This window comes from Amblyomma mixtum, chromosome 3 (genome assembly GCF_055824585.1).
Source record: "Amblyomma mixtum isolate Tamu chromosome 3, ASM5582458v1, whole genome shotgun sequence".
Lineage (NCBI taxonomy): Eukaryota > Metazoa > Arthropoda > Arachnida > Ixodida > Ixodidae > Amblyomma > Amblyomma mixtum.
In genome coordinates this window covers 18,430,636-18,718,993 of record NC_143014.1, presented here as the reverse complement: position 1 = coordinate 18,718,993, position 288,358 = coordinate 18,430,636, and the positions used below count along the sequence as shown (strand labels likewise).

At 49.0% G+C, this 288,358-nt stretch overlaps 1 protein-coding gene and 1 pseudogene across 4 annotated transcripts; both read left to right on the top strand.

The window, feature by feature from the left end:
* The first annotated feature begins 121,713 nt into the window (after positions 1–121,713).
* Positions 121,714–263,971, top strand: Rox8 (TIA1 cytotoxic granule associated RNA binding protein Rox8). 4 transcript variants are annotated; one of them, XM_089578290.1, is made up of 13 exons: positions 121,714–121,784; positions 121,860–121,891; positions 122,010–122,106; positions 161,034–161,129; positions 201,163–201,220; positions 217,919–218,006; positions 224,012–224,087; positions 225,354–225,462; positions 226,940–227,047; positions 232,034–232,118; positions 232,910–233,036; positions 240,300–240,436; positions 262,366–263,971. In XM_089578290.1, the coding sequence occupies exons 1-13, from the start codon at positions 121,773–121,775 to the stop codon at positions 262,502–262,504; spliced, it is 1,164 nt and encodes a 387-aa protein (XP_089434416.1). In that variant the 5' UTR covers positions 121,714–121,772; the 3' UTR covers positions 262,505–263,971. The 4 variants fall into 4 exon arrangements, with proteins under 4 accessions (XP_089434416.1, XP_089434415.1, XP_089434417.1 ...); XM_089578289.1 differs by having other exon boundaries at positions 232,910–233,102; XM_089578291.1 differs by lacking the exon at positions 161,034–161,129 and having other exon boundaries at positions 232,910–233,102.
* Positions 252,811–256,807, top strand: LOC149349373 (uncharacterized; annotated as a pseudogene).
* Positions 263,972–288,358: the final 24,387 nt, after the last annotated feature.

Here is a 288,358-nt window from a genome sequence, read left to right as displayed (position 1 = left end):
GGCACCACGGTAGCGATTGAGCACTTCCCGCACTTTGTCTCTCTGCTCGAGCGGCAGGTTTGGGTTAATATCGTACTTAACACCAGTAAGTCCGTCGGGCTCAGTTGTTGAGGCAGTTGTTAAATTGTGCCCGCCCCTAGTTTCACGAAGAGCGTCAATATACGCCATAGTCGTCCCCTTGTTAAGGTGTTGGTGTTCGTTGCTGAAGTTGGTGAGAAGAACATTGACCTTGCTATCTTCAAGGAAGACAACCACCCTGGCGACGGAAAGACCTCTGTCCAGTAGCAACAGCTGCTTGCTTTCGACGACACCCTCAATCTGCCGTATGTGCTTTGAGCCGACGGTTACCATTACACTGGAACGTGGAGGCACGGTCACGTGTTCGTCCAGAATGTGCAGCGCCGCTGGGAGAACACTATCCTCAGATATGACCTTATCGGTTGAGAACTTGACGGACTGCGATTGGAGATCAATAACTACACCGTTTTCGGTCAGAAAGTCCATACCGAGCATGACGTCCCGAGAGCACTCGGCTAACACTACGAACGTTGCCAAGAATGTTTGGCCTTGCACGCTTACCCACGACGTGCACGTTCCCGTAGGTGTAATCAAATGTCCCCCTGCAGTACGCATCTGTGGGCCGTCCCAAGCGGTTGTGATCTTTTTTAGTGCACGGCGAATTGTCCACTAAGTACATAATAATTGACACCAGTATCCACAAGCGTGGTTACATCGACGCCGTCAACCGAAATCTCCAGGTCGGCAGTTGATGGTGTCTTACTTTGGGGATGTCGCGGCGTTCTGTCTCGGCTGAGGTGCGTCGAAGCAGTTCGGCATCGAGGAAAGGCGTCGTGGCCACGGCGGGGTACGTCAGGACATCGGCTAGTTTTGAGGTACGTGGGCTCAGGAATCGTCGGTACGGCTACGGAATTCGGCGTTGGTTGAGAACTGTCTTGTGGCGATGGAGGATCTTGTATAGGTTGACGTTGAGCAGCCGCACCTCCAGAGCCTTCTGCATCAAGTTTCCCCTACGGGGACTCCGAGACTGGCCTTGTCCTGGGGAACTGTAGCGAAACGGTGATGGAGATCGAGAGAAACGGTGCTGTACGGAGTCCGCTTGCGAGATGTAATCCGCGATCTCCTGCGGTCGTTCTCCCTTCATCGGACGAGGACAACCGACGGGGAATCCTCGAAAGCCCATCTCCTTGTATGGGCAGCGGCGCCAAACATGACCAGCCTCACCGCAATGGTAGCACAGCGGCTGATTGCCTGGCGCTCTCCAGACATCCGTCCTGCGGCGTCCTAGCCGCAGTAGAGAATTCGGCTGGGGAGGTGGAGTTCGCGCAACTGCGGCGGCAGGTGTGTGTCCTAACGTGGGTTCGGCTGGGACGGAATAAAACGGCGTGTGACGGTGGCGTAGCTGAGATTCGGGGGCTGAGGCTGCACAGGGCCGGGAACAGGTGGTGGTGTACAAGTACCAAAAGCTTGCTGCACCTCCTCACGGACAACGTCAGCAAGTGTGCCAACCTGAGGCTGTTCCTTGTCCGGAAAGAGCTTCGCCAGTTCTTCCCTCATGAAGCATCGGATAATCTCACATAGAGAGAGTCTGGCGAATTCACCGTGGCACCCTCCATAGTGGTCGTGAGCATCGACGCTGTTGTACGGTCGTACTGCCGGGCCCTCATGTCCAAAGACTTTTCGATGGTGTTCGCCTCCTTTACGAAGTCAGCTACAGTCACTGGAGGACTTCGAACCAGGCCGGCGAACAGCTGCTCCTTGACACCTTTCATTAAAAAGCTCACCTTCCTCTCCTCCGACATTCTCGGGTCCGCACGCCGGAAGAGTCTCTTCATTTCCTCTACATACACCATCACACTCTCGTTGGGCAGTTGATATCGGGCCTTTAAAAGCAGGTCAGCCTTCTCCTTGCGCAGCCGCCGCGGTGGCTCAGTGGCTATGGTGCTCGGCTGCTGACCCAACAGACGCGGGTTCGATCCCGGCCGCGGCGGCTAGAATTTCTTTGGAGGAGAAATTCTAGAGGCCCGTGTACTGTGCGATGTCAGTGCACGTTAAAGAACCCCAGGTGGTCAAAATTTCCGGAGCCCTCCACTACGGCGTCTCTCATAGCCTTAGTCGTTTTGGGACGTTAAACCCCATAAACCTAAACCTTCTCCTTGCGCAACGTGCTGTACTTGAAGACATGGAGGAACTGTGTTCCCACGTTTGAAGGCCAGCTTCATTGTTTAGAAACCATGTCCTCGCGTAGTATTCAAGGGCGAAATAAACATGCCGCATCTTGCAGTCAGCGCTCCAACCATTGTAGATGGCCACCCGGTCACACTGGCCCAGCCAGTCTTCGGCGTCCTCGTGTGGTTGACCGTGGAAATGGGGTGGCTCTCGCTGGTGGTGGAGCAGGACCGGCGGTACTGTAGTTGGAGGATTCATTGTTGTAGCACTTGACCTCCGTGAACAATCGGAAACAGGGAGCAGTCCAAATTCGGTAGGTAAGCCCTGCAATCGGTGACTGCCCTGGTAGACTGGCGTGTCCACCTTGGGGGCTGGAATTGCGGTTTGAAGGGGGCGTACGTTGCATTAACGACGTACCCAGCACCTCCACCAGATGTCACGTTGGTAATAAGCGGCCTAAGAGCAACAGCGGCGTAGCCAGGGACGTGCGCTTCTAGAACACTTCCACACACACTTCTTCCTCTTCTTGAAAAGCGCATTAGTCTGCACGAGCGCTGGCGTCAATATGACAAAATCCATCACTCTGCCATTCTTGAGTCCCTTCAAACTCTTGGTCTCCCTCAATGGTTGCTCCTCTCCATTCACGCCTTTTTAACAAAATGAACCTTCAGTGTACGTGTCCACGGAAAGCCCTTTGGTAACTTCACTTCTAATAGAGGGGTGCCCCAGGGCTCCGTTCTCGCCTCCACATTAATCAATGTGGTTTTTATTCCTCTTGTTCGAGCCCTACAGACCATCTCTTCTATCCGTGTGCTTGCGTACGTCGATGACATAACCTTGTGGTGCTTCCACCAACATGCGTCTATGTATCAGTCGGTCCTCCTGCACGCGCTGGATGTCTTGACATCTCGCCTTCCACCTCTGGGTCTAACCCTCTCGCCTACTAAATCATGTTTCATTCGCATTGGAAGCAAAGCCGGCTTACGGAAAGCTCCCGCTTTAAATTTTACAACAGACAGTGCGCCGATTCCTCAGGTGGAAACTGTTCATCTATTCTTCCAGCTTTTTCTTTACTCGCATTGTCCACACCCGTACGAAAGAAGATATGCTGCCCTCTTACCCATTCACTAAATCTCCGAGGAGTGGGAGGGCATAGCCCCCCTTCCCCCCCCCCCTTAAAAATTTTGTGTGTGTGTGTCGGGGGGGTCGAGACCTCCAGCTCTCCAGGAGTCGGAGCGTATGGTGATCAGTACGTACTGACTATAAAAACCAAAATTGGCAAATGAGTACGAGGGGGCCCTTAGAAGGTCGAGCGCATCAGAGCGTGTCGTTGAAAGGAAACGTACGCAAGGGATTCGCATACTGCATTATGTGGATCTTACCCTTTCTCTCTCTAAACAAATGAAAGTCTGGGTTAAAATGAGAAATAACTACTGGATTCGTTAGAAACCGAGCCTCGCGACACCTGCCGTCCCTCAGCTCCACACTGCCGTTTCGCAGTATTCACGCGATCAAGGAAAATTTTGACTTTTGGTGTTATTCCGCTTTTGCTTGGCACTCGTTGTGTGAATGTCATCTTTAAAAAAGAGCTCACATTTTTGTTATAACTTTCATGAATCACGGTGGCTTCTAAGCGTTACAACTTTTTTTACATCGGTCGATTCTTCTTGATCGTTTAATGAATGTATCGACTGATAGGCTTATTTCTTAGGTGCGGTAGGCTTAATTATTTTGTTAATGAAGATAATGAAGTGAAGTGATAATAAGATAATGAAGTTAAAGTTCCGTAAAAAGTGATAGCAAATGCGATAACAGTCGAGGTACACAAAGAACTAAGGCAGGGTTGACCGCTATCATCGCTGTGGTTCATGATTTATCTGACAGATATAGAAAAAAGGTTAAAAGACCGTAATTCAGGTTATAGTCTCTCGTACAAATTAGGCGAAATGGTGGTAGAGGGGCGGCGTTAATTTATTTTGATGATATTGTGCTATTAGCTGACAGTAAGGAAGGTTTACTTGTGGAGACGAAAGAGATGCTCTAGGATTTACTTTTAACGCAATTCATCCAGGGTGGATTAAACGATTCCGATAGTCAGGGACTTACTATACAAGGCCTTGAGATACCCAGGCTGGTGGAATGCAAGTATCTAGGTGTGTGGGTACACAAAGGACATACACACTTGGAAAACATGAAAATACTAATGAGGAGAAACGGTGGCCTTGTTGTAGAGCATCCGCCTCGGGTTCGTTGTGCTGTGCCACCGTGTACCCACCGGATTTCTAAAAGGGTACAAGGTTTTTTCCCGGCCTGGTGTTCGGCTCTTCTGAGTTGAAATGCTTCGAAAAGAGCCTTTGGTTATGTCACCCTTCTTCGCTAAAAAATCTATCCTCGAGATACCGAAATGCGCTTTGGGTGGTAGAACATATTGTGGCCCTTTTTTGTCTACTCAAGGTGGCGTCAAAGACCCACTTCCCAAATATTTCACGCAGGATAGGGGAAAGCTTGTACCCATTGTATTACCGTTGGGAACTGGGCGCCACTGGGGATTCAACAGCGCACATTCCGCATGCGAGGCGGACGCTCAGACGACTAGGCTTAGGAGATTTCCCAAGCATCGCAACCCACAGAAGCCGAGCAACGGGATAGGGAAAAGCATGTAGCCATTGTATCACTGCGGGAAACTGGGCGGCACTGGGGACCAACAGCGCACCTTCCGCATGCGAGGCGGACGCTCAGACGACTAGGCTTAGGAGATTTCCCAAGCATCGCAACCCACAGAAGCCGAGCAACGGGATAGGGAAAAGCATGTAGCCATTGTATCACTGCGGGAAACTGGGCGGCACTGGGGACCAACAGCGCACCTTCCGCATGCGAGGCGGACGCTCAGACGACTAGGCTTAGTAGATTTCCCAAGCATCGCAACCCACAGAAGCCGAGCAACGGGATAGGGAAAAGCATGTAGCCATTGTATCACTGCGGGAAACTGGGCGGCACTGGGGACCAACAGCGCACCTTCCGCATGCGAGGCGGACGCTCAGACGACTAGACTTAGGAGATTTCCCAAGCATCGCAACCCACAGAAGCCGAGCAACAGGATAGGGAAAAGCATGTAGCCATTGTATCACTGCGGGAAACTGGGCGGCACTGGGGACCAACAGCGCACCTTCCGCATGCGAGGCGGACGCTCAGACGACTAGGTCTAGGAGATTTCCCAAGCATCGCAACCCACAGAAGCCGAGCAACAGGATAGGGAAAAGCATGTAGTCATTGTATCACTGCGGGAAACTGGGCGGCACTGGGGACCAACAGCGCACCTTCTGCATGCGAGGCGGACGCTCAGACGACTAGGCCTAGGAGATTTCCCAAGCATCGCAACCCACAGAAGCCGAGCAACAGGATAGGGAAAAGCATGTAGTCATTGTATCACTGCGGGAAACTGGGCGGCACTGGGGACCAACAGCGAACCTTCTGCATGCGAGGCGGACGCTCAGACGACTAGGCCTAGGAGATTTCCCAAGCATCGCAACCCACAGAAGCCGAGCAACAGGATAGGGAAAAGCATGTAGTCATTGTATCACTGCGGGAAACTGGGCGGCACTGGGGACCAACAGCGCACCTTCTGCATGCGAGGCGGACGCTCAGACGACTAGGCCTAGGAGATTTCCCAAGCATCGCAACCCACAGAAGCCGAGCAACAGGATAGGGAAAAGCATGTAGTCATTGTATCACTGCGGGAAACTGGGCGGCACTGGGGACCAACAGCGAACCTTCTGCATGCGAGGCGGACGCTCAGACGACTAGACCTAGGAGATTTCCCAAGCATCGCAACCCACAGAAGCCGAGCAACAGGATAGGGAAAAGCATGTAGTCATTGTATCACTGCGGGAAACTGGGCGGCACTGGGGACCAACAGCGAACCTTCTGCATGCGAGGCGGACGCTCAGACGACTAGGCCTAGGAGATTTCCCAAGCATCGCAACCCACAGAAGCCGAGCAACAGGATAGGGAAAAGCATGTAGTCATTGTATCACTGCGGGAAACTGGGCGGCACTGGGGACCAACAGCGCACCTTCTGCATGCGAGGCGGACGCTCAGACGACTAGGCCTAGGAGATTTCCCAAGCATCGCAACCCACAGAAGCCGAGCAACAGGATAGGGAAAAGCATGTAGTCATTGTATCACTGCGGGAAACTGGGCGGCACTGGGGACCAACAGCGAACCTTCTGCATGCGAGGCGGACGCTCAGACGACTAGGCCTAGGAGATTTCCCAAGCATCGCAACCCACAGAAGCCGAGCAACAGGATAGGGAAAAGCATGTAGTCATTGTATCACTGCGGGAAACTGGGCGGCACTGGGGACCAACAGCGAACCTTCTGCATGCGAGGCGGACGCTCAGACGACTAGGCCTAGGAGATTTCCCAAGCATCGCAACCCACAGAAGCCGAGCAACAGGATAGGGAAAAGCATGTAGTCATTGTATCACTGCGGGAAACTGGGCGGCACTGGGGACCAACAGCGCACCTTCCGCATGCGAGGCGGACGCTCAGACGACTAGGCCTAGGAGATTTCCCAAGCATCGCAACCCACAGAAGCCGAGCAACAGGATAGGGAAAAGCATGTAGTCATTGTATCACTGCGGGAAACTGGGCGGCACTGGGGACCAACAGCGAACCTTCTGCATGCGAGGCGGACGCTCAGACGACTAGGCCTAGGAGATTTCCCAAGCATCGCAACCCACAGAAGCCGAGCAACAGGATAGGGAAAAGCATGTAGTCATTGTATCACTGCGGGAAACTGGGCGGCACTGGGGACCAACAGCGCACCTTCTGCATGCGAGGCGGACGCTCAGACGACTAGGCCTAGGAGATTTCCCAAGCATCGCAACCCACAGAAGCCGAGCAACAGGATAGGGAAAAGCATGTAGTCATTGTATCACTGCGGGAAACTGGGCGGCACTGGGGACCAACAGCGAACCTTCTGCATGCGAGGCGGACGCTCAGACGACTAGGCCTAGGAGATTTCCCAAGCATCGCAACCCACAGAAGCCGAGCAACAGGATAGGGAAAAGCATGTAGTCATTGTATCACTGCGGGAAACTGGGCGGCACTGGGGACCAACAGCGAACCTTCTGCATGCGAGGCGGACGCTCAGACGACTAGGCCTAGGAGATTTCCCAAGCATCGCAACCCACAGAAGCCGAGCAACAGGATAGGGAAAAGCATGTAGTCATTGTATCACTGCGGGAAACTGGGCGGCACTGGGGACCAACAGCGCACCTTCTGCATGCGAGGCGGACGCTCAGACGACTAGGCCTAGGAGATTTCCCAAGCATCGCAACCCACAGAAGCCGAGCAACAGGATAGGGAAAAGCATGTAGTCATTGTATCACTGCGGGAAACTGGGCGGCACTGGGGACCAACAGCGCACCTTCTGCATGCGAGGCGGACGCTCAGACGACTAGGCCTAGGAGATTTCCCAAGCATCGCAACCCACAGAACCCGAGCAACGGGATAGGGAAAAGTACAGTCACTCTCTCTGAGGCGGTTGGGTTTACAACAAACAAAGGCAATGTGAATGAATCTGTTGCAGACGTTAGTAAAAAGCAGTTGGAAGATTAGTGGCTCAACAGGAGGGCAGTGGCGTGAGGATATAAGTTCAGGATTAAAAATCGGTGACACTTAAAGCCATAGAATTCCTATCTAAAGAGAAATGAATTTATGGATAATACCGTCAAATTTGACACATTGGTTAGGGAAATATAAAGAAAAAGGAATGACAACCATGGTGGCACCTGCAACGACCCCATTTCAAGGGGGACGTTCCATCCATCCATCCATCCATTCATCCATCCATCCCTCCCTCCCTACATCCCTCAGTCCGTCCCTCCGTCCGTCCGTCCGTCCGTACCTGCCAGCCAGCCTGCCAGCAAAAATACCTCGTTGGCATTATCCATGACTAAACACCTAGACTGATCAAGCGGCTACAGCACACAACGCGACAGGCCGCTAAGCTTAGCTGCACCGGCTGGGCGCTGTCCCAAATTCTTGGTAACACAGGCCAGAAAGGCAGTTCGCTGAAAATGCGCGAGAACGGCTGTATAAATGGAGTTCCAGCAAGACGACGCCAAAAAATTCCGTGCACAAAGCCCGTGCCTTGCTCCAACATCGTCGTTGTCAGGTGGGGCACGGGGACTCAACAAGAGGCCTTGAAACGCCTCTAAAGAATACATGCTGAAATGTTGGTGCAGTAACGACCGCTGTAGATGCAATGAAGGAGGTTTTATATTGCACTAACTTGTCATCCAAAAGAATGAAACTCTATAGCTAGCCCCGCAGCAAGCTTTACTACAACACCTGAGCGTTTCAGAAACCTTAGTTCAGCAAAGGCGCCATACTCTGATTCCGTTGTTTCACTTTCAGCCCACTCTCTCCTGTCGCGTGCATTGCGGTCAGGTGCTAGCGCGAAACGAATTCCCTAATTCCTCACATATACGCGGCCGGTCGCCTCACCCCGGCCGCTAGTGTAGTGTGCCGAGCGCGCGATTAATCCGAAACAGGTCGCAACGTGCGCGCGGCTATGTAGTACATACACTTATTTTCGGACAAAGCTTGGACATTTGCGTGCGAGCGGCGCGAACTTGTTTACTTTTGTATTTTGTAAATAGTGTACAACGCTCTCCCCTGCCCTTTCTTGCTATCGCTCCCTTCTATACTTCTCCTCGCTATCCTCTCCCTTTCACCTGCGCCAGCTGCAGCTCGGGTGCTTAAGATATGAAATAGCAATTGTCGCGGTCGGCAACATTCTTTTCATTCAACGTTTTTTTTTTCTTTTTTCCTTTTTTAAGTAAACCACTACCTCCATCAAATCCTCACATAGAGCTTGTCAACACTGGGAAAGCTTGTCCCAAAAGCCTACAAAGCAGGAGGCAAAACGACCCTGAACCCAGCGCAGTGCTGACGATCACAACTGCGATTGCCATTTCCTAGGGCCGTTTCACATGCATGCGATTGTCGCCTTCGAAGCGGCGAATTCTGTCGGCTTGCGACTGGGGAGGGCCGTCGTTCTAGCCGCAGATGGCTTGCGATCGAGTTCCGTCCGGTTGGAATTCAATCGCAGCGTTGGTGCATTCGCTCTGCGACTGACCAATCGGGAGCGCCAAGACGGCGTGTGACGTGGGGTCACATGGGAGCTGTTGGCACGGCGTAAACAAAACTGTTTATTCTAATCAAAACATACGAAATATTACCTTGCATCTAAAGACAGGCTGTTCATAACAACATCAACACATTCTGTGCAGCGTTTCTGTCGCGGTTAATCATGGGTTTCCTATGCGTACATCGAGCAATCTCGCGTGTCCCTCCGACCAAATTCGGTGAGTACGCGTTGCATGTGAAAGCAATGATCGAAAATCGCACTGCAGCGTCACCGACTAGGCCGACTATTTTCGTTCTAGTCGCAGCATGTGAAACGACCCTTAGGCGCCCATGGGGTCGAGCCTACACGTCACTATGGATGGGTGGATGGATGGATAGCAGCGCCCACTTTGAAACAGGGTGGTGGCAATTGCCACCATGCTCAGCTGTTCTTTCTTTATTTTTGCTCGACTGTGTTGTTAATTCTCAATAAGATTCGCCATCTTCTTTCACTACGGTTTCCTACACTTCTAAATTTATGTCACATCTCTGCTTTTAAGCCACCAATCCTCCAATCGCTTTTTGCTACCTTCCATCGCAGATTTATTTACATGATCATTGTTATCTTTAAACCTTATGGCCTCAGGAAGAGTGACTGTGCCTGCATCGACATCCATCACGTTTGAGTATGAGGTGTTCAATTGTTTCCACCGATCTACCACACGCTGCACTTGTATCATCATCATCGCTGAATTTCTTTTTGTAGCTGCGCGTTCTAGGACACCCTGACCTAGCTTCAAAGAGTAGGGCACTGCATCTTGAGTTATCATAAAAAAATTATTTCCTGATCTGCCTTTTCCAGTATCGATATAGTTCTACACTATGCTTCTTTTCCATTGAATTAATCCAATTTTTAAATTCCGCGTTTTTAATCTGTCGTTTAATGCTCTTTCTTTCTCCGTCCTCATGACCCGCATACTTGCTGGTTAGTTTTCTAGTTATTTTCCGCCACTGTGAGTCAACGCTCTTTCTGTATAAGTATTTAAATACCTTAGCTGTCCACCTGTTATCGTCGAATTTCCTCAGGCGTTCTTCATATAGTATTTTACTCTTAGCTTCCCGTGCTTCGAACGATGCCCAGCCCATATCCCCTTGTACTGCCTCGTTTGTGGTTTTGCCGTGGGCACCTAGTGCTAATCTTCCAACAGCTCTCTGATTTACGTCTAACCTCGGCTGAACTTCTGCCCTTAAGCACAGAACCGCATTGCCGAAAGTAAGCCCCGGCACCATTATTCCTTTCCAAATACCTCTCAGTACTTCGTATTTGTTGTACCCCCATAATGCCCTATGTTTCATAATCCCGGCGTCTCTTCGTCCTTTTGCCCTAAGAGCCTGTTCATGTTTTTCCGTGTATATCTGCCATTCGTTTAGCCATACCCCGAGGTATTTGTATTCGGCCACTCTGGGTATTTCGTGTGCTTGTATTGTAAGCACCTGATCAGTTGTATCGCTGAAAATCGTCACACCTGACTTAGTTGCGATAAAACTGAAACGTAGAGCATCTCCTTCGTCTCCACAACAATTAACCAAAGTTTGTAAATCTTCCTGGCTATCTACTAGCAGTACAATATCGTCCTCATACATTAAACCCGGGAGTCGCTGCTCAACTACATTTCCGCCTAATCTGTACGACAGATTATAACCTAGATTACTTTCTTGTAACCTTCTTTCCATATTTATCACATAAAGCATGACCATCAGCGGTGATAGAGAACAACCTTGCCTTAATCTTTTTTGCACCCCCACAATTGTAGTACTTTTTATCCCTTCCCATGTAATTTCAACTTTATTATCTCGGTACATTTCCTGCAAAAAATCAATTACCTCATGACCGATACCTACATCTTTTAATATGTTCCACAGGAGCTCCCTGTTCACGTTATCGTATGCACCGCTTATGTCCAGAAAGACTAAATACAGAGGTCTGTTTTCCGCCTTAGCTATTTCTATGCATTGGCTAAGCACGAACAGGCTATCATCTAAGCAGCCACCCCTTCTGAACCCATTCTGAAGTTCTCCGAGTATCCTATTACCTTCTACCCATGACTGCATTTTTAATTTCACCGCCTGCATTGCCAGCCTGTATATAACAGATGTTATCGTAAGCGGACGGAAGGATTTTATGTTCATGTTATCTCCTTTCCCTTTATAAATCAAATTAATTTTACTCTGTCTCCAGCTGTGCGAAATTTGCTTGTTATGATTGTCTCCAATGCTTTAACGTTTCTTTGCTTCCTGGGCCAAGTGCATTAATCAGCTTGATTGGAATTTCGTCTATCCCTGTGGATATGGTTTTAGGAATATTTGCTTCCGCCTGTTCCCAGCTAAGACTAGTCAGTTCCAAGCTGTTCTCTATTGTGCGTGCTGGCCTGTGTTGCTCCCTCACTTGGGGAGATCACGTTATTGTCGTTGCTAAAAGACGCAGCTATCACTGACGTAATGTAGTTCACAGCATCACCTCCCTTAAACATTTTCCCTCAGCATCTTTAATCTGTTCCTGCTTTCTCTATTTGTTTTTCCCAACCTGCTTATATGGTTCCAGAATTTCCTTGGCCCCCTTTATTTGCATCGCAAACTTCAGCCAGCCATTGATCAGAGGACTGCTTTATCTTAGCCTGGACGAGGATTTGAACTTGCTGTTTCTTTTGTCGATAACATTCCCATTTTTCACCTATTTCCTCTTCAGACAGCTGCGCCCTCTTTGCTTTTGTGTGTTCCCTTGAAGCCGCCCGCCGTTGTTCGATGGCCTCTTTAATTTCCATATTCCAACAGCTTCGTGGCTTCCTCTTTTCTCTCCAGTGGTTTACTCCTTTCATTTGTTTCATTTTTCCAGTGATGAGTAGTTCTAACTGATTATAATCCCACTTTTCCATGGGGCGTTTCTCGATTGCTTCCTCTATGTCGGCTGCTATTAGCGCTATTTGTTCGTCGTTTAATTTTGCGCTGTCTTTTTGACTTCGCTACATTTCTCTTTTTACTAGGTCGCCCAACTGTAGACTAATACGTTTATGATCACTTCCTAGGCTGTACTTCCCCTCTTCGTCTATTTCCATTAGTGCTAGCTTGCCATATAGGTGCCCTGCGACATTAGGCAGTAGTCAATGGTCGTCTGCCTGTTACGGGATTCCCACGTGATTTGTCCCTCACATTTAGTTTCTCTACTGACAATAACTAAGTTGTGCCGCTCACAGAAGTCTAGCATTAAATTCCCTCGAGGATCTGTGCATTTGTCCAGATCCTCGATGTGGCCATTCAAGTCTCCAAGCGGAATAATATCGGAGTCGTCTCCAAACTGCTTTATATCGTCATTGAGGCACTTAACTATAGATCCTTGTTTTCTTGCCTGCATTGGTCCCCGGTCCGACGCCACTAGTGCGCCCTCTGGCGCCTCTTCTGCGTGTCGGAGTGGAGCTGAACACAGCAGCGGCAGGCATGCTTTCACGGGCTTTGGTAAGTGCAACCGAATTGGCGGCTATGTTTTGCTCGCTCCGTGGGCATCCATTCGGGGCTGGCCCGAATCATTCCTCGCGGGCCCCATTCGGCTCTGGATCGCGCACCAGGACGGGCGCGCGAGCTCGCCGGCTGTGGGCGTGCTTAAAGCTCGTGCAGCTCGCCGAGAGAGGCTGTGCCGGCAGATGGCGTCGCAGCTGCGCGTGTCTTTCCCGAGACCGGACGTGACGGCCTCTAATATAATCCTGGCTTCTCGGACTTCTCGCAAATTATTCATGTTCCCCGCCCCGACCGCGCAGAAAAGGCGCGCAGCTCTTGAATATTCAAACGCGGCTTCGACGGCGCTGAGCTGGGCTTGGCTTTGGAGCCCCAAAACTCCTGCCTGCCTCCGGCGGCGCAATCTCCCGTCGGCCAAGATCAGAAATTACGGGGCGCACGCTCGCTAGGTTTGCGAAAATATTTTTCCACAGGACCTCATCGCTCTCTGGCGTTTTCGACGCCGCGACTCTCCTTCCGAAGCGTAAATTTTCTCGTTTAATAAGCTCTGGAACGGACAAGAACGCGTGAGCCGGTTTCCCTTTTCTTGGCTGTCGATTCACCACGCACGCATTGAGAGTGACAACTGCGACGCTGAATGGATTGTGGTCATTAACGGCAAAGCGTTTCGACGCGTCTGTATCAACGCGAAATTGGCATCTGTATTCTTCAGACTGCTAGCCTCTTTTCCTTTCAGCTATACCTCATTCCCTTGTTTCCTGCTTCTGCCAAAATCTCATTTTTCTGTTCTTTTCCCTACTAGTTGTATTTCGGTGCCAAAGTTTCATTTAACCACTTAGGGAAGAAGAGCGAGCGCTCCAATTTGATGATGTTCTAGAAACTGAATTTTTTCCTTGTGACGACGTAATACCAAGCAAAGAATAATAGACCTTCGTTGCAAGGTGCACAGCCTACCTTTTTAGAAGCTGAGGTGCCTCGAAGTAGGTATAGCAGTGATTATGTTCCAGTGGCGATGACTAAAAGTGGAAAGGTGAATTTGTGCAAAAATGTTCTTTTTTTATGTCTTCAAGAGCTCGGGCAAGAATTTCGACCATTGCTTACCACTCATATATGGTAATAATTAGTCAATTCGCCTTGAGGCATCAGCGCACCGTATGGAAGGTTTTAATTTTTAAACTCTACAAAAGAGGATGGCGCTACGCATAGCGGACGGCTTATTGTAGTCTTTTTAAGCATGAAATGCTTTTAGCCCCCGTTGTCGGCAGTGTGGTGACGTCACGCCGAGACCGAGAGCCATCATCCGGGCACTAAAATCCACTCATCCGGGCATTGAAATCCACTCATCCGGGCACTGAATTCCAGTCATCCGGGCACTGAATTCCAGTCATCCGGGCTCTGAAACGAGAACATCCGGGCACCGAACGAGACTTAACGAGATTTAACGAGACTCTGTAAGCCCTCCTACGCGACCGGCATGCAAGCGCCGGTTGGTCTCCAAAGGAGTCACAAAAAATAAATGCTGCCAGTGTCTTCTCAATGTTTATCAAGATATCAGTCGCTGTGCGTTTGATAATGCACGGAATTATAATTTCCGATTTCTAATAACGCGTGCAAAAAGCACATAAATGCCACGATACACTTCGTTGTCATACGTGATCTCTTAGGGGCTTCGCGCATCGAATCAAATCCGCGCAGGCGCACAGGGGCCCGGGGGAGAAGCGCTGCGTTCAAAGGGCAAGGCATCGCGCCGAACAGGTGGTGGCGTTCCTCCCTTCCATTACGGTGCGGTTCGGGTGTCCACCGAGATGGCAGAGAATTACTGCGCCATTTCCGTTCCTCAAAAAACCTTGCGTTCCAATGGCAAGGCATCGCGCTGAACGGGTGGTGGCGTTCCTCCCTTCCTGTACGGTGCGGTTCGGGTGTCCACCGAGATGACATTAGGCCCATAAACATTTCATGCTTACTCTACTCTCGGTTACGGGAGAGGCAGAGTTTTTTTCATATTTATTTTATTTATCAAATACTGCCGGCTGCCCTTCGGCGGCCAAGGCACGAGGGGGTACAAAGAAAAGATAATAAAAAATACACTCTTGGCGTTCACATGACGTTACAAAATGAACTCTTCATAATCAAAAGAACAACATCAAAAGAAGTTAAGCAGTACATGGTAGATATGCTGTGAGGAGAGCAGATATGAGCAGCAAGAATTGTGATGACGCACGAATAAAAACACATGCACAAAAACAACAAGACAAAAGGTACAGTAGAGGGCTAGGCATCGCTTTGCCAGCTATCGGAAGGAGCACTTTCTGCAATGCTTATTTGCGCGATAAATGAAGCAACGATATGGCGCGTTATGTGACATGATTTTTTAGAGCAGTTAAAAATGAGTCGATTGATGGCATGTTCACTATTTCAGGTGGAAGTGCATTCCATTCTGCTATGGTTCGCAGAAAGAAGGAGAAGCGGTGCGCGTTAGTTCTAGTTAGTGGCATAACAATTGTTTTCTCATGTTTCGATCTGGTTAATCTGGTTCTGTTAAACTGTATGTAGGTGTTAACATCCATTTTTGTTCTATTGTTGATTATGTTATGAAGCATCTGCAGCCGATGAATCCTACGTCTTGTTTCCCCGCCGCGGTGGCTCAGTGGTTACGGTGCTCGGCTGCTGACCCGAAAGACGCGGGTTCGATCCCAGTCGCGGAGGTCTGCTTTCAATGGAGTCGAAATTCTAGAGGCCCGTGTACTGTGCGATGTCAGTGCACGTTAAAGAACCCCAGGTGGTCGAAATTTCCGGAGCCCTTCACTACGGCGTCTCTCATAGCCTCAGTCGCTTTGGGACGTTAAACCCCAATAAACCAAACCAAACCAAACCTACGTCTTGTTTCGAGTGTTGGAATGCCGTTTCTGTCCCTGAGATTACTAACAGATATATGCCTGCCATACGCGTTATAGATGAACCTTATCGCTCTTCTCTGGACACTTTCAATGGCATTGATATCTGATTTAGTGTGTGGGTCCCAAATAATATCGCCATATTCGAATAAAGGTCTTATTACTGATGTGTAGGCCACTAGCTTGGTTTCAGATGTGCAATGTTTCAGGCGACGTTTCAACAGCCAGAGCTTCTTAGTCGCCGCCGAAACAATATGCTTAATGTGGCTACTCCAGTTTAGAGTTGACGTAATATGGATTCCCAGATACTTGAACTCAGTGACGGCTTTGACTGCGACATGCTTTATTTTGTAAGTATAGCATATCACAGCATAGCATTTTGTAAGTATAGCATATAAGCATATCACAGGCACCTATGCTTCAAAAGCTTCACTCCGCGCTCTCGCGATAGCGCAGCAGAGCGGATGCAATGTGGCAGAGAGTATACCCCTTTCCCACCAACCCGTAAGCGAGGCCGTTACCCGCCACGTGTGTTCGCCCACACATTTCGTGTCCCGCGGATGGTCACAGGCGGTATATGAGAAGAGGGCTGCCTTTCTGAGGACAGAATTCATTTCAGTCTAACTGAACTGGAACAGCCTAAGGTTGAATCGAACGCTGAATTGAAGGAACCAATGGTTGTTCGGGATGCGGGAGTTCGGGATGTAGGGGGTGGTGGCGCCAGGCATTGGGGTGGCGCCGAGTTGTTCCGTGGACCGTAGCCGGCGGCTGAGACGGTTAACTGGCGTCAGGACGGGTACAGGGCTGGAACTCCGGCTAATCGTCGGGCCATGGGATTCCACATCCACCAGATTTGTCACGGTGTTGGTGACAAGAAATAAACCCAACAACTTGGCAGCACGTCCTTCAGGAGGAGAGCCGGCGAACTTCAACGTCCTTCAATCCAAGCGCCACTAGAGTCAATGTCTTTCAGCCTGAGCGCCACCTGACAATATTAGGCATCCACTTACGACGACACCTGTTTACAGTTCGGATGCAGCTATTCATCCTAGTGGACATAAGATGGCAACAGCGATTTTCGTCCACTTCAATGCTAATTTCACATTTCCGCTCCTTTCCAAGAGAGCGCCCCCCACAACTCCCCGCTCCGCACCCAGGCAACACTGGCCCGCCACATCCACTCCAATATTTCAATCCAATCCACTCCTGCTATGCAGCCCCATCAGCCCGACAGCCACGCGCCATTTGTCGTTTTGTTTTGGCAATGTCAGGTCGGCTTTGCATTCCTACGCAGTGGCATCGAAAATCAAGCTCATCCAGTGGCATCGAGAGAATATTAAAACCGTGCACCGGACGTTTCGACACATCAAGTTCGACCGGAAACGGATACGGAAATGGGACAAGGATTTTGACAGTTTTCTACAGCAAATCTACGGGACAGCCGAAGTTCCACGAAAGCTAAACAGCGGCGCGCCGGTGTTCAGTGAACTGGAAGATGCGCCACTTAAGTTCTTTGAGCGCGAAAGAAGCGCAGGACACGCATTTAGCAACCAGCTTCTTTCTGAAGAGGCAGCAAAAATTCATTTTGCCTAATAAAGTTGAAGTTGAAGATAAGTAATTTTGAATCCACGTGTACTGCGCTTTTTTTTCGGTGGAAAATTGGGGAGGGGGAGAGGGGTGCTTGCTCAGAACTTTACGGTATTCAATATTGGATCTTGACCAAAGGTTTTTTTTTTCTTGGGGGGGGGGGGGGCATTCTTTAAGGAAAAAAGAGTTTTTAAAAGAAACTCAAAAATCACAGTCGTTGTACGCGCGGTGAATAGCCACGTAAAAGCTTCTTGTCAAAATTCTATCATAGTGCGGGTTCTCAATAAGAATGTATTAGTCACGCAAGTGTCTACTGAAAAGCAAGATAATTTTTATGGTAGTTCAAAGGGGCAAGACTTACTCGGCAGGAACAGAAATGACTACCACGATAAGCCACATGTAATAGATTGTAAATAGCGCAGGGTATACAACTGCCTCGCTTTGAAAGTTTTGCAAGCACACGTTTGCAGAAAGCAATACAACCACTAGGAGTTGTCGCATCCTATGAATGCCAAGAACTTGCAGGAACTGGTAAATGGTAAGGAATGGTAAACGGTAGGAACAAAGTTTTGTGCTTAAATATGAACCCTTCAGTTTTGAGTTGGATTCATTCCTTCGTCACTAACATGGCAATTCGTATGTGTCAATAGGGGCCCATCCCAAATGTCCTGTGTCATCTCCGGAGTGCCTCAAGGTACTGTTCTCGGCCCCTATAACTCTTCATTATTTACATCAATGACTGATAGAATAACGTCTTCTAACATTCGTTTCTTTGCAGATGACTGTGTAATTTATCGCCTCATCCATAGCACTACTGACAAAACCGCATGGCGGAATGACCTAAATCTCATTGAATTCTGGTTTAATAAATGGTTAATGACTAACAACATTAATAAAACATAGTTCATTTTCTTTCATCGAAAGCACTTCTATCCGCCAGCCAATTACGTCAATTTCGGCTCGGTAATTACCTGCGTTCCTTCTTACAAGTACTTAAGTATTAACATAACTCACGATCTATCTTGGTTTGAGCACATATCAGCAGTCACGAAGGATGCTAGCCGATGTCTCGGTTTTCTCCGCCGTCACTTAAAGTCGTCTCTTCCTCTGTCTGTAAAACTTACGGCCTTTCTCACCCTTGTTCGGCCGAAATGAGGGTACGCATGCCTTATTTGGGACTCGCATCACTCATTTCTTATTAACTCTGTACAGAACCGAGCTGTCCGGTTTTTCTACCGCAACTGCAGCTATTTCACTAGTGCATCTAATCTAAGTTTGAAGCTAACCTCCCTGCTCTCGATCATCGACGCAAAATTTCTCGCCTTGGTCTTTTCCATAAATTTTATAACTATCCAACTCCGACGTCCTGCCTCCACGCCGGACTTTTTCAGTCACACCAAAAGTGTTTACCCGCCTACCGCAAATACTACTGCGCATCTTTTCTCATTTTTCATTCAGACTGCAAAAGACTGGAATGCCGGGCTTCACTCCAATCCACAAATTTTCAGATATTCACTGACAAAATGCTACTCCTGTGAGGTATTTTTTCCTTTGCTTTCGGTGTATCAACGCTATCCCTCGTACAATGCCCCATACCTCGGCCCTTTTGAGATGTATTTTAAATAAACAAACACAGAAACGCAGCTATGGCGCAGCCTTCCTGTTGTCGATTAGCAACAATCAATCTCCTTGAATAGCGCTCTCAGAGCATTTTTAGTAGTTGCCATTTCCTGCAATTCAGCGTTTTCTCTACGTCCGTCCGTCCTTTTCTTGCCTTGCCATGGTGGCGATAACTTCGTCATATTTATGCGACAGGAGTTCCATCGATGCGTCTATTCCTGCTGTTGTCGTGCACTGGCTGTCTACCTTTCTTTCCAGAGCTTCCAGCCGACCCAAGACTGCAGCCACCTTTTGGCTAATCTCCTCAATCAGTTTTGCTACATGACTCATTCGACTCTTCTTTCCTCCCCTTCGTTCTCTACTCAGTTCTGCGTCACTGGTTTCTGATGTTTCTTCCTCTGTGTCCTTCTTTTTACAGCTCTCACACATCCAGCGGTCGATTTCGCGTGCTGTCATGTTTTTTAAAGTTTTTTTAGTCATTCCCGCACATTTACCTCCATGGTATACTTTCTTGCATTTAGCACACAATACACTCTCTTGACCGTTTTCAAGCAACTTTGACCATTTCGTGTAATCTCGCGGCGGCATGGTTCAATACAGGAATGCAGTCCAGTGGAGCAAAGAAAGACGTCTGAACTCAGCTGAAAGGCCTCTTACCTAGAAGTAAGCAGCAAGATCAGCAAGTAGCTCGGTGCTACACCGGACTGCACCCCAGCATCGTTTGGCTCTACGTTTTGTAGGCTTCAGCTCCTTTCAGGCCCCTGACGTCACCGCTGCCGTTGAACATCAAGCGATGATGTTATCGCTGGCCCGCCCACGCTCGTGGCTTAGATGTTGCGCCGTGCATATTCCGTTGCTCGCTCGTTGATCAGCCAGCAAGTAGCTGGCAGGCGGTCAAGTGAACGGGGGCAGCAGGCGATCGCGAAAGCAGGACCTAGGGGCATATTCTGCACCGCTCTCAATACTAAAAAGTTGCTAAAACGCTCACAATGCCGCCATATGCAACGCTCCCATTCGTCGGCCTTGGCCGGCGGTTTTTTGCGTCAACGGTGACGTAGTCAACACGGCTGAAGTGGTGACGTTGCGCACCTAATTATGCGGGCTGAAACTTGAGAGCGAAAAAGGCGGCTCATAAACCGCTCTCAAACTTTGTGATCAAATATGGCGGCTGTTCCACGCGAGCAACGGTGTAGGAGGGTGCATGAAAACGGTTTTGAAATGCGAGACGAGTTGTTTCGACGCTTCAAGGAGACTGCACAATGTGCACAATGGCTGTGCGGCGACCTCGCCGTTGAACTGGGTGTGTGCGGGTGAGCGCGCTGTCGGTGGATCGGCAGGTACTGTGCGCGCTGCGCTTCTTCGCCACCGGTGGGTTCAAGGCGCCGTAGGATATGAAGCAAACGTCGGCGTAGCTCAGCCGACCGTGAGCAGGTGTTTGCGGTGGGTGGCGGAGACCATTGTCAACGTTGGGTCGCAGAAGGGGGTGTGTTCGCGTTCCGGCGAGACCCGAAGAGAAGGCGGCGGCGAAGCAGGGCTTCCTTAGCTTAAAATTTCGCCTCGGAAGTATCCCCGGATTCGTCGGGTGTGTCGATGACACACTCATCACCATCAAGAAGCCGCGGGCCAGCGCTGCGCGCAAGTCGCAAGGGGTTCTACGCTGCTCACACGAGTGAGTAGACCTTAGCCTCTGTTTTCGACCGCATGAGTTCGGCTACAAGTGCGGGCCTCGGCAACGAGAGTAAGTTCGTGCTGTGCTTGTTTTTTCTCAGATCTGTGGTGCGAACATGCGTATTCTGGCCGTGGACACGCGCTGACCCGGATCCTTCCACGACGCGGTCGTCTGGCGCCCCTCTCCGATGGTGAAGTTTTTTTTGGGTAAGCAGTAAAAAGGCTCTGTCGACCGTCGGGCGACCTCACATATACTGAGCTCCAGCACACTGCATTTGCCCTGATCTGCCAAAGCTACAAGAATGAGCCTGGCTAGTTACACCAATGCAGACACTTTAGAGTATGGTAGAGTGTATTTTCACCCAATTACAGCAGAAACACAGCACTCATATAACGTTGTTGAAATACATGATATTGCCTGTCTAAAAAACCAAGGCAAAATGCACCAGACAGCGTTTGTGTTGTGTAGGCAATCATAATGCATCATTGATATCAGTAGGATGGTAGAATACTGACCTTATAGCAGTGCTCACTTATATATCACCATCCTGTGTTGTCTGTACACTCATGAATATCATGCTCTGCAGAGCCTGGCTGTGGGCTATTGGCATGAGTCTTTCATTGTATAGTAGAGCGTCCTGTAAGGCTGTTGAGATCACCGAGAAAGAACATGCTTAACTGCATCATTTTTTGTTATGCAGGAGACAGTGTCTACACATTGGAGCCAGCCATGGCTGCTTGCACCACTGGTGCGGATCACAGACCCGGCCAGCTGAAGACCTGTACAACATGCCACATCCTTTCGTGCTATTTGTGGTTGAGCACTGCATCGATGGGCCGAATAGCTACTTCCTGTGCTTTCAAAGGCACCGGACGCACCACCGCAGTGGGAGTGGACAGTGTGCATCATCACTGCGCGTGCCACACTTCACAACCTCACATCCATGTCAGCAGAAGGCACAGGCGACACTGCCACTGACCTAGAAACAACGGGCTACCTCTACATGCTGGCTACCTAGTAGAGACAGGATCCCTCCTCGCTTACCTCCAGGGGAGATCAATGCACTACTGTATTTTCGGCCTCTTAGGACGACCCGTCTCCAGAGGCAGGCATACCTTGAGATGGTTCAGGGACAGTTGCGGTGGAAACTCTAGCGTTAGGCAATGACTCACCATGCTGGCGTGGAGAGTCATATCACAGCCACTGTTTCTGTTGCCACTGTCATTGCCTCGTGTCGGTGCACAACACATATCTGCTTGTGTGTGAGCAACTGTGTGATGTGGTAGTGCCCTTGCCCACAGCCAGCCTCGTGGTCTGAATGGATTGCCAAATACAAGCCTTTATAACTGTGTTTAAACAAGTGCCCCACCAGCTGCCACTTTATTGGCAGTGTGTTTGCCGGTATACTTCCCAGTCCCTCAGCAGCTGGTTGCAGTCTCTCTCTGAAAGCAGAACAGGTGTTGAAACAGCTCACCCTGTGTGTTAAACGCATCAGTGTGCACTCTCTTTTGCCAATGCTTACATTGACCCACCTTCCCCTTCCCTGCTATCACTTTCCGCCTTGGTACAGTGCCTGTGGTCATTACCCGTGCGATGGACATGCATAAAACCACGAGTGCAGTGCTGAGTTAAGGCACTAAATTTTAGTAATGGTTGTTGGAATCAGAAACCACCACCAATGCTTTATTTTAGTGCGACATACATTCAGTGAGAGCGTTTATTGTTTTAGCCACAGCATTTCACATGACCGTTCTTATTGCAGAAGAAGCAGTGTATAGAAGCACACTTTACCTTGATGTACAATGATCATATGGCATTTTGAAGTGCAATTAAGAAAAAAATTTGAGTTCAAAGTTCCTGTTTTCTTTCACACAGAGGGTGCCTGTTCACTAAGTACTGCATGGTACAGTGTACATAATGCATTTTCAGGACTTGAAAACATTTTGGCATGTATAAAATGTGTAAATACCGAAGATAAGCTTTTAGCTTGATGGTAGGTGACTAGGGGTTTCGCTCTTTGGTAAAAGCTAACTGCAGCAAGGAGAATTCTGTAAAAAAATCATAATAAATATTGTAAGGTGGAGTGGCCACAGTGAATGCTGAATGACTAGAAAATCCTCACTGATAGACAAAGGTGCGTCAACATCACAGATGCATCACTGAGAAGATGGTCTGTAAGTAGAGGTTGTTTTACAATAACAAAACATGCAGTACCATTACTGGGAATGCAATGCTCTACAGCTCGAAGAATATGCAGGCAGCTCCATTATAGGAAAGTTTCAGCACTCAATGACTGCCCCCATAACTGACACCTAGCTTGGTTTGCAATAGGACAACACTATGAAGCCTTGCCTTTGATGACTGAGACACTGCCAAATGGTCTGACAAGTTCCTTATGCTGTCGCATAATGTGTGCAACAAGTACACCTTGAACTCCTTTCAGGCTACTTTTTCTCTTGGTATTTAATATCCTTTTTCAACTTTAATGCTTCGTCTTTTGTTCAAACTGGATGTTCCTTTCTCTAGTGGAGGGGCCTATATACAGTGCGCCTCAGCTACGAGGGACCAAGATTTAAAAAACCCAAGTGTTCTTCTGAGCTGAAAGAAAGTGCATATTAGAAGCTATGAGAAGGATGTAAGGCCCTTCAGAGACTGCCTTCACCAAACCCAGCGATACCAACACGATCACTCCACCTGCTTTGCAGAATGCAATAACGTATTGCACACCACTGTATCGCCTCCGCATTACTTCAATGCCCTGCATCATATGCGAACTTGAACATTGCCTCTACACAGTCATTGTGGAAAATTAAGGTTGCTGTGTACCAGCCAACGCTCAATTGGCTCAACTTTCTGCCCCGTTGCAATTAGCCTTTACACAAGCCATACAACCACCCTACTTATTCCCTGGTTGACTCCTGACCAGTTAGAAGATCAGCAAATGACCTTGGTCGAACAAGCTCGTTTTACTTTCGGTGACAATAACAAATTTACCAAATCAAGTGCTGCCTCTCTGAAGAAACTAAGTGGAGCATAAACATCACAATTTCTGCATCTCGCACAAGCACAAAAAAAAATACCGCGGTAACTGAACATTTACCGAACAGAACATCAAGTGCTTAGCCCGATGTGAGCGGCATCACTTGGTTACGAGGTAGATAAGTGATTGCTGCCACAGTGACCGGGCGTGCCGGCTCTCATTTCCCGCACTAAGATTGCAAGCTCCCAGCAGCTGCACCTGCCTGCTCCCGTCTATCGGCAGTTGCTGCAGTGTGATGATACATGGTTGCCCGGTATTTTCTAAACAAAAACAAACAGAACCACTCGTCACCCTTAGAGCACATTTGTCATCGATAGTAGGCGCCGACCTAGAACAGGCTAAAGTTGTCTTCGTCGATTTTCCACACGAGCGCTCCTTGCAAGTCGATCTTTGCAGACACGCGGTAATCACTGCCTTCAAATAAATTTTTCCGCGCACTTAAGACATCCGGTCACTACCTTGATTCCAGACGACGTGTAAAAAAAGCTGCAGAGCCGCGGAATCAGCTGTTTTTCTTTCTGGCTGCCATGTTCACGATGGATGCATATGTGGGTGGATGCATGGAGGGTGGGTGGATGAATAAGGCTGAATCCTTTGAATCGGGGGGCAGTTTGCGCGACCTAGCCGACGTTTTTCCGTTATTGGCGCACCCTTGCGGCAGAAAAATTGACTGAAGACCAAACTTAATTGCAAATCTAAGAACGGTTCTTGTTTTGCTTAGTGTTCTTGGGTTTGAAACACAGCTTGTTAGCAAAATAAAACATTGTTCATTTTATTCACTGCGTCTTTACAGCAAGACGTTAGCATATGGTCCCTTGTCGTGCGAATAAATGCTTCCGGGGCGGAGCCCTGCTACTAGCCACCGCAACCTTGCTGCTGATTGGTTGATTCCGCGGTTCGCATCTCGCGTTGTCGTCATTTTGACGTCACGCTCTCAAACTTGAGAGCGATTTTGAGAGCGGTGCAGAATAGGGCCCCTGGCTATACTCCGTTTCATACATCAGGTGCAACGCTGTCAAAGCTAGCGCTCTTGTTTGCGCAGTCTGCATCCGGGACAGAAAATAGTGCGTTGCTTGTGGTGAGCGAACAATAACAAATGCGTTGCCGACAGGCTTCATGGATGATACATTTGTCATGAGCGTGACAAAAAACGATGTTATTGCGAGCGAATCGGTGCAGATCTGTGATTATGTATTTTGCGTTTGTCGTCTTTTTCCATGTCACGTTTTCGCTGTCCCCGCTGGCCGCCGTGTTTACTCTTTCCATGGAGGAAGGAAAGAACTAAGGAGAGGCCCTGACGTCACATTTTGTGAAGCCGCCCTGCAACCGGAAGTTGGCTCGGCTTTCCTCACTATCTTCCTTCTCCACCGAGCTACGGGGTGGGTTTCGCGCGCGGCTCGCAAGCACTTCGAAAGGTATCAAAAAAACCGCGCCGCTCGCCGCTACACTCCTACACCTCCCTCCCCGCAAACACGCACCTAGACACAGACCGGCGCACAGGTGCGGTGAACCTTTTCCGACGCCAGGCGAAAAAAGACGACATTGCGCGCCGCTGGCTCAGCTCACCATCCTCCTCGGGCTACCGTACACCCGCCGTGTGGCCTTCGAAACGCAGCTCAGCATCGCCGAGAGCGGCTTCGTGTTTCTGTGCTGTTTGGTGAGGTGCGAAAGTTCGCTGATCAAAACAATCAACGCTTCTTCGCGTGTCGAAGCGCGGTTCCGGAGTGCCACCTTTTCGCGAGATTCATTTCAATGCATCGATCGCTCCGCGTAACGACACCAAGTTTGACGAACAAGATATCAAATGAGCGGTTATTTGCCGCATTTAAAAGCAATCCTAGATGCGTGCGTAACGTTACGACGCCAGGCATGTAGACTTTAACACGCAAGGCCGAACGCACCGTGCCGAAAGCCCGTCCACCGCCACCGAGAAACACTCGGGCCCCTAGCAACAACGACGCTAACGACGCCGTACGCCGTTGCTAGTGGCCCGAGTTTTCTTAGCAACAACGACAACGTTGCTAGTGGCCCGACTTTTTAAGCCTAAATTTTGACGTCACTTCCGCCACATTCTCGTTAATGCATTGGGATTACGAAGGGCCTCTCCTTAGTTTTCCTTCCTCCATGACTCTTTCCGTCCGCCTCCCTTTCACTTTTGAGAAAATGGCGTCCACCTCACTGGCCGCGCGGCCAGCTCTCCTGTACGCATTTTCCCGAAGGTTCGTGCACGCCAAGCAAGTAATTGCGAATGTGTTCTGCCGCACCAGGATCCGTTTTCCGGAGAAGTCTGTTCGGGAAGTCCTGAGTGCTGTGAGCGAGGACACCGGAGTATCTCCCCGTAGCGTTGCCAAAATCAAGGCGGAGCGTCTGTGCGGGCCTGTGGCGTCTCCGAAGAAAAGACCTCGCGACGTGAAGATTTCAAGCTCGCGAATAGTCAAGAACGACAGCTTCACAGTCCATGCCATCCGTCTGAAAGTGCACAGTATGTACGCGAAGAGGGAAGTCCCAACACTGGGCAGTGTGCTAAAGGCTGGTGATGAGGACGACGACCTGCCGAACTTCAAGAAAACCACATTGTGGAGGTTGATGAAGGACATCGGATTCACATTTCATAAAAGAAAACGCCTGGCGTCGCAGGTACCTGCGGGCGATCAAGGAATTCCGAGGACAGGGCAGGTACGGGTCGTTCCTTGCTTATTTTCTTACGCAGCACGTTTAGACTGGCTTCAGTAATATTCTAAATTGATCAACACCACAAAATAAATTAATTAATTAAATATCCCCTGTGCCCCTTGGTTTCTGTGGCTGTTGGCTTCTTTCATATTTATAACGAGCCCCTCATATCCCTTCACTTGTTTGCTTAATTGCTTAGCGAGGGCCTCGGTTCTGGCAGCCTTGACGCCATAGGAAGCATAAGAGGGTTCTCACGCAGCTTCCACCCTCTCCGTTCGATGACGTTCTACGTCACACCTGCGGCTACTCAGGACGTTCTACGTCCGCCGCTTATGAACGTGGGTGGCGCTGATGAACACTCTCAAGGTTAGGCTACTTGTAAACATAAATACCCCCGAAAGCGGAAGATTTGACAGCCGTCGCCGTAGCTCAGAGGTAGAGCACCGGACGCGTAATTCGGAGGTCGTGGGTTCGGATCCCACCGGCGGCAGTGGTTGTTTTTTCTTCTGCTTTTCTCATCAATTAGCTTTAAGGGATAACATATTCAGTAATATTCTAAATTGATCAACACCACAAAATAAATTAATTAATTAAATATCCCCTGTGCCCCTTGGTTTCTGTGGCTGTTGGCTTCTTTCATATTTATAACGAGCCCCTCATATCCCTTCACTTGTTTGCTTAATTGCTTAGCGAGGGCCTCGGTTCTGGCAGCCTTGACGCCATAGGAAGCATAAGAGGGTTCTCACGCAGCTTCCACCCTCTCCGTTCGATGACGTTCTACGTCACACCTGCGGCTACTCAGGACGTTCTACGTCCGCCGCTTATGAACGTGGGTGGCGCTGATGAACACTCTCAAGGTTAGGCTACTTGTAAACATAAATACCCCCGAAAGCGGAAGATTTGACAGCCGTCGCCGTAGCTCAGAGGTAGAGCACCGGACGCGTAATTCGGAGGTCGTGGGTTCGGATCCCACCGGCGGCAGTGGTTGTTTTTTCTTCTGCTTTTCTCATCAATTAGCTTTAAGGGATAACATATTCAGTAATATTCTAAATTGATCAACACCACAAAAAAAAATTAATTAATTAAATATCCCCTGTGCCCCTTGGTTTCTGTGGCTGTTGGCTTCTTTCATATTTATAACGAGCCCCTCATATCCCTTCACTTGTTTGCTTAATAACATAGAGCTTGATGTTAGCTTTGCAACCTCGTAGTTGGAACAGTGAGCGTTGCTTCAGGATAACACATTTAGAAGAAATCGTCTTAACCACGTTGCTGTTGCCGACCTCTTGCGTAGTGGTGATGTTTCACGACCAGTTTTGCGCTACGTTTCGGTGGGGCACGTGTCTGCATGGGTCAGATTAAATCGCTAAATCCCAATTGGTGCGGCAAGCAAGAACAGCAAAACTGCCAAAAATGTAGCACTGCAATGGGTAGTGCCATCTCGTCGTCACCGTAGGAACGAATGGACACCCACTGTACACTGCCAGTTGCTCCGGTGGTGCGAGTTACTGGCGCTACTGTTGCAAACGTTGGCAATTTTTGTTCGCAGTCGCCGGGAGTGAAGAGATTTCAAACGTTGCCGAATTACTCAAGTACCCCATGCAAACATACAGTGAATATAAACTGGCTACCAAATGCCGACTGGGCGTGATATATAAGCCCGAACAAGGGAGCAATTAAGCTGAGATAATTCTTTTTCTCGAGTGTCTTTGAGCGGCTGTTTGTGAGACAGGGGTCAGCAGTGCGTTTGTTGCAGTGCATTACCTACTTACATGCTGCAGCGTGTTTGTTTACTTACAAGCATTCACTCGTGTACTCGGTTGTTTTGCATTTACAGGTGCATCATCTACCTAGATGAAGCCTGGGTCAACGCAGGACACACAAAAGAATACGTCTGGCAGGACAAGACTGCAAAGTCATCTCAGGATGCCTTCCTGAAAGGTTTACCAATGGGATTGGCTGCGCTTTCGGCAAATGGGCCCGTTTGATCCTTGTACATGGTGGGAGCAGTGCAACAGGATTCGTGGAAGACACTGCTTACTTCTTCAGAGCAAAAAAGGGAAACCACGCTTACTACCACTCTGATTAATTAATTAATTAAGCCCGACGAATGAACGTCATCTTTCGCACAAACCTCTCGCTTGCATCTAAAAAGTATAGTCACAATGCTGCCGAATCGGGAAGAAAGCCGCTACTGTGACCAAAAGCCGGTGCGAGCTCATTGACAACGAATTTCAGACAGCTCACATTAACGCGGTATGCATCAAATGAACAGATGCATGCAGTTCATTTCAGAACACGCCATAATATTATAGCGATTCTGAACAAAACGAGTTTTCTCATTCAAGTCACGCGAAATTCAACTTGCGATGAAAAAAAAATATGCGAAAAAAAAAGTTTCACCATCCGGGATTTGAACCCACGCACCCCCACTGCCTGTCGACTCTCCGGAGCGACGCGTTAGACCACACGGCCACAAAACAGCGCGGAGTGAGAAAGCTCTCTATTTTTTTCTTGCGGACTACTTCCGTAGCCTTCACAGCGTTGCACATGAAGTATGAAACGGAGTTATAGAAGTAAGCAGCAAGACCAGCACGTAGCTCGGTGCTCCACCGGACTGTCTAAAGCCGGCTTTCTGGCAAGCTGCTCACCTGCCCACCGGGTGGTGGACTATCCGCCCACAAGTGTCAGACGGCAATCCATTTAACAGTTGTGTGCTGCTCGGGAAAAGCAACCTCGGTGGCAACCCAGTCCCACCGATGGCAACACCTGTCATAGCTAAGGCTCTCTAGTTGGTTTTCGTTATCACACATGTTAACTAGCGCGTATACACAGAGGCGGATAGAGCATGCGTCCTGCTCCACCTCTCTGTCCGTGTATGTGTATAAGCGCTACTTAACACGTGTGACCTGCCATAGCGTCTGCCTTGTGCCACTGCGCCACAGCTCACCTGCCCACTAGGTTGCTTACTTACCAAGGTGTAGCCGGTGGGCAGGTGAGCAATGGCGCAGTGGCACAAGGAAGGTGCTATAGCTGGAGTTGCCATATCCTCCTTTTACTTTTGCATGAAAGAGCACACACACCAACAACCACCTTAACCTAGCAGAGCAGCACAGACCTTAAAAAAAAACATGAAAACTAGACCGTGAAAAACTGTTGCCCAGGTAGCCAGGACATTTTATTCGGAGTCATCCCTCGACCGAAATTTTCAAGCTAAAACCATGTCTATGACCACAGAAACCCGGCAAAATATCCAGTTTTAATTATTCATGCGAAAGCATTTCTAGGCTATGTCAGCGGGGTTCGTGCCACGAAAAGATGTCCGCAGAAGTTGTGAGGTTCTCAGAAGAGGTAGCGTCAAACGAGCGGCCGTAATCGAAAGGGGGCAATGTGAGGATGATGTCGCAAAAAAAGGTTATGTCTATAGGATGATTAGTTAATTAACAGGAGCCATAAATGTCCAAAACGTGGACAGAGCTAGGGCAAAGCGTGGCGCCAAATTTGAAAAACTGGAAGTGTCGGTGGAGCCAACGCGGGGCGCTCAAATTTGAAAACGCAAAATGGGTACTGAGATGAAACGAGGGAGTAATCGGAGTTAATCGAAATCCAATCGGTCAATTAATTAATGATTGATCAAAAGATAAAAGCCGTGGATACGATTAAGCATCTAATTCGTTATCAACGAATAATCAGATCGATTAAGTAATCGATTGGTTATCAATCAATCATCGGCCAATGAGTCATCGATAGTGTAATCAATAAAAAATGAACGTTCAATGAGTGTACTAATCACCATTATAGTAATGATGTAATTGAGAACATGGTGTTGATGGATCAACGCAGTTAATATGGAGCGGATGAAGTAAAGCCATGACGTCACCGGGCGGCAAAGAAGAGTGCCCGCCGCGCGGCCTCCGTGCGCCGCCGCGCCAAGGGGGTTGCCATGGAGACGACTAGTGCGCATGCGCGCCTCCTTGGATGGGACCGCCGTGACGTCAGCAGTGGCGCGATGTGGTGGCATGAGGAGAAAAAAAAACAAAACAAAAAGAAACAGATTGATTGATTGATTGATTGATTGATTGATTGATTGATTGATTGATTGATTGATTGATTGATTGATTGATTGATTGATTACAAGCATCTTTATTTCTTCAATATTCTCAGAACATGTGGGTGGGCCGCCTAGTCCGGTAGTACACTGGCTGCTGCGCTGGCCCTCCCCAACAGCCAGTGTTGACGGTCAGGACCGTCGCTGAGCAGAGTACCCTCCCACTGCTCCTCCGAGAGGTTGGGGAATGGGGTCAACTAAGGGATTATATTGGCATGCCCACACCATATGGTAGAGGTTAGCTACCTCTCCACAATGTGGACACTGCGGAGAGTATAGTGTAGGGTACCACTGGTGTAATTTAGCTGGTGTTGGGTATGTGTTGGTTTGTAGTCTCCTAAGGGTGTTCTCTTCTAACTTATTGAGGGATTTGTGGGGTGTTGGGTACTCCTTTCTGGCTGTTCTGTATGGCGCGAGATTGTCAGCATACACTGCTATACCTATTAGGTCGCGGCACCCTTCATGGTCATCAGGGGGAGACGCCCGGTATAGAAGAGCTCGGGCATGCCTGTGGGCGGCTTCGTTTCCTCCTGGTAGTTCCAGGTGACCGGGGAACCAGATGACTGAGACTTGGTTGGGTGGATGCTTAGCAATGACAACCCTGACTTGTGACTTCATCCGTTATTGAAGTCGCGACAGGCGTTCTGGGAATCAGTGAGCACAACGGCGTTGGGATTAGATGCTACAGCTAATGCAATAGCTGCCTCCTCTGCATGAGTGGGGTTAGATGTTTTCACCGAGGCGCAGTTCACCATCGACCCTGAAGGCGTTGAGACCACAATAGTCATGACTCCATTCTTTGGTCCTGCTGCGTCCACGTAAAGGGTGTTAATTTGCTTGTCCCATTTCTTCTGCAGGGCTTCACCTCTTGCTTTCCTCCTCTCGATGTTATATGCGGGATGCATATTCCGCGGAATGGGGTGCACGTTGATGCGTCTTCTCACATCGCGTGGGACCTCTTCCCTTTGGTCAATTGTATAGGGCTGATTAACATGGATTTTTTCGAGCAGTTCTCTGCCGGGTTTTGTAAGTGCGAGCCTATTCAGTTGTGCGAGCCATTGTGCTTCCCACATCTATTTGAGGGTATTATGTACTCCTAGAGCCATGAGCTTTGCCGTTGGCGTGTAGTTCGGTAGCCCCAGTGCCGTCTTGTAGGCTTTCCTGATTAGTACCTCCAACTTTTCAATTTCCGACCTGGAGAGGTTAAGGAATGCCGTCCCGTACATTATCCGAGAGATCACGAAAGCTTGCACTAAGCGGATGGTGTCCCTTTCCTTCATGCCATGGTGTTTATTTCGGATACGATGTATCATCCGGAGGATTTGCTCGGTGGATGTTGTAAGCTTCTTCATAGTGGTGGTGTTCTGTCGCCCCTGCGGGATATACTGCCCTAGAATATTCATCTCCGTGGGTTTCTGTACTAGGTTGTTCTCTTATACACCGAGATGTTCTGCGCTAGGGGTGTCCTCGGGTTCTTCAGGATTAGCAACTCGGACTTTTCCGGAGCACACTGGAGGCGTCTCTCCCTGGCGTACCGGTCCACCGTGTCGGCTGCTGCTTGAAGACGCTCCTCGATCTCGGCGTCACTCCCCGAGTTGCACCAGACAGTGATATCATCCGCATACAATGTGTGTTTGATGCCGGGGATTTCGGAAAGAAGGCCTGGTAGATCTTTCATAGCCAAATTGAACAAGAGGGGTGACAGTACCGCCCCTTGCGGAGTTCCTCTCGGACCTAGAGTGATGGGATCAGATTTTATTCCACCGAAGTTTATTGTGGCTTGCAAAACTCCGCTTGTCGATGGAATTGCATAACCAGGCTTGGAGTGCGGCCTGATTTCGGTGACCACAACCGACAACGCACTTCCTCACTAGAACAGGATTTGGCCACCCTGGTGTAGTACTTGGCCACAACCTTCTATGAACAAACCAGTTAACCCTCGGCCCTCAGTCCCCAGCGGCTGCGGAGCAACTGACCAAGGCGGCGGTCAGATCTGTGACGCAGCGGAGGGTGCTAAGAATATCTGGTTCCGGACAGGCCGTCATTGGAAACTGAACCTGGCAACGTTTAACGCAAGAACCTTAAAATGAGGCTAACTTAGCAGTGCTGTTGGAGAAATTAGCTGGTATTAAATGGGATGTCATAGGGCTTAGTGAGGTTAGGAGGACAGATGAGGCGTATAGAGTACTAAAGGGCGGGCATGTACTGTGCTATCGTGGGTTAGTAGATAGGCGAGAACTAGGTGTGGGATTCCTCATAACTCAGGATATAGCTGGCAACATCGAGGAGCTTTACAGTATTAACGAGAGAGTGGCAGCTATCGTAATTAGGCTTAATAAGAGGTACAAGCTAAAGGTGGTGCAGGCCTACGCGCCTACATCAAGCCATGATGACCAGATAGTTAAAAGCTTCTATAAGGATGTGGAATCGGCAATGATCAAAGTAAAATCACAGTACACTGTACTGATGGGCGACTTTAATGCAAAGGTAGGTAAAAAGCAGGCTGGAGACAAGGCGGTAGGTGACTATGGCATAGGTTCTAGGAACAGTAGGGGAGAGTTATTAGTAGAGTTCGCAGATAGAAATAATTTACGGATTATGAATACCTTCTTCCGCAAACGAGCAAACAGGAAGTGGACGTGGAAGAGCCCCAATGGTGAGACTAAAAATGAAATAGACTTCATACTGTGTGCACACCTTGGCATCGTAGAGGATGATGAGGTCCTCCGTAAGGTCCGTTGTAGCGACCACAGAATGGTAAGGTCTCGTATTAGCTTAGATTTGAAGAGGGAACGGAGGAAACTGGTGAAGCGAAAGGCTATTAACGAGTTAGCATTAAGAGGGTAGGTAGAGGAATTCAGAATGTCGCTGCAGAACAGATTTTCCGCTTTAACTGAAGAAGACGACCGTAGTGTTGAAACAATGAATGATAATGATATGGGGTTAAAGTGCTCTTTTCGGTCCCTAATAAACTAGGCAAGGTTTGTGCTATCGTTGACAAAAGAGCCCGGGAACAGAAGCAAATAAGAGGCAAAAGAAAAAATGCATGCCAGGTGGATCATGAGTCACCCTTTGTGCCATGTGCAGAGGGAGTGGTATATGACATACCTTTTAAATGCGGTAAGAATTACATTGGGCAAACCGGTAAATGCATAAATACACGCTTACGTCAGCATAAAACCTCTTTGAATGGTGCTCCTTCATCAAGTCTATCCCTTCATTACAGAGATTGTCATCTGAACAAACCCGATGTGTCTAATAAAAAAGCATGCTTTCCACTGCTTAACAGGGCTAAGATTAAATTCAGACATCCAGATCAGCTGACTAGGGAGTTGTGTGAAGCCTATCACATTCACAAGAACAGCGACACGTGCGTTAGCACACCATCTGTACACTTACATGAGTGTGAAATTTTGTATCTAGATTCTTAACTTTCTTTTGCGTGCTTTTTGCGGGAAGCGCAGGCGCTTTGGGTTGTCAGTTGTGTGCATATAATCTGTGTTTTTTCAAATAAACTTTCAGTTGTTAGTAGCGCTTGTCCTTGTCTTCCTTCTCTGTTCTTGTTCCTAGTCGCAGCGCTGGTGAAATTTTGATGATAATCTCACAGCTATCGTTACAGAGTGCGCCGCAGAAGTAGGTGGTAGGATGGTTCGACAGGATACCAGCAAGCTATCTCAGGAGACTAAAGATCTGATTAAGAAACGCCAAAGCATGAAGACGTCTAACTCCACAAACAGGATAGAACTAGCAGAGCTATCGAAGTTAATAAATAAGCGCAAGGTAGCCGACATAAGAAAGTTTAACATGGAGAAAATCGAGCATGCTCTAAGGAACGGAGGTAGCCTAAAATCAGTGAGGAGAAAACTGGGCATAGGTAAAAACCAGATGTATGCGCTAAAAGACAAACAGGGCAATGTCATCAGCAATATTGATAACATAGTTGAATTAGCCGAAGAGTTCTACACAAATCTATACAGTAGCGAATGTAATCATCAAGTTACTGAGGGAGGCAGTCGAGCACAGCAATGGAACATCCCGCCAGTAACGAAGGAGGAAGTAAAGAAAGCCTTAGGAGCAATGCAAAGAGGGAAAGCAGCTGGTGAGGATCAGGTAACAGCAGATTTGTTGAAGGACGGAGGAGAGATTGTGCTACAAAAACTAGCCACCCTGTATACGCAATGCCTTGTGACCTCGAGAGTACCAGAAGCTTGGAAGAACGCTAACATTATCTTAATTCATAAGAAAGGAGGCGTCAAAGACTTGCAGAATTACAGACCAATCAGCTTATTGTCCGTTGCCTACAAGGTATTTACTAAGGTAATCGCTAATAGAGTCAGGACAACCTTGGACTTCAGTCAACCAAATGATCAGGCAGGCTTTCGTAAAGGATACTCGACAATAGACCACATTCACACTATCAATCAGGTGATAGAGAAATGCGCAGAATATAACCAACGCCTATATATAGCATTCATTGATTACGAGAAAGCATTTGACTCAGTGGAAACCTCAGCTGTCATGCAGGCATTGCAGAGTCAGGGTGTGGAAGAGTGTTATGTGAAAATATTGGAAGATATTTATAACGATTGCACAGCTACTACAGTTCTCCATAAAGTCAGCAATAAAATTCCAATACGGAAAGGTGTCAGGCAGGGAGACACGATCTCGCCAATGCTCTTCACTGCCTGCTTACAGGAGGTATTCCGGGGACTAGAATGGGAACAGTTGGGGATAAGAGTTAATGGAGAATACCTGAGTAATTTGCGATTCGCTGATGACATTGCCTTGCTAAGCCACTCAGGACAAGAACTGCAAAGCATGATCAATCAGTTAGACAGGCAGAGCAGAACGGTGGGGCTAAGAATTAACATGCAAAAAACCAAACTAATGTTCAACAGCCTAGCAAAGGAACAGCAGTTCGCAATTGGTAGCGAGGTGCTGGAAGTAGTAAGAGAATATGTCTACTTAGGGCGGTGATGTGCTCGGGGATCGGGACCAGGGTCTTCACCGCATTAGGGCGAAGCAGCCAGACTACGGAGGGAAGCCTTCGGGAGGAATAGCAAAGCTGGAACGTTTATTTTACATTTTGTACAGTAGCAAGTAGACCAAAGTCAGAAAATGGGGGAAGATGATCTGGCACCCCACAGATTGCTGCTTAAATGCAGTTCAGATTCCCCAGGTACCCAGGTAGGGAATCTGATCTCGGGTTGAGCGTCCAATGGGCTGCTAGCATCTTCTTTGGCTCCGCCCTCCCCACGTGACGGCGCACACCGCACAGACACACACATACACGGGCAAGGAGGAACTTGGCGTCTCTGAGTCGCGAACTGTTTTCCCAGGCCCAAAGGTCGTTTGCTGCTGAGTGACGATCCTGATCGATGGGGACGCGAGCGCTGACCGCTCACACCGGTGACCTCTTCAGTTCGGTGGAAGGGACAAATCAGCCGTGTCGCCCCTCGGCTTTGTCTGCTGCCCAGGGCGCACGCGGGTAATGAGTTAGCGGCGCCGCCGCCCCGCCGTCGTCGCCACTGGGTCTCGTCGGTCAGTCCACGGGCAGTCCGGGAGAAGCACCGCGCTCAGCCTTCCCGGCGAAGGGATTAGACGTCTTTGTGTACGCCGACGCCGTCGCCAGTAGCTGCCCCACGCAGTGTCTCTTTTGTCTCCCCCGGACAGCAGCGCTTTCCGTCGCAGTAGCCTGATGACGCCGGTCTGGCTCGCCTGTTTCCGCTGCCAGTCCCCAGGAACGCAGTCCGGCAACAGAGCCGCATTCAGCATCGCCGGCGAAGGGGATTAGAGCCTTTGTCCACGCAAACGCCGAGCCAGAAGCCGCCTCCAGGCCAGCTTTTCCTTGCGTCTTCTCCGAGAAACAGCAGCGCTTTTGGCCGCATACCTGATGACGCCTGACTGTCTCGCCGTTCTCCGCTGGCTGGGCCTCCGATCATTACAGTCCGTCCGCCGCCAAGAAGACGTCACGAAGTGGTTGCAGCTGATCGGTGCACCACGAATGTACGTCAGTGTCCGAGTCCTTCTGCTCGACAGGTCGGCCAGGAAGCCCTGCACATCTTGCAGTGGTCCTCGAAATGGAGCATTAATGATCAGGCCTACGCTTAGCCCATACCTCCAGCAGGGCAGCACACGGCCAACCTCAGAGAACTGCCAGGTTTTCAGATAAGGTCAAGCTAAGGCTGTAAATTTTGATGCACACCACAGCCCTCGCTCGAAAGCGCATGCCTGGAAAGCTGGCCTACCGGACCTAGTTGAGTCAATTTTGTGTTCTCTTTGGTACTGGAAGACACTCGCTTCCGAATTTTGAACAAAGAAAACCGCTCTAACTAGACGACAAAAGGAACAAAACGGTGACGCTTCAGAGACGCAAATGCGGAGAAAACAAATCCAAACTTTTTTTTCTCGGGAACTTTAAGCACTTCCAATGGGGCCACGGAGAAAACACGTGCTGAGGCCCTCGCGTTTCAGTTTTCTCGCCCTCTTTGTAATGGAGTTCAGCTCGTAATTGCCACTAAAATTACGAACGTGCTTACTTCCCCTCATTTGCATGACCGCATAGTGCCGTCACCTTTGTCCGCCTGGCAAAGCTTTCCTCAATATCGGAGCCCAAGTCATTAATCTCTTTAATGCCTTGAAACAAAGTTGCTCCCGGCGCTTATGCCAGTGTCCTACAATGGCCCGTCTTTCCAGCATTTCCGCGTGACAGCGGACGCTGCTATTCATAAGCACTACGTGTGCATTGTCAAACAATTAGCATTAAAAGAAATGCCAGACCACTGCTGCAAAAGTTAACAACGAGCATCCAAACACTACATGTGCTCAAAACTTTTTCGGCAGTAGCAAAAAAAGAGAAAAAGCAAAAAGCAGAGACTCATTCTCGGAATCTGCTAACTACCCCCGTCGCGACACGAGGGGTCCTATTCTTCAGCCGCGCTCGGCGCGGTCGCAGACTAACAGTAGCTGGGGCCGCCGAGACCCGACAAAAGCCGGAGGGCTTAAATGCGCGTTCACCTCTTCGGGCTCCAGACGCCACGCGACGTTGATTTGTTCCGCAACCCGGCCGCGCGTCTCCCACGCCCGAGCAGGACCCGAAAAGAATGCGGGAGGGGGACGATCTATGAAAGCAATGCCTACGAGCATTCCCCTCTCGATTCAAGAATGGCCTGCCACTGAAACGCGTTCTGCTGCGTTCTTTAGCGTGGTAGCTGTGCATGCTTCCCTGTGCCCTGCTGCAAGTTTTACGCGTCCTGCAACCGCAGGGTCGCCACAATGGGTCGGGTGGCCTTCGCTTTATCTGAACCCTCCTGTCGGTCTTGCCCTTGTGCGGTGTTTATTGCACCTGGCGTGCCGCGGTGACCGTCTCGGCCGATTACACTGTTGGCCGGTCTTTAGCCTTACAGTGTCTTCGGCCCGTACTTTCTCCGTAGTCTGGAGAGCACCCCTTGGTTCGGCTCTCCTTGCGCGCGGCCGCCTTCTGAAAACTGCCTTAGCAGATCGGCCCTGCGCGCCTCCCTTTCTAGCGGTGTACTCACCCTCCGCGTCTTCTCTCTGACGCAGCACCGAGCCGCATTTCCCACTTGATTTTGAACAATGGGCTCGTGCTTTCGGCGAGTCACTGCATGTCGTAGTATCTGACTGTCTCATCGGCACTTTACTCTTTCCCGAGCATAGTTTGCTCTCCCGAGGCTTGCTGTTCGAGCTTACGACACTAACGCTCTGGCCTGCAACTGGACCTGAACCACGCTGTTCGCCTAACGTAGCGTTTTTGTCCTGTGTGCTACCCTCTCGATCGCAGCAATCAACCTCACTTATCAACAGAGCATCTGCCTCAGGGTTAGAGACGGCCGCCTTCTTCCCGGAAAGTGCACGCTCCTCTGGGCTCAAAACCGCCGCGCTGCACCTTTCCTTACTGCTAGCATTAGTGCCCACATTATCCTCTGAGCCCTCACGGCTTGCAGATATGCACTTTTCGCTAGCCTTAGTGCTTACAATATCCCCCGAGCCCTCGCGGCTTGCGGGTCTGCACTTTTCCTCATTCCTAGCCTTAGTGCTTACACCATCCCTCGAGCCCTCGCGGCTTGCGGATCTGCACTGTTTGCTAGAATTTTGACCGAAGTCCTCGGTCCTCGCTGCCGAAGTGACCCTTCTTTCTGGGACCAAATCTGCCCCTTCCCGGCACTTCTGAGCAGCTGCCGTGTCTTCCGGCGACTGAGCGGAGCTCCTAAGTCGCTCGCTGACACTGTCGTGGTGTACCTGACCACATTCACTTTGGCTTTCGAGATCGACCTCTGCGGTAATTCCAAAGTGCATGAAAAGCGCACTGTTAGCTTTTCCATAATTTTCCGCGTCCTCGTCCGACAGGCGCGCCAGTACGTTGGCGACTTCACACGGGAGGAAAGCCAGCAGCATGACTGACCAGTAACCCAGGTCCAGCTGCTCCTCCGTACATATTCCTTCAAAACTCTCAAGGAAAGTCCTCATATCATCGCCTGTCCTGAAAACACTTAACCTAAATCGTATTGCTTTCATTCTTACGAGGTTAAGTTCACGTGTGATCTCCCGCAGCTCCCTTTCCCGCTCTTGCCGAGCTGCTTCATCCCACTCTCGCATCTTTTGATCGAGCTTCCTCTTTTCTTCATCCTCTCGCTTCTTTTGTTCCCGTGCCTTCTCTAATTCCTCCCGAATGTACTCCCAACATCCGACTATCTCCTCCGCGTCTGCACCGCTTGCCTCAATTGCCTCAATTACGAGCGGTTTCCTACGGATAGACCCACAATCGATGCCCAATTTCCCGCATATCAAAACCAGGTCCGGTCTGCGCAGCTTTTTCCAGTCCATGTCTGCTCCCCAAGCGACGGCTAGTCTCTACTAGTGGTCAGAGAAGATTCCCAGGCAATCTCTGGAGCCACATTTCATTACCTAGGTTTACAAATTCCAAAGATGTACAACCTGGCAAAACTCAAAGAGACAAGACCGTGCACTTACCCATACCGGAGCCAGGACGCCACGCAGACCATCCCACAGCTGCCAACCAGTTGATGTGATCGGGGTGGTCGGGACCAGGGTCTTCACCGCATAAGGGCGAAGCAGCCAGACTACGGAGAGAAGCCTTCGGGAGGAATAGCGAGCTTGAAGGTTTATTTTACATTTTGTACAGTAGCAAGTAGACCAAAGTCAGAAAATGGGGGAAGATGATCTGGCACCCCACAGATTCCTGCTTAAATGCAGTTCAGATTCCCCAGGTACCCAGGTAGGGAATCTGATCTCGGGTTGAGCGTCCAATGGGCTGCTAGCGTCTTCTTTGGCTCCGCCCTCCCCACGTGACGGCGCACACCGCACAGACACACACATACACGGGCAAGGAGGAACTTGGCGTCTCTGAGTCGCGAACTGTTTTCCCAGGCCCAAAGGTCGTTTGCTGCTGAGTGACGATCCTGATTGATGGGGACGCGAGCGCTGACCGCTCACACCGGTGACCTCTTCAGTTCGGTGGAAGGGACAAATCAGCCGTGTCGCCCCTCGGCTTTGTCTGCTGCCCGGGGCGCACGCGGGTAATGAGTTAGCGGCGCCGCCGCCCCGCCGTCGTCGCCACTGGGTCTCGTCAGTCAGTCCACGGGCAGTCCGGGAGAAGCACCGCGCTCAGCCTTCCCGGCGAAGGGATTAGACGTCTTTGTGTACGCCGACGCCGTCGCCAGTAGCTGCCCCACGCAGTGTCTCTTTTGTCTCCCCCGGACAGCAGCGCTTTCCGTCGCAGTAGCCTGATGACGCCGGTCTGGCTCGCCTGTTTCCGCTGCCAGTCCCCAGGAACGCAGTCCGGCAACAGAGCCGCATTCAGCATCGCCGGCGAAGGGGATTAGAGCCTTTGTCCACGCAAACGCCGAGCCAGAAGCCGCCTCCAGGCCAGCTTTTCCTTGCGTCTTCTCCGAGAAACAGCAGCGCTTTTGGCCGCATACCTGATGACGCCTGACTGTCTCGCCGTTCTCCGCTGGCTGGGCCTCCGATCATTACAGCGGGTAGTGACCGCAGATCCGGATCATGAGAGGGAAATAACTAGAAGAATAAGAATGGAGTGGAGCGCATATGGCAGGTTCTCTCAGATCATGAATGGTAGCTTACGAATATCCTTGAAGAGAAAAGTATACAACAGCTGTATCCTACCGGTACTCACCTATGGGGCAGAAACGTGGAGGCTAACAAAGAGGGTTCCGTTTAAGTTAAGAACAACGCAGCGAGCTATGGAAAGGAAAATGATAGGTGTAACGTTAAGAGATCGGAAGAGGGCGGAGTGGGTGAGGGAACAAACGCGGGTTAATGACATCTTAGTTGAAATCAAGTGGAAGAAATGGGCTTGGGCAAGACATGTATGCGAAGGCAAGATAACCGCTGGTCCTTAAGGGTAACGGAGTGGATTCCAAGAGAAAGCAAACGTAGCAGGGGACGGCAGAAAGTTAGGTGGGCGGATGAGATTAAGAAGTTTGCGGGGATACAGTGGCGGCAACTGACAAAGGACAGGGTTAATTGGAGAGACATGGGAGAGGCCTTTTCCCTGCAGTGAGTGTAGTCAGGCTGATGATGATGATGATGACATGGAACTGGGTTCCACATAACCGTAGCGAGGAAAATGATGGGCTCCTTTTTCCAGTCTCGTCGCGTTCCAACTAAGCGTCACTTAAAAAGGCGGGACAGAGGCTGTATAAGTTCGTGTTCCAGGTTAAAAAAATAAAAGCTTAAATAATCTTCGTTCCCGATAGAACCGAGGTTTTAAATGAAACTTATGTGAACCCAGAGAAGTCTATGAGAAACCGAGATGGCAGTGCATCACGCCCATTCATTCATCCAGCTCCTCGTTGCCAGTAATATATGCTGCAAACATCATAGCTATTAATTACAGCAACGCGAGACTAAGAAGCTTTCTGTATACTAGAATGAATAAATTTAGTTCAGAAGAGGATGCACGTGTCCGGTTTGGTTGGCGCTCAATCTATTCTTGCCCACCGGGTCCCTCCTATGCAAAGTGGGGTCCTGGCTTTAAAACGGCCAACCTTCGTACGCGTGGACCCGCTCCTTCCCTCGGCAAACGGAGAACGATTCCCGGTTTGCCTTGCTTGCACCTGGAGCACATCACCGGTTGACATGTCCTGGCTGGAAAGACGGCTAGACGCCATCTTTTCTATTATAGAATGGTTGGAATAGTAGTCCAAAAGACCATGCTCTATTGCCGTCCTCAACTTCTTCGATTCACTTGACCCGCTCATGCGGCGTCAGTAAGCGCGGCAAGTAAACGATGACAGGTTTTTTTTTGTTCGGTTAAACTGGTGGAAATTCACGATGTTAGGACGATTTAGAAGGCACACCAGGGTATAGTCCTAAAGATTCATTTCCATAGCTTGGGGCTCTTCAACGTGCGCCGCGATATTCGAAAGAGAACCGACATAGATGCCGCGAACTGGTACTGAACAGCCCAACGCCTTAGTGACCGAGCCGAGTCCGAGTTGCAGGCCAACTTCATGGGCATAGGATGAGCCCGGAACGACTCCTGTAGCTTAAGGTAACATGCTGCTGGTCGTGTTGCGCACCTAAGCGATACCGACAGAATGCGAAGGGCGCGTTCATTAAGCGTTTCTAGACAAAGGCTATAAGTGGATGCCAAAATTAGCCAGGCAACGGGGTTTGTTTCTTAGCCGTGTAGCGGGGCCCGTATGACACTCCTTAAGCTCCAAGCATGTGTAAGGTTAGAAATACTCCTGTCCTCACCTTTCGAGACTTTAAGGAGTGCCGTAAGGGCTCCACTATACGTCTCAGAAGCAAACCATGTTGCCAGGTTGGTTTTAAAACAAAACCAATTGCGAGTGCCGCGTAGTCCCGTCGTCTTCCTCCATGAGCTTTCGCGTTTTGATGCCGTTAGACTAAGCCTCCGCTTTTAACATTTCCAGAATAACACAACAATCGGTTTCACTTTTTTTTTCTCTTCTGTCCTAATCTTTTCTGCGTTCCTCCGCAAATGAGCAAGAACGAAGCAGGGACTACACAGCACACAACGCTGTCTCAAAAAAAAAAATGAGGGGCGGGGTTGAAAAGGACGATATGGAGCCTGCAGCCGAAGCCGGATTTCAAGCGGCTTCGTTTCGGCCAGTTCTTCTGAGGCTGGTTGCGCGAGGCCACGCTTCTGGCGACGAATGGCGGCCATGGAGCAGCTCTCGAATACCGGCAAGAAAGCTCGCCTGTCTTCCAGCTGGAGTAGGCCCAAGCGATCCCGAAGAGGGTCGAAAAGCAAGCAGAGAGGACGAAGAACTGTTCGACCAAAGGTGAGCCACGCCTGCTCTTTGTGCCTGTAGACACGGTGCCCATTCACGGTGCCAGGCAAGCCGTTGAGAATCGGCCGAAGTGACCGTCGACTCTTTCCCCAAGGGTCACTTTTCCATCTTAATTATGAGCTGTTCTAGTCCGCGGCTGTCATGGTGCCCGTTGCAATGCTATTCCGTCGCTTGGTGCAAAGCAACTTCGTCGCCGTCGTTTCTGAGAGCGACGAAGCGGAATGAAATTTTTCCAGAGTGGAAGCTTGGGCGAGTTGGTGACGGTTCACTTGCCACATAGCGCTAAACAGACACGGACGCAGGGAGACACACAGGACGGGCGCTGTCCTGTGTGCCTCCCTGCGTCTGTGTCTGTTTAGCGCTATGTGGCAAGGAATGTAAATGCATGGGCGCAGACACTTGGAGCATGTCACCAGCATATGTTGCGCTTGCACTGCGCTGTGCTTCGCTTTTGCGTGTAAAAAAGCACCCTCGTGTTGCAGGATTTCAGAGAAGCAGTTTTTCTTCGTTTTAAAAACTACTATGACCGTGGCTGCGAACCCGCCATTGACCCTGAACCGCAGAATGTGCTAACGAAACAGTTCTTTGGTGAATTTTAGTTAATTACAATGTGCTTTCCAAGAAATCCGATGTTTTGTGCATGAAAAGGTTTTCTTTCTTTTCAACCACCCTGTTTTACGAATTTTCTTGTTCTTTTTTTAATACCGACCGGTATATCACGACCTGTAGAAGTTGCATTCTTTTTTTCTCGGAATGCTGTCACGAATATTTTAAAATTAGAAAAAAATTTCCCCCACTGGATAATAGTTCGGGACTGAAGCAGATGTATGGGACGGCTCGATCATGCTGCAATCAATCAGTGAGGCGCAACCTAGCGTCAGCTCATCGGTCGGGGACGACTTCCAAGAGTAGTTGCTGATTTGGCTGACATCACCTGTTGTGGCAGGTCGACAACTCCTCCGAGCGTTCGGGCCATAGTAGTTTGGTAGATTTCTTTCCGCTCTTTCATATCTGTCAAGTGATGCTCGTTGCGCACTACAGAAATCGACCATGACACCGAATGACATGACAAGACTCGTCTTCACTGTAATTGGTTAAGAGTTTTACAGTTGATCTCGGTTCATGTCAAGTGCGCGATTGACAACCGTTCTTTGGGCATATCCAAACTAAATAACCTGTTAAATGGTTCTGATAGCTTGATTTAAATTGCACCACACATGATGATGATGCCAAAAGGTTCATCCAGTATGTAACTGTGCCAGCCGATCACATGATGATAGTAGTGTCCTTGTTGAAGGAATCGGGTATACTGGCATCGCTACAGCCAAGGTCGGTGCCACAATACGCCACAGAAGAGCGAGGCTTCTGAGTGTTTGAAACAACCTCTCCTTCGGCGAATCGTCGGTCCTCGTGATCTGCGCAACGATTCTTCCAGTTACAGGGATTCCAACCCTACGATTAACTTAATGGAGCGACAGCCTGGGATGGCGATGTTCTAGCCGTTCTACACGACCAATTTTTGTTCATCAATGAAGGCTGAGAAGGCCTTTCATTGTAAGCCTTGTGGCTACGCTCCGGAAAGCAGAAATTGTAGTTATTCTACTGCATCTTGGCTTTTTTCCTTAACTACTTGACTACTGTGCAAACCTCTCCGAAGCCTTTCTCGTCGGTGCATAAGGAATATCAGGCAAGTCGTACCGGGCGTTACATTCACGAAACCTCTTGCTCAGGGCCGTGTTGTTGGGCTGTGGTTCGACTGCTGTCACCCTACGGAGCGACACGCACCCACTACGTCTCTTGGGAGTTCCCAAGCAGATCCGCACCATTAACGGCGTGATCCCATTGGCGTCCAACTCGCGATACCGCATTCACAGCCCCTGACATCCCCGCTTTCGCCCCGCACGCGTTGGTCGCCCTGCAGATTCAGTTTCTCGATACAGCTGCTGCACATCTCCACTATGCACTGTGCGTGTCTCGAAAACTACACTACTTCCCGCGCTGCGCATTTCTGCTTCCGTACCAGGGGTCCGAGCAAACTTGTTCCAAGTTGGCCGAACCACAGCGGCCGCCATTTTGGTGCGCATGCAGCACGGAAAAAGGCAGCGCGGCATGTCTAATTGGCTTATGAAGTTGCGCTGTACGCCAAAGTGGCACCCGTCACCTCCCGTGTCCCTCAGAGGGTGAATGCGTCGAATGAAAAGCTGGAAAATGTTTTGTGCGCTGAACATAACTCTTTAACGACACGTTGTCCCATAGCGCGATCAAACAGAAATAGCAAAAAAACACACACAAAGCAATAGACTTCAATGACATCATATCACTGAAATCCACTGCTGCCATGGCCGTGACTATGCTCCGCATGAGTCATTGGAGAGTTTTAGCGTACCGGAGACATTATCGTCGCGATGAAAAGAAATGCGTACAGCACTGCGCCCACTTTTCGCATTTCTTTTCATCGCGCTTGTACAGCCGCCCACAGACTTAACACGAATGACGGAAAGCGTGGCCTGGACTGCCGTCAGCGCCACGAAGCGATAGTCATTGGTGCGAGACAATGGTCACGGTATGTTTGCGGTGGCTGGCGATAGCTGGTGCGCAGCTCGCTTTTACTGCTTTTCCGCTTGTGCCTGATCGCCGCGTGGACAGCGCGCTCGTCACGGGGGCGTTTCAGAGAGTTTTGCTCGCCGGTTCGGCCTCCACGGCCCCGGCAACGCTCTTGGCAGTTTTCTTATCGCTGCAGCCAGGAACTGCCCGCTAAGCTGCCGCGGTTCGCACCTTCTATCGTGAGACACCGCAAACATTCCGAGAGCATTATCTCGCACCCGATGACTATCGCTTCATGGCGCTGACGGCAGTCCAGGCCACACATTCCGTCATTCGTGTTAAGTCTGGGCGGCTGTACCGTGGTGAGAAGAAAAATACGCTCGACTCATCCATTGTTTGCTTATTTATAAATACCGTGGTCTTAAAAACACGACCATGGATGGTGGGTACACAAAAAGACAAAGAATAGGACAAATACGGCATGAAAGGCGTCACCAGCAGGATTACTACACCATGCTACATCATTGTTAAAACATTAGAGAACGACATCGCATTGATGTCATCGCGCATAAGTGCATAAAAGACTATGTTTGAGCAACTGATTGAACCGATTGAAATCACCAAGTGAGATCAGCTCTTGAAAAAGCACGAACTTTGTAGCTGCGACTCAGAAAGTGACAATGAATACAGTGTTACATGATCAGCAAGATTGTTCCAGTCTGTAATGTTTCTAGGAAAACGGCAATATTTATAGCAGTTTTCTTAACAAAGCTTTTACTGAAAGAGAATGTCGTTGCGTGCAGCATAGCCACTAGGGTAGCAAATTTTTTGCGAGGTGCCAGTATTGTGAGCATTGTGCATCAACCTCACCTTCCATTGTGCGCATGTGGTGTCCCCTTTCTTGTTAGTGTCCTTGTTGCGCCGCCGTTCATTTCCTCACCTTCCTTTCTCTATATATTCACCATCATCTCCCATATTCGTCTTCGTCGTGAACGCCATTCATGCGGGTGACCTGCTCCGGGCGTTCTCAATCTCTCACACGGGGCGGGTGGTTCTTGGTCCCCCTGTACTTCTCCCTGGCACCTGGAGCTCCGTTCCGGTCGCCGTCTGGTAGGCCCACCTGCCCCGATAGAGCACGTCGACTCAAGTCGCTCACGAGTCACAACAGTCCACCACCCTTCGACTGGCATGCTTCCTCTCGGTGTCGATCCTTCCGCCGGCAGCCCGGGTTCAACTGGAACACCTACCACACCACCGCCGGCCCAGGGACAGTTAGCACACGCCAGCATGACCCTCCCGTTTTCGACTCCACAATGATGAAGAGCAATACGATCACGTAAGCGCTTTCAACCACTGGGACGCTTAAATCCCAGAACCCTTTGCCCAGAATCGACGACGCTTTGGATCGTTTATGCAACGCCAAGTATTTCTCCTCCGTGGATTTGAAGTCTGGTTACTGGCAAATAGAGGTAGACGCGAGGGACCGCGAGAAGACAGCATTCATCACTCCAGATGGGTTGTACGAGTTTCGGGTCATACCATTTGGTTACGTCTTTGCTCCGCCCCAGCCACCTTTCAGAGGCTTATGGACACAGTCCCCGTGGGCCTGAAATGGCACACTTTCCTTGTATACCTGGACGATGTGATCATCTTCGCCCCAACTCTTGACGAGCACCTTCGTCGCCTCGAGGCACTGTTGCGGGCCATAAAATCCTCTGGACTAACTCTAAAAGCCGAGAAGTGCCGAGTTACGAGGAGTTGAAGTTTTTGAGCCACCTCGTGAACCAAGAAGGGGTCCTTCCGGATCCTGAGAAAACCGTCGCCACCGCGAATTTCCCTCCGCCGCGCGATCAGAAAGAAGTTCGGCGCTTCCTTGGACTATGTGCGTATTACCGCCGCTTTGTGAAAAACTTCTCTAAAATTGTTGCGCGACCCCTTAGTTACCTGACCAAGGCCGACGTCCAGTTCCAGTGGGAAGCGCCGCAACAACAGGCGTTCCTAGAGCTTCAACGCCGCCTACAGTCACCACCCATTCTGGCGCACTTTGATGAATGTGCTGACACCGAGGTACACACCGACGCCAGCAATGTTGGTTTGGGTGCAGTCCTCGTTCGGGTTCAGAGACATCAACATCGTGCAATTGCCTACGTCAGTCGTGCACTGTCTAAGGCCGAGGCAAACTACTCTGCCATCGAAAAAGAATGCCTCGCCATCTTGCGGGCAATTTTTAAGTTTCGACCATACCTTTGCGGTCGACCTTTCAAAATAGTGACAGACCACCACGCACTTTGTTGGTTGGCACACATAAATGCTCATTCAAGGCGCCTTGCACGATGGAGTCTCCGACTGCAGGAATACGACGTTTCTGTAACCTATAAATCTGGGCACAAACACTTGGACGCCGACTGCCTTTCCCGTGCCCCTGCACAATCAGCTCCTGACGACGCTGCGGATGACGACGCCTTTGTGACCGCCCGAAACTCTGCCGACTTTGCTGACCAACAACGCGCCGACCCGGACCTTCGAGACGTCATTGATTATCTTGATGGTACCCGTGGCACAGTACCTGCCGCCTTCCGGCACTCTTTATCCTCCCTCTGCCTGCGTGACGGCGTGCTCTTCAAAAATAACTTTTCTTCTAACAGCCGCGAGTACTTGCCCGTCGTGCCCGAGAACCTACACGTTGAAATTTTGAATGCCTGCCACGACGAACCTGCTTCCGGCCACCTTGGCGTCACTAGAACGCAAGCTAAGATTCGCAAAAAATATTAGTGCCCTCGCCTTGGACATGACGTTACGCATTACGTTTGTTGCGACATTCCGGCGCGACGGTCAAGGACGGGCTCACCCTACCGCCCATTAGTGTTTTTTTTTGTGTCATCTCCCACTTGTCGCTTTCCGCCACATGTCCTTCCGGCCCGGGGAGCGCCTGGGGGGGGGGGGGGGGGGGGCTCGCGCTCTGGTCTTCCGAAGAAATCAGTTAGGAGCCTTGAGGGTCACCCAAAGCGGAAGCTCTTTGTTTCAGCGCGGGCGCCGATGCCTCCCGAAAGGTGCCGCGGTTGGAAGGGGCTTTGGACAGCGTGGGGAGAACCAGTTGTACTCCGGACGCCGAACGACGAGCGGCTAGCTTCGCTGACTGCTCGAGCGTTCCGAGAGATGTGCAGTTGCTTGCTATTGATTCTTTGTACTTAATATGTAAATAAATTTCACCGAGTTAAGTTTCATCGACTGGATCAAGTCTGATCGTTCATGATTAGGCCAACGAATAGCGGCAGCTACGCATAGTTACAACAAAAGTTCTGGTACCGAAACCCGGGAACGGATTTCTCAAATCGACCGGACCCCAACGACAACGACAAGATGGAGGCGCTGAAGAAGAAGAGGAAGGCTGTCAGAGCATCAGCGACGCGTCTTACTAAAGAAGCCGACGACATCTTGGCCGCCGAGACAGCACCCGACATCGAAAAGATGAGCGTTCTTCTCGAGTGCTTACAATTGGTGCAACGGCAGCTCAATGATGTGGACTCCGCGATCGAGCCACATATCAAAGATGACGACGCAGACGCTGAGTTTGAACAGGTCCTTGAGTATACGGACAAGATTGCCACTAGCATCTGCAGATTAAGACTCAAGACAAATCCTGAATGCCGGAAGGAATTAGCGACCACCTCTACGACTTCCGCACATCACAAGATAAAACTTCCGAAGTTGGAACTTTCGAAATTCGACGGAAGAAGAAAAAATTGGCAGCCGTTCTGGCAGCAGTTTGAACCAGCTATTCATACGAATCCGGACCTCTTCCCTGTTGAGTGCTTTAACTACCTAAAGTCGCTGCTTTCTGGAGAAGCTGAAGCCGCCATCGCCGGGCTTCAAGCTACAGCTGAGTGCTATACTGATGCCATCGAAATCCTTAAGCAGCGATTCGGCGACCAAGTGGCCTTGATACAGGAACACATGCAGGGGCTCATCGATATCCGGGGTGTGATGTCTGCGGAAAAAGTACGTGACTTACGGCGGCTCTACGACGACGTGCAAGTGCGTATGCGAGGCTTGAGAGCGTTAGGTGTTGGCGACGACAGTTACAATGCGATGCTGTATCCCGTCCTGCTTCGTGCACTTCCAAGGGAGCTCGTCCTCGCCTATCACCGCGCGCACGCAGAGGACCAACATGCTCCGAGTACAACGTCATCGACAACGGCAGAAGATTGTGCCCGGTCCACGACATCCTCAGCAACCGGTCAGCCGGACACCACTCAAGTCTCTACTTCGGTTCTTCAGACTGGAGTTCGAGAGCCGCGAGAAAGCCTTCAAGCATCGACCTGACACTGCGCCCGGTAAGCCAGCGTCTCATTTTCACGGGCCAAAAGGCGGATCAAGAGGGAGCATTCGACCCTTCTCGGCCGCAGCTTTGCACGGCTCAGCATCGAACATCTCCTGCCCAATCTGCGGATCAAGCAATCACGGAGGAGAAGATTGCGAATCAGATCTGGATGTAAAGCAGGAGAAAGCAATTTTAACGTCCAAAGGCAGATGCTTTCGCTGCACGAAACAAGGTCACAGATCCAAGAATTGCAGAATGAGACTGAACTGTAAAAAATGTACACGAAGGCATGCGACCTTGTAGGGTTTAAAATCGGGGAGATAAATCCGTTCTCCCCTTTTAACCGCGGCTGACATAGTTCAAAAGCACCCGGACCCCACCCCGTGGTCGCGTACGCTACCGAGCGCACGGCGGGCCTTGCTCTGCGGGAACAAAGGAACGACACACTGGCTGACACAAACAAGGCATTTATTGCTTTAACAACAATAACGCCAGCTAGCAACAAAATACACTAAGGAATCGAGGATGTCCGACTCACCAGCACGGCTACGAGCGAACGTTCGCCCACGCTAGGGCAAAGGGATAAACTCCGAGGCCGTACGGGACGGGTTCGGCGGGAGCAAGTTCCGACCAAGAGGCGCCCGTCGACGAAGAGCGGAGCCGCGAGCGAAACGTCCACTCGCCATCCCGGTCCCAGGGAGAAGAGACCCCGTCGCTCCCCGCGCGCGCGCAGCAAAACGCCGTCCGTGGCGCTGGTGTCGCTGCGACGCGAGCGCCCTCCCCTGTTCGTTAAACACAACTAAGGGGTGGCTTGCGGGGAAGCTAACCACAGGGAACTAGTGCGTTGCGGGAAAGCGAACGCAGGGGACGAAGGCGTCCCCAACCCCCGCGCCTACAAGTTACATGCTATGGAGGAGTCTCCTGGTCTTCATGCGCTTGAGGCAGGTCGTGCAGCGGAGGTCACGCCGACAGCGTGCACGCAGTCTTCCGCGGTATTCCGAAGGCGGCGTGAAGGTCTCCGCTGGGACGATTCGCATGGCCCGCGGACTACGTGTCCGCAGGCCCGCGAAGAGGAGGGCCGGTTGACCACTGCAGGCCAGCATTCTGCAGTAGTCGCCAGGGTAACAGCAGCCGGAGGTGGCTGCTGTCTGGTCTCGCCACGGCTGCCCCGGATGGATGCGGCGAACAGGATACAGGCCGCTCCGTCGCAGCAGGCGGCAGCGAGACGATGTGCACAAGACAGCTAGCCGGAGTGGCTCCACTGGATCTGCAAAATTTCCGAAACACACTCCGCATGCCTTTAACGTAGGTCACGGGAGGGGAAACGGCGTACACAAGGGCCTCGTGGCTCAATGCTCAACTCGCTAGCAAAACGTGTCGGGCGGCTGTGCAATGCAAAGTTCGAGTGAACAAAGCCCTTTCTTGAGTTGAACGAGAATGCTCGGTTCATGCGAGGTTAAAAAAATGGGTGGGGCAGCAAAGTGCGCCCCATCTCAACACCACGGTCCGGTGGTCGTGTCACTATTGACATGGTTCAGGCAGCTCCGAAAAGCCTTAGGTCTCACTACCATAGTGACGGTCGACGACCCCCAACAAAAGAAAGACCCGAAACGGGTTCCGTGCGCGCAGCCGCGAGGAGACATCAGCTTTGTGGGATGGTCCTACCCAACTCACTGCACGAAGCAGCTTCTGAGTTATCGGCGCCCACCGTATCGGACGGTGTCGGAACGCCCGGTGCCGAGCTGCAATACCAGCGAGCTCGAAGCGGCACCCGTGGCCACAGGCCACCCGGCTCCCGGAGCCGCGACTCCCAGAGTCGAAAAAGAGACAGCGAGAAAATATATACAGAAAAATCGGACCACCCACGCGGCTTCCGTGCTCACTCGCTTCGGGTTCGGCAACTCCGCGGGCGCTAGGCCTCGCGCTCCCTCGATGCGGACCAAGTGGTTCTTGAAGCAACTCCAGGAAGAAAAACTTGACAAAAAAACACGATGAGCATGTCCAAAAGTTCAAACATGCTGCAGCGCAAATACACCTCGCACTCAAGAAAGCATGCCGCAGGTCCTAACGATCAAAATTCATAGTTATGGTGCTGACGACGACAGAGCCATAATTTCTGACTGCTCTTAAAGAGTGGCAAGCACCGGTTCAATAGCACACTAGGCCTACCACTTGTCAAGTCCGAACAAAGAGCGTTCCTCGAACCGAAAAGACTGTCGTCCAATGTTCCAAGAGCAGGCCCCACGTTGGGCTGCCAGATGTGGGGTTTAAAATCGGGGAAATAAATCCGTTCTCCCCTTTTAACCGCGGCTGACATAGTTCAAAACCGCCCGCACCCCACCCCGTGGTCGCGTACGCTACCGAGCGCACGTCGACAACGGCGGGCCTTGCTCTGCGGGAACAAAGGAACGACACACTGGCTGACACAGACAAGGCATTTATTGCTATAACAACAATAACGCCAGCTAGCAACAAAATACACTGAGGAATCGAGGATGTCCGACTCACCAGCACGGCTACGAGCGAACGTTAGCCCACGCTAGGGCAAAGGGATAAACTCCGAGGCCGTACGGGACGGGCTCGGCAGGAGCAAGTTCCGACCAAGAGGCGCCCGTCGACGAAGAGCGGAGCCGCGAGCGAAACGTCCACTCGCCATTCCGGTCCCAGGGAGAAGAGACCCCGTCGCTCCCCGCGCGCGCGCAGCAAAACGCCGTCCGTGGCGCTGGTGTCGCTGCGACGCGAGCGCCCTCCCCTGTTAGTTAAACCAGAGTCCCTGAATACTTGTTAAACACAACTAAGGGGAGGCTTGCGGGGAAGCTAACCACAAGGAACTAGTGCGTTGCGGTAAAGCGAACGCAGGGGACGAAGGCGTCCCCACAACCTCCATGTGCGATCCCGCCTTCATTAATAACTCATCGAAAGGAGAGGGAGCTACCGAAAGAGCTGGAGGAGTCATCCTGCATGCTTCCGAAGCCGAGGAGAATCACCCCAAACAAAGTGTGCTAATGCCGACGGTGACCGCTTGGAACAAATGGGCTAGGGAAAAACGAATGTCTCGACTATTATTTGACAGCGGAAGCCAAAGAAGCTTCATTTCCGAAGATTGCTCGCGGCGGCTCGGTTGCCGACTGCTAGGAACCGAAATACTAGCTATTGGAGTTTTCGGAGGAGTACAGAGCAGCGCACATTCCGACGCGTCAAAGTGCGCCTATTCGGAAAAGATGACCCCAAAACAGAATGTAAAATTGAGGCTTTGGAGGTACCTACTATATGCGACCAAGCCATCCCTTGTCCCGACGAGCAGATCAGGAAGACTCTGCGCGAGCTCTCATTGTCGCCAGGTGACGAATTTCAGCATCCCCACACTGCCCGGATCGATGTTCTGGTCGGTTCAGATCACTTCTGGGAATTTCTAACTGGCAGGATGGAGAAGTTGGACGCTCGGCTAACGGCACTCGAAACAGTGTTTGGATGGGCAGTGCAAGGCAAAACTTCATTTTCCTGCCAGGAAGCGACTTGTACTCATGCAGTCGTGTTAAGAGTGACGGTTTCAGATGAACAGGTAGAGCCTGTTTTGAACTGTTTCACTCCTGTCGAGCTTGAAGAACAAAGGGGAGTAAAAGCCGCGAACCCCGTCCGCGGAGAAGAAAGTGAACTCCTAGACTTTAAGGCTGAGTTGCATGCACGCGAAAACTCACGCGAACGCGACGGCGGCACGCGTCGCGCGAATTAAGCTTCACGCGAACGGAAATGTATGTGTCGCTTGGCTGGTCGCTCGGATCTGCCGAAATAGAAAATTTCGCCTGTTCGCCCGGAAGTGCATGCGCGATCAGCCAATAGTATGAACGCTCAGCGTATGTCACTGCCGGTCATTTCGCGTGCTTTTTTTTTTTTGAAGCGTTGCATTGCGATCGCCGCGTATTCGCGCTTCCTATAAAACGACGGCCAACCAAAACTTCAATGAGCGCCTTATTGACGCCGTCGAGTGCGAGCAGGTCTTAAACCAACCAGGTGCACCAGTTTTGTAAACAATTTCATTGAGTTGGTTTAAATTGTTGCAATTTTTTTTACTGTTGTTGCATTTGCGAATACCTTTGCGGTGTGCTATGCCAGCAACACTGAGCGCTGTCGCCGTTTCGCGTTGCCGTCGGTTTCGCGCTGTCGCGTGCATGCGTCTTCCCACTGTACGCGACAGAGCGAACCATGTTCGCCTTCGTCGCGCCGCTTGTCGCGGCCATTCTGATGCGGCTTGGCGCCGAGTTGCAGAAGTCGTCGGCGCACCAGGCGCACCAGTTTTGTAAACAATTTCATTGAGTTGGTTTCATTGACTGCTAACTGCTTCAGTAGGCAGACTGGACATTTACGAAGTGAATGCGCTCATTTCTGTTTCATGCATGTGGTCTTAGCTGTCGTCGAGCGATCGTTATCATTCGCTAGAAAATGCGCGCTGCCGCGTAGCAGATTTGCCTGACAAGGAAAGCATTGCATGTAGAACTTGAATTATACTATTTCACAGAAATACGGTACAGGCTTTTATCTTGTGGCGGGTTTAACGGCGGCCGGTTTAAATTGTTGCAATTTTTTTTACTGTTGTTGCATTTGCGAATACCTTTGCGGTGTGCTATGCCAGCAACACTGAGCGCTGTCGCCGTTTCGCGTTGCCGTCGGTTTCGCGCTGTCGCGTGCATGCGTCTTCCCACTGTACGCGACAGAGCGAACCATGTTCGCCTTCGTCGCGCCGCTTGTCGCGTCGCTCTCTTTTTCGCTTACATGCGTCCCAGGCTTTAATCGATTCAGCTCCGCAACTAAGGTAAACGGGTAACAGGCTGGATTCTGCGGTTTGTAAATGACCTGCAAACAAAACAAAGGCATACGGGTCCCTAACGGCTCTTGAATTGGAACGTGCACAACTTTATTGGCTGAAGCAGGCACAGAAATCGACATTCGGCACCGAGCTGCAGCGCGTAGCCAAAGGAGACAGGACGCCGCGTGATTCAACCCTCAAAGACTTCGTTTTACGGAGAGATGACAACGGGTTGCTACGGATACGCAGTCGCCCCTGTTCAGCGGACAAGGACTACGACGAGCGGCACCCTATCGCCCTACCGAAGCAGCACAGATACACTGTCTTGTTAGTGCATCACGCTCACAAGAAGTTGTTGCATGCAGGAGTGCGGGACACGCACGTGCAACTGGTGAAAGGTGTAGTGCGCTCCTGTGTTGTGTGCCGGCGGCTGAGTGCCACCCGCGCCGAAGTGGACACGGGCCAACTCCCCCCCCCCCCCCCCCCCCCGACAAAACTTCTCAAGCAGAATCTTTCGAGGTCGTCGGAGTGGATTTTGCTGGCCCACTCCTCGTGAAAGAGGGTTCAAGTGTAGTTGAATCCTACATTGTTCTCTTCACTTGAGCTGTGACGCGTGCTGTGCATTTAGAACTGGTGAAGGACATGAACACTGAAGCCTGGGGACAATGTTTTGGTCCGCGAAAGTCTTCCTCGCCTCCTGTGGAAAAGCGTAGTCGTAACTGTAGCCTCGTATACATGGAGCCCGACGTTGCGGGTCGGGTCGGGGTGAGCCAGATGTCGGGCTAACCAGCCCGACCCCACCGCGTTTACATGAACCGGTTTTCGGTCGGGCAGAGATCGTCGCTACCCCTAGCGTCGAGCAAGCAAACCACACGCATGCTAGAGGAGAAGGAACGCGCGGACGAAAAGTTCCCTTTCCCGACTGCTGCTCTTTCCGGTCGGTTGGTTCGCCCGTTCACGTGCGCGCTGCGCTCTCTTCGAAGCCGGCAGCGGCTCGCTTTGATTTACAATGGGTGTCTCCGCTGCTGCGTTGAGCTTCATGTTATGTTTGAATCAGCTCTATTTCATGGAGATTTTAGTTTCATGGATGAATGTGCACAACATGGTACTTGCCGTGGCCATGTAACGTCAAAACGTTCGCTTCCGCCGCTTCCGAGGCCTCACGTCAAAATGGTCTCGTTCAAGACTGAGCGACGACTGGTCCGATCCGAACAGCTCCTAAAATCCGCGAATAAATTACCCGGGAGGTCACACAAGGACGACTTTTTCATTATTTACAAGCGTAAACCTTTTCTTCATGTTCTTCCAGCAGGTGCGCAGCTGTTCCCACGTAAAATTATTACCCATACCGCGCATCTCCCACTCCAATTCTTTATATACGTCTTGATTTCGCTGTCGCTTGCTGTCGTGTGCTTCGCTCAGGTGCGCGCTCCATCTTTCGACAGCAGCGCCATCTTGCGTCTGGCCGATTTCTCCGCCATGTTGGCTTGGGTGGCCGCCGCTGCAATATAGGCAGCGAGTACTCACCGCGCTGTTCAGCCTTATACGAGTGTTGATTTTTGCATGATTTTGACCTGCAAAGTGTTGCACTGTATGCACTGAGCAACTGTGAACAAAATGGCCCGTGCTTCGGCGTGCGGCGACGCGGATGTTTCCCTGCAAGTTGTGCCGAAAATCGACATAGGAGGTGTGCGAAATTCATTTAACGGCTTTCTGGTATCTATAAAGGAGACATTTATCAATGCGAGCACGAAACTTGCTGAGCGCTTCTATGTTGTAGTTATAATTATAAAAGAAAAACCGCTCCGTTCCGGGCTAACAGCAGTGTTGCTGTCAAGCGCTCAAGCGGTCTGCCCTGCGTTGCGCCGGTGACACGAACAGATTGAAACTGCGTTCGACCGCGTCTTTCACTACATTTTCCCTCTGCACTGTCCTAAAAAACGGTACTTTCTGTAGTGCTACATGGAGAAGGCACCGCTGGAGCGCATAAGCGCACAGAATTATGTTGCGGCTTTTGGCTTTGCATAAATTTCTTGATTACTTCGTACTAACGGTAAAATAACTGGTGAAGCTTGCAAATGTAGGGTGATCCACTCTTAGCGTGAACATGCGAGTGTGTGGCAGCGCTCTTCGGAGCGCCAGTGCATCCGTTGGCGCCGCGCGTCGAAGCAAAGTGTCGCAGGAACAGAGGAAACTGGATGTGGAGCTTCGCGTCGTCTGACATTTCGCTAAACTCGGAAAAGGATGTAGTAGAGAGGCATCTGACCTTCGAACGCGATGTAATTTATACACTCGAAACTGGTGCACATGTTGTGACAGTTCCTGAGGGGTGTATCTGTTTGGTCCGTCTCGGGTGCGGCCTCTGATTAATGCCGAAAGAGCGAAAAAGTGCGTGCATGTGGTCGGGTGGGCACTGCGTGCCTGTTGATTGCACGTCCCTAATAGGCACATTTTTTTTTTAAACAATCGGCACTTTGCATTATGGCGTCAGTTGAAAATAGTATTTGGTCGAAGCATGAGGTGTCACGATGCAAGGTGGACACGTAAAAGCTGCGGCCTTGAGTTTTTTAAGTCCTGCTGGTTTATTGGATATTTACTGCAAGCAAATAGCTGTGGCATTTGCGCAATGCATCATGGCTTTCAAGTACTGTCAAACAGCTATGTTTACAGTGCCGTTGTCGCTAATAATCAGTCGCCAGTGTCAGCAGTTATTTATTTATTCTGAATACCCTAAGGGCCCAGCAGGGCATTGCATAGTGGGGGACTGATGAAAAACAAACAAGCGTGCACAAAAATTTTTACAGAAGAGCTATTTTACAGAAGAGCTATTTTACAGAAGAGCTATAACAGAAATGTTTCACGCAACCCGCTGTGCTGCTGCATAATTCCCCCGAATTATTACTTATGTTTTGATTTTGCAAGTTCACAGACGACACATATCTTAGCGACATCAGCAGTAGGTGCTCGCGTGTAAGGTGCTCGCCGTAGCTGAAACAGCCCGCAAACGCACTGCCGCCGTGGCTCTCTGTATTCTTCACACTGCTCCGCTTCAAGCCGCCTTCGCTTCCTGTAGTTGTTTGAACAGCAGACGACTGCGCGGTGGTTTCCTGAAGGCCTCTTTCAGCTTAAATCGCGCATACACCCACATCGGGCCACTACAGCTAAGCAACCGCATACAGTAAACACGGAGAACCGCAGAGAACGCACGGGACGCACGGATACCGCCTTACCGAATCAGCTAGAGAGGAGGAAAGCAACATGGCGGTGTTCGGCGCGCATCTGGAAAAAATATCTCCGAGTTCCTGATCAGCGCCAGCCAGACCAGAGAGGAGGAAAGAGAGGAGGCGCTAAGCCGATGCGGCAGCGTATACATGCTCCTTCCAGCCGGGTCGGGCAGAGTCAACCCACCCCCTGCAGACGGGCTGGCCCAGCTCGACTCGACGGTCCCTTAGCTCGACCCCCTAGCGTATACATGAGCCCGACAACCGGTTCTCGGCCCGACAGCTCCCTTAACCCGACTTTTGTCGGGCTCATGTTAACGCCCAGTGTGTACCACGGGCGCGACGGAAAGATAAGGTCTTGCGAAGTCCGGCTGCCGAAGGGCAAAGTGGTTAGACGGCCTGCACACCTTTTGTACCCGATTGAGCTGTCAGAAGCGTAGAATGAGTCGTTGACCCATTCGGCGGGGGAGTGTTGCGACATTCCGGCGCGACGGTCAAGGACGGGCTCACCCTACCGCCCATTAGTGTTTTTTTGTGTGTGTGTGTGTGTGCCATCTCCCACTTGTCGCTTTCCGCCACATGTCCTTCTGGCCCGGGGAGCGCCTGGGGGGGGGGGGGGGGGCGTTTTGAGGCTCGCGCTCTGATCTTCCGAAGAAATCAGTTAAGGCGCGTTCACACTAGGCCGACGAGACCCCGATGCCGACGCGAAGGCGACGCCGACGATCGGCGGTCGCGTCGGCCAACCTGTTCGTTCCCCGACTAGCCAGTCACACTGCACCGACGACGACGACGACGCCCCCAACGTTCAAGCGTCGTCCTAGTGTGACAACGTCGCCGACCAAAGATGCCGACGAGACGCGTCGGCCGTCGTGTCTTGGGCAGATCGGTGGCCGAGCGAAAACATTCGCCGACCAAAAGCGAGTACAGCTCAGAGCGCGAAGTGCAATCATTATGTAGACAAATAATGCAAGCGCAGCAACATTCATCACGCCATATGACTACTTGGCCAACGCGCAGCAACGATCGTCGCTTGCGAACTGCCGCCCCACTGCAAGTAGGGACACACGGAGCGGTGAGCATCGCTGCCGTCCACAACCGGTGTCACACTTCGCCGCCGTGCAGCAGTGCCTGGGCGCTGCTTGGGATGGTGTACAAATATCACAAGAAAACACAAGATCGCCTTCTGCTCGAGCAGCGACAAAGCATGCCTGCTTATATTTCGAGCTTTCGGCAACGGCACGGCTCGCGGGCGCTCCGGGCGACGAGCTCTGCTGCTGCCTGCTGCCGTGGTCGTCCTAGGCCTATAGCCTCTTTCGTATCGGAGCCGCAGCGGCTGGCGCTTCGGAAGTCGCCTGAGCTATAATAAAAAGCCTACTCTACACATCGCCTTACTGTCAACAGCATCATCTCACAATAGAATAATTGTATGGTCAAGGGCGTCCGCAGAATTTTTTGCAGGGGGGGGGGGGCCCGTTGGTGCCCCGGGGGGGGGGGGGGGGGGGGGTATGTTCGTAGCAAAAAGGCGCTATTTGCGGAGTAAGTTTATTTATTTCTATATAAATAAAAATTAAACAAAATGCACACATGAAAGAAAAATTACAAACAGCAAATTAAAGCGCGGCTAGGAGAGGTACATTGGAGTTTATCAACGAAGAAACAACTAAAATTAATAAAAAATGCAAAAAGATGCTATATCACTTCGTGGAGAAGAGTGCTCAGTCTTCCTGCATACGGGTTCTCGACTCACCCGGATTTATGACCAGCACACAGCACAATATGTTCGCAAACACGCAACTACAGTCACTCAGTCAGTCTTCCTTGAACAGCAACTGTAGGCGCCTCGGATTTTTCTGGGCGAATTGCGTAATTACACGTGTGATAAATTCACTTCTGTGCTTCATTACACGCTCTCGGTGCACACTCATCATACACATTGATTGGAAAAACTGTTGAACGCGTACGTTGAAAACAAAAGATGACTATATATACAACGAAAACTTATTTACAAGATAAATGCACGCTCGCAGCTTCATACACCTCGCTCCATCTTGCTTGCGCATCCGCACAGTCGAGCAACCCCACACACACTGCTCGCCGCTCGTCGTTTTCTCGTCCGCTGTCTTGGTTGTTCTCAGCTTCGCTGACAACCGGCCACTAAAAACACCCAAGCACAAACACAGAGGCGCGCACACGTGCGAGGGCTTACTTGCCGCAATATCCCCGAATGCGCACTTTGGGGGTGAAAGGAACGCCGCGCAACTTCCGAGGGGAAGGGACACTCGCCACTCCGGTCGGAAAATTTGTTTTTGTGTTTTTATGGGGTTCAGAGCCCCAAAACGACTCAGGCTATGAGGGATGGAGTAGTACAGAGTTCCGGGTAATGTCGACCACCTGGGTCTCTTTACCATGCACTGACACGCACAGTACATGGGCGCTGTTGTGATTTGAGGCCCAGCCAGAGGTGACAGGCGAGCCAGGCAGGCGCCATCGGGCTGCGTTGACCAAAGGCGCTGGTTTTCGCAGAAGACGCAAAGAACGCTGGTGTGGGGGCGCCTCGGGAGACTGCGTCGCCGTGAACAAAAGCAGCTAATCCCCTTTGCCGGAGATTCTGAAAGCGGCGCTTCTACCGAACTGCGCTACCCGTGGATCGGAGGAGACAGCGAGCGGCGGCGGCGCCAACTCATCGCCCGCTTGCCCCTGAGCAGCCCGACAAAGCGGGGGTGGAGACGGCTGATTTGTCCTTCCCTCCTTAAGAATTCATCGGTGACCGGCGTAACGATAGGCGAAAACAAGATGCCCCGTGCACTGTCTGCCTCCGTGTCGCTATCTCTCTAGAGATCAAACAAACAGACACCCATCTCAAGGCGGCTCGAAACACATGCTCGCCGGTGCCGCTGTATGTCTGGAACAGGTCGCCCTTCAGTAGAGCTAACGATGGCGTGGTTTGAAAACGGCGGAACGACGCACGCCCGGACGCGGCATTTCGCAGATGTGACCATGCGGGGCTGCTTTTACCCTTTTGACTGAGCGCACCACCGCCCCTGACGTGCGGCCATCACTCACGGTTCGAGTGAGTGATTTTCCAGGGGGGTGCAACCGCCCCCCCTTGCCCCCCCCTCCGGACGCCCATGTGTATGGTAAATTTCCGCGACGCCTTCAGCAGCGAAGCGAGCGGGCGCAAGGCGAGCCGGACTTCAACGTCGGGCGAGCGGCAGCTGCGAGGCGGTTGTGGCAAGAAGTTTGCTCGTATCACAGTCGTTACCTTTGCGAACAGCTCAGTATTGGTCAGCGATCGTCAAAAATGACATGTTTTTCACATTTCTCATCCCAGGGTTTATTATTTACGTCAAGAACACACTTCAGCTCGTTTTTATGACGCCGGTAAACGGGATCCAGGCTGGCCGGCCAGCCGGCATGCTCGGCGTACTTGACGTTCGCACAAGAAGATACAAAACAGCCATGATACCAGAGAGGATGCTTCCTAGATTAGAGCAACAACAATATGCCTGTGCACAAGTGGATCTTACGGCAACGACACCGCCTGCGGCAACGCCGGGCGACAAACTGAGCGCTGGTCCCAGGCTGCCGTAGTCGTCGCTAGGCCTATCTGTTTTCTCATCGAAGCCGCAGCTGACGGCGCTTCGGAAGTCGCCTGTGCTGTAATAAAAGGCCTACTATTCACATCGCTTTACTGCGAACTCTTCCCATAATAAAAGATATGTTCGATTTCCACGACGCTTTCAGCAACAGAGCTAGCAGACGGCAAGCGAACCGCACGAAGTAGCAGCAGCGCCAAAGCGGCTGTGGGATGAAATTTGCTTGTATCGCAGTCATCACTTTTACCAGCAACTCGGTATTGGCCAGCGAATCGCACACACTTTTCGCACATGTGTCCCCGCCTGTTTTGGTCGAAAAGCGACAGTCGCAAACGGTCGCCCTGGTCGAAAAGCGACAGTCGCGGGCCAGTCGCTCGGTGCTCGATTTTTCAGCCTCGCGACTGCGAGTCGCAAACCTCTGAACCAATCAGCGAGCGAGCCAAGCTTCCGGCAACGACACCGCTCGCGGGCGCGCCGGGCGACGACCTGCGCTGCTCCCAGCGGGCTGCCGTAGTCGTCGCTAAGCCTAGCCGGTTTCATATCGATGTCACAACTGAGGGCGCTTCGGATCCTGGCCAGCGCTAGTAATTAAGATGCTGCTTTCGTCACCACTTTATTGCGGACCTTGTATCATAATAATATCAAGACATGCTCGACTTCTGCGACGCCTTCAGCAGCGGAGCTAGCAGACAACAGTCGAGCCGCATGGAGCAGCAGCAGCAAAGCGGCTCTGGGAAGAAATTTGCTTTTGTCGCTGTTATCCCTTCTACCAGCAACTCGGTACTGGCCAGCGATCTTCAAAAATGATTCATTTTTACATTCCTGTACCCAAGGGCTTGGTATGAACGCGAACAAGCAATCTTTGCGCATTTTTGTGACGCCGCGGCGGCCGACATACTGCAAGCTGGTAGGCCGGCCCTACAGAGAAGCGCGCCTCTGTCTTCGTGACGCTTGTACGACCTCGGTGCACATCAAAACCGTCACGACAACCTAATCTTCGCTCGGGTAGTTGTATTACATTGCGAATAGCAGTGTAGACTATCGAGCGCGAGTACAGCAGGCGCGGCCAAAACAGGCGAAACTCTTGAAAGCGCGCGAACAACGTCATTCCCGAGAGTTTTCGCTTCAAACGAGAATCTAACGAGAAGGCGACCCGCTAGTCGCGCTTGCAAGTGTGAACAACGGTGTTGTCGAGCTGCTACTTCGTCGCAAGCGACTGCGAGTCGCACGCCCTTTGCGACTCGCAAGTGTGAATGAGCAAAACGCTGTGCGAACGACTTGACGAGTTGTGCTCTGCCCCACCGAGTGTTGTCATCATTCACAATCGGCGTCGTTCTCAAGCGAAGAGGAGGCTGAACTGATCGGGCCCATGGAAGAAAGGCGCTTGATTCGGGACGTGCGGTACAAGCACTATCATCGACTCGATTTGAAAGAAGTCGCCTAGCGAAATAGCAGCTGCACTTGGCGACAAGTTTTTAAGGCGAAAGCCTTTAATGTCTCATCGTTGTAAGCAGCAGTTGTCGACAGAAATGTCACGCTTTTCAATTAGCCGAAACGGTCGTGACGTCACAGTGCGCGAATTTCAAACGGGGCGAATTGTACTTTGGCTGGTAACCATGCAACCAATTGAAGGGATCGTATAGTGATGCTCCAAGTAAGTGGGACTGAGCTTAATTAATTGCTTAATTACCCAATTAGCCTAATTAACTTTTCCAGTCAGGCCATATAAATAAATAAAACCGAGTGGGAAATTGGTCGAGCTCGGGAATCGAACCCCGGTCTTCGGCGTGCGAGACGAGCATGCTATCCACTACGCCATGCCAGCTCGATGATTTGGAATGAACAAAAGCGCGTCTAGTGAATACGGTGTCTTCGTTCACTCTCATCCTCCTGCCTTCCCTTCCGACGAGGTTTAGGTGTCCACCGAGTTATGAGAGACAGATACATTTCCTTTCCTCAAAAACCAATTTACCGACGTGCGACGCGTAGAACCGAATGGGCGATGGCGTTCTATGGATTCCCTGGCAGTGTTGCAAGACGCTGTCGCGTTCCACTCTTAGCGGCGAAGCTTAGCATCTTAACCACACATCAGTGACCACACTTTATGTCGAAAAAGTGCCACCCTGAATTTTGACGGGTGTCCACCGAGATATGCGAGACAGTTAATGCGTGATTTCCTTTCCTCAAATACAATTTTCATTTCCTTCATTACGGGCCCTCTCTGTCTTCTTTCACTCTCACTTCCTCCCTTCCTCTACGGTTCGGTTCAGGTGTCCACCGAGATGACACACAATTACTGCGCCATTTCCTTTCCTCAAAAAGCGTTGCGTTCAAAGGGCAAGGCATCGCGCCGAACAGGTGGTGGCGTTCCGTGGACTTCCTGGCAGCGCTACAACACGCTATCGCGTTCCACTCCTAAAGGCGAAGCTTAAGCGTCATTAATTAGCAGTTAATTAGTATTCAGGCATTAATCAGTAATTACCCATTATTTAGTGATTTGTCATCACTTAGTAATTAGTACTCAATTATATGTGACGCCACCAGTGCCACAGAAGCAGCGAAAGTGGTGCGGAAAACGCTTTCGCCTCTACGCACTTTAGAAAGTCAAAGTGCCCCCTGAATTTTTGGTTTTTTCTTCGGTGATTCGCCAATTGCGTCGAGCAGCAGCAATGCTGCAACAGCCGCGCCCGCTGCTTGAACGTCACCCATCGCACCGCCTCGCCGAGTCCGTGCCTGCGGCAGAAAGAGACCATGCGCACGAAGCAGCAGCGTCGAGCTGTCGGGATAGTATGACGTCGGCGGGAGGTCGGCGCTGTTGTCGGTAGAGTGTGACACACGGGTCGGCCGACGGCTGCTATCTCGCCGACGCGACGGCGATGCGCTCGTCGGGCGACGATCGACGCTCGGTCGGCGTCTGCGCAGTGTGACAGGCGCTCCGACGGCACGAAAATCGCTGCCGCCGACCATCGCCAGACCGAAATCGGCCGATCGTCGGCCTAGTGTGAACGCGCCTTTAGGAGCTTTGCCGGCTCACCCAAAGCGGAAGCTCTTTGTGTGAGCGCGGGCGCCGATGCCCCCCCCCCCCAAAGGTGCCGCGGTTGGAAGGGGCTTTGGACAGCGTGGGTAGAACCAGTTGTACTCCGGACGCCGAACGACGAGCGGCTAGCTTCGCTGACTGCTCGAGCGTTCCGAGAGATGTGCAGTTGCTTGCTATTGATTCTTTGTACTTAATATGTAAATAAATTTCACCGAGTTGTTTCATCGACTGGATCAAGCCTGATCATTCATGATTAGGCCAACGAATAGCGGCAGCTACGCATAGTTACAACAACGTTCGCTCTTGCCGTGACAGTCAGCGCTGCAAGGTTCCTCCTGCCAAGCCCGCCGGCTACCTCCAGCCCACTGACCCGCCGTCCCGACCATTCCAACAAATCGGGATGGACTTGCTAGGCCCGTTCCCCACATCAAACTCCGGAAAGCGATGGATAATAGTCGCCACAGACTCTAGCGCGTTACGCGGAGACGGCTGCTCTTTCGAGTGGAACCGCTATCGATGTGGCCAAATTTTTGCGCTTCAAATCGTCCTGCGCCACGGCGCACCACGGGTTCTCATTACTGACAGAGGAGCTGCCTTTAGTGCTGAGCTCATGCAGCATATTCTTGCCTTCAGCCACACCAGCCACCGCAGGACGACCTCATACCAGCCCCAGACGAACGGCATGACCGAACGTCTGAACAAGACTCTCGCAGACATGCTTTCGATGTACGTGGAGCACAAAACATGGGATGAAGTCCTGCCTTTTGTCACGTTCGCCTATAATGCCGCCGTCCAGGAAACGACCAACATGACACCGTTTAGCCTCGGCTATGGACGACAGGTGACCACTACACTCGACGCCATGCTCCCCCACGTCGACGACCACCCAAATGCCGACGTTGCCCACTTTCTACACCGCGCCGAGGATGCTCGCGCACGGGTGTGAATTCGCGCTCAGCAGGACCAAGATGCCCGACGGTACAAACTGCGGAGACGGGAGGTCGAATATTTACCAGGCGATCTTGTCTGGGTTCGGGCCACAATCCGCTGCCGCGGACTCAGCGACAAGCTCTTACGTCGTTACTTCGGCCCCTATCAAGTCCTGCGGCGCATCGGCGATCTCAACTATGAAGTTCCTGGTGAAGCCCCACGCTCATGGCGCGACGTGCGCCCCGAGGTGGTCCACGTCGTTCGCCTGAAACCGTATCACGAAAGGACACTGTGGCACTCCCTCTGACGTTGGGTTCCTTTTAGAATCGGGCCGATGCTTTCCAGACGGGGGGGGGGGGGGGGGGGGGGGGGGGGGGGGCTAATGACGCTAGCGCTACAGAGGACGACGACGTGAGGACTGTAAGAGAGAGGACAACGAAGTTCTCCGCCCTGGGCGTTCTTGGAAGCCTTCCCAACCGCCTAGTGCGTTAGCGCGGTCTTTACACCGACGTGACAATATTACTAGTGAAACCTTTCCTTTCAAACTGATCTTGACGCTGTAACGGCTTGGTGCTCCTCCTGGCTAATTTCTCTAAATGCATCTAAAACAAACTTAATTTCGTTTACTAACCACTCCACTCGAATTCCTACAGCCTACTTCCTCAGTAACGATAGCGTAGAACTTACAACAACTTACAAGTACCTACGCTCTGAAAAAACCGGCCCAGGGGGGAGTAAAGAGAACTTTAGTCTTCAAAATGGCTCGTTAGTCCCTAAATTTGCACACGACACTCTTCTTGCCAAAAATGCGCACCGTGCGCAAACTAAACGGACTAACTGCCGAGAAATAATGGGGGCGAACCGCAGCATAGCAGCAGGCGAAAATGGCGCGAGAGGACCCCGACTGCAATAGCACTTGATTTTTGAAGCGCAGGGCGTGGTCTAAGGCCAGTGAGAGCACCGCCGCTGCCTGTGACGAAGTGGATGGACTCTGCGAGAGAAAAAGGCTTCGGGCAACCGAAACGGCTGGCAGCTGCTCAAGAGCGTGAACAAATACTATGAGCTTCAATACGTGTCGAATATGCGTTGTAAAGGTTAGGGTTGAGCAAGTACACGCAGTTTCATATCGTTGCCGTTGTTTACGAGCTTATGTGATGCTGTGTAAGTATCGGCGACATGCACTTAGCGAATCGGTGAGTGGCAAGCAGTCAATTCCATGTCACCGCTGTCCGCCAGTAACAAAAAAAACAAAGTGAACCATCGCTTTCTATATTTGCTTTCAACAGGCTGTAATGTGCAGCTGCCAATTGCAAGAAATCAGACCACCTTATACGCAAAAAAAGAAACGAAAAGAAAACAACTTTTGTGGTTGTGAAGTACCAGCCGTAACGTATACACAGTTCAGCGCTTCTTTTTTTTTTGGCCAAAACGCGATTTAGACCGTTGTGCGCGCGCATTAAAGCTTTCCGCAGGTTGTTTCAAAAGCGTATGACTCAAAAATCACCATACTGCGCTATAAACAGCAATATGATAACAATTTGAGCGGTAAAGACAGACAGAGCGGTAATGTGTGTATTTCGCATATAAGGCTTTTATTTTCTGCCGTGGACCGTCCGCTGTGGTGGCCTAGTCATAACTGCGCTCGGCTCATAATACAAAGGTTGTCGGTTCGAATCCTGGTGCTTTCATGTATGTTTATTGCTTTTTCCTTTATCGTTGTTATGTGTGTCAAGTTCTGTCCGAAACTATCCCGCTCTAAATTACGCTAGAAATCACGCGTCGTTTGCATTTTTTCATTAAACGTCTGCTCCCGGGGATTAACTTCGCACCCTTTCCAAGGGGACCAATCGTTACACCAAGGTAGATGTACTATGGTAGCGTAGGCTGCATAGAAGCCCATACGTTCAAAACATGGCGGCTCATGGTGCGCAGCCAGCGCCGTCTTCGAAATGCGTGGACAACTAAAAAGTGACGTCATAATTAAAACAAAAACGCGACGTTGAAGTCACGTGTTTTAGTGACGTCATATTCGTGACGTCAGCGTCACCTGCTGCTTGGCGGGAAAAATAAACTGCTGAACGCCACGACGCGTCAGCGCGACACCCGACACGAGAACGAAGAAAGAAGACACGACGAGTGCCGACCACCAACGCTATTTTTAGGTAGTCAGTTCTCGTTGTGCCTTTTTCCTTCGTCCTCGCCTCAGGTGTCGCGCTGAATGTCGCAGGTGTAGTGCTGAAGCGATGAAATTTGACGCCGCCAGACAGGTTATCGCTCGCACATCGTGCAACCGCACACCTTTTTTTTGCGTACGGGGGCCCCATGCCACAGACGATGCCCTTTTGGGACAAAAGCGACAGAACCGCACCCATCCGAACGAAACTACACAGAAGCGCTGGCAAAAGGGAAAAGCGGAAACTGTACACGAACGATGCACACCAAGAACTCGAGCAACAAGCAACGAGGAAAAAGTAGGGCTAGCAGAATCGAGTTTCAAACAAAAGCAAGCAGAATGGTCAAAAGATATGACCAGGGTATAACATCAGAGCACCGTCAACCTTGGCATCGTCCCGCTGCCATTGCCGCTGCACTGAGCGAACGCTGTCACAAAATTTTTACGAAGCAAGCGCTATACTTTCTAACAAAATGCACACAACTAAAACATTTTTAAAACGGAATCACTGCAATTGTTTTTGAATGCTTTAGAAACACAAAATATGTCCTAATTATTTTCCTCTTCTAGTCGTGTTTGTCCACTCATTTCATTTTGGCGCTTTAGTTCCACCACTAATTTATGTCGCTAGCACGTGGTTCTGGACCGCATTCAAGCCCCGGCTTCGCGACCTATTTCAATTGACCTTGGTTACACCCTTAATCCGGTCAACCCCGAAAAGGACGAATGCAGTTAAGGCCCAACTCCAATCCCACTTCCGAGGCTACGCGCAGAGCGCCGCGCCGCGTCGGGCGTCGAGAGAGAGGTACACATCTGCATTCTGCGGGAACTGGCTCGCGCCGCTCGCGTCTGGGTTGATGTTGCTTGAAGCAGTTCGACTGCCAAGAGTGGTGAGAGGTAGTAATTCGCGTAAATAAATGATTTTAAAACGTGTGGAATGTATTTGGTACACAAATAATTAAGCACACCTTTTCACTGTGATGCTGTATCTCAGAACTGGTTCTGGCTGGCGCGCGGGACGCCTGGCGCGCGGTGACGCGCGGCGCAAGTGTGTTTGGAGTTGAGGCTTTAGTCCCCAAAAAGACTAACCACTCGCCCCCTGTTAGCCCCTTTTTCCTAAGAGGGTAGGAGTTCACTTTCAGTCTGACCTAACTTGGCATTACCATATTAACACAACCTTAGCATCAGCAAACCGCGCTCACTACCTTAGGCGCAAACTCAAAAACCCGCCTTCACACTTAAAAAAACTTGCTTACATAATGCTAATCTGCCCGAAAGTTGAGTACGCTTCTGCCATATATGGGATCCTCAACAAGCATATGAATTCATGCAAAACCGTGCTGTTCACTTCATCTTTTCAGATTATTGACGCTTGACCAGTGTCACAGCATTAAAACAACGTGCCGAGTTGGAACCACTACCATGTCGACGCCATTTCGCTCGCCTTACATTATTTCGCAAATTGTATCATCCCACACTCCACGATGACTTCTTTTTGCCAGGCCCTGCAGTCTTCCCTCGCCGTGACCATGATAACAAAACGCATAACGTGCCTTCCATCGCTATACGCGAAATCATTCATTCCTCCCACCGTAATAGACAGGAACGACCTGCCACCGCACTGAGGTTAACATGGAGTCTTTTCAGCATTCGTTAAAGCAAACTATGGATTAACTGTTTTTGTATTTTTGTGGTATATGTGCATTATACGTTTACTGAGTATTTTATTTTTGCCTTGTTCGTTGTTTTATTTGTGTACTTTACTAGATTTATTTCATACTTCGTTATTACATGAATTATTTGTTTTATTTCAGGTGCCTGTGCCGTATTTTTATGCTTGTATCGCCCCCCCCCCCTCTTATGTAATACCCTCGCACGAGAGCCCTAAGGGGTATTGTAGGTAAATACCTGAAGCTTGTAATTGTTTATTTTGTTCATATTTCTCCTGCCCTCATCCCTTTGGCGAATCTACAGTGTTGACCTTAATTGCCAACAGGTTTGAAGAGCAAGCAGGCGTGTAGCCATCTCACACTAATAGATCTCCCCCGTAGGTGTGCGAAAAATGTAGATGGATATATGTTATTTTGCTTGCTCAAAGAAACTATAGGAAGACAAGCCACAGCAGGTGTGATTTTTGTGTCGTATTGTGGGCCTCGCTCGAAAGACCGAACCCCCCCCCCCCCCCCCCCCCGCGCAGAGTACAACCCCGTCCAATTCTGGCTGAAAATCTAAAGCTCCTTCTGGTGGCAGCAGGCGACGCATTTATTGCTGAGGAATTTTCCGATTCAAAGTCAAGTTGGAAAATACGCCGGCAATGGTGGTCCGTCCGCGTATCGGCGCTTGGGAAATTCAACTTTCCGTCGATGCAGGCAAACAAAGCTGCCATAGTGGCACCCGACCGGCGGAAAATTGCTTGAATCGGAACGCTCTGAAAGCCGAGTTTCCCGCCGGTGAACGTTGCTGGCTCTCGTTCGATTCCTGCGCCGGGCAGATGGCCTGATTGCAAATTCCATTTGCAGCACCGCCGCTCGTCCACATTTAGGGCCCATATATTATGCACGGCGTCAATTTACTCTCGACGCCCCTTTCGTTTGCAGCGTCAAATCGCCGCGGTAGATAGAAGTTGCGTTGCGGCCGCTGCGTCCACGCGTGGCGTCACCGCCGGGTTGCGCCGCAAGTGGATGCTGCAGACAAGCCCGTTTAAAGGTTTTGATCCATGAAACGAGAAAACAGGCGTCTGACGGGGCCCTCATTACCGTGCGAGCTGTTCTGTGCTCCGCCATGACGCTCGTGCCGAAACAAAGCTGTCCCGAGTGAGCTGCCCAACGGCGATCTTTTTTATGCACTCATCCCCGGGTCCCATCAAAAGCCAAGCAGCGCCTGACCGTTCGGCGCAGCGCAGTTTGTGCGTTACAGTGTTGCGATTCGTCAGGTGGAGAGTGTGGTCGCGGCGCAGGAATGGCCTGCAGCGGCCGTAGATGTTAATACGAGAGCATTGCTTAGCTCATTCGGCGAAAATCCCGCCGTGTCCAGAAAGCCAGGGCAGAAATGCGGCTCGCGAATGACGCTATCGCCATCCTAGAGCAACAGGCCATCAGAAAGCAGGGGTAGATGGGGAAAGGCAAGCCGACTTTCGCAGTGAATTGAAACAGGTTTGGAGGCGCCTCAACTCCTCCCTGCGGTGCTGTACAATACCCTCTGAGCTGGATAATAAAGCAAGCTGCCCTCAGGAAGGGGAGGGGGGCAGAAATGCGGCCCGCGAACAAAGTCATCACCTCTCCTGGAGCAATAGGCCTTCACAAGGCCTATCGAACCTATCGAGGCCTACCTAGGTAGGCCGAACAATACCCTCTCGGCTGTATAACAAAGCAGACTGCGCTCAGGATGGGGGCGGCTGAACTTCTTCCTCATATGCTCTGGGCAAGGGGCCCATCCCCGCAGACTCGAAGTGGTACACGTACACTTGTCAGTTCCGCGATATACACTAGAAACACGATGCCCACTGCCGTATCTGTTTCTGGAGTCTTCATTACCACAAGTTGAATGGCGCACGTTTACATCACAAGGCGAAGCAATAAAGCGTGGCCGTAGGCACCAGTTCACTGCCGACGAAATACGAGACCATCGCAACGCAGCGAAATAGCCTTCACCTCCCAAGCCCCCGACAACAACTCAGCGACAAGTAGAAATGCTCTCGCATTTAAACATCATAAGAATTGCTTAGTTGCCTCCGTAATTGTTTTTTTTTTATTCTGCTGATGATCAGGTTCTCAGCACAGGAAACAGGCGCTTGAGAACTCGGAAGAGACCCCCTCAACTCCTCAAAGTTCCCCTGACCGGGTTGGGACATTCTAAGAAAACAATCGCAGTCATTGGGCGGTTAAAAAAACCCGCTCTCGACAAGGCCATTCTCCCAAAAACGCACACTCACGCGGCGTCAACAACCCGGCTATCAAGCCAGACGAGAGTTCGCATCCATCGGCGCTGCTTGAACACTTAAAGCGCTGTGCAAAAAAAGTAACACTACAACTAATGGAGAAGGTAATATAGTATTTAACATAAGGAGAGCTTAGCTTGCGTTCTATTCCAAACAACAGTAACGCTGGGGTGCAGTCGTGACTGGCGCATTCCTTGCGTAATATCGCGCAGTCTCAGTAAATGCTAAACAGTGTGTCAATGATTTGGAACCACTTATTTAGCGAATACACCAAATACAACAAAGCGCCCATCAGATATCGCATTCAACTCCATTGGAGCAGTCGCGCGGTGCGGAACTATGCGAGGATGGCTGCGGCTATTGGTCGGTGCAGACAGCGAGGAATCGCGCCGGCCACGATCTCGGCGACATGCCACCGCCGGCGTAGTGTAACCACTGGGAAAAGACGACCGAGACCGGCCCGGTTTGAGCACTCCATAGAGCAGCGATCATGCGCGTTCGCTTTCTAAAGCAACAATGGACTACGGCGACGCTTTCGTTGTCCGATAGAACCGAATGCAGGCAGGGGTGAAGCAAACCCCAACTGGTGGGCGCCCTCTCATCCTAAAAAAATTCATGCACGGCAATTTTTAGCGATCAAAATTCTGCGCACTTAGTTTAACAGTAAACGTCTGCTCCAGTAAGGCATTCGTATGCGTTGTACTCGCCTTTCATGCAGTTTCCTAACGGAACGCGCAAATTATATTTAAAAACTAAATGCTAGCATATTATAACGTACGCCATAAGACAGTCGCGGCAAATTCTAACCTTTACATGCAAATACCGCCCGAAATATAACGGCAGCCCTGTTGCAGCTCAATGCAGAGCTCTTTGAATAGGTTGTGGAATTATCTAGGCGTCACAGCCTTCCGCCCCCGCGCTTCCACTCCGCGGATGCAGTGTTCCCGCTTGCTAACCGCGGAGGGGTTCGTGCTCGAGGGAACAAAGGGAGGGACGACAACGCGAGTACACTCATATGCTATTTATTCCACTTGCAATGAATACATAGAGCGGGCCAGCTAGCTACAAAACGTCATCGAGGCGTTCCTCGGTAATAGAAGGCTAACGTAAGAAGGGTTTCCGACTTACCGGCTGGGACAGGGGCGCTACTTCGGGGGGTATCGGCGGCGAACGTTTGTACGCGCCGACAATGGCGGCTGGGTTTTCCCGTTCGCGCCGCATTCTTTGGGGCAAAGCCATCCCCGAGCATTTGCTGGGGGAGGTGAGGAGAGCGCGCGTTTGCTGAGGCTAGCTTCGCTGCCTGGAGCCAGAGGCCCACCGCCAAGGCGCGACAGATCTCCGTGCGCCTGCCGCTTCGGAAGGTGACGAGAGCGTGCTGCTGCAACCGCCGCTCGCTACTCTGGCCGGGTCCCGAAGAGACTCTCAACGGCTCCGCGTAGCCTTCGAGGTGGCGCTCCTGTCACAGAGCAGGCTTGGGCAGAGGCTTTAGACGAGATGGCATCCATTTCAGTGGAAACGTAGGAGAAGAGATAGGCTGGCGACTGGGAGGCCGAGCGGTAGCTTTTTTAGGGGGTCCACGGTGGCTCAGGGCGCAGGGGTAGGTAGAAGCGAAGTAGTAAATGTAACAATGGCGGCTGAGCCCAACAAAATGGCTTCTAGAAGGCCCAGAAAGAAAACTACGAAAAAGAAATTTAACGCCACGATCAGTTACGTAAGCATGCAAGGGGGTAGAAAGAGAGCGAAATGGCTAGAAATAGAACAGCATTTAAAGGACGAAGCAGTAGGTGTGTACGCTCTATGCGAGACACATCTGAGGGATCTAGAAGATCCACCTTTAATCGATGGCTATGTCTGGGAAGGGTGCAACAGAACAACAACGGAGAAGAAGGGAGGAGGAGGAGGTATGCTGATACATCAAGGAACAAATTGGCAAAGAATAAAATCAACTTGCAAAGAACATGTCTGGGTATCAGGTACACTTGCTGGTAAAAGGACAAGGCTAGGGGTAGTTTATTTAGGGACCGGGGACAAATGCAGGCAAGAAAACAAGGATCTAGTTAAGTGTCTCAATGACGATATAAAGCAGTTTGGAGACGGTGTCGATATTATTCTGCTTGGAGACGTGAATGGCCACATCGAGGATCTGGTTGGATACACAGATTGCAACGTGAAGTTAATGCTGGACTTCTGTGAGCGGCTCAACCTAGTTACTGTCAATAGAGAAACTAAATGTGAGGGACAAATCACGTGGGAATCCCGTAACAGGCAGACAACCATTGACTACTGTCTAATGTCGCAGGGCATCTATAGCAAGCTCGCAATAATGGAAATAGACGAAGAGGGGAAGTACAGTTTAGGAAGGGATCATAAACGTATTAGTCTACAGTTGAGAGCCCTAGTCAAAAGAGAAATGCGGCGAAGTCAAAAAGGCAGCGCAAAATTAAACGATGAACAAATAGCGCTAGCAGCCGATATAGAGGAAGCAATCGAGAAACGCCCCATGGACAAGTGGGATTATAATCAGAACTACTCATCACTAGAAAAAAATTACGAGGAACTTTAGCGGCTAAAGTGGTGAAAGGCGAAAGCCTGAGTGCTGCATTCTGCTACGCGATTGTTCACTGCACATTTTATTGGTGCATTAATTAACTGCCGATTAATGACGCTTAAGCTTCGCCTTTAGGAGTGGAACGCGACAGCGTGTTGTAGCGCTGCCACGGAGTCCAAGGAACGCCACCACCCGTTCGGCGCGATGCCTTGCCCTTTGAACGCAACGCTTTTTGAGGAAAGGAAGTGGTGCAGTAATTCTCTGCCATCTCGGTGGACACCTGAGCCGCACCGTACAGGAAGGGAGGAAGTGGGAATGAAAGAAGAAAGAGGGGCCCTAATGAAGAAAATGAAAATTGTATTTGAGGAAAGGAAATTACGCAGTAACTGTCTCACATATCTCAGTAGACACTAGTCGAAAATTGTATTTGAGGAAAGGAAGTTGCGCAGTAACTGCCTCATATATTTCGGTGGACACCCGTCCAAATTCGCGCGCGGTGACGTCACGAACAATTTGGACCAATCCGAAACGCGGACAAATACGCCTGGCTCGTCGGTAAATTGGTTTTTGAGGAAAGGAAATGTATCTGTCTCTCATATCTCGGTGCACACCTAAACCTCGCCGTAACGAGAAGGGAGGAAGATGGGAGTGAACGAAGACACCGTATTCACTAGACGCACCTTTGTTCATTACAAACCATCGAGCCGGCATGGCGGAGTGGTAGCGTGCTCGACTCGCACTCCGGAGGCCGGGGTTCGATTCCCAAGCTCGGCCAATTTCCTACTCGGTTTTATTTATTTATCTGGTCTGACTAGAAAGGCTAATTAGACTAATTGGTTAAGTAAGCAATTCACTAAACTCAGTGAAACTTACTTGGAGCATCACTATACGATCCCTTTAATTGGTTGCATGGTTAGTAGCCAAAGTACAATTGGCCCCATTTGAAATTCGCGCACTGTGACGTCACGACCGTTTCGACCAATTGAAAAGCGTGACATTTCTGTCGACAGCTCCTGCTTACAACGATGAGGCATTAAAGGATTCCGCCTTAAAAACGAAGCAAGTGAAAGGAGTAAACCGCTGGAGAGGAAAGAGGAAGCCACGAAGCTGGTTTGGAAATTAAAGAGGCCATCGAACAAAGACGGGTGGCTTCAAGAGAACACAGAGACGCAAAGAGGGCGCAGTAAATTGAAGAGGAAATAGGCGAAAAATGGGAATCTTATCGACAAAAGAAACAGCAAGTGTATGTCCTAGTCCAGGCTATAATAAAGCAGTCCTCTGATAAATGGCTCGCTGAAGTTCGCGAGGCAAATAAAGGGGGGCCAAGAAAATTCTGGAACCATATAAGCTGGTTGGGAAAAACAAATCAAAGAACGCAGGAACAGATTAAAGATGCTGAGGGAAAATGTTTAGAGGGAGACGATGCTGTGAACTACATTACGTCATTTATAGCTGCGTCTTTTAGCAATGACAATGGGGTAATCTCCCCAAGTGAGGCGGCAACACAGGACATCACAATAGAGAACAGCTTAGAACTGACTACCCTTGACTGGAAAAAGGCGGAAGCAAATATTCCTAAAATCACATCCGCAGGGATATACGAAATTCCAATTAATATGATTAATGAACTTGGCCCAAGAAGCAAGGAAGCGCTGATAAAAGCATTGGAGATAGTCAGAACAAATAAACAAATTCCGCACAGCTGGAGACAGAGTAAAATTAATTTGATTTATAAAGGGAAAGGAGATAAGATGAACATAAAATCATTCCGTCCGATTACGATAACACCTGTTATGTACAGGCTGGCAATGCAGGCGGTGAAATTAAAAATGCAGTCATGGTAGAAGGTAATCGGATGCTCGGAGAACTTCAGAATGGGTTCACAAGGGGTAGGCGCTTAGATGATAGCCTGTTCGTGCTTAATGCATAGAAATAGCTAAGGCGGAAAACAGACCTCTGTATTTAGCCTTTCTGGACATAAGCGGTGCATATGATAACGTGAACAGGGAACTCCTGTGGAGCATATTAAAAGATTTAGGTATCGGTCATGCGGTAATTCATTTTCTATAGGAAATCTACCGAGATAATAAAGTTGAAATTACATGGGAAGGGAAAAAAACTACCACAACTGTGGGGTTGCACAAAAGATTAAGGAAAGGTTGTCCTCTATCACCGCTGTTGTTCATGCCTTATGTGATAAATATGGAAAGAAGACTACAAGAAAGTAATCTAGGTTATAATCTGTCGTACAGATTAGGCGGAAATGTAGTTGAGCAGCGACTCCCGGGTTTAATGTATGCGGACGATATTGTACTGTTAGCAGATAGCCAGGAAGATTTACAAACGTTGGTTAATTGTTGTGGAGACGAAGGAGCCGCTCTAGGATTCAGTTATAGCACAATTAAGTCAGGTGTGATGATTTTCAACGATACAACTGATCAGGTGCTTGCAATACAAGGCCACGAAATACCCAAAGTGACCGAATATAAATACCTCGGGATATGGCTAAACGAATGGCAAATATACACGGAAAAGCATGAACAGGCTCTCAGGGCAAAAGGACGAAGAGACGCCGGGATAATGAAACATAGGGCATTATGGGGGTACAACAAATATGAAGTACTGAGAGGTATTTGGAAAGGAATAATGGTGCCGGGGCTTACTTTCGGGAATGCGGTTCTGTGCTTAAGGGCAGAAGTTCAGCCGAGGTTAGACGTAAATCAGAGAGCTGTTGGAAGATTAGCACTAGGTGCCCACGGCAAAACCACAAACGAGGCAGTACAAGGGGATATGGGCTGGGCATCGTTCGAAGCACGGGAAGCTAAGAGTAAAATACTATATGAAGAACGCCTGAGGAAATTGTACGATAACAGGTGGGCAGCTAAGGTATTTAATTACTTATACAGAAAGAGCGTTGACTCACAGTGGCGGAAAAGAACTAGAAAACTAACCAGTAAGTATGCTGGTCATGAGGACGGAGAAAGAAGGAGCATTAAACGACAGGTTAAAAACGCGGAAGTTAAAAATTGGATTAATTCAATGGAAAAGAAGCATAGTGTAGAACTATATCGATACTGGAAAAGGCAGGTCAGGAAAGAATTTTTCTATGATAACTCAATAGGCAGTGCCCTACTTCTTGAAGCAAAATCAGGGTGTCTTAGAACGCGCAGCTACAAAAAGAAATTTAACGAAGAAGACACATGTGCAGTGTGTGGTAGATCTGTGGAAACAATTGAACACCTCATACTCAAATGTGATGGTATCCATCCGGATGTCGATGTAGGCACAGACAGTCTTCCTGAGGCCCTAGGGTTTAAAGATAACAATGGTCACGTAAATAAATCTGCATTGGAAGTTAGCAAAAAGTTATTGGAGGATTGGTGGCTGAAAAGCAGAGATGTGACATAAGGCTAGAAGTGTAGGAAACTATAGGTAAAGAAGATGGCGAATCTTAATGAGAATTGACAACACTGTTGAACAAAAATAAATAAATAAAAGCTGAGCATGGTGGCAATTGCCACCACCCCGTTTCAAAGGGGGCGCTCCCATCCATCCATCCATCCACCCACCCACCCACCCACCCATCCGTCCGTCCGTCCGTCCGTCCGTCCGTCCGTCCGTCCATCCATCCATCCATCCATCCAACCACCCACCCATCCATCCATCCGTCCGCTTTCCCTAAGAGGGAAACTTGCCTCCTCGCCCAGCCGGTGCTGTCTTGACGCACGATGATGATGGTCGGCTGTGTCGAGCACGAAGGAGGGAAACAGGTTTTCCACAAGGTAGGACTGCGTGAATGACAGGCGTCATAGGAACGAAAACGCCACCACGGGCGTAGAGTTTTATTCATCAGTGAAAACACATGTATCTTCCACATCACTGCAGCGTAAAAGAAGACGAGCACAAAGGAAGAAAACACTTACGACACGGACGTCGTAAGTGTTTTCTTCCTTTGTGCTCGTCTTCTTTTACGCTGCAGTGATGTGGAAGCAAAGTAACCAACTTGCCCAGAAGCTTGTTTTACTAAAACATGCTATGTAAGAGGGGAAACTCCTTTGTGAGTTTGAACAGGTACTGATATAAGATAGCACAGTTGACAGTAATTATTTTTCTTACCTTGAGCAAACCAAAACACAATAAATAAAATTTGTGGGGTTTAAATGGGGAGAGATAAACACGTTCTCCCCGTTTAAGCGCGGCTGACTCAGTTCAAAACCGCGCGGACCCCACCCCGTGGTCGCGTACGCTACTGAGCGCACGCCGACCACGGCGGGCCTTGCTCTGCGGGAACAAAGGAACGACACAATGGCTGACACAAACAAGGCATTTATTGCTATAGCAACAATAACGCCAGCTAGCAACAAAATACACTGAGGAATCTAGGATGTCCGACTCACCAGCACGGCTACGAGCGAACGTCCGCCCACGGTAGGGCAAAGGGATAAACTCCGAGGTCGAGCGGAACGGGCTCGGCGGGAGTAAGTTCCGGCCGAGAGGCGCCCGTCGACGAAGAGCGAAGCTGCGAGCGAAACGTCCGTTCGCTTCCCGTTGCCGAGGGAGAAGAGAGCCAGCTATCCCCCGCGCGCGCGCAGCAAAACGCCATCCGTGGCGCTGGTGTCGCTACGACGCGAGCGCCCTCCCCTGTTAGTTAAAGTAACCAAAACAGAAGAGCGCGTTTCGGAGGAGCTAACAACAGTGGGGTGTGCAATGCGGGAAAGCGAACGCAGGGGACGAAGGCGTCCCCACAAATTGCATCATTGTGTGAGGCCAGATAAAACAAGTAGGCAATCAGACAACATATCGCTAGGAGCTTCATGCCAAATCAAATTTAAAAAAGACGGAAATCTATAGTAACAACCTGCATAAAGGTGAGTGGGGAAAAAAACGCGAGGTGACATTGTAGATGGCAGAATGGAAAACAACGATCAACTGAAATAAAGGCGATGGTGATAGGCTCAAAACATGGTATGAAGTATAAAAAACAAGCATAAGAGGATGGGAACAACAAGGAACAAGTGTATAGGGGGACATGAAAAACAGATAAAAGAATACATTTTCGAGCCTGTAAAGCAGTTTACAGCGAGGCATGCATCATGACACACATCTAAAAATTATAACTGACATTCTAAGAACACGATTTCATTCCGTGAAAGCGAAATAGAGTGCTGGCATGATTATCGCCGTTTTTCATGATCTGAAAAACCTTCGACTACCTTCTTTTCGGTCTTGTCTTTCGATCTGAACAAACAATAGGTGTTACGAAATACCGGAGAGCAAGGCGCAAAGAGGATCTTACATCCTGGGACGTATCCAAAGTGAAGCTTCGAGACTTGTTCGGAAAGCCTTTTAGAAACCTCGCTGCTAAGGAACTTGCTGCTCGCGCCCAGTTGTCTACAGAATCGTACACATTTGCTATATTCAAGAGTCTTGACCCTGTACAGAAAAGTTGATAACTATATTTCCGAGGCAGATAAGGCGGAGCACCTGCTAAATGGCATTGCTGGCGACGCCTTCAACCTTCTCCTCTGTAAAGACTGCTCAACGGTTGATTCCGTACTACAGGAGTGCCGGCGTTTTGAACAAGCCAAACACAGCTGCCAGCTCTTCGTGCGAGGCCTGTGACAGCCTTCGAAACCTGAAAACTTGACTCTGATCGTGCGCCGTGAACTATGATTCCCATTGACTCCACTCCGCCATCGCCGGACAACACCCTGGCCACTATAAAAAGCTGAGGAATACTGACACCAACCAATAATTTATTTTCAGCCCAACGTTTCGACCCCAACTCGGCCCCCGGCCCCTTCTTCGGGTGTGTCTGCAATACGAGCCAGTAGCATCAAGAAGCGCCCCCCCCCCCCCCCCCCTATATCGCTCATTCAGGGCATACCTTCTAGCAGTACACTGCAAAACCTGAGTTCGAGCCCCGTCTCTCCTGTGGTCGCTACCCCTGCGCCCACCAGCCAGCGCGTTACCAGTACCGCAATCCTGCTGAGTGGCGACGATCGGCCTGGCCATCGCAGTCCTCTCCTCCCCGCCCGTTCTCCTACCTCGTGACGGACCTCGCCGTTTCTCGTTAGGCCATGAGCCACCCCGCACCGAGACCGCTTCACCTGCTCGTGGATACAGCCGCTCGCCTTCTTCGCAATCCCGTCGTTCTCGTTCCCGTCTTCTGCCGACCACTTCTTGGGAAACTAGCTGATGCAGCTCCCGGAGGTGACACTGCCCCAGACTGCAAATCCTCTGCTGACCAGTGCTTTATCTTGTAATCTCCTCGACGTTCTTGCGGATAGTGTTCCTGGCCCCATCAGGGCCGGATTATCAAGGGTTCAAAGGGTTTAAATGAAACCGGGCCCTCCGTGCTTAGGGGCCCCCCCGACGGCTGGACAATATCGTGGATTTCATGGTTTGGCCCGAAAAGTCAAATCAGTTTCCTGCTGGTTTCCCATGACTGAAACAGAGATTATCTATTGAAATAATGAATGTGTAGAAGACGCGAAGAGGAATCCACGCGGCCGCACCGGCGCTGTGGTGGCTACGGTATGTTCGGTCACTCGAGAAGCCTCGCACATCCGCATCGCTCATCGGTTACGTGAAACGACAGGCACAATTCCGAGCTGCGGCATCACTCTCTCTCTTCCTCACTCTCTACCTCCCCGCAAAAAAAGATTTTCATCGCATCTTATGCTTAATGCCGAAGTCAGCTCATAGTTCCCCAGTCGAAAGGAAAAATTGCACTCGGCCAAAAACCTGTGCATCGCGCAGAGCGATGGAGCGGACGGGGCTGACCCAGCTGACCAGCGCACAGACTGGCTCATAGGCGTTCTGGGCAGCAACGGTTCAACAGTTTCGGAACACGCAATGCGAAGGCGCATAAGAGCGGTTTCGGTTTGAAATCTCGTTTCATGCGCTGACAACAAAAACAAAATCATCGGAACTAAGTTAACGTAGAGCTTTCTAAATCATATTGTCTTTTCATGATAGTGCAAACTCCTAATGAAATTTATTTGACAGCAATACGCTGGATAGTCGATGAAAGAAGACTGTTTATTAAAACTTAACGATGGTTCTATGAGGATCTGCAGGGCGGGAAGTACGTTGCTACTTCGGCCGCGTCTCACGTTCGCCTCTCCCTCCCAGCCCGCCTCGCACGGACCCTCGTGTTTGGGATGTGATGACTCAGCTTGCGACCCGCGTTTGACCCCAAAGAAGCGTGCCGTGCGCCGAGAAAGTGCCTGCGGTATTTCCTCACGCTTCGGGGATGAGCATTCCCGGAGAAGGACGCCCGGGGGCAGACGGCGGACGGAACCAAAAGCGCCCGTTCGGGGAGGTAAAGGGACGGAGCCGAAGGGATTAGCCGCTTCCGTCAAGAGCCGACCACACCGTACACAGCTCGTCGCCGCAGTTGAGGCCGCGGCGTAGCAAGGACCGCACGGAGCCACACTGCAGGAATTCGCAGCGGAGTTGCAATTTCTCTTCGCCCGTTCCCACGGGTTGACTCTGCCACGAGTGACGCCGCCTGCAACAGTGCTGTGCGAATGGGATTGGTGCCCATCTTAGGGAAATGGGCCTCGTGTTTGATTGGCCCCCGCCTGATGAAGGGCGGAACATTAAGGACGGTGCTGAGTGCGAAAGGACGCTCTGGGCCTTGCCGAAAAGGCTCATCCAGACGCTCGACGCTATGAACTCTTTCTTTGCTCTTTTGTACAGTATGTAAATAAGTGTCTTAAAAAGTGCCATTAAACCCGCCTGTTTTTCGTTCCCCAAACTTCGAAGCTTCAGTCCATTCCTCATCCCGGACGAGCCCCCAGGGTGACGTAATAACTGGTGGTAGCGGTGGGATGCTGCCACACGACTTATGACAGGGATGTGTTTAGGTGACCTTGGATCGGCAGCTCTTGTTCTCGTGCGTTTGGTTCTTCCTGGCGCTCACCTCGTGATCCGTGGAGTCGTATATGCGGGGTGCACAGTCCGATGCTGGGCGACTCGCGATCGCCGCGCCAGAGCTTTAAGTGTTTTAGGCCCTTGACAGGTCCGTGTGACGTACAGCAGGAGCGTCAGGTATCCCGGACCGCAGTGCGTTCCAAATGTGCAGCTGACAAATGGTATAGAACTCTCTCATTATAGAAGGAGTGACGGCTTCGTTCTTCGCTGCCGTTGTCGTCTCTTAATTCCTGCTAGTGGGTTTTGCGGAGACATGAGAGAGGAACATCGCATGGAAAAAGATTTATGCACAGGAAATATTTACAGCACATACATAGCGTTTTGCAATGAACTGCCTGGCCACACCTCGGACCCTTTCCACGGCTGCTTGAGCGTGGGGAATGTCCACGTACCTCGAGAACAAGTGCGATGGCGGTTAAATACTGTGCCAGTCGCAATCCTCTTCACTCGTGAAAGAAAAATACATAAACTTCATCATCAACGACGTTTGATGTTAAAACTTTCGCAGCTGAACTTACATCCTAGCATCTTAAAATGGATTGAAGCATTTCTAACGTGTCGCTTTCAGTCACTTGCTGTCAACAGCCAGTGATCTCATTCTGCCCCCGTAACCTCAGGCGTACCTTAGGGCTCGGTCCTAGATCCTCTTTTCTTCTTAATATACATAAATGACTTTCCAGAACATCTATCATGCAATATCCGTTTATTTGCCGACGACTGCGTTATCTACAACTCAATAACTAATATTTCCAACCAAAAAGCCCTTCAGGATGATCTTAACCGCATTTAAAAATGGTGCGATGATTGGCCAATAGCACTTAATCCTAACAAATGCAAGCTTATTTCGTTTCACCGCAGACTTAATCCGTTGTCCTTTTCCTATAGAATTTCTAACAACCCAATAGAGCACATTCATTCATATAAATACTTAGGTATCATTGTAAGTCATGATTTAACTTGGCGTGAACACGTTATTAACGTTATTTCATCTGCAAACAGAACCCTCGGATATCTGAAGCGCCATTTACGTCACACAACAAAAGAGGTCAAATTACTCGCTTACACATCAGGCCAAAACTAGAATACGCATCCCCCATTTGGAGCCCCCATCAAGCATATCTAATCGATACACTTGAAGCCGAGCAAAATCACGCCGCCCGTTTCATTCACTCGCAATATTCGTACGAAGTCAGTGTATCATCCTTGAAATCTGTCCAACTTACGAAGTCTTTCTTTCCGTCGTAGCATCGCAACCCTATCTCTTTTTCATAAATTTTATTACAGCTCACTCGGCCAAGAACCATACATCTGCGCACCTCCGCCGCGCATATCACATCGCACTGGTCACCCCCTTCAAGTTACTCGTCCACGCGCCCGTACCGTAACCTTTTCCACCTCCTTCTTTCCACGAGCAGCGTCAGACTGGAACGGCCTCTCCCACTCCGTTGCTGCTATCACCTGCCCATCTTATTTAAACGCCAACATTGAACTTTATATGTCATCGTGAAAAGTAACAAAATGTTTGATTACCCCACCCCTTATGTAATACCCCGAAAGGGGCCTTTAAGGTAAATAAATGAAATGAAATGAAAAATCACTTTCCAGCTGCTCTCTCCCTGATATACACACTCCCCTAGAGCATGCAACCATGGACCGCCGAATTGAACATGACACTTCCAGCCGGCCGGATGCGTGCACTCCGACGGCACCTAACACTTACCTCTGCCGCATTCTGCGATCCTCCCGCCAGCGCGGCACTTATGATGCACGGTTAAAGAAAACGGACTAAAAGAAACGGCGCACATCTATATAGACAGCAAAACGATCGCAATGGTATCCTGCCTAACTCGCGCACTGTCCGTAGTCAGACAACAGGATAAACGAGCAACGCGCCAAACATTACACAAAACTCGGCGTCGGAGGTGGCCCAGTCAATGTACTCACAGTGGCGCCGGCGCGAAGCTCGCATTTTGTCCGGAGGTTGACTCGTCGGTGTGCGCGAGCAGTGAAGCCTTTGTGCTCTGCAGTCTCCTCTGTTCTTTGTATACTCGTCGTAACACGGTTGACTAAAAGGACAATCACACCATCTGCTGACCTGAAGGGAAGAGATTCAAAGATTACATCTAATAGCACTGGAAGAGCATTTATTACACTTGATACCTAGCAGTAATTTCTTGATGGTCCGTTGAGTTCTTCAGAAGGGCTCCGACCCTTCCAATCGTTGACGATTCGGCGATCAATAAGCAAGATGGCCAGGTGTAGAAGGTCAAAGGAAGGATTATATTTACAAGTATGTACAGAGGTAAACTGGGTTACAGAAGCAAAGTCACAAATGCACTGCAACTTAATGGGAAATTTTCACACAGAGAAAACTCTCTACCTGACCTTACTTATCGACCGGAGGGTTCCGGTTAAAGCCTAGGTGCCTGTAGAAGCACGTGCCGAGCACGGAGTCCTTCCCGAGACTACACAAGTCTAGGGCTCATCTAGGACTGCTGTCCAGTGGTTTTAAGGCGGAAGCCTTTAATGTCTCATCGTTGTAAGCAGGAGTTGTCGACAGAAATGTCACGCTTTTCAATTGGTCAAACCGGTCGTGACGTCACAGTGCGCGAGCGAATTTCAAACGGGCCAATTGTACTTTGGCTAGTAACCATGCAACCAATTCAAGGGATCGTATACTGATGCTCCAAGTAAGTGCGACTAAGTTTAATTCATTACTTAATTATCCAATTATTCCAATTAACTTTTCTAGTCAGGCCATATAAATAAATAAAACCGAGTAGGAAATTGGTCGAGCTCAGGAATCGAACCCCGGTCTTCGGAGTGCGAGACGAGCATGCTATGCACTCCGCCATGCCAGCTCGATAGTTTGGTATGAACAAAGGCGCGTCTAGTGAATACGGTGTCTTCGTTCACTCCCATCCTCCTCCCTTCCCTTCCGGTGAGGTTTAGGTGTCCACCGAGATATGAGAGACAGATACATTTCCTTTCCTCAAAAACCAATTTACCGACGAGCGAGGCGTAGAACCGAATGGGCGATGGCGTTCTATGGATTCCCTGGCAGCGTTGCAAGATGGTGTCGCGTTCCACTTTTAGAGGCGTAGCTTAACATCTTAACCACACATTAGTGACCGCACTTTAGGTGAAAAATGTGCCCCCTGAATTTTGACGGGTGTCCACCGAGATATGTGAGACAGTTACTGCGTAATTTCCTTTCCTCAAATATAATTTACAGTTTCTTCATTACGGACCCTCTTTCTCTTTCTTCTTTCACTCCCACTTTCCTCCGTTCCTGTACGGTGCGGTTCAGGTGTCCACCGAGATGACAGAGAATTACTGCGCCATTTCCTTTCCTCAAAAAGCGTTGCGTTCAAAGGGCAAGGCATGGCGCCGATCGGGTGGTGGCGTTCCGTGGACTCCCTGGCAGCGCTACACCACGCTGTCGCGTCCCACTCCTAAAGGCGAAGCTTAAGCGTCAATAATTAGCAGTTAATTAGTATTCATTCAATAATCACTAATTAGCCATTAATTAATTAGTTGTCATCACTTAGTGATTAGTTCTCAATTATATGTGACGCCACCAGTGCCACAGAAGAACGAAAGTGGTGCGGAAAACGCTTTCGCCTCTACGCACTTTAGACAAAGTGCCCCCTGAATTTTTGCATGCATTTTTATATGCTTTACAAACAAGGGACTTAGGGCGGTCAAGTTTCAAGGCCCGCCCTAGACTTCCCTAACCAACGAAAGTCTAACATACAGTAACCACAGCCCTGGAAGGTTGGGCACAACCTCGAACCCAGGGCTTGGCAAAAGAAAAAAAGAAACATATAAAAAGAACATTCAGGGGACCCTCTCCACGCGGGACTCCTCACACTATCCGCACTCTCTCCCCTTTCCACTCTCGCCGCCGCACCCACGTGTCGCTTTTCCAGGGATGACGAGTTCTAGGTGAACAACAGGGCGAGTCACTTGCATGAATCATCTTGGGAGTGACTCGTGCCAAAGGCAGGAAACGAGCCCCGCGATGATTTGGTGCTGGCAGTAATGCCAGCAAACAAAAGAGTCCTTCGCGGAACTCAAGTCTCGCAAGGTTCTGCGGAATGGTACAGGAATTCGCTGGCACGCTTTCTTGGTGCCCCGGTGGACACCCGCGGTCGACAATGCTAGCAGTCGGCAGTCATGGCGACGCTGCTAAGCGGGCAGTCACTTCCAGGCTTTTGTGTGTGTTTACAGGGGACACGTGGGTGCGGAGCACGTGGCTTTACAGAGGAATCTTAGCGTAGACCCGAGGCGCGCAGCGGCCTCAAGCTCAAGAAAGATGGGGGCGTCAATGAAGTGCGGCCTTACACTAGCTATTGACGCGGGAAGTTTAAGGTATCTTTAAAACACCGTATGCACGTTCTCTATAAATAGTTTTGTAAATAAGCATTGTTACGTTTCTCCACCGTGCCACCGCCGTGTGGGAATGCTACAGCGAACGCCGGGGCTTCATCCGAGCCGGCGGACATTTTGGGCCGGCTCCGCGCCAGGGACGCCGCCGGCTGGCGCTTCCCGCGACGGGCTTGCCCGAGCGTGCTTCGCTGCCACGTGTGCTGATGTGCGTGCGTGTGCAAGGGCGTCCGCAGAATTTTTTGCAGGGGGGGGCCCCATTGGTTGTTGGCGCCGGAGGGGGGGGGGGCATGTTCGTAGCAAAAAAACACTATTTGCGGTATGAATTTATTTATTTATATATAAATAAAAAATAAGTGAAATACACACATGAAATAAAAATTACAAACAGCAAATTAAAGTGTGGCTAGGAGAGATACATTGCAGTTTATCAACGAAGAAACAATTAAAATTAATAAAAAATCCAAAAATATACTGTCACTTCGTGGAGAAGAGTGCTCAGTATTGCTGCATACGGGTTCTCGACTCACCCGGATTGATGACCAGCACACAGCACAATATGGTCACAAACACGCAACTACAGTCACTCAGTCAGTCTTCCTTGAACAGCAACTGTAGGCTCCACGGATTTTTCTGGGCGAATTGCGTGATTACACGGGTGATAAATTCATTTCTGTGCTTCATTACACGCTCTCGGTGCACACTCGTCACACACATTGATTGGAAAAACGGTTGAACGCGCACGTTGAAAACAAAAGATGTCTATACATACAACGAAAACTTATTTACAAGATAAATGCACGCTCGCAGCTTCATACACCTCGCTCCATCTTGCTCGCGCATCCGCACAGTCGAGCAACCGCACGCACACTGCTCGCCGCTCGTAGTTTTCTCGTCCACTGTCTTGGTTGTTCTCAGCTTCGTTGACAAACGGCCACTAAAAACACCGAAGCACAAATACAGAGGCGCGCACACGTGCAAGGGCTTACTTCCGTGCGACTTCCAAGGGGAAGGGACACTCGCCACTCCGGTAGGAAAATTTGTTTTGTGTGTTTTTATGGGGTTCAGAGCCCCAAAACGACTCAGGTTATGAGGAACGGAGTAGTACAGAGCTCCGGATAATGTCGACCACCTGGGTCTCTTTACCGGGCACTGACCTCGCACAGTACACGGGCGCTGTTGTCATTTGAGGCCCAGCCAGAGGTGACAGGCGAGCCAGGCAGGCGCCATCGGGCTGCGTTGACCAAAGGCGCTGGTTTTCGGAGAAGACGCTAGGGACGCTGGTGTGGGGGCGCCTCTGGAGACTGCGTCGCCGTGAACAAAAGATGCTAATCTCCTTTGCCGAAGATTCTGATAGCGGCGCTTCTACCGCACTGCGCTCTCCCGTGGATCGGAGGCACAGCGAGCGGCGGCGGCGCCAACTGATCGCCCGCTTGCCCATGAGCAGCCCGACAAAGCGGGGGTGGACACGGCTGATTTGTCTTTCCCTCCTGAAGAATTCATCGGTGGCCGGCATAACGAAGGCGAAAACAAGATGCACTGTGCACTGTCTGCCTCCGTGTCGCTATCTGTCTAGAGATCAAAGAAACAGGCACCCATTTCAAGACGGCTTGAAACACATGCTCGCCGGTGCCGCTGTATGTCTGCAACAGGTCGGCCTTCAACAGAGCTAACGATGGCGTGGTTTGAAAACGGCATAAAGACGCGTGCCCGGACGCGGCATTTCGCAGATGTGACCCAAAGCGTGGAAGCGGAGCTGCTTTTACCCTTTTGGCTGAGCCCACCACGGCCCCTGGCGTGCGGCCATCACTCACGGTTCGAGGGAGTGATTTTCCAGGGGGGTGCCGCCGCCCCCCCTTGCCCCCACCTCCGGACGCCCATGTGCGTGTGTTCGTGCAAACGCTTGTGTGGGCACGGCGCTCGGGGAGAGACGCTCCCCGGCTGTTGCGAGGAGGATTCTCCGACGCCGTGTGGCGACGACCTGTGAGCTATTGCGCGCTTCTCTTACCCTCTTGCCCTCTGAACGTCTGAGCGGACTGAGCGGAGGGAAGGGAGGTCGCGGCTTCGGCCGCTTATCTGTTTTTTCAGCCAGCGGCCGCTGCGGCGGATGCGGTTGTTGCTGCGACGCGCGTCTTTTCTTCTTCTCTTTCCTCTCATCTTTTAACTCTCCTCTGTCTGCACGTGGCAGCGGTGATGGCTCGGCTCGAGCCAGTAGGCAGGCCCGTGCAATTTCCTTTTCATCCTTCTCTCAGTCGCAACAACACTGAGCGGACTCGGTCAGCGGATCGACTGCTCTCGTCGAGAGGCGATCGGTGTTGACGCCTCTCTTTTCTCTGGGCCGTGTGGCCTCTCTTACGCGATGCCTAATTAAACAAGTTTTTCTTGTTACCCGACGCCTCGTCTTTTGCCCGGACCCTCGATGCTTTCTGCTGGGCCTCGGGCTGCTCGGCTGACGCTACCCCTGTGGCCCTGGACCGTCTTGCAACAACTGATACCAACGATCGGACGCCACATGTAACAACTGGTGGCAGCGGTCTGGGATGCCACTTCTAACAGCATCAGACGTAACAAATAGGTATGAGCTTTTCTAACTACTGCTGCGAGTTTCGGCAAGCCTATACTTTTCTTCCTCTATTTTAACCGTCTTTATAGTCTGCCGGGATTTGCCCATTAGAGTGAGTGAGCGCCGCCGCGAATAACTTGAATTAAGATGCTTGAGGGCGCATCCCGTTCCGAAGATATGCGCACAATAATAGCCTAGATGTCTATATTGTAAACTGAATTACCGCTGACTTGTCTTATTCTGTGAACTTCTGTCAAGACACAGACCCAAGTCATGTCGTGACAGCAGTTGGTAGACAGGAAGCAGCAGAACCTTAGATTTTCATTGCCCTGTTCAATTCCTGTAATATAACTCAAAAATATGTTTTGAGATTATTTGTCATTGTTGCGCTTAATGAAAACTAATTCTATAAAACCCCACTCCACATCAACTACTTATGGCTTCGTAAATTTGGTTTGCAGGTTCTGTGGCTCTGTACCATGTCACGGAAAAAAGAGCACTCTGGCGCTCAAAAGCGCCATTTGGCAACAGTGAAGAAAAAGCACCTTAGCGACACTTTAGAAAAAATGCCCTTTCTAGCTGTTTCGCCACCGACAAGAGTACGAGCAGCAATCCGTCGACCAGTGAGACGTGTGAAGGTGTCCAAGCAGACCGTGCACTTAGCGAGATTGTTTGCGACGAAACAGACGCAAGCGAGGCACACTCGTCAATAGCGTCGAAGTCAACTGCCTCAACGTGTACGTTTGAACAACGAGCTTCATCGGACTCTGCGATGGAGACTGCTCCTCCAGAGACATGCAGCTCGACCGAGACAGATCATCCAGTGCTTGGCGACGGTCCTTGCACGTCCATGGATCCCTCTGACTGGTTTCCCCTGCGAGCAGTTACTGTCAACTTTTGGGTAGAACAAAACCAGGATGTATGTGATAATGCTAGAAACATAAAAGGTGAATACTATTGCTCGAACAGGTACTTTCAGCCAACTGACGGGACACCGAAAGGCTACCACCGCTACTTCACGCAAGAAATGTTCTATGTTCACCGCACCAACGGCGAAGTTGTCATACGCGAATGGATGCTCTACATTCCCTCCAAAGGATCCGTATACTGATTTTCTTGTACTCTGATGTCGGCAGGAAATGACCAGTTTTCGGAGCCAGATGGGTTCAGTTCATGGAACAAGGCATATGCGAAGCTGAAGGCACATGAGGAAAGTCAATGTCACAGACAATGCGTGCTTGACCTGTGCAAGCGACGTTCTGCTAAAGCCTCAATCGTTGGATCCCTTGGAGAACACTGCTCGGAACGGGCAACTTACTGAAAGAATGTCCTTCAGCGAGTGGTTGCTGTTATAATGTTTCTGGCAGAACGAGGGCTCTCTCTCAGGGGATCTAATGATTTAATCGGATCTTCCCAAAATGGCAACTTCATAGGGTGCCTTGAACTGATCGCAAAGTTTGATCCTTTTCTCGCTGCCCATATAAAAAACTTTGGAAATGTTGGACGTGGAAAGACATCCTACCTCTCCTCAACCATTGGGGAAGAGGTTGTAGAAGCTCTCGGAACTGAAGTCCGAAAAAAAATCACTTGCGAGATTGCGAGTGCCAAGTACTTCTCTTTTTCGGTTGATTCTACACCTGATTCGAGTCACAAGGACCAGCTTATAGTGGTCATTTGCTGCGTCGTTAAGGATGAGCCAAAGAACACTTTCTCGGGTTTTTACCCATTACCAGCCACAAAGGGGAACATCTCGCGAAGTCAACGCTTGACTTCCTAAAAAATTTTGGAGTTAACTTCCAACACTGTCGTGGCCAGTCATACGACAATGCAAGAACATGGCTGGCAAGTACTCTGGCATGCAGGCGCAATTGAAAAAAATCAACCCTCAAGCTAATTTTGTCCCTTGCGCTGCCCACTCACTGAACCTGGTCGGGGCACATGCTGTAGATTCTTGTGTGCAAGCCGTTAGTTTTTTCGGGTTTGTACAGCGTATATACAATTTTTTTTTTGCTGCATCTACTCATCGCTGGGCTGTACTCAAGACCCACCTGAAACAAAACGCGACAGCGGTAATCCCAAAGCAAGTCTCAGACACGCGGTGGTCAGCTCGAGCGGATGCAACGAGGGCTCTCGTGGCCGGCTCCAAAGAAATCATAGCCGCCTTTATGCAACTATCCGAAGGTCAAGATGAGAGAGGAGAAACGAAGCACGAGGCAAATAGTTTGCTGAAGACAATGACAACGTCGGAAACTGTACTAATGGCCGAGTTTTGGTTTAGAGGTTTGCAACGTTTCAACGCCACCAGCAAGGCACTTCAAAGCCCAACGCTCTCATTGAATGCTGCTGTCAGTGTGATGAAATCATTGTGTGATTATGTATCCGGCTTAAGAGAGAAGTTCGATGAAATTCAAAAACTTGCGAAGGAAGTGTCGGACAATGCTTCATACAAGGCAAGCACCCAGAGAAAACCAGAACAGTCGACACGGCATGAAAGCGCTGAATGTACAAGTACACCAGATACGCAATATCCTTCAGCTAAACTTCGCTGTGAGACCTTCTTCGTCATGATCGACAACCTCCTGCATGCGCTCACAGCTCGCTTGAGCGCTTACACCAAAGTCTGCTCGCAATTTGATGTCATTGCGGGTTGGACAGCGGCGGCTTAAGGCAATGGACCTTGTCACAAAGTATCCTTCCGATCTGGCCGCTGCTTTTCCCGATGAGCTTGAGCAGTTTATTTCATTTCCGAGCAACGAAGGCTGTTCTTCTGCGACAGATATGCTGAAACTTCTAATTCGAAAAAATCTTGAAGGTTCATTTCCGGATGTCCATGTCGCTATTAGACTTTTTTTTGTGTTTGATGATTACGAACTGCACAGTCGAACGATCATTCAGCAAACTAAAACTCATCAAGAACAGGCTTCGACCAACGATGACTGACAGCCGCCTGAGCGATTTGTCGTTGCTAAGCGTAGAGATGGAGATTCTGAGGCGGGTCAGTGTTGAACATCTGATCAACAAGCTCTCCCTGCGAAAGGCCCGAAAACGCTTGTAGAAATGTGAATGCCTTTCTTCCTTTGCTTAGAAGAGGAATAGAAAGAGTATTCATGATATTGTTAACAGCGCAACAAGAACGGGAAAAACGAAAGACGAAAGAGTACACAAACAAGCGCTGACTATCAACTAGTTTTTATTGAAGAACAGAAGGGGTAACCAACTCGCCCAAATTTCTGCCTTGCTGATAGAAAGAGTAAACTTCTTATCAAAATTCTTATTACGTTTACACGCCCCAGTTAAGGGTTGAATTTCTGGGAAATGCATGAAGTATTTTCTACATTATGTAAAAGTGTAAAATGTCTGCAAAGGTAAATTTATTCTGTAAGTTCAAAGGAGAAAAGGGGTGTGAAATACGAATGCGCTTCCTTTTATTTTAAAATTGTATATTGGGTGTAAAAATGTAAATCTATTGCATATTTCAAAGTGGACAACATGTGTATAAATTTAAATCCGTACACTGTGTATTTGAGCTTGTTATTAAAAACATTTTTGTGGAAGTTCAGTATCGATCTAATTTTCTGCAGGGGCCACCTTTTCGAAAAGGTTCAGCCCTCCCGCATGATGAAAGCATTTGTATAATTAACCATTTACATTACGTTTTGCGATAAGTCGGCATATATGCATAATATTACAGTTCACGAAACACTGCTTTGGAGAGCTTAAATTCGTGTTGCTGGGTGAACTCACCGAATAGCCAGACGATTACTAGTGAATTAGCTATACGAATTTGCAAACACTTAATGAAAACGATCCGCCTCTCTACTTCAACAGTGCTCACACGCAGGCAATCAAAGCGCGCACTACCGAATTGGCGAAGCAAATAACTACTCGAGAAATCGATTTTTTTGTGCGCGTTCTGATTTTCGATCGAGCACGTTTTTTGTGTCCCATTATCACCTAGAATAGTTCAATCCCGATCACAGTCTGTCCGCGTGCTCTAGGGGAATGTAGACGTCCAGGCGATGTTCATAAACACTGCGGAGATTATTCGAGTAAAGGCGGCATGTGTTCTCTGTACAGAATTATTAAAAGCGTCAAGTCTCAAGAACGACGAGAGGGGCGGGTGAAGCAGGAGGGAAGGTAGGGGGGGGGGGGGGGCTCTTTTGTTTCTTGAACCGGGCCCTCAGCATGCTGTTAATCCGGCCCTAGTCCCCGCCCTCATTGACACTGGTGCCCAAGTAGCGATCCTCAGCTCATCTTTTCGCCGCCACCTTAAGAAAGTGATGACCCCTGCCACTTCGTCCACAGTTCGCGTCGCCGATGGCAGTACTGCTGCGGCTACTGGAATGTGTACTGCTCGAGTCATCGTTGCCAGTCATCACATCCCTGTTCTGTTCACCGCCCCTGACCAGTACCCTCACGATGTGGTCCTCCGTGCCCTTATCGACTGCTCCAGTGGCCTTCTTCGACTTAACCTGCCTTTATCCTCTGACGCCCCCTCCACCTCTATCCGCCTTCGCTCCACGGAGTTGAAGTTCGCTCGCCGGTCCCCCGACTCTGCTGTCTACCTCCCTATGTCGCCTTTTCCGCCCGTTCCTGACGAATGCGTCACCTGCCCCACTACCGATATTGTTCAACACTACAACGTCGTTCTCCTGCACCTCACCGTGCGCTTCGCCCAGGATGGCACCTACCTACCTGACAACTTCAGCCTATCGTCCCAAGTTCTTCTCGAAGGCATTTCGCTCGCTGATTTTTTATCATGGAACGACTGCACTGTTCCTGCCCTAGCACCTGCTCCGCCTTCTGATGCCCCTGAAGCCCCTTCGTCACCCATCTCCGGTACAAAACCTATTTACGGGATGATTTCTCAAGATCTGAGCCCCGAGTACGCTGAAGATCTCCATCTTTTGGTGTTCTACTGCGACAGCTTTACTTAGGTACCCGTCCTCTCGGCCAGGCGTCTGTTGTGACTCACCGGATTGATACCGGCGATGTGACATGTCCATGCACAGGAGACCGTTCCGTGTATCCCTCTCTGAGTGCCACGTCATCCAGCGGGAGGTCGACAAGATGCTGGCCAACGGCATTATCGAGCCTTCGATGGGCATCCCCTGTCGCGCCCGTTAAGAAGATGAGAATATGCTCTTTTGGGTCGACCATCGGCGTTTGAACAAGATCACCAAGACGTCTATCCGCTTCCGCTAATTGATGATGCCTTGGATTGTTTACACGGTGCCAGTTACTTTTCCTCCATCGACCTTCGTAGCGGCTACTGGCAAATCTCTGTCTACGAAAGGGACCGTGAGAACAACGCTTTTTTCACGTCAGGCGGTCTCTCCCAATTTAAATTAATGCTTTTTGACCTTCGTAACGCTCCTGCAACATTTTAACGCATGATGGACTCGTTGCTCCGCGCCTTTGAGTGGACAACTCCTCTGTACTGCTTGGACGAGGAGTTTGTTCTCTCGCCCACATCAGTTCGCGCCGTCAGTGAATCTCTGGACATGCGCAGTTACATCGGGTTGTGTTCTTATTTTCGCCGGTTCGTCCCCAACTTCGCGGACTCCGCCTACCCTCTCACCAATCTGCTCAAGAAAGGAGTCCCCTTCTCTTGGGGCCACCCTGCCGCTTTCTCGGGGTCCTCACCAGCCCACCTCTCGTTCCCGCTTCGACCACCCGCCCTTACGGAACTTCGCACAGACGCCAGCGGAAAAGGCATACTGGAAAAGGCAGATCAGGAAGCAATCGTTCTATGATAACTCAAGAGGCAGTACACTACTCTTCGAAGCTAGGTCAGGGTGTCTTAGAACGCACAGCTACAAAAAGTAATTTAACGAAGAAGATGACACATGTGCAGCGTGTGGTAGATCTGTGGAAACAATTGAAAGCCTCATGCTCAAATTTGATGGTATCCAGAGGCCCCAGGGTTGAGAGATAACAGTGTGGACATGTAAATAAATCTGCGGTGGAAGTCAGCAAAAAGCGAATGGAATATTGGTGGCTGAAAAGCAAAGAGGTGGCATAAGGTTAGAAGTGTAGGAAAGCGTATTGAAAGAAAATGGCGAATTTTAATAACAATTTACAACACAGCTGAACAAAAATAAAGAAAAAAGCCGAGATGGTGGTAACTGCCACCACCTCGTTTCAAAGGGGACGCTCCTATCTTCCATCCATCCATCCATCCATCCATCCATCCATCCATCCATCCATCCATCCATCCATCCATCCATCCATCCATCCATCCATCCATCCATCCATCCATCCATCCATCCATCCATCCATCCATCCATCCATCCATCCATAGGCCCATGCTTGAGGCCTCACTCCGATGGGGGCACTTTTGATAAAAGGCGCATTCATACGGCACGACTCAGCCTTCCCAAAGCAACCAACCAAAGCGTAGACTTTCCCTCTCCCTGTCGTTTTATTCCCGCTAGCCGCAGCTCAGGTGCTTCAGGTGTGGATGGCAGAGGCCGCGGCTAGCAACATCTGTTGCTTCCATTTTTATTTCGATTTTTTTATTACCAATAAATAGCCACTAACAACAACAACAAGCACACCGAGAGAGGGCGCCACACGTTTCTTGCCGATCCTGAGGATGCATGATGAGTAGAAAAACAGCATAGGAAGCTTTTCCTTCATTAAAATGTAAAATGCTCTATATTTCTTAAAAGATGGGACATTTCACTGCGTAAAATTTTTGAGTGCTCGCCGATATATTGCAAATTAGGGCAGCGGGGAGCGATAAAGTGAGGTCAAGTGGAGTTAATTTCGCGACCTTGTTGTAGGCTCCATCCGACCGTATCTCAATGAGCAGGGTAAGCGCAATGTTTAAGCCATACCTATGAAACTCTTCTCAAAGAAACTTAACACAAAGAACTTAAAGAAATTTAAGTATTTAACACCTCAGCGAGAATGCTTTCCAGCAACTGTTATGCCTGACGAGATATTGACTTTTATTTTTCATCGCCGTTCAGTTACGCGCCACCGGCTGTCGCGAGATGGCGCGACCAGTTTTCCGAGGCTAGGGTGTCTTGATGTCCACGCGCCCCGCCATCGAGGCACCCTATCCGAGGAGCATGAGCGGGAATCCAAGGGACTTGCGACAGCGATGGGTAAAATGTTATTCCCAACACGATGTATGCGTTTGTGTCATTTGCGCCAACCTAAACCTTGTCTTGCCGCTCTTGAGAACGTTATTGGCCACGGAATCGATGCTGATGACATTCACCCAGCCTTCATTTGCATTCCGTCATCAGCACAGTTCCTTTTAGGCGAATGCAATAAGTGTCTAAAAAGTTGGAGGCTTATCAAGGTTAAGCCCAGTGGATGCGAAGCAGCCTTCGTTTTGCATTCTTATTATTAACGTCCTTAGCGTTTGGAGGCATCTTGACCGCATACACGCCCGGCGCAAAGACGCTGGCGCGGTTGCGGGCACAGAGACTGACGCGACGGCGGGCGCGCGCCGCTTCATCCCTGGCGTGACGTCACATATCACGTGATGCAGCGATGGTGGCGCCGCGTCGCGCGCGACGGCGCGAACCGAAGCGTGGAGGCCTCCGCCGGGCGACGGCCGACGGCGCGATATGAGGCCCCATCTGCAGCCGGTGTGACGTCACATCATGTGATCTCACTTCAAGGTCAATGGTGGCCACCGCCGGGCGTCGCGCGAAGGCCCGAAACCTACGTTAATATGCGTCGCATAAAAGCAGGTCGCTGACAATGGAGGTACTTTATATCTTAGAAGACAGAAATATTGTTAGCGACGTGGGAGTAAGGCGGCCTTGTAAAATAGGTTTTGGATGCTGACACTTTCTTTTAATCTTCGGATGTTAGCGGCGTGGCCGCCCGATCTCCCGCAGGAGCGGCCTGCCGAGCCGCGCAGCGGCTAATGTAAGCTGCAGTTTGCAGTTTCAGAAGCCAGGGGCGCCACGCATCGGTGAAGCTCAAAGCCCGTCAATGAAGAAAAAATCAACGGAAAGCTTTGAACTTCTCTGCTGTCCTAGCGCGCCGCCGGATAATGGAGCCTCCTATTGGCCGAGGCGCCGTGGTCACGTGTTATCGCGCGCTTTTTTGCTCCGCAGAAGACGACGGCGCCATTCGCGGGGATAGAAATAGCGCTCATTTTTCTTTCTATGCGACAAAGTTTTGGCGCGAAGCGTTTTTCCAGCTTTGACGCGTTGCGGCGATGCCGAGCTTCTATTGCGGGTGCAACAAACGAGGCAATGGGAAAAGGTTTTTCGTCGCCGAAAGGTTTGGCTGCACAGGATCGGCCGGGCAAACTTTGATAAAGCGCTGACTTGTGAGTGGCCGTTCTTCAGTTGTCAGTCGTGTTTTTTCGGTGGCTGTGATGCGACTGCAGTCTTTCTTTCTTTGCAGTAAATGCCGTTTGGCGTAGTTGCAGATGGACTCTTTCGCTCGCGGGCTAAGAAAGCCGTGCTTCTTGTTGCCCCGCAGTTCACGCTGCTGGCTCTGCTATAGCTCTGCAGGTGTAGCTTTGACGTTACGTGGCGTATTGCTATGGTTGTAGTCGGACTAGTTCACGGGCTCGACTCCACAAAGTTGTGCTTCATGTTGTTTAAGCCCCGCCGTTTACGCCGCTCGCAGTGGAGGTATAGGTTTCATGTTGTGCGCATTGCTGGACGTATCTGTTTTGTTGCAGTTGAGCTCTTTCGCTTACAAAATCGGGGGCGGTTCTCGCTCTTTGAGCCCCCCCCCCCCCCCCCCCCTGTACATGCTACTCGCGGTGCAGGTCTAGCTCTCATGTTGCGCGCACTGCTTGCCATATTTGTTTTGTTCAAATTGGACTCCTTCGCTCACGAACTCGATATCAAATGGTTGGTTCTCGCTGTTGATGCTGCTCGCAGTGCCGGTCTAGCTTTCGAGTGGCGCGCATTGCTGCACGTATTTGTTTCGGCAAGGTTCATACCAAAAACTGGTCTTTGCTGTACCCGGTGACTCATGCAGCGCTGCTGCTGCACACTAAGTAGCGCTTCGAAGCCTTTTTTGGTTGCAGCTAATCAACTCAAACAATTAACCCTGCACCAAAGATTCATGTGATCACAATCGGGTTACAGTGCGCAACTAGGGCATCGTATTCGCCTTTTTACAAACAAACATAAAGGGACTACCGTCAGTCGCGTGATTTCAACATTAGCCTACGAGGTGTCCGATGTACAGTAACTCCGAAATAATCGCCAAGCTTTCTGGCACTAAAAAAAATGCCGCCACCGTCTGGAAGACGTTCAAGTAACGAGCGTTAGCTGTTCGGTAGCGCCATCTATCGTCCATGTGATGTGTTGCCACGTGATTAGCCTACTTTTCCATACCTTACGGCGAGCGCGCGCCTACCGCCTTGAGGTCGCATATTTTTGACCAATTTGGGCCAAAAAAGTTTTTCGACCCTTTGGAGGGCCATTTTTCTTTACCTCAAGGCGGTAGGTGCCCGGTCGCCATGAGGTATGAAATTGTGAGCTGCCGAGTGCTGACAAACGTTGGTGCTGACAACATGGCCGCCACGTTAAGCCTAACCGTAAGTAAATATTAACCTAATGAGACAATACTGGTGTCTAACATGTCCTACTCATCGGACCCGTTACGAATATCCATTAGTTAGATCATGACGTTATAGATTAGTTAATTATAAGCAATTAAATAAGCAATTAAATACAAGCATAATCCTAACTAAATATTAACTTCATTAGTTAATTTTGCTGTCTAACCTGTTCTACTAATATAGAGGATTCCGATGCCAGTGCACGTTAAAGAACCCCAGGTGGGCGAAATTTCCGGAGCCCTCCACTACTGCGTCTCTCATAGCCTTAGTCGCTTTGGGACGTTAAACCCCATAAACTAAACTAAACCTAATATAGAGGATTCCAAATATCTAATTCGTTTTATGATGCCTCATTAATTACTGAGTTAAAAGCGATTAAAGATATTCATGTGACTAAATTTTCACGTCGCAAAATCGATGACATCACCAATTCGATATGCTATTGAGGTCACCAATTAATCACCAATTGGGTTGCTATATCGATTTACTATCAGGGCCTCCACCTTGAATTCCTCGGACTTAGCAAATTTCACGCCGAAGGGAGGTGGTAGCACACACCAAGAAAACGAGAAACGTGATGAATAAGAACTAACACTCTTTAAAAACATTAAAATTAAGACGAGTAGGCGCCTGAAAACGCGAGCAACTGCCATCCCGGCTAATTCGAGAAACCTCGACTGAAGCCGGAACTCCGTCTGTATAGTAACGAACAAGATGTAACCACTAGAAGGTTCTGAAAGGAGGAAAGGTCTCTCGCTCTCTATGACCCGCGCGGCCGTTGCAAGCGCCGCTCATCTGTTTCGCGAACGCCGTCAGTCTCGGACGCTGCCTGCTTTAATTGCGGCACAGGTCACAGGCGCTCGTGTACTTTCATGCGTTAGCGATGTCGGGGCTGCGACAACTGCGGTGATTTTTGTTTCGGTACTCGTGACCTTCGAAATTGCGAAAAGTGCAGCGAGACCTGCAGGGATACGCCGGAATTAAACCGCCTGCTGCGCTCGCTTTCTCGGGAGCCACCGCTCATTTCGGCGCCGTGGATCATGAACTGTGATGTGTAGTCACTGCTGTTGACGAAGCACCTCGTCGTGTTTGGTGCGCGGAAGACTCGGCACATCGTGGCCGACTCTTATAGTTAGAATGATAGATTAGATAGACAGATTATGCAGCTCTATCTAAACTGAATTCTATTTGTGTCGCTTATATTATCATGGACAGGCCATTGAGTGATAGTGGTTTGCTTTCACGCGTTTACATAAATGCTAAAATTTTGTTTCCATTATCTGCTATTGCCAGATACATCGTACATGCATTAAATTGTGTGCACTCACTGTGCACAGAATGATCCTTCTGTATTGCGTGCACAGTATTCAGGAATTGTCCCTCACGTATTGCGTGAATGATGCACTAAAAGATGTACTGAAAATGTGAGCTGCGCCATTTGAGATAAACCTAACACCTCTGGTGCGTCGACACACATTATCTATATTGTACGGAATGCTCTAACATAGACATATAGTGTTTTTTAAGAAGTATTTCTTTTAGACTGAAAGTAACGGGGAGGATATATTTGTCAATAAAACCATGAAAAATATGTTCTCTGTTCTCCGTGCACTGTGGTTACCAGCTGACCAGCAGCGCAACGAATTCTTTTGCGGTCTACAGGCGTGACAGAGTGGGGAGGAGGGGGGGGGGGGGGTGTACTTGTTTTAGTGAAATCGAATGTGCCATCTTTCTTCCTTTTATCAACCAGCAATCATGAAATTGTTGCTATGAAGTTATCGCTTCCTTCTAATACAATCATTTTAATTGCATGCTACCGTCCTCCTGACTGCGACACTTCATTTCTTGACGAACTGTATTCAATACTACTGGACCTCAAGGCCCGTTTTCCCCGTGCAAGTCATTTACTTTGTGGCGACTTCAACTTCCCTGATATTACCTGGCCGGACTTATCCGGGCATAGCGCCCAATCGAAGCAGTTTTTGGATATAGTGCTTACTGTCAACCTTTCTCAAAAAGTGGTGGTACCAACTAAGCTCAACAATATTCTTGACCTTGTTCTTGCTTCTAACCCCGATTCTATCCAGTCATTATCATGCATTGCTGGCGATCATTGCACCTTATTGTTCAACTTATCTGTGCCGGTCTCTACTCGTCAACCATCAGTCAAGTATATTTGTGACTATAACAAGGCCAAAATTGCAAGTATTATCTCAGAGTTAGGCAACTTCCTCAATCATTTCCGTATGTGCTCCGCAGCAAGAACAGTTAATGAGAATTGGTTGCTCTTCAAAAGAAAATTATTATCACTTATCGATATATACGTTCCGCTTGTACGCATTCGAGGTGACGCAAGCAGACCACGGTTTTTAATGCACTCAGCAAACTTTCAAAAAAAAAAAGAAACGCCTCTTACGTGCAGCAAAGCACTCGGGCTGCCCAAAACAGTGGAAATGGTATTTCTGGTGTCTTCGCGAATACACTAAACTTCTTCGACAATCAAAAAAGAAATTTTATCATCGAGATATGCTAAGCATCATTCACTCCAACCCCCAAAAATTCTGGAAACTTCTAACTCCAGGTGACAGGTCATCACGCAATATCTCATTAGTTGATAATGATGGATCTGAGGTTCCATCAGACCAACGCAGTGCGGTTATGAACTCATACTTTTCTGTTTTTACCAACCCCCCTTACAAAAGCTTCCATTTTCTCAGATTTTGCTTGTTACTGTCACTGCCAACGGTATTGCAAATCTCATAGATAAGCTTAAAGGGCCCCTGCCCACCCCATGGTCGCAAACACTCTCTACCTCACTTTGAGCGAGCCTCCTCTCCTTCCATTCCCTCCTCGAAATTTTTCTCTCCCGCTCCTCGTCGATTAGGCTCGGCAAGGCAAAATCACCCCTTCGTTCTCCGATGTAAGCCGGAGGCGTGGTGTCTGTGGAGTGCGTCACAGGGCTACGTCATGGCCCCGCCTCCAATAGAATTGTTTTCTTGGTTTTTGCTGCTGGGTCTGTTCGAGGGGAGGGGGGGGGGGGCGCTGCGGGCGCGCACACTGAACGATCGAGGCGCGATCGGCTCGATCACCTAGACTTGTTAGCGAGCGCATCCTTTCATACATCTGTTTGTCATTCCCAGTTAGCGAGCCACCTTTTCATTTTTTTTTTGTAGGCCTCCCCACCGCTTCACGAGCGGAGGGGCGGAAGTCGGTTCTGTTCGAAACACACGGCGAAGTGCGGGCCCGGCAACCGCCCGTTTGCTTTTCTTCATGTGTGTTTGTGTTCTGTGTGTTTGTGTATTTTCTCCGCTCCGAAGCCCATGTCGTTCATTGGAGTCAAGGCGTACGCAAGATGCACGAAGGATAAGCGGTGTCTGTGCGGAGCGGTCAAGTGGGCGAGCGAGGGAAAGGCTCTGCTGCACTACTAATTAAAACCTTGTTTTGGGGGGCTTGCATAGAAGAAAAAAACTGAGAAGGGGGCGCGCACGCAGAGCGTCTCGTGACGTGATCACGGCGGGGGGGGGGGGCGAACCAACTCCCTCAGTTTTACTATTTTTTTACTTTTTATGGCTAGGGTTCAAGGCTGTCGCCGCACGCTCCCTCCGCAGTTTTTTTTTTTTGTTCCTTCATGCGGGTTTGTAGGCATAGGCCAGAACAGAAGGCGCTGCGGAAAGAGTTGTGCAGACGACGCGACGCCAAGGCTACGCCCAACCTTCTCCCGTCAGTCAGAACGATGCACCAATGGAGTGCCTTTAGCGAAAGTAACCCCCCATGACGTCAACGGGGTTCAGAGTAGTGGGGCGGGCCGTTTTTATTGAAGGAAAGAACGAGCGGGCTTTGATTTGAATTTTCGCAGCTTTTCGGGGCGCGCATGGCTCTAGTATTTTGCAGAGGTTATCTTCGATGCCTCATCTATGCAGTGGGCTTGTTTTTCAAAAATGTCCGGACCCTGGGCAGTGGCCCTTTAAGGTTCCAAGCGCCCCAGGACCTGATAATATACCTTCAAAGATACTGGAATGCACTAAGGATATCTCGAGCCAGTTTTTGCAAATAATATTCGAGCAATCGATTGCTACAGGTTCAATTCCAGATGACTGGAAGATGAGTCGAGTAGTTCCGGTTTTTAAAGCAGGAACGCGGTCCGATCCTTCTAACTACCGTCCGATTTCTTTAACATGCATTGCCTGCAAGCTACTAGAGCACATTATATATTCTCACGTGGCCTCTCACCTAGATTACAACTGCTTCTTTTCCCCCCCATCAGCATAGTTTCAGATCCGGTTATTCATGCGAAACCCAACTTTTTCATTTCACTTCCGATCTCAGCCTCAATTTAGATTCGTCATTTCAGACTGATGTCATATACCTGGACTTCTCGAAAGCTTTTGATCGTGTACCCCATCAGCGCCTTCTAGCCAAACTTTCATGCTTATGCCTCGATCCTCTGGTTTTAACATGGCTGCGTTGTTTTCTAACTGCCCGTTGTCAACACACTATTATCGATAATAATCAGTCGCCTGCAGAGGTTTTGTCCGGTGTCCCACAGGGCTCGGTGCTCGGTCCACTTCTATTTTTAATTTTCATAAATGACCTTCCTGACCATTCGTCTTTTCGCAGACGACTGCGTCTTGTACCGTCGCATAACCACTAAAAAAATCAGCTAATCCTTCAAAATGACTTACACAGAATTCAAGATTGGTGTTCCACATGGCTAATGCAGCTCAACGTTTCCAAGTGTAAGTACATGCAGGTAACACGCAAGCGCACCAATGTCAACTACGCGTATTCATTGAACTCAACCACCCTTTCCAAAGTCGTTTCATACCGGTATCTCGGAATTCATATCACCGACAACCTCACGGGGTCCGAGCACATTACAAAGCTGGCAGCTGATGCTTCGAAATCACTCGGGTTTATCAGACGGCACCTTGGTTCTTCCCCAACTTCTATCCGAAAACTAGCCTACAATACTTTCGTCCGCACTAAACTAGAATATGCCTCCCCTGTTCGGAACCCACACCAAGCTTACTTAATTGACACCCTAGAAGCTATTCAAAACCGTGCAGCCCGCTTTATTTCATCCGACTATCACACACACTCTAGCGTTACAAATATAAAATTGTCTCTCGACATAGAGCCTCTGGTGCACAGGCGGAAAACTGCCCGTTTGTCTTTGTTCTACAAATTATACCATTGTTTTCCGTCACTTCGGTACTCCATTCTGCTTCCGCCCCTCAGAACTTCGCGACGTCTCTTCAACTCCATGAGCATTCTACGCGTTCACGGCTCCACTAACGCATTTAAAAAGTCATTTCTGCCTGTTGTCATCGAAGAGTGGAATTCATTACCCGAGTGCATTGTCATCGAACGCGATCCATGTAAGTTCCGCCAATTGCTGCTGCCACACTTAAAAACCTGATGTTGATTACTATTCCCTTTGTGTTGTACTACCGTTTTATATATGTTTGTCCACTCTCTGTGTTGGGTTTATGCACATTTTCTCTTTATATCCTGCCAGTATATGTATATGGCGCTGATTGTGATCTGTTGTATTATTGTGATGTAACGACGCACCACCCAGGGGTCTTTAAGGGTCAATAAATGATGACGATGATGCCCCAACATGCCGAAGTAAAACAGGCGGGCAAACGATACCGTGGTGGCTCAGCGGGGACAACCGAGCTGACCGTGAAGACAATTAATTCTCTTTTTCTTGGTGCCACCTCCACGTGCGTTCTCGCCCATCACCAAAGAGACGACAGTGAACTACGGCACATCATTGAAGAGTTGAAGGAAGCGCTCAGTCTCCCCCGCGAATCTTCTCGCGCGTACTGTCGTCGTTCTGTTTACGCGACGGCGTTCTGTATAAGAAAAACTACAGCCCGAGAGAAGCTCGTACCTACAGCCTTTCGCGACGAAGTCCTGCAGGCGTGTCATGATGACTCATCTTAGGGTCACCTGGGGTTTTACCAAACTTTGGCACGGATACGCCAAACGTGCTACTGGCCCAGGGTTGGCGCAGTTGTGAAGCGTTGCTTCAGAACTTGCCGCGAGTGCCAACGTCGCAAGACACCGCCCACTAAGCCAGCCGCTACAAGCGCCTTCTACCAAGTCGGCATGGACTTACTCGGCCCATTTCCGGAGTCCTCGACAGATAACCGTCACATTGTGGTCGCCACAGACTACCTTAACCGATACTGTGAGACTAAAGTTCTTCCCCATGATACCGCTGATGAAATTGCGACATTTTTAATTCAAAGCATTGTGCTTCGTCACGATGCCCCTCCATCGTTCTGACAGGGGAACAGCGTTCTCCTCAGCCCTTACGCAGGAGGATATGCGACTGAGCAGCACAAGTCACCGCAGAACAACCCCTTACCACTCCCAAACGAACGGACTCATCGAACAGGTTAACAAGACGACCGCCGACATGATTTTCATATATGTCAACGCGGAAAACCGAAACTGAGACGCCATGCTCCCTTACGCCATATTTGCGTATAATACTGCGATGCAAGAAACGACGCGCTTCACTCCATTTCGTTTAGTGCATGGTCGCGAAGGATGCTGGACGCAATGCTGCTTCCAGCTAGTGCTAACTCCAATTGGTTAGTCACGCCGAGGCCGCCCGCCAACTCGCTCGGCAGCGAATCCGGCACCAGCAAGCCCATGACGCTCACTTCTATAACCTCCGCCACAGAGCGGTTAGTTACCAGCCCGGCGAACAAGCTTGGGTGTGGAGCCCAATCCGCATTCAAGGGCACTCCGAGAAGCTTCTACGCTGATACTTTGGCCCCTACGAGGTGCTCTGCCAACTACGAGGTTCTCCCCCAAGGAACGGTTCGCTGTTCTAGACCTCCGAAGTTGTCCACGTCGCCCTGGTGAAGCCGTAGCACATGCGACATCCCTTCTCGTCCTGCTTCTCATTGCTGCGGCACCGAGTCTGTGCCATTCAGAAATGGGTGGTAATGCCACATAACGAACCCCTCCAGTGGCGCCGTACCGCGGCCGAACTGTATTACCTGGCACTTGGCAAGCCTTGGGAATTCTAGGGGCTGTAGATTTCTCGTCTTCCTCTCTCGAGCTCCCTGCTGTATTGCGCGTCCCAGCACGTCTACGTAGACCTACCCTGTGTACGTCAACCGTTTGTCGGTGGCAATATGTTATCTCAAGAAATTTTCAGATACCTAACAGTAATATATTTTATGTAATTCATAACCAAATTTAGCCAAACAAAAGAGAACGTAAGCGCGGAACTCCACCTCTTCGTCATTTATTTTATTTATTTCAAGATACCTGTAAAAGCCCGCCCTGCCGCGGTGGCTCAGTGGTTACAGCGCTCGGCTGCTGGTCCGAAAGAAGCGGGTTCGATCCCGGCCGCGGCGGCTGAATTTCGGTGGAGGCGAAATTCTAGAGGCCCGTGTGCTGTGCGATGTCAGTGCACGTTAAAGAACCCCAGTTGGTCGAAATTTCCGGAGCCCTTCACTACGGCGTTCCTCATGGCCTGAGTCGCTTTGGGACGTTAAACCCCCATAAGTCTTAGAGTGCGTTGTATGAAAGACTTTGCAAATGCAGATGAACGGCATGCGATGCGTTTAACTTTGAATGGATGATGGAGACGCGGAAAGAAGGCTGACTATGAGTGGAAAAAATCGTGGTGAAGCGATAGATGATAATGTTTATGAGACTTAGTACTTGCCGTGAAAGTTTCCAGCGGTAAGATGGAGGTTCTAATTCAGCACGATTTTTCAAGGCAATGACACTGGAAGCATGCGAGTAGTCTGAAAAAATAAAACGCGCAGCACGGTTTTCCAAGGACTCAATATTAGCTATGTGATAGGTTTGGTCAGGGTCCCAGATGGCTGATGCATTTTCGATTTGCGGTGCTTCGAAAAAAAAATATGTGAGGGAAAAACCGATTCTAGATCTCTTCTTTCCTGTCATACGGCCACAATAGATAAAAATTTCAAATAAATTCAAGACGTCGACCAGCCGCCCTTTGTTCGATCTTACGTGGAACCAATAGCCGAGCACGTTGCCGTGTTGTATTTGGTAAAGGCGCCTTTTATTAGGGGATAAGAGTGAAGGATACCAGAGGTACTTAATGAGAAACCGAAGTTGACGAGCGCCTCTTGAAAACTGCGGTTTGAAGTAGCGATTTCTTGTCCAAACAAAAAAAAAATGCGTCAGTTGATGCATTTCACGCTGCCGGTGCTGATGGCCACGTTGACCCGCGTATGAAAGAGTGCATGACTATTCTCAGCCCGAGCTTGTCCTGTAAACTCCTGAGCATCAAGGCGGAAGTCTTCAATATCTATTTGGAGCCACCGCAGTTTTTTTTTTTTCCTATGTTCACGGACAACAGACTACGCGCGGTGCTTCGTAGATCTCGGGTTCTCCGCGCCGCTCGACGCATCGTGAAGCAACTTGTGCTAGGGCGCCTCGATGGCCAGCGCCGCTTTCAGGGTGAGGACACCGCTCTCGGCTGGGGCATGTTGGGTCCCACGCTCCCGCACTGCTGCGTCGAAGGGAAAACTGCAGCTGCTGCGTGGAATTCAGGAAATTCGGTATTCTGCCAAGACAGGGTGGTGCCGGAGATTGTTTAAGCAGTGAATCGGAGTTAACTCGAAAGTATACGTTATATATTTCGCATCTAATCTGCCGAAAAAGTCGGCGCGCTCTTGAGTGCTGGTTCTCTTCTGTCCCGTTCCTTTTGTTCCTTCACAATAGCGTTCTTACAACGTTCCTAGCATAATATTCCAGCGCAGCCTTTTGACCTCTGCCGTTCGACTCCTCCTCCTCCAACAACCACTTATTTCCAGCTGCATATTCGCCAAGGACAGCCATTAAGCAGCGCCTCGTTTGCCTTGAAATCAACTGCTAGAAGGCGCCTTCCTATGTGGCTGCCATTTTCAGTAATTATGAGGATGCAAAGTTAAGTTGTGCATTACCACGCGACAGCGTATACAGCTCGTTCGGTCGAAAAGCCGTCGACGTAGTCGGCACTGCGTGTCGGAAATAATCGTAGGTTGCGTCAAAAAAAACTGTATCATGGTAATTTGTGGTTCTAGTGATTGATGATTCATTGGTGTGTGATAGGTGATGGCGAGTTAATGAAATCATTGTAGTTAATTTGTTAATTAAATATATTGTTAGACCGGGTTCAGCAACATGTTTATTAAAAACTTCATTCCGGCCCCAGCCTGGACAAAAGTAAAAAACACACTGACACACACAGCGCCGCTGTCACACCACCCGGTCTCCCGCTCATAGTTGCCAGCCTCGGAGCACCACTCGCACCACACTGCGGCAGTAACACGCAACTGCCCCACCACTGAACTCGGAACACAACACCCCTTAGTTCGGACTCAACAGTCTGCCAAAAGCAGCACAAAGTCTCGCAGACGGGACGGGGCCTTCCGAGCTCTAAGTGAGCGACGTAGGGTTGGTGGCTGAGCAAGCTCACTTTGCTCCCCTGAAGACACTAGTAGAGGCATAGCCGTTAGCGCTATTTGTGGTGTGACTGCATCGTCAGAGGAAGGTTCAGCTGTTGGCTGCTCATCCATTGGTTTGTCCTCGTGTGGCTCGCTGCTCACTACCTCTGGGTGTGTTCCTTGCATAGGATAAGTTTCTTCCGGTGGCCCCCCTTCTGGCTGCGCTTCTGTGGGTACTGGTCCCCCACCTATGCAAGGGGTAACGGCCCGGAGACGGGGCTGGTCCACATGCCGGCCATCAGGAAGAGTAACTTCATAGGAGATTGGGCCTGTGGCTCGGGCTACCACAGCGGGGACCCACGGAGGACCCTGGCTATAGTTGCGTGGGTCTTCAGGCTGGAATGAGTGTCATAGGCAGCATCCCTGTATGCTGGGAGGACCTGTCCGGGGCCCTGTCCAGATGCAGCCGGTCTAGCATGGTTAACAGCCGCGGCCCATCAAGAGTTCGGCTGGTGATCGCCCTGTGCCTGTGTGCAGGGTTACATGTTGCTGTAACATGAAATCTGCTAGCAGCCGCGTCTAATATCCCTGAACCATCCTTTCAGCTTGGCCATTTGTGGACGGGTGAAAAGGTACGGAAGTCACCTGACGAATCAGGTTGGCATCGAGAAACCCCCGGAACTCAGCAGAAGTAAACTAAGGCCCATTGTCCGACATGATAGTGGCTGGGAGGCCATGTGTAGCAAACAGTTTCCGTAAGGCGTTGATCACAGTGAGTGACGTCATCGATGACACTGGAATGACCTCCAGCCACTTCGAATACGAGTCCACCACGATCAAGAAAGTCTGCCCTTGGAACGGTGCCGCAAAGTCAATGTGTAGGCGGGATCATGGTGTCCGGGTTGTCTCCCACGGATGGAATGGTGCACTGGGCATCTCTGGCCGTGTCTCCTGGCACGGAGAGCATCGTCGCAACCATTCCTCAATACCTGCATCAATTCCCGGCCACCATACATAACTGCGGGCAAGTGCCTTCATCCGAACAATGCCTGGGTGCCCGGCATGCAAGGCCCTGGAATGTAATTTCTGTGGAATCACCACACGGTCCCCCCACAGCAAACAGCCTTTGTGGGCCGACAGTTCATGTTGCCTGGCCACGAATGGTGTGAACTCAGAACTAATGCTGTGCTTTGGTGGCCACCCCTTCCATGTACAGATGAGTACACGGGATATGATACGCTCCTTGGCAGAATATGTGGCGATGTGAGCCGCATGAAGTGGGGGTTCTGGGAGATTGTCCAAGATCATAATGATCTCTGCTGGGGACGGATCCTCGGGTTCGTCAGGGGAACTCTGCTGAGGCCGTCCGCGTGGCCCAGCTGTTTTCCTGGCTGGTGGAGGAGACAGTACTGGTACGCGTTCAGAAAAATGAACCAGCGCAGCATCCGAGGTGATAACATCTGCGGAGTATGGCGGTCTGAGGCGAACAACCCAAGAAGTGGCTTGTGGTCCGTGTGGATCTGAAGCGGCCGGCCAAAAACATAGTCAAGGGACTTTTTTACGCCTGCAACCACAGCGAGCGCCTCTTTACCAATCTGAACATAATTCCGCTCAGTAGCAGACAGCGTCCTTGAATAGAAGGCGATTGGTGCTTCTCTGCCATCCGGCATTTTGTGGCTTAGCACAGCTCCTATTCCATATGGTGAGGCGTGACAAGCCAGAACAAGTGGTTTCTCTTCATCAAAATGCGTCAAGACCTGGTTGGACGACAGGAGGTTATCAAACGCTCTCTGCTGTGTGTGACCTCAGTCCCAGGGTGCATTCTTGTTCAAGAGCTCTGCAACAGTTCTGCTTATGGGGCAGAAACGCATGATAAAAGAGCCCCAGGAATGCCTGTAGCTCCGTCTTGCCTGCAGGATGTGGTGCCTTCACGATCTCTTGCGTCTTTTCAGGCGTTGGATGAATTCCCTCGGCGTCGACTCTAAACCCTAAAAAATCTACTTGAGCCACCCCGAGCTGGCATTTCTCTTTCTTGACCTTAAGCCCCACAGCTTGTAACCTTCTGAGAACTTCACGAAGACGACTGAGCAGCACTTCATGAGAGGCTCCAGCAACAAGGACATCATCAAAGTAAGCAATGACCCCAGGCACTCCCCGCAGAAGGTTTTCCATTAGACTGGAAAATGCCGGGTGCAATGCTGACCCCAAATTGAAGTCTATGGACACGGAAAGTCTCCCGGTGCGTTACGATAGTCTGAGCTTCCGCTGTTTCGTTGGTCACTGGCAGTTGCTGGTTAGCCTGGGCCAAATCGAGTTTAGCAAAAACAGTTGCACCGGATAGGGAAAACACATGGCTCACCACCGGCACTGGATATGCATGTTGCTGCAGTGCTTTGTTTATTGTGCACTTGTAGTCTGCACAGATACGGACGTCCCCATTAGCCTTCAAAGGAGTGACGATAGGCGTTTCTCATCTTCCATGATCAACTGGCTCCAGGACACCTTGCCGTATGAGCGTATATCCAGCTCTGCATCGATTTCCGGACGAAATGCGAAAGGTACAGCCCCCGTCAAAAGTGTATACAGCCCAAGGGGTTTGATTCGGAGGCCTGCTGCATGCCTCGTTATGCATGTTCAGCGACCGTAACCTCTCGAAAGAGGAATGGCATCGCGTCCTCAACCCTCCCACGCTTTGGACTCCTAGACATGCTAGGGAGCACCGCTGAAGAGCTTAGAAGCAAACCCCTTGGGCTGTATACTTTTGACAGGGGCTGTACTCTGCGTGCCCTCAGTCGGATTGACGCAACCGCGGGATTGAGTGCAAACTGCACAGGTGGCCCCTCGTAACACCCCAGTGATCCATCAAACACTGAACTGAACTCCTGGAATATGCCAGCAATCGAGTGAAACGGCTGGTTGATATGCTGCACTCCTGTGAAGTTGATGCCCAGCGCAGGGAACCAGTCCAGTCCAGATAGGCTTGGACGCTCGCCCTTGACAATGATAAGACGTAACAGCCCATCAAAATCCTTAAACTTCACTCTGAACGTACCATATCCAAGCACAGCTATGCGATTGGCCTGATAATCCTTCATCATGATGTCCAACGGTTTCAGCGACGATAAACGGCCGCTCGGGAAAATCCCCCTGGCTGTGGCGTCAGATATGAGTGAAAAAGTTGACCCCGAATCCACCTCCATTCGGCATGGCTTACCTTCAATTTCGACCACCACATGTATCTTCCTCCGGGCGGGTGCAGGCACATCGTGGATAGCGATCGCAGTTTGGTCGTCGCAGTAGTAAATATTCGTGCGAGGCGTGGCTCGTGTCCTGCCGTCGGTCTCGCGTTCGGGCGGTGGTCCCTTGGCCTTCGAGAACGGCAGACCCTCAATATGTGACCCGTTTTTCCGCAGAACCTACACTGGGCATCCCTGAAACGGCATATGCGCCGTTCGTGAGGGCCGGGGGCCGCCGCAACCAGTACAAGTGACGCCCCCCGTTCCTTCTGGGTCCGCCCGGTGGGCAGGAATGTTCCGTAGACGCAAGCCATCTTCGATGGCGTCTTGCTCATTATCGACGTCCAGGCTCATTCCCTGATGTACTGGCTCGATGCGCGGCGTGGTTACACTTGGACGGACGCCGCGGTTAGCTTCCCGGTCAATGGCCTCGGTAGCGGTTGCCTCCTCCACAGCACTAGCGAGGGTCACTTCTTTGTTGGCCAAAAGTTGTCGCTTTACCCTGTCGTTCCGCAACCCGAATACAAAACGGTCTCGCAGCGCGGTGTCGAGGGTGGTGAAATTACAATGCTGCGTCGTGGTTCGAAGGGCAGCAAGGTAGGCGGCTGCCGGCTCTCCCTGTGCCTGGTCGCGTCGGTGGAACTCCGGTGGCTTCGGGGACAGGTCCTCCCGAGCTCCGGTGGCTTCAGGGCTAGGTGCTCCCTGAATACGCCGAGTATTGTTGCGAACGGAGCATCCTTGAGCTGGGCCGGCACAACGAGCGCTTTCGCCAACTGAAAAGTGGCGGCGCCGCAACGACTAAGGAACGTGGACCGCTCCCCAAGCAACCACCGATATCCTTCGGACGGCCGACAGAGGTCCGTTTCGGATGTTCTGTACGTCCGCTGAATATCCGCAAACAGCCGGTAGACGTCCGTCGGCCGTCCGAAAGGTGGCCAAAGGTATACGGTTCGCCCGCCGACGGACGTCCAGTTGAGTACGTCCATTGGCGGATCTTCCTCGAATATTCGCATATACCCAAGCAACCACCGATATCCTTCGGACGGCCGACAGAGGTCTGTTTCGGATGTTCTGTACGTCCGCTGAACATCCGCAAACAGCCGGTAGACGTCCGTCGGCCATCCGAAAGGTGGCCAAAGGTATACGGTTCGCCCGACGACGGACGTCCAGTTGAGTACGTCCATTGGCGTATCTTTCTCGAATATTCGCATATATGGTGCATGCGTGCTTTATTCACTCCGCGCGATGCAATAAAACCAAAAACAATTTGATGCATAGCACGCATATTTTATTGTAGTTGATGATACATCAGCAGAGCAATGGGTTATATTCGGAAAATTTCTTAAATGTGACTCTTCAAATGTGGCAAGCTTGGGACACACATCCGTAATCTTCCCACCCACACGATTTCTGAAATAAAAAAGAACGCGGCAAACATCAGTCATGTGAAACAAATGGCACTATGCAGCAGCCCAAGTTAAAAACATTGGAACCAATTAATAGAAGTGCTGCAAGTATAACAGACAATGCACTTTAACAAACACCTCAATAAGTATAAGGCAATAACAGCTCTCACTTTTCCACACCACATTTGACAATGTATCTGTTCTTTATTTATTCTCATGGGCCTGAGGGCACTAACCTGCGCAGCACTGTACGCGACTGCACACAGAAAGCCGCAAAGCTTCCGTTGCGAACCACTGCGAACTACACGTGCTTCCTATGGTCTGCCTTTCACGCGTTGTCACTCTTTATACAGGCACAGTGAAACTAGCGATGCCTTAAAAATTAACAAGATGCGAAAATACTCCGTCCTGCAACTTTGAAGAGAAGTGGGAATTAGCCGCGCGAGTTGAAGGCTCCCGCAGCTGTGTGATGTAGGCTTCCGAAAGTGTGAGAACAGCACACACTTGTGGAAGCCATCTCCTCGCGCTTACTGCTCTCACTGTCCTGTGAACGAATGTTATATGAGCATGCTGCATTGTCCTAGAAGCAAGTTCCAAGAAGTGGACTGGATACATACCTTCGTAGGCAATCACATGTGCACTAAGCCTTCTTTAAACCAAGGTCGACGCAGTACGGGATTCCGGTGTTCCAGAAGACCTTCAGGCATGGGCGTCCGGAGGGGGGGGCAAGGGGGGGCGGCTGCACCCCCCTGGAAAATCACTCACTCGAACCGTGAGTGATGGCCGCACGCCAGGGGCGGTGGTGCGCTCAGCCAAAAGGGTAAAAGCAGCCCCGCTTCGACGCTTGGTCACATCTGCGAAATGCCGCGTCCGGGCGCGCGTCGTTCCGCCGTTTTCAAACCACGCCACCGCCAGCTCTGCTGAAGGACGACCTGTTGCAGACATGCAGCGGCACCGGCGAGCATGTGTTTCGAGCCGTCTTGAGATGGGTGTCTGTTTCTTTGATCTCTAGAGAGATAGCGACACGGAGGCAGACAGTGCACAGGGCACAGGTGGTGGTGGTGGTAGTGGTTTATTAAAAATAAAAATAAAAATAAAAAGTGAAGCAAAAGAGTGTTGCCGGCCGCGGCAATTGCTATCTAATATCTTAAGCACCCGAGCTGCAGCCGGCGGAAACGAAAGGGAAAGGGAGAGGATAGTGAGGAGAAGTATAGAGGGGAGCGACAGCGAGAAAGGACAGGGGAGAGCTTTGTACACTATTTACAAAATACAAAAGTAATCAAGTTCGCGCCGCTCGCGCGCTAAGAGGGCACAGGTCGCTCGCTAGAATCAGGATACGTTCGTACGCCGGCCACCGATGAATTCTTGAGGGGGGAAGGACAAATCAGCCGTGTCCACCCCCGCTTTGTCGGGCTGCTCAGGGGCAAGCGGGCGACGAGTTGGCGCCGCCGCCGCTCGCTGTCTCCTCCGATCCACGGGAGAGCTCAGTGCGGTAGAAGCGCCGCTTTCAGAACCTTCGGCAAAGGGGATTAGCTGCTTTTGTTCACGGCGACGCAGTCTCCAGAGGCGCCCCCACACCAGCGTTCCTTGCGTCTTCTCCGAAAACCAGCGCCTTTGGTCAACGCAGCCCGATGGCGCCTGCCTGGCTCGCCTGTCACCTCTGGCTGGGCCTCAAATCACAACAGCGCCCATGTACTGTGCGTGACAGTGCATGGTAAAGAGACCCAGGTGGTCGACATTATCCGAAACTCTGTTTGGGGCTCTGAGCCCCATAAAAGCACAAAAACAAATTTTCCGACCGAATTAGTTGCGGGTGTCCCTTCCCCTCGGAAGTCGCGCGGCGTTCCTTACACCCCAAAAGTGCGCATTCGTGGATATTGTGGCAAGTAAGCCCTTGCACATGTGCGCGCCTCTGTGTTTGTGCTTCGGTGTTTTTAGTGGCGGGTTGTCAACGAAGGTGAGAACAACCAAGACAGCGGACGAGAAAACGACGAGCGGCGAGCAGTGTGTGTGCGGTTGCTCGACTGTGCGAATGCGCGAGCAAGATGGAGCGAGGTGTATGAAGCTGCGAGCGTGCATTTATCTTGTAAATAAGTTTTCGTTGTATATAGTCATCTTTTGTTTTCAACGTACTCGTTCAACCATTTTTCCAATCAATATATATGATGACTGTGCACTGAGAGCGTGTAATGAAGCACAGAAATGAATTTATCACCCGTGTAACTACGCAATTCGCCCAGAAAAATCCGAGGCGCCTACAGTTGCTGTTCAAGGAAGACTGACTGAGTGAATGTAGTTGCGTGTTTGTGAACATATTGCGCTGTGTGCTGGTCATCAATTCGGGTGAGTCGAGAACCCGTATGCAGTAAGACTGAGCACTTCGAGTATTGATAGTATCTTTTTGCATTTTTATTAATTTTAATTGTTTCTTTGTTGATAAACTCCAATGTATCTCTACAATCCGCGCTTTAATTTGCTGCTTGTAATTTTCTTTCATGTGTGTATTTTACTTATTTTTTATTTATATATAAATAAATAAATTTACTCCGCAAATAGTGCCTTTTCGCTACGAATATACCCCCCCCCCCTCCGGCGCCAACAACCAATGGGCCCCCCCCTGAAAAAAATTCTGCGGACGCCCTTGCCTTCAGGCCCTCCTCGTATCTTTCGAATTGCTTAAGTTACATACTACTTTCGTCCACAGACCGAACAAAGCCACACATTATAATAACAGAGCTATAAAGCTCTGCGCGACAACACTAACTAGAATTCCAGTTCACTATAAGCGCTACGGAGCCGTACTGATGGATTGGATTGGACTGACCGCGAACTGACTTCTATGATGATGGTGATAGCAGAATGCACGGGATTTTGATTCTTACGAATGGTTTCAATGGCAAGTTTAGCTGTCTCACAACTCCACTAATTTGGAGAAGTTTTACAAATATAAAACTAGTCATTGAGTTCTTGCAAAATTCTGCAACACCTCCTTCTCCTCTTAGATAAATTTATCTCGTTGGCGGCTCTTGCACTGCAGGTAGGAGTGGAATCGCACCAATTCACAAACATCTTCGCGTCAAACTCTCGAACTGATGCAAATAAAACAGTATACATACACGAAAGACGCGAATTTTCTGTGAAATAAAAAACGTCCATACTCATGGCCTGGGAAAATACTTGGCCTTACATCCTTCGGACGTACACCTCGTCTCTCATGCGGATATACAAAAGTGGACACTGTCCGTACGTCCGGCGGATGTACGAGTACGGATATCCGAAATCGGATTGTGTTCGTACGTCCGATGGACGTCCGATATCGGCAAAGGACGTTCGGATCTAGCTCGTACGTCCGACGGATATCTGTGGTTGCTTGGGTATGGTGCATGCGTGCTTTTTTCACTCCGCGCGATGCAATAAAACCAAAAACAATTTGATGCATAGCACGCATATTTTATTGTGGTTGATGATACATCAGCAGAGCAATGGGTTATATTCGGAAAATTTCTTAAATGTGACTCTTCAAATGTGGCAAGCTTGGGACACACATCCGTAATCTTCCCACCCACAGGATTTCTGAAATAAAAAAACGCGGCAAACATCAGTCATGTGAAATAAATGGCACAATGCAGCAGCCCAAGTAAAAACATATTGGAACCAATTAATAGAAGTGTTTAATGCTGCAAGTATACAAGACAATGCACTTTAACAAATACCTCAATAAGTATAAGGCAATAACAGCTCTCACTTTTCCACACCATATTTGACAATGTATCTGTTCTTTATTTATTCTCATGGGCCTTAGGGCACTAACCTGCGCAGCACTGTACGCGACTGTGCACAGAAAGCCGCTAAGCTTCCGTTGCGAACCACTGCGAACTACACGTGCTTCCTATGGTCTGCCTTTCGCGCGTTGTCACTCTTTATATAGGCACAGTGAACCTAGCGATGCCCTAAAAATTAACAAGATGCTAAAATACTCCGTCCCGCAACTTTGAAGAGGAGTGGGAATTAGCCGCGCGAGTTGAGGGCTCCCGCAGCTGTGTGATGTAGGCTCCCAAAAGTGTATGAACAGCACAAACTTGTGGAAGCCATCTCCTCGCGCTTACTGCTCCCACTGTCCTGTGAACGAATGTTATATGAGCATGCATTGTCCTAGAAGCAAGTTCCAAGAAGTGCACTGGATACATACCTTCGTAGGCAATCAAGGGCGTCCGCAGAATTTTTTGCAGGGGGGGGCCCCATTGGTTGTTGGCGCCGGAGGGGGGGGGGGGGGGGGGGGGGCATGTTCGTAGCAAAAAGGCACTATTTGCGGTATGAATTTATTTATTTATATATAAATAAAAAATAAGTGAAATACACACATGAAATAAAAATTACAAACAGCAAATTAAAGTGTGGCTAGGATAGATACATTGCAGTTTATCAACGAAGAAACAATTAAAATTAATAAAAAATCCAAAAATATACTGTCACTTCGTGGAGAAGAGTGCTCAGTATTGCTGCATACGGGTTCTCGACTCACCCGGATTGATGACCAGCACACAGCACAATATGGTCACAAACACGCAACTACAGTCACTCAGTCAGTCTTCCTTGAACAGCAACTGTAGACTCCACGGATTTTTCTGGGCGAATTGCGTGATTACACGGGTGATAAATTCATTTCTGTGCTTCATTACACGCTCTCGGTGCACACTCGTCACACACATTGATTGGGAAAACGGTTGAACGCGCACGTTGAAAACAAAAGATGTCTATACATACAACGAAAACTTATTTACAAGATAAATGCACGCTCGCAGCTTCATACACCTCGCTCCATCTTGCTCGCGCATCCGCACAGTCGAGCAACCGCACGCACACTGCTCGCCGCTCGTAGTTTTCTCGTCCACTGTCTTGGTTGTTCTCAGCTTCGTTGACAAACGGCCACTAAAAACACCGAAGCACAAATACAGAGGCGCGCACACGTGCAAGGGCTTACTTCCGTGCGACTTCCAAGGGGAAGGTACACTCGCCACTCCGGTAGGAAAATTTGTTTTGTGTGTTTTTATGGGGTTCAGAGCCCCAAAACGACTCAGGTTATGAGGAACGGAGTAGTACAGAGCTCCGGATAATGTCGACCACCTGGGTCTCTTTACCGGGCACTGACCTCGCACAGTACACGGGCGCTGTTGTCATTTGAGGCCCAGCCAGAGGTGACAGGCGAGCCAGGCAGGCGCCATCGGGCTGCGTTGACCAAAGGCGCTGGTTTTCGGAGAAGACTCAAGGGACGCTGGTGTGGGGGCGCCTCTGGAGACTGCGTCGCCGTGAACAAAAGATGCTAATCTCCTTTGCCGAAGATTCTGATAGCGGCGCTTCTACCGCACTGCGCTCTCCCGTGGATCGGAGGCACAGCGAGCGGCGGCGGCGCCAACTGATCGCCCGCTTGCCCATGAGCAGCCCGACAAAGCGGGGGTGGACACGGCTGATTTGTCTTTCCCTCCTGAAGAATTCATCGGTGGCCGGCATAACGAAGGCGAAAACAAGATGCACTGTGCACTGTCTGCCTCCGTGTCGCTATCTGTCTGGAGATCAAAGAAACAGGCACCCATTTCAAGACGGCTTGAAACACATGCTCGCCGGTGCCGCTGTATGTCTGCAACAGGTCGGCCTTCAACAGAGCTAACGATGGCGTGGTTTGAAAACGGCATAAAGACGCGTGCCCGGACGCGGCATTTCGCAGATGTGACCCAAAGCGTGGAAGCGGAGCTGCTTTTACCCTTTTGGCTGAGCCCACCACGGCCCCTGGCGTGCGGCCATCACTCACGGTTCGAGGGAGTGATTTTCCAGGGGGGTGCAGCCGCCCCCCCTTGCCCCCCCCCCTCCGGACGCCCATGTAGGCAATCCCATGTGCACTAAGCCTTCTTTAAACCAAGGTCGACGCAGTACGGGATTCCGGTGTTCCACAAGAGCTTCAGGCGCTTCCCGTATCTTTCGAATTGCTTAAGTTACATCCAACTTTCGTCCACAGACCGAACAAAGCCACATTTCATAATAACATAGCTATAAAGATCTGCGCGACAACACTGGGCGCATTTGTTTTTCAGTCCCGGACTGTCCGGGACTACTTGCGGACTCGAGTCCGGTATTTGTTTTTCTCGGGCAGCCCGAAAGCTCCGCCCACCTGCTTGCATCGCCATAGCAACGCGTTCGTTTTTAGCCTATGACAGTCCGCGGGCTGCTTGGGGCTGCTGAGAAGGCAGCAGACGATAGCTGCGCGCCGCGCTGGCAGCCATATTAAGTTAGACTCATTGTGCATTTTGAGTGCTTTTCGTGTTCCTGGAGGTCGATATCATGCGTTAAACCTTCACATGAGCTCCGTAGCTCCTCTCTGAGCCATCGCAAGACTTTTTGTTCTTGCATCTTCGTTTATTTTCTTGAAATCCACCGCACACGGACGCGCGTTCGGAGCTGCGAGCGCGTATTGTTTGCTCGTGTCGTCAAGAGGTTCTTGTTCGCTTGTTTTGCCACATGCTGTCTGTACGCTTACCTGAAAGCATCGCAGGTGAACCACTCGTATACTGGAGCACCTATAGAGCTTGTTGTCAACATTTTTGCGGAGGCTTTCGTCTATCCGCCTTTCCGCAACGAGTTGGGCTACTTTGTGCGAACTTCGCCGCAAGCAGTAGCGGCGAGCATACCTCCGAAGCTGAGTTCTGTAATGCACCTACGCTAAGCTGACAGTACAGTCTTTAAATCGATTCAGTATCATGATCGAGCGCACGGCGTTGCTTCGGCGTTGCTTCGGCGTCGTAGTGGCCGTGGCTTGCATCCTCTGCTAGCAAATGACAGCGTCCTTGTACGGTAACCGAGGGGGAGCCCGGCTCTGGCGCCGTGTTCGAAAGCAGCCTATGGCAAGTAGGTCATGTGACCATGACGCTTTTCCTGTCCGAGCGGAAGCCGAGACCAGCCAGCAAGTAGTCCGGGACTGGAAAAACCATGGAGGTAAAAAAACTTTTTTCTTCCTCCATGGGAAAAACAAATGCGGCCACTAGGCGACATATCAACAACAGCGCTACGGAGCCGTACTGATGGATTGGATTGGTCTGACCGCGAACTGACATCTATGATGATGGTGATAGCAGAATGCACGGGAGTTTTGATCATGGTTTTGATGCTTACGAATGGTTTCAATAACAGTGGACATGTCGCGCAACTCCTCTAATTTGGAGAAGTTTTATAAATATAAAACTAGTCATTGAGTTCTTGCAAAATTCTGCAACACCTGCTTCTCCTCTTAGATAAATTTAGCTCGTTGGCGGCTCTTGCATGCAGGTAGGAGTGGAATCGCACCAATTTACAAACATCTTCGCGTCAAACCCTCCAACTGATGTAAATAAAACAGTATACATACACGAAAGACGCGAATTTTCTGTGAAATAAAAAACGTCCATACTCATGGCCTGGGAAAATACTCAGCCTTACATCCTTCGGACGTACACCTCGTCTCTCATGCGGATATACAAAAGTGGACACTGTCCGTACGTCCAGCTGATGTACGAATACGGATATCCGAAATCGGATTGCGTTCGTACGTCCGATGGACGTCCGATCTCGGCAAAGGACGTTCGGATCTAGCTCGTACGTCCGACGGATATCTGTGGTTGCTTGGGTTCTTACCGCCGTCTGTAATACCTTGCGCATCCAGGCAGAACTCGAAACGCTGTGCATAATCTTCCCAGTCCTCGGGGCGGGACAAGTCGAAAACTTCGATGTATGCCTCGCTGGGAGTGGCGGCCATGCTGCACAGGTGGGCGCCAGCGATGTCAGCTTCCCTTGGCAGCTGCAGCAACGATGTCGAACGAGGATCCCATCCTCGTCGCCAGTGTTGGACCGGGTTGAGCAACATGTTCATTAAAAACTTCAGTCCGGCCCCAGCCTGGACAAAAGTAACAGGTGGTCGAAATTTCCGGAGCCCTTCACTACGGCGTCCCTCATAGCCTGAGTCGCTTTGGGACGTTAAACCCTAATAAACCAAACCAAACCAAACCTCAGAGAATGTTGGAAAATTAGGTGCTAACTACGCAAAAATATTATATTTGGGAGGTCATCCTGCGCGTTGCTTGCATGCCCGATAAAATTGGGGCTTTGTGAACAGTCATTGCGTCCAAAACAATAAATTCAGCATAATTCTGTGGAATTCGGCGACTCTTACATAGTCCATGTTATCGCTATCAAGGAAGGCCGAATAACCGCTGTCCTTTTTCAGTGTGGCTGGGGAACACAGCAGTCCGTCATAACTTTTCGATTGCCGTGTAGCCTGAGCGATTCCACCGTGCATGATCACTCTGAGAAGTGCCAGAATATTATTGCCACGAGCGAAACAACTATGCGCTGCCTATTTGTACTTCAGTCGCATTTTTACAGTCGCAACGAAACCGCATACAAACCAAGCCACACACACATAGCGCGCAGTACGCGACCGGCGCGTCGGACCCAACATGCCGCTGCGAGGGGGAAACGGCGGCGCGGGGTGGTACAGAAGGTGTCCCCACCTTGAAAGCGGAGGCGAGCGAACATCAAGGCACCCTAGCTTGTGCTCACCTCTGCCTTGAAGCGCACCTTCTTTCTCTTGGATTATCTCCCTTCGCCGTGAGGACCTCCCCTCACTGCTCCAGATGAGATGATGCCGAAACTTCGGCAAGGCTGCGCAAGGGCCACCTACCCATGTGCGTCATCGGCCGCTACAGAGAATCTCTCAGCCCGTCCGCTGTCAGCAAAGGAAACATGCACTGCAAACTTCGCGATGGGGGAATGAGAGCGGACGTGAGTGGACATTAGCGTATGAGTGAGTGGATGTGAGAGTTCACACGTAAGTGAGCCACCCCGCATGGTGCCGATGTATGCTTCTACGACACAACCGCGTTAAAAGCCCACGCAAGGCACCGCTTGTACGGGTGTTCTCAGGGACTGTATTTTCACCTTTTGTTGTTGTTTTTCGTAATCGGAATATGACTAACAGTGCTTGCAAATAAATAAATAAATCTCGAGAACATTTACGTTGTCGTTTGCTTTCCCATTTCGTTGTGAACGGCAGTCAGCCGCTGAGATGCGCTTTCTGGGCCTTCGGTGAAAGCTTTTGTTAATTAATTTTTACTGGGAATTTCATTAGGTTGAGGCGGAAGGTGGTGGCATGCCGGCGATGAAGCTGTTATTGGGTTTGTTGTGGCATCCGGCGTGCAACGAGGAAACCGAAACATGAGCCGTGCTAACGTGGAACCGAAATCGAAACCTTTATTGGGATTCAGAGCTACCAGAGCGCCACAGCATTTTGGCGGGGCTTGGAGCTCACGAACCCACAATGCTGTGCGTTGCGCATGCGCTTTGGTTGTAGGTTTAGTCGACTGACGCCATAATGGCAAACAAGGTAGTTGGAATTGTTCTAAATTTCGTGAATTTACGTTAGTGATCTGTGTTTGATGGCATGTTCTCTGACTTTCAGGACCAGGGTAATGACTGTCAGCCACGTACACTGTGAGTACTTATCGATATTACTCACTTTCTAGGTCCGGTGTTGGCTGCCGGCACTCGGTCGTTCGCCGCTGATCTCCATGTGTTATTCAACGTGTCGCTTCCTTTCCAAAACTTGCAGTTACGTGGGAAACCTCGACATAGCAGTGACGGAAGAGCTTCTAGTAGCTGTATTCGGACAAATGGGGCAAGTTAAAGGCTGCAAGATTATTCACGAGGTGAGTGATGTTTTGTTTTTTGTTCGGTATATTGCTACTTGGGTAGCTTTTGTCAGCTTGGCTGGCGTTAACCCTAACGAAATATGCGATCCCCTTAATTTTTGTTCCTGATGCGATATTTTAGCATCAGGGTGTGTGCTTATCGGCAGGCCCTGCAGTTCGTGACGGTAGTGTTGCGGATTTTTGGGGTTGTCTTAGCGCTGCCAACTTGACGTCGTACAGGCAACGTTTTCTGATGTTCGTAGCGTGCGCCCTAGTCCTTTAGCCGACTATTCTAGGCCTAACAATACTGAATTATTGACTTTAATGCCATTCAAACAGCGGTCTGGTCATTTTCATATATCTGGTTGCGATTTTTCTGCGCGCCTCGTGCTTATAGTGTGGAAACGGTATTTGATTGCAGTTTCCTCGACCTTGCTTCGATTGCTGCTTCGCGCGATTATTGACTTGTCAACCCGGTGATGTTTGATAAGTTGCATGCACGATAGCCGCGCTTGTTTCCGCAGCTGTGACAGCTGTCGTTCATTTGTTTGCGGCCTATTCGTTCTTTGAAACAGCCCCGTTATTTCTTTGAATTCCATCGTGCACTATGTGATCTTGTAACGCGACTAGTCGGCATTTTGTTCCTCCTAGTTAAGACGTTGTGACCTATATTGTGGGCGGTATTTTGTGCTCTCTGTGATTGGTGGTATTTTGTCTGCATTCTGCCCATGGGTGGCGTACATTAATGCGTGCAGTGCTCGCAAATAGGAGATTGCTGGATCCATTCGCTATTAACACGCCGGTACCGAGTTGTGTGGCAGCTAAACTGGGATTGCGTGCGCTTGTGGACCGATTCTGATCGTGTGGCTCTGAAACGCGAGCTGTTAAATATACAGGTACTGCAATGACAAATTGTCACTGCAGTACTTGTGGATAAAAATAGGTGACATGAAGTGTTTATCTCCCTGTTTCTCATTGCTAACTATACCTAGTATCTGGGCTACTTAACAGGTGAGCTTTTATGAGTGCCTTTTAAAAAAATGTCTGCATACTTTTGAGTTGTGCATGATGCTGTGTTTTTCTCAAGTTTTATTGATTGCCATTTGTGGCTTGAAGTTGTATGCTGTAAGAGGAAGCCATGTGCAGTGCCTCATGCAGTTCAATATAATGAACTAGATGCTGCATTGCAGTTGCCTTCAGATTTGCATTGGCTCTGAGTCATGACTTGGATTACTTGTCCACCAGTGAGGCTGGCTAAGGGAACAGCGCAAACACAGGAGAGGAACACACAGCGCAGGCGCTTCGTTCCCCTTTTTCCCGTGTTTGCGCAGTTCCCTTTTAACCAGCTAGCCACCTTCGTGAACTAATTGTTCACATACTCTGGTATGCCAGTATGTATTTATGCTTTGTTGGGGCAAATTTTGGGCGGTTACACTCGCTTGTAGCGCTGGGCTGATGTGTTGCTAGCTGAGCTTACTGGATGCAAAAATTGGGGGTGTTTGAATGGTGATTTGAATATGAGAGAGAATATGAGTCTTGCAGCTAAGTATTCCAGACTGCAGGAATTTTCATTACATTTGCATAATCTTAACAGTGGAAATGGCCGAACTTCAGTATTGAAAAGCAATGTTTTGTAATTCCACGTCATTATTCTGGAGATGTGAGCTCTGTCATGACAGCTTGATGCATAATTAAATATTTGGCCACAGTTGACTCTATGAAAGTACTGAACATAAAATTCTTGAATTACAAATACAATGAAAGTAAACGTTTCCTTGATATCCCCTTCGCAGCATCTACGAACACTTAACAAATCTCTCCTACACAAAACGCAATTTCCACAGATGTGAGTGCTAAAAATGCACTGACATCTGAACCATATTGCGTAGTCCAGCATGCGAAGTGTACACAGCGATCCGTTCTGTTTAATGGTAGTTCTGGTATGTCTCCGGTGAGTTTCCATTTCTTTAAAGTGCCTAAAATGTGTTGAGTGGTTTACATAAAGGCTTATTGTGACAGCAATGATTCAAACCTTGAAAATAGTGTGGAGTCACGGTATGGGTGTGCGAGGGCCCGTCAGAATTAGCACAATTAATCGGTGTCACCCTCACATGCTCACTGCAAAAATCTGGAAATCCCCCCGTTGTATATTGCTTTTGTATTTTGCTTATTGTTATTTAAAGTGATGCGCTAGACATTAATATACACATCACTCCTACGGCCACCTAAGGAACAATCTACTAGGATTCGATCACAGTCGCTAGACTTTGTGTTCCTCTCAAATAATTTAAGCAGTTTTGAAATAAAGGTCATAGATGGCATATCTGATCATAAAATTATTTTCTTGAATCTGCTGACTTGTCTGTTAATCGAATAGAAATTAAAGGTTACAGGAGGGTTGCCGATGCATCCATCTTGGATTGCTTGGAAACTTGTTTTGTTGGTTTTGAAATGGCCTCGAAAAATGATGGGTTATGGAAATGTCTTCAAATTATCATCAAAACTTGTGCTGATGATTTTAGCGTTAGCAATTTGGTGCAATAAATGGGGAGTGCAAATTAATTTCAATAAGACTAGTGTTACCCAAATAGCATTTAAAAAATTTACCTTTTCAGTATAGTATGAAGGTCACAATTTGGTTAATGTTTGTACTTTCATATATCTTGGGGTGTCAATGTCTCATGATCTAAGTTGGTGCAATCATCTTGAAAATGTATGTGCGGTGGCACATGGGAAAAGGAAAGTTGGGGATGGCAATGAAAGACTATTGTCGTATAAATCTCTGGTAAGGCCTTCCCTGGAATATGCGTCAGTAGTATGGGCTTCTCATCTGAAGATTTTTTGATCTGATATAGAAAAAGCCGCTGCAGTGGCTCAGTGGCTATGGTGCTCGGCTGTTGGCCCGAAAGACGCGGGTTCGATCCCGGCCGCGGCGGTTGAATTTCTTTGGAGGAGAAATTCGAGGCCCGTGTACTGTACGATGTCGGTGCACGTTAAAGAACCCCAGGTGATCGAAATTTCCCGAGCCCTCCACTACGGCGTCTCTCATAGCCTTAGTCGCTTTGGGACGTTAAACCCCATAAACCAAACCAAGCCATCTGATATAGAAAAGGTGCGAAGACATGCAGCATGATTCATTTGTTCAAAATATAGATTCAGTAACAGATGTTAAACTCATGGCACAGGGTTACTTAAAACGAGATGTAAAAAGCAGATAAAAAATAAATTATTGTACCCGATAATTCATGGTGAATTTGCAACTTCCAGGTAGCTCCCACCTGAATCCTACCATGCACGACTAACGTCCTTTGTTGCTCATTTCTCCCTGAAACTCATGCCACTGAGTCTTAATTTGTTAATGTAATTAATGACTATCTAGAAATGGGTGTGCATTTATTTGAATATCACAGATTTCTTTTATATATTGGGTAGATGAACAGTTGTTTACTTTTTTTCCTCTCTGTCATGACCCTCAAGTGAGGGTTGACGATTACAAATAAATAATTTATAATTTAATTTTTTCTTGACACTATTTGTTTCATCGACCAAATGATCACTGTGGCGTGTAGTTGGTATTTAGGACATGTGAGGCATGGAAAAAAAACTGCAGTATAGCAACGGATGTGTCGTTTTTGTCATTGCTAGCTCTTGAAGCAGGCTGTGTTAAGCATTGTAGTGCATTAAAACTGCATATCAGCATTTGCCTCGTGTGACCTATAGCCCACCTACACGTCACAGCCGTCGCTTGGTTGATGAAACAGCGTATGGGAGGAAATCAAATATAAATTATTTAGTAGTTGTAGGTGAATACCACACGGTGATTCATGTATTCTAATGTCTAACTCATCATTTCAAACAAGAAAGCACGCTACTAAAATTAGGTGTCAATAGTCCTCTAATTCGCACCTGAATGAGATATTCCACATCTCAATTATTCTCACTCCTATGTGGAAATTAGTGAATTGTATTAGTAAATTGACACTTGCATGGAAAAATTCTTGTCCACTACGTAAACGTTCCTAATTTTCCTAAAGGGGCAGCAGAAATATTCTACACGCTGCAGCCATAAATGAGGCTGTGGCAGGAGGAGATGGTAAAAAAATGTTATCACAATTATAACAGTCGGCAACTCATGGCGTACTGTGAAAGCGAAAGGGAACTTGCCAACTGGCATGGAGTGTTAACGCGTGCACACATATGAGATGTTTAATACAGCGCAAGAGGAAAATGGAGTGTGTCCCATTAGACAGACGAGGTGAAAAATGTCATCGGTGAAATCTAGAATGGAAGCCATTTTTTGAATCGGTGCCAGTTTGTTATAGTGATTCCAGGTGATGCAGTCATATTCTAGTATCGGGCAGATAAGGGTTTTGTATGAAAGTAACTTTGTATGTAGTGGAGCACCATGCTATGTGCACCTGTTAACTCTTTCGTTATCACGCCACTGTGCTTCATTTGCCGGTGATCGAAAAATTAAAAGCACTACGGCAGCGCAACCGCGGCTGCTGCGGACTTGCTGGGTCATTCGGTTTGTTGTTCACACATTGAACTAAAGTTTCCTGCTTAGTTTATATTTCTGCAAAAAAGCGGCAATTTTCGAGACGCGCTTGAAGTTGGGGGTGCGGCTTCGGGCACTCCGAACAAGCCGTCAACATCGGGAATGGCGCTCACTTGAAAAAACACTGTTGCATGCAATTCTGCTGCGTTTGCACCACATATATTTGACGCATCGATTAACAGGGACCCTGACGACGATGTTGTATAGTCAGGTATTGTTTCGAAGCTCAAACTGCGCAATGAGAGCCCGAAATGCTGGACTGTGCGTTCAGTTTCCTGCTTCCGGTCCGTTTGTGCGAACCGAAGCTCCTCATTATAGCTGTTACAGTGATGTTTCGCTATCTAGTTTGTTGACTGCAATTTTCCCATGACGCGCAAATTTTTTAAATGCCCTTGGGTACAGCAAGGACGCTCAGAGCATGGTGTCTGGTGCGCTCGGAACAACCTTGCTGCGCGCAATTCTACTGCAAATATTTTCTATGCTACGAGTAGCAGTCTCTGATCTCGGTTCAGACGCTGTAACTGCGCAAGCCGATCCCGGAACGTTGGCCTGTTAGTTTCACTTTCTTTTTCCCGTCCGCTTGTGTGGGCGCATCTGGTTTGTTGTTCAGACAGTGTATTTTCAGACCCTGTGTTTTCAGTTATTTCTGAGCCTGTTGTTCTGTTACTGCCTGAAGTTTTTTGAGGTATTGGGTTCTTGGTGGGCTGTGCATGTTTTTGTAGTACATGGTAATGACATTTCCTGCATGCATTATGCCACCAAACACATCCCTTTCTCGCTGTTGTGTTGTTACAACCATACTCGTGGCATTTGGTCCTCAGGTTGTGAACTTCTCACTCTTCCACTTACTGCCTCTCATAGTTCAGTCCCATTTCTAAGTGCATGAGTGTTCGAGACCGAACACATAAAAAGGCATTAAATTATGCATGTACAGTCGTGCCTCATTAATATGATCCGCATTAATATCGATGACTTGAATTATGGACTGTGAAAATAAGGTCTCTACCAACACGTTTGTTATCTGATAGTTACAAAGTGCACCTACAGCACACTGCTCAACAACAAAGTTCAGTCAATCAGACCTCTGCTTCTCCACTTTGAGGATAGTTGCCAAAACTTAGAAATACTGGATGCTCTTCTTGGTGTCTCCTCAATTCACAACCCGCTGCCCCCATGGTACAGCCGTCCCACTGTATGTGGGATACAGTGGGACGGCTGTACCAAAGAAAAACACCATATGAACACACATTCCAGGAATACCTGGCACTACAAGAAAAATATATTCACTACACAGAATTTTGCACTGACCCTCAAAACAGCAGACTATGTCGGAAGTGCAGCAGTACAAGGAAAATGGTAAAAAATAACAAGGCTGCCAAACTTTGCATTCATTTTTGCTGCCAAATGCTATGCAGTCTGTAACTGTAGGCATAATAATAAATAACAGTACTGAAAACAGCATAGTCTACACGGATTCACTTAGCCTGCTCACGGCCCACCATTTCAGAAATGCAGTTTGAACTCATAATAGGAAGCATAATCCACAACATAGAAAAATCCACAACACAGGGGCATGTGATAAAATTCTGCTGGATGCCGAGCCATGTTGGAATAGATATGAATGGAAGAGCCAGAAAATGTGCCGCACAAGCTCACAGTCGTGAAATAAAGGAAGTCAACATACCCCATGAGACTGCATGAAATTAATACACAGTAATCTGAAGGTTGATTGGCAGACAACCTGGGATAAGGAAATAAACAAGCTGCATTTAGTAAAGCCTGTCCTGCTAGAATGCAAGACCGGTTTGCACCAGGAACGTTTTGTGGAAGTCGTTTTATGTCATCTCTGCATTGGACGCACATAACTTCCTATTGACAAAACAAGAGAAACCAGTTTGCGAAAAATGAGGATATCTCAACTCGGAACAAAGTACTTTTTATAATGAATGCATTCCTTTTCACCCAGCACTGCTCTTAGGTGTTGATGTAATTGTTGGCATGTCTTGTGTTTTTAGCTTTTTAAGCGAAACAGATTATCTCCAGAAATTATCTCCAGTTTTCACCCACTGCTTTACTTATTTCAAGATCCTTGCCCAGCCATGGATGGCTGCTGAGGTTACCCAGCCTTGTTTAAAGCTTCTGCTATGGCAGTTTCTGCAGTCTCTTCCCTCTGGGTGGTGCGAACCAACGTTTTAGACCCCATGTTTTTCCTGTTTTTTTGCAGAATCTCTCCCTCGAGCTTGCCTTAGTTGCCACAAAACCCAACACAGCACAACAGTTTTTAGGGGATGTATTTATGCCTCGTTAATATGCAAACTTGTTGTCCAAGCAGTGTACAGGGTGACAATGCACAGGGTCCATTGAGGGTTTTTGCTGTATATGTGCGGTGGCAGTTTTCGGTCCCACAAGGTTTTTGGAATAGTTTTAATGCTCACTGGGATGTGCTGCCACCCCCTAGGACTTACGAGAAGTGTTTGAAATTTGAGTGTGTCACCTTCTTACGGAGATGCACTGATTTCTAGCTGCCGCATGTCGTGGTTTCGGTTGCACCATGTGATCACAATAGAGGTGCGCGAAACTTGATTTTTATCTTTATCGCAGGGGCTGCAGAAGTTGATTTCCATCTTTATTGGCGCTGCACTTAGCTTGTTTAACACCGACGCTCACGAGGTAGTCTCGCTCTCTTGTTTACTAAGTACCCTTCGAATTCTTCAGATGCACGGCAAAGTGGCGATACGGCCGAACGCACTGCCACTTCTCTTGACAGCGATGACTCTTACGACTCTGATTTTGTGCATTCAGATTCCGCAATAAAGTAATTTGACCATCTGGGAAAGGTTTCTTTAAAAAATTCGACCCTCAAAGGGTTAATGTAGACAGCAATGAGAACAAATTCTCGACTGCCCCAACCATGTTTTCTTCCCGGTATTTTGAAGGCAGGACACCAGTGAACAGCAGTGCGGGGGTGCAGATGTCCAAGTAATGCCCCCCCCCCCCCCCCCCCCCCCAAACATGTGGCGTATTGGATGAATTCATGTTAAGAAAACTGCATGGATCTCGTGCTCTGTTGGAAGCATAGATATGTACAGAGGGAAAAATGGTTGTCTGGAACACACACGGTGCTCATTAGCAATAAAGCCTGGTTCGAGTGAACATGCACAGCACAACTGGCGGCGATTGCCAGTCGCCTACTCGCAGATTGGTGGGCTTCTTTTTTGTGTGCGGAAGCTCTGGTGTCCAACATTTTATCACGTCATCATCGCTTCTGGCGACAAAACAAGGCGGCAGTGATATTAGTTTGGCTGCCCAGGCTCACACCTGGCCTTTCTCGAACCAGGTGCTATCCCTAGACGTATGCGCGTAGCCCTGAGCGGCTTGGAGCGCGCAGCTCGGACATCCTGAGACGTGTTTTGCCGTCTATACTAGTGGTTCATGGGATGTGATGAGTTGTAGTAGGAGATACATCATCCTGCCATGGGATGTTATCACGTGTTTGACTCTTCCCTACTGCGCCCATTGAGCATCGTTAGCCCACTAACGATCATTTCATGTCCAGATTTCAGAACCTTTTGCGTTGCTAATGACCACGCTGCAGATGTAGTTTGTAGGCCAGGAACCAAAGTTTTGTTTCCGATGTAGTTTTATTTTGTCCCGCGAGGGGGCACTTTCTAACGCGCTGCGAAGAAATGAAGACGCGGACCTGCGCTCATTGCCAGCCATGTTGCCCGCAGATGACGCCTTCGCCGCTCGACTTCGGAGCCTTCCGCGTTGCTTGCAGGCACGATGCGCATCTGGCTTGTAGTCGGAGAACTGAAGTTTTGTTTCCGATATAGTTTTTTTTGCCCCTACAAAACGGCATTTTTTGAACGCACTCCGAAGATGCGGTAACATCAAAGTCGCCTGACAGCCTCCGCATGCGCGGCACGCGCTCTAAGACTTAGCAAATCTCAGGACTCCGTTTCATCTGCGAGTGATTTAATCGACGTCCTGTGCAACAACGAGCCTGAAAATGTTGTAAGGTGCTGAAGATGGTTCAGTTTTCACATCGGTGATAAATAGAAACCAGCCTGAAACACAGGCGGCCGCGCTCCGATGCACAACTATAGGGTTTCCAGTTATTGTTTTGTAGCAACAATACTATTCAAGATAGAAATGATTTTTATTTGTAGAGAGTGGCCAATAGAGTAACAAATATTTTGCATATTTCAGAAAATTTTTAACATTTTTTTTTCTTTTTAAATACAAGCGTGTTTTTGCAAGTTTTGTTGAATTTTTTTTCTAAAGTCTCGTTTTTAGCAAATAAAATATTTTGTTGCAACATGCAATTTATTCTTTAAACGTATATTAATAGAAAGCACCTTTATTCAGCTCTGTTTTTGGGTATTGCAATCAATATTGAATGCAATATTTTTTACAGAAAAAAAAATGTACTGAAACCTACGGAAAATGGTCATTTTCTCCATGGTACAGAAAGAGTTAACGGACCACTAGGGGAATCAAACCACACCACATTATCATAAACGTAATGGCGACTAGGTTAATGCACTCCTAGCTCTCAAAATTGTCTGATTTTGCGGCTGTAGACGGCGCGAACTTACCCTCCATGAGTTGGCCAAGAAGCGGAACGGACTCTCGTAGCTTTTGGGGCTGCGTTACTGCAGTGAAGCTTGGCCCACGTCCGTTCTGTCGTTCACATTCGCCATGGCGAGCAACTCCAGCAGTGGAGTGCGTCCTTGTGCCATCGGAAGGCAGTTTTGCTGTTACTGTTGAAGCCGTGGTTCAGGCGCACGCCGTTGGAGCTAAGCACAGCCAACTCATCAGATTTTATGCAGTTATTCCAAAATGTACAGGAAAATAATTCGGCTCGTCATCAAAGCAGGCAGCTGAGGCAGGGTGGCATCACCGCCCAGAAAGCTCACCTTGAGGATGCCACGCATAAATTAGGACTCTGGGGGGAAGATGTATGATGCGAGCCAATTCTAAAGCTCTGTGTGGTATCACGGCACCCTAGCCTGCATTTTGTTCAATTTTCTTGCAGAGTGGGCTTCTGCAATACAGTCAAACCTCGATATAACAAACTCTGATATTATGAATTATTGGCTATATCGAATCGTTCATAAATGTTTTTGACAAACGCATGCAATTTATATATTGAACGTGGTTGGCAGTAAAGCGGATATATCGAACTCCCCAGTGCCAAACTGTGCCGTTCGGATGGCAGGCGGCAGGCTTCGCCGCACTGCACGAGTGACTGGTGGTGATGCACTTTCATCTCTCATTCACCAACAGCAGTATGTAGGGTTGCAGTCAGCACGCTTTCACGCTTCTGGCATCTGTCACCAGCGCCCTGGGAGCAGCAGCGCAGGTGGCTGTAAGCTTGCAGGAACAATCCTGCACTCATGTCAGCTGGTGGTGAAAACAGCTATAGCTTTCGCTTTGATGTACCGCTTTCCATGCGACACTACTGTAATGCGGGAAAGCCAGCATAGCCGGCGCTCAACTTGCGCTTGCAGTGCTGTGCAAGCCAACCTGACGCTTTTTTTTTTTTTTTCGGCCTTTGGAATAGTCGCATGCTCCTTTGAAACGCTGTCAGAAGCTTGCGAAACGTTTCTCCGTTCCTGTAGTAAGGATTGCCAGAATTGCTGTCCCTTGAGTGACTGGATTGCACTGCTGTTATGATTTTTCGCTATTTTATTATTTTACTAATTTTACTTGTTCCCTATAACGAGGTTTCACAGTAGTAGCAAACAATATTAATAAATTTTGTTATTCTTGACTTCTTGTTTTGGGCCAAATATTGCATTTCTATGCATTTTATGTACAAATTTGCCATGAATCTTGTGTAGAATGCAATTATCGAGGTTTTGATCAGTTATATTTTTAGGGATAAAACTCAAAGTGTTCAGGCATCAACAGCTGAGAACCAAGTGCCATATATAAAATTGTCTCAAAGTGGTGCATAATAAGGGAATGACATTATTTTGCTTATCGGCACTACAGTTAAAACTCGATTTAACGAAGTTGAGGGAAGCCGTGAATTATTTCGTTAAATCGAGAACTTCGTTAAATTGAATGAGGCATTTCTGGCGGCATCCAGAAAGCTACCGCAGCATCATATTTGTGAAGCGTAAATGCTCCCAAAATGAAACTGCGGACCGTGGAAACAACCGCCGCCGCTAGTGCATATGAAAAAAAAAAACAACAAAAATTCTTACTCAACAAGAAAGGCCCGAGGGGGCTACAAATTTATTTTCCGCCAAAGAAGTCGGTGATCTTTGCCTGCGTGCGCTTTGTGAGCAACGGCCGCACCGATTTCTCGTAGGTCTGAAGTGCGTCCAGCGCGTCTTCCGTCCCCTCGTGTGCGCCGGCAAAATGTCGCAGCAGATCGAGAGCATCCATCACCTGACCTGGTGTCGGCACGGGAGCTTCAGCACCTGCAGGGTCGTCGGCAGCATCTTCAGCCGTCACTCCCTTCACGCTTCCTACAAGCCGCAACATATCGGCATCAGTCAAAACTTCCGTTGTGACTGCGTTTGCGTCGGCGTTCACGTAGTCTGAGAAAGTTATGCCTGTGGGCACTTCATCCACTGAGTGAAGGTGTTCCCAGGCATCTGCATCCTCGTGCACGGCGCTCGCGCAGTCCGGACCAGCTTCGGCAGTTTCAGGGCCTAGTGTACCGAAACTGGCAGTCCTGAAGCAGTTGACAATTATCGACGGCCTCAATGCTCTCCAAGCCGCCACCGCCATCTCAACCGCCATAAAAATATCTATTTTCGTCTCGCGCTTCAGCTCCAGGTTGAGGAGAACTCTGTCAACGACTCGACGCTTGTATGCGCACCTCACGCTATTAATTATCCATGGTGGAAAAAACAGCGCAAACTAAGACAGAAAACTCAGAAAAGAGAGGAGACACTACAAGCGCTGACTCGCAACTAAGGGCTGAACCACGGACGTTGCGTTTGGGGGGAAGTAGCGGAGCTCCACGCTGGTCAGCTCGACCTCTGCAACGTAGTGGGCCATGCAGTTATCCAACAACAGGCACACTTTCCTTTTCTGGTGACACATGTCGCTGTCAAATTCCTTCATCCATGTAGCGAAAATGGCACACGACATCCAAGCCTTTGAATTGGCAACGTACTTCACAGGAAGCTTTTTGGTGCCTTTAAAACAACGCGGCCTCGCACTCTTTCCGATGACAAGCAGGTCTCGTTTGTCGGTGCCGTCCATGTTGACACACAGCAAAAGAGTCAGCCTCGTCCCTGTCTGTTCCCTCTGCGTCGTTGTTGTTTTAGCGCTTCTGAAAATGTCAAATCTGCACCAACTAGCCCGATCCGCTACCCTTATAAATGGTCTGCTTGTTGTGTTTGTCAGCCCGAGCAATGAATCTTGAGCCAGTTGTCTTGGGCAGTATGTTTGGGGTGTCGCGTATGGTATACACTTTAGCATGGGCGGTCTGTGAGGGCTGATTCATTCTGGCACCACATGTGACAAAAGGGGTCCAAGAAGGGGAAGGGTATAACTGCTTTTGAACAAAGCATGGGAAGGCCAACTGCAGAGGATTTGTCAACATTTTCAGTAGACTTTCGCATTATACTTCTCCCTTAGTTATAATAGTTTCTCAAAATATTCCAGGAAAGAATTACAAAACAAACTGGGGTTTGACCAAAGTATGACCTCACGGATACTGCTGTAAAACCTCTCATGTTCATGCTGATCTGGCAACTGCAAATGACAGCTTCAGTTGTTATTTGTTTGAAATGACTGAAACCAAGCTCTATGAAGATTTTTCTTCAGCTCGTGTGCAGCATTAATATCTCCGGGTGTGCAGCTAGTGGCATTGGTTAACGGTTGCTTGTAGAAACTTCCCCTAGTGAGGCCATGAAACAGGAACTTCTTAATTCCATTGCACTGAAAAGCATAATTTGGCACACAGAAGTCTGGAGAACCTACCGTAATGTTTAAGTGAAATGTGTGGAGGTCAAAAAACTTCGTAGTTGCCTTTTAAAAGAACAGTCTACTGTTTGAGATGAGTGTACTAATATCAGCATATTTTTTGTAGATCATTTCCTATGTTCACGATAATGAGGACAGAACTCAGTTTTTGGCGGAAATTTATACCTAGTGTTTCAGCTAATATGGTGAAACATTTCTATGAGTAGGGAGTCAGAAATGGAGAGAATCTTTCATGGTGGCTACACAGGAAAGTGATATTTTCATACGGACAAATTGTTTAACATTTTGCCATTTTTCTCAGCTCCACAGCCAGGTGTACACTTATTTAGGTAAGGCATTTGATACACGTTTCAGATGTTTTCGTAGTTGTGTGTAGCAGACGCCGTTTTCTGTTGCACCAAAACCATGGAATTGGCTCAGATTGTGCCAAGGGCCAGGCCCAGCACTTTCTTTGCTCAGTATGTTGCGATGGGTGAGCGAACGCCCGGAATTTTGAATAGTATGTAAAATAATGCTTCTGAAAATTCAGAAATTAAGAAGTTCTCGCTTTTTCTGAACTCAAGGCTAGCCATCACGGTGTTCACAAACTACTGGTTTTTGAAATGGTCCTTTTTGTTATTTCGCTCCTTTCTAGAATAATCGACTGCTAAGTTAAGCATTGCATAAAACCAGTGCATTCATTTCTATTGAAAGCTGTTGTGGCTGGCTTGGCCGTTGCGCACCTGCAAGTGTGAAGACGGCGCTGTACCACATTGTACAGTCTGTGAATGGCAATTAAACGTGTCAGCAAAGTGTGCAAACAAGCACTGATGCTGCTATCATCTTCAGTCATTACCATAAGGGGCACAGATGTGGCATGTGTGCGTTGCATACTGCGATCGAATTGTGGCAATCCAGGAGAAAAAATGGATGACAAACCAGTGCATGGGAAGCAGCGTGATCTCTCGGTGTATTTTCATGCTTTCGGTTTGTGGCAAGATTGTGGCCCATCGTGCAGCTTGCATCGCTGCAGAACTAGTGAAATTGATTCACGAAAGCACGAATAGGTCCGTTGGGAACAACACACACTTCCCGTGGCAGCTGGCACTTTGCTTTCAGGCGTCACGATCGCAGAAGTTGGTTTGCGGTGTGATCTTGGCGTGACCTGTGTACCATGCCAACTGCTGGCTGTGGACACTTGCAAGGCCAGATTCTCATATATATGAATTTTGTCACGAAAACCTTGTAAGGTGAGAAGCAGGACCTATTGCAGTGGCGTGAAAAACTTTCGACTGTACTGATGCTTCGAGATGTGCGAGTTTACTGACTCTCTGATCTTGAAGGGACACTAAAGGGAAATATCAAACTAGGGAAGACAGAGAGGTTCGACCCTGGCCGTGGTGGTCGAATTTCGATGGAGGCGAAATGCTCGAGGCCCAAAGATTCAAAGCACCTGCAGAAAATGAACTGCTGGAACATCACTTCTGTAAAGTTTTTGCAATCTGACTAGTCAGAGGTGCCACTTCCAAAGACCGAAAACACGGCCGGAAACCGAAACAGATCAGTGGTCGCAGCGGCAACATGCAAAGTGCAGGCCGCCTCTGTTCCAAACTATTTCAATAGGGCTCTGCTGCATCACTTGTATCAACGTCTCGTTGCAAACTCCCTGGGTGTAAAAGAAACTGTGAAGTTATTGAGGAGGGCTGTAGACCGGAGAACAAACTGCTGATCACACTTCTCTGGTCGTGAACCCAATCTCGAACCGCCTCCTCAACGGCAGGATATTGTCCGGACTTCGGCCCGCAAAAGGAACGGCGTGTAGCAGCGCACGCAAAAAGCTTGCTTCTTTGTTTTCTCCAGCCTCTCACGCACTTTTCTGAGACGTCGAACTTCCGCCCCGCTGTGACATTGTTTTTCGACTCTGCATAGAGGATGACTTGCCGCTTGAAAGCCGCGCTGTACTGTTGCCGAGGTTGTGGCGGCATCTTGCAAGGTGTCCATTGGGCAGTGACACAAACCACATACACCGCTGTTAGCTGTCACGTAGGCGGTGTGACATGCAGAAATGGCGAAAGGCACACAACACACGGAAATGCTTCTCGGCTCATGCGACTGGTCACGTGTGGTCTAGTTTTGGATTGGATTGGATTTGTAGCTGTTCCATTTGTATCAAACATTGCCAGCATGACCGGCTTTGGCCGTTTTTCCGTGGAACGCCCACGGTGTGTCGATAACAAGTTGCTATCTTATTAAAACAAACCTTTGGTGCATATCTCATTTAAATTCGTTTTTTTAAGCAGATCCACTTTCGCACAGGGTGTGATATTATCCACGACTCGACCGAAATTACTTTTGACCCTGCATATAGGCCGACTTTAAGACTCCGCATGTACGTCGACTCCAATTATACGTCGATCCCCCAGCTTCGGAAGGACATTTTACAAAAAAAAAGTCTACTTATACGTGGCAATATACGGTAGCTATTTTCATGTTGTTGACAGCTGAGGGAAGCAAATATTCACTACTGAGGGCGCTCGAGGCAGCATAAGGCATCAAGCCGGTGTTTTTGGACAACCGCAGGAAGGTAGTTCACTGTTGGCACGGGCGGTAGTTCACTGTTGGCCCTTCGTGGATGCAGTGAATCGCTACGAGTTTTGTGAGATCTTTTATCAAATTTTGCATTGTCAGTCCTGAAAATATAGATATCTCTTGCCACGCTCCCCGCACGGCTCGATCTCGGTATACACTAGACTTACAAGGCCTACTGCTGAAACAACGACTGTCCGCTTCTCAGCGATAACCACCGTAAGATGGGATCTCGAGTGCTGCAGTGCACTTAGGTTTTTTTTTCTGTGCCCAGGTGTGCGCATTGCAGAGCTCTCCTTGGCCGTAATTTGTTCATAGACTCGGACCCACGCGATAGCCTGACCCACTTGGCCCAGCTCTTGAACTGAACTAGCCCGGCTCAAGCCTGGAAACAACGCGAAACCCAAGTGCGCTTTTCGCTAACGCCAGAGGATTTTTGTTTATGTCATGTACTTGAAGGAGCCCACCGACGCAAATCAAGCATGTGATTTTTATTTATTTTTTGTTTGCATAGCATCAAGCATGTTGATTGATGCCTTTGACGCCCAAGGAGATATCCAAAATGGCAATATTTTTTTGTTTTAATTTGTGCCAGAAGTTATTGTTTCATACTGATGGTGATAGTGAAGTTCGCAGTCCTGTGCATTGTTTGCCGCTTCCTCGTTCACGATAAAGGAATGTCCACCGAGTTTTTTTTTTTTTTCTGCCCTCTGCATTACTGCAGAGAAGGGGGTGAGTCACACTGGCTACTCAGTGTGGTAAGAGGAGCTGGATAGCGATGGATTTCAAGAAGGGAAAGGTCAAACCCCTCCGGAACGTAAACGTCAGGTCGCATCCGACTGTGCACATTCTTGCGGAAAGGCAGATCCTCGTCACGTGGCTTTTGTCCCATGTCTATGGCAGCGCGCATTGACAGCTTGAGGCGCGGTCAACAGGACATTGCCATGCTAGCTGCAGGCATGAAGACACTTTGTAAGTGACTGTACTGAACAGATGGGCCTTGAGGTGACTTTCGTCGAACCTGGGTTAACCAGAGGTTGAAACAACCTGCACCATAGGTAAGCGAGAATGTTTGCAAAGCTCACGGGAGGAAGGAAGAATCCTTCGAAATCTTGATGGTGGAAAATGTACATATTTGTACAGTGTTTGTGGAGGTGAGCTATGTTCTTTCCAAAATCATTAATTGGCTGTGTTGTCCTTTCCCAAATGTTGATTGGTGACGTTTTCCTTTCCCCAATGATTTATTGGGTGGATGTTTGTGGAGTTACCTGATTGATTACTGTCTCCGCCAAGGGCAGGGTTATGTTGTTTCAAACCAGCTGTTTCGGCGGGACCGAGGGCGGGTTCTGTCGCGTAAAACTACTAGTCAGTCAAATGTAAATAAGTTTTCTCCTTGCTTGTATCTTTCTTCTTTTTATTAATTGTTAATAAAAAGTTAACCTCTCCAGAAGTGTCCTCTAGCAACGTGATTGAGCAATATTGAATCCGCAAGATTTCAAGCATCCCTCTATAATCATCATCAATGCAATTTCTCTCTACAATATTTAGAAGGAAACTCAAATGTGATGAAACGTTGCGGCTATTTTCGGCAGTGGATATGAGGTGGCAACCAAATTGACCGCACCCTTTTTGATTGGTTCAGTGAGTGGCCGTGAGTGTGAGTGAGTGGTTGTGAGTGCGAGTGAGCCACCTGTCATGGTGCCAAGGTATGCTCTGCTGTGGTTGTCCTATGTTCATGAATTGCTTCCTATGGGTTGTAAGTGGAAAGGAATCGGGTACGTTCCGCCCAACTGTAGCTATGCTGTAGTTTATAGCTGTTGGTGGGGGATACGCACATAATAGGTGACAGACACGCGTCGGTTGGAAGTGGTTGTCGTGGCAAATCCTGCCTCACATGCTGGTGTATCACGTACTGCGTCGATGATTGCCCGTGCTGGGAAACTTTTTTTAATGAGCCAAATCAGAAGTGATAATGCATACACGTGGTACTTTTCGGATAGTTTTCAGCTCATCTAAAAGCATTTTTGCCTTCCCACTGCACAGAAAACATCGAAGACCATGCGCTTGCATAGCGCTTCACATGTTGGCAATATGCATGCATGAGCACATACCAAAAATTCAAACAAACGATCTGCAATTTCACGGTGCCTTCAGCCTGTGCAAAATCGCCGATTCGATGGCAGAAGTGAGAATGACACCATTTCGCTGGCCGCATAGCAAGCACACATAGCGTGAATGCCGTTGAGAGCTTGTGGTGCTGAACTTGCTGCTTACACCGGCTACGTGCAGCCTTAGTGTACAAAATGTGAGGTGTAAGCTTCTGCGGTTATGTTTGCGATAACCTTTCTCTCCGTCATCTGTTTTGCGCTGTTTTAATTACTTTATCTGCTACACTCACCGCGCTGCTTTCCCCGTATTTCGGCGGTAACTGCCCATTGAGATGGTGAAATGAATATGTCACTTGTTGCCGCTGCCAGTAGCGGTACTGTGCATAACTCCCTTTTATGCTCTAATTCTTCGTAATATTACTGGAGCCTTTTTTAGTTTTTTAGTACTTGGGTGTAAGTTTCGGCTTAGTTACGAAATCAATACCCCTGTCAAGCGCACAAGTTAAGTGCACTTATGGGGAGTGCGCTTTGGCACCCCGAGTGACACTTAGGGTTACATGGCACTAAACAGGAAAGCAAAATGCACTCGTAGTAAAAAAAAAAAAAGCATCAGAAAATGAGCGGAATTTCTTAAGAGGTCGATGGAAAAGAAAAAGGGCTCATAATAATTGATTGCTTAATGTGACAGCGCAAATAAAACAAGGTTCAACAGTTTTTAATGATGAAAAAAAACAAATAGAAGAAAAGCCAAGACTATCCGGAATTGTGACGGCAAACAAGATGGCGGCGGGTAGCGATGTCGCATCTGATCTCTTTCCTTTGTTTTGTGTCTTTGCTTGTAGCTTTAGTGAACCAATTTCTAAAAACAGTGTTATAGCATGTAAGATAAACTTGCAAGTACTTTTTATGCACTATACATATTGTGCCTCAGAAGCGGCTGCTGCCGAAGCCAGCCCTCAGTGTGTTCTGTGAACGCACTCCAACATGAGTGCGCAATTTGGCAAGTGCACTTATGTTACGCCGTTTAGCTGTGCTAGAGTGAACTTTTAGCAAGTGACACTCTTCGTAAGTGCACTTTATTTTGCGCACTTGACGGGGGTATAAATGTACCTTTTCTCAGTTACAAAAAATATAGTACACCCATTAAATTTTGCTCGTAAATTTCATGTAATGTAAACCTCACATCTAAAAACTTGTCGTCAATATTAACAACTTTCAACTCGTGAATTTTTTCACATATTCTAACCTTGTTATAATGTGGCAGTGACGATTCCCGTTCAACACTGGCTAAAGCGCAGCCCTTTGGTGCAGAAGAGTAGATCGTCAAAGAAGTTCTCACATCTGCCTCTGCCGTGGGTGCAACGGTTGCAACAGTTGTGGTGCTTTGATACAGTTCTGTATTTCTGCGCCAGGCTGTGCCAAAAGTGTCAAAATTGCTAAAATTGCACCATGCTACACCAAAATGCTCCGACTTGCCACAAAAAAATTGCAGTCACATTAGATGTAGCGGAAAAGGAGAGCCGTGTTTGCAACCAGCAGTTTTGCTGGTGTGTTAGGTGTCACCATTTCAGTCGCAGAGACGATGCCGAGACTGTTTTGGTCGGATTTTATTTTGCCAGGAGTCTCTTTTCCACGCTGGTTGCAACATACGCTACTGTGCATGGGCATTCAAGATGTGCACAGGTGAGTCAGTTTAAAGTGAAAGCTTTGCTCGGAAAATGTCAGTGCCACCAGTGTGTTTGGTAGAGGCATTGCCCATTGGTGCTGCAAACACTGACGCCGTCCATTTTTAGCAGGCTGGCAAAGTCGTATTTTTTACTACATAATTGTGTTTTGGCGCTGGATTGTTTTAATGCACATGTCGCTTGTCTTTTCATGCAGTTCCTCGAAGTTGCTGGTACTCTGTCGTGTTATTCATGTCTTCAATTGTCAGATAGTGCAGCAGGTGTCATGGCTACCGCATTTGCGCCAAATGTAATGCGAGGGGGAACTTTTGAAAAGTTTGTTTCAGGTGTCAGTCGGCCTGAAAACGCGCAGCAGTCTGGGATTTTCAATTCCATATTGCTGTGATGGAGTCCCAGCCTGCCTGAAATAACATTTACGGCTACTGGAGCAGTGAAGTACTAAATGTCTGCTTTGTTTGCGAAACAATTTTTTTTTCGTTCAAAATGCCAAATTATTGACACTTTTTGTGGTCCTTCCAGAGCTTGAAAAAAAAATCAGTCGCTGACTGTAGTTAGGTTATACTAGCCGTGAAAATACTGCCTATTATAGAACGACCTTTTTTTATTTTTTTTTCACAGGGGGGTGCACAAAATTGAGCACCTCAGTGCTGATTGAAGTGGACTGCAACAATATGTGATCAGCCGTTACTGTAGGCCAGGTTTCAAGGGCACAGATGGTTTTTGCGCACTATGTAGCGTGACAGTTTTCTGCGCTCAGCATGGTTCTACTGCGGTCAAGCACTGTGCCAGCATGAAAAACATGTGGAGGCAGCAGCAAGGCAGAGATTCAAACGACATACTGCTGGTGCCCAAGACTGTGCAAGCCATCATAGATTTTTCTCAGGGAGAGCCTTGTGCCTCATTGCAGGGTCAAGTGTGGGAGGCTGAGGCCGTATTTGCAAATTCCGGTCTTCAAAGGGCATTCATTACTCACGAGTTGACATGGCAACAGGCATTTATAAAAAGATGTTTCCTGACGGCGATGTGGAAGGGAAAGGCTTTCTTATGTCTAATCTTAGACACTTCAAATCGAAGCTTGTGACAGATTGGGGTCTTCCAAATGACAATCGACAAAACTCCAAAAACCTGAGCAGCGTGTGCAGCAGTTGGATTTGCTGGTCAGATATTTCTCTGAGAGTGTGCAGCAAGTTGTTGTCCAGCATTTGAACTCTTTTTAACCTCGGCTGTGCCACTGTGGATGTAATTGTAGACTGCATAGAGGATGCCCTGACGGAACTACCAAGACCAGGGGTACTTTGTTTCTTCAGTGACGCATGAAGTCGAAACTTAAAAGATTAATGCAGTCTGCACGCACTGCACGGTACATTTTTAAAGGGCTTAGATTCATTTTGATCTGATGTCTTGGAACTCCAAGACATCTCATCTGATCTGATGTCTCCAACTGCTGGCTGACGTTGCAGGACTCTATAGCCCGTGTGCAAGAACAGTTCACTGCCTCGCTATTTTTTTTTGTGAACACTGGTAGATGGCAACCAGATGCTCAGGCTGAACACAACACTCTTGCCTAGCAGCAAGACCCTTTATGCAAAGGTGCTGTATCTAAAAAATGCTGCAGAGCTTTTCACTAGTTTACTAAGTGAAGTGTTTTTCTAACAAGTTCAGAAGACAACCAAACTCAGCCTGGATGATGCGACCGGAAATTGGATTGGACAGAGAGAAAGCAGTAGAAGTGTTCTGCCTCGCTTGTTTGAAGGCACTGCTTCAGAAGCTCCCTCTGACTAACAAAGTGATTATGCATGCAAGGTTGCTTGCGTACAGTACGAAAGTTCTGAGCAGAGGTGCGGCCATTGCTTTATATTGTGGGGGGGCAGTTCCCTCGGGTTGTTGCCAATAAATGGCACATGCTGCAGTGTGATGGTGACAGTTGGAAGGACGGGTGGATCACTACTGGGCGAGGATATTGTGCCTGAAGACAATTGGACAGAAATATCCCCTGCTTTGAGAGCTCATAGAACACTTCTTTCTCTACCCCATGGCACCTCCCAGCTCTCTGAGCATTGCCAGCTTTTCCTTCAGCTCTATGATGGGGATGAAGTGCCTCTGAGGAGCCTTTTGAGGAGTGTGAAGCAGTCTTGAGCGAAGTATGTTCAGAGAGAGTGCTGAAGAATGCTCAGGCAAGCGGAAGATGCTCTGCCTCCAAGCCTCTTGAAGCACAAAGGAGAGCATTGGAGGACCAAGTGCCAAAAGCAAGGCACTGCTCACTAGTGCTGAGGAGATGACCAACTCTGGCATCAAACAGAAAGTTGAATAAGGTAGTAAGTGGCTGCTTGCTTTTAGCAGGAAATGCACACCTTCAGCAGGCACATAATTCAAGGAACTGGAGGAGCAAATGTTCAAGAAGCCAAAGCATTGATATCATATCAATGACATCTGCACTAAACATGTATAAGCTGCTCATGAGGTTATAGTCGTGTAATAGCAGCTTGCTCTTGTCGAGCATCTAGTCATGGTCTAGTCGACTCGTAAGGTGCTACTTACATGTAAATGCACTGTCATGTAGAAATAAATTTGTATGCACTATTTATACCATGCTTGTATGTTTTGTGGTCCTTTGCTTGGTTCTGTAATATTCTAAGCTTTGGTTCAACCTGCTTTGCAGGTTTGTACAGATTCGCTCTGCCTTGCGGGTTTCTGCAGAAATCATTGGTCACGGGTTTGCAGGGCCTTGCCCATTGAAGCTAAAATGTAATTGCAATATCTTCTGGGACTGTCTGACAGATACCCCACCAGTATCGCTCATGCACGCGGGAGACCTTGCAGCTCAGCTCTCCACCCGGCAAGATCACTTGTAGCTCAAGCCGATAATAAAAGTTTTCTAACCTCCTTGTTTTATGGTTCGTTCACATTACTGGTGTTAATTCTAAACTGTTGTATTTTTTCGTTTTTTGTTCAAAAGTAAGCTTTCATCCCCGTTAAACTGTTCCAAATTTGGAATTTGGTGCCTTTTTTTTTTGCCTCTGACGTGCTCCAGAATTGATTATTCTGCTCCAGAAATCGCTCTGAATCCTATTGCTGCACCCCTGCTGTGCGAGCATGAACTTGCACCATTTTGGCGCAAGTTTGAGAGGATTGGCATGGTACACTGTATGGAAATGCAGTACATGCACCATAGGTTTGTTTGTTAGTTCATGTTCCATCCAAACAAATGACCAGCGTGCTATAGTGACGTCTGCTTCATAATACAGCACTGCGAGTGTAATATGCCGTACCTGTGGGGTGCTTTCATCAGGTTGCGCACTTAACCCTGGGTGTCCGTATAGTGCCTCACCGTGATGCTGTGGCTGGTAACCACTAGTAGATTCTGACTGCACACAAGGGCACTTTGTGCTGGCATGACTACGGGGGATGCTGCAGTTTTGTGTGCTATTGTATGTCTGAGAGATTGCATCATGCAGTTATTGCTGTATTCAGGCTGTTTGTTTGTTTGTTTGTTTGTTTGTTTGTTTGTTTGTTTGTTTGTGGGGTTTAACGTCCCAAAGCGACTAAGGCTATGAGAGACGCCGTAGTGAAGGGCTCCGGAAATTTCGACCACCTGGGGTTCTTTAACGTGCACTGACATCGCACAATACACGAGCCTCGAATTTCTCCTCCAAAGAAATTCAACCGCCGCAGCCGGGTTCGAACCCGCGTCTTTCGGGACAGCAGCCGAGCACCATAGCCACTGAGCCACCGCGGCGGCCTCAGGCTGTGGTCACTTGCATTTTGGAATTGGACAACCAGAGTTGGGCTTGGGTTCCAGCTTTGTTTTAATAGAGCAGGGACACCAAATAAGACATCAGCAGGCATGAATCACCATGTCAAATTTGCCTAAATCCAATGATTCAGTTCTGTTTATCATGTTGTTTTGGTTTCAATGGCGATGACACCACAGACTAGTTAAGACAATGCTGATGTCACGTGAGGCATACAAAAACAGCGATGAAATGGCTGCTTGTTCATTTGTTGTCCTGCAGGCTCTTAAGGCAGGCTGGTGTAAGAGTTGGTATGAATCAAAACATTGAAGCTGTGGCTGTACCATACTTTTTGTATTCCTCACTTCAGCGTTAAGGACTCTTAACTTGTCTGGGACATGGTGGCCACTGTTTGGCTCTTAAAAACAAACCAAAATATGAGATAACTGAATTGTACATTATTTAGTGGGTACAGGAATTCCTTGTTTTGGTTCGTGTATTTAGTGCCTTGTGCACCATTCCAAAGGGAAAAAAAATTATGGGGCACCTAAGTAATTCTTGTGTCGAAAAGCGAGAGTGTTTATACTAGTCACTGAGTTGTCGGGTGAATGTTGTTTCGCTGCTTTGTGATCGTCTCATACTTCGTCAGCAGTGAACTACCGCTTCCGGCCATGCCTTGCTGTCTCTCACGCCTGATGATGTAAACACGAGCGATTCAGTTTTGGATAATTAGGGCTCCATAAGCCTGGTTTGCATTAATGTGAAAGTGGTCATCATATTTTCTAGCGTATCTCGCAGAGCTGACACGCCACTGTGTGTATATGACACATCATGTCTGTCGGGACGGTGACCCCTCGCCCAGTGCATATGAGGGAGGCCCCCATCTTGAGCACATTCTGCGGTTGTCCAGACTAGAGGGTATTGCTTGATCTACCCCTGCTGCCTTGTGATGGCCTATTGCTCCACAGGAGGGGTGATGACTTCCTTTGCGGGCTGCATTTCTGCCCCTCCCCCATCTTTGCCCTGTCTGCGAACCCGATAATGTTGGGTCGAGTAGGGAGTCGGGCTGAACTTGATTTTAGCAAGTCGGGACCGGTTCAACTGCAGCGACACCAAATGTCGAGCAGCGCACTGCGAGCGAGCAATGGCAGCCTCCAAGATTGCGACACACCGCCGCTGTTTCGGAGGCGCGACGACAGAAGCGAAAAACAAGTTCACATTTATCCTCTCCCCTCCCGCTAACTTGACTCTATGAATCGAAAGCATTTACAAGCACACTGGGGCAGGGTCAAATTGAGTCAACGTATACTCCATCCCATAGCTAACTAGTAGCACTACCAAACGTAATACCTCCTTAGCCAATTGGGAGAGCGCAGTACTGAGTTCCTTCGCACCTAGTCGTCTGGGTATTGTCTGCTCATGGCATACAGATGTGGTTGGAAAGGAGTGTAAATCGATGCTATCCTCATACCATGAGCATAAGCAGGCTTACATACACTAAACGCAAGCATTTTGTGGGACGATACGTCATTGTCACATTCGTACAATGTCACATTCGCCACAATAAGCTCTGCCTAGTGGTGCTATATGGTTCTAAAGCAGGAAGCATTTTTGTCAACAAATCGACGCTTCTCTTTAGGACTAAACGCAGAATTGTCACTCTATATAAAAAAAGAATAAGCAAATTCATCGCTCATGCATTTTGCTGTAGGTGAGATGAGACGAAGCGAAAGCTTGGTGCCCCATTTATGGCCAGTGACCATACTGAAAATTGCAGTAGCAGCGATGAATTCAGTCATGGGTGAGTTGTATAGTGAACTAGAATTCTAGTTTGCTGTAGTGAGGAGTCCTGCTTCGAAGGGTGCCACCATTTTGGAAACGACATTTTAGGGCACATGAGTCAAGAAAGAGCTTAACTCGGGTATGTAACGACGAGCGTACCTTTGCGGGCAAAAGTAACAGGCTCCCCCCTCCAGTCCGTGCCATTGTGCGCAGGGACGCCACCTGAAAGAGCAGTGCTGGTGTCGAAACGGCCCCACTGAGCCAGTCTCGACACCAAACATGTTTTTGGCAGGTGGTATCCCAACGTAGAATGGCACGGGCCAAAACTTGGAAAGGGGCTTGTTACTTTTGCCCCCGATGGTGCATTAACTCTCGCTACTGCAGAAAAGTGGGCGATTTGGAGTGTACTGTGAGAAGTAACAAAACCAGCGCGTATTGCAAGGCATCAAATTGAAGCTTATTAGTTACACTTCTGGATGAAACAAAAAGCAGTCGTGTGTGCAAAGGTAGTTGAGCATTTATTTGTCAAATATGCCAAAACACGAAAAAAGTATGCAGCAGAAACAAAAATTACCATCTAACTAAGCCAGAACTTTATTAAAGGAAAACTGGAAGATACAAACTGTTGCACATGTTTATAGCTGCCATTCTTCCCAGTTTCAGCTCTGAGGAAAAATTATTGCACTCACCATGACCAGTTAAGTCAGGGGTCATGACTGTGGTGCCACTGTGAAAAGCAATCGGGGGTGAAGATGAGAAGCAGAGGTAGACTGACAGGTGCTTCACGTAACGGTTGATCTTTGTTCCTGTCTTGTTCTCTGATAGCAGAGCTTGCAGTTCCTTTTTTTTTTTTTTCGGTTGGTGGCGAATGGATTCACTTTCACTTCACTTCACTTTATTTTCCTTAAAGACCCTTTTCCAGGGTGTTACATAAGGGGTGGGGTTTACAAAATGCAGGAATCAACAGTGCTTGAAAATGATGATGAACATGTTATGGCAGCAATATTATGGGGAAGGCCATTCCAGTCAGCTGCAGCACAAGAAAAAAATGAGTTGGCAAAAACAGTGGTACGGGCACGTGGACGCAAAACTTGAAGAGAATGACCGATGCGATGGGACCTGCGTTGTGGAAGTGCGCAAATGTATGGTTCTTGTTTTAGTGGCAAATAAAAGAACTTGTGAAACAGGACAAGACTGGCTATGCGACAGCGAGTAGAAAGATTAGCTAGACCTGACTGTGATTTGTGGGATGATATGCTCACGTCGTACGAGTATGAGGAGTGAATGAATCTGATAGCCGTTTTGAACAGCTTCGATAGCGTGTGTTAAGTATTCTTGATGAGGGCTCCAGATGGGTGATGCGTATTCAAGTTTAGTTCTAACGAATGAGATGTACGCTTGTAGTCTTATGTGTTGTGGGGCTTCCCGTAGGTGACGTTATAAGAAACCTAGTGTTTTATTAGCAGATGATATCAGGTTAGTCACGTGCAAACGCCAAGATAAATCTTTAGAAATGGTGACACCTAAGTATTTATATGACTGGACGAGGTCAACTGGAGAGTTAGAGACTGTGTATTTGAAAACAAGAGGATTGCGACGGCGGTGAAAGGACATGCACTTACATTTGTTAGAGTTGAGCATCATCATCCACTGGGAGCGCCACTCTTGCACATGGCGCAGGTCTGCCTGAAGGGATTCTTGGTCAGAATGGTTAGTCACTGAGCGATAAATGACGCAATCATCGGCGAACAAGCGGATGTGACAAGAGACATGCTGGGGTAAATCATTAATGTATATGAGGAATAACAAAGGACCGAGAACAGAACCCTGTGGGACGCCAGAGGTTACTGGAAGCGGGTTGGAAAGTTGGTTATTAATGACAACGGACTTGGAGCGATGCGTGAGGAAAGCTCATGCAATTATATTCGGATGTAGGTTCAACTGGGAGAGTTTAAGAAGCAAGCGTTGATGAGGTACTTTGTCGAATGCCTTAGCGAAATCTAGGAAAATGGAGTCAGTTTGTAGGTTAGTATCAAGGTTGGTGTGAATATCATGTAGAAAAATGGCTAGTTGAGTTTCGCAGGAGAACCCCTTGCGAAATCTATGCTGTGATGGATGGAAGAAATTATTTGAATCCAAAAATTGCATGATTTGGGAGCAAATGACATGTTCCATGATTTTGCACGGTACACTTGTTAATGAAATGGGGCGATAATTAAGAGGTGAATCAGTACTACCTGTTTTGTGGACGGGAACGACCTTCCCCACTTCCCGGTCGTCTGGAATGGTACCTTTGGAGAGTGATTGCGAGAACAATGAACAAAAAATGCTGCAACAGACTGATTCAGTGTTTTTCAGGACCTTTGAATTGATTTCATCTATGCCGGAGGCCGAGGAATTGTTAATTTTGTCGATGATGCACGAAATTCCATTACTGTTGAAGGTTATCGCGTCCATGCCTGTGGTGATTATTAGAGGCAATCTAAAACATGGTGCTTTGGATTCGTTAGTAAAAACTGAAGAAAACGCAGTGTTAAATGTGTTTGCACATTCGATATCAGTCATCCTTTCACCAGAATTGTTAGTGAGGATTGGAAGACGTGCTTCCTTCGGGTTTGTCACTTTCCAGAACTTCTTGGGGTTATCGGTTATCATTTTTGGCAGATCAACTTCGTAAAATGAACGCTTCGCACTTCTAATCGCCGCCAAGTACGTGTGTTCGGTTTCGTAGTATTTATCCCAAGCCTGCTAGCTTGCTTGACGCTTAACTGTACGAAATGCGCGTTTCTTCTTATTTTCAAGCTTTTTGAGAGCTTTTGTAAACCAGGGTTTTTGATTATTTTTTTTTAAAACTGCGTGTCGGAATATATATATTGATCAATTCAGAAAACTTATGTTTCAATAGCACCCAGTTGTTGTCTACACTTCTGCTATGAAGATCCGTTTGAAACGTCGATAGAAAGTTAATTAGGTGTTAATTGCGTCATAGTTTCCCTTATTGTAGAGGCTAATAGTTTTCTGAGTAGTTTGTCTTATTACAGGTGAGAAGTTAAAACTGGCATGGATTACTTTATGATCACTGATTTCCCTGAGACACTACATTAATTCTAGGCTGTCTGGATTGGTGGTCAGTATAAGGTCGAGTTTGTTAGCCGTTTCCCCTGCGACACGTGTTGGTTCGGAGATTAGTTGCGTTAAATTAAAATTAAGGCAAACGTCTATAAATTCTTTTGACTCTTCTTGACTGGCTATAGGCTAAGACTGGCTGTGCCAGTCGATATTGGGGTAGTTGAAATCCCCAAACAGGAGGATGTGTGCCTTAGGGTGCTTGGAAACCATGTTATTTAACCCCTTAACCGTTTTGGACGAGCTACGCTCGTCCTTGCCAAGCCGTCCCCAAACCGTTTTGGACGACTGTAGCTCGTCCTCGCCGAATAGGTTCTTCCTTTCAGCGTTTCGGACGAGCAGCGCTCGTGTGGGGCTTAGATGTCATTTTAGTCGACAGATGGCAGCACTGACCTGATAATTTCGTTTTCTTCTACCGCATAAACATTTTTTTCGTATGGCAACCTGGGTTTTAAAAATGGCGTCCGGCGGAGGCGATGCGTGTTTTGTTGAGCCGTCTTCTCGGAAAAGACGCTTTTCTTCCTCGTCACCTTCTTCAAATGATGGTGATTCAGACACCGAAGTGTACATTTTTTCAGGGAGCGAGGACGATAGCGATGACGCTGTGCTGATCTGCTCTTCCGATGAAGAGGACAGCTCTAATGCAACATCGCGAGTGCACGACAGTGGATGTAGATCGACGTAAGCAACATCCCTACGCGACCCCCTCGGTTTCCTTTTTTCGCAGCTCCCGGTTAGACCACTATAAGCTCACCTGATGACTTGTTTGAATATATTTATCGCTTATTACCTGCAGGAAGTTGGTTTTCTGTATTGCGAGGAATAATAAACTTCAATATGCTAATTTGACTTCATGTTTGCTTCAAATATTTTTTTAATGATCGAATGCATGGTTTTTATTGCAATATCAATCGAAATCAGGAATAAAAAAAATAAGCAGTTTTGTTAAGAAATTCGTTGACATAACAAAACGGTGAAGGGGTTAAAATATTGTGAAGTTTGCGAGAAAAGTGAGGACTGCTGCGAGGTGGTCTATAACACACACCAATTAGTATTGTCAATGGGGATGCCCGGCACATGATCCATAGAATTTCTAAGTCTGAAGTGGCATCAATGGTAGAACAAGATAACTGCTCATGGACTGCAATCAGAACTCCTCCCCCCCGAGCATCTTTGCGATCAGCGCGAAAAAGACGAAAATGAGGCAGGTCGAACAATATCTCGGAATCTGTGATGTCGTTATTCTGTGGGGACATTGCGGGCGTGGACTTCTTTTACCTCATCATACCCGAAGATTTGTCGAATTAGCTGCTCCCTGAACGCCAGTTGATCAAATCTGGCATTTTGGGCAAGCTCTGGAACGTCGAGATGAATGAAGTTTCATTGATGTGGTTCAAAAGCCAGGATACTTTCCAGTCTTGCCAATAGATGCTGCCACCACTGAATCCTCTGGGTCCGCTGCGTGCAAAAAACAACAAACGAGCAAAGCGAAAAACTGATTTCGGCGTGATTTTTGATGGCAGAAGGCCACAATAGTTTATTCCTACATTACAATAGAGATATAGTCGCGGCTGGTCAACAGTTTTCGTGTATATGATGATTTCAATGAACTTGAGCTTCTCCAATGGATTCACCTCTTCTCTTGAGCAGTCACGCTGAGCATATGTACGGCTCCCGCCTTTTTTTTTTTTTTAATTCTCCCCATACAGTGGGCGGAGTCTACCAACGCGTGGAGTGCCTTTCAGCCAGCTCCGTGGAGGCTTGCCGCTCAGCCATCGGCGGAGTAATGCGTAGTAATCCGTAGTAGCAAATAGTCCGCGCGTATTTTATTTCTGCAGGCTTATTTTGTGGCTATAATATCTGTGAAATAAACTATTTATTCACGGAAACCTAAAAAACAAAATAAAGCGAAAGCAAAGCCTCCATGGAGCTGACTGAAAGGCAGTCCACGCGTTGGTCGACTCCGCCCACCGTACAGGGAGAATTAAAAAATAAAGGTGGGAGCCGGACGTTAATCTGATTTATTTAATTAGGGAAATCGGCCACACAGGGCAATAGTTCAGTTTCCAAGAATGCTCTGAACATGTAGATTGAGTTCCCGCGGCAAAAAGAAGAGTTCCTTGAAGTTGTTTCCTCTTCACTGCACCTTTAATACATTCGGCCAGGCAGCAGGTTTTGTGACAGTGGTCCTTCAAGTCAGTGCAGTCTGTCTTGAACGCCAGTCATGATATCAGTTGCTTCCACGACAGGTTAATTGTGCACAAGAATTTTATCGTGTCGTGGAGCGACGCGCACCAGTGCTTAATTATCGAAAGCGCAATGAAAACAAAAAGAAAAATAAGCAGAAGGTCCCTGGATCGCTACTGCAGCAGTGATTCTCGGCATTTCGGCGTGCTGCAGTGCGTTACAGCCAAACGAGTGAAGCGACATGCCTGCAAATTAGAAAGGGTTCCTTCCCTATTGGCTGTCTCGACCCAGGCGTCCCCTGTAGATGGCCTTGCGATGCAGTTTTCGGTTGGTCCGCCACGCGCCAAGCGGAGCATACCGCTTTGATTCCCGACAGTACGAGCATGAACTGTGAAAGACACACACTGTGACTTTTGTGTGGCTGCCAGTTTTTGCTGTTTGCATGAATGTCTACAGGCATTGTTGTTTCTCAAGGAGGATAACTTGAGGCCAGGTTTTTTTTGTGCTAGTGGCTGGGCGCAGTGTCTTGCCGTGGCACAAGAAAGCTTCTTTGGGTGAGGCATGCCGTTTTCGTCTACTTTGTGCTATACATTAGCCCCACTTTGTCTAGAAGTATGGTGTGAGTAGTTTTTCAGATAACTAGCTTGTACTGTATGTTTTCCTTTGGCAGGAATGTATCATTGGGTGTAAATTACTTCCTGTATGGTGGTTGCGCTTCCCCAGGATCCTTCTGTGCCAAAAGCATTTAATGCAAGCTAGCAAAAACAAAACTGCAGTGCTCAGTTGAGTAAAGTGGGTACAGTAAAACCCCGTTAATTAGAAGTCACTGGGACCGCGAAAAACCTTCTAATTAACCGGGTTTTCCAATTAACCGAACACAGCAATAAGAATGGGACCCAGGCAGAAAATTTCGTCACAGGAATGTGTTACCTGTATTGGACAAACTGAGATTATTATATATTGCCGCGTAAAAGTCTCCCCCAGTTCATATTCGTTGCTTGCCCAAAGTAGAAAATAAACGGTTGATCCAAATGCAAGTCGACGCATGCATCTCCCCCCCACACACACACACACCTTCGTGCCGCATCGTCCCGCTGCCGCAAGTTCCCGCAGGATGGAAGCGCGCACAGCTCAGAGCAGCAACGTTGAAGCGATGCGATTACAAGAACAACAGTCTGCAGCCAATGGGGGCGGAAAAAGGGCGCTCCATCCTGTCTTCCACATGCGGCCTGACTGACTGTAGTGGCAAACAGTGCGGTGTGCCTAGAAGGTTATCGCTGAGCTCTCATTGGAGGATGCGACTGCCAGCGCGAACGAACCAGGTGAACGGCGCGCCATTCGAATTTCACGCACTCCTTGGTGCCTGGACTCGTCAGTGCACCCATATCGCAGGGCGCAGAGCAAGAAGAGGGGCGGGGCGCTTCCCACATCAGGCGTCGCTCTGACGCGAAATAGCGATCGGGCATGCCCATGTAGCAAGCACCCCAGCACTTCGAATTAGCTGGGCTGGGTGCAGTCCGCCACATGGAATTATCCGGTCAAATTTGCATTAGAAATTACGGGACCGCAGGAATTCTTGAAATTATCCGGGATTTCGAATAAGCTGAGTTCGAATTATTCGTTTTACTGTATCTGGGCAAGTAGCAAAGCCTCTCACAGACACATGAATAGTGCCACTGCAACTTCCTAGTTCAAAGCACATCCTACTGTTTGGCTGTTAATGTGCGTTAAAGGAGCACTTGATTACCAGTCAGATGACATGGCTGCTCGTTCTTGTTACCTAGGTCAGCGCCTCCTCTGTTTTTGCAATGCCAGCCGCTTCGCCATGGGAGCCGTCGGTACGCCTCACTTCCGTTAGTTGCGGCGCTAGCCAGATGGTAGCACTGCTTGCGTATGGGCGCGCGGTGGTGATGGCGCTGTCCTACACCTACCCCCGCGGGGCTCTCTTGTGTAGTTGACGCTTCATCCGCGGCGCTTTTTCCAACGGCGCTCGGCTGGAGCTTTGCTCGCCGTTTGCAGAGGTTCGCTCCGCTTATCCTTTGAGGATCGTGGCTGGCATGCTTGAGGTGTGTGCGCCGCTAATTGCTGTTGTTCCATGCCAGACGAATAAAGCGTTGTAAACGCTGTTACGTTCGTTCGTTTCGTGGCACCATGGTTAGCGAAAATTGTTTTGAGCGGGTAAATGGCGTGGCCCGCGAAGCTGATGGGGCGTGCTCCAGTGAAATGGGCACCGGTTAATTGCGTGCAGTACGGCTGCTGCTTTCAGTTGTGTGTGAAGTCTGGGAGATTTGATGCTCGGTGATGTGAAGCGGAACTTCGATGCAGAGACTGTAGAAAAGAAGGCGACGTTTACGTGCATTTATTCACATATATTTACATCTATTTACAGGAATAGCATATGCATGTATCTGTGGCTGTATACACTACAACTCTGTATATATAGCCATTTAACTTTATAAAATTTGTGTATTTGCTAGTATTTACACGTATGTTTAGTCATAAGAAATTTGCATTGTATCGCCTCTCAGATGGTCCTTTCCCCCACCGCAGTAGAGGAGGCGCGAAGGCTAGCCGACGGGGGAGAGTGGTAGGAAAGGAGGATAAGCGAGGGCCTTGGACGGTCGGATCGGCCGTAGGCTTCATCTGCCTGCCCTGCCTTGTGCCAACGGAAGGGGCACTGCGATGTTTTCCTCGGTGCCGGTTGATATCATTAAACCGATTTAATGCGTTCCCGAGACCAGTGCAAAAAGAACTATTGTAATCGGAGCGCGCAAACGAAAGATATTGCACTTTGAAAATTCGAAACGAAAAGATAAGACGAAAACACATTTCGCTCACTCGGTACATAGATTGTAGATTGGGCGCCACCAATCAGAACCATGCCTGACGCAACACGCAGAGGAAGCTTGCATGCAATTGTTGCTTTGTCGGGGTAGCCCGCTGTTGCGTATTTTGACGGCATCCCCCCCCCTTGTACGCGGCGCCGTAGACAGGGTAGGGGCAAGGGAAGCTCCCTGACGTTTCTTTGTTGGTAGGATTGCAAGGCTGTCAGCTGCACCAAACTCGCCTCCCATCTCCTGTCCGGCCTTTCTTTTCACATTTTTGGGCAAGGTGTGTCGACTGGCTTTTTTTTTTTTTCGCTGCCTCCTTGGTGTGGTTCGAACAGCGCTCCGCTGGTGTTTCTGCAGGGAAGAGTATAAATTAATGTGTTAATATTTTGCTGTCTGCATTAAAGTTTAGGGGAATAAAAACAGATGATGGTTGGGGAGAGTTGGAAGTTGGGGGGCTTCAAACCACGACGGAGAGTCCCCGAGAGCCCCACGGTCCTCCGATATTTGCAAACCGGACCCCGCTTCCAACGCCCGTGCGCCGGCGCCGGCGCATCGCTCGCGCATGTGCAGACACGCTCCAGCGTACGCATAGGATATGCCTATCGAATTAGCGCTTCAGTGGTGCTCCAGCTGCTCCATTTCGATACATTTACATTTTGCTGCACCAGTCTGCTCCAAAAGTGGCAAATTGATCAATATTGCGCCTTAGCTGCTCCAAAAAGAAGACACGGTCGCGGGAAAGCAACTATATTTAGAGCCATTCAGGATTTCGGTTGACAACCTACTAAAACGTTTTCGCAGTTGGCAACCTAGGGCGTTGGTGGGCTGCCTTGTGGTAGAATTTAACAGCCAGTTTTTATGGAGGAAGGAAAGAACTCGGGAGAGGCTGTTACTTCACATTTTTTGAAGCCGGCTCCCGTAGGGAAGAAAACTGAGCAGGGAGCGTCCGGTGAAGCCTAGTCATAAAGACCATTGCCGCCCCCATTGAAGCGCGTGTATTTCAGACCTTCATGTAGTAAAGGTGTTGCGGGAGTTGACCTTGATGTAACGAACTGGCTACGGCCTCTATCTGTTAGTGCTGAGCCACTCAAAATTTGTTAAAACCACGCGAAAGTTCCGTGACGATAAAGCACGAACTGACATGAGTGGAACGCCGATCGCATCGAGCCGCTGCAGTTGGCGCAACGCGCCGTGCTCCAGCGCCGCATCTCTGGCTCTCTCTCTTTTGGAACGTCATACCACACAGCTGTTCATGCTCAAAAGCAGCGAAAAATGATAGGGCATAGCGAAAAAGAAAAGACGCGGCCGCGTGGTTGCTCGCGTGATTCCGGTGCCGATAACTTTGGCGTGTCAGGAGCGGGGACGGCGGAGATCGCCGACGACGCAAGGTGAGGAGTCCGTTTCCTGGGGCTACAGCGAGGGAGCAGCGGGGAAGAACCTCCGCGGTTGGTCTACGGCACGGCTGTTCCTCTCCAGCTCGGTCGCGGCGGAGGTGGCGGCAGCTGCTGCAGTCGCACTATCAGCGTGATCGAAAAATGTTTCTCCACGTTTATGACTTTCGAGTAACACTGCTTTGTGTAAATGTTTTCAAGGTGATTGCACCTACTTTTCTTTCTTATTTCGGTTCCCGTTCTGCAGTGTCCTTTTCACTCACTTCGCGAAACCTACATGTAACGGAAACCAGGATGTAAAGAAAAATCTCCGACTTTTTAAAAATTTCGTTATGACAACGTTTAACTGTAGAGCCAACATGAAAAAAGAATGGTTCTAGTAAACGTGTTCTCTGGACTTTTAGTCAAGCACGCTTGGTTGAACTTGCGTGCAAGGCAGTGTGAGCATTAATCAAATATTTTCTCTGTTTTTGTGATTGTTTTTTTCCTACCTACGCATGGCTGCTGAACCTTATCTCGTTAGGAACAAACTCTTTGTGACTCCTTTATTCCGTTCATGCTGTTCCCATGTTGCTCCAGGGTTATCTTTCTGATACATATGTGCTCCAGAATTGATATTTTTCTGCTCCAAAAATTGCTCCAGAACTTGAAATGGCTGGCGCACCACTGCCGCTTTAGCCGATGAGAAGGCGGCCTCGAAGAACAAGAATTTTTGAAACTCCCCTGCGCCTCACTAGGGCACCTATGGGTATCCTGTGTAGCCTTGGTGGACGGAACCGCGACGGACAGTGGGAGTTGAAAATGTGGCCGTTAAATGCATTAATATATTCCTGCACCGTGGTCCGCCCACAGTGCACGCAACGCGAGGCTCGGGTGGCTTCACCTCCCACATGGACGAGGTTTCCCTCTCCGCTGACCTTTCATTTGGGGTTTGCGCCAGTGTTTTAGCCAAAATCTAAAAAAAAAAACCCAACTTCACAGAAGTTATATATTTCCAACAATGTGATTGCTGCGCCAAAAACCAAAGCCTGCAGCATGCTGCTATATTATGACAAATTGCGATCGAGTAATCTGCGCCAAGCCTGCGCCAAAACTCGCCGAACAAAATTCTCTGTGGCGCCACGTGTTACCTGTACCTCTGCGTTAGGCAGCACTAGTTGTTCCGGGAATCCTTCAGTCAGTCCGGGCATCATGCTGACCGGGCCCGTTGTCATCCCGCGTGATGAAAACAGATGCGAAATAGGCCGGCAGGGTCATCATGGCAGGAATGCGCGCGGCGAAAGAAACGGCGTTGACGTCGGCATCATTAGGGTTCGCTTCGTTGCCCTATCACAAAGAAGCGTGCGACTTTTTCTCGCTCTCCCTGCGGCGCGGTTCTCCAGCGCATATTCAACTTGCGTCATTTTAGGCACGACGGACGCGACGCTGGAATCTGGAATCGCGGCTGGACTGGATGTCTGCTTGGTGCGGGACGTTTTAAAGCTACTTTTGCGCATTGGGCAGGTGGCCCTGAGAAGCGCAGGCCTGCGGATGAAGCTGGGCACGGTAGCGGATCGCCAAGACTGTAATGATCTTTTTTTTTCTCTCTTACTCCCCGTTTTTCCTTTCAAGCATAGTTACTAAAAACGGCAATAGATGGCGCGTCATTTTTCGCCGCAGACAGGTTGCACCGACAGAAATCCAAAAAGAACAAACACTGGGAAATTGGCCAAACGCCCTCTTTGGGCCAATCACATCAGTCTGCTTGGAGTCTCCGCACAGCAGCGATGGCCACCAGTCGCACACTAGTGGGCTCCCCCGCTGTTCCTGGCGAGGTTCCCACGCGGCCATTTTTTCCTCCCGCTTGCGACAAGTTTTTAGTTCATTAGAAACGTAAGTGCGCTTGCTTTTTAATAGCAGATTTCTTTGAGCTGCACTGATCAGTTGTGATCGCGGAAACGCTACCCACGGAGGTCTGGCGACACAGTGCCGTCGCTCGCGTATTTGGCGCCCAGTTTCATATTGGGGAGGAGGACCAAGCAAACATACAAGATGCAGCCCATTTTGTGGACGCCTCCTGATGAGTAAGTGTGTCCGCTGTCTTAGTCTGTTCAATTGAATCGTTGCAAATGGCATAGCGTGCATAACTGCTCTATTTCCAATCGCTCCTCTTGCGTACGCCAAAGTAGCGTTTGCAAGGTGGCGCGCTTCGGAGTACGCCATAAATGGGGCATCGACTTTTTTTTTTTTTTCTCTCCTCTCGCCAACAAAACTTGCTTTACTTCGAGTGGCGATTCTGCCGCTGCTGGGCCTAAAGCTGACAAAAATGGATTCCGTTCTGAAAGCCAGGTGACGCCTCTAGGCTCAAGTTATTGTTGCATCTCCGTTCGCATAGTGACAAAGAGCGTGCCGTCCTGCAGAGTGGTTGTATTAAGCGCACGTAAGCGTGCATAGCTGTTCTGAAACTGCTCCTTCACCGTTCGATATGCAGAAACCATGTCTGCATACGCCGCGAGCAGATGAGAGACGTTTAAGGCATGGACGTAGTCTTTAAATGTGTTTTCTGGTCACGAAACTCCGGCCAAAGTTTCAAGTAGGGACAGCGCGCGCCGCCAGTGGCGCGGCTGTCGGCGAGGGGGAACGAATGGCTGCGCGAGCCCTGTTCGCAGCGGCTGTTTTCCGGCCAACGGGGCCACATTCGCTTGGTATTCGTGCTTACCGGTGATCTGTGCTTGGCATGGACGCTACTTTAAGGGTTATCACCTGAAAGCTTGGCTGCAACATCGAGACACTAGATCGACGGCGGCCGCTAGTAAACCTTGCTAGCGGTTGTTATCTGACCAGCAATTAACGCGCTTACTTCCTCTCGTTGCTTTCTGTAAAACCATTTTTGTACATGGGTCCAGCCTGCGCATTGATTTTCACCGCAATGTCACTGGAAGATCTAGCCTAGCGGTCAGTAACGTATCTATTCATAATTATTGGCGCGAAGGCACGACCTAACGTGTAAGGTCCACATTTGAAGTTTACAGGCTTTGCGGCGGATGGAATCTGCATCTGCTGAACTCGCTTTAATGCACTGTTGTTCGGAAATGCTAGCTTTGGCTTCGGTTTTATGTGGTTTAACGTCGCAAAGCTACTCGGGCTATGAGGGACGCCGTAGTGGAAGGCTCCGGATAGTTTCGACCACCTGGCGTTCTTTAACGTGCACTGGCGTCGCACAGAACGCGAGCCTCTAGCATTTCGCCTCCATCGAAAAGCGACCCGGATCGAACCCACGCCTTTGGGATCAGCAGCCAAGTGCCATGGTCACCGGGTAGAGGAAGCAATTACCGATCGGAAACAACTGGAGAGGCCGTACGGATAATCTACTCGAAGAGCGGGAAAAATCGAATGTATCAACACTGAATTCTCTCACGAGATTATTGAGCACAGCTGCCAGGAAGAGGTGGTTTTGAAAAATAAAGAAGTTGGCGGACGAGAAGTGCACGGCTGAAGGGGGCAAAAAGTTATTCGTCGCATAGGCTTCCTTTAATAGCGCCCAAGAAAAGTCACAAATTCTACGTAGCCCAAGTATCTTCTTCCCCGCACAGTGCCGCGCAGCGTCGCACGGAAAGTATTTCTCCCCCTACTTCGATGCACCGTTGCCAACGCTTCACGCAGTCATTGAAGGCTCCTTTAGTGAGGTCGTCGCAGCTGCTTCTACCGCCTCGATCGTCCCATCCTTGGTGCGGGGCGAATTTCTTTTCGGAAACCCGGTTGCGCAACCCTTTGGTTCTACTAGTCGGGACGACCTTTGGCACCATGAGAGACTGTTCCCTCTGCAGTCATCCGAACACTGTCCAAAACGCACTTCTTGTACCGAGTTTATGATGTCTGTACGGGCGCGGTCGTCGTCGTTGAGGGACCCCCCCCCCGGCCTTCCCGGATGCACTGAGCGCTGCTATCTTTTTGTAAGAAAAATCTGCATGGGATAATTTGAAACGCCCTGTGTAGTGCCGATTTGGTCGCTCCTGCGACGGTGGCGATGCTGACACGTTTTGTACGTACGCTGAAAGCTCGCTCGAAGTATCCCCGGCTCCTCAACGTGACGTCACCTTGGTCGACATTGAGGAGGTTTCCCTCCGTTTTTCTGCGCTCTCGCGGGAGATTTAACGCCACGCTTTCAGTTGGTGATTGCGCCAGTTTTTTTTAGCCAAAATCTAGAAAAAAAACTTCGCAGCCATGATCAACGAGTCTCCTTCAGAACCCTAGAAGGTTAGCTAGCCGCCACGGTGGCTCAGTGGTTATGGCGCTTGGCTGCTGGCCCGAAAGACGCAGGTTCGATCTCAGTCGCGGCAGTCGAATTTCGATGGAGGCCGTATTCTAGAGGCCTGTGTACTGTGCGATGTCAGTGCACGTTAAAGAACCCCAGGTGGCGGAAATTCCCAGAGCTCTTCAGTACGGCGTCCCCAGAAGTTGCTTTGGGACGTTGACCCCCCCCCCCCCCCATAAACGATAAACCTGGAAGGTTACCAGATTCTAAAACCGCCTCAGGGTCCCTTTAACCGCTGCCGCTGATAGTGGTCCGAGGACTCGCCGCGATCTATGAATGTTAAGTAGCGAATGACCAATTCTGCATATATGGGCATTGACCCACTGAAGTCCTTAAGGCGGAGTGTATGTGTCGACTACTTTCGCACGTGTACTCGATTTAACAGGTTAAACACCTGCCTTAGTGTGTGTGTGTGTGAAAAAGTATCTGGGCAAACGAGCTTCGATAGCACAATAAAGGGATATTTTCTGGAAGAAATGGGAGAGGTTCTAGCCCAGTTATCGGGGTAGTCCGCGTCAGTGACCTTGGGTCGAATCCCGCGTGCCCAGCGCCCCTGGGCGGGCGCACCGCACCGCACCGCGCGCCTTCGATCGGCCAGTGCGCGCGCGGCAGCTCCCCCATGCTGGCCGGCGAGATGCAGTGGTGGCCGCCGCCACTCCTCGTGTGGGTGAGCGCTTCACGTGACCCGGTGCCGCCGTGTGCGCTCATGTCCGCCTCTTCTCTCCTCTGTGCAGCCTGGCAATGACCCGTACTGCTTTGTGGAATTCAGCGACCATCAGTCGGCGGCGTCGGCCCTCCTGGCCATGAACAAGCGGCTCTGTTTCGGCAAGGTGAGTGCGCTTCCCGGCCAGCTTGTGGAGGCAGGCTACTAGAGGCCTTTCCGAGCAGCCACACACGTGCGTAGTTGGCGAATGCCTAGTGCAAGTAAACACATCTTGGAGCTGCTTCTGCCATCCGCATGGTGTTCCACATCAAGCTCAGTGCGTTCTCTCTGTTGCACTCGATGCCTCTGCTTGAGACGACGGCGCCCTTTTCGTCTGTGGCCGGTTGTGCCACCACTCTGATGCCCTACGGTGCTGCTCATCGCTGTAGCCCCAGGCTCTCCCACGTGCGTCTGCTTTCGACCAGTTTTCCTCGATCGTCTTCAAGTGCGCTCCGGAGGAGGCAGCGCAAACCGGTGGCGCATTTTCTCTCGTCACCTCAAGTGAGGCAGACGTGGTCAGACCTGCCAGGGCTCGTAGCTTGGCCGATTGAAACGAGTGCGGAGCTCCGTGCTTTGCATTGCTTGCGCCGAATGTCGGCTCTGGGCCGTCATGACTGCATTGGCGGGGACTGCATTGGCGGGGGAGGAGGGCCACGTGCGGGTCGATGTGCGCCCGCCCCCGCCGCCCATTGGCGCGCGCCGGGAAGAGGGGGTTGCGCAGGAGCGCGGCCGCACTGGCGTCCGCGGCGCACACCCAGTCCGCGCCGCGCCATGTTCGTGAACGTGAGCGGCTGTGCCGTGCCCCTGGGTCTGGCCACGTCGGCGCTGCGCTCCTCGGACATCGTGCCGCTGCTCCAGGTACGGGGGCCACGTGCGGCTCACGTGGAGGCCTGTCTGCACGCCCAGGGGCTGCTCTGGCCGGTGCCCCTGGGCGGCGCGGCAGCCTAGCTTTTCCGGCTGCATTGAGGGACGGGCCGCGACGCTTTGGTCGTTGACCGTGTGCAGTAGCTGCCGCGCTCGTTGGGACATGGGGTGGGTCTCCAGGCGCGAGCTTGAATGACGCGCGTGAACCGGAAGCATCGAACCCATCTGTGCAGGGAAAAAAGTGCTGCGCCATGATCAATCCCTGTAAGATGCGGTGGCGCCATAGCAAAACAGGTTCCACGGCTGCGTCAGTGTGGGATGCGCGTAGCAGCAGAAAAGCGTCTGTCGTCTCGTCTTTAAGCGCCAAAGAACGGGGAAGCTATCGCTTGTTTCGGTGTGGACGGCTGACGCGCGACCAAGGAATGCATAGCGTATTTGAACTTGCGTGGAAACTACACGAGCAGTATTTTGCCTAGCACAAGCCCGCTAGCGACCACACCTTTTGTGTTTGCAGACATGCTTGACAGGGGTCTCCAGCAACGCTTTGCCCGTTTTTTTGACGATCCATCTTGCCGCTATGCTAGCCAGCGATGCTGCGGATTTCGCCCTGTGCCGGAGATCGCTAGCCACGCTGTGGTATTGAAATGGGCTTTTGAACCGTGGTGCAGATCTAATCGGGCCCCATGTGGTCATATTCACAGGTGGGGCAGTTGCGCCGGCTTTGTTTGAATCGACTGGCAGTAATGCTAAGCCGCTTACATCCATCAACAGCGATTCTGGCCGACACAGTTGCCGAAAAAAGAAGCCTCGTGACAATCTCTTTTGGTTCTCGCACCGCACCCCGTTGTTGCCGTAGCTATTACAGAACTGACGTCGAGATGTGGAATAATTCCTGGCGCATTGTTGCACGTGAGTCTTTGACCGTTATACTATCGCCATTTTAGCAATGTCTGAATATCACCCACTTGTTCCTCAGTATTTCCTACAAAACAGCTCCGCCGCGGTGGCTCAGTAGTTACGGCACTCGGCTGCTGTCCCGAAAGACTCGGGTTCGATGGAGGCGGAATTCCAGAGGCGATGCCAGTGCACGTTAAAGAACCCCGGGTGGTCTAAATTTCCGGAGCCCTTCGCTACGGCTTCCCCTCGCAGCCTGAGTCGCTTTGGGACGTTAGACCTCAATAAACCAACAATAAATAAGAAAGAGCGAACTAGTATTTACCCATCAGTCAGCGTGTTCAGCAAGTACTGTGAAAATAGGGCGAATGGGTAAGCAGGGTAGGCGCCCTCGCTGAAAAATCGTTATTCTAAACAAAAGAAATAACAATCTGCTCAAGAATCAAAAGCTATTTGGACCATAATGCGGCGCACTCAAAACTTTGGTGCTCATTTTACGCCGCGGTGGCGCCGTGTGTATGGTCCTGGGCTGCTGGCCCCAAAGATCCCGCGCATTTCGATGGAGGGGGTCATCCCTCCACCTAACCGGAGGCAAAATTGAGCACTACTGGAATGCATGCGTGCTGCGCAGTTTTTCCTTAATGGTGGGAAAACCCTTCTCTACGGCGTCCCTCATAGCCTGAGTCGCTTTGGGACATAAACCGTTTGTGGTGACTGCCTGCTCTGAGATGCCCTGAAAGGTGCAGTGAAGAGGAATCTGAACTCGTCTTTTTGCCGCGGGAACTCCATCTACACGTTCCGAGCATTCTTAGAAACTTCGACTTATTGCCCTGTGTGGCCGATTTTCCTAAGTCAAAATAACGTCCGGCTCCCGCTTTTTTTTTTTTGAAATCTCCCCGTCCGGTGGGCGGAGTCGACCAACGCGTGGAGTGCCTTTCAGCCAGTCCCGTGGAGGCTTGCCGCTCTGCCATCGGCTGAGTGATACGTAGTAGCAAATTAGGTAGTTTAGAAGAACTTCTTGTTGGGCGAGTTGGTGCATTGCTTTGAAGAACCACGTTGCGCTATAAAAAAGACAGCCACAGGAAAAAGCCAAAGAGACAGAAAGAGCGCTCTTTCTGTCTCTTTGGCTTTTTCCTGTGGCTTTCTTTTTTATAGCGCAACGTGGTTCTTCAAAGTAGTAGCAAATAGTCCGCGCGTATTTTTATTTTGCGGCTATATTATCTGCGAATGAAACTATTTATTCACGGAAACCTAAAAAACAAAATAAAGCGAAAGCTAAGCCTCCACGGAGCTGGCTGAAAGGTACTCCACGCGTTGGTCGACTCCGCCCACCGTACGGGGAGAATAAAAAAAAATGGCTGTGGCTTAGCCTAGTTAAGCCCGGTAATTGCGAAAGCAATATCCGTAGCTACGCAATGGTTCAGCTGGTGGTGGTGTTTGTGGTTAGACTTGTGGTGATGCATCGGTTATACAATCCAATCCAATATGCTAATATGGTAGCTACCGGCCTCGCTACGCGACGGGCTGAAAGTGCAACTAGTATTGCTTTCGCAATAAAAAAAAGGCGGTAGCCGGACGTTAATCCGATTTAATTAGGGAAATCGGCCACACATGGCAATAAGTCGCAGTTTCTAAGAATGCTCGGAACGTGTAGAAAGATGAGTTCAGAATGCTCTTCACTGCACCCTTCGTAAGCCTGTAAAATAAACGGATGATTTTTTTATTTCCTTTTCTGCTGTAGTAAGGCTGGGCGTTGCTGTGCTGCTGCTCCCTCACCTTTACAGCTTCGGAGAGGTTAGAAAACAGCGGCGTCTCTTTTCCGCTACGATGAGTCGCCGGCCAGGGGGCCCCATCTCTGGCTTCCCGTTTTTGGGCCAACCAGCGATACGGGGGGGGGGGGGGGGGGTCACCGCGAGAATTTCTTCCGAGCTAGATGATGGACAGTTTTGGCTGTGCCACCCGCCCTGGCGACGAGTTTTAGTTGGGAGTGGCTCCTGAACTGTGTGCTGAAGAAACTTTTTCCTCTTCTCTTAATGGCATTGGTGGTTGCATTCGAAGGCTGTTTGTGAATCAATTGAATCAAATTAAAACACAAAATCTAGCGCAAAGTTGAAGTACTTTACCGGGGGTCGTTGCTATGACGACAGTGTACACCGTAGATAGTTAGGCTTAACAAGAAATTCTTTTTTTTTTTTATGAGCGTTTAACGTACCAAAGCGACTGAGGCTATGAGGGACGCCGTAGTGAAGGGCTCCTGAAATTTCGACCACCTGGGGTTCTTTAACGTGCACTGACATCGCACAGCACACGGGCCTCTAGAATTTCGCCTCCATCGTAATTCCGCCGCCTCGGCCGGGATCGAACCCGCTTCTTTCAGGTCAGCAGCCGAGCGCCGTAACCACTGAGCCACCGCGGCGGGGCTTAAAAAAAAAAGAAATTCTTGGATTTGTCTAAAAAACGATGACTATTTGTCGCCTATATCGTCACGGAGGGGTGAGAATGCGCAAAATAAAAGTGAATACAACCGTTTAGAGCGAGCTATCGCGTCGAAAAATGCAGCGGCGATGCAGTATTTGGTCCGAAGCGGGCGTGCAGGGCGCCGCCATGTTGCCAACGTTAACCACGCAACGCAAAGTCCGCTGGCTCGCGTACGTACGCAAGACGCAGGGCTCGCGCTTGCGTTCTGCGCATGCGCACTACGGTCCCCGCAAGCTCCCTGCGTGCGTTAAGCCCTTGCGGACGCACTGCTAAAACTGTAATATAGGCGAATAAAAGTGGCGTTCCTCTTCCCCCCCCCCCCCCCCTCTCAAGAAGACAGGGTGGTATTGTGCTGTGAAAACTTGACGCGTCGCCATCCCTATACTTCCCAGCGTCCACTAATTACAGAGGTTAGCGCCAATCCCTGCTTCACTGAGTTTGGCGGAATAACGGCGTATTAATGAGGACAACGCAGCGATCTATGGAAAGAAAAATGCAACGTTAAGAGACCGGAAGCGGAGAGTGGGTGAGGGAACAAACGCGGGTGAATATAATGTTAGTCGAAATCGAAGGGAATAAATGGGCTTGGGCAGGGCATGTATTGTGAAGGCAAGATAGCCGCTGGTCCTTAAGGGTAACGGAGTGGGTTCTAAGAGAAGACAAACGTAGCAGGGGGTGGCAGAAAGTTGGGTTGGCCGTTGAGATTTGCGGAGGTACGGTGGCCGCAGCTGGCACAGAGGCCTCTGCCCTGCAGTGGGCGTAGTCAGGCTCATGATGACAGCAGGCGACCGAAACGCGCGGGAGTGGGTTCGCATGGCATCTGCTTCACACGCGGTCTGATCCAACATCTGGTCTGCCTGATCTGGCCGCGCATCGCTTGGGTTCTTTGCTGTTGTGCCGTGCTAAAATTGGTTGCGCTGCTTGTCAACAATAGCGCTGAGCCAGTGTACAGAGAACATATCCATGGTTTTATTCACGTATCCTTCCCGTTACTTTCAGCCGTATTTCTCAAAATACCGCCATAGGTGTTGAGTGTCATTTCAAACGGCGCAGCTGACGTTTTTAGTACATCATTTCGTGCATCATTCACGCAATGCATGTGCGATCGTCCCGTGGATTCTGTTCACGCAATACAGACAGAGTAGTCCTCTGCACAGTGAGTGCACACAGGCGATGTACGTTACAATTGTAGATAACACGCGAAAGCAAACCACTATCACTGTATGGCCTTCACTGTCCATGCTATATATGTGACACCGATGGAATTAGTTTAGTGGCATAATCGGTTCCCTTGATGTGCCGACTCTTCTGCAGATCAAACCCTATGACTGCTTCGTCAACAGCAGTGACTAAATCGTAGTCCGTGTTCCGCGGCGCCGAAATGAGCGGTGGTTCCCGAAAAGGAGGTTCCTGTCTTGTCCGTGCGGGTCTCACTTCACCCTTCGCAATTTCGAAGGTCACGAGCACAAAGCTAAACACCATCGTAAGGAAGAACACAACGCCAAAGTGTCGGGGACCGGTAAGGCGGGCGACAGCGCCCGAGATAACGCGGAGTTCGCGGAACACGCAATGGCCTCGCGGGTCAGAAATTCAAAAGCGATAGAGAAATAGACTTTTCCTTTCACAAACTGCTTGCGCTTAGATCTTGGTCTTTATTACGGACGCTAGCGCCAGTTCCTCCTCCTGTTACGTTTATCGCTAATGGCGGTACGGCTTCAGCGGAGGTTTCTCCAATTAGACACTTTTATTTTAGTTGGGCGGTCGCGGTAAGCTTGGGGTACGCACCGCTGCAAATAGTGCAGACACGACACTTTTAGTTGGCCATGTCATAGGGTCCCTCAGGGGCACGCTTAATTAAACAGTGGCTCCATCTAGTAGTGACAAGACGTCACTACGGTGGGTTGAAGAAATATTGACAACAAGCGGGTGCACTGCGAACCGTTTTGGGCTGCAAATAGAAGAAAATATAACTTACTAAAAACTAGAGAACTGCTTCACGAGGTGTCGTTGCTGCGAGGAGGAAGTTATCGCTTATTCCGCTACCATTTGAGCGAACTACCGCGTCAATCGTCAACGCTTCCAGTAACGTGCCCATAGCGCGCGCACGCCATGATTAGTCTCCAGACGCTGCGAGGCATTCATTAGACACTTTTAGTTGGACGTACGCAGTGAGCTTGCGTACGCAACGACACCGCGGGTAACGAATGCGCATGCGCGGAACGCAACGTATCTAGCCGCGCGTTGCGGACGCCCGCCCGCTACAAAGCATAGCGTAGCGTACGTAACGTGGGACGCTACGTACTGCGTAGAGAACATGGCGGCGACCATCTCGCCCGCTTCGGACCGATTTCACTTCGCCGCTGCTTTCTTCAACGCGATGGCTCGCTCTAAACCGTGCCGTTAGCTTCTATTTTGTCTACTCTCACCCACACGCCAAAATGTTAGGGACAAATGCCCCTTGTTTTTTAGATAATGAGGCGATTTTTGACCTTTTAAGCCTAACTAACGTTGTGTACGTTTATCGTCATAGCAACCGCACCTGGCGAATAATTTTTCTTAGTCATGTGCCTACTTTTGCTCCTCATTAAACATTATACATTTTTTCTTCCATTAAAAACAGTAATATGCTATTCATATTGTCAGAAACTGAAAAATGTTCAGCCGAGCGCTACAGCGCTTTCAGTGTTTGTCACTAGATGGCGACACAACACAATGCGTTGCGCGACTGCTCTGCGGTGGCACGGCCAACTATAAGTGTGACGGGGGTGTCCTTTACAGCGTACGGAACGTAGTGAGCGTTGCGAACGCAATGTCGCTACGTACGCAGCAACTAAAAGTGTCTATTACCCGCAGAGTCTCTGCGTACGCTCAGGGTCTGCTGCCTCGATTGGCCAGTGACGCTTTCCAGGGTGGCGTCGTTTGGTTGCACTGAGCGCAGTGTTTGGAAGAGCCACTTATTTCACACCTCACCTTAGGATTGTAGCTTTTCTACGCAATCCTTTGACCCTAAATTCTGAAGCGAGGGAAGGGGCTGTTTTCGTATGCCATGCGTTGCAAATTTAGCATGGTTGAAATCAGTCGCACATGTTCCAGAATATTCACTGACAGCAGCGGGGATGAGGCTGAAGCAGGGGATGCGAAAAGTGCCGCACCGGTCGCCGCCCCACTGCAAGCACCAGGAGCCTCGATGCTCCTCCGCCCTGACTTCGCCGCCGCTCTCGGCTTCGCGTGCTTCGCACAAGAGGCAACCTTGTTATCAGAACGACCTTTGTTGCGAGCTGTGCCGCTACCCTGGTCGTTCTGTTTCACATGGAGCCGCAGCGGACGGCGCGTCCCAAGTCGCCTGATCAGAATTATGGAACACCATTTTACGAGGAGCGGGCAGGAGAGGGAGAAATACTCTCAAACACGTGCGCTGCGCGACACCCCACTGTTGCCGTCCTCCCCTCGGCTGATAATCCGGCGCGCGGAGCAACGTCCGCGGCTGCTTAGCTACCGGTCAAGCGCGTGCTTGCGTCTGTACAACAAAAGCAGCAATGTTGTACGGAACACCAACGTCTAGGCTTGGCAGAAATAAAACGGGCGAATGACACTTTCAGAGATCGCACGCTGCTTCGGCTGCAGCCCACGATGGCGTCGGCGGTAGGCGGCGCTCGAGTAAAACAAACATGGCGGCGCCCAGGTATCGAAACTAAAATCATGTATACCAGAATCCAGAGCCGCTCCCCTGCGCGGCCATTTTCCGCCGACTGGCGCGCCGCGGTGCGGGCGTTTCTTTGGAGACTGCGGGGCTGCGGCAGCTCCGCGACCTTTCCAAAAAGGGCTCCCTGGGCGCTGCCATATTGTTCCCTGGACTTCAGTGGGCACCGCGCTAGCACGGTTGAAGGGGCGAAACGCCTCCTCTCTGGACTGCTGAAACCGGTACGCCTCCTCTCTGGACTGGTTGTGTTGTGTTGTAGCGTGGTTGTGTTGCAGGAAGTATTTACGTTATCAAAGGGATAACACTGATGCGTTGCAATTGCATTTATATTTAGATTCACTTTAATTGTGCGGGCGCTTTGCACGCGCTCGTGCTTATATCGCTACCGTGTGGTGCTCCACCGCAAAGAGTGAATACCAACGATTAGGTGTGCGGCTAGCACGCAGTTTCTTAATCCTCACTACCGGCCATGAAGCACCCCTCACAAGCAGGTTTTTCTTGTCGCGTGCGTAGTGCGCCAGGTTATCTACAAATTACCGCTGTGAGCTCAACTGAGTCGCGGCGCCAGCAGAAAACAAATTTGGCATTGTTTATGCAACCTGGTTCATAAAAACGTACTTTCGCTTAATTTATCGAAGCGTGAATAGATATTAGCAGAGCTTTCACGAATTCTGAGGTACGAAGTCGCGTTTATTTTATTCGGGAGCTCTCGCCGCGTGCGAGAGCGTTGCGTCGCCGTTTGGCTAAGTGTGAAAGAATAATGAAATCGCGCACATTTTCCTATGGTTAAGGGAGATACCAACAGCAGAAAAATACTAGGCTAAACCCTTCCCCCCACCCCTGGTTCCTCTGGCATGCGTGCGGAAAGAGCAACTGAAATTGGTACCGGTCGTGCTTACAATCCTGTGCATGAATTGTGTTTAATGGGAACAAGAGCAAGCTCAGCGCCGGCAGCCTGCGTGCGAGGGTAAAAGAATCTCGCGCTGACCTACGCGGTCTCGGCGAAGCAAAAGGGAAGTAGTACGAAGGCCGTAATGTCAAACCAAAGCGTATGTACAGTGCGGTCCATTGTTAAAGGGAACAAGCGATCGCGTGCCCTCCGCGCTTCACGAAGCACTGCCGCCTAGATGCGGCGAGAATAGGCGGCATCAGGCGCATTCGCGGAACGACCAGCCACCATGCTTACTGCGCATGCCTCTTGTGCCGACAATTCCCTCAAGTTCTCGGCAGCAGCGCTCCGCGGAGGCCGCGCGATCGCATGTTCCCTTTAACAGTGGACCGTACGGCACAGGCTGATCCGCACTTACCGTGAACACGCGAGTATGCGCCAGTGTCTGTCCCTGTACCGTGCAGGAAAGAAGTGGCCGACGACACGCAGCCAAGTCGGTCGCTTGGCTTGCGACTGCGAGTCGCATTGCAAGTATACTGAGCCAAATTTAGCCGAGTGTTATTGTCGGCTGGGCAACACTGGGCGCTCGTTACGAAACGGGCGCAACCGCATTGGCATCGACAGTTGGGTTCGCTCTTGGAGGAAGGAAAAATACAGTATTCTAGGCACTGTATCTGGAGATAAACGGCGCTAAAACGGCGTCCTCGTGATAGGCCCGGCTGACTAGCGGCAAACCGAACCGACAACGGTTCGGTTGTTTAGGGTTCCGGACACCTTGTCTATAGTGCCTAGAATACTGACTAGTGTGGCAAGGGCGGGCTTGGCGAGGGTCCCGATGTTTATTTCCGGCGGCGCCCGCTTGGTGCGCTGTTGTTCGGGTGGGTGCATCTGCGTCCAGTACGCACGCGCGGAGCAGCGCGAAGCAAACTATTCTTTTTTGTACTTGGAGCGTTCTTACAAAAAATGTTCCGTTATATAAGAACTTTGCGAGCTCGCTGACAGTGCGCACATTTTGCAATACCAGATATAGATCAATTTGTTGACATTCTTGCAGATTGCCTTCGCCCGCAATAAAACTCGATACTGAGCATGCAACCGATTCTTTTTTATTTACTAAGCTCTCGAAAGCAAAATTATTTCAGAAAGTCCAAAGCCCCTTACCACATAGCCTTCATTCGACATTACTTGAAGTGGAAATAAAGATTCACAATAAGGTTAAGCAATAAACTGCACACTAAAGGAACGTGCGAGATGTTCGTTGCAGTGCAAAATTGAAACGCTGAAATCGAGAACTTTGTGGCAGTGAAAGCGCCACACCCTTAAATCGTTGCAGATATATTTTCGTTCAGGCAGAATGCTCTGCTTCCGAAGGTGCTCGTAGAGCTTTGGGCTCCGCATCCTCATAAGGCTTGCCTCTCAGAGACTTTCGTCTTGCGGCCAGCTAGAAACAAGCTTCTTCGGAAGTGCCTCGACTGCTTCTTCGCATTGTTTTGCTCCTTCATTTGAGTCGCATGCTGCTGAGAATTGGCCACGCTTTTCTTTGCTTTCGCAAAGCACGAGAAAAATTCTTTATTTTTTTTGTCACTGCAAGGATCTTTCGTCTTTTTTCTTCTGCACATGTTGTTCTGCGAGAGCTTCCGTAAATATTTGCAGTGAAAGCATGACACTCCATACTTCTGTATGAAGTGTGCTTGCCTGCAACAGGAATCATGCCACATCCATTACAGAGGCCAAGCAGAGCCATTTCTTTGATTAATGTCTCTGCCTCATGGCGGGCTGTAAGCACGCACTTTTCTTTCTCTCTTCCTCGGAAGTAAATTGGGGCAGTTACAGAACCGTGCTCACGCAAAGGTTTTTCCAAAAGTCACCAGCTTCGGTCTCGCAACAGGCATAAGTTAAAGCGCCATTTGACGCAGCAGGCAACTTCATCCATGTCACCAGAATCAGAATTGCATCGAACGGGTGCCGAACATCACTTGGGCACGGACACGGCAGTATTGCTTCGCTATCACACACCGGTCCTGTAGCAATGTCTGTCTGCTCGGAATCGGAACGCCTCTGGAGTTCCTCTGATGCGCCTCCACGAGCGACGCAATAAGAGTCAAAACCCGTATCACCACCGTCGACTGCAGAGCACAACTCGGGATCCAGCTCGACATTTCGCTTCCGTTGTTTAGGTGCCGGTCCTTAGTCGCAAATGCTTCGCACCTTCCTTTTCACCGTCTTTTTAGGAACAAGATGAGGTGGATAATTTTCGAATACTGTAGGGACAGCAGAGGGCTTCGGGCGTGGCTTCACTTGGACGAGCTCGTTCACGACGCCGTTCACCGTAGTCTTAAAAGATCTTTCAATGTATTCGTTCTCGAAATGTTTTTCGCATACGACATCCTTCGATGTCAGCCTTCTGTCTGCCCTCTTGTTCTTATTTTCCCATTTCAGCAAGCCGTGCTGGCTCCGCCGGTGCAGTGAACAGACACTTTTTCTTCGTTAGACCGATAACCGCTTCGACACAACGGAACAAAACGCGTCCTCTCTTTGCATTGCCGCTTAGCCTTTAACATTTCAGGATGTTTTTGCTCACGTTTAGCGTCTTCCAGCTTCACAGTACAAGAGATGATGCCTGTCAAACATTGATTTCACGCGAGAAATCGCGCGAGGCTGCGGTATCGTCGCGACAGCAGACGACAGGAGGTCGGCGGCTTTCGCGCACCCACCCGACCGGCAGCGCCCCTTGCGGCCTCTCCGCGCAGTCATCGCGGCGGGGGCCTCGCCCTCCCGTACGAAACGCGCGCGCTGCGCACACTAGCCAGTGTATTTCTAGGCACTATACCTTGTCCTGGAAAGCGACCGCCAGCGCGAGTGGTACGGGTAAACGGCGCGCGAATATAATTTTCTTTAGCGGAGATAATTAAACGAATTACGAACTTCTTACCTGTGGAGCTGCCAGGGAATGGACACCGGGCTTACTACCCGTCGTGCGAGGTACCGTCGTGCTCGTACCTCTCACGCATTTGACGTTGCTTTGGCTTGGCCTGGCCAGTTACGGGGTTACATCTTCACAGCGGCGCGGCCGCCGTCCCCTTCGCACCTTTCACAGCCGTACACAGCAACACGTTCGCGCCGATTTTTTTTTTTTTTTCACGTTCGCTTGGGTAATAAAACCTTGGTGCGCATTTATGCGAGGGCTCAAATTATGTGAGTACATTCTTGTTGGTTTGGCTGCGGCAATTTTCCGAATTTTAAAATCCACCGGTAGGCGGGTATTTATTTTTTTTTCGGTCCTGACATAGTATATTCGAGATTCTGCTGCTCTCCTTTGACGGTTTTGACGAATTGTCGCCATTATTTTGTTTTCTTTTTTTTTTCTGGACTGAAATTGATAACAGCTAATTTACTGCAACTACTGTTTGTAGCAGCTGCCACATGTCTTTTTTTTTATGAACTCTAGCAAATATCTTTAGAACAGTTGCAGTCTTTTTAAAGAATTCTGGCCTGTAGGATTGATGATTAGTATTTACGCAGTTTTTGGACGAGTTGCAAACAAAATTGCTCTCATCGCATTTAAATGTCGCCAGTCTGCTCCAAAAGTGCTCCTAAATAGCCTGGAAATTGCTTCAAAGCAGCTCCAAAAAGCTGGAGCCTGATTCCAGCCCTGCTTTTCTCTTTTCCTGTAGTGTTATATAATAGACACGTATGACACACATTCCATGATCTCGTATGGGCCAGACACACAGGGTGTTTCGCGTAATTTGAACTAAGGATTTAAAAAAAAAAGCGGCAAACCGCAGCCCGCTGAAACCAACGCTATATTGTTCGCCATCATGTGGCGCTCCTCAGAATATTTTTTATTGCGCTGTAATAGTTAATTAACTAAGATGATTTATGCAAATTTTGAAATATTTATTTTAGTGCCAAGGCAGTTACATTAGGTTGTAGAGCAGGTTTATAAACAAGCGATCCAGTTATTGTAGCATCGTATCTCCTACGGGGTCCCTTTTTTCGGCATCTAAAGAAAGCCCGCGAAATATGAAAAACTACCACGTGCGCTATCATATTGCAGCGCTCTCAACGGCGCTTCGAGCAAACTGAGCGTGCCCGCTGACCGTGGCGAAGGGAACGGCCGCTGCGGAAAGTGCTGACGCGCTGTCAAGCCGCTGCTAAGAGCGCCGGCCGTTCACTAGCTGAAAGCTGAAAGCGCAGTTGTTCCGGGAATCCTTCAGTCAGTACTTGGTGCGAATATCATGCTGACCGGGCGCGTTGTCATCCCGGGTTGCCCTATCACAAAGAAGCGTGCGACTTTTTCTCGCTCTCCCTGCGGCGCGGTTCTCCAGCGCATATTCAACTTGCGTCATTTTAGGCACGACGGACGCGACGCTGGAATCTGGAATCGCGGCTGGACTGGATGTCTGCTTGGTGCGGGACGTTTTAAAGCTACTTTTGCGCATTGGGCAGGTGGCCCTGAGAAGCGCAGGCCTGCGGATGAAGCTGGGCACGGTAGCGGATCGCCAAGACTGTAATGATCTTTCTCTCTCTTACTCCCCGTATTTCCTTTCAAGCATAGGTACTAAAAACGGCAATAGATGGCGCGTCATTTTTCGCCGCAGACAGGTTGCACCGACAGAAATCCAAAAAGAACAAACACTGGGAAATGCAGTTGCCGGGAGCACAACAGCAGTCTGGCCCCGGGCTGATATACAGTGGGCATTGGCGAAGAACTGCCTTGGGGCTTCCGTACAGCGTATCACGTGTGTGACCGTCCCTGGTCAAAGGAAGCAGGGAGAGTCTCCTGCGGAGCAAGAATGAATCCCCTGGTTGAGCCCCCTTCGAAGTCTTTGCCGCTCTCCGAGCTTCGGCTCGACCCGAGGTGAATTCGAGACTCATGCCTTTCGGCCGCTCTGGGGCCGTCACAATCCGCGCTTCATAGCGATTGACCATTTACGCTTTCCTGTGCAAAATTTATGTGGATGTCATTTTGTTCAGAAGCAAACCGCCGCCGGCTCCACACTTGTAGTGGAGCGACCCGTGGGTCTCCTCCGCTAATGCATCTCCGGTATGCTAAACACGTCTATCAGACACCGGGCGGTTTTGCACCGGTTTACCCGACGCGCATTGTCCCGGAGCGCTCGCGGGAAGCGTCTGGTAAACCGGTGCACGCCGTGTCTCCGGTGTGCTGAAAACGTCTGCTGTGTTCTGTAGACCAGAATGCGATACCCTCGCATCGGTTGGCGCAGTGGACGGAGGCATCAGGCTCGAACCCAGGCGCCGTCTTCCGCCGGGCTGCCATGACCTCTCTTTCTGCGCAAAGAGGCAGCCGGGTTGTGGAGCGCTCAGCTGAAAAATGCCGACCTGTATGAATGCTGCGGTGCATAAAACGAAAGCATGAGTAGGTACTTTGTTTGAAACGGTCGACTTAACTGCGTGGACATTTCAATATGTGCAGCGTTCAATGACCGTGTTATGGGAACAGGCTGGTATGCTGGGAGCATTCGGGAAGCGCACAAAAGCAGTGAGCCACTCACAGGCTGGCTTCGTGTTTCCCGGCTCTGCTTCTCGCATCCACCTTTTTGTGAAAAAAAAAAGAGCATCGAAAGGCCTGTTGTGGCATTTGCAAACAGCGCGCCTGTTTTGCACCTCGCAAGTCACAACGGGGATCGATCACTGCATGCGGGGGAAGCCAAATGGAATGCAACGCAAATTTATTTTTCTCGTCGAACAGCCACGATCGACCGCTGTCGAGCGAGCGAAGGCGCTGAGGGCGCAAGAGCGTGTTCCTTTCCGACATTGAAAACTTACATCAAAATATATTCGCGACTAATCGATACTCCACTGTCAAAACAAGCTCATTGCGAAAGCGCGCTGAAACGGATGGGGAGGGTCCGGCACGCTTCGCGGGCTTGCGAACAGGCGGCGCAGCTATCGTCGTGCGCAGTTGGCTCTGTCCACGACAGGTGGCGCCACTGGGACGGCTGCCTTTGATAGTGTTTTCATGCGTGTGTGTATCCAGCCAGGGCACTCTTGTTAGGCGCCCTCCCGTTACAAAGGGGAGGCTGCATCATCATTCCTGGTCTTCGGAGCCGTCGTTAACAGCATCGGTGCGCAGTGTATTGTTGAATTAATGTGTAAGAGCTAATGTCCCTGCGGTCTAATAGCGGAAAATTAGACGCGCTTATTACACATGGGGGACTAGCTGTCTCGCGAGTTGATGCTACTTCCTGGGAGACCGTTAATATGTTCTTGTACGTAGCAAACACATCGCAAACCCCCACGCGCCAGTTTATTTCTGTGGCGGGAGTAGGAATGCCAGAAAGCTGATGGTGGATACACACGACGGACCGAATCGCAGATCTCTCGGACGAACCGCACATCACGTGACTTGACGTAACGGATTCACGCCAACCAACTCATGTCCGCGGACGGAAAATCCAAGCGCGTTTTCGCTTTGGGCGGGGAACCAACACGGATTTAAACTGAAACACCACGTTTTCAGGCCACCCTGCTACTTTTTGCGACCAGCGCGTGGTGTTTACAAGCGAAACGGGTACGCATGTGGTGCTGTTGTGTGGTCGTTCGCCGTTGTCGTACTGCTACGTGCGCGACACGACGCGGCGCTTTTTTTTTTAAATAAATCTTGTGGAGCAGTTCCCAACACTTTGGGACATTGCTCCTCTTCAGTGAAACGAGCTTCTGGGCAAGTTGGTTACTTTGCTTCCACATGACTGCAGCGTAAAAAAGGGAGAAAACACCTACGACACGGACAAACGCTGCACTCACAACTGATTTTATTTCGCCAGCGGCGGATCCTTTATATTTCCCTTTGCTGGCGAACTAAAATCAGTTGTGAGTGCAGCGTTTGTCCGTGTCGTAGGTGTTTTCTCCCTCTGTGCTCTTCATTTTTTACGCTGCAGTTACGTGGAATTGCTCCTCGTTTACGCGGAGCAGCCGGCTCCTCATACAACTAGTTTTGTAATCTGGTAATCCAGTCCCTTTGCCAGCAACTGTGTTTCGCGTAGTAATCGTTAGTCATCATCTGAGGGCGCGTGTCCAAAAACCCGGCGAGCGAAGCTGATTCGCTTCGCCAAACGGCGACCTGTTCTCATCTGTCGACGCCCGGGCGAGGCGGAACTGCCGCGCCGCTGCTGTTTCTCGCTTTTGCACAGATACAGTAAGAGAGCATAAATTCACGCTGTCTACGTACCGTAAGCGTACGCATGCTTACGTCGCTAAACGCAGGCGCATTCCCACTTTTAGTTGAGCGTATGCTAGCAGAGACGCAAAAAATGAAATGAGCCTACAGGGGCGTCATCTGGTTCCCAGGACGGGAGCCATTGCTGTAAACAAACCAACTCTCCTCTTAAGCCTAGCAGCGGCAGAATCGTCGCTCTAAATAAAAAAAAATGAAGCAAATTTATCACTTATACATTTTCTTATAGGCAAGCGAATGACCGGTGCCCCATTTATGGCCAGTGAAAAAGGCAGCAACGACGAGAATTCAGTCCGAAGCGAGGTTTCGATGGGCGCCGCCGTGTTTGTCGCCGCGCGGCGGAAATCGATCTGGGCCGATCGCCAACCGACGCTTCCGCTGTCTACTCTCGAAACAGGTATCGTCTGCGCCTTCCGTCCACTGTTCACGTGTGAATGCTTGTAGCGGCCCTCTGATGACCACGCCGCCGCTCATCGTCTGCGATGGCAAGAAGCTAATCGTCTGCGAAGCTTATGCACGCTCACTGCAGCCATTTTGCCGGATGTTACGCCGTTTCTAACTGTCTTATCCTAGTGGCGCCATCTGGAGGTTGGAAGGGGAAACATAGTTGTCAACAAACAGGCGCCCCTCTTATACCCCTGTCACACGGGCACTTTCAATGCTCATTGAACTCGATCTGCATCGAGATTTTCGAGCACGCTTGGAACATCCGGTGCTGCACGGACATTTTCAATGCTCCTTGAGATGTTTCCCTCATGTGTGTTAGGTGGCGCCAAATGTTTCTCTAACAGCCATAACAAGGTGATGTCCGGCAACACTGTGCAGTCGGGGGCAGCGGCAGCCAAATCCGTAGCCAGACGTGCGACGCACCTCTGTATCTGCTGTTGTGCGATGGAACCCGAGGGTTCGAAACGCCTCCGCGATTTCTGCGTAGGCTACGGCGTTTCTCTTCTGGCGCCGCAAATTATCTAGGTGGTCTAGCCAGCAGTCGATGAGAGCGGCTGTCTCGCGCCCGCTCTACAGTACAGTTTGCGCGTCGACGAGCAGGAGGACGCCATCTTTGTTGTTTACACTGACGGCGAAGCTAGGAGCATGGTGTCGAGATTATTTATAAATATGTTTACATATAAGCAGGCATAGTGCCTGAAACTTCTGTCTTGAATTTTAATCAATTACAACAACAGTTGTAGTTTTGTTTTGTTAACTAGCGTTTATTTTTATAGCTTCGTGAGAGCGAGAGTGCTTTCGATTGTGCTTGGAACCTCAAGCACTCTTGAAGGGCCGGCATCGAGTCAAGCAGGATCGAGCTCGATTGCGCTTGAAAGTGGCCGTGTGATAACCGTCGATCTGCATTGAGTTCGATGAGCATTGACTCAATGAGGATAGAAAGTGCCCGTGTGACAGGGGTATTAAAGGCCTACTTGACCGAAAGTTTACTTCGGCTAATTTTGCGCTCGATATAGTGTGCACGTTATGAGCAATACTTCTATTTAATATTAGGGCTGTGAAGCGTCTAGAATTTTAGTTAGGAGCGTTCAAAAACCTCTGTAGCAGACGACGCAGTCCCCTAGCGGTGTGCTGGACAACCAACCGGAAATGACGCACAATTGAGACTCGCCAGTTTCAGGCGTTCTGAAGAGAGTGTGCGCCCCTTGTAAGCTCTTCTTCTGGCGCGTTTCTTTCTGGCTGTTCTCACCGCGAAGCTCGATGGTCTCCGAGAAAAATAAACTGCTGGCATCATGTCGACGAAGTTCGTGGTCGCGGAAAGGAATACGAGGAGTGCGGAAAGCACCATACACATACCTATCGGCCTCTGCCCTTCATCCCCGATCTTGAAAGCTGGTGTCAGCTGTCTGGAGCTCAAGTTTTAACGTGAATTCCCCTCTCTTCCTTAAAAAAGACAATGGTGGCGTCTCTAATCAGGCGAATAAAGAGGACGGGGAACCACTCGTCACAAGCTAGCTTAGCCGGTGCAGAAGCTAAAGTGGACGGCTTTGCTCATCGAGCAACGCCCTTTTGACGTCACGTTGTTTGCACCAGGCAGGAGTTTAAGGAGAGGTCTGCTTCGTCTTAAAAGGAATCAGCATATGCACGAATTTATTGCAGGTACAGCTCTGTCCAATGCGCAATCATGCCGTCGTGTGTATCAGCTGCCTAGAAGATTCGCAGGCCGAGCTGAGAATCCTGAAAGGCCGCATGAGCGTCACTGAAAACGTCGAATTTCTTACTGCATCACGCCATTCATACTTCAGGTCGATTACAGGAAGCTTCAGCGTTACCATTCAAGGCGGGTCTCCAAGGCCTCATAGAACTGAACGCATGTTATTCCAGTGATAATATTTTCAAAGGAAGACAACACGTAATATTGATTATATGTTCTGCATTATTACTCAGTCGATACAGACACGCACTGCCTACGGTAATTTGCGCGGTGGGCGTATACGGTCGACTGGGGTCCGGCAACCGCGTCGTTCTGTCCAGCTGTGTGATTTGAGAAGATTAGAAAAACTTTTCCGTCCATGCAGTACACGGACTTTAAGTGGTTCTAGGTAAATACAGCAATGAACGCAGCGCATAAGTTTTTGTTCAATTGAATCGGCATGCATTTCGCAACGCGCAGTGGCTTGCCCGACCGAGGCGCGCAAAGATGAACCAGCCCACCATCGGCACCGTATTGATGCCACGGTCCTCCAAGAGAAAAATATATATTTATTTTGCAATTCAAATTTTGCTTCTGGCATATTATTTCGCTTAACGCAGCGCTTAATTTTCTTGAGCTCCCTTTTTAGACGTCCAGCTGTTTTTATTGGTTTACCTCGCGTTCACAGCACCTGTTCCAAATTTCTATCCACAGGCAGGAATACCTTTCGACGGGGGAGACTAATTAGGCGGAAAAGAAAAAGGCAGGTCATTTCTTTTAAATCAAGATAACCATATTACACGCACAGCAGAGCGCGCATATGTCTGTTGACACGCGCGTGTCCACTCAAAAACGCCGACTTGATAATACAAGCACTTCTACTTGGCCTCCATTTGAATATGCTTCCTTCCTCCGCTATGTCCGAACTTTACACAAGCTGTAATCGAATACTGCCAGGCAAACAACGCCCACTAGCATTGCGGCGCCATCATCTTCGCTGAGGTTGAGCGAGGAGTTTTGTAGTCTACTACAGCAAATAAAACACGTTTAAAACTTTTTCTAGGCCGTTTCAGCCGTTTTAAGATGTGTGTTTTCACATATAACCAGTATTTATCGCACAAAGTGCTGCACGCGCTACCGGTACCAGCGCTTTGCTCGAGCCGCAACGAGCAGGCGCTCCGAACCTGTCCGGACTCCAGTCTCAAACATGCGTCACTTCCGGCGGGCGGCAATGGCGCCCGTTTTTCCAGTTTCGGTATTGAAAACTCCGATCTTTGCGTGCCTTTGGCACCATAACTGCTTGAAACTGGAACATGTTTTGTGGGTCGCGTAATACGGGGGTATACTATGAAGAAACAATCTTTTTACGGCTTGAAAAATTTCGGTCAAGTAGGCCTTTAAGCCTAAAGAAGACAGAATCGTGAGCCGAAGCGAGAAGCGTCAAAGGGCGCCGATCTGCCGTCGTGTGAATTCACCTCTCGGAGCACTAGTATACGGATTGCCTCATTGTTGCGCGTTGTTTTCGCAGTGTGGCTATTAGTGCTACCACATTCACGATTCATCGTGCGCAGGAGGTGCTCACTTTCGACAAACACTGATCCGATGCTTTTTTGGAGCTTTGCAAGAGTACTTACTTCCTGGGCGTCGGCACAGTGCTCCCTGGACTGAAACTTGGCGTTATGACGGGGGAAGCTGCAGCAGAACTGGTTTGCGACTATTCCCTCTACGGAAGTACGCTTAATGCATTAAGGCCGACCCACGAACAGACGCTGCGAGTTACGCCGACACGCTGCCGCCATACCGTCTGTGGGAACTACGCGTCCACAGAGATCCCTTGGCGAGGAATAAGTGGGAGGGCTTTAGCGTTAAGGATTCTCTGCATGACATTCCTGGGAGGCGCAGGAGTGCAGTGGCCTTAATGGCGAGCAATCATTTAAAATTTAGCTGCCACGGTTGTGGGGTCACGTGACCTGGGTGTCCCAGGTTGGATGAATGCGGTGGCAGAACCAGATCCACGCTTCCGCGCTGTAAAGCGTCTCCGGATATTTCCACCGCCTAGGTTTCTTAAACGTCCACTGACATCAGACAGTACACGGGCCTCTAGAATTTCGCCTCCATCGAAATTCGACCGCCCCGGCCGGGGTCGACCCCGCGTCTTTCGGGTCAGCAGCCGAGCACCATATCCACTGAGCCACCTATATACAGGGTCTGTTCTGAAAGTAGTAGGACTCATTTTTTAATAAAATTTCTTCAAGAATATAGTACAAACGATTACAATTTTTCAAGGTAGCACCCTTCCGCACCTACACGCTGCTGCCAATGAGTTTTCCAGTTTTCGTGCGCCTCCAGGAACGCCTGGACCGGAATGCTGTTTAGCTCCCTCGTCACGGCCTGTTGAACCGCCTCTACCGATCCGTGATGTTTCCCCTCGGGCGTCGATTTTATTCTCGGGAATAGAAAAAATGGCTGAGGCTTAAATTGGTTAAGCCTTGAGAATGCGAAGCATCATCGTGTCGCGTAATTTGGAGGCGCACAACCACAGCGACGGCGCGAGGTGGGCCCCCGTTTCTCCACTGCCGTGACGTCATCGTGTCACGTGGTGTGGCATCTACCCATGGCAGCGTCACTGTAGGCCTCCTTAATCATGCCTTGAGTATCTTTGCCCGTTTTACCAAGCTTTACACAAAATTTGGTCGCGTATCGCTGATCCAGTGAACGCTTTATGATTCTGCGTGACGAGACGTTTCGACAGGGGTCACAGTACAAGCGACCTGCTCTCTTCAACGGCTGAGAGCCGACTGCCGATTTTCCCCAGCATTCCCAGTATCCCCCTTCAACGATCCTGCACGCGCAGACCGCCTCTCGTCTGCCCGTTCGCCCAGGAAAAAACCAGTCCTACTACTTTCTGAACAGACCCTGTATTAGTCTATAGTTAAGCCCGACCCACATGGAGCGATTTTCTCGCGAAAAAGAAAATGACCTGGCTTAGCTTATGGTTAAGCCTAGGATGCGAAGCATACCGCCGGCGGAGGCTGCGCGTCCGCAAGCGAGCGCACGAGTTGAGCCCCAGCTTTCACAGCTGTTGTGACGTCAGCGCCCCTAGCGGAAGGAGCGGGAGTTAGGCCGCCAGCGGAGGCTGCGCGTCCGCAAGCGAGCGCACGAGTTGAGCCCCAGCTTTCACAGCTGTTGTGATGTCATATCACGTGGTGCGCCAATGTAGGTCGTGGTAGCTACGCGGCCGCGCGCGGCGCAGCAAGGAAGAGCTCGGTTGTGCGGCTAGTATGCTTCGCATAAAGGCCGACCCACATGGAGCGAACAGACGCTGCGAATTTCATGCGGCGCGGCGGAACGCCGACGCGCTGTCACCGTGCTGCACCACATACGGCGAAAAACAGGCGACCGCCGCCAGACAGCAGCCGTCTTGATACTGTAAACAAACCGACTCTCCTCGTAAGCCTAGAAGTGGGAGAACTCTCTCTCTAAATAAAAAAATAAACCAAATTTATCGCTTATACGTTCTCTTTGCAGGCAAGCTGAGACGAAGCGAAAGACCGGTGCTCTATTTACGGCCAGTAAACGCACTGAAAAAGGCAGCAACAACGAGAATTCAGTCCGAAGCGAGGGGTCCGGCTTCGAAGGGCGCCGCCATGTTTGTCGCCGCGCGGCGGAAATCGGGCGGAGCTAGATGCTGGAGCAGAGCGCCCTCATTGGTCCGCGCTGAGCTCGCATTCGCCACTTCCGGTGAGCGGCTGACCGCCGGGCGAACGTATCTAGCACTGCTTGGTCGGCGGCGAACGGCCGCCGCCGGGCGGCCGTTCGCAGGTTTTTCGCGAGAAAATAGCTCCATGTGGGTCGGGCTTAAAACCTGCGAACGGCCGCCCGGCGGCCGTTCGCCGCCGCCGACCAAGCAGTGCTAGATACGTTCGCCCGGCGGTCAGCCGCTCACCGGAAGCGGCGAATGCGAGCTCAGCGCGGACCAATGAGGGCGCTCTGCTCCCGCATCTAGCTTCCGCCCGATTTCCGCCGCGCGGCGACAAACATGGCGGCGCCCTTCGAAGCCGGACCCCCCGCTTCGGACTCGTTCTTGCTGCCTTTTTCACTGCGTTTACTGGCCGTAAATGGAGCACCGGTCTGTCGCTTCGTCTCAGCTTGCCTGCAAAGAGAACGTATAAGCGATAAGTTTGGTTTATTTTTTTTTTATTTAGAGAGAGAGTTCTCCCACTTCTAGGCTTACGAGGAGCTAGAGTCGGTTTGTTTACAGTATCTAGACGGCTGCTGTCTGGCGGCGGTCGCCTGTTTTTCGCCGTATGTGGTGCAGCACGGCGAACGCGCGTCGGCGTCCCGCCGCGCCGCATGAAATTCGCAGCGTCTGTTCGCTCCATGTGGGTCGGCCTTTAGGCGTACGCACGCAGCGACTCTGCCGGTAACGAATGCGCACACGCCACAAGCCGTAGCGCACTACGTGAACGTTACGGGATGCGTGTACAAGATGGCAGCGCGCTGCTCGCCCGCTTCGGAGGGATTACATGTCGTCGCTGGATTCTCCAACGCGATAGCTGGCTCGAAATGGTAACGTGCAAATAAGCGACAGCTAGCCCCTTTTCGGAGGCGATTTTCAAGCTCTTTGGCTTAACTAAATGCAGTGTAGCAACGACACCTGGCGAAGCAGTTCTCCCGTTCTAATTTCTTCTTGGAACAAAAAAAAAGAAAATCTGGCAGTGCACCTACTCTGGTTATCAATAATTATGGGGGAAAAAATTCAACCCCTCATTGATGTGCTCTGACGTGTTGCCACTAGGGTGGCGCCACTGTTTGCACCGGAGGAGGGACGTATCGTGTTTTCCCTATTTACAGCCACTCGTACGCCTACACGTGGAGGTATAAGCGACAACAAGCCCCTGTTTTTCTGATGATTTGGCGGTTTTAAAGCCCTCAGGCCCAATAAATGCAGTGTTTTCTAGGGTGCCTTGATGGCCAGCGCCGCTTTCAGGGTGAGGACACCGCTCTCGACGGAGGCATGTTGGGTCCCACTCTCCCGTTCGGCTACACTGGGGCCGATGCGGCTTCTCTCGCAGCTAATGGGCATTGAAATTGGGCGCCTTGTGAACATTCCCACAACGGGCGTTGCATACTCGAGCGGAATATGTTTACCCGGATGCGTTAGATTTCATTACTTTGCAGACAAACGGGATTACTTATTTCGAGCTGCATCTTAATATTCGCCGACCGACGACTGCCATTTAAACAGCTTCTCGTTCACCGCGAAGTCAAGTGCGTGAAGTTTACGAGGATGAAACATTAAAGTTGCGGATTATAACTCCGCCCAAGCAAACATTTTTCTGGAATGCAAGCATTTTGCATGCCTTGCCTCTCATACTTCTGTTAAGTTTACAGCCGTCTCGCCTGACCTGGGATTCCCACTTTTTTTTCTCCGCCCACTTCCCGAACAAGGGGAAATAGCCGCTGCCCTTTTCTAGAGGGAGCAGAACACATGTTTGTAAACAAAGGTGGCGCTGCCTTCGAAACCAACTCGCGGGCGCGCATATTTCAAAGCGTGCGCGTCGCTTTTGGTTAGAAACATTTCTGTTGGTGACCGGAGAGCAGTTCAGCACTTTTTCAACCTGTTCGCCAGACGGAATTATATGGCGAAGCGCTGCATAGGCTTCCTTCTGCGCTCCTATGTTTGGCAGCAACGGCGCGGCTACGGCGGTCGACTAGGTTGACTTATTAAATGAAACCGAGAAAGCACGAGGTGTACAGGTCTGCAGTCTCAACATTTGAAGCGATACAGCATACTCGATCGCTAAGTGCAAGAAGGACGACGGGAGGCAGCTTTTTCCCATGACGAACCTTTGTGATGTGCCTGCTCTCGTCCAGCTACTTCAGTGCGGAGAACGCCGAACACTACTGGACACTGAAGCCATGCAGTTACTTTAAATGAGTCATGCGAATGCGATCTTCACTGGTAATGTCTGAAAAAAAAAAAAATGCTTTTTTATTCGCTTGGCTTTAGGAGAGGTGCACAGGAGAATGAATAGAAGTTTACCTCGAGCTACAACGAAGTTACGTTTGCTCTGCAGAGCTAAACATTTAAAGTCATTCTGCTTGAAGGCCTTATTCTGCTTGATAACTGGTTTTTGGTCTAGTATTTGCTGTTTTCGCCAGGTTCAGATTGACCAGTAATTGTAAAATTCAGGTGAAATGGGAAATAACACTGCATGATTTTGACGATACCTTAGCGACATTTAATCATTTTCTAGGATAGGTGGTGAAAAAACGTGTAAGTTGAAGCTCGTGGAAGCGAAAATAGAGAAAAAACTACGCTTCGTATATTCCTACTACCGGACTACAGTGCTGCTTCAAACGTCGCGCTCAGTGGCCCGATAAATGTTGAAGGCGACTGGCAGCAGCTGTTTTTTTTTTTTCCTTTTTTTTTTAGCGCGAAGAAATGCCCGGGACGTAGTCCGGGGGATTGTCACCTGAACACGTTCCCCTGCGTTCAATTTACGGTCACACCCACATGGAATGTTGAGTCCAGACTTCTTATAATGAGAACCCCACAGAACGCGAACAATGCAGACGTTGATTCTTGCACTGTTCGCCGCGCGGCTGAAGAGCAACCATGCGGATTAAGAGACGCTATCATATTTCGATGCAGACATGCAATACTAGCCGCGCAGCCAATCCGTCGCCGAACTTTTCCCGCTCCACGGCCGCTGCGCATCGCTTTGGCCCATATCTAAATGCGATAAACTTGTGGAAACTTGTGCCGCTGCCTTTCTTCAGCATTGCGGTTCCACCAAGGTTCAACCATCCGCACCACAGATCGCCGGAATATTGCAAAATGTGTTCAAAAACGCTCAAGCGTGGCATACCCAAGGCACACGGTACCGGCTTTTGCCTACACAACGAAAGTCACTGCTGACTCCAGCGCCGCCGCATCTCCGTGACGTCACGGCCTGACGCTAGTTCTTTTACCCTCACACGCAGGCTGCAGGCTGCCAGAATAATACGGAGCACAGGAAGGGTCGCGGAGCAGCGGAAACGTAGAATTACTGTATATGCTACCAAAGGTAGCAGAGTTACGCGTCTGTTTTCAAAACGCCGCTCGCGACTCCATTGGTTGAGCGCCATCACGTGGTGTCCAAGCAACCGTGTACTGCGGAGAAGACGACGCTGGATGGGCAAAATCGTCCACTTTCGGTTCTGAACCAGTTTTACCGGTGTCGAGTGCTCCCCCGCCGCCTCTGTTCCCCGATTCGAAACGCCCTGCAGCCTTTCTTCTCCCTGAGAGCCTCCTCTGTACGGTTATAGTACGGTGCATGTTTTGCCCATCGGACCAGAAACACGTGCGCTGATGACGTAGGCCGGGAGTAGACCAGATTTTTTTACCCTCGCACGCAGGCTGCGGGCGCGCTCCTACTCTCGACACCAGTCGCCATCTGTCGGCGCGCGCGGCCCGAGGGACTGCGGGTCGCGCCAGCGCCGCGCGTAGAACGCATGTTTACGTGTTCGCTTCTGCCGTTGTTGTGCTCCATCAGCTAACGTATGAGGGTGTGTGCTGTGCGTCACTACTCACATTTTCCCTCTTCCAGACAGTACTGTGGTTATCTTGCGCGCATTTAGTCGTTAACGTGACATCTCCGAGTTTTTTTTTTTTTTCCGTTCATTTGGATGTGAGTAAGTGCGGCGAGGCAGTGCGCGTCTGTCTCGTTGTTTGTGCCCACCATGATGACATGTTTAGCGCTCGTGTCCTGTCTTCACCTTTTCTGTGTCTTCGTTTTTCGCGCTACGTTTTTTAATGATGATATTCTGCTGGCTCAGGATTCTAAACGCTGGCACCGCAGCGGCGGCGCTGCTCAGGGAAATTCTGGAATAGTGTTGCAAACAGCAAGGATTTTTCCCGCGCAGTAGTCGGCCAGGTAGCGTGCGGACTGGAAACCGGCACTTCTAAGCAGATTTCTGCGCTGGCGTGTCGTTTGTTGCCGTCTTTTACGTGCGCTGTCACCTATGATAATTTTAGGCACAGGAATGTGGATTTATTGATTTGATTCAGTGGTGTAGTAACTGGATAGGCGAGGTAAAGGGTTTACCGTAGTGTCTGCTTTTGCTACCTACCTTAATCATAGGAAAATATGCGCGATTTTAATACATTCATTCACACTTAGCCAAAGGCCTACGCAACGCTGTCACACGCGGCGAGAGCTACCAAATCAATAATAATAAATAAATTCTTTATTTCACTCATGAAGTGAGGGAGTGCGGGAAAAAAAGCTGAAAATTCAGCTTGACTAGTTCCCAGCTCCCCAGAGTACAAAAAATTCAAGAAACAAAAGAAGAGAGGCGAAGAAAAAAATAAAATAATGGCAGAGCGGCATAAGAACAGCACAAATCAAAATACAGAAATGTTTTGTTTACAAATTCAGATCGGCTTGTACAAGGAAAATAAACAAAACAATTCTAATTGAACTGTACGAGACACCGGTGATAAGCGAAAGTACATGCCGGAAAAAGCCCGAAAAAGCAAGAACGTTACATAAGTAAAGGAAAGAGACGAAGAAAAACAATGCGCATGAACAGAAAAGCGTCGCTCAAGGAAGGGTACAGCGTACATATGCAGAATGCGAGAAATACACCATCATATGAACGGATTGTTGTCTGTGAACAGTAATTTCACAAAAATGAACGCGACTTCGGACCTCAGAATTCGTGAAAGCTGGATTCGCTGCTAATATCTATTCAAGCTTTAATAATTTGAGCAAAAGTACGTTTTTATGCACCAGGTTGCATAAACCATGACAAATTTTGTTTTTGTTGGCGCTGCGACTCAGTTAAGCTCACAGCGGTAATTTGTTGATAAACTGGCGCACCACGCATTCGACAAGAAAGCCCTGTTTGTGGGTGATACTTTATGGCCGAAGGATTAAGAGTGCATGGAAATTGGAACTGCATGCTAGCCGCACACCTAATACTTGATATTGAACAAGAAGTTTTTTTTTTTTTTTTTGCAGTGGAGCACCAAGACGGTAGCGATATAAGCACGAGCGCGTTCTAAGCGTCAGCACAATTCACGTGAATGTCAAACTAATTGTCATTAAAGCGCATCAGTGTGCTCCCTTTGATAGCGTGAATACTTCCTGTAACACAGCCACGCTGCGGAAGTATGCTCGGCAATGTTTTTTTAGCGCCCGAAGCGCGGCTATATGCAGGCGCGGCCGCGGAGCTGCCGCAGCCCCGCAGTCCTCAAAGAAACGCCCGCACTGCGGCGCACCAGTCGGCGGAAAATGGCCGCGCCCAGGAGCAGCTCTGCATTCTGGTCTATAGTTTGGTCTCCGATTGCTGCATCACGCTCACAACACGAGCTCACTTCAAGCAGTGAAGCGTGGCCCAATGGGCGAACTTTCGTATACTTTCGCCTCGGTTTTGCACGTTTCGGGCGTTCCCCGCTGCTTTTCTTCTCCGCACTGGAGACGCATCATTGTGCAGCAGCCTGAGTGCACATCGACCCTTCTGCACCATGCTGCCAGAAGGCGCATGTTTTGTCCAGCACGTGCGCCGAGGGGAAGGGGGGGGGGGGGGGGATTAAAACTTGCCAGGCCACATCCAAATGTGCGGAGCGCTTCCTACAGAACCTGGCGACAAAGACGTTTCCAGTTATGCACCGATATTATATAGGCGCACTGTATGTGAGCTCTCGTAAGGCGTTTTGTTCAATTTATTTATCTTTATGTCACGAAGGCATTACTTTATTTTGCTCCAGCTCGCTACGAATATCCTGGCGGCATTCTGTGCGTCAGTAAGCAAAGCAGTCGCGATGCAACGAAAGGAACCTTTTCTTCTCCACTGCAAACCAAAAAGGCTCGTTTCGTTGGACTCACGCAGCCACATCAGTAAAATTCGTCACGCGTGTTTCTGGGCAGGCATTTCTTGGAGTTTACGTTGTTTTTTTTTTTTTTTGCCTCTCTTGAGGACAGTTGCGGGGATGAGAGCTTGTCTGTCCTGTTGACTTGTCCGGGTCTTTCTGCGCACTTTACGTAAAACGCGCTTTTCAAACTAGCCCAGACCCATACAGATCTACTTCTCAGTAAGGCGACAAGCCAGCGTCTTTTCGAAACTAGAACCGACGGCTCCGCGGAAGCGAGGAAGGCGGCCCGCGTTGCTCCGATTCCCCTTTTGTAGTTTAGCTTGGTAAGGATAATGGGATTCAGACGAACTGGTTATCAGAGGCTGTTTCTGTGAAATTACTTTGTGAATCAGCTTTTGATTGTTTTTTTTTCTTGAAGTTTTGAAGAGAAAAACGTGTCAGTTAAATTTGTCCTGGAATAAGGCTGCGTAGCAACTGCGAATCTGCAAAACGTCGTCTCAGCGTATCATCAATCTAGATGTGGTCAACACCGTTCAGAGGGAAACGCAGCCGTCTGCATTATTCTTTTGTGGAACAAGCAGTTGAGAAAGTATGACCAATGGGTTTCAGACATGTCACAGCTGTACTCCTCTGAGCCGTGTGGCGACAGACCGTTTGGAAGAGAAATTCGCCATTACTGCGAGGAATTCTCCACATATGGTGCAGTAGTAAGACGAAGGGATCCCAAAGAATGCAGAAGTTGTTATATTTGGCAGGTAATCCTCCGTGCTGCTGGCATACCCGAGAAAATTGGGGCCCTGTGAACAGTCCTTACGTTCGAACAACAAATGCAGCATAATTCTACTGAAACCTACAGGAGAAAGTGCCGATTTTACACCCAGAGCCACCGAAAAGAGACGATTTGGAACGGGTCGCGGTCAACCGTGCGAACCGCGTGGGGCAGCGGTAACGACTGTCTACATCGTCAGGGCAGATCGGCCTAGCGAGAGCGATCAGATGTGTAATTCGGCAACCATGATCCACTCTAAAATACAGCTGCAAAGGAACAAGTAACCGCTGTCATTTTCCAGTGACTGGGGAACATCATTACATCTCGGTTGCCGTGTGGTAAAAGTGAGCTGCTCTCAAAATGTTATTGCCACGAGCGAAAAAAACTGTGTACTGCTTATTTCCAGCCGCATATACAAACCACGCATAGCGCACTGTAGGCGACCGGCCCTTGGGACCCAACATGCCGCCGCTGCGAGGGGGAAACGGTGGTGCAAAGGGTGTCCCCACCCCGAAAGCGGAGGCACCCTAATGTTTTCCTCATTGCAACACCTGGCGTAGCAGTTCGTTTTTACATTTTCTTAAAACAAAAGCTCCCAACGCATCCACCCTTTTCATCAGCGATTACGGATCAATTGCTTTCACTTGTCACCAGATAGCGTCGCTGCACGTGCGCTTTAGGAACGCTGCGGCATGGCAAACTCGGTACCCGTGAATGTGCCTCAACTACATGCGTCTGTCCGGTTCCATGGGAGCGCATTGACCACACTCTCCGAGCTTCGTAACCAAACTTTCCTCTCTGCGCCCGTTTTCTCGAGCAGCGCTGAAAATCGAAGTAGCGTTCGCTTGCGGCGTAGTCGCGTGTGGCTGGCTGCATGGACCGAGACTGGCGGCGATCGGTCGGTAGGTCCTTTGAAACGGGGTGGAGGCAGGTGCCACCATGATCGGCTTTTTTCTTCAAAGGTGTAATAAGTCAGTTATAAATTCGCCATTTTCTTCAAATACAATTCCTAATCCTGCACTTCCAACTAGTGCACTGCTCGGGCCTAGCCGGGACATGATTTGTTTTGGCGGGCCTGGGCCTGAAGTTGCGGGCTCGGGCCGGGCTCGGGCTTAAAGGGACACTGAGGAGAAATTGAAGTTGGCTTGTATCGACAGAATACCAGCTCCTGATTACAAAAACGCCACTCATACTGACAACAAAGCTCTTGTAACATAGAAAAGGGCAAGAACCAAAATACAGGTATCGCCGCCACAGGCCAAACTCGCAAGTACAAGCGTGGTGACGTCATAGGACAAAACAGTGTTGCTAGAACCAATAGTTCTAGCAACACGAGAAGCCACAAATCGCTGAGGCGCAGCCAGTGCATGCGCAAATCTCCTTGACGTCGCCAGATGGCGCCACGTACCCGGCAGCTACGCGCTCGCCTGCAGCATTGGGACCAATAAGCGCCTGCTCACCGGCGGAAGGCGGACTCCCGGTATTCCGCTAACGGTAACAAGGTGCACGGTTTGCTAAAGGTGTCTGTTTGCGAGAACTTCGTTGACTACTTCAAGGGCGGGATCCATCGTAACCCTGGCAATACGCCGGTGCAAACGTAAACGAAGCGACGGCCGCAATAGACGATAGATGCCTTCAACGTGCCGCCGGCGGGAGCTTTCTTTTCGGCTGCTGCTAGGCCGCACTGCTGGTCGCCTGCAATCACGGAGTCTGCGTTACGTCATGTGCACGTCATGTTACACGTCACTTAGTCCTGTGTCGTCATAAGAGGATCCCAAGTTTGAATCAGAGCGACGGGAAAAAATTTTTTAACTTCGAATCCAAGTTTCTTAGAAATAAATGCATCTTTCGCTGCCGGCCAAGTGGCAACACAGCCATGAAATGCCAAACTATCGGATTTTGCTTTTAAAAAAAATATTAATAGAGCTCTCCTCACTGTCCCTTTAAAGCTGCGGACTGAGTCGGGCTTGGGTCCGTACAGAAACGGCTGGCGTCCGACTTTTCATTCACTATTGCAGAGTGAAATACACAACTGCGGCATTGGAGCAGCGACACGGATGAGCTACGAGTTATAGTACGCGCTGAGAAAAACCTAAGTTTTATTCATTGACTTATTTCCTTATTTCCACTCCGCGGAGGTTTAGTGGTCAAGGCGCTTGATTACTGAGCCGGGGAACCAGGGTTTGCTCCTAGCCTCTGCAGACGCATTTCTATTTAGGCGGCAAGCATGACAGCCATGTACTTTGTTGTATCATTGCCCGTTGAAGAAACCCAGGTGGTCGAAATGATCCGGAGCCCTCTGCTTCGGTGTCTCTCACAGCCAGACTCCCATTGGGCCCTTAAGCCCCCAAAACAGCTTTTATTTTATAGCTATATTTTTATCACGTGAGAAAATTCACAAACTAAAGTGCTTTTGGTTTTCTTTTTTATCTGCTGACCGGAACGTCTCGTAAATGAAATAGCCACAAAAGCTCGCGAGAGTTTGTAAATCTCATCTGATAACCACATCTATCTCTCCTCGCTTCTTCAGCCTGGTTGTCATGACAAGTGTTTTGCGCTGTAGGTTATCACATCGCGTTATCTTCTGCTCCACCAGTAAGGCCACATTCTCACAGCCGGTTTTTTCCCTTGCTCCGTCGCCTCCGTCACGCCGCGAGCCGACGGAGGGGGCTGGTTTTGGACCCCCCCCCCCAAATCGGGTGGCCGGTGCCGCCGGGTCCTGCTCTACGTTTCCGTCGAGCGGCGGCGACGGAGCCCCGCCCCACGGAGTGAGTGAGTGAAAAACATTTATTGTCCAACAGAATGAGACTACCTCACCCAGACCTCCCCTGTCCCATACCCTCAGTTGATGGAGGAGGATCAGGAGAGATCCGGCCGCACGGGGTAGTCGCGTCAGATGCTGGCCGGGATCTCTTTATCCCGGCGGCCTCTTCAGCCAGTCGGACGGCGGTGAGCTGGAGCTCAGGGTCCGAGCTCCGGAGCAAGGTCTCCCAGGCGTCTCTACTATTAATGTTCTTCGCCCTGCCTGGGGATTGGCTACACTCCCATATTATGTGGTCGAGGGACCCTCTCGCTCCGCACTTCTTGCACTTATCGTCTTCTATTTCAGGAATTATATGTTTGCATAAAATTGGGTGTGGGTAGACATCGGTTTGTAGACGCCTCCGCCTGTTGACTGTTATGCAAGGCGGGGGAAAGTACCTGCGATGTTGTCTATAATATCCTGACAGGAAATTAGTCGCCCTTCTCTCCCGTGATCTACGAGCTGTGGACCGTCGTGTGCAGCTCGGTGGTAGAGATCTCGAGCCACCTCGTGGGCCGCCTCGTTGCCACGGACAGATTCGTGCGCGGGGGTCCAGATTATATTGATTGTTCTATTCAATGTCGCTTGTCTTAAAAATTTGGCAGCGAGGGGAGAGACTCTCCCTCTACTAAAATTTTGGACTGCAGCTTTGCTGTCGCTTATGACGTATTTAGCTTTGGAACCGACACAAGCTAGTGCTATTGCGACCTCCTCCGCCGTCTCAGTGTTTGTCCCTAAGACGGTTGCGGCCGTAATGAGGCTACCCGCTCCGTTCACTACCGCGACGGTCGTGTACTGACTATGTATATCACCCGCTGCGTCTACGTAGGCGACCTCCTCCTCAGGCTTGTCACCGTAGATGCGGTCTATCACCTGTGCCCGTTTTTGTCTTCTTTCCTTGTTTATTTCTGGGTGCATGTTCTTGGGTAAGGGCGGAATCCTGAGATTGCTCCTAATCTCCATGTCGATATCCTCCCTCTGTCTAGCTCCCCTATCTGTTTTGAGTCCGACTTTGGCTAGTGTGGCTCTTCCGGCATGTGTTATGCTGTCTCTCTCTAGCTGTGATGTATGGACTGCTTCTGCGAGCTCTGTAAGCGTGTTATGTATGCCCAGTGATAGGAGTTTTTCCGAGGATGTGCACATGGGCAGGCCTAGAGCTTTCTTGACGCACTTCCTTATGAGAGCGTCGATCTTGTTCCTCTCTGCTGCTTTGAGATTTAGGTACGGCGTAGCGTAGCTGACTCTACTTATTATGAAAGCTTGTATGAGCCTAAGTAGGTTTTTTTCTTTAAGACCGCCTCTTTTGCTCCAGACACGTTTGATGAGATTGAGGGTCTGCATCACGTGGCTCTCAAGCTTTTTGATGGTTGTCATGTTTTTTCCATTTGATTGCATATAAAGGCCTAGGATTCTGATTGTGTCCACTTTGGGCACCTCCTTTCCTCCTACAGAAATCTGAATTTCCGAGGGTGGTTTGTTTCTCAGAGCCTTATCGTTATATATGAATATTTCAGATTTTTCGGGCGAACATTCTAAGCCGCTTTCTTCTGCATACATCGAAATTATATTGGCAGCTGCCTGTAGGGTTTGGTTAATCTCTGCATCACTTCCTCGGTTGATCCATAGATTAATGTCGTCCGCATACAGGCTATATTCTAAGTTTGGGTTGCCAATTTTCTCAAGTTCGCCCGGGAGTTCTCTCATGGCCGTGTTAAAGAGAATGGGTGATAGCACCGACCCTTGAGGGGTTCCCTTGCTTCCCAGCTTTATTTCCCCGGATTTAATCTCCTGGAAGCTTATGCGCGCAGTTCTATCTGTGAGGAAGTCACTTATGTAGCGATAGGTTTTGTGGCCTACTCCGGCGTGGCTGAGTCCTTTCAATATTGCCTCATGTTTGACGTTATCAAATGCCTTTTTGAGATCGAGACCTAGGATAACCTTTGCATCCTTGGTTCTGGAGTCAATGATATCATGTTTTAATCGCAGCATGACTGAAAACGCACCAGTCATAGCGCGAGCTTGCATCACGTCACCCGCGGCTTGCTTGCTGCGACCAAGAGATGGCGCTGGCGAGCATCGTCGGCTAGGGTGCCTCGATGCGCGCCGGGCGCGCAATCGAGGCACCCTATCGTCGGCGGCGATGCGCGGGCAGGGAGAAAATAAAAAAAGCCTGCTCATTTTTGTACTCTCCGCCGGGAGATGCACGCGTCTTGCGCCCCGAAAAGCGCCCGCTGTCGAGGAACAGAGAGCGGATGACAGTTTTATTTCACATGACAATATACGACGTGTTCGAGCCAAAACGGGTCTCCGAATGGACATTGGGTTTGATTTTTTTTCTCTTGAGGGTAACGAAGTGGAGGACGAAAAGACTGTTGCCAGGTTTAAAGCGAAGTGAAGGGGATAGCTGATGCAAAGGGGAACCATCCAGGTGAAGAAAGGAGAAAGGGGCGAGAGAGGTAACTGCGGAGATAACGAAAAGAGCAGGAAAAACAAAATTCCGTTCACCCGTTGCTAGTTCTTGAGGCCTCATTGTTTTTATTAGCCGTTTAAATTGTTTTGCTAGCTTAATTCTTGAATGGTTGTATAAAGACCAATCTCCCAAGCCATTGATAACAGAGTTCATTACCACCCTACATATGTTCAGTTTCGTGCATATTGGCCTGAATGCTGTTACTGCAGCACTCATTTCGGCAGCGCCTTTAAAAGTATCTTGCTATACTCATATTTGTTTTGGTGCTGTACGCGTGGTGTTTCGCTGCAAAAAGAGGGGAGTTGCGTAGAGTTGATAAACTAACTTCAAACTTTTTTCACCGCTTGCGAGATTGCATCTTTTTTTTTTTTTCTGCCATAAGAGCCAAGCGAACCAAAGCGCAAGCAGACGACTTTCACCGCAACTTCGGCATGCCCTTCGGACACCGCCGAGCAGCGTTTTTTTTTTTTTTTTCGCGCGGAAGAAAAAAATAAGGCACCGACGTAGAGTCACGTGGGAGCAGCGTGCGCCCGCCCAAACTGGTTTGCCGGTGTCCGGCGCCTCTTTCGATTAGAACACAAATCCGTTCCGTTGCGGCCGCGGTTCCTGGCTCCGTCGCCGCCGCACCGGAGAGGAGACCGGCTGTGAGAATCAGGCCTAAGAGTAAAATTCAACCGGTCTTAAGTGGCCATTGATCGTTCGTCATATTAAAACATACCTGTACACTATTAGAAATGCATTCGGGAAGAACATATTAGTATAGGACGCTTAATTATAGTCATCAAACACACACGATGAAATACTCAAGTCTTTTTTCTTTTTGTTTCTGCTGAAAGGCGACCAGTTCGGCTATGAGTTCAACCTGTGAGATCGCGTTCACTAAAAAAAAATGTCATCCTTCTGCTTGGTAGGAAGCTTTAATGTTTATATTTCGCGGGCGGCAAAATATAACTGATTAAAATCATGGGGGAATGCAAAGTAGTCTATTATGCGCATATGCCCACCTACACGAGATCACTGTCCAAAAGACTGGCCTGGCGAGCACTATACTCTTAGTCACTTCCTTCTGGGTTAAAAAGAACAAACTTTATTCGAGCCAAACTGCGGTTTCAGAACCTTTGTGGGCCAGTTCCTTATCGGTGTAGTAGCAGTCTACTTGCTCAGAATGAGCAGTATACCTCAAGCGTTACTGTGAAACGGGCCGGGCCGGGCTCGGGCTATGTTTCACTCCGGGATTCACGGGCCGGGCCGGGCTCGCAAGAGCAATAATTTAGCGGGCCAGGGCCGGGCCCGGGTTTTGAAGCCGCGGGCCTGGGCCGGGCTCAAGTTGAGGTCTCGGGCCTCAGATTGAGGCCCGTGCAGTGCTCTACTTCCAACCTCATGTCGCTTCACTGTTTTTGAGCCACCAGTCGTCCAATCGCTTTTTTCTGACTCCCACCGCAGGTTTATTTACATGACCATTGTTGTCTCTAAACCCTAGGGCCTCGGGAAGTGACTGTGCTTGCGGATGGATACAATCGCATTTGAGTATGAGGTGTTCAATTGTTTCTACAGATTTACTACACACAGCACATGTCATCTTCTTTGTTAAATTTCCTTCCGTAGCTGCGCGTTATAAGACGCCCTGATTGGCTTCAAATAGTAAGGCACTGCCCCTTGAGTTATCATAGAACGATTCCTTCCTGATCTGCCTTTTCCAGTATCGATGTAGTTCTGCACTAGCTTATTTTCCATTGAATTCCTTAGAAACAGGTCCCCCACCTCGCGCCGTCGCTCGGAGCTGTACGCGACCAACCACGTGACACGATGACGTGGTTGTCCTTGGTATTCAACCAAGGAAAGCCATGTATTACCAAGCCTAGCTATCAATATGCTTCGCATCTCACAAGGCTTAACCTTAGCTAAGCCTCAGCCATTTTAATTCCCCAACGTCGCCCCCATTGAAGCGCGTGTATTTAGACCCTCATGTAACGAACTCGCTAAGCCGACTATCTGTTAGCTTGCGCTGAGTTACGACATGAGAAAAGTTTCACGACGTTAAGTACGAACTGACATGAGAGGAACGTCAGCGATCGCATTCAGACAATGCGCCGTCGGCGCATATCCGTTGATTTCGCGTTTGGAACACCATGGCACTACGACCGTTCATGCTCAGAGGCAGCGAAAAATGGTAGGGCATAGCAAAAACGAAACCGCGCGGTTGCTCGCGTGATTCCGGCGCCGATAGCGCGTCGGAGCGGGGAGCGACCTCGGAGGGGGGCAGGAGGGGGGGGGGGGGGGGGGGTCTACGGCGCGCGCGCGCCTCTCTCCCTACCCCACTACGTTGCTGCTGCGGCAGTCGTCCTCCATGTTTATGACTTCTAGTCGTGGAGTTTTCTGTGAACATTTTCAAGGTGGTTTAACCTGCGTTTATTGTTTTGTACTGCATTGTCTTTTCGGGTCTTCTCGCGAGAACTGCAAACGTTTTTCAACTTCGTTGTATCCAGGTTTAACTGTATCTTCGCCTGCGTTCCTGACCTATGAAAAGCCAACTAATTGAAGACGTGTATTTTTGGACAACCTTTGCATAACCCATGCGGATGTGGTCCTTGGGGTCTAGAATACAGTTTGGACTTTGTAAAGCTGCCAACCCTGCTCGAAAGGAAGCTCTCTCATTATTCGAAATCATCATTCCATATTTCTCACTGCCTCACGAAATCTCCTTGTAAGTAAGCCCAAGTCCATAACAAGAAATTTAGAATTTTTAGAAATTGCTCTCTTCAAGTGTTGCCTCACAAGCCACTGAAAAGGATGGGAAGTGGTGTTCCAATTTTTTCTGCTCTGCCCACCTTGAGTAGGCAGTCGTTGCTGGTACAAAGGTGATGTTGCATTTCTTGCTTTCTGCAACTTTTTCTGTTGCTACACGAATGTTTGTATACTGCTCGTTATATTTTTTTTTTAACCAAGTTTTGAACCCCCCCTCTCTCTTCTTCCCGCCATTTACGCCACTGAATATGGGGCACTTCACAGTACAAGCTGTGATTTCTCGATCAGGTGTCTCGCGAGTTCATGCTGCTTTCTGGGAGAACATAACATTATTGTGTTGTTCTACGAAAGAAACATATCACAAACTCCACGCAGCTTATTTCAGTGCCGGTAGCTGCGGGAATGCTGGAACAAGCTGATGATACCTTTACAGCAATAATATATTGCACCATTGTAATGTCACCACGTTATTTGCACAGTGTAGTACAAAGCATTTTCTTGTGGCAGTTAGTACGACCACCATCTAAGGAATCAATAAACTACTGTCTGCCGGCAAAAAAACTGCTCCAGGACCCGACCAAATACACTGTGAAATGCTGGTCCATCTTTCCCAGCCTGCCGTAGGGGCCTTTTGGAATTTCTTCAACAAAATATTCATAGAGGGAAAAGTACCTGAGGAATGGAAAAGAGCCATTATACTACCATTCCTGAAACCTTGAAAGCCACCAACCTCCCGTAGTAGCTATAGGCCAATAGCCCTTACAAGCTGTCTTGCCAAATCTTTTGAAAGTCTTCTGAATATTAGATTAACCTTTGTCCTAGAATCCCGTAAACTTCTCAACATTTTTAAGTGTGGGTTAAAAAACGCAGATGTATTCCATGTTTTGTGAATAATTGATCAGTTGCGAGTCGGTGCTTGTGGTTTCTGTTCTACCTGCATCCTTCGTCTTTTGTGCTGTTTTTTCCCCCATATGCTCTGACACGGCCGCTTGATGCAAAGCGAGGTGTGGCCCGCCATGTCGCACAGAAACTGCGTCTTGGGCCTATAGTTCTCGTGCGCCCGCCGCGGCGCCACTGCTCGGGGACAACTGCTCGCAGGGAAACGCCACGACAGCTGCGTCGGTACTCCCGCTGCTCACTGTTTGAAGGCGTAAACAATGCGGTTTCTAGTTGCTCATTAAATACTGCATTTTTAAGTAGTCATTGAAAGCGCCCATTATGTCACAAGTCACCGCAGCAGGTGGGAATCCCCCTTCTAGTGTATGCCTGAACGCTGTCCATAACGGCCGCCTATACGATGCACAACCGGGCGAGCGGCTCTGCCTCAGGATGTTGCGTGAAGTCCGTCTGAAGCTTTCAATCTACTTTTAAGGCGAAAGCATTATATGGCTCATGACTCGCCAGCATGTCCGTCCGTCCGTGCGTCTGCGGCACCTGTCAATCATCAGTATGATAGTAAGAATGGTTACTTGAAAAGTCAGTAATGATAGTTGATGGTGTAGTAGTAGATGTACGAACAGTAATGATAATTAGTTAATGATACCAAGTAAACGCGCACACTACTCATGCGCAGTGCCCCCATGCGCAATTCTCAGATGGTATAACAACGGTGCATGCGCAATGACCTCCCAGGACGGCGCAATGGTCGTACCACCCAGAGCTCTCTCAGTTGCTCTCTCAACTTCCGTGCGCGCTGTCGCCCGCTACGAAACGTGCTCGCGATGCCGAACGGAAGCGTTCAAGAGTCTCCAAACGATCTTTTACGGTTGCCAAGCAGAGGGCAGCGACAGAGGCGGTTAGAGGCTTTCGCCTCTTTGCACTTTAGATCGTCAAAGTGCTCCTCTGATTTTTATTCACTTCTCGTGACCCCACTTAGACGGTGAACGAGACGGACACACACGGCTGGTCACACAGTAGATTTCCGCTTCGTGTCACGTCAAATATTGGCTCTTTATAAGTTATTGCAATTTATAAAAAAAAAACAATCAATATAGCTGAAGCTGTGGAACATTTATTATAAGAGCAACTGCAGTCGAGAAAACCAGAAAGTCATACAAGAAAGGAAGGAACCATTCACAGACAAAGAACCTTTCTTGACCTTACTTTTTGTAGTCATTCTCTGTAAATGCAAAGAACATACCAGAGACCTGTCGCTTGGCACCCACTTGCTTCCTTTCCCTGACAGTCCTTGGCGAGTGATTTTTTTTAAGCCATGCTTCTCGACGCTGTAGTTTGGAGGATAACTCGTGACATCTCCCCGTTGGGTGCTTTCTGGAGTTTGTGACGGACAGTGGCACACAGCAGATGCGTGGCATCGTGCCCCGTACACGTTACTGACCTCCAAACACGTGCACAAAAAGCCCAAAGCGTGCACGGCAGACGCGACGTAAACACTCATTCGCGCGCGCACCACAAAGTCCAAATCCAGCACTGCAGACGTGAGGCAAACGTGCTCACTCACGCGCACACCAGAAAATCCAAAGAAAGCAATGCAGACACGAGGAACGTGAAGCAAATGCGGTTTTACACGAGGCAAACACGCTCTGACACGAAGCAAGGAGCGCTTCGGGAGTCCACCCCGGGAAACCGGGTGACTTGTCCCCGAACAGTGGATTGTGTGTCAGATGATCGTTCATATAAATAGGGTGATACTGTGCTAGATGAAATCCAGTGACCTCAGTGTTCAGCCATGTCTTGCATGCTTTTGACACAATGATACAAACTCCTGGTTTTTGCTCGTGTACAGAATCATGTCATGACGTTCGTGTTTTCATCTTTCGACTGTGTTGGGACGCGATGAACGATGTCCATGTCCAATTGCTCAGTGCTGCAGTGCATCTTACAGGAAACTTCTCACAATATCGACGTAATCCTCCCCTTGGGTGCAAGGAATGCCTTTGATTTCTACATTGTAGGACCTAGAGTATTGCTGAAATTCTGCTACCCTCTTCACCAATGTTTCATTCTGAGATTTCAGGGATTTGTTGGCAGAGACAAAGTTTGGATTTTCGCTTCGGTGTACTTCTACCAGGCTGTTCAGCATTTCAGCGGAAGACGCGAGGCCCGCCGTCTCAACCTTCAGAGCTGCAATATCAGATCCTGACGATTCCAGTTTAAGTTTGAATTGTGCAACAAGTTTGTCTGCCATTTTTCTCGGAAGGTTTGCAGAGAGCTTTGCTGGCAGTTATCACGTGATAGTAGTTGCCCTTTTTGGACGTGGCAACCTCAGCATAGTTGAGACCGAGCAGTCTCCCCCGCAGCTGCCAGTGCACACACTGCGCATTGGCAGCTGGGGTGACGGGGCAGTAACGTGGCTCTGATGCACTTTCCTTCTTCTCGCAGGAAATGAAGGTGAATTGGGCCACATCACCAGGCAACACTCCCAAGCTCGACACCAGCAGTGAGTACATTTTCCTGCGTGTTTTGTCTGCAGAGTACTGCTCATGGAATATTTTTATGCCTCTCAGATGTTACCACGAGAAAAAGGACATTTTCATAGGTCGCAGACAAATTTTTTCTAGCAAGTGTGATGTATAAAAGAATACAAAATGCATAACATTGATAAAAATATAATGTGCTTTCTAATCAGGTATATTTCAACACAAGTACTTGTTTTAAAAAATATTGTGAAAAAATCGAGAAACACAACAAAAAAATTAAAAAGAACAAAATATTTGTGTTTACAACAATACAATACAATACATCTTTATTTTCCAGAAAACAACTGGATGGTCTCTTGGGCTAAAAGCTACACAAAAGCTTGACGAGGCCCAATAGACCATTACAAGGCAGCAGTGTAATGAATAGATACATAATAGATTAATAGTACATAAGTAGACAGCAATAAGGAAATAATAAAACAGTTACTGTGACAAGTAATAATGATGTCAATCACATAAAGCAGCCAGTAATGAACTGAAACCAAAATAAAACAACTGAAAAGCACATACGCGGAAACAACAAGCAAAAATTAATGGATCATAACTGCACGAAATAGGAATGTAATTGTTATTTGTTCAAGCCCTTTGTGTGTCCATATTTGTTTAGTATTGTGGGGAGGTTATGGGTAAGTGACTGATATTTATAAATGTGATATTTACAAAGGTGATCAATGTGAGCATCCCAGGTTAGATGCGAGGAAAAATGTACACCTAACATTTTATGGTTGTCAATGATTTCAATTTCTTGGTGCTCATAGGTTATAGTGTGATTTATTTCAACCAATTTGTTTTTAGCGCAGAATATAATAGCTTTAGTTTTAGTGCAATTGATTTGAAGTCTGTTTAACTTGGACCATGTAGATAGCTTAGCTAAAAATTCATTACATTGCATAATTAAACCATCAGCATTAGGGCCAGAAATAAGATAGTACTATCATCAGCATATATATGACTAACTCCAAAATAATTCATTAAAGAAATTCTAGAAATTACAAAATTATTCAAGTTATTTTTATAACTTGGCACAGAAATGTAAACGTTATAACTCAAATACTTTTTGAGCTAGAAATTTTTTCTTTACGCTCTTTGAAAAGGCTCTTTCAGTGTGTCCTTGATATGATTTTTACAGTCCGGCAAAAAAAAAAAAATTGGTTACGTTCTGTGCCAGAATAAAGCTTGATAAAGGTACTTTTTAAAATAGAAATTGTAACTAATATCATTTCAGGGAAAACCAAGAAAAATTACGTAAACACATGTAATATACAAATGCAAGTATAGACGCCATAATATTTGGCATGGTCTCAACACGAAAATAAAGAAAGGCAATGGAATTCTGTAAAACATGCAGACTCTGTTCACTTTAGAAGAGCCTATTTGCTCAAAACAAACTGATACTCGATGCATCGAAAATATCTGCTGCCGGTGCAATAGAATCGCGTGCAGCGGGGTTTTTTCAAGCGCGCACTGTCCCTGCGTTCAACGCCATTCCTTGGAGCGGCCTACACTGCAACCTCCGCTTCAAGGGCATTTAAAAAATTCGCGCCTAATGGGGAAAAACTAGTTTCTGAACAGTAAACCGGATGGCACTGCATCACCGTTTCATAGCAACGCTTCGCTCATGCGAGCGTACCGGAAACCAAAAGCGAAACTAACAGGCCAACGTTCTGAGCTCTGTTTCCGCATTCTTGAGCGTCTGAACCAAAATCTGACGATGCAAGACCTTAGTCAGAGACCCTGCTACTTATACTTAATACATCAAAACAATGCAGTGGAATCTCATGTAGTGGGGTTTTTGCGTGCACACACCGTCGTCGTTCTGGAAGCGCCTTGCACCGTACCCTCCGCTTCAAGGGCATTTCAAAAATTCATGCCTCATGAGAAAATTTCATTCTACACAGAAAACAAAGCTGTAGTTTCTGGAGAACAGACTTGATGGCGCAGCATCACCGTAGCAGCTCCATAGGAGTGCTCAGTTCGCACAGACAGAGTGGGTACAAGAAAATAAACACAGGCCAACGTTCTGGGCTCTCGTTGCGCTGTTCGAGCTTCGGAAACAAAATCTGACAATGCAACATCGTCGTGGAGTCCCTGCTACTTGGTGCATCAAAAATATATACTGCAGACGCAGGGGAACTGCGTGCAGCGGGGTGTTTCGAGCGCGCGCCGTTCCGACAACGCCTTGCTCGGAGCATTCGGCGCCGCACCCTCAACTTCAACTGCATTTCATAAATTACCATCTTGCAACCAAAATACAAATTACACAGGAAATGAAAGTTCAGTGTGTGAACAACAAACCAGATGACTTGGCAAGTCTGTAGCGGCCGTGGTCGCGCTGTCGTAGCTGTTTGATTCTTCGATCACCGGTGATCGAAACCTGGCGCGTGGTAACGAAAGAGTTAACTGCGCGCCGCCGCTGCACATGCACATAGGCGGCTGGCAGTATACACTGTGCAAAGAAAGTATTTGCTGCTCGCCGCGAAACATGGAAACTTATGTATCAGAGGACACTAATGAAGGACAAAGACTGCAAACAGAACAGGAGTCTATCCTTTGTCCAATTTTGTCAAAGGTAGTACTGTCTTATTCAACATGGCATGCCAACTAGCTTCAACCATCAGGACTTGCAACATTTCCATGAATGTAGCCATAGCATGTCATCTCTCACGCGAAGGTGAGAGGTAAGAACGCACATTAGAGAGTTTAGCATAACATGTACGTGCTATGTCTCTTTGTTCTCTATGATTGGTGTTCTGAAGCACTGTTGTGCTGTTGTAGGTCACCTCAGTTTGGCTGCACAGTTGAAGCAGTGCAGCACTTTCGCACTTGATTTGTCAGTGCAGCTAGCGTCACCTGCACTTTGGCTTTGGTTGGCTGGTGACAATATTGTACCCACTGCAATGAATCAGATGAAGGGGGGAGGGTGATGAGCAGGATGGCGATGGCCGTAGATGACCTGCACTGTCGCAAAGCTGTAGCTCCGGTTGTGAGCTGCGCAGAGCAGCCTCCCATAGCTCCTGTGATTCCATCCCTTGAAAGGGAGGTTTGTTTGGGAATGCTGGAGATTTTTCTGCTCTGTGTATGAGAGAGTGAGAGAGAGTAGGATTTGTAATTGGCGCCATACCACCTAGGGGTTTCCATAAGGCATAGGGGTAAGCCCTGCGGAACGAGTGCTGGGGCCTGATCATGGACGGCCGTGTTGCTCAGGTGTCGTCCGCAGTGTGCCTAGTTTTCTTCACCTTCGAAAGCAAAGAAAAGTGCATGTTTGTTTGGTTTAGGTGTGAACTTCCCTTTGGCTGATTTCCATTCAGGGGGTAGGGTGCTGCTCTCCCGGTGCTGGTTTGCAAACTTGGCGAATGATGCAATTGATTCAAATTTCTGAGTGTCTTATTGGTGATGCCTTCCAGGCCCGGGGCAGGGGAGGTGCGTAGTTGTTGTAGAGCAACCCACACCTCTCTCTGCCTTTGTTATGGGGGCATCTAAGACTGGATTTGGAGCTATGGTATATGATGATAGGGACTCTTGCTTTAAATATGGGAGGTAGGTGGTAATGAGGGTTGATTCGAGATCCTCACCCTGCCGCTCGACACCGAGTAAGAGTTAAGAAATTGCTTGCTGCTCTCTGTGCGCATGTTTTACATGTAGAGGTTGCCGTCAAGGCATTTTGGCTTTGATGTGGCGCTGCACGAGTTCTTGTGCAAGGTGCTTGGGGCGCTTCGTAGTGGACGGCTCCGCAGCCATGCACATCCAGGGCTAGGGGATGGCACTTCTGAAAGGGGTGGAAGGTGCTCTTGTTTTGTTACTACTTGTGGTGACTCTTTTCATTGTGTCTGGGTGGCCGCAGCATCTGACAGCCACTTCGCCACTGCCGTCTGCTGACAGTGAATGAGAGTTGTGGGGAGCAAGTTATAGAGCAACTCTTGTACTGTAATTGGCGGACAACTGAAGAAACTTTGCAGTTAGAACAATGACAGCCTGAACTATGTGCACGAACTGTCAAGGCTCTTACGTGACAGTTGAATAGCCTTTTCAAATCCAAGTCCAACTGTTTGATTGTTACATCTCCTGAAGTACCCGTTAATTTGGTGATGGTTTGCATTTTGCACAGTGCAACAACAAAAGCTGAGTCAAAGACTCCACAAGTTTTATGGCTGCTGCCAAGAGATGCACCACTTGGAATAAATGCTCTGTGCTCAGTACAACTAGCTCGCTCCCACGCATATCATATTATGCAGCGAATACCAACAAACGGCCGCTGCAGACGAATATTTCTTGTGTTCGATTTGGCTGCTACACCGAGAGCGCTGGGGGGGCTACACTCGCACTGCACTGGCGCAGCCCAACCGAGGAGCGGGAAAGTGAGCGGGCTTCCTGCTGCGCTGCTCTTCAGCATGGCACTGAAGAAGTGAAGGGTATGAGGTTGGTTTCTCATACAAAGTTTCAAACTTTGAGACAAGCAAAGTACCATAATTGTCAGTGTACTGATAGTGCTGATACCTGGTAGTGAGCGGGTGGCAGTCATCGTAATTAAGCTTAATAAAAGGTGCAAACTGAAGATGGCTCCATAGGGGCATCTGCAACATGCGGGTCCTTGGAAAACCCTTCAATTTGGAAGAAGTGTTTTCAAGGGCCTTGAGAGTCCGGAAATTTTCGTGGGGTCCTTGAGAACCCTTGAATTCTGGTGTGGTAAAAACGCTAGTATCCTGTAAATGTTCTTTGTGAATGTTGGAGATAACTTTACCGAAACTCCACCTCTGCGGCTTTGATCGCGCCGTCCCTTTGGCAAGAGCTGTGCGTAAACGCAGACAAAGCCCCACTGTCTCCGCCCAACGCCGCACATGGCTGCCGTCACCCCGTAGCCTGCCCCAAGAGCAAGGTTTGGGCGCAAAGTGAAGAGAGACACAGTGCAAACGTGGTTCGGGCACAGAACCTGGTGCGTTGAAGCATAGGGAGCCTGCACAGTTGCGACGCAAGTGGTTCACCGGCACACAGCAATCACGCGTGTGTCGCTCCTCTAGCGCAACACTGCATTCACCTAAAGCCATTCTGTAAAATTTTCTGTCCACCACAAAAAAAGCAAAGTTGTAGGGGCTTCAGCATCGCCCATAGCTGTGCTGCCATGCAGGAAATTTTCCTTCATGCAGGCAACAGTGATCGAGCGCCGCTTGGCTCGCTATACATACATAAAGTTCGCACCAGAAAAGTCGAAACAGCTTTTTTATTAGAATGATTTCGAGCAAAGACTGAGCATGCTGGCTCAGGTGCCATTCATTTCTCAATGATTCTGCTTGTAGGCACGTCTGGCGACGGACTACGCTGCTGCTTGGCCGCCTTAGTCGTTGCTAGGCCTAGCCTGTTTCACACCAAAATTGCAGCCGACGGCGCAGCCAGAGCTGACTGAAAGTTATGCTTTTGGTACGGCTAGATGTCAAATCTATCAGCTTATAATAAAATAAAGATGTGATCAAGTTCCACGATGCTTTCAACAGCGAAACTTGCAGACGGAGGACAGATACGAGGTGCAGCTGCGGGTAGAAATGGCAGAAATTTGTTGGTTTTGCAGTTACCGCTCTTACTAGTAACTCTTTTTTTGGTAAACGGCCCTTAAGAGAGGTTTATTTTTACGTTAAAAGTCTCTTGTGCAATAAATGCTAGATACACGAGATGTAAGAAATGTTTCTTTAAATGTTCTTTAATAAAATGCTGTGTTGCTAAGTCCTTGAAAGAAATAGTCGGGAGTCCTTGGAAGTCCTTGAATTTCATGGCTGAAAACCAGCATAAACCCTGTAATGGTGAGTTGTGGCACCACGGCTTCCCAAGCATCCACAGGGGGATGTTGGGGAGCATTGCATCACCACGGACCCGAGCACCCATGCTTAGCTGTGCGTGGCTCTGCCGAGTGTTTGGACCTTTAAGGCCCCTCGGCAGAGGCAACACACCACTTTGGCCTTCGCATCCTGTACACGGCACCTCTGGCCTGACCTGACCGGTGGAAATCGGCAGCCGCCTTTTCCGATCCTTCCCTCTATCATTCACTTTCCTGTAGTCTTTTCTGTCTCCCACTCACTTCTTGGTGTTTCCTCCATCCAGGCGGCGAGGATTAACCTTGTGTGGTGCATTACACCGTATTAGGTTATAGTTTGGGTTTACAGCTGGTGTGAGCAGGACTTGCCTGCAAGTTCCTGTTCCGTCCCCTTGTTGGGCGCTACAGTGAGTGGCTGGCAGGCACCATATTGCACATCTTCCCCCCTTTTCCAGTCATGATCGCGCTCTGAAGAGAGGGCAGAATGAAGCAACAGATTGTTCCCCAAAAAAGGAACCAACATTCTCAAAGTTCCACATGATACACAGTGAAGCTGAAGAAAAACAAGCCGAAATAATATCCCCATTCTTCGTGTCGAAATGCTTAACAGGTGCCTTCAGCCCTGGCCACAAGGTCCATAATGACCAGGGGCGACTAACTGTTCGAACTACGCGACAGCATCCACTGCTCATTGTTTCCTACAAACATTGCATTTGTAGAGGACATCCCTGTCTCCGTGACCCCCCACTGATCTCTCAACACAATCCGAGGCATCATTTCTGAAATTGGCTCTGTCCACCTAACAGGAACAAAAATTCTCCAAGGGCTCACCGACCAAAATGTAATTAATGTTCACCCGATCAAAATTCGCAAGGTACCTTGTGCTTTGCGCATGATGGCCTTAGTTGCCTATGTGCCATGAAACCCAACACAACACAACACAAAATTCACAACGATAATAAAGAAGTAGGCCCACAACTCCTGGTCCTCACATTTAACACCAGCACCTTGCCTGAAACTGTCCAAGTTGGATACTTGAAAGTTAACGGCAAACACTACGTACCCAATCCCCTCAGAGGTTTGGCCATGGCTCACAGAGTTGCCATGGCCGCAAACAAAATGTGCTTCGAAAGACTGAAGAAAATGGCGCTACGCAAACTGCGAAGAAGGTCAGTCCTGGAAGAAGGAGAAAGAAATTAAAACTAGAAAAAACATTTCATTCAAGGAAGGTGATTTGCATTCACGACCTCATTCTTCTTCACCACAAAATCCAACTTCAGTGATGTGGTGGGCGGTGCGCCACTCAGCACTCCAGCAACTGCGCAGGCCACTTTCACCGATCCTATGGCACGCTTCAGGCAGGGACAGTGAAGGCTGCCCTGCCACCACCGAAGCAGGGAGCGCCGGTCCATGGGTCGGCATCCCGCAGGACTTCCCCCACCCACACACCCGCGGCTTCTCCGCGGTCTTCCAGCACCTCTAGCAAGGTGATGGATGTAACTCCCAATCTGCCTGCTTTGCAGCAGTGGAACAGCTCTCTTGAGCAGTAAATCCCTTCCATTCCCACCCAAAAACATTCAGACACAACTTCTTTGGTTCAGTGGAACTGTAGAAGACTGCTGAGGAGTTAGTGATGTAAGACATATTCTTGGGTCAGTGTTGCGGGCAGCTTTATGTGTTCAGGAAACCAATCTGTGTCCACAACATGTGAATATCCTGAATCATTATAAAACTTTTCGATGCGATCGCGAGGAGCCAGATACTCTCGGGAGGTGACGCAGTAGACCGATTTCACAAAGCGCATTGTGCATGCTCGTGCTTACCGGAAGTGACCAAGCTGTAGTCCTCTGCCGCACTGCCTGTGGGGCAGCCCGCTTTCCTTCACGCTTTGAATGGAATTGGATTCGCTTTGCAGTAGCAGCTCCGAGAGGGGAGGGGGTAACCACAGCGGGGTCAGTGCACTTTTCACTCAAACCTTTGAGCAGGTGAGGTAGCGATCAGAACAACTTGTCCCACTTTCACGTGATTTACCAGACACATTCAAGGGCATCCGTAAAATATTTTGCAGTGGGGAAGGGGGCACCTGATGGCTGGGGATGGGGTAGGCAGTAGGTTCGCCCTCAAAAGGCACTATTTGTGGTCTAAACTACCCGCATGAAACAAAAATTAGAAACAGTAAGTTAATGCTAGGCTTGGAGAACATACATTGGATTTTATTAGTGGACAAAGAATTCAACTTCACCCAAGCGTGCCAATCAAGCTGCATAAAAATATCCGAAATGTAAGCAGGAAACAACCCCTCCTCAGATCCACATGCTGTAGTACTCGTGTTGAAGCTTCAGTGGGGAGAATACTGGAGAGAGAACATCACTGTGGCGCATGCAGCTGCACCAGAGCCCCGCGATTTTCAGAATCGAAAGGACTGGATTCTAATCAAGCCGCCGCGGTGGCACAGTGGCTATGGTGCTCGGCTGCTGGCCCGAAAGACGCGGGTTCGATCCCGGCCGCGGCGGCTGAATTTCTTTGGAGGAGAAATTCGAGGCCCGTGTACTGTGCGATGTCAGTGCACGTTAAAGAACCCCAGGTGGTCGAAATTTCCGGAGCCCTCCACTACGGCGTCTCTCATAGCCTTAGTCGCTTTGGGACGTTAAACCCCATAAACCAAACCAAACCGATTCTAATCAAGACGGAGGATGGACCAGGCTTTGTCAACAAAATACTCTGGACTGGCGAAGCTACCTTCTCGCGCAATGCCCAAATGAACATCCACAACAGTCACTATCGGAGTGACGAAAACCCGCACTGGTTTTAAAGACGTACCACCCATATCAGCAGTCGGTTAATGTGTGGTGTGGAATTTACGGTGGAACTATGATTTTCCCCGTGTTTTTTGATAACATGCTTACAGGCGAAAGATAAGTCAGCAGTATCCTTGATTGGGCACTTGAGGATTTTCTTTGCGAAGTTCCATTGGATCAAGGATATTTGGCATCAGCATGATGGTGCTCCTGCGCACGGCAGCAGCAAATGGCTGGATGAAGTCTTCCCGCAGTAATGGATTGGATGGCATCTTGCCAGGCACGGTCGACTCCCCTCGATTTCTTCCTCTGGAGCTGTGTCGAGGACCAGCCGCAAAATCGGAGAACCTAAGAGAAAAAATGGCACGTCTGCTACTTCATCCCTGACACCATGATCAGAATGCCACGGAAGATGTGCCTATGAAATGCCAAATCTGCATTGCAGCACATGGTGACCTGTTCGAGCATGCATTGTAATCAACAGACTGTTTTTGGATTGAAGGTCGCTGAGCATACATTCCGGCACTATTGCCCCCCCCCCCCAACCCCATTACACTCTGTTCGCAGGCTGCCAGCTCTTCCCCATTTCAAGCGTTAAAAAATAAAGCTAATTCCTTTCATAGCCTTGGACACTTTATTGCTTTGGAAACGCTAGGTCAACAGCATGCATTTGCGCCCGTCATGCGATAAGAGGCGCATATCCAAATACCTAAATTAGCCATAACACCCTGTCACGGGCCAGTCTCCATGCAGCCAACCTTGTTCATCCATTGTACGCTTGAGAGCAGCACATTAACTGAGCGCAAGCGCCCCGGCACATGGTATTTCTTCATAATTCGCTGACGTTTACAGCTGGCGTGGGCAGGACTTATGTGCAAATTCCTTTCCTGTCCCGTCGTTGGGCTCCATGGTGGGCAGCTGGCACTATGGCCAAAAAACAATCTTCATGGCTTCCCATGCAACTAATGGTCACCATCAAAAAGAAAAAAAAAATGAGGACCGGTGCAACTACACAATTCTTTCAAAAAACAAGAAGCTTTCCCGAGGTACCTTGTGGTAAATACCGAAACAGAAAAACCAGCCCAAATCATTTCATCATTCATGTCTCTAAAAGTCTAACCGATGCCCTAGGCCTTGGCTACAAGGTTACGAAGTCAGCCAACAGCGACCTGCTCCTTGAGATCTGAAGTAATGTTCAGTGCTCCAAACTGGAAAACATAGTGACCTTCGGAGACATCCCTGTCTCCATCAGCACCCATAGAGCACTAAATACAGTGAATCAAGGTGTAATCTCAGAACACGATTTGCTGACTCTGATGGAAGAAGAGATGTTGGAGAGTCTGAAAGACCAGAACGTGATTCATGTCAAACGCATTAAAATCCGAAAAGACAATAAGGAAACACTAACAAAGTACTTTGTTGACTTTCGCCTCTAGCCAACCCCCAGAAACCATACAAGTAGGATACATGCAAATAACTGTCGGACCATGCACCCCAAAACCCAGAAGGTGCTTCAAAATTCAGCCATGGCTCCCAGAGCTGTCGCGGCTGGCAAACCTGTGCCAAATGTGCATGAAATGACCATGAATCCGTGCAGTGCAACGCATCGAAGTGCACTAACTGTGAAGGGGATCACCCGGTGTACTCGAGATTGTGTCCATCCTGGAGGAAAGATCAAAACTAAGGAAAATATAATATTTCAAGGAGCACAAAAACGATTCATACAAACACAAGGAACGTTCCTGTTCATAGGAAAAACAAATTTCGCTGATGTGGGCGACAAGGCGGGACACCACACCCCTGCCTATGGTTCCTGACCAGGCCACACATAGTGAGCGTGAGGCAAGGCCATCTGGGCCCCTGGCAGGTGCAGTACAGGCTGCCCTTGACAAAGGGCTGGCCGGCTCCCAAGTCGGTAGCCCAAAAGGCTTCCCCCCACTTGGGAGAGGCCTATAACTCGTGCACCCGCAGAGCGGTCCTCCAGTTCCTCTTGGGAGGCGAACTCCTGCTTCAGTGGAGGCGTAATTCACTGGAATTGTTGTGACAACTACACTGATGTGAAAGATATTTTGAACTTTCTTTCTCTGGTCATCCTATGTCTACAAGAGATCAACTTAGGAACTCTACAAAAATAAAAATAATATTTCAAGGAAGTATAAAGTCTTCCAGCGTAACCGAGAGCAAGCAAGTAGGCTGTCTGGAGGTTCTGCTATTGTTGTCCAGCAGTCACCATCCTTCATTTTAAAACAATAATAATATGCTCGGTATATCTTCAGCCACATCTATCAGTAACACTACATGACTTAGAAGCACTTTTTGAGCAGCTGCCAGAGCCATATCTGGTAGTGGGGGATTTTAATGCACACTCCTCTTTTTGGGGTAGTGAACAAATGGACACTACAGGCCGTATTGTAGATGTAATCCTGTGTTATAACGTGTGCCTACTGAATACGTACTGCTCTCCAAGTACTGGAAAAATGACTCTTGTGGATTTCTATTTTAGTTCGCCATCTGTTTTTATCGATTTTACATCTGATGTTTTGGATAATGCATATTGTCACAGAAGCAGGTAGGCAGGTTTATATTTGCCACAACGTCCAAGCGCCAGCGGAAACGGCCCGGCCGGCTAACCGACTAGCGAGCGAGCTCTCGGGCGAAAAAGAGCGTGCGCCAGCCTCCTGAGCGCGACTACTAGGCAGCGCCAGTAATGCGTTGCGGCATTGCCCCTCCCGGTGGAAAAAGCATCGTCCCGATGCTGCGTGGCGAGGTCAAGCAGAACCGTAGGCTTGACCTAGCGGGCGTGGAAGGGCTTCATCCGGGCAACGTGTACGTCTTCGACTGTGTTTGCCGTCGGGACGTACGAACAGTTCCTTGCGGAATCACTTCGTAGGTGACGTCGCTGAGTTTGCGCAGCACTTCGTACGGGCCGAAGTAGCGGCGCAGAAGCTTCTCGGAGCGAGCCCGCTTGCGAACAGGAACCCACACCCAGACTTGATCGCCAGGGTTGTAAATTACCTCCCTGTGACGAAGGTTATAGCGTTGAGCGTCTTTAGGCTGCTGCGTCCGGAGTCTCATTCGAGCTAGCTGACGGGCGGCCTCAGCGCGGTGGACGAATTGGTCAGCGCCGGCAACTGATGGGAGGGCGACATCGGGCAGTAACATTGCATCCAGCATGGTAACGGCTTCGCAACTGTACACCAAACGAAATGGGGTGGAGCGGGTCGTTTCCTGGACTGCGGTATTATACGCAAATGTTGCATACAGTAGTACCTGGTCCCAGTTCTTATGGTCTTCGTCGACGTACATTGAAAGCATATCAGCAATGGTCTTATTGAGTCGCTCAGTAAGGCCATTCGTCTGAGGGTGGTAAGCTGTTGTTCTGCGATGACAAGTGCCACTGAGCCGCATAACTTCCTGGGTTAGAGCTGAAGTAAATGCAGTGCCTCTGTCAGTTAAAACGACCGCAGGGGCACCATGACGAAGGACTAGGTTAAAGATGAAAAAGTTCGCAATATCAGTAGAAGTGCCGCTGGGAAGAGCTTTGGTTTCACAATAGCGGGTGAGGTAATCAGTGGCAACTATAATGTAGCGGTTGCCCAATGATGACGTAGGAAACGGCCCGAGCAAGTCCATACCGACTTGGTGAAAGGGTACTCGAGGAGGACCAATAGGCTGCAGCAGACCGGCCGGCTTGACAGGCGGCGTCTTCTGACGTTGGCAATCACGGCACGTCTTAACATAGCGCTGGACAATAGCAGCAAGCTTGGGCCAGTAGTACTTTTGTCGTACGCGAGCCAAGGTCCGTGCGCCGTTTTCTCGAAGAAAATCAAGACCAAGGATCAGGTCCTTGGAGCACTCCGCCAGCACAGCAAAGCAAGAGGAGAAAGTTATGTGGCGAATCTCGACTCGGGCGGAGCACACTCCTAGCGGCGTCAGCACATGCCCTCCGGCTGTCCTTATCGGCGTGCCGTGCCAAGGAGTCAGGACTTTGCGTAGGATTGTAGCAAGGCCACGACTCATAACGCAAAAATCAGCGCCGGTATCTACAAGGGCAGTCGTATGATGGTTGTCAACGACGATCGGTATCTCAGCGGAAAGAAGCTCACCGTCGACGAAGTGCGCCGTATCACGGATCATCGGACTGACGGGTCGTTCAGTGCGTCGAAGGTAAGCTTCTGTGATCGCCGGGAGGTCGTCGGACTCGTTGGTCGTTCGGTGCGTTGGTTGGGGGCGTCGGAAGAAAACTGCGGCGATCGTCGGAAAGTGGTCGGACTGCTGTTCGGTGCGGGGGGTCGGAGGTCGGAATGTTTGATCGAATCGGCGAATGGAGGATGTTGGTCATAGTGCTCATCGACGGCGGCTCTACCTCCAAGAGTCGCCGTCCTCAGTTTTCCCGGCGCGGACTTGGGGACTGCCTGAAGGAAGTACGCCGGTTGGGGGAAAACTGTCGCGGCGATGGCGACCTGGACTGGCGTCGCGGCGGGGACGCAGGTGGGACGTTGGCGCTGAGGTACTGGTCGATGTCCCGAGGTCGTTCACCGTAGCGCGGCCGAGGGGCATCCAGTGAGAATCCGCGCAAGCCCATCGGACGGTATGGACAGTGGCGCAGTACATGTTCGGCGTACGCCACACGTGTGCTTTGCGAATGGGCGGTCGAGTGTCGGGCGCATCAGCCGGAGCTGGATGACGGGGTGCAGGACGGACGAGAGGAGCGGGCCTGTAGGGTGCCGGCGGTGCTGGCGCAGGGGTACGCAACGCGTCGCTGTAGGACATGACGTGCGGCGCAGGCGGCTGGGGGGATGGCATTGATGGCACTGCTTGCCGGAGCTCTTCACGTATAACATCCGAGATGCCTCCAACACGCGAGTGTTGCTCGAGAAAGGGCAGCTTTTGCAGTTCTTCACGTACGATGCTTCGGACGAGCTCGCGAAGGGCGCCACTCTCGTTGCCGTTCATCGGCAAGCGGAAGTCCACAGCAGTGATGCTCGCAGAACGATCAAATTGTACGAATCGCTGTTGTAGGGCACGCTCCACACTTGTCGCCTCCTTCTCAGCCACAGTACATGGAGGGTCACGTACAAGGCCGACGAAGATCTGTTCTTTAACGCCACGCATAAGATGGCGCACCTTTTTTGCCTCCGACATGGACGGATCCGCGCGGCTGAAAAGCCGAGTCATTTCTTCTACGAACATGGCGACGCTCTCATTGGGCCACTGCGCTCGGGACTGTAGAGCCAGTTCAGCCATCTCTTTTCTTGCGTCGTTGTCGAATGGTATTCGAACCACATCTTGGCGGCGTCTTCAAGTGAAAAATAAATGTTCCGCAACTTTCGCTCCTCGTCCCACGCATTAAACGCAGCGACCCGGTCGTAGTTGGTCAACCAGTCCTCAACATCCTCAAATTTGTCGCCATGGGACGGCGTGGGCATACGCGGAGCATGGAAGAACAGCGGCTGGGCGCTCACTGGAAGGTGAACGGGCTGGCTTGCTTCTGTAGTCGTCATGGTTCGCGGTAAGGAAAGAAGGGGACCACACTCGGGAGCTAAGCCTCTCAAGCGGCGGCTGGCCTTGTGCACAGGTGTGTCCACGGTGTGTAGCGGGGCTTCGGAGGCACCCAAAAGCTCTTTGGACATGGGATGTACCCAGCACCTCCACCAAAATGTCACAGAAGCAGGTAGGCAGGTTTATATTTGCCACAACGTCCAAGCGCCAGCGGAAACGACCCGGCCGGCTAACCGACTAGCGAGCGAGCTCTCGGGCGAAGAAGAGCGCGCGCCAGCCTCCTGAGCGCGACTACTAGGCGGCGCCAGTAATGCGTTGCGGCATTATGGCAGTTATCATTTGTCTGTCAGTATCAGCCTGTTATCCTCACCATCAATTATCCCAACCAAACCTCAATCCTTGGCAGTGGTGCCACAAAACCATAAAATTGGGTATACACAGGAATGCCGAGAAATGAAAAAGAAAAGAAAGCCTGGGGCATATTGTGTAGGTACCCACCACATGAAAACCTGAAGCTTTTCAGAAGGTGGGAGCGCAAGCACGGTATGCTGTGAAAACGTCATGGAAAGCTTATGTTTTGGAAATGTGGGAGCAAGCTTGGAAGCTAAATGGGAGCTGCTCACCCTTTGCAGTTCCTCTTTTGACAGCACCTGGTACACAAACAAGACATATTGGGGGACCACTTCGCTGCGGTTTCAAAATCATCATACTATAGCCAGTCATTCTTAAAACATAGCCGAAAAACAAACGCTCCCAACAAGTGGAGGGGCAAATGAAAAATACAAGTCTAATTACCCTCCAAGAAATCAATAGAGCACTGTCTGCCAGCAAAAAAACTGCTCCAGGACATGACCGGATGCACTATGAAATGCTTACCCATCTTTCAGAGGCTGCCGTAGAAGCACTCTTGAATTTGTTTAATAAAATATTCATAGAAGGAAAAGCGCCCAATGAGTTGAAAAGAACCGCTGTAGTACCATTTCTGAAATCTGGAAAGCTGGCAGCCTCCCCTGTACTCCATTTCATACATAGCAACTCTGCCAAAGCTAGCGTGCCTGTTCGCTAAGTCCTTGCCAAAAAGTAGTGCGCCATACAGCTAAACTGAACATGGACATATTGTGTTCCATGTACCGTGAACAGCAACCTCCTGCACTTCTTTTTACCTCTTTCACCCTGCGACTCATTGAGACTGCAAGAGGTACGTGTGGTGGTATGACACGCGGCTCGTAGGGTGAATCACTCTTACTGCATCCGTGCCTGAAACGTCCACACTCGGTGAAAATTGTAGGGAGGGCCCGAACACTCAGCACCTCGTAGATTTGACAGTGATTGGTTGTGCTACCACTTCGTTTTGTACCACTCTTTGTTTTCGTCCGAACACTCAGCAAAGCTTCGAGGAGGACAAGTGATATGAGGCGGAGTAATATGGGTTCGTGGGTGCACTACTTCCACTGCATCCACAGCGTTCCCACTATGTATGAACTTGAGTATAGTAGTTATAGGCCAATAGCCCTTACAAACTGTCTCGCCAAATCTTTTGAAAGTGTTCTTAACATAAGATTTAACTTTTCTTTTTGAAGCTTGCGAGCTTCTTGACTTCCATCAATGCGGTTTTAAAAAGGCATGCTCAACAACCAAGCATCTAGTCCGCCTCGAAAATACAATACACAAAACAGAAATACACAAACAGTACTATCTTGCAGTCTTCAATATGGAGAAAACATACGACACAACGTGGAGGTTTGGGATTCTTCGCGGCCTTGGAGAACTAGGCATCCGTGGGAGGATGTTAAACTGCCTAAATGATTTCCCGTTGAACTGATCATTTCAAGCACACTTGGGGTCAACTCTTTCCACGTACTTCATTCAAGAGAACGGGGTTTCTCAGGGGTGTGTTTTCAGCACAACGCTCTTGGCTGTCCATATGCATTCACTCTATGTTGACAACCTTCAGATAGCCTGCACGTCCTCTAACGTAGCAACATGAGAGAGACAAATACAGTTGACAATAAACAAACTAGAGACATGGACAGACAAAAATGGATTCTTGTTCTCCACACAGAAAACAGTGGGTGTTCTGTTCTCACTAAAGCAAGGCCTACAGTCCGACCCCCATCTTACATCCAAACAAAACCTATAAAAAAAAGAAATAAAATTATTAGGCGTTACTTTTGACAAAAACTACAGCGAATGTTTACTACATTGGCATGAAGGTCAGAAAAGTCTAACCAAAACCATGCCACCGGACTATTTTTCTGTGAGGGGGAACTGCAATCATCGTCACACCTGCCAGGAATGCGTGTGCAAGACTGAGCCAAGCAGTTCAAGCTTCAGGACAACCACTTTCGTATCTCTACATTGCCTTTTCAAAGTAATGACGAGTGAGTGCTGCGGGGTCCAAATGAATGAGCGTCGTATGCCATAGACAGGCATTGGTCAAGATTATTTTACTGCAGTGGGGTTGCTGCAAAGCCTCGATGGGCGGAGAGAGAGTTGTGTGCTGAGTGCAGGTTGTACTAGCTGTCGTATCGTGAGAACATTCATTTTGTTTCTTTCAGAACACCATCACATTTTTGTGGGAGATCTGAGCCCGGAAATTGAGACAACCCAGCTGAGAGATGCTTTTGCCCCATTTGGAGATATCTCGTAAGTGGACCACACTTGCCTGCACATAGTCTTTAACAGGCTTCCTGTTACCCTGTTGAGTCTTTTCACTTTTTGCTGCTGGTGCAGTAATGTCAGTAGAATGCTGCTCCAAAGTAAGAGCCATCTAGTAGATGAGCTACTGCCCAAAATTGCAAATACAAGAGCATGATTTCACCCTGGGCTGCATTGCATCAGCTGCCGCTGCTGTCACAGGTGGTGCTTGGATTGTATTGCGACAAATGACGGCCTGCTTTCTTTCTATTTGTTTTTTTCTATACCCAGCAGTTCTTCCATTTGTCAGCAAAATTTCAGAGCAGGCGGGTTGTATATTTTTTGTCTCAAACCACCATCCACAATGGAAGTGCTTACACAACTTTGTTGTACGCCAGTATTCTTCAAAGGAACCCATGCCACACCAGCAGCAGCTGCCCCATCATGCAAGAGCCCTGTCTGCACTTGCTACACACTTGCAAGTGTCAGATTATGCCCCTAGGCCAGTTTTCAGACTACCCTTGTGTGTCTAGGATTGGGAAATAGACACGAGGTCCCTGTGCATCCTATCATGAGGAGACATTCGGTTACTTGCCACGCCTGATTGGAAAACTGGTGTCAGCACCTGTCTGTCGACCCTGTGCTGGTCATTTTATGTCAAAGTTTAAACTACCACACCACCTGGGACTGTTGTCTTGATAGCTTGCTGGCACAGTTAACTGTTTTGTTACCGTGGGTAATATAACGGTTTTTGATAGGTCGTATAAAATTAGCCGGTCGTATTAATGCTTTCCTTACATTGGGGAAAATGACCGTTTTTTGTAAGTTTCAGTAGTTTTTTTTTTATATAATACGTAATGCAGTACTCCGAAACAAAGGTAAATAAATGTTTTCTCAGCATATAAGTTTAATGATTTTTGCATTGCAACTGAAAATTTTGTTAAGAAGATTTTTACAGAAAAAAAAAATAGAAAAACTTGGTAAGACCGGCTTATGTGTAAAACGAAAGCAGTCTTAAGAATTTTTAAAATATGCATAATGTTTGGATTTCTGTTGGCCACTAGCTGTGGAAAAATCAAAGTTCTATCTTGACCACTGTTCTTGCTCCGAAACAGTAACTGGAAACCCTATGATTTGGCACCGGAGTGCAGCCGTCTATGTTCCTGGCTGTTTCCCATCATCGCCAATATCAGAACTGAATCCTGATAAAAAGGCAATATCTTCAGACTAGTAGCTGCCCATATCGTCGATAAAATCATTCGCAGAAGAAGCGGAGACCTGAGATTTGTGACGTTTTAGAGCATGTGCTATCGCATCTTCAGAGCGCATTTAAAAAAATGCCGCCTTGCAGGAAAAAATGCCTACAAGGCAGACGCGCAGCCTGCCTGTCAGCAGTGCCCAAGTCGGGCTAACTGTGCTGAATGGGCACTTGATAAGCTACGATAAGTGGGTCAGCAGCACCGTGCGAGTTGCCCTCATTACGTAATGCACGCGAACCTTGGAACACAGGTGCCATCCATCAGCACGGCCAGGGGCCAGCTGTAATTTTTGTTTTTTTGATGGGTGGTGTGATGGCCGTGGCGAATGTACAAGTGTTCTTTGTAACAACTGGTGGCACCATCCCCTCTTCTTCGGCATGTAGCGAGTGTTGGTAGTGCTGGTCGCCGTGCATAAAAAGTGGCAGACAGCTGGGCGCGCCGTCGTTCATGAAGGAAAGCCATGGAAAGAAAAGTTGCTTATGAGGTACGCTCCTCAAGACTCGTGTGTGGCTACCAGTGTCTGTCAGCCATTAGTATACGGGGCGCCTTTCCGGCAGTGGATTTCATGCTAATATCTACTGTCCAAGACAGGATAGTCTGCAAAATTTTTTACTGATACGATCGTGTTTTAAGAGCCACTTGCTTTTCATTAATGCACTAGTTGCATATGTCTTTCTGTGCAGCTTCTCGAAGTTGCTGGTATTCTGTCGTGCCGAAAAGTTGATGAGCATTGATGTCATGTTAATGACATCTGCACTAGACATGTATATGCTGCGATAGTAGGATACACCTTCAAGGAAAGGTGCAATGGTTTTCAAATTGCATGACATGCAATGCATGGGAAGAAAGGACCTTGTAAATCGTCTGTCAATTTTTTTGCAATTGCGCCACTTCCAGCATTGCCTTGTACCCTATAGTCACATGGGCAGCCTAACCGCGGTGATACTTAATTGCGGTTCGCCTTTGTCACATAACTCGCCACCGTTCTCGGTCACGGTAACCAAAGGTCCCTTGGGTAAACGAAGCTACTCAGTACAACCCAAACTCAGAACAAGCCAAACTTCAGTTGTCATGGAACAGTGCAGAATGACTGGACAGTACAGGAGACATTGCATCACATAATCACTTTATTTCCTAAAGACCCCCAGTTAGGGGGTATTACATAAGGGGTGGGTACAGATAGAAACAAACTTTGTGTACAAAGATGTTATTCGTTAAATATGGCCATTAAACACTTCGAAAATGAGGATGGACAGGTGGTTGCAGTGACGTCGTGTGGAAGGCCATTCCAGTCTTTGGCTGAGCGAGGGAAGAATGACGCAGCAAACGCCTGTGGACGGGAAACTTGCAGGGGATGACCAAGGCGGAGTGAAATGCATGCTAATGTAGGGTGGAATACGCAATGTGTTGTAAAAAAACTTCTGAAATAAACACATACTGGCGATACGGCGACGACAAGCAAGATTTGTTAGGCTCAACTCTGCTTTTAAAGATGATATGCTATATCATATGAATAGCATGAATGAATGAATCTATTGGCTCGGTTCTGTAGCTATTCTAGTGATGTTAACAAATAGATTTGGTTAGGGCTTCAAATGGGAGATGCATATTCTGGTTTTGTTTGAACCAGGGACTTGTAGGCCAGAAGCTTAACGTCTGGCGGTGCGTGACGCAAATGACGTTTCAAGAAACCAGGGGTTTTGATAGCTGATGATAGAATGTTAGTGGCATGCGCATTCCAGGGCATAAGGTTACACGCAAGTATTTATAGGAATTGGTAAATTCTGCGAAACCAGAGATTACATAAGGGAATAAAAGGGGCTTGCGTTAGCGGTGAAATGACATGTGTTTTGCATTTATTGTGGTCAAGCTCCATGAGGTTTTGGAGTGCTAGCTGATTGGATTGGTTATTAATTGTGTGGTAGGCAACGCAGTCATCGGCAAACATGCGGATGTTAGAGGAAGCATGCATGGGTAAATTGTTTATATGTATAAGAAAGAGAAGAGGACCAAGCAACTGAACCTTGGATGCCTGATGCTACTGGGAGTGAATTGAAGGCTTGATTATTAACATAGACAAACTGGGAGCAACCTGCTAAAAATTATTTTAGCCATTGTAATACATTAGGGTGTAAATTTGAAAGGAAAGTTTTAGTAGTAAGTGTTTGTGAGGTACTTTGTCAAAGGCTTTAGCAAAGTCCTGAAAGATTGTATTGGTTTGAAGGTTAGAATCAAGATTGATGTGCAGATCATGAACGAAAAGGGCTAATTGTGTTTCGCAGGTCAAGCCCTTATGAAATCCTTGCTGAGAGTGATGGAAAAAGAGTCTGGGAAATTCATTGTCTACAAAAAAATGACATGCTCCGTGATTTTTCATGGTACACTAGTCAAGAAATGGGGCGATAGTTAAGGGGCAATTCGTTGTTACCTGATTTGAAGACCAGAATAACCTTACGGTCGCTGGGTATGTTACATGTGTGAAGTGATCTTGCGAACAGTAAATGTAAGTATGCTGCAGAGACGTGCCGAGTATTAAAGAAGAGCTTTGAGTTGATTTCGTTAATACCGGTTTAAGAGGATAGCTTAATATTTTTGGTAATGCAGGCGATTCCTTGAGCAGAAAATGTGGCTAAAGGCATTGCAGGTATTGGATATGCAGTTGTATTAGTGGCGTGTCAATTTCTTCAGTGAAAACATATGTGAATGCAGTGTTAAATATGTTCGCGCGTTCAGCGTTGCTGGCCTCTTATCCAAGTGCATTAGTAAGAGTAATAGTGCGTGTCTGCTGGAGGTTTAGTACTTGCCAGAATTTTCGCGGATTGCTGAGTAGGGTTATTGGGAGATCTATGCCAAAAAATGTGCATTTAGCGTTTCGAACGGATTGCAGATATATGTGCTCAGCCGTGTAATACTTGTTCCATGCGCTTGGGTTGAGTTTTGCTGCTTGGAAAATAACCGTTTTTTCTGGTTTTCGAGCGTTGCTGTCCTGGCATGTTTCAATGTTGGTATTCCGAATGTCTTAGACAATTAGAAGTCTAGCCTGAAAAACAAACATAAATAACTGATGGTGCAAAAATTGGGTGGTGTTTGGGAAAATTAGGAAAATGTCAGTTTAGTAAAACGTACAGGTGGTTACAACTTTGGCTGTTTTTTTGTAGCAATGTGAATTAAAAGTATCGTTTTTGTTAGTCTGTTCAGAAATGAATCGGCATCTTCATGAAACAAAATTTGAATGTTATCAGAGATGTTGCAGTGGGGAACAGCATACGACGTCCCCACTGGGATTTAACTACTGGGTCGGCATCGACTGATACGAGCAGCACATGCAATGTGGGGAAGCCACAGGAGCGAGGAGGCCTCTTCCCTTCCACAGAATGGCTCACGAGAATCGGATGCTCCGGAAACAGTGCTGTCATAATTCGAATCTGCCAGAGGCAAAGAACTTGCTATCACTACGTGTGATATGTGCTTAATTTAACTTCATGTGTCTGCTTTTCTGGCATCCAGTCAATGCATGAGTAAGACAGTCCTGTGCATTCGAGGGTTGGCACCGTGCAAACCCTCGGAAGCTTTCTTCGAGGTCTTTCTCTTGTTCATACCCGGTGAACGTTTTAACAGTGCGCGAGACAGGCACTGACAGGTTTGCCTCTCGCCTTGGCAGCATGCATACAACTGCCACATACTGGCTGGCCAACTTTATTGGAAAAAAAAAAAAAAAAAGATGAGTAAAACACATTGAGCGATGCCTACCACCGTCACTTTGTTTCTTAAAACTGCCGGTCTGATTAGAAAACAGCGAATGTCTGTTCCACCATATCGGGCCCACGCCTCCTATGAGCCAGAAATAAAGGAACATGGAGGCTGCGGTTATACAGCAGAAAAGTGATGCTGGTTAAATGCTGTAGAAATAGCATAGCTGCTGAACTGGAATGCTTAAACGACACAGCGCAATCTTTAGATTCGAGGAAAACTATAAAACAATTTTATACGCGGTGCTAAAGGTCTGCATGGGCCGGTGTCTAGACTGGACCCGGCCCTGCTCACCACTTCTTCTGTTCAAACTTCGAACCCAGCCGCGGCTGTATCAGTCTCTAATGGCCGGCCCGGTCCGGTGCTTATTTGTCATGCCCGTGCTTTTCATGACGAAATTTCACTCCAAACCAAAGGAAGAAGTACAACAAGCAGTGAAGAGAGATCTGTGTAGCAGCTGAAAAAGCTGCAGAAACGCAACCTTGGGTTCGTACCAGTGACGAGTTTTTACTCAAGCTGGGCACACCGAAAAAAATAGGATTATCAAAAGAGCACTGCATGCCATGCTTTTCAGTGGCTAGTGAGGAAACACTTTAGGAGAGAAATTTCTGAAAACTTCTTCTTCAGCGCAAGTGTAGCCTGTTCTCCTCGTAAGTGCTCTAGGATGCTAAGTGTACTAAAGTGAACTATGAGCGCATTGTTACAGGCTTAGCTTTGCTTGCATTATGAGGAAACTTCATACAACAGTGACAAATAGGGCATTATCTGTTTTCAAATAAGGATAGAGCTCCCCTTTGAGCAGAACTGGTAACTTTATAAAGCCACGCTGGGTTGCCATTTTGAAACTCTGGTTCACATGACATGACTAGCAGAGCTGACACTCTAAAATCGTAACATTGGCAACTGGGAGAGACCTTTTCTGTAGCCTTGGCGCTGTTTGGAAGCTGCTCGTGGCAATTGCTCTGTTCTCGCCTTGAAGGTCTTTGGTGATTTTGTCTCTTGCAGGGATTGCCGGGTGGTGCGTGACCCACAGACACTCAAGTCCAAAGGCTACGGCTTCGTGTCATTTGTCAAGAAAGCGGTTAGTGTTGTATCTTTGCATAAGTCAGGAGTGGCACAGCTGTGCCATTAGCGTTATACAGCAAAAACTCATTAGTTCAGAAACCTGGAGAATTTGAACTGCTTGCTCAGTCCTGGCTGGTGCCCATGCAAGCCTATGGTGTCATAAGCTCACTAATTCGGACACTGCAGCTCTCGCACTGGCTAATTCGAACGGACTTCCAATGGGAGGCCACGTCCAGGTATGAGCGGGAGATAGTCGAAAGAGCCCTACTCAAAAACTGCATTCCATGCTGCCACATCACTTGCATCCCACGCACCTCTGACAACAACAGACGTGACAACAGAACAGTCCATGCTCATAGTTTTGGTTTCACTTTTCCAAGCCGTTTGACCAGCCAGCCAACCGACGCTGGTGTTCGCTGCCGTCGTCGCATGCCATTCGTGGTTCATGCAGCTAAGCCTCCTCACACGCTACTGAGCACCGTGAAAGACTCTGGAGAAGCCTGATTTTGGAGTTCTGCCTCGACGCTCCCGGCAGTATACGTGCAACAAATAGAGCATTGATGGAAACGTGAAGAATATTTAGTCATACCAATCATACTCAAAAGCACGCACTCATTGCCCACTCTCTCTCTCTATAAATTTGCCATGATGCAAGCAGTTCTTCAGAGTTATTTTAGGGTCGTTCAATAATTCTGACTTTGGGTAATTGAAGAATTTTTTTTCCCGGTCCTTTGGAGTTGAAATTAATGAGCTTTCACGGTACTGGCCAAAATGGTAATTTTGTGCACAGTAGTATGTTGACGGCTTTCTGGCTCTCGTAGGGGTTGATGAATATTTGAAATTTCAAATAGTTTTTGATTTATCTTGTTGTTCGATTGACACTTCACTTTTTCAAAATGTTCAAGCATTGTAATTATACGAAAATAAATTTCCTCTTCATCTGGACGCGCGGCCAACCACCATGGCATTTCCAAGCTGCATTCACTAATTACAGCACTTTGCATTGTTGCTTCGTTTAGCTTTTTTCTAGTGGAATCCACTGCAAGAACATTGCGAAAGCGTACACTTGTTAATATCAGGCCCTTCATAAAGCCAGTGCATTGACTGCTAACGGGAGCTGTACAGCCGCTGTGCACTCGCGGAAAATGGAGGTTGCAGATGGCACATTTGACGAGTGGCGCTGAACGCAGCAGTGATGGGAGGGGATTTTTGCCCTGTATGCAACTTGCATGCTAGCTTGCTACAGATGCTTGGCTGCATTTATCCTTCCATATCTGACCAGGACGCCGAAAATGCAATTGGAACCATGAATGGCCAGTGGCTGGGCAGTCGAGCAATCCGCACCAACTGGGCGACGCGTAAGCCTCCCGCCAACAGAACACAGGCTGAAGGTGAGCAACCTGTCCTGTTACTATGGGTCGTTTTGAAATGGTCCCAGAGCACCTGGGGTAGCAGTTTGGCATTCTGAGCATGACACGAGCTTAGTTGAGGTGGAGGGTGCAAGGCAGCTTGGTTGGATAAGCCTCAGGCTGCTTGTGTTCAAGTATGCACATAATGTCTCTTTTTTGTATTGGATCGACAGCACATCGGGAGCATTCAAGTGTAGGGTGTTTAGAAGTGCCGGCTTTTCTGCCTTTCAACTCTTTGAGGAAGGAAAACACAGGTAATCAGCAACGGCACTACTAGACACAAAGTAGGGGGACCAGGTTCATGAAGACATGGCATGCACTCTCAACTTTGCATGAACAGCCTCTGTCATAGCCCAGGGGGTTTGCTTCCAAGCCATGTGCTCTTGTGGAAATCCCACCTTTCGGAGGGCGTGGCTCAGGAGACACCCCCTCAGGCTCTAAATAAACATGTGACAAAGTGCATAGCTGAGGACTTTTGGAGGAAGAGTTAGATTATTTTCGAGGGGGAGGGGGGATATACAGGTTATATTTCAGCTGAAGTCACTCTATAAGGACACGATGTCAAAATTTTGTAATCTTAAGCATTGAAGAGAGGAAAGTTCAAGTTGTATACTATATTGTTGAGCCCCTCACACTCTTCCGATCTTCGCCAACGTGACTGTGCATGTCCAGTGACTCAAGCCATACTGCAACCTGGTTGTGTTGTCAGCACCATGAGTCGCTCAGGTGGCTCCTTTCCCCCTCAGGGCCATTGTGAAGAAGGGCATTAGCCTAGCTGCACTGCCATCGCTCAGAGCGAGAGTTGGCTGACCCTCATAGACTAGAGACTTGTTTTGCTGCCGTGGTTTCTCCTCTGCCTAAGCACTGACTGAAGTCCCCGTTACAATATCAGTTTTTTTTTTTTTTTTTGCAATCAATTTCTTGCTCATTGCAGCTGCTTAGTTTTGTTTTTCTTGTATTCTTTGTATATTTAACCAATAAATTTCTGAAAATTTTTGCACGCGCAACTCTGGCTTTTTTTCTTTTCTTTCAGAAGTATAACTAATAAGCTGCAGTTTGATGTATTACAATGTGCACTGCGTATACCACTTCTTGAAGAAATAATTTTTATTAAACACTGAAATCAGTCAAGAAAGAGTTGAGAGCTCTCTGTTTAACCTGCATGCCTCACTCCGATATTGCATATCCAGCATGTTCATACACAGCGGCATGTCAGTGTTCTCTGCCAGGACTGGAATGGCCTCTCCGCACATTGGTGTGATTGCCAGCCTGTGCCATTTTCAAATCTGTCATCAAAAAACCACTTTCCTCCAGCATGTTAACTCAGTGTGGCAGTTCACTTCGTTAGGCACTGGGAAAGAAGCACTGCACTTGGTTTAGGGCAACTGTGTCAAAAATTTTGTGTCAGCCGCACAAGCAGAGCGGCCCTTGTAGCTAATCTCTGTGTTCAATATTGCAGTCGACATAACCACAAGCACGAAGCCCCTGACCTTCGACGAAGTCTACAATCAGTCCAGCCCCACCAACTGCACAGTATACTGCGGCGGCATCACGCAGGGCTTATCAGGTATGTTCACAGAATGTGAGGCAGATCTCTTGTCAGCCCAGCTTTGAAGATGCGTGGTGGGATTTTGAGGGGTTCTCTGTGCATTGCTGTGGGCCTGTCTTCATGGCCACTGCTTTAGTCCCGCCTGGTCTGGGATGAGCAAAAACAAGCACAGGGCGTGTGCTGGGCAACAGTTGGCCTTCTACTCCATCTCATGCATCAGGTGCAATGCTGTCCATGGCCGAGTGGTCAAGAGAAAGTGTGCATTTAATCAAGCTGGTGGCAAACGTGTTGTTTGGTAAGCCTGCAGGCAAAGGGTGTTTCTCTCGCCACTACTTTTTGGTCGTGGATGCAGGAAGCGCAAAGCAAGACAGCGTTGCACTTGGTCAAAGCCTGGAGGTCAGGCGAAGTCTGGCTCGCACAAACCTTCGGCATACTAGGCAGGATTGCCTTGTTTCTTATCATCCAAACTTATAATCATGCCTGTGCTGATTTGTCGTAAAATACCATGCGCAAGGGCTGCACCCAGTCAAAATTTCAAAAAAGAAAAAAGAAATGCTCATCTTGCATGCCATTCTGCGACCACATCATACTAACAGCTTGTACATACATCCTTAAAATCCTTTTTCAGCCCAAACATCTCTGTTGCCCAATTGTCACGAAATGCCCATCCCGAATACTGTTCAACAACAAGCCTCACGCGATTAAGCCGTTGCTCTTGCGCTTCAAAGAAAAATGCCAAGCTCTGAACATACTAAATGAAATTAAAAGTATTGCCCCAAGACACGAAGTGCTACCACCGTGGTACACTCTCCCCACAGTGTGTGACGTCACACTAGCACGCCTCAGGAAAACCTGTACCCCACATGACCATATAATACAAGAATATCTAGCGCTACAAGAAAAATACAGAAAGTACACTGCATTTTATACTGATGGGTCAATCACTCATGCTCATGTAGGAAGCGCAGTAATACAAGGAAAAAATGAAAATGCAGTACGACTGCCCTCATGTGCTACAGTTTTCACTGCGGAGTGTTATGCTATTAGTGTTGCGGTACAGAAAATAACAAATGAAAACATCAAAAACAGCATCATTTTTACAGAATCACTGAGCGTCCTTACAGCATTAAACTCCAAAAATGCCACGGAGCCACTGATAGGAAGCATCATACACAGTATAGTAAAGGTCACAGCACAAAAACATGTTATAAAATTCTGCTGGGTTCCCAGTCACGTTGGTATTAGGGACAATGAGAGAGCCAACATGTGTGCTGCACAAGCCAGAACCATGGAAATAAAACATGTGAATTTGCCTCCTAGGGATTACATGAAGTTAGTACGTAGCAGACTAAGAGCCAAGTGGCAAGCTTCTTGGGAAAATGAAGGAAACAACAAGCTGCATACCATAAAGCCCATTTTAAAAGAATGGAAATCATGCCGCCATAAAGAGCGTTTTATCGAAGTAATTTTATGTCGTTTACGCATAAGTCACACACACATCACCCATAACTTCTTATTAACAAAAAAAGACAAACCTGTGTGTGAAATGTGTGGTGAGGAGCTCATGGTAAATCACATTTTAATTTCTTGTTCGCATCTCGAAGAACTTAGAAAAAAATTTTTACGGTATTTTACAATGAACACGTTCCATTTCATCCCGCATTGCTTTTAGGCGAGCAAACACTTGTCGAGTTTTCACTTGTTTGTAAGTTTCTAAAGAAAGCCATTGTTTTAAATCTATTATAATGTAACCTCTATACACTTGACATAACATCATCTAACCTTGTGTTTGGCACATGCACCATAAAACCCCATATAACTAACTAACATACCGTATTTACTCGCATAATAGGCGCACTTTTTTTCCTGAAAATCCGGCTCAAAGTTCGGGGTGCGCCTATTACGCGGGGTAAAATTTTCGGAAATTTTTCGACTCGCAAAATTGAACACGCCGCGTAAACGCACTCGTGTACGGGCCGCACCCCGTTTTCGCGAAGAAAATGTAAAAAAAAAAAAAAAGATCCGTGTAAGGGCCGCACCGAAACTTTGCACGACACACGCGGGAATAGCCTTTGGAATGCACGCGCCGAGGCCTCCGCGATCGGCTCCGGCTGCGCGCAATGGGCGCTTGATCGTGTAGGCCACGCACGTGCACAGGAGCTTCCAGACGCCGCCCACGGAGAGCGAGGCCAAGCTCATCATCATCATCATCGTTTTCCTCCGCCGCGAGCTTTCGCTATCTCTATCGCCATCAGCATCTCCAGCTCGTTTTTTTTTTTTGTTGTTGTTGTTGCTGTTGCTGTCAAGTGCCGGGATTTGCGGTAGCGCGATAGTTATCGTGGTTTATGGCTTTGCCGCGGAGCGTTGCTGTTTTAGCTCGACGGCCAAGCACCTTAACAGCTACACGGCTGGGAGTTTGCTCTCGAACATGGCAAGCGTGCGGCAGGTCGGAAAATACGACGTGGCCGAGAAGTGCGGCAGTTGCGACTGCAGTGTCCCTAAATTTTCATACGCGACTCCAAGCGCCGAGGTTTTCGTGGGCCTAAGTCGGGAACGTTTCCGGCTGGAGATGAAGCTTTCCAAACAGACGTTTAAAGTGAGCATCCCTGAAAACTGTGTGCGGCTGTTCTACGCGATGTCGTTGTACGTGCTGTGGGTCCGCAGCAGCACTAGTGAGGACTAGTAGTCAGTTCAGCGAAAACTTTGTTAAAATAAAGATTGGGGAGCGGGGGGTGGCGAGGTGTCGGCTTGCAATCGTGTAAATACAGTATTGATCACAGTGCCAAGTTCGGGTTGCTCTTATTATGCGCGGAAATAAAAAAAATCTGATTTTTCGCGCCCTAACTAGGGGTGCGCCTATTATGCGAGTGCGCCTATTACGTGAGTAAATACGGTAATACTGGCCTTCCTGCAGTCTGGTATCTATGCTAGAATCTTGCTTGCATTAGTCAAAATTAAAAAAAAAATGCTTATCTTGTATGCCATTCTATCACCACATAATACTGGCCTTCCTGCAGTGTGGTATCTATGCTAGAATGTTGCTTGCATTTTTCTCTTGTTAAGGAGGGACAGAGATCTTTTTTTAATTTTTGGACTAAATGCAATGTAAGTGCACAGTCTTAATCAGTTTATGCTGATTTCAAATATGTAACCACTTTTCTGATATGTCAGTTAGTTTTCAAGTTACTGGACATTTTCACTCCTTTGTTTGCAAAAACAATAGGAAGAAACTGATCAGAAAACTATTATTAATATGTGGCTAGATAGTATACAGTACAAGGAATACAATGTAGAAAGTACTTTTTGATTAAGCCAATATTTTACAACTTGAAGTTCACTCTAGAGAGGACTGCTTGAAGAGCAGTTTAAATTGGAGTGCACATAAAAAATAGCAAGCAAAAATAGAGAAATCTGTTCCCAACAGTGTATACTTAATCATTTAGCAGCATGCTGCAATAAAAACTATTCCTTTATCTGCTCTAGATGCAAAGGTGTCTTCTCTTGTAAACTAGAAAATACTGTAAAAACCCACGTATAATACGAGGTGAAGTTTTAGAGACTCGAAATGGGGAAAAAAGTTTTACCCGCGTATAATATGAGTGACACAAGCTCAGAGAAGACATTTATTCAAATCTCATCCCGCACTCCACTTCAATCACTTTATTCTTCAGTAGATCTTTCTTCGGACATTGCTTTGTCCGACAAATCATCCCAAATGTACTCATCTTCCGTGCCATCGAGGGCGTTCGAGATGCCGCGCTTCTTAAGCCCGCTTTGGCCGCCCGGTTGGTGTCACTGCAGGCTCACCTGAGCGCATCCACTCTGCGTAGCACCGCTGGGCTGCGTCCCTGAACGGTTTGTTTACACAACCATCAAGCGGCCACGAAAGCTTCGTCGCGTTCCGCTGCACGCGAAAGGGGCTTCTTTCTGTCGTGGCCATCCACGAATGCTTCCTTCGACGACAGCAAACTGCCTCCCGGCCGCACTGTTGCCGATGTTCTCCGCAGCTAAAATCACTTTTCACTTGAAAGCAGCTGAGTACTGTTTTCGAGGCCCTGACATCGTGCTCCCCAAAACAATATCCACTTCGCGAAGCGTGCCTTACATGCGAGCATGTGCATTGTCAACAGGCACACGGCACACCACGAACCCCGGCGCAACGAACGGATCAACAAAGTAAAGACGTCTTGACGTCGTTTGTCGAGAGTAACGAAGCCAAGCCGTAGCCACGCGCCAATAGCAAAGCCAAGCCGTAGCCACGCCGCAAAAACGAAACCAAAACTTTGAGCAACTTGGAAAATTTTTGTTTGGATCCGCAAATAGTACGAGGCGGAAATTTAGGACGCTAATTATGGGGGAAAAAAAACCTCGTATTATATGCGAGTTTTTTACGGTAGTCAAATTTTCTTTTGAGAAAACAAAGAAAAAGAAATGGAGAAAATACTGACCCACGAAATGAATAAATTTGTGAATATGTAGAAGATTGACTGTAAATGTCGAAAGTGCCCTTGTTGTAGCCTTCTTTTTTTCCGTGATTTTTCAGGCCCTCAGGAGCCCTTAAAAGAGAAAAGAGCTGAACAAGCGTCATATAAGGGCTTGTACGCACCCAAACTTTCCATGGCCCACGCGGGAATCTATGCACGTGTCATGGCCTCTGCAATCAGCTCCGGGAAAGAGTGAATGTTTGGAAATTCTAAAACGCAAACCGAATATCGAACATATTCTATTCATATTTGAAATTTCGAATATTCACACACCCCTAGTGACAGCATACGGGTGCCTCTCTGGAAACTCATTGGAGGGTGGGCAGGTGGCTCTGCTCTTTCAAGGATTGCACAGCACTCGTACGGGGAGGAAAATGCACTGAGGGGTGCACACGGGGCCAATTTAATTCCGCTGGGGCACCTCGTGTGCCTTGCTTTAGGAAGCTAAGTGGATGCTGCCATCAGGGTGCTGGCAGTGGTTACAACAGGGCTTATGGTTCCCATTTTTTCTCATTTTCAGAGGAACTAATGCAGAAGACCTTTAGCAGCTACGGTGCCATACAGGAGATCAGAGTTTTTAAAGACAAAGGATACGCATTCATCAGGTATGTGGGGCTGGGCAAACTGCTGACAGTGTGGAAAAAGGCAGTGGTGCACTTCCTTGTGGCAGAGCAGCCAGGTACTGGCAGCAGAAGACTAATGCACTAATTTCTTTTGCCAGTCAGTTATTTATAGTGACACCCCGTTAATTCGGATTTCACGGGATTGGAGAAAATATCCGAATAAACTGAATGTCAAACTATCATGAGGGCCAAAAATAACAGTGCAACCATGAATTTACTCGAGTGGGGAGCTTGAGATGTTCCAAAAATGAAAGGACATGATGTCAGCATGTTCAACTGCAGCAAACTGCATGTTGAGCAACTTCAAGAAAACGCGCCCTTTATTACCGCATATATTCTGTATTGCAAACTGCACTCCCTTTTGGTCTTGCATTGCCCTATTGCTATTAAACTTTCGTATTCATTCATTCAGAATTGCAAGTTACCTTCACTTGTACAGAAAACTACATGCACCAGTATTTTGGGGGTGGAGTGCATTGGTGGCAAAAGCAGTCATTGCAGCCATCACTAATCAAAGCTGCCACTCAGCACACACCGTGTTCAGGGAAATTTACAGTGGTGAAGGGGGGGTCCTGCTGTTAGTATATGGTGCAGGTGCTAGGTTTGTTTGGCAGGTTTGCTTCAAGGGGCATAAGCATATACCGTGTTGAAACAGTAGTCACAGTTGCCAACTTCAGCACTTTCCTTGGGTGACACTGTAGTGGCCTTGCAAGTGAGCGCCCGCAGCCCCTGTGAGTGGAGGTGGCACAGCAGTGTGCTTGTGTGGCACGCAGGTTCGGCACGAAGGAGGCCGCCACACATGCCATCGTGGCCACGCACAATTCAGACGTGAACGGCCAGACAGTCAAGTGCTCTTGGGGCAAGGAGGCCACTGACCCCAACAACCAGCAGCAGCCTCAAGTGAGTCCAGGAGAGCTCAGCAAGCATCCCTCCTGGCCAGAGCAGCGCAACCGCTCGTCCCCTGGGGTGATCACCCTTCACCTGCTGCAGATCCTGGGGTGCAGCATCGCGCCGCTGCACTTCCAGCGCGAGTTTCGGAAACAGTGCCAAGGCACACTCTGGGCAGAGAACTGCACATCTTGCATTATACATCTGCCCAGTGTTGGTGCCTTGGCACGTTCCGGTTACTTTCCATTTTACTGCACGTGCGATCGTACGCTTCTTTCTGCAGTGTCTCTGATACATGTGTGCCATGCACATTTGCCTCTCCCTCCTCCTTTTTTTTTTTTATGTACAGGCGCAGACAGAAGTAAACGCAGTGCGCCGCACAGGAAAGAACTGCGTGTCAGCACCGCCTAGTCGAACCAGACGAAAGCTCAAAATCGCTGCGCGCATGTGCAGACCCCCTACCGGCGCAACCCTCTCATTGCTCCGCTTGCCTCACATTCGGCCCGCGTCTGTGTCATGCTGATGATGATCACGATTGGATGGCCGCTCCCTATGTAGCGAGCGGGCATTTCGGAATGCACAGCCGCTGCCTTGATAAGGTAGATTCCGCGGGGACGACACTACCATTATGCCGCTTGATCTGAGACAGCTGGAGGCATGTCTCCATCAAAAATAGCCCGCGTCCTTCGAACTTTCTATGCCTCTGGGATTCATTTGCACCTCGCTATCGACCAAAAGTGCTCAAAACACTCATCTACCGCCTCAGTTTCGGGTTCCTTTATTAGAGTTGGTTTTCGCTTTGCTCCTATGAGGAACCCATACTGCGGCAATGCATGCACCCTGTGTGTCTGTCCTGCAGCACACTGCTTCTGCACTGGAACCTCACCTAGTAGCTCAGCTAACCATCGCTGCGGACGCTTTTCGCAGTGCGATCAAGCGTCGTGAGGATAGTGACTACTCCCAGAGGAGCTGGAAGCTTTTGCGGGTTGCAACGCATATGTTGTAAAACAGACTGATGTCTATATGTGACCGGCAGCATGAAGTAATATAACTCGCACAGTGCAGTTAGGATTGCTGCCGGTGTCTGTCGTGGCTCATTCTCTGATTAGTGGGTGCACACGGGTGCTTATATGCTGAATTTCGCACGTGCGGCTCGCACCAGTGACGCACCACTGCCGTGGCATTCACGTGTGCGAAACAGTGGCTGCTTGTAGTCGCCTGAAGATCCAAAGGTGCACGCAAGGTGATTACCCGAGCTTTGCTCCGCACATGACAGCTCGATATGCAGCGCGCTGTCCCAGTGGCGATAAGAGCAGGTTCCAGTACAGGAGCAGTGTGCTTCACGGGAGACGGACAGCGTGCATGCATTGGTGCTGCGTTGGCGCCTCGCAAGGGCAAATTGAGTTATAGATGATAACTGTAGGAAATTAACACGAAATTGCAGCAGTGCACGGAGTGTTTCGAGCATGTCTGGTTGCCAATGAGACACAGGTGAGTCCAAGAGGCAAAAAAAATTCGAAACATGCGGGTTATTTGCGGCGTAAGCGTGCCTCCAGCTGTCTCAGATCAAGCGGCATAATGGTAGAACTGTACCCGCCGAATCTACCTTATTAAGGCAGCGGTCTATGCATTCCAAAATACCCGCTCGCTACACAGGGAGCGGCCATCCGATCGCGATCATTATCAGCATGACATAGACGCGGGCCGAATGCAAGGCAAGTGGAGCAATGAGAGGGTCGCGCCGGTAGGGGGCCTACACATGCGCGCGGCGATTTTGAGCTTTCGTCTGGTTCGGCTAGGCGGCACTGACACACAGCTCTTCCCTGTGCGGTGCGCTCCATTTATTTCTGTCTGCACCTGTACTTTATAACGTTGCATGTAGTAGTTCATGCGAGTGACAGTGGAGTTGCCACTGGTTTCAGCTATTTCTGTGTCTGAAGCATTTCAACTCTGGGGCATTACCTGAAGGTCTATATCCAGGGTGTCTCCTGAGAGTAAGGAGTCAGATTATATAAAACACACTTCAGCATCTTTTAATACCTAGTATTCTTCACAATCAGAACCTTCAACATCGACACAGCGAACCCAGCAAGTTTCTCTCTGTTTGTAGGAGTCTTGGAAGTCCCTTTTTTTTTTTTTAATTGTGTTTAACACCTTCATTGCAACCCTTTAGACTCCTTCCACGGTGTCATCCCTTTCAATACACATTACAGACAGCGTCGACTTTTTGATTGCAAACCTCTTAGCTACATCTGTCTTAGGTAGACAGACCACTTCGCTGAAGCTCCTTGTAATTTTTTCTCAAGCGAGAGTGCTTTGTGCAACCGTTTTTTAACGCTTTCCATTATGCTGAGACGCCGATCGCGCATAGGCCTAACGCAGAGCTACAGCGACAAAATTGAAGCCCTTACAAATGACTACTGGATTGGCTTGTCCCGGCTATAGTTTTGGCTGCAAAGAGTTTGTTCATGGTTGTGAGACTACCATTTCATGCGAGAGCACAAATATGCCTTCGCGGATTTCATAGGATAACGAGGAAGTGGTGTTTCAATTAACCGAACAATTTTTCTACTGCAGACATAGGACACCAACCAAATAACCCCACTTAATTCCGTTTATCCGCAAGTTTTATTTAAGGGAGTTTCGTTTATTGGGCGTCCACTGTAACGTGACAAGACAGTGCACTGACATCTCATGAGGAAAGGTACCTTGGCATTACACAAAATGAGCTCTGAGTATCTGTGCATGGAATTTAATTCACTTCCCTTCTCTTCATCGTAGTCAGCTTTGACGATACGTCTGCGGCCAATTTTTACCTGAACGAAAGTTTGCGTCATGCTCTGTTATTTCTTAGCCCTCTTCATGCGCACAAATCCGCGTGTTTGAAGGAAAGGTGCTTTCTGACACGGCCCTTTCGCTCATAGCCAAGCTTCAGCACGGGTACTGAATTTGTTGCCGGCCGTTTTCCACAACAAAATGTTCGGAACACACTCGAGACCCAACCGATTGGATGAAATCTTTTCTGTTTATGCTTGCGATCCAAAGTCTTCACTCCTTTTCGTCCGAGGAAAAGCAATGCAATTGAAATTGTTTGCACCCACACACGTTGTTCCGCAGCAGTTGATGCACTTCACATGGCTCAGCAGTTAAAGGGTCCCAGAAAGGGGTGTCTGAGGTCGGTAAAAAAAAACTTGCATTATGTAGAGCATAGGCCACTGAACGTTCATGCCACATACAATACATCAAAAGGGAGTAGATAATTTATACAGTCGAACCCGGATATATCGAACCCGCATATTTCGAATTATTGGCTATATCGAACACACAGATTACCCCCTTGAAAATACTATGTAAAAGTATAGGACAGTTGCGTTGTATATCGAATTCCGTTTTCGCCGGACATTGGATATATCGAACGCCGCGCCGCGCCCCTGGAAGGTGCGCTTTCCCCAAAGACATTCCTGTCCGGTCCTCAGCCGCCTCAGCGGAGAACATTTCCGCAGTCAGCAGGCGCAGGGCCCTTTTTTTTTTTTTGTTCCCCGTTTTTGCGCCCCACCGGCGCGAGCTTTCCCCCTCCTCCTCTCCTCCTGAACCGCCGGCGTGTGCTCCGTCAAGGTCATTGGAGATCAGCGAAGAGAGAGTGCCGCATGGAGACGCGCGGCGACCACGCTTCTTGGGGAAAGAGAGAGAGAGAAAACGGTCGCTCGTGGGCACATCGTGGGTCTGGGGAAAAGAGAGCGCAGAAAAAAAAAAAAAACGAAGCCCAGAGCGCCGATCTTTCTCCCTGCTCTTTCTTTTCCCTCTGTCGTTCCTTCGCAGCTATGTTGACTGCCGCTCGCATAGGCTTCGCTCTTATCGCTCCATCTGCGCCTCGCGTGTTTTTTTTTTTGTGTGTGTGTGTGCCTGTGTTTCAACGCGCGACGTGAAGCAGGCCCCAGTAGCCAACTGTTTTGGCAAGGCAGGCCTTGAAGTGGCCGGAGATGAATGTCCGGAAGATTTAGATGACGATGAGTGCTTGGACGACGCGTTTCGCAACTTGTCCAATTTTCTCGACGCCGTTCCGTCCGAAGTGACTGTTGAGGACTTTAACGCTGACAGCGAAGTTCAAGCGGTAGCTGGCGTTCAAGACGCCGACTCCAGCGACGACGAGGGCAACTGTGTTGTCGAAGAAACGCGTCCGTGCGCAGCCACTGAACTGGCGTCAGCGTTAGCCTGATTCGGCGCTGTTGCGGCGAAATGGAAGGCACTGTGCTCTCGCACCTGGACAGTCTCGAGAAGATCGAGGCCAGTGTTTTGAACTTCGTTTCCCAGGGGAAAAAGCAGCCCAAAATTAGTGATTCTTTTTTCCGCGAAATAAAGCGTTTTCACATTGCGCGCCCATACTATGTGATTCGCGGCTGTTCCAAACGGTAAGCCACAATTTGTTATGATCAGGAGTGCAGTTTTAGCCTATATCTGTATATCGAATTTTCGCTATATCGAACTATTTTCCGATCCCCTCCGAATTCGATATATCCGGGTTCGACTGTAACACGTTTTCAAAAACTACCACTCCCGAGCCTCGCAGCAACCAGCGGCGGTGAACTTCCACCTGAATCCGTACTCATTGCATCATTTTAGTACTCTTTACGTCACCAGCGCAGGGCTATCATTGGTTCGCGGTGCCAACGTGAAATCACACATTTAACAAACTAAAAGCTCTAGATACTTCACATTCCTACTCTTTTCGGAACCATTTTGCATTTCAGCAAGGAGAGTTGTCGTTTATATGCATGTTTACGCGGTTATTGTGTGTTGGGTGTCAGAAATTAGTACTACACTTCTGGTTTACAACATTGTCGTCTGTTCGTACCGCTCATGTCACTCCGCCGCCGTCGAATGGAGGTGCGATCTGGAGTCACCGCACTACTGATTTCTGTCGTGACCTCCGTCGCATGCAGATCAAAATGGATCGGCCGTGCTGTGTCGTTTGTTGCAAAGCCAGGGTTCGGCAAGATGTTGCCCTTCGGCACTTTCTGCCGAAAGATGGAAGTGAGCGAGCTGTTGTCGTCGTCAGGATTCAGCGCCGGATTTCTGAACGGTGTGTCCTTATAAACTTGGCCGACGCGCCGCACCGATCGTCGCTTGCGAACTGCCGCCCCACTACAAGCAGGGACACACGGAGCGGTGAGCATCGTTGCACCGCTCTACCCAAGCTCCGCCCACAACCGGTGTCGCACTTCGCCGCCATGCAGCAATGCCTGAGCGCTGCTTGGGATGGTGTACAAATATCACAAGGCAAGATCGCCTTGTTATCAGAAAGACTGCTCGAGCAGCGACAAAGCATGCCTGCTTGTGTTACAAGCTTTCGGCAACGCACCGCTCACGGGCGCTCCAGGCGACGAGCTCTGCTGCTGCCGTGGTCGTCACTAGGCCTATAGACTTTCGCATCGAAGCTGCATCGGCCGATGCTTCGGAAGTCGCCTGAGCTATAATAAAAGGCTTACTCTACACATCGCTTTAGAGCCAACATCATCATCTCACAATGAAATAATAGTATGATCACTTTCCGCGACGCCTTCAGCAGCGAAGCGAGCGGCCGCCAGGCGAGCCGGACCCTAACGTCGGGCCAGCGGCAGCTGCGAGGCGGTTGTGGCAAGAAGGCTCGTATCACAGTCATTGCCTTTACCAGCAGCTCAGTATTGGTCAGCGATCTTCAAAAATAACGCATTTTTCACATTTCTGATCCCAGGGTTTATTATTTACGTCAAGAACACACTTCAGCTCGTTTTTATGACGCCGGCAGACTGGATCCAGGCTGGCCGGCATGCTCGGCGTACTTCACATTCAAACAAGACAATACAAAACAGCCATGATACCAGAGAGGATGTGTCCTAGATTCGAGCAACGACAGTATGCCTGTACAAAAATGGATCTTTCGGCAACGCCGCGTGACGAACTGCGCGCTGGTCCCAGGCTGCCCTAGTCGTCGTTTGGCCTAGCTGGTTTCGCATCAAAGCCGCAGCTGACGGCGCTTCGGAAGTCACCTGCGCTATAATAAGAGGCCTGCTATTCACATCGCTTTACTGCGAACTCGTCCCATAATAGAAGATATGTTCGATTTCCACGACGCCTTCAGCAACGGATCTAGCAGACGGCAGGCGCTCACATCATACTGTGGATTCCCTCTCTCAATCTTCGAGAGCGTTGTAGGCTGTAGAAACTGACGTCTTGCTTCGCGCCGTGTGTGCATTCATTCGTGCCGCTACCTGTGGCCGTGTCACACCGTCTGGTATCGTGACTTAAAGTGGTGTGGACATGATGAAAGCATGACTGTGGCTCACAGTCTGATATTATTGCTTGCAAGCGGAACGTAGGGAGCGACGAAGATCGCTGTTTTTAAAGCCAGTTTTTAGCAGAAAGATAATTCTATTCGGACTGTTTGATTATTTGCACCATCTTCCGGGTCCCGCTGAGTCCTAAATATCATTCAGCAGCTCTATGGGGTTTTGAATTTGGCACTTTAGAAATGGAAAGGAAAGTTTGTATTCCTGTGTACTGTCCTTGGCCACTGTGTTTTTGTGTCTCTTCAATGGTTGGGGAATTTTGACCGGCATAGTCGGGGAAAGCATGGAAAGTCTAACTTTATTTAATAGAGTTGAGAAGAACTGAAAACTGGGCGAGTGTTGATTCCTACCAGAGCAAATGCAGTGCATGTGTTGCCTTACATCTTGGGTCCTTGTTTTTGTTTTTTCGCGCTGCTAAAAGTATGAATTGAAATGAGTAGCTTGCTAGACCTACATTGCATAAACATCTTGCATGGTCAAGAAGAACTCTAGTTTGGGCTAGTTGGTTCATGATTCAACAGGAAAGTGGCGCAAAAGACGTGGACAAAGGTCCTGTCGTGTTTGTCTCTTTTGTCCACGTCTTTTGCGCCACTTTCCTGTTGAATCTTGCATGGCCCTGTGCGACACAAAGCACTTGCATTGTTCTCAACTGCACCAGTTAAAGGAAAGCATTGGGGAGAATTGGACTTTATGAAATGTTTGAACTAATTTCTGGGCTCAAATAGGGAGTTAAGAAAAAAAATTCTTGTGTGACATTCCTCATAATTGCCGACTAAGTTAAACACGTTTCTGATAGATGACTTAGAGACATTTCGAGGTTCTCATCTGGAACCGTCCAGCACCTCAAACCAAAGCTACCATCTCCTTTCAAGCTCCTTTCAGCAACATGTTTCTTTAAACCGGTGCAGTGGCTACCTGTTGTGATACCATTATGTGACGTCATTTGCAGAACCTTGCTACCCAGTACTCGTACCCATACCAGCAGATGGGCTACTGGTACCCACAGGCAGGCTACCCGCAGGTCCAAGGCCAGTTCATGCAGGGCGTCCAGTACCCCTACGGACAGTACTACGGACAGGGCTTTGGGTGAGTGCCTGACTGTTCTGTTAATCAAAAAAATGTGAAAGTGGCATATTCGGGGTCAGTAAGCTTTTAAGTTCCTGCCTAAAAAAGTTTCAAGGTCTAAATTCGACCAACTACTAAAATGCAGTCAAACTCACTTATAACAATATTGAAGTGCTATGGAAATACCACTGTTATAACCGGGTTGTGGGGAAAAAACATGACAAGCGTTATAGTATTTATTGACAGGAAAGACCCAGAGAGGCTTGATCGTTCTAATGCCTATTAAAGCACATTAATTCGAACTTCAGGGTCCAAAAACATTTTAAATTATCGAATGATCATGAGAAACAAGAACCGATTGCATCACTGTACATTTGTTTAGTGAAAGACTGGGCAATGGTTGCTTGCTTTTGAGATGAGAATGACGCGAAGATGCTTATTTTTCACATTTTCGTAAATGCTTTGCTGCATTCATACTGTCAGGAACGTCGACTGCTCAAAAGCAGTAAGGGCCTCCTTGACAATCTCACCTCTTCACTGCACCAACTGTGAACGGTGTGCGATGAGCGCGCAGTTTCGGCGCACTGGGAGAACCGGAGAAAGAACCATGCGGATGAATGTGATTGCACCAATCAGTGCCGGAAACTGCACGCAACAGGGCTAGGTTAGCTGGCTGTTACAGGCAATACGGGCTTGCCTAAGAAAAGCGAAAACAAAAACTACACGTACTGACTAATTACGAGTCATGCCTGGCATTATACAGTATAATCTCGTTACTACGAACCTCACATTAACGAATTTTTCATATTTACGAACTTTTTCAAAATCCCCGCCAAAATATCTATTTTCAATGTAAAAATATTTCACTACTACGAATTTCAAAATACCGAACATTTCAGAATAACGAGCATAATTTATTTGCCTACCTATTATAAATGCACCTCATTATTACGAACTTACCCCGGAGAAGTGAGCCGACTCCCCGAGAGGCACACGCTAACTCTGCTAATCGCCAAGGGCAGGCATCCGATACAATCCAGTCCAATCCGAAGCCGCCTCGCAACCGGAAGTTGGCTCGTCTCTCCTCCTCCGTTTTTTTTTTTTTCTCCCACGGTGTGCCACGGCCGGTCTCGACCTCTCGACGCGCGCGCTCTCTCGCTCTCTCCTGCGTGCTCTCTCCTCTCTCCGAGAGCGAGAGAGCGCGCGCGTTGAGACCGGCCGTGGGTGTGCATGTGACTAGGCTACCTCCGCGCTTTTCTTTTTTTGTGTGCGGCCGCCGCGACTGCGAGGCCTAGTCGTTTCTCGCCGCTGCGTGTTGACTGTGCTGACAATGAATTCTGCGGGCGCCAGCGTCAAGATGAAGCGACGGCAGTTCACGCTTAAGGAAACACATCGTTTCGGAAGCGCCTTGTGCAGCGCTGTTAAACCTTCGGCTCGGACTCCCGACAGCCATAAATGTCCGCCAGGCTGCCGAAATGGTAACTGGGGTGTGGTAGAACGTAAAGGCCTCGACCATCAACAACTGCTGGAGGAAAGCTGGCCTGGTGAAATCGCCGCTTCACACAGAAGACTGCGATGACGCTGATAGCACGGATGACGACAGCGCAAAAGAGGTGCGGGCTGAAGTCACTGCGAAACTCTCTGTAGACTCTTCTGTAACTTTTGCCGACTACGCCGAGTCGGAAAATGCTGCCCCTGACTGTAGAAGACATCGTGAGCAGCGTTCGCGAGTATGGAGAGCGCGGCGAAGAAAATGAACTGGACGACGATGCCGACTCGCCGCCTGCAGACCAAGCGGCCGAACCTGTGTCTAGTGCGGAGGTTCTTGCATCCATAGGCAAACTTCGCACATTCATCGGACGTTGTAGCGATGTGCCTGATTCTGTGCTCCAAAAAGTTGACGTTGAAGAGTTCGTCCTGGGGCGCCTATGTCGCACCCGCCAGAATCGCGGATTTCTTCAAATAAACGAGCGCTGAACCTCTCGTTTGCGTTCCTGTTTGAAAATTACATAGCTTGTCGTGTGCCCTTCCTGAAGATACAGTATTTTCATTGTCCAGTAATACTACTACCTTTTTTCGCGAGTCTTTCGTTATTACGATATTTCAAAATAACGAACGATTATTCGCGACCCCGCGAAGTTCGTTGTATCGAGATTTCACTGTATACTCGCGTCTAAAGTTCTTGGATGACCCTGCGGCATAGAGTTCAGATTTGAACGGGGCTACTTGGTCAATCGCTTGCCGCGCCGTGTCATGCTTGGATGCAGCCTCTCTTCGCGAGCCCGTTCGAACTGACTAGTGCAAGACCCGTAATGTCCAAATTAGCAAGCTTACGACGCCATGGGCACTTACTGGGATTGTGCTGGCAGTTTGCATTATCTGGATTTGCAAATTAGTGTAGGTCGAATTAATGAGCTTTTGCTATAACTTGCAAAGGTTCCTGTTCGTTGTCCGCACCGGTGACAGCTGCCATGATCGCCTCGTCAGTGAGGTCTTCATTTGGCATGACTGTATTGTCAGCGTGCAAGAATCTTGGACACGACGCGGCATGGTCATAACTGTTCACCGATGACCGAAGTACCAGCGAGAGCTTCGCAAGCCTCCAAGTCACTGGCATCAAGCCCGCTTTCCGGAGACAATTCTTACGGCAAATCCAAGGAGCTTGCTGAACCAAGGGTATGGTGATGGCTAACAAGAGGAAAACCACGCTGGCACTGCACCAACTGATTCAAAGTACACATGACGCGCGTGGCCATTGCAGCAACGCAGAAGCAGCCTGATGTGGTAACACCTGCCAGCCCTTGGGACACGTGAAATCCGCAAAGCGGGGGACGTGGCCAAATTAGCAAAGAGCAGGGGAAGATTGGACAATGCATGCGCTCTCACATTGCAGAATGCAAAATTAACTGAAAGCACGTTTTCTTTCTGCGAGCGGCACACTGGTCCACCAAGGCTCCCTCTTTCTCTACGTGGGCCTTTTGCACAGGGGAACGCATCCGTCATTTCTCCTGCTGCATCGTCGCGACAAGTAAGCAGTCACGGGTTGTTTCGTTTCCGTTGGCTCGGTCCTCCGTCAGTCAGCTCCACACGCGCGCTGTTGTGTTGCAAGCATGGTTTTGCCGATGTGGTTGTGGGGTTTCCGTGTTGTTCTTCGTTTAGCGCTTGACACTCAATGACCAGATTTAAATGCCGTAATTGAAATTGGGCTATGACAGCATTGCTTTAAGCGGTTTATTTTACCACAGAACACATGGTAAAGCTGACGGTGCTGCAACTGACCATTGTTATATCCGATATATTGTTATAAGTGGGTTTGAGTTCTGTTTATTTCATGCCTACGAAGCACGGAAGCGGCGATTTCAAAGCAAGATGCAGCAGGACTTCATGCCCATCGCTTCGCACAAACCGCGTTCTTTGTTTTGTTTGAAAGCTAGGCCCCTTCCCCATTACGTGGTATTACTCACTGCTGTGAAATATTTTCGGAACGTCTGCATTCCGCTGTTTATTTATTTTTTTTTTAGGCCTCTACGACCTCCGAATGGCTGGCGCACTCAGTTTGAAGTGGTTTTCTCAGCTTTTTTTTTTTTTTTTTTTTTTTGCCAACATGACTAGCCTTACGGAAGTTTTTATGTTTTTATGGTACAGTTTCAATTCATCTTATGCTGTTGAATTAAGAAAAGTGAACTGTGGAGCTATGCTGTTTTTGTTTGACTAAGTGAAACATTTCAAATTGTGTGAGCCATAATGTCACCTAACTGTACTTCATAATCGGGTGTTTGGACAAAAATTTTATATTTTTATATGATGATGTACTTCAGCAACAATATAATTAGCATAGCTCCAGGTAGCAGGTCTTTGGCTACAGCCCCATTTCAGTCATAACCAAAAGCGTAGGAAGTGTCTTAACGACCCATAAGAATTTAACTAATTAGGCTTCAGTTATTTTATAATAATTTAATAAATTTTAATAATTTTAATTTTAATAGAGCTTTATGCGGGAAACTTGCATCGCAACAACTTCTTTATGCACTTCGGCCAAAAGATGCTGTACTCGCTCCTTGTCTGAAGAACCTGCACATTCGTCCTCCACAGCACCCAGAGCCACAGTTGCAGTGTGATGCAGCCATTCATTGCGCACATTGTCGTCGTCGTGGAAGTGTGGCATTCGCTTCCTAAAGCTTCAATTGAGGTGGCTTGCTAGCTAGTGACATGGCTAGCAATGACATCATCACTGTCGCAGTGTAATCACACAGCTGAAAATTCGATGACAAAATGCTTTCATAGTTTCAGTCCTCTTCTTCGTTTGCATCAATGTCATCTACTTCGATGGAATCGGTGCAGTTAGCAAAGCTACTTTGTCGGAAGTAGTTTGCAATCACTGCAGGTAGTGTGTTGCTTTGCACATGCACTGTACTTGGGGTCCTTCATGTTTTACCCAGTTCTTAACTTAGGAGGGTAGATGTGTAGGCCAGTTGGTGAGACATGAAGGAGCTAGACTTTCTCTGTCCCGTGTCCGCTGCGGTGTCTAGCTCCTTCACCCAGTTCTTACAATCTGAAGAAATGTGCCTTCTGGAGAATGTACTGTATGTGCTCGTGTAAGAGCTGCATCTCCGGCTTGGCAGCCGGTGGTTCGAAAAGGTAAAAATAGGACAACCAAAAGAATTTCTTGATGTGGGCATAATTTTGCCCACATGATGCGTTAGGCCGGGTGCTGGTAGCTGCCTGCATGCTGTCCCGCACACCGTACTCTGCCTTCTTGTGCACTCGGCGTTCTCACAAGACAGGACAAAATGTTGTGCTGCGCAATATATATATATACAGTAAAAGCTCGTTAATTCGACACTGACGGGACCGCGAAAAATTGTCGAATTATCCGAATGTCGAATTATCGAATGAACAACAAAAAACAATGTTTGCCGCAACAGGACGTATACCTTTAGTTGGCAAGGAAATCTGTAATCACCGTCCGCTTTTTCGAGCGAATTTGAGCGACTACGATAGCTCTAACAGCTGCCAGGTGCTCCACGGCACACGCGCCGTCAGGGATTTGTTCACAGAAGTCCTCCCGCACAGACAAGGCTTCTGCGGCTTCTTTCACCGTGCACTTCGGCATTTGGTGCAACTGCTCACAATCGTAAATCGTCGTCGTTGTCAGCGCCTGTCACTTCAATTATTTCATCCTCGGTCAGCTGACAGGACACGAAGGCGAGGCGGCGCGCAGGCCCTGCGCGCTACCCACCGGAAAGCAGCGCGGGGAGGAGGTGAAAGGAGCGCCGCTCCCCGCTTATGTTTTTTCAACCAGCGTCCGCGGGGACGGCGTTGTTGCTGGGACGCGTGTCTTATCTTTCCTCTGATCTTTTAACTCTGGCAGCGGTGGTGGCTCAGCCAGTAGGCAATCCCTTGCGATTTCCTTTCACCCTTCTCTCAGTCGCAACAAAACAGCAACAAGTAGCGCAGTAAACACGCTGACAAAGCGCGCATTTACCAAAAAAGGCGCCGTAAATAACCGTGATAGCGACTGCTGCGACACAACAAAGCACAAAAAAAAAAAGACGCCAGCCGTTTCGGCCGCCGCTAACTCGCTTCCTCGGATGGATGGACAGATGGATGGATGATATGACCATAGGGATGGCCTATCAGCCGTACAGTAGCGCCGCTCATGGCAGTGTTTTTTTTTTCTTTTTGCTCTCGGCACACCGGCTTGGCGGGCTGCGGAGTGAAGTCGAATTAACCGACGCATGGCAGAATTTGTTCGAATTAACGAGAGTTTCGCCCCATAGACTCCTATGTATAATTGTAGGGACCTCGCGCACGCGTCGAATTATCCGATTTGCCGAATTAACGGGGGTCGAATTAACGAGCTTTCACTGTACCGTATTTACTCGCATAATGATCGCACCCCCAAATTTTGTCCGCAGTAAATTACGAGGAACTTTAGCGGCTACAGTTGTGAAAGGCGAAAGCCTGAGTGCTGCATTCTGCTACACCATTGTTCACTGCACATTATGTTTGTGCATTAATTAACTGCCAATTAATGACGCTTAAGCTTCGCCTTTAGGAGTAGAACGCGACAGCGTGTTGTAGCGCTGCCACGGAGTCCAAGGAACACCTCCACCCCATCGGCGCGATGCGTTGCCCTTTGAACGCAACGCTTTTTGAGGAAAGGAAATGGGGCTGTAATTCTCTGTCGTCTCGGTGGACACCTGAGCCGCACCATACAGGAAGGGAGGAAGTGTGAGTGAAAGAAGAAAGATGGCCCGTAATGAAGAAAATGAAAATTGTATTTGAGGAAAGGAAGTTGCGCAGTAACTGCCTCACATATTTCGGTGGACACCCGTCAAAATTCGCGTGCGGTGACGTCACGACAATTTGGACCAATCAGAAATGCGGACAAATACGCCTTGCTCATCGGTAAATTGGTTTTTGAGGAAAGGAAAGTAAGTAGTTTGCAATCACTGCAGGTAGTGTGTTGCTTTGCACATGCACTGTACTTGGGGTCCTTCATGTTTTACCCAATTCTTACAACCTGAAGAAATGTGTCTCGATGGACACCTAAACCTCGCCGTAACGGGGAGGGAGGAAGATGGGAGTGAACGAAGACACCGTATTCACTAGACGCACCTTTGTTCATTCCAAGCCATCGAGCTGGCATGGCGGAGTGCCAAAGTACAATTGGCCCCGTTTGAAATTCGCGCACTGTGACGTCACGACCATTTCGACCAATTGAAAAGCATGGCATTTCTGTCGACAGCTCCGCCTTAAAATTCAATTTTTGTATTCCCCGCGTAATGATCGCACCCTGAACTTGCCGCTGCAATTTGTCGACGATGTCAAGCGAGTCTAGCCGACGATGACCGTACTTGCTATCTGTCCGACAGGTGGCACGTGCAGATGACCATCTTGCTCTGTCAGCATTGCAGCGGCAGCCGCCTGTTGGCAGACCTGCAGTCTAAGTGCGGTGATGCTTAATCGCGGATACCAAACTTATCTGCGGTAATCCCGAATCATGGCTCGCCGTTGTCGCAAAGCTCGCCACCGTTCTGGGTTGCGGTGCAACGAAGTGACGCGGTGACCCGGTTAAACTTTATTGTTCTCGTAAATAATAAGCCCTAGAATACGGGAACGTCAAAAATGAATCCGCCTTGAGGATTGCTGGCCTGTACAGAGTTGCTGGTAGGAGTAATAACTGCAATACAAGCTTGTTTTACGTTCGCAGCCGCGTTACAGCGCGAGAGACCCGATGTGCTTGCACGCCAGCTTCGCTGCTAAGGCGTCGCTGAAATCAATCTTATATATTTCTTTTAATTCGAAGCAATTAGGATGTCAGTAAGGCAGCATTATAAGTAGAACATTCATTATAGCGCTGGTCAGTTCATAAGCGCCGTCCACTGTATCTTCGGTACGAAACAAGTTAGGCCTAGTGACGACTAGGGAGTACAGAGCGCCGTCATCCACCGCGCTCGCGGGCGGCATCATTGCGGTAAGCTTGCGGAATCTGGTGCTGCGAGCATTCCGAATTTGTCGCCTACTTTAACGATGCGGCGGGGACCGGACATTTTTCGGGGTAACGGTGGTAAAATGCGTAACTTGAGCGCCGCGGGACGTTGTTGTTACGCTGTTGCTGCGCCATCGGACAAGATCGAAGGCTGCATAAAAGCGCCGTCGCGCAGCGCTATACGCACTGCCTATTTTGATGCATTGCTCTTAGGACGTGATTTAGTGCAAAGAAAGTATGTTCTTGAAGCGGGCCAGCTCGTGTGCTCTTGGCACTCTTATCTTATCGGTTAACGCTGTAACGCTGTCGCGGGTAGCGCGCCCGAGTTCCGAGTGACAAGGGTAGTCTGACCTGCAACTTGTTTGCGTTTTCAGGGCTCAAAAATTTTTTGTTAAAAATTTACCCCGCGTAATGATCGCACCACTAAATTTGCGTTAATTTTTTTTTAAAAAAAGTGCGATCATTATGCAAGTAAATACAATATATATATATATATATATATATATATATATATATATATATATATATATATATATAAGGAGGTGCATTCACGCCAGCGGCGTCTCTTATTGCGGCTACGCGCTACCCGCTGGCCTAACATGCTTTGCATCGAAGCCGCACCGAAAGTGCATTGAATTTAGTCATGGTTTACTTATATTAAAGGTTTAAACTTGTTACCAGTTCACTGTTGCAAAGTAACATCACATTATAATGAGCATACAATTGATTGCCTTCAATGGTGAAGCAGACTTTTGGAAAGGCAGGCCAGGCGAACGCCACCTCACACTGGTGGCCGTGGATCAAACGCGTTGCACACCACTCCAAACCATCAGTCAATCGAGCGTCAGACCTTCGGAGGGTCATGATTCTAACTTAGAATCATGCGACGCCTGCCAGTAAACTGATCTAGCAAGCTGTTTTACTTTATGCGGTTAATTTGGGCCAGTCGTCGGACGCGTGTCCTATCATCCATATTTTGAGTGCACTGTTATCTAAAGGATTCACCACAGCTGCACCACTTCGTCATAAAATGTGTTTCACAGCATAAGAAAGGCACACATAATCGGGGCTTTGCTGGGGTCAAAAACATTTTGCGGAAAAATTTAAATTTCGTCTATCCCTGCGGATGTGGATTTTGGAATATTTGTTTCCGCCTTTTTCCATTTAAGACTAATCATTTCTAAGCTGTTCTCTATTGTGCTGTCCTGTGTTGCTCCCTCACTTGGAGAGATTCTCTCCAGCGGTTTACTCCTTTACTTGTTTCATTTTTGTACTGATGAGTAGTTCTTATAGTCCCACTTTTCCATGGGGCGTTTCTCGATTGCTTCCTCTGTGTCAGTTGCTATTAGCGCTACAGTTAAAACTCGATTTAGCGAAGTTGAGGTGAGCCGTGAATTATTTCGTTAAATTGAATGAGGCATTTCTTGGGCACATAATTCGGTACATTCGATTATATGGTATGGCGGCATCCAGAAAGCTACCGCAGCATCATATTTGTGAAGCGTAAATGCTCCCAAAATGAAACTGCGAACCGCGGAAACGACCGGCGCCGCTAGCACGTATGAAAAGAAACAACTAAAATTCTTACTCAACGAGAAAGGCCCGAGGGGACTACAAATTTATTTTCCGCCAAAGAAGTCGGTGATCTTTGCATCTTTGCCTGCGTGCGCTTTGTGAGCAACGGCCGCACCGATTTCTCGTAGGTCTGAAGTGCGTCCAGCGCGTCTTCTGTCCCCTCGTGTGCGCCGGCAAAATGTCGCAGCAGATCGAGAGCATCCATCACCTGACCTGGTGTCGGCATGGGAGCTTCGGCACCTGCAGGGTCGTCGGCAGCGTCTTCAGCGGTCACTCCCTCCACGCTTCCTACAAGCCGCAAGATATCGGCATCAGTCAAAACTTCCGTTGTGACTGCGTTTGCGTCGGTGTTCACGTAGTCTGAGAAACTTATGCCTGTGGGCACTTCATCCACTGAGCGAAGGTGTTCCCAGGCATCTTCATCCTCGTGCATGGCGCTTGCGCAGTCCGGACCAGCTTCGGCAGTTTCAGGGCCTAGTGTACCGAAACCGGCAGTCCTGAAGCAGTTGGCAATTATCGACGGCCTCAATGCTCTCCAAGCCACCGCCACCATCTCAACCGCCATAAAAATATCTATTTTCATCTCACGCTTCAGCTCCAGGTTGAGGAGAACTCTGTCAACGACTCGACGCTTGTATGCACACTTCGTCGCTGTATGCGCACTTCGACGTAGGCATCGCTGGGGGCATATTTTCCCAGAATGTCGGGCACGTTTTCAGACTGCCAGTCGCCGACTACAGCCATGCTTACGCTGCTCGCTTCACCGCTGAGCACTTTCCCGATGATGCCGTGTTGTTCTTTGGAGCGCGACAGCCAGCTGGGATTTGCCTTGAACTCGTCGCCCAGCAAGCACCCGAAACAGCGAGCTTTTTGTTGGAGCAGGTCTCCACTCACGGGAATATTCTTCGCCCGCAAATCCATAAACCAGGCAAAGAGAGCCTCTTCCATTTTGCTTTGAGGAGTAGTCTTAAGCGTTTTTTTTTTTTTTTTGCGCGAGAGATTCCCCGACGAAGTGGCGCGGAGGATGTCATCTTTCCCTTTCAATATTGTGGAGAGAGTACTCGCTGGAATCCCATGTGCTGCAGCCACATCACATTTCTTCTGTCCACTTGTCACAGCACGAATTATGTCCGCTTTCTCGTCCAGGGTAAGCCTTTTTCGTTTCTTGCAGGGCTCCATCTGCTAGTCAGGAGGGTTAGCGGTGCGCTTGCTCGCACACACCACGTCCGCGTTCACGATAGCAAGGCTAGACTGATGGAGGCCTAACAAGCTGAGCTTGACAAAGACGTGCGTTCAAAGGCACGGGGAAATATCCGCACAAGAGCGAACACAGAGCACAACACACAAAAAAAAACACGCGGACTGCAACAGCGCCACCTATGAAATGTGACACGAAACTTTTTTACTGCTGGCGCCATCTCGTGAGCTCGACTCAAAATTAAAACTCGTTTTGCGCCGCGCAGTTTGAAAAAAGCGGCGGGCCGAAGGTGCTCCGCGTTTTTGCCGCTGACTCGCAATCAATAAATTTTGGGGTGCTGTCTACAAAATAGACCAAAAATTAACGTTTTTTCACCTTTATTTCTCGAAAAAAGGTTCGCTAAATCGGGACAGATCACGGAATCGGTTTCGTTATTTTGGGTTTGTCAAAGCATTGAACCCTATGGACGTCTGAGGGGGAATTAGGATACCTTCGTTAAATCGAGTTTTGACTGTATTTGTTCATTGTTTAATTTTGCATTGTCTTTTTGACTTCTCTGCATTTCTCTTTTGATCAGGGCTCCCAACTGTAGACTAATACGTTTATGATAACTTCCTAGGCTGTACTTCCCCTCTTCATCTATTTCCATTAGTGCGAGCTTGCCACATAGATGCCCTGCATGCAGCATTAGGCAGTAGTCAGTGGTCATCCTACCTTCCTACCCTTCCACTAGAATGGATGCCATTTCGTGTAAAGCCTGCTCTCTGCACTTCCCTGTTTATGTCTGCCACCTCAAAGCCTTTCTCCGCGCTTCCTTCTCTCTGTTTCAAGGGTCGCAACCTCTCCCTTCCTTCCTTGCACCTCCGGCACTGTGCACACCATGATCTGCACTTGCTGTGCTCTCGCCCTTGTACTGTCAACTCCCTCACCTAATCTTCCCACTACTTGTGTGGCATCACCATTCAGGACATCATTTATCCCCGACGCTACCACTACCAAATACCGCCTTGGTACATTCTTAGAAAGTGCACTTTTTGTCTCTCTCAGTACCGTGTCCATTGTTCTCCCTGAGAATACCCCGACTGCTACCCGCCATTATAGCTCTTTTGCAGCTCCTCATGTTTGAGTCACCAGCGATAAGCACAGGATACTCTCCCCCTCCCTCCTAACTTCCGGATTTTGCTGCCTGTTATCAGTGACTGAGACCTCATTCTTTGGGTTTAGCTTGTTCCCCGCCTCCCGACTTCCTAGCTGCCACCTGTGCATAGCTGTTCCTGCCTGGACATGCCTGACCTACTTGCTTATCGCTGTCCATGCCAGTGCAAGCCCCATTCACGTGGCTGGCGCTGGAATGTCCGCCATTGTGGCTTCTGTGTTGGTGTCAGCCATTTTTGCTTCCAGCTGACCAAGCTGTTCTTGAAGTTTGCGCTTCTCTGCCCACTCCACCTGTAGCTCTCTTTCTAGAGCGTCAGTTTGTAACATTAGGTTGGTGGTCAGCCCTGTCCAGGCGTGCACCTAATTCGGGGCATTTGCACCAGGACCTTCTCGCAGGGTTCGTTGCGGTCCTTGAAACCCTTGAAAAATGCGGAGGTACTTGAAAGTCCTTGAATATTACGCTCAGCTATGTTTAGCAGCTTCGGCTGAGCGTCTGGCCACACTTCAAAGCCGAAAGCCAATCCAATCCGATTGGTGTCGGTATTTGCGGCCGCTCGCTCGCTACACTCGCTCAGTCCGCTAAGCCTCTCTCTGTGGTGATCAGAGTATGTAGCGTGTTTCACAGGTTGTGAGGAAAGCTGAGTTTTCACTATGCCAGGGAAGTTCAGTTTTCAGCGGTCGTGGCTGCAACATGATGCGTATAAGCAATGGATTGCTTTGGACCCTTCAGACAAGCATCGTGCGAAGTGTATGATATGCGGTAAAGCCTTCGACGTTTCATTCATGGGAGAGTCGGCAGTCAAAGCCACATGAAAAGTGCAAAACACACAGCAAATGCAAAAACAGCTGTGCGAAATACAGTTGAATCCCGCCACAACGAAATCGGCGGGGCATACGAAAAATTTCACTGTCGCGGAATTTCGTTGTCGAGAAATTACAGACGAGTCGGCTGATCCCGGGCTGGCGTTCCATATGTCTCCTCGCCCAACGCCGCCTCTCCTCCTCCTCTTCTCTTCTCGCCCAAAGCCGCCTCTCCTCCTCCTCTTCTCGCCCAACGCCGCCTCTCCTCCTCCTCTTCTCTTCTCGCCCAACGCCGCCTCTCCTCCTCCTCTTCTCCGTTCCTTCTTTCACCACCTCCTCTACATGCATCCTCCCCCACATCGTTTCGAGAGCCGTCGGGCCTCATCGCATCTGCACCGCTGCGTGCTACCACGGCGCTCTCGCGGGCTTGCTGCCGCCGGCCTGGCGTTGCATAAGTCAATGCTCACGCGCGCTCCAACGAAACGTCTTGATACTGCTACTCGGGGTTCAACAGACCCCTGCGATGACAAAACGCCGGCTGTAAGCCGCCCTAGGCTAATATCGCAGTTGGCTGCGTCACCTTCTTGTGTTGAGCTGAAGTGCCCGACGCAAGTGCCTTGCCGATGTTTTCTTTGCTCTTCAGTATCGTTGATAACGAACTCGGCGAGATGCCAAAATCTGCGGCAATAATCGACTTCTTCCCGCTTTCTGCTTCGGCGATAATACGCGCTTTTTCTTCTAGCGAAAGAAATTTCCGCTTCTTCGCTGGCGGCGACATCCTAGGAATTCAGCAGAGCAGAGACGCGACGAGACCACGCTAAACGGTGCACACACAAAGGAAGAAATGGTGAAGCGGAGTGGGCTTCTTCCTGCACTCTCGCGTTTTCCTTTTTTTTTTTTTCTCCGACAGGACACGAAGCTCCGCCCACCGATGGCTCCGCCCACCGGTCCACACAGACTGCCTGAAACGCGCTCGGTGCCTAGCGGACGACGCGGCCACGGAGGACGCGGCCGAAGACGCTAGCAGATGGCGTGCGCTGGCGCATTTTACACGCGCTTTCGAGGAGCCCCTCTTCGCTTGGAGGCCGCGAACGCTTACCAGCCAACACCGCTAGCAAGTGATCATGACGCGCTTTCGTGCTTGACAGGAAACCGCGAGCACCATGACAGCGAGCTACATCAATCGAAGAAGCCCAGCAAAGAGCCAATGAGCGGGGCGTGACGTCACTTCAAAAATCACGTGGGCATCTGGAGAAAAAAAAAAAGCACACGAGGGTGTGCGCGAGGAGGATGTGCGATTGAGTGAGCGTACCCCCCCCCCCCCCAACGGTCTGCGATGCAAAAAAATTAACGGCGGGAACGGGAAAGTCGCTCTTCAGCACTCAACTTCTGAAGAAAGACAAGACGGAGGGGCCACTCACCCGCGAAAATTCGCAAAAAAAATTCGTAGAAGCGAACACGTGCTCGCAAAGTACTTCGTTTTTGAGGAAATTTTAATACATTAAGTCCTATGGGGGTTTCACGGGGAATGCAAATTACTTCGTTGAAGCGGCGTTCGTTGTACCGGGATTCAACTGTAGTTCTATTCGGAGCTATGTGATGGCCGACACCAGTGAGCGAACGGAGAGCGCCGTTGCCTTGCCTTCAACTTCATCGGACTTACGCCACGCCTGCAGAACGAACGAGCTTGTCACCGATGCCGAGGTATTATGGACTATGAAAGTGGCAACTTGCCACTACTCGTACAGTTCGGGGTGAACTGTTTCAAAAAATGTTTCCGGACAGCGAAATTGCGAAAGCCTTCTCTTGCAGCAGAAAGAAATGTGCGTACGTCCTGTGTCACGGCCTGCCGCCATATTTTCTGTCGTGGCTGCAGCGGGAAATTGAACAGTGCAGCTGTTGTGGTGTCCTTTTCGATGAGTCGCTAAACGACTGCCTGCAGCGAAAGCAGATGGACATCCACATCCGATGCTGGGAGGCTGTTTCTGAGCATGTGTCTACCAGGCATTACACATCTGTTTTCATGGGGCAGTGTACAGCTGAAGACATCCAAGAAAAGCTTTTGGGTGCCCTGGAGTGTTTTCCACTCGAAAAAATGGTTCACCTGTTCATGGATGGTCCTAATGTAAATTTAAAGTGTATGAAAAATTTCCAGTCTCACCTGCTAGACAACCATCAAGTTCAATGTCTGTAGGTGGGGACTTGTGGACTTCATACACTGCATAATGCCTACAGGGCTGTTGCTGCCAGTAAGTGGGGTCTGGATAACCTCCTTTCAAGCCTCAGTTCCCTGTTCCACGATGCACCTGCACGGAGGGACGACTTTGCATCTGTTACTGGCCAGGCGACATAGCTTCTCAGCTTTGTGTCGCATCGTTGGGTTGAGAATGTACCTGTTACTGAACGTGCTATTATTTTGTGGCCAGATTTAACCAAGTATGTGCAGCATGCGAAAATGAAACAAGTAAGTTTGCCTAAGTGTGCGGCATTCCAACATGTTTCAGATGCCTGCCGTGATCCGCTGACACCAGCAAAGCTTCAGTTTGCTCTTGGAATTGCAATGATATTCAGCCTGTTTTTGACTGAATACCAAGTTGACCAGCCGCTGATGTTCTTTTTAGCAAAGGACCTTGAAAATGTTGTTAGGAAGCTAATGACAAGGTTTGTGAAGTGTTGTGTGCTATCAGCATCTGGTGGAATTATGAGCCTCTTGAAGATTGATATTGAGGACACAAAAAATCGTGCTCCCCTTGAAAAAAATGGATATTGGTCACTCAGCAGAGCGAGTACTGAAGGCTGCCAAATTGAGTGCGAAGGATCTGTTTACGTTTAAAATGGAGTGTAAACAGTTTCTAATCAGTGCAACACAGAAAATCTTAGATGAGAGCCCACTAAGATACCCCCTTGTTAGAGGCCTCTCTTCTCTAGATCCCTGCCAAATGTCCTCAAAGCCTGACGAGTGCCTTGCAGGCTTTAGGAAAGTTTTGGATGCTCTCAAACAGGTTGAGCGAGCATAAACGCGCCACAGTGCTTGCTGATTAGCTGCTGCAGGAAGAAAAACACATTCCAACAGGTTGGACACCGTGCTTCATGCTCAAACCTCTGGGCAGTAGTAAAAGTGCTCCTCATCTTGAGCCATGGGCAGGCTACTGTTGAGAGGGGATTTGGCGTTAATGGCCCAGATATTCCAGAGAATTGTGTGTGACACTGTAAAGAAGGCTGGCGGAAGTCTGATTCATCCGCATGGCACCGTTCCTGGAGGAAGAAAAGAAACATGGAGCTCGGCAGTCAAAGAGAAGCCGTATTAAAGGTGAAGTTGAGTGCAGTAGACAGAGGAAGAGGAAACTTGAAAGAACAATTGCCGACTTGATGACATCTGCTGACGGACTGCAGAAGAGAAGATGCAGGAGCTGCAAGCTATTGACCGCGAAATAGCAGAAAACCTTCATGAGCTTTGTTAATGTATTTGTTCAACAGCCTGTAACTGAATGCAGTTTATTACTAGCAGCAAGTGTCGTTGCTTGTATTTCATTACCGAACGAGAGCTGAAAAAGTGCTATGGAACCGTAGTGTGTGAATTCTAGTCTTTTTCAATGCCTTATTTCCTTTTTTCTTTCCAATAAACATCGGGGATCATGTTGTCACTTGAAGTCCTTGAAAACCCTTGAATTTTTCCACTAAAACTGCTACGAACCCTGTTCTTGTGAATAAGGTGGTGAAACAGACATTTTATGAACTGTCGGCATACTCATATTGTATGAGTAGTACCTCTTCAAAAAAATTTTATCGCTCCCGGAAAAGGAACTGCACCAAAGAAAGCTTTGCCCAGCCTGACTGTTACCACTTTCTTGGTTTCCTGATCATCCACTCTCTTGTAGATACTGACTCAATTGCTGCAATGTCTGTCTTTGTTATTGCTAGGACCCTTGATAAAATGATAGGCAAAAACTACAATGCAAAAAAAAAAAACTCATCTATGACCTTCTTGTCGAAGTGTCACAGAAAGATCACTCAGACATGCGTTACTCAAGCAAAAACAGTTCGCTCACCTCTTGGCATCCATCACCCCCCCCCCCCCCCCCCCCCCAGCACAGTACAAGTTGTTGTATTTGAACACGATCTGCTCCGTGAAACAGAGTCTGACCTTTATTCATTATTACAGCGCAACGACGGCACAGAACAAGAGGGGGACACAACAGCACTGCTGTGTTCAGCGCTGTTGTGTCCCCCTCTTGTTCTGTGCCGTCGTTGCGCTTTAATAATGAATGTAGGTAACCAACTAGCCCAAAATGTTGTATTATAGAGTCTGACCTCCTTGAAGGTTTCAGAGATCAAGGTGTCATTGCCCTTTGCCGTATCAGCATAAGGCGGAACGATGAAGGGGTGGTGGCGCCCCATATCGTCTTGACATTTGAACGGTCCAGTCTACCAGATGCTGTAAAAGCAGAATTCATTCACTGTAAAGTCCATCCCTATGTCCTAAACATGAGAAGATGTTTCAGCTGTCAAAATTATGGACATGGATCCAAAACGTGCCATCAAAAACTCGGAAGTGTGGTGCCCATGAGCACCCACCTGATAACTGCAGTGCCACTCAAGCAGAATGTCCCAACTGTCACAGGCCACGCACCGCATACTCGCGAACATGTCAGTTTTCAGAACGAGAAAAAAATAATCCAAATGAAAGTAACAGAAAACATCACATTTTCAGATAACCGGAAGAAGCTCGCGCTTCTCTCCAGAAGATCCTACACGGACTCAGTGGGTCCAGGCAGAGTCTCGTCACGGTGGGCATGCAATACAGCATCGCCAATGCGTGCCCATCTCAGCCCCCCAGCAACATTCCATGTCCCAGTGGTCAACTTTTCACCAGTCTCTTTGAAAACAGAGACAACTGAGTGGGAGTCTCTCCCTCTTGACAAATCCTCATCTGCTTCCTAGCTCCACCGGAAGCAGTGGAGGTGACTCGGGGATTCTCAGCGTCCGCTGAGGGAGTCCCTCAAACAGACACGCAGTTTTCTGGACCACCTTATACCAAAAAGGCAGCTGCCAGTCAAGCCGCCTGACAAAGGCGGCGATATCTGAATAACTCCCACTAGTCTTCGCTTCGTCACGAAGAACTATGGCTGTCGCGAACATGATCCCCTGGAACTGCTGAGGGCTACTTAAGAACCTGGATGACATAAATGAAATGCTCACACAACATCAGTCAAATATACTTTGTCTGCAGGAAATGCACAAAGTGAAAATGAGTGGTGAGAGTATTTGAGTAAAGCTTCGTTGCCTTGAAATTTCACCTCTCAGAGTATCGGTTTGCGCGAAATTTTCTGTAGATTTCAGCCGCTCCCCCGGCACCGTGCATTTATATTATCCTTTACCTCGAAATATTTTCTCAACAAACTGCAGATGTCTTGAAATCTTGACTGTGTGGGGACTCGCCCTGCTCCATCCCCTTTGGTTTGTTTCTTCCCGATGTCCTGTCTAGTTACTCTAGCAAACAAGGGAGAGCACCGGCTTCACAACACGAGCGCCACGACTGGTGTGATTGCTGCGCACGTGAGGTGATAGGCTCTCGAAGCATCGCCATGTGGCGCTGCTGCGCCTGATGCTCAGCGCCCTCTGTGGAAGAAAAGTAAAAACTGGGACGTTGACTGCTGCGCGCGCTGCTTGCGCCACGCTTTCTTGCACGCGCTGTGTATCACCTTGACGGTGCGGGCAGGGCAGTTTTTTCTTATTTCTTTTTTTAAGCCCAAACTAATATCTGTGTATCACCTGCATTGCGGCTTCGAGAAGATCGTTCATATTGACAAGCACTTCCGCAAAGCAAACCTAATTAAAGGGGAGAGGCTGATTAGTCGCACTGGAGCAGGTAGTCGATGACGAGGAGGCCCATTTGACTGCAAAATGCGTTTTTGAAGTCGGTGATTATGGCGTGTACAATGTGTAAATAGAGGTAATTCCTCTGTTGTATATGTATGTTGAAATATGCAAAGTGCTATCTGCCCTGTGAAATAAAGTGACGCACTCATTGATCGTAGTTGTCTGTATTGCATGCGATATATATGGTGATTCACTCTTGCGGGGAACACGTGAATGTGAGGCGAATGATGGTGCAGCACGTCTGCAAAGCTCTGGATTGCGCTGTTTCCTTGCGCGATTTCAATCGAACACGGGCGTTCGGTGGCCTATGGGACGGTAGCGAAAGAGTTGAGGGTATGACGTGATAGCTAATGGGTTAATACCACTCTATATGTATCTCTGCTTAACATTCGTAGGTCCCTGGAAGTCTAGATACCACTCCTGGTGCAATGGTGTGTCACTGCCCTGGGATGGCAGGTGCTGCCACTGGTGGAATTAGTGTGATCTGGGTTGCTCTACCCGAGCAACCTCATGCAACAAATAATTAATATACTGCCACCTGCCAGGTTGAATGAGGACGGCATCTTTTATGGGTACCATCTAGTGCTAACGCACACACGAGAGAGATGCGGGTTTTCGGTCAGTGGAGCAATCGAGGCTTACACATCAAAAATATGTTTCTACATGGCCAAGCATGCTAGTTGACTGGAAAGCCTCTTAAAGTGCTCGGCTACTGAGCCAGAGTGCCCGGTTTCGAACCCAACCTCGGCAGCCACGTTTCCCAAGTAGTCCCCAAGTAGTCGAAATTATTCCAGAGCCCTCCTCTGCGGCACCTCTTTCTTCCTTCTTTCACTTCCTCCTTTAATTCTTCCTTGCGGCTCTGTTCGGGTGTCCACCAAGATGCGCTATACAGTTACTGCGCCATTTCCTTTCCTCAAAACCTGTTTTCATTTTCCCCCTGCTGTTGTCAGGACAGCGAGTTTCCATATTAACGAGGCGCAAATGTATTAAAGGGGCTGCGAAACACTGCTTGGGGGGATACCGGCTATACTTCGGGTGGATTCTTTGTCACACAGATGCGGACTTAAAAGAATTACAGGAATCGATGCACAGGAACGGGAGTTATTCAATGAAGAAATTTCAAAATACAAGGAAACAAAATGCTGCCCTCAACTCGATTTTGGCTGGGCTTCTCTCTGTTTCGCTCTCCCAATGACGGCACCTGGTGCAACCAATCAAAACAGCCTGCCAGAGCACGTCGCGGAAGTTTGCACTCCATGGTTGCCTGCTCTCTGTAACTCGTTCTTGCTGAGACTGGCAGCGTCGTTTCCATGCCAGAGCCCCTGGTAGTGTATTTTTATTTTACTTGCTTTGCAGGGAACACCGACAGGTCACAAAATGTGCGTCTATGTATTCACACAATTTGCAGTATATTTACTGTTTGTTCAATAATAAAGCTCGCTCCAGGTGATGTCATATCCGCTGCTAAAGCCCGCCACTGTGTGGAGACACCATCAGAATCATGAATTTGTTTTTGGGATGACATTAAAATATTAAAAAACTGAATATACGCGGTATTACCAACGCTAATAGCACCACTGTTACTCACTGTATGCAATCAACAGGCAAAACAGTCAACTAAGATTGTGTTTCTGGGCCCCTTTAAGAGAGTTTCATCTCCATAAAAATTGTCCATATTAAGGGGAGATGTGGGTCCTGAAAAGGCGGGTGTTATGACGTCTAGTCGCAGCTTCTGCAGTCGACTGCCAGGTGCAATGATAAGTATTATTATTAAAGATATCGTAATGAAATTAGGTCTGTAGTTGTGTTTCTTCTACCTGTTTTCAAAAATATAGCTGTCTCAGTTAGCTCCCAAATTATAAGAAAATAATTGAAGCCTAAGTAGTTAAATTTTTATGGGTCACTATTACACTTTCTTTCTACATTTTTTTGGGTTTCGATTGAAATGAGGCTGTAGCCAAAGACCTGCCATCTGGAGCTATGCTAATGTATTGTTGAAGTGCATCATCATATTAATGTTTAATTTTGTCCAGGCACCATAAATATGAAGTAGTTAAGTGATATTATGGTGCACAGAATTGAAATATTTGACGCAGCCGACCAAAAACAGCATAGCTCCACAGTTTAGTTCTTTCTGAATTCAACAGTATAAGATCAATTGAATTGCCATGAAAACATAATAAAAACTTTCTTAAAGCTAGTCATGTTGACAAAAAAAAATCGGAAAATCTCATTTTCAAGCGCGTACGCCAGCCATTCGGAGGTTGTTGTCAAAGCCTAAAAAAACTGCGGAATGTGGACATTCCAAAAATATTTCACAGTACTGAATAATGCCAGGTAGCGAGGAAGGGGCCCAGCTTTCAAACAAAACCAAGATGGCGGCCATTGGGGACGTGGTCATGGGAAGCGACGGGCATGAATTCCTGCTGCGTTTTGCTCCGAAATCACCATATCAAGTGTTCGTAGACGCGAAATATATAGGCATTGTAAGGGAAGACTTCTCGTAAGACGTTTATTCTAGCCCTCTGCCAGAGACGTGTTCCAGGCGAACAGCCCCAAGCGATGACGATGGGAATTCACAGGTGAAAGAGAATGAAGTCGCAGCCAGAGAGGCGATGACGACGAATTGCTCACACTGGCTACCCGCACGGGCCGAAGCGGCCAGCCTGGCCGCGATTAGTCCGATGCAGAGCGCCGAATGAAAGGCTAGAGGCGAGAAGCGTGTACAATTTCATTTCCGCGGTAACGGCGGTCCAGACGAGGATCAACAGGAGTGACGCGGTAATTAACTGGGGAAGTTTGGTTGAGCACGAAGTAGGGACCAATGAAACGGGACTGGAACTTGTCGCAAAGACCAGGCGTCCGCAGAGGGGTAGAAAGCAGGACCTTGTCTCCAGGGTTGAACAAAACAACGCGGTGCTTCCGTGTTCAGTCGAGCAAGGTGGCGGCACTGGGCCAAGCAGGAGAGGAACTGGTCGGGGACAGACAGTGAGGAGTTGACAGGCGTCGAGAAGGGTAGTGGGAAAACGGCCATAAACGAGGAAAAACGGGAAGTAACCAGTGGTTCGTTGCAACGCGGAATTGTAGGCAAAAGTGACAAAGGGAAGGACTGCGTCCCAATTCCAGTGGTCAGGTTCAACGTACATAGCAATCATAGCAATATTTTTGTATTTGGTGGTCGAATTTAGACCTTGAAACTTTTAAGTTTACAGGAACTTGGCAGTGTATTGATCCTGATTATGCCACTTTTCCAAAATGAAAATTTTCACATATTTTTATCGTTTCAAGTCCTGCGTCTGTCCTTAATGGGGGTCATATCAATGAGCCACGACTGCGTTCGGCTTTAGAGTGGAAACTTCGAAACCCTGTAACTCAAGGTCTAGGGTCATAATTTTACCCTTATTGCATTCCTTGATGTCACGAAAAGGCAATGGTGTGCTTTTTATTTAACAAGTTTCTGGAAGCAAAATTGCATAACACCTCATAGCAAAAAGTTGCGCAGCATATTGCTTAAGTGCATAAGCACTAGTTTTACATGCAATTCTGTCAGCAAGTTTGGAAAGGTGCTCCGTTCGTAAAATTGAGCACTCTGCTGTGAGCACAGCTTGGTTGGACATTCATTTTACCCCTCATACTCCTGAATGGCATTGCAGCTGTGCATAGCTCTCAACAGTGCGGTCCCTGCGCTGGCATAATTAATTTCTTCAGCGGGACCAGGCTGATGTAAACTGGGAGTGGCGAGTCCAGGGCCCTCCCCCACAAATTGCACTTGAATGCATAAGATTGTCTGTGAAGCAGGATGCATTCCACAGTGGCTGCATTTGAGACGTGCTTTCCCCTTTGCAGGAGTGTGGGTATGCAGATGGCCTGGCAGGGCCTGCCTGGCCAGCCGCAGGTGGCTGCCGCACAGACACCCATGGCGCAGGGCTTGCAGCAGCCCGGCATGATCGGCGCCTACCCTATGCAACAGTACCAGGCCCAGTAGAGAGGGAGGACCCACCACTCGCACCCACCGCTCCTGCACAATGGCCGAGGACCACGCCCCCCCCATCCACACCTCACAGCCGCGTGGCACGCCTCTCTGCCGGTCGGCCCTTGTTGTGTGCGTGATGATGATGCTGCTGCTGCTGCTGCCACTGCTGCGTGTGATTTTTCGTCTACTGTTGCACTTGGAATTTCTTTTATCATTTTCCTGTTGCGTGTTAAGCTGTGACACCAGCCCAGCAGTCTGTTCCCATGTTTTCTCTTCGTTTTTTTTCCCCCATGGAAAAAAAACCTTCCATTTTCATGTGGTCGGCAGGAAGATGGTGACAGCAGGGGAGGGGGACTTATACATATATATATATATATATACATAAATAAAAGAGGACACACGCTATACATACACCCTATATACATATATATATAAATATATATATATATGGAAAACCAGGCAGAAGAGGGCATGAAAAATGCTGCTGCTCCCTTGTCCCCTACCCCCTCGTCTCCTGTAGCAGCGTAGTAAATGCGAGTCATGTGTGAATGAGTATAGAAAAGCATGTCTGAAATTGTAGTTTCGAAGAGCGTGGCAGGTTAGCATGCTACTTCAACATATTTTGTTAAGTTTGAGTCGCCGGAGAAATAGGGCAGTTGCATATGTCGGCCTTGTGTGCGTGCATGTGTGTGTGTGTGTGCGCGCGCACGCTCGCTCGCTCGCTCGCTCTGGTTGGGAGGGGTTGAGACGTCGGGGCCTCTCCTAGCAGGTGGCCCCAACCGATTTGTCCAGAACACCTTTTGTGCCGGCGCCGTTTTGTATTTTTTTTTTTCGGCAACGTGCGCGCGGAAATAAAATCGCGAGGGTGGAGAAAAGGCCGCAGGAGAGTCCATTACTTTGCTTGTAGTGAGTGTGCCTGTTGAACTGCTGTGGCCCTGCTGCTCAAATTCATGTACGGAGTGCGCCTAGAGAAGGCAGTGTTATTAAATAAAACGAGCCGAAAGGGGGAGGCCCCCCCAGGCTGCTGCCGCCGCAGGGCGGAAGGCTGGCAGGTGCATGGGCGGGATGGTGGTCGCCCCGTAACTGGTCTTGAGTGTTTGGGATGTTGGTCGCGCCTCTCCGAACAAGGCTGAGCCCCCTTGTGACCTGTACATAGTAACTGTAGACGCCTGTCACCATGGTGCTGCCGCTGGACTCTTCCCCCCTCCCCCCCCCCCCCCCCCGCCCCTGTACGGCTAGTGCTGTTCTGCTTGTACAGTGACTCTCTTTGCCCGCCCGTGTAGCGTAGAGAGAGCCCGCCGAGCGCGCACTCCGTAGGCGGCCCCCTCCCGCTGGCTACTGACGGGATGCTCGGGGGGGGGGGGGGGTGGGGGGGGGAGGGGGGTCCCGGGTGGCCGTTGCGCGCGTCGGGCTTTGCAGTGCGTCTACGAGGTTGCGCCGGAAAAAAAAAATGAAAATAAAGGAGCCATATGAGCTAGATTTCTAGAAAGGACTCTTGTCTCCCTCGCTGCGCGTGCCATGACGCACACTGTTGTCATGGCTCTTGCCGCGGTGTGGCTTTTTACAGTGTACAACCGTCACTAATTGGCCCGTGTCATGTCATGCTTCGGAAGTCTGCTACTGTTCAGTTTGTGTCACCTGTGGGAATTCTATGCTGTTACCTCCCACTCTGCAATCTGGGTCGAACATTGCCCAGCTGCAACATTGTGCCATAATGATAACAGGGCAACTGGTCTTGGCAAGGCGCTTTTGCGCGGGCGGCAGACTGTAGTCTATTCCCAGCCCGATTTCATGCGATTTTTGTATTTCCCGGTCTTGCTCATTGGCTGAAGGGAAGCCTAGGGTATAGCGTCGCTCCAGTCAGTGGGGAAGGGCAGGAAATGGAATCGCCTGTTTCACATGCTCTTACTAGAACGAATATTTTTCAGTGAGTACTTTCACATGCGACGCATACTCGTCCGGAGGGACACACGAGGTTGCTCCATGTTCGCATAGGCAACCCATGATTAAACGCGACAGAAACTCTGCACAGAAAGTTATGAGCAGCATACTTATCGATGCAAGACAATGTTTCGTATGTTTTTATTGAAATCAATTGCTTTCGCGGCGGCAACAGCTCCCTCGTCGCACGCCGTCTAGACGCGCCCATTGGCCAGTCGCAGAGCGAACACACCGACGCTGCGACCAAATACCAACCGGACAGAACTGGATAGCAAGCAGTCTGAGGCTAGTCCGACGGCCCATCCCAGTCGCAGACCGACAGATTCGCAACGTAGCATGCGAAAATCGCATGCATGTGCAACGGGCCTAAGTGCGACGTGAGGTAACGTGGGAGCTGTTTCCATGGCGGAAACAAGCTGTTAATCATACGTCTTGCTCCTAAAGGTTTTAACATCAATACGTTCCGTGTAGCGTTTCTGTTGCGTTTCATCGGCCGCCGCGGTGGCTCGGTGGTTATGGCACTCTGCTGCTGACACGATAGGCGCGGGTTCGACCCCGGCCGCGGCGGTCGAATTTCGATGGAGGCGAAATTCGATAGGTCCGTGTACTGTGCGATGGCAGTGCACGTTAAAGGGTCCCTGAAAGGGGTGTCTGAGGTTGGCAAAAAAATACTTGCATAATGTAGAGCGTAGGCCACTGAACGTTCATGCCGCGTACAATACATCAAAAGCGAGTAGATAATTTACAATACATTTTCAAAAACTGCTGCTCCCGAGCCTTGCGGCGGTGAACTTCCGCCCGAATCTGTACTCATTACGTCATTTTAGTACTCTTTACGTCACCAGCGTAGGGCTATCATTGGTTCGCGGTGCCAACGTGAAATCGCATATTTAACAAACTAAAAGCTCTAGATACTTCACATTCTTACTCTTTACGGAACCATTTTGCATTTCAGCAAGGAGAGTTGTCGTTTATATGCATGTTTACGCGGTTATTGTGTGTTTGGTGTCAGAAATTAGTAGACACCTTTAGCATACCGTGTTACCGGTACCGGGCTCAGCGGCGGTGGGCGGGCACCCGGTACTCCGGTAACGGTAATACGGTACACGGTATGCTAAAGGTGTCTAGTACTGCACTTCCGGTTTACAATGTTTTCGTCTGCTCGTGCCGCTTGTGTCACTCCGCCGGCGCCGCCGTCGAACCGAATGGAGGTGCGATTTGGAGTTACCGCACTACTGATTTCTGTCGCGACCTCCGTCGCATGCGCAATCAAAATTGACCGGCCGTGCTGTGTCGTTGGTTGCAAAGCCAGGGTTAGGCAAGATGTTGCCCTTCGGCACTGTCTGCCGAAAGATGGAAGTGAGCGAGCTGTCGTCGTCGTCAGGATTCAGCGCCCGATTTCTGAACGGCGTGTCCTTAAAAACTTGGCCGACGCGCCGCACCAATCGTCGCTTGCGAACTGCCGCCCCACTACAAGCAGGGACACACGGAGCGGTGAGCATCGCTGTGCCGCTCTACCCAAGCTCCGCTCACAACCGGTGTCGCACTTCGCCGCCATGCAGCAATGCCTGAGCGCTGCTTGGGATGGTGTACAAATATCACAAGGCAAGATCGCCTTGTTATCAGAAATACTTCTCGAGCAGCGAAAAAGCACACCTGCTTATGTTGCGAGCTTTCAGCAACGGCCCCGCTTGCGGCCGCTCCGGGCGGCGTATTTCCATTTCAGCGTACGTAGCCGCATTCGGCCGCTAGTTGCGCTGATTGTCTGCAACGTCACATCCGGCGTTGTCATGACAACATTGAGACGCCACTGTTCGCGCTTTGCTTGCAAATGGCCGTTCGCTTCGTCAGCAGTTCATCAAAAATGACACATTTTTCACATTTCTTATCCCAGGGTTTATTACTTACGTCAAGAACACACTTTAGCTCGTCTTTATGGCGCCGGCAGACGGGATCCAGGCCGGCCGGCCGGCTCGCTTGGCGTACCTCACGTTCGCACAAGAAAATACAAAACAACCATGATACCAAACAGGATGCTTCCTAGATTCGAGTAACGACAATATGCCTGTGCAAAAGTGGATCTTTCGGCAACGCCGCGCGACGAACTGCGCGCTGGTCTCAGGCTGCCCTAGTCGTCGCTAGGCCTAGCTGGTTTCGTATCGAAGCCGCAGCTGACGGCGCTTCGGAAGTCGCCTACGCTGTAATAAAAGGCCTACTCTTCACATCGCTTTACTGCGAACTCGTCCCATTATAGAAAGATGTGTTCGATTTCCACGACGCATTCAGCAACGGAGCTAGAAGACGGCAGGCAAACCGCACCTAGTAGCAGCAGCACCAAAGCGGCTGTGGGATGAAATTTGCTTGTATCGCAGTCATCACTTTTACCAGCAACTCGATATTGGCCAACGATCGTCAGAAATTATGCATTTTTGACATGCATCTGTCCAAGGGCTTGCGGTGGACGAGAACAAACAATACTAGCGCGTTTTTTCAGTTGCCGGCGGCCGGCATCAAGGCTGGCAGGCCGATCCGGCGTGGCTCGGCCCCGAGCGCCATGTGGAGCGCGCTGTACGGCATCATGACGCTGCCGCTCTCCGCACTCGTATTGGCTCCCGCTTCCCGTCGTTGCGTTTTCCGCGCGCGGCTCGTCGTTGACATCCAGCAGGTTGGACGCAGGCGACGAGCTGCGATCGGTCGTTACCAACGTTTTTAGATCTCTTTCAGTTTGAAAGCTGCGGTGCGCGGATTATCGCCTTTCCGTTTCCTTCCGTGCGGTGGCGCTCGCCACGCTGTTTGCCCGACCAGCGTGGCCCTTCGCGTCTACGCCATGGTCACCGCCGCCTGATTTGGAGCAGCCAGCAGATATCAGCTGTCCTGTGCCAGTTGTTGGCAGTGACGCTTATCTTACAGTATACAAAAGCTTCAAGCAAGGGTGCTTAAAGCATCCCACCAAAAAGATGCTAGAGTTTACCAACATTGTAAACAAAGCAATCCCGATTTCTTTGAAGGAAAGTCCCGTTTTTGAAAGGGACGTTTTTTGGGAGCTGCTAGACGAGCTTGAATTGCAAAACCTTGTTCGGCTTGGATGTGCAGAGCATATGGCCACTTTTACATGCCAAGTGCTGCATTTTGTCATAGTGGCACGCATCCACTTCTAGGCGAGAGACGTGAACCGTCGGCTAGAGAACAGAGAAATATTGTCATTGCAAATAAAAAAGCTCGCCTTCAAGTAGCCATTCCCTCCGTGCTTCCGACTTAGTGTGTCTGCATTTAATGCTTGTTTGTGTTCAATGAAATTAACATTCTAAAAATGAAAGTGCAGTACGCTGCTCCTGTCTGTGCTATCATTGCAAATAAAAAGCTCTTCTATAGTTATTCCCTCCCTGCATCCAGCTAAATGTGTCTGCATTTATAGTTGTGTTCTCTGAAATTGGAATTCTAAAGAACGTGCAAAATGCTGCTCGCATGTGCGGTGCTTCGTTGATAATATAGCGCGGAATTTCGTGACTGATCTAGAAGCGGAACATCGCTAGTTTTATCCTTTCATTAATGTTTCGTGCATTCTCCCGAAGAAATATTGATAGCCCTACTCCAACATACGCATATCATAAGCGCTAAACGTCGCAAACGTGATGCGATAAAGCGCAATGCAAACGATTGGTTTTTTGCGAACTGGCATCAGCCTGCTCTTTATCTCACCCTTACTAGCCAGGTGAAACATTTCTTTAACCATGAGGCTGAAGTTTCAACGTGACAGCTCCAAAAGTACAGCAAATTTGGGTTCGTCGTGTTCGCTCCCAATGTTATCGCGGATGAGAACAGGCTGTCACAGCAACTGCCAAGCGCGAGCGCTCCGGCGCCTCCGGGCCGACAGCGACAGCAGCGCCGCGTGGTGAGTGGAAACGGACGGGGGCCGCTTTCTCGGGCGCGGCGCGGGGGAGCTTGCAAACTGAAATGGATCTAAAAACGTTGGTCGTTACGACGTCGTTCACAACGGCGCGCCGCAGCCAATCGCACGTGTCCCCGCCTTAAAGGGGCCCAGCAACGCTTTTTTCATATGCTTTAGATGATTTCTTCATGACACGCAGATACCGAATCAAAAAGAATACTGGAATCGGTGCACTAGAACGGGAGTTAAGGAATGAATTTTCAAAATACAAGCAAACAAAAAATTGCCCTCGACTCAAATTTTCCCGCTCTTCTCTTTGCCGTTTCACTCACCCAATGACGACACGCGGCGAGACCAATCGAAACAGCGTGCACGCGCACGTCACCACAACGTCCGGGAGATAGATGGGAAGATAGCTTCTCATGGTTTCCTGGTCGCTGTAACACGTTTCCACTGACGCTGACGGCGTAGTTTCCATGGTTACAAGCACGTGGGCGCTAGACAGACGGAGCGAAGGAGCCGAAAGCTCCACTCTAGTACAGGCATGTTGTCGTTGCTCGAATCTAGAAAGCATCCTTTCAGGTAGCATGGCTGTTTTTGTATTTTCTTGTGCGAACGTGAAGTAAGCCGAGCCTGCCGGCCGGCCAGCCTGGACGCCGGCAGACGGGATCCCGTCTGCCGGCGTCATAAAAACGAGCTAAAGAGTGTTCTTGACGTAAGTAATAAAGCCTAGGAAAATGAGAAATATATCATTTTTCTGGGTGACTGGCCAATACCGAGTTGCTTTAAAAGGGACAACTGTGGCACGAGCGAATTTGTTGCGAGAACCGCCTCGCAGCTGCCTCTGACCGACGGGGTCCGGCTCGACTGGCGCCCGCTAGCTCCGCTGCTGAGGGCGTAGCGGAAATTGACCGCGCTATTATTTTATTGCGAGATAATGCTGTTGACAGAAAAGCGGTGTGAAGAGTAGGCCTTTTATTACAGCGCAGGCGCCTTCTGAAGCGCCGGCCGCTGCGGCTTCGACGCGAAATGAGCTATAGGCCTAGCGACGACCACGGCAGCCAGACAGCAGCAGAGCTCGTCGCCCGGAGCGCCCGCGAGCGGTGCCGTTGCCGTAAGCTCGCAACATAAGCAGGCATGCTTTGTCGCTGCTCGAGTATAGCTGGCAGTCTTTCTGTTAACAAGGCGATCTTGTCTTTCCTCGCGATATTTGTATACCAAGCCAAGCAGCGCTCACGCACTGCTGCACGGCGGCCAAGTGCGACACCGGTTGTGGGTGGAGCTTGGGCAGAGCGGCGCAGCAGGAGGCCACGAAGTTCTTTGATGCAAAGTAATAGCCAGCGCCTCTGCTGGGGCTTTTTTTTCTAACAAGCTTTGAAATGCTTTTGCGTATGAAAAGATGCTAGTTTTTTTTTTCAATTTAATATAAAAGGACGCAACAAAACATAAGATATTTTTGCTCACGAACACAATTAGCTTGTTATTAGTTGTTCATCCAATCATAATCGCCCGCCAGCTGAAGTCATATCCGCTGCAAAAATGCAAAAGACCACCGCTGTGTGCCGACGCCGTCAGTGCCATGATTTTGATTCTCGAGCAACTTAAAATATTAAATACAGAAATATGCGTGTTATGACCGGTGGTAATAACAAGGAAGCAAAACAATGCACTCAGATTATGGTGCAGGGCCCCTTTAAAGGGGCCCAGAAACACAATCTTAGTTAAAGGGACCATGAAAAGAATTAAAAGCCGCTTGCAAATGTTAGAAGTGATGCTCAGAAGCATTGACACCAAGTATGAGTCTTCGGAACTCAGCCGGCAATTTATTATGAATTTTTAAAAACCGTGTTTTTCAAAATTCGCGGGCATAGGTGGTGTCCAATCTGAACGAGCCGCAAGGCATGCTGGGTACTCCGACTTCCGGGTCTTTCGGCGAGATGCGCGTGTACGGCGCTCTGCTTGAAATGCGGATTTGCCAAGCTTAAATTCGCTCCTAATAAGTTAATACGCGCGAATGAAGTCGTAAAAAAAGGTCAGCATGCTCTGCGTGCACTATTATGCACACGCTCGACGTTCCGTATTGGAATTATGGGCGGAAAAGCGTTGTAAGTGCGAACGTTTCGGCATGCGTCGTCTGTTCGCGCTGAAGTTTAGGACGCTTCATTCACTCGCTGAAAAGTCCGCTTCTTGTTACGGTTATCATATGGCTGCTACATAGTTCTCTAATATATATTAGAGTACATATTTCCTAGAGGTTTCGCGCTTCCAGGCGCTGAATATATGGACTACCAGCAACCGCAGCCTAGCATTACGTACGAGCGCACATTGTAGCAGGGTGGCTACGACGGCAAGGAGCTTGAACCGTGCAAATCCGCGGAGGACTTTCGGTACTTTTTCTATACACGCCGCGGTGGCCTAGCGGTTAGGGCGCTCGGCTACTAAGTCGGAGGACCCGATCCGGGACTCGGCGGCCGCGTTTCCGATGGAGGCGAAGCGCGAAAGGCGCCCGTGCGCTGCGCGATGTCAGCGCACGTTAAAGAACTCCCGGTGGTTCCAAATAATATGGAGGCCTCTACTACGGCGTTCCTGACTGCTCACGTGTCGCTTCTCCTCTCGAAAGTCTGTGAACTTATCAATGTTTTACAACCTTAGCAAGGGGCACAATCTGTTTTATCGTCGGTTTCTGTACTTGTCAGCTTAAAGGGACTATGAAACAAATTTATTGAGATTATGTAAAGATAGGCAATCCATCACTCGTCACTCCAGCGCAAGAATTTTTGAGCTAGCATCAATAACAACGAAGTTATAGGCGATTAAAAATCACCCTCCTCCTCTCCCCCCTCAACTCGTACGCGCGGGGCACCATAAAAAAAAAAGAAAACAGCTCCGGGACTGGGCTCCGCCCATGAAAACGTCATTCGCTGACGTTCGGTTTACAACTTCCGGTTGTCGCACTCCCGAGGAGCAGCGTGCGTCGGCAGCGTCTCTCCGGTCTCGGCGCTTTCTTGGATTGCGGCGCGCGTCGGGTTTCTTTGCTAGTTGGCAGAATGGACCCGGACCTGTTCCCGGCTCACACAATGTTTTATTTTTTTGTGCGCTGGTTCGGCCGTCACACCGATGCTGCCAAGTCTTGGTGTGAAACACCGTGCATATACTGAGCGTAGCTCTCGAATGATGTTGAACACCCGGCTGCGGGATCGCAAAATCGCGCCGCCCGACTTAGAACACAAGGAACATACGGTATTACGGTCGTAAAACGGACGAGAGAGTGAAACAAGGTCGGGACCGAGTCTGCATGTCGAAGCAGCAGCCGAATGTGAACCGCAGCAGTACGTAGCCGTCAGGCCAAGGCCCTCCGCGACAGCTAACGCTTCGAATTCGTCCTGTGCCCTAAGTAAATGCGGCACCTTTTTTTAAGTTATCGTAGACAAAATTGTCTTCCATCGCAGATCATATCGTGTAAACGTTCATACCGATCGCTGTAAGCTGGAAACTCAGCTTCCCGGCGGGAAGAAACTGTGTCGGCAGCGACTTCGGTCGAAGCTTCAGGTGCTTGACATTCATGCCTGACTGTCGAACGAGCGCTGGGTTATAGTAGTAAGCGTCAGGTGCGAAGTGTCGATCGCAAACGCGGAGTCTTCGGCGGGCGTGCGACGCTGGCAGTCCGATGCGCTCCATCCAGGCTGCTCGCTCACGCACGTCTCTAGGAATAACATGCCTAGAGACGCTCGCCAGTAACTGGGTTTGCAGCCGACGACACAGCAAGGCGTATTCATCTTGGGCGGTCGAAAAAGGCACTGCGAGTGGCTCCCGAACTCGCGACAGAAAGAGGCGGCAGAGGTAAATTAAAACCATATGCGCGAAGGCAATGCCCTCGCTCGCGCTTGCCCGAGGGGGTCGCGCGGCAGCTCGAGCAGACGATTTTCACCGCTACCGGAAGTGTGCCCGTGACGTCGAAGCTGCCGCGGCTCTAGCGAATGACAGCGTGTGGTGGCCTGCCGACGTCATGGGACTAGTGACGTCTGTTTTCCCGATTTTGGTTTCAGAATTGCTCCCTACGAAGACACCAAGCGGCGCGCGAATTTTAAAAAACACGATTTTTAAAAATTCATAATAAATTGCCGGTTCAGTTCCGAAGACTCATACTTGGTGTCAATGCTTCTGAGCATCACTTCTAACATTTACAAGCGGCTTTTAATTCTTTTCATGGTCCCTTTAATTGCTTTCGTTGCATATTTGCTATGCTTTATGGAATAATTACTGCAGAAGCTAGCATTCTTAACAACTCTGTCATGTGATTTAACTTTAGTTCAGCTGTAATGCAAAAATGCAACTGCATTACAAATGTGTTGAATTTTCAGCACTACTGTAGTCTTTCTGCCTGTACGAATTATGTCCCGACAAGCATGCACCGAGACTTTGTGGCTGAAAACCTCCACTTATGTGCGCCAAGAGCCCAGATGGGAAGTTACATGGCAGCTATTCCAGCAGTGAGAGGCGTCCACTTACTGCAGCTTTGGTGGATGCACAAGAACTTTTCTCACAAACAAAATTGACTATGTATAGTTATGCACTGCAACTGCACTGCAATGCATTTCACACCCTGCATGGTGGTGTGGGACATTACAAGCCATTTACATTTAACTTGCACCTCTGAATGTTAAGAATTTCTGTCCTCGATTTCCCGATGCTGGTTGCTGCATTAGGTAGATGAAAAAAATGTACAAAAATAAATGCTTTGTTTTGTGTCATCTCTTGAACATTCACTAGCTTCAAGGATGTAAGATCAATGTTGCTTCCCATGAAAGCAGAGGAGAGCCTGTAGCCATTTTGCTGTCGTGTACTTCATGCTCTGAGCCTAGTTGAAGGAGAACCACCAGCCTGTGTACAGACAGATGTCGCCAATGATTGGCACCTCAGCTGTTGATGCCTAGCTATGTATAGAAATGTGGAGATGTATAACTTACGCACTGTATGCACAATGTTCAAGGTAAGGTAGGTAACAACACTAGCAGCTAGGCAAAAGATGAGCTTGCCTTCTGTTTTTCCTAATAAAAACCTAAAGCCAAAACAAGGCATCAAAGCCTGCTACAGAGCTTCACTACAGGCACCACAACATGCACTACAGCGCTTGTCTCTTCTCCTTTCTTTGTTTGTGTTTGCATGCTTTGGTGCTGCTCCTTTTCTTAGATTCAAAATGCACCAACTAGCCCCAAAAGAAGTTTTTTTGAATGTAAACAAAGTCAGGCACAAAGACAAAGCAGTAAGCAACAGGAGCCAAAAGCAGAACAAGCTCTTGACGTGGGCAGCTTTACAGTTGAACTGCAAGAGGAGCAAGTTTCTCAGCTATTAACGAGAAACTCTTCTTGTCCTGTAGGTATAACATCATATCTTTGTCTTGCAAAACCTTTCGCAGCGCATTTTCTACAGCATGTAATAAATGAGTTTAATGCAGGAGATGTTTGTGGCAAATAGTAAATTATAATAAATAGTATGGTCAAGAGTAAAAAAAATATCATGCTTCAGATTTTACAGCACACACAGAAGCTTGATACGAGTTGTATTCAGAATCTTCTACAAGTCCCTGTTATAAAGTCTTGTGCAATGTTGAACAAAAGGCATTTGCATCCAGTTTTAGCTTTGGCGTTAACAATGCGGCACAGCATGCACATTGATAAACCATCCCTAAGACACTAGTGATACCAAAAAGTCTGTAATGACTGAACACAATGCGTTCCTTGGCTTTTTAATAAAAAAACGTAATTTTATAGCATGATTATTACTCTTGATCGTTATGAACCCAACGACCACTAGACCAGCCTCTGCCTTCCTTGTAGCATCTTGCACTTCTTGAAATCACCAATGTACCTCTCAATTAGTCAATCATTAAGTGCAATATTACTACATGCAAACATGCAATGCATCACATATGCAAGCTATAGACGTAGACATTTATTTACTTCATATGCATGTTCAGCACATAAACAGTGTGCGAATGACACTTTGCTGCACAGTGAGAGTTCAGTATTATAGCATTTGTCTCAGATGTCAATTCTACTAAGTTCTGTACAATGAAAGGTGAAAAACAGCTAGGCTATGTTGGCTGCCATTTATTTTTAATTGTGTTATCCTGAAGTGAAGCTTTTCCCAACTTACTCACTCAGAGTATGAAAAGAAAGGCGGTTAATAATTCTTATCACTTTCTAATGCGATCACCTCATCTGTCAGCCTCCTTCTCCGCACACAGGAAACGAAGAAACATTACTGCAACATGCGGGTCCACACAAACAGGGAACTTATGTGTAACAGGTTGCTTAATTATAATTTTCGACACTTGCTGCGTGCTCATGTCGACTAGTGTTCAGGTGAAAACGTGTTTCAGATTGAGCATGAAATTAGCGAAAATGGCCTCATAGAACAATTTATAACTCTTACAAGTGCTCGTAAACATGCCTTAACACTGCGACCAGAGCAGTGCCAGCGAACGAGATGCCGCCGTACGTGGCCGCGGTGTCGCCGCTTCGACAGCTGACGGCAGTAACAACACACGCCTTAAGTATTAGCTATGAATTCGAGCTACTCGCATTCAGCGCAAATTTCTAGGAATAATCGTCCTGTCCTTTAACATCTTAAGTTGTCACGCTGTACTGACGGAGGCCGAACAGCATATATTCGCAAACATAGCCCGCGCGGTGCTGCCGCCGTCATGCGAGAACGGTTGTGGCACATAGCCGAAGTCTTCCGAGCGAGAAATTGGTGCTCCTCAAGGAGATAAACAACCTACTTTACCGAATTCTTCAACTTCCACAACGCTCTCAAAACTCTGCCGCAAACAAAATGCTCGAAGCACAGCATAGGGTTGACCGTCGCAGGCAGTCTGCCAGCGGATCGCAACGGCGCACTGTTCTTGCTGTTCCCTGTACTTGATGGCACACGGAACATGTTGCATTCCGTTGCAATGAAGTTTCTGCAGGTTGCGGCAGCGCACAACATCCTTTTTCCAGCAATGTGAGCGCCAGTATTAAGAAAAGAAAGACCGAAACCGCACGTCTGCAAGCAATGCCTACGGAAACCAAACGACAGAAAAGACCCGGAAGTTCAAATTCACGTGACAAAGTTGCGCCGTGACGCAATGTCCGCCGTCAGTTGGACACCACCTATTCTGAAACCAAAACCGGGAAGATAGACGTCACTAGTCCCATGACGTCGGCAGGCCACCACACGCTGTCATTCGCTAGAGCCGCCGCAGCTTCGACGTCACGGGCACACTTCCGGTAGCGGTGAAAATCGTCTGCTCGAGCTGCCGCGCGACCCCCTGGGGCAAGCGCGAGCGAGGGCATTGCCTTCGCGCATATGGTTTTAATTTACCTCTGCCGCCTCTTTCTGTCGCGAGTTCGGGAGCCACTAGCAGTGCCTTTTTCGACCGCCCAAGATGAATACGCCTTGCTGTGTCGTCGGCTGCAAACCCAGTGACTGGCGAGGTGTTGAACTCAGGCATGTTACTCCTAGAGACGTGCGTGAGCGAGCAGCCTGGATGGAGCGCATAGGGCTGCCAGCGTCGCACGCACGCCGAAGACTCCGCGTTTGCGGTCGACACTTCGCACCTGACGCTTACTACTATAACCCAGCGCTCGTTCGATAGTCAGGCATGAATGTCAAGCAGCTGAAGCTTCGACCGAAGTCGCTGCCGACACTGTTTCTTCCCGCCGGGAATTGTGAGTTTCCAGCTTACAGCGATCGGTATGGACGTTTACACGATATGATCTGCGATGGAAGACAATTTTATCTACGAGAACTTAAAAAAAGGTGCCGCATTTACTTAGGGCACAGGACGAATTCGAAGCGTTAGCTGTCGCGGAGGGCCTTGGCCTGACGGCTACGTACTGCTGCTGTTCACATTCGGCTGCTGCTTCGACATGCAGACTCGGTCCCGACCTTCTTTGACTCTCCCGTCCGTTTTACGACCGTAATACCGTATGTTCCTTGTGTTCTAAGTCGGGCGGCGCGATTTTGCGATCCCGCAGCCGGGTGTCCAACATCATTCGAGAGCTACGCTCAGTATATGCACGGTGTTTCACACCAAGACTTGGCAGCATCGGTGTGACGGCCGAACCAGCGCACAAAAAAATAAAACATTGTGTGAGCCGGGACCAGGTCCGGGTCCATTCTGCCAACTAGCAAAGAAACCCGACGCGCGCCGCAATCCAAGAAAGCGCCGAGACCGGAGAGACGCTGCCGACGCACGCTGCTCCTCGCGAGTGCGACAACCGGAAGTTGTAAACCGAACGTCAGCGAATGACGTTTTCATGGGCGGAGCCCAGTCCCGGAGCTGTTTTCTTTTTTTTTTATGGTGCCCCGCGCGTACGAGTTGAGGGGGGAGAGGAGGAGGGTGATTTTTAATCGCCTATAACTTCGTTGTTATTGATGCTAGCTCAAAAATTCTTGCGCTGGAGTGACGAGTGATGGATTGCCTATCTTTACATAATCTCAATAAATTTGTTTCATAGTCCCTTTAACTGTTTTGCCTGTTGATTGCATAGAGTGAGTTACAATGGTGCTATTAGCGTCGGTAATACCGCGTATATTCCGTTTTTTTAATATTTTAATGTCCTCCCAAAAAAACTTCATGGCTCTGATGGCGTCGCCACACAGTGGCGGGTTTTTAGCAGCGGATATGACATCACCTGGCGCGAGCTTGATGATCGGACAAACAGTAAATATACTGCAAATTGTGTGAATAAATAGAGACACATTTTGTAACCTGTCTGCGTTTTATATTAGATCAACAAAAACAACTTGTTTGTCTTAGATAAAAGCCCTGCAAAGCAAGTAAAATAAAAATACACCACCAGGGGCGCTCTGGCATAGATGTCGCAGGGCATCTATAGCAAGCTCGCAATAATGGAAATCGACGAAGAGGGGAAGGACAGCCTAGGAAGTGATCATAAACGTATTAGTCTACAGTTGGGAGCCCTAGTCAAAAGAGAAATGCAACGAAGTCCAAAAGACAACGCAAAATTAAATGATGAACAAATAGCGCTAATATCAGCCGATATAGAAGAAGTAATTGAGAAACGCCACATGGAAAATTGGGATTATAATCAGTTGGAACTGCTCATCGCTACAAAAATGAAACAAGTGAAAGGAGTTAACCGCTGGAGAGGAAAGAGGAAGCCACGAAGCTGGTGGAATATGGAAATTAAGGAGGCCATCGAACAACGACGGGTGGCTTCAAGGGAACACAGAGAAGCAAAGAGGGCGCAGTTATCTGTAGAGGAAATAGGAAAAAAATGGGAATCTTATCGACAAAAGAAACAGCAAGTTCAGGTCCTAGTCCAGGCTAAAATAAAGCAGTCCTCTGATAAATGGCTGGCTGAAGTTCGCGAGGCAAATAAAGGGGGGCCAAGAAAATTCTGGAACCATATAAGCTGGTTGGGAAAAACAAATCAAAGAAAGCAGGAACAGATTATAGATGCTGAGGGAAAATGTTTGGAGGGAGACGATGCTGTGGACTACATTACGTCATTTATAGCTGCGTCTTTTAGCGACGCCAATGGGGTAATCTCCCCAAGTGAGGCGGCAACACAGGACAGCTCAAAAGAGAACAGCTTAGAACTGACTAGTCTTAACTGGGAAAAGGCGGAAGCGAATATTCCTAAAACCACATCCGCAGGGATAGACGAAATTCCAATTAAGCTGATTAATGAACTTGGCCCAAGAAGCAAGGACGCGCTGATAAAAGCATTGGAGGCAGTCATAACAAATAAGCAAATTCCGCACAGCTGGAGACAGAGTAAAATGAATTTGATTTATAAAGGGAAAGGAGATAAGGTGAACATAAAATCCTTCCGTCCGATTACGATAACATCTGTTATGTACAGGCTGGCAATGCAGGCGGTGAAATTAAAAATGCAGTCATGGGTAGAAGGGAATAGGATACTCGGAGAACTTCAGAATGGGTTCAGAAGGGGTAGGCGGTTAGATGATAGCCTGTTCGTGCTTACCCAATGCATAGAAATAGCTAAGGCGGAAAATAGACCTCTGTTTATAGCCTTTCTAGACATAAGCGGTGCATACGATAACGTGAACAGGGAACTCCTGTGGAGCATATTGAAAGATTTAGGTATTGGTGATGAGGTAATTGATTTTCTACAGGAAATCTACCGAGATAATGAAGTTGAAATTACATGGGAAGGGAAAAAAAGTACCACAACTGTAGGGGTGCACAAAGGATTAAGGCAAGGTTGCCCTCTATCACCGCTGCTGTTCATGCTTTACGTGATAAATATGGAAAGAAGGCTAGAAGAAAGTAATCTGGGTTATAATCTATCGTACAGATTAGGCGGAAATGTAGTTGAGCAGCGACTCCCGGGTTTAATGTATGCGGACGATATTGTACTGTTAGCAGATAGCCAGGAAGATTTACAAACTTTGGTTAATTGCTGTGGAGACGAAGGAGACGCTCTAGGATTCAGTTTTAGCGCAACTAAATCAGGTGTGATGATTTTTAACGATACAACTGATCAGGTGCTTACAATACAAGGCCACGAAATACCCAAAGTGGCCGAATACAAATACCTCGGGATATGGCTAAACGAAGGGCAGATATACACGGAAAAGCATGAACAGGCTCTTAGGGCAAAAGGACGAAGAGACGCCGGGATAATGAAACATAGGGCATTATGGGGGTACAACAAATATGAAGTACTAAGAGGTATTTGGAAAGGAATAATGGTGCCGGGACTTACTTTCGGCAATGCGGTTCTGTGCTTAAGGGCAGAAGTTCAGTCGAGATTAGACGTAAATCAGAGAGCTGTTGGAAGATTAGCACTAGGTGCCCACGGCAAAACCACAAACGAGGCAGTACAAGGGGATATGGGCTGGGCATCGTTCGAGGCACGGGAAGCTAAGAGTAAAATACTATATGAAGAACGCCTGAGGAAATTGAACGATAACAGATGGGCAGCTAAGGTATTTAAATATTTATACAGAAACAACGTTGACTCACAGTGGCGGAAAAGAATTAGAAAACTAACCAGTAAGTATGCCGGTCATGAGGACGGAGAAAGAAAGAGCATTAAACGACAGGTCAAAAACGCGGAAGTTAAAAATTGGATGAATTCAATGGAAAAGAAACATAGTGTAGAACTATATCGATTCTGGAAAAGGCAGATCAGGAAAGAATTTTTCTATGATAACTCAAGAGGCAGTGCCCTACTTTTTGAAGCTAGATCAGGGTGTCTTAGAACGCGCAGCTACAAAAAGAAATTTAACGAAGAAGATGACACATGTGCAGTGTGTGGTAGATCTGTGGAAACAATTGAACACCTCATAATCAAATGTGATGGTATCCATCCGGATGTCGATGCAGGCACAGTCACTCTTTCTGAGGCCCTAGGGTTTAAAGATAACAATGGTCATGTAAATAAATCTGCAGTGGAAGTCAGCAAAAAGCGATTGGAGGATTGGTGGCTGAAAAGCAGAGATGTGGAATAAGGTTAGAATAGTAGGAAACCGTAGGCAAAGTTGATGGAGAATCTTAATGAGAATTGCCAACACAGTAAACAAAAAAAATAATAAATAAAGAAAAGCTGAGCATGGTGGCAATTGCCACCACCCCGTTTCAAAGGGGGCGCTCCTATCCATCCATCCATCCATCCAACGCTGCCAGCCTCAGCAAGAACGAGTTACAGAGAGCAGGCAACCATGGAGTACAAACTTCCGCGACGTGCTCTGGCTGGCTGTTTTGATTGGTTGCGCCAGGTGCCGTCATTGGGAGAGCGAAATAGGAGTGGGAAGCCCCGCCAAAATCGAGTTGAGGGCAGCGTTTTGTTTGCTTGTATTTTGAAATTTCTTCACTGAATAACTCCCGTTCCTGTGCATCGATTCGTGTAATTCTTTTTAGGTCAGCATCTGTGTGACATAAAGAACCCACCTGAAGTATAGCCGGTATCCCCCCCAAGCAGTGTTTCGCAGCCCCTTTAAGGCTGAAATCCCATTTCGGCACTCATCCGTAAAAGTCGTTCCTTCAGCTTGGGGTCCATAGTACGAGAGAAGCCGCAGCGACGGTTGCTAGACACAGGTGAACACAGCGGGAAAGCGAGCGAGCGAGCGAAAGAGCGCGTCAACCGGAAGTAAACAAACCGATCTCGTCGATGACGTATTTGTGGGCGGAGCATGGTCCCGGCCTGTAATCTTTATTTTTTTATGGTTCGCTCCGGTGTACGAGTTGAGAGGGAAAAGGCTGGTGGTCATTTTTAATAGCCATTATCTCTGGTTCCACACAAGGTAGATCAAAAATTTTTGCGGTAGGAAGATGGATCGTTCAATGTCTATCAATACTTCGACTTCTCTTTGCCTACATGGACACCGTTTCAGGGACCCTTTAAAGAATACCAGAAGCCCTTCACTACGGCGTCCCTCATAGCTTGAGTCGCTTTGGGACGTTAAACCCCCATAAACCGTAATCATGGCGTGCCTGTGCGAACATCAAGCAACCTTGCGTCGCGGCTCACGCGATGTCTTTGACGCCGGCACAGATGGGTTGCGCTGCGCCAGACAGCACATTGCGCGGGGCCGTTGTCGGCGTGCGGGGGCATCAACGCTCGCACGCACTTCCACTCTGTCGACCGCTCTGGGTAAGATTTCATATCCCGCGCGCGTGCAGCGGCCTGCCACGAGAGAGGAAAAGATGATGATGAAAACATTTATTGAAAGCCACAATGCCTTAGTTAAAGGGAAGGCTGATCGGGTCCCTAGTCCGGGACGCCGTTGGTAAAAGCCGCTGCCCGTGCTCTGGCGACGAGGGCTCGCTGTTCCTCGAGGTCCGAGCTGGACAGGGCCGCCTTCCAGCCCTCCTGCGTTGGCTGATTTATGATGTCAATGCTGTCATTTTTCTGACAAGCCCATACCATATGGTATAGGTTTGCCTTCTGGCCACAAAATTTGCACTGTGCCGCCGAAAAGGACTCGGGCTCAATAGCGTGAAGCGTAGCCGGATTACTGAAAGACATACCGTATTTACTCGCGTAATCCTCGCACTTTTTTTCCCTGAAAATCAACGCGAAGTTTGGGGGTGCGATAATTATCCGGGGAAAATTTTCAAGCAAATGTTTCGGAGTGTTAAATGAAAAGATGAATGGGTGCGAGATCGGGATTGTCAGGTCCGCTGTTGTAAATATAACGAAAACATTACTTTCAAGCGGAGAAAAGATAAGACGCGCGTCCGGCGGACGCTGCTGAAAAAACAGATAAGCGGGCGAGGCCACGCTCGCCGAAGCGAGGACAGCGGCGTCCACGGCGCTTTTTGTGTTGCTGCGTTCCGACACTAAAAGACAGATGGGGGCACAGAACTGCCTGCAGCTATTTTTCTTTTGAATGTTTCCTAAATAAAATGTTTTTTCTCGCGCCCGTTTCATCGAGATTTCGCCGCGAAAAGAGGGGTCCGGGGGGGGGGGGGGGGAGTCAGTTTAGATTTTTCGAACCTAAGCACCCCCTCTCAGTTTGGGCATCGCGTTGGGATCGCGATCGTGAAAAAAAGGGGGTGCTTAGAATCGCCTAAATACGGTAGTTGTAGCCGCGGTCAATAGATGGCGACCGCTACGACAAGCAGACGGCTCGCGGCAGTAATTTTGGGGGTGCGATGATTATGCGGGGAAAAAATTTTTCCCAATTTTTGATAGCCAATGTGGGGGGTGCGAGCATTACGCGAGTGCGAGCATTATGCGAGTAAATACGGTAGTTTGTAGCCTGCGAAGGTGACATTCCTCTGATTTACTGAAACCCTTAGCGGGCCTCGGGAGTGTCTGCCTTTGAAGGCGCAAGTGTTGTAATATTTCTTAATATGTTGTTAATGGAGAAGGGGGGCCTGAATCAGTAAGGGAGGATGTAGGAGGATTCCGGGGAAGAAAAGCTCGGGCCGAAGCGTGTGCGCGCTCGTTTCCTTCAACTTCCTGATGACCTGGTACCCATATTAATTCCTTCCGTTCAGCTGAAGTCCTACATTAACTAAGAATTTTGCAGGCTAGCGGCGTGATTCTGCCACGCATATAGTTTCTATAAGCCGCCTGGGAATCTATGTATTTCGATGCAGAGTGCGTTGCGGCTAGGGCTCTCGCTACTTCCTCCATAGCCTGTGTTTCCCCGTCCACGACTTGCATTTGGTGCACCACTGAGATTGTTGATATGCCTTGTACAGGACCGGCAGCGTCCACGAAGAAGGCTCCTTCTTCCCTTGAATAGCACTCGTCTAGCATGATGCTCCGGGTGCATGTTTTTGGGAAGCGTAAGGAATTTGCTCTTCCACTCTTTAGGTGTATCTTCTCTCCCAGCCACTTGCTGCGGAAAGCTAATGTTTAAATCTTCTAAGACCCTGTGGCCGGTCGTAGTTGTGGCCAGTCGCATTACCTGGCTTGTAAGATGGGCGCTAATCAATTCATCAGCCGTATTGTGTACCCCTAGTTTTAGCAGACGCTCCGTAGATGCTTTCATGGGTAGGCCGAATGCCTTCTTATAAGCCGTTCGAATGATAACGTCCAGGTGGTTTAGATCGGTCTTCCTCATACGAAGGTACGGGGCCACGTACACTATCCTACACTAACCGCCGCCAGTTCGTGGCGCTGTTAGCCAACCCTCCCTAGAGTTCCTGTAACCCTCCCTAAAGCCCCTGGAAATTTCTAAAGTAGCGACAACCTTTGCAGAGCGCCGCCTCTCCCTCTCCTGCGCCCGTCGCCTCTCCCCATTGGTCGATGGCATGGAGGAAGGAAAAAGAGAGGAGAGGCCCTTTCCACACAACACCATGGGAGAAAAGTGTGGAGGAAATCACGTGGTTTTTTCGCGATCGGGAGGCCATCTAGTCCGGGCAGCTTAGCAACGGCGTTGTAGTTGCTGCTTGCAAACCGGGCGGTAGCAGACGGCCGCGGCGTAGCATTTGCGGTGCGGCGTAGGCGTACTTTTCTCAACTGCTCGAGTTTGTTTTTGATCGTGCTCACAGGCTGACGATGGCGCCGTTCACTCATATCTCAGGTGGAATTCACTGCAAAACTCTCGTTGTTGCGTGCATTGATTTCAACGTGCTCGGCGACCACGATCGCACGGGCATTTCGTCTACTGCGTCACTGCTCGGAGCCGTCGGGAGACTACCGCTGCTCACTGAGGAGCACTCGCGCAGTTCGTTCACCAGTGATTCAATACGCCGTGCGCTAGAGAGGTCGTCGGCGTATTGTGCGGACGTTTCACGTCCTGTGCGTGCAGTGTGCGTGTACCATTCGCGCTCCCGTTTCCATCGGCAGTGAATCCTCGTTGCTATTAGGCGTGTTCTTGCAACGCTCCAGTGATCGTCACTGGTGTTAGTGTAACTGTCATTTTCGTTTTTCGCGATTGCGCTTGTGTGAGCGGCGGGGGCCATGACATGGGCGGAGGGCGATATTTTAAAGGAAGCATGCTGCGCTCACTCTGCTCTTATAGTATACTGCAGAAACTTTATTACCCGCCCGTTTCAAGCGTGTAACGTTTGAAGCGTCTAGCGAGCTCTAGCTTCTGGGACGTGCCGGGCTCAAGTGTATTCGTTCATATCGTGGCCAAGTCTGTGTTTCTGGTCGCGCGCTATGCTTAGACCGGTTTTCTGTTGCAGGTTTGCAATTGCTTTTCTATCTGATGTCATAGTCAAGAAGTGCGAAAAAGGCGAAGCTCTAACTGAATTAGGAGGCCTTTTCTCAGGTGTTTATTGTGCCCATGTCCTGTGATAGTGTTATATGGGGTAAAAAGTACTTAGTGAAATGAGGACCCACATGTGCGCTGAATTTCATTGATGTATGTGGTTATCTTGAAGAAAAAATAATTTGATGCATTCGATCATTACGTACAATAGATCAACTTTCATTTTATGTGTTGTCATCACGAGTAAAGTGTGCTACTATGCAGTGACATTAGAAGCTAGTATTTCATCAAGTAGCGAAAAGCGGTGCGTACAGCTGCAACTCTGCACATTATACATGAAACACAGCATTGAAATGATGCACAACACCGTGAAACTTATACTGCAGCCACTGGGTACTCCTAAACTTCTAGAAGTCCGAAAAGCTACGGTAATATATATTATGCACAATACTAGATCTGTGGATATGTGAAACATGCTATGTTGCCATATGCTACAAAGGATGGATTTATGGAGAGGGGCAGTCAAATTTTTTTCATTGAGAAAAAGATGTTCAGAATGGTTATCCTGTGTAAAATTTCAGATAAACCCTCCCCTGCTGTCTACTGTATGCACTTTGGCCCTCTCCGTTTCTGTCACCTGCGTGAGTGGCTCTTGGAGTTGTGAATCAAAAGTCATTGCTGGCACGGCCACCAATACAACACGTTATGATATTACATTTTGCGTTCAGGGTCAAGAACTCAAACTTTTTAGTATACTTGCCCATCCTCACTGCCGTATACGAGAAAGCATTCCTTGCATCACCAGCCGCACGAAAACATGCTATGAAGATAAGTATAGTATTTATGGCCAATAACAAAGTACTGCAGAATTTTTCCTACCTTCACTGCTGCAGCACAAGGCAACGTTGACACAGCCAGCTTCCCAAACATATGCAATGGAAGCAGATGGCAACGTTCAGCAGCAAGAGCTGCATTAAAGGGACACTGAGGAGAAATTGAAGTTGACTTGCATCGACAGAATACCAGTTCCTGATTACAAAAATGCCATTCATACTGACAACAAAGCTCTTGTAACGTAGAAAAGAGCAAGAACCAAAATACAGGTATCGCCGCCACAGGCCAAACTCGCAAGTACAAGCTTCATGACGTCATAGGACAAAACAGTGTTGCTAGAACCATTGCAACACTGGGACACGAGAAGCCACGAATCACTGAGGCGCAGCAAATGCATGCGCAAATGTTCTTGACGTCGCCAGATGGCGCCACATACCCGACAGCTACGCGCGCTCCTGCAGCGCTGGGACCAATCAGCGCCTGCTCACATCGGTATGCGGGCTCCCGGTATTGCATGCATGGCAGCATTGTTCACGACTCAGCCGAAAGCAGACAAGTGCACACTCATTCAGCATAAAACTGAGAGGTTTGTGCTATCCTCCAGAGAGCGCGATTAAAGTGCGGCCAGTATGCGGCACACTTCTATGCGAGCATAGCATGCAAACAACCCAATATCAATAACCTTGCTCAGGGATCTCATGCATGAACCTCTAAACTCATTCTAGCAAAGAAGCATTTTTTTTTTACAACCTCATGAGCACATTTGACAGCTGTCCACTCAAAAATCATTATGCTCTGAAATAGAAAGTGTTGCAGAGTACCATTCAAATATAAGTCTCGTGCAAGCAAGCTGTACATGAAAGGCTTCCAGGGTAGCCATATACTAAAACATTTCAGGAAGCTGTTTAAAGGGAGTACTTTACACTGCATTAAAGGGGCCCAGAAACACAATCTTAGTTAACTGCTTTGCCTGTTGATTGCATACAGTGAGTTATAATGGTGCTATTAGCGTCGGTAATACAGCGTACATTCCGTTTTTTTAATATTTTAATGTCCTCCCGAAAACAACTTCATGGCTCTGATGGTGTCGCCACACAGTGGCGGGTTTTTAGCAGCGGATATGACATCACCTGGCGCGAGCTTGATGATTGGACAAACAGTAAATATACTGCAAATTGTGTGAATAAATACACATTTTGTCACCTGACTGCGTTTTATATTAGATCAACAAAAACAACTTGTTTGTCTTAGATAAGAGCCCTGCAAAGCAAGTAAAATAAAAATACACCACCAGGGGCGCTCTGGCATGGAAACGACGCTGCCAGTCTCAGCAAGAACGAGTTACAGAGCAGGTAACCATGGAGTACAAACTTTCGCGACGTGCTCTGGCTCGCTGTTTTGATTGGTTGCGCCAGGTCCCGTCACTGGGAGAGCGAAATAGGAGTGGGAAGCCCCGCCAAAATCGAGTTGAGGGAAGCGTTTTGTTTGCTTGTATTTTGAAATTTCTTCACTGAATAACTCCCGTTCCTGTGCATCGATTCCTGTAATTCTTTTTAGGTCAGCATCTGTGTGACATAAAGAACCCACCTGAAGTATAGCCGGTATCCCCCCCAAGCAGTGTTTCGCAGCCCCTTTAAGGTGGGATAGTTTGTTCGGAAGCTTCATGAAATACACTGTGAAATCCAAGACACACAGCATTAAAAAGAGAAAGAAAAAAGAAAAAGAAAGTGCTTTCAGGCAATCGGTATGTGAAATCTCTTAATTTTAGAACGTTCCCCAAAGCTTTTATAAAATTTGACAAAATATTTTTGCAGAAATGACTCAAAAAACCTGAGCTACTGGTGACTATTGCATGCCATACTCAGTAAAGAATGCAGGGGCTCGTTCGGTTGAATGTGAAATTTACCGTTGATTTTATATGCGACTATTGTTGCGTATACCTTTATGCACTCGCTGTAGTTTCTACCGGCATCTTGCTTGCACCTGCGATTAATTCAATCCCGACTTTACGTATTCATTGATCACACGCGCCCTTAGGTTATTCTAAACTCAAGGTAGACACGTGCGCCGAAGCAGATGAGTAAATTTTTATTCTTTCACAATACAGCCACTACCAGTGGCGTAGGCAGAAGTATTTTTCGGGGAGTGTTATACGCCGCCGGTAAAAAGAAAGAGACCCTGCGCTTAAACAATACCTTAGAGATTTTTCTTCTTTAATAAAGGCGAAGGATTAGTTTTGTTCACTGCAATATGTATATAAAGATACGTGTGCACACAGGATCCCGAGAACTTCATTCATAAAAAAACATTTATTTTCTCACAAAAACAACCCATACGGAAAAACGTGGCTATTTACTATATTTTCACATCATATACAACAACACAAAAGCTTCTGCTCTACAACAGTCATCAACTGCAAACAAATGGCATTTGTCAAAACTTCTACCCCGTACATGCAAACCTGCGGGGGCCTGTGCCCATGCGGTAGCACGCTCCTTCGTTGGCTTTGAAACGCGCGCGCAATCGGCGCGGCGGCGAAACGTCAGCATGACGTCAGCCCGGACAAGATGGCGCCGAGCTTGTTTCCGGCTTCACAAAATGTCACGTGACGGCCTCTCCTCTAATTTTCCTTCCTCCAAGGTCGATGGTTTCGCGCGCAAAAGCCCTTTAAACCCGCGCTTTTCGCCGCCGCGGACGCCATATTGTCCGCTCCAACCGCGCACCGTAGGTTCGCAGGCGTCGTTGCGGACACTGCGCTTTTGCTTGCTGTGAAGAACAGCGGCTTTTGTTTTGCTCGGAACGTGTGTCAGTCACCTAACTTCAAGCCGTCTATCTGTGCGGCATGAGGAGCAGCTGCGTCTTCGGGTGCAAGAACCGTCACGACGGTGGAACGCGGTTCTTCGCGATCCCATCATCGAAAACCGACGCGGGCCGGAGGAAGGTTTGGTTACACAAAATTGGCCGGGCGAATTTTAACGCAACGCCATCGACCAGGCTTTGCGATGTAAGTGACGTGCTTTCAATAGCTGCTGAATTTTCCTTTTTTTTTTCAAGCTACGCTGTGCAGTGGTTTGTTCGCGATCGAGCATATGGCCGCAGTAAGCTCGACATGAGGGCGTTTGCGTTGAGCGCATCGTGATTGCACGCACGCAAACGTGTAAGCGTCTACCGGGCCGAAGGCTCCTGATCGGCTAAGTCCGAACAGCGACCGCGTCTACCGGGGCGGCATGCAGGGCCGCGCCAAAGACCGCCAAACCGGCAGGGAGAAAAGGGGCAATTTCACGGCGCTTAAGACACGAGGCACACGTCTAACTGTAGAGTGACGTTCCTTAAATTTGAGCGCATGCCGCAGTTAGACATACATGCGTACTATAAGCGCAGATCAAGCTGCGCTCTGACATGGTGAAGCGCACGCGTTACATTCTGCAGTCACGCGTGTGCGTGCGTGTTATATATATATATATATATATATATATATATATATATATATATATATATATATATATATATATATATATATATATATATATATATATATATATATA

What these genes read in the sequence shown, in the direction of transcription:
- Rox8 (XM_089578288.1), top strand. Translation starts at nt 121,842, where the DNA reads ATGTTCTCTGACTTTCAGGACCAGGGTAATGACTGTCAGCCACGTACA. An exon ending in TCCCAAGCTCGACACCAGCA is followed by an intron (nt 201,221 to 217,918) that starts GTGAGTACATTT and finishes TGTTTCTTTCAG; the next exon opens with AACACCATCACATTTTTGTG. An exon ending in GCCCCATTTGGAGATATCTC is followed by an intron (nt 218,007 to 224,011) that starts GTAAGTGGACCA and finishes TGTCTCTTGCAG; the next exon opens with GGATTGCCGGGTGGTGCGTG.